This window comes from Pleurodeles waltl, chromosome 4_2, assembly GCF_031143425.1.
Source record: "Pleurodeles waltl isolate 20211129_DDA chromosome 4_2, aPleWal1.hap1.20221129, whole genome shotgun sequence".
NCBI classification, from domain to species: domain Eukaryota; kingdom Metazoa; phylum Chordata; class Amphibia; order Caudata; family Salamandridae; genus Pleurodeles; species Pleurodeles waltl.
This window is the reverse complement of record NC_090443.1, coordinates 323,626,170-323,909,735: the sequence shown is the minus strand read 5'-3', so window position 1 is coordinate 323,909,735 and position 283,566 is coordinate 323,626,170.

Here is a 283,566-nt window from a genome sequence, read left to right as displayed (position 1 = left end):
CCTGTTACAGGCGCTAGGCCTACCCACACAAGTGAGGTACCATTTTTATCAGTAGACTTGGGGGAACGCTGGGTGGAAGGAAATTTGTGGCTCCTCTCAGATTGCAGAACTTTCAGTCACCGAAATATGAGGAACAAGTGTTTTTTTGGTCAGATTTTGAGGTTTGCAAAGAATTCTGGGTAACAGAACCTGGTGAGAGCCCCACAAGTCACCCCATCTTGGATTCCCCTAGGTGTCTAGTTTTAAAAAATGCGCAGGTTTGGTAGGTTTCCCTAGGTGCCGACTGAGCTAGAGGCCAAAATGCACAGCTAGGCACTCTGCAAAAAGCAGGTCTGTTTACTTTGGGAAAATGTGATGTGTCCACGTTGTGTTTTGGGGCATATCCTGTTGCAGTCGCTAGGCCTACCCACACAAGTGAGGTACCATTTTTATCAGTAGACTTGGGGGAACGCTGGGTGGAAGGAAATTTGTGGCTCCTCTCAGATTCCAGAACTTTCAATCACCGAAATGTGAGGAAAAAGTGTTTTTTGGGCCAGATTTTGAGGTTTACAAAGGATTCTGGGTAACAGAACCTGGTGAGAGCCCCACAAGTCACCCCATCTTGGATTCCCCTAGGTGTCTAGTTTTCAAAAATGCGCAGGTTTGGTAGGTTTCCCTAGGTGCTGACTGAGCTAGAGGCCAAAATGCACAGCTAGGCACTCTGGAAAAAAAAGGTGTGTTTTCTTTGGGAAAATGTGATGTGTCCACGTTGTGTTTTGGGGCATATCCTGTTGCAGGCGCTAGGCCTACCCACACAAGTGAGGTACCATTTTTATCAGTAGACTTGGGGGAACGCTAGGTGGAAGGAAATTTGTGGCTCCTCTCAGACTCCAGGACTTTCTGTCACCGAAATGTGAGGAAAATCAGTTTTTTTGGCCAAATTTTGAGGTTTGCAAAGGATTCTGGGTAACAGAACCTGGTGAGAGCCCCACAAGTCACCTTATCTTGAATTCCCCTGGGGGGCTAGTTTTCAAAAATGCGCAGGTTTGGTAGGTTTCCCTAGGTGCCGACTGAGCTAGAGGCCAAAATGCACGGCTATGCACTCTGCAAAAAAAAGGTCTGTTTTCTTTGGGAAAATGTGATGTATCCACGTTGTGTTTTGGGGCATAACCTGTCGCAGACGCTAGGCCTACCCACACAAGTGAGGTACCATTTTTATCAGTAGACTTGGGGGAACGCTAGGTGGAAGGAAATTTGTGGCTCCTCTCAGACTCCAGGACTTTCTGTCACCGAAATTTGAGGAAAATCAGTTTTTTTGGCCAAATTTTGAGGTTTGCAAAGGATTCTGGGTAACAGAACCTGGTGAGAGCCCCACAAGTCACCCCATCTTGAATTCCCCTAGGTGTCTAGTTTTCAAAAATGCGTAGGTTTGGTAGGTTTCCCTATGTGCCGACTGAGCTAGAGGCCAAAATGCACAGCTAGGCACTCTGCAAAAAGCAGGTCTGTTTACTTTGGGAAAATGTGATGTGTCCATGTTGTGCTTTGGGGCATATTCTGTTGCGGGTGCTAGGCCTACCCACACAAGTGAGGTACCATTTTTATCAGCAGACTTGGGGGAACGCTGGGTGGAAGGAAATGTGTGGCTCCTCTCAGATTCCAGAACTTTCTGTCACCTAAATGTGAGGAAAAAGTGTTTTTTGGGCCAAATTTTGAGGTTTGCAAAGGATTCTGGGTAACAGAACCTGGTGAGAGCCCCACAAGTCACCCCATCTTGGATTCCCCTAGGTGTCTAGTTTTCAAAAATGCGCAGGTTTGGTAGGTTTCCCTAGGTGCCGACTGAGCTAGAGGCCAAAATGCACAGCTAGGCACTCTGCAAAAAAAAGGTCTGTTTTCTTTGGGAAAATGTGATGTGTCCACGTTGTGTTTTGGGGCATATCCTGTTACAGGCGCTAGGCCTACCCACACAAGTGAGGTACCATTTTTATCAGTAGACTTGGGGGAACGCTGGGTGGAAGGAAATTTGTGGCTCCTCTCAGATTCCAGAACTTTCAGTCACCGAAATGTGAGGAAAAAGTGTTTTTTTTGGCCAGATTTTGAGGTTTGCAAAGAATTCTGGGTAACAGAACCTGGTGAGAGCCCCACAAGTCACCCCATCTTGGATTCCCCTAGGTGTCTAGTTTTCAAAAATGCACAGGTTTGGTAGGTTTCCCTAGGTGCCGACTGAGCTAGAGGCCAAAATGCACAGCTATGCACTCTGCAAAAAAAAGGTCTGTTTTCTTTGGGAAAATGTGATGTATCCACGTTGTGTTTTGGGGGATATCCTGTTGCGGGCGCTAGGCCTACCCGCACAAGTGAGGTACCATTTTTATCGGGAGACTTGGGGGAACGATGGGTGGAAGGAAATGTGTGGCTCCTCTCAGATTCCAGAACTTTTTGTCATCGAAATGTGAGGAAAAAGTGTTTTTTTGGCCACCTTGTGAGGTTTGCAAAGGATTCTGGGTAACAGAACCTGGTAAGAGCCCCACAAGGCACCCCATCTTGGATTCCCCTAGGTATCTAGTTTTCAAAAATGCGCAGGTTTGGTAGGTTTCCCTAGGTGCCGACTGAGCTAGAGGCCAAAATCCACAGCTAGGCACTCTGCAAAAAACAGGTCTGTTTTCTTTGGGAAAATGTGATGTGTCCACATTGTGTTTTGGGGCATATCCTGTTGCAGGCGCTAGGCCTACCCACACAAATGAGGTACCATTTTTATCTGTAGACTTGGGGGAACGTTAGGTGGAAGGAAATTTGTGGCTCCTCTCAGACTCCAGGACTTTCTGTCACCGAAATGTGAGGAAAAACAGTTTTTTTGGCCAAATGTTGAGGTTTGCAAAGGATTCTGGGTAACAGAACCTGGTGAGAGCCCCACAAGTCACCCCATCTTGAATTCCCCTAGGTGTCTAGTTTTCAAAAATGCGCAGGTTTGGTAGGTTTCCCTAGGTGCCGACTGAGCTAGAGGCCAAAATGCATAGCTAGGCACTCTGCAAAAAGCAGGTCTGTTTACTTTGGGAAAATGTGATGTGTCCACGTTGTGTTTTGGGCATATCCTGTTGCGGGTGCTTGGCCTACCCACAAAAGTGAGGTACCATTTTTATCAGTAGACTTGGGGGAACGCTGGGTGGAAGGAAATGTGTGGCTCCTCTCAGATTCCAGAACTTTCTGTCACGGAAATGTGAGGAAAAAGTGTTTTTTTGGCCAAATTTTGAGGTTTGCGAAGGATTCTGGGTAACAGAACCTGGTGAGAGCCCCACAAGTCACCCCATCTTGGATTCCCCTAGGTGTCTAGTTTTCACAAATGCACAGGTTTGGTAGGTTTCCCTAGGTGCCAAGTAAGCTAGAGGCCACAAATGCACAGCTAGGCACTCTGCAAAAAACAGGTCTGTTTTCTTTGGGAACTTGTGATGTGTCCACGTTGTGTTTTGGGGCATATCCTGTAGCGGGCACTAGGCCTACCCACAAAAGTGAGGTACCATTTTTATCGGGAGACTTGGGGGAACGATGGGTGGAAGGAAATGTGTGGCTCCTCTCAGTTTCCAGAACTTTCTGTCACCGAAATGTGAGGAAAAAGTGTTTTTTTGGCCAAATTTTGAGGTTTGCAAAGGATTCTGGGTAACAGAACCTGGTGAAAGCCCCACAATTCACCCCATCTTGGATTCCCCTAGTTGTCTAGTTTTCAAAAATGCGCAAGTTTGGTAGGTTTTGCTAGGTGCCGGCTGAGCTAGAGGCCAAAATCCACAGCTAGGCACTTTGCAAAAAACAGGTGTGATTTCTTTGGGAAAATGTGATGTGTCCACGTTGTGTTTTGGGGCATATCCTGTTGCGGGCGCTAGGCCTACCCACACAAGTGAGGTACCATTTTTATCGGGAGACTTGGGGGAACGATGGGTGGAAGGAAATTTGTGGCTCCTCTCAGATTCCAGAACTTTCTGTCACCGAAATGTGAGGAAAAAGTGTTTTTTGGGCCAAATTTTGAGGTTTGCAAAGGATTCTGGGTAACAGAACCTGGTGAGAGCCCTACAAGTCACCCCATCTTGGATTCCCCTAGGTGTCTAGTTTTCACAAATGCACAGGTTTGGTAGGTTTCCCTAGGTGCCAAGTAAGCTAGAGGGCAAAATGCACAGCTAGGCACTCTGCAAAAAACAGGTCTGTTTTCTTTGGGAAAATGTGATGTGTCCATGTTGTGTTTTGGGACATATCCTGTAGCGGGCGCTAGGCCTACCCACACAAGTGAGGTACCATTTTTATCGGGAGACTAGGGGGAACGATGGGTGGAAGGAAATTTGTGGCTCCTCTCAGATTCCAGAACTATCTGTCACCGAAATGTGAGGAAAAAGTGTTTTTTGGGCCAAATTTTGAGGTTTGCGAAGGATTCTGGGTAACAGAACCTGGTGAGAGCCCTACAAGTCACCCCATCTTGGATTCCCCTAGGTGTCTAGTTTTCACAAATGCACAGGTTTGGTAGGTTTCCCTAGGTGCCAAGTAAGCTAGAGGGCAAAATGCACAGCTAGGCACTCTGCAAAAAACAGGTCTGTTTTCTTTGGGAAAATGTGATGTGTCCATGTTGTGTTTTGGGGCATATCCTGTAGCGGGCGCTAGGCCTACCCACACAAGTGAGGTACTATTTTTATCGGCAGACTAGGGGGAACGATGGGTGGCAGGAAATTTGTGGCTCCTCTCAGATTCCAGAACTTTCTGTCACCGAAATGTGAGGAAAAAGTGTTTTTTTGGCCAGATTTTGAGGTTTGCAAAGGATTCTGGGTAACAGAAACTGGTGAGAGCTGCACAAGTCACCCCATCTTGGATTCCCCTAGGTGTCTAGTTTTCAAAAATGCGCAGGTTTGGTAGGTTTCCCTAGGTGTCGACTGAGCTAGAGGACAAAATCCACAGCTAGGCACTCTGCAAAAAACAGGTCTGTTTTCTCTGGGAAAATGTGATGTGTCCATGTTGTGTTTTGGGGCATAACCTGTCGCAGACGCTAGGCGTACCCGCACACGTGAGGTACCATTTTTATCGGGAGACTTGGGGGAACGATGGGTGGAAGGAAATTTGTGGCTCCTCTCAGATTCCAGAACTTTCAGTCACCGAAATGTGAGGAAAAAGTGTTTTTTTGGCCAGATTTTGAGGTTTGCAAAGAATTCTGGGTAACAGAACCTGGTGAGAGCCCCACAAGTCACCCCATCTTGGATTCCCCTAGGTGTCTAGTTTTCAAAAATGCGCAGGTTTGGTATGTTTCCCTAGGTGTCGACTGAGCTAGAGGACAAAATCCACAGCTAGGCACTCTTCAAAAAACAGGTCTGTTTTCTCTGGGAAAATGTGATGTGTCCACTTTGTGTTTTGGGGCATAACCTGTTGCGGGCGCTAGGCCTACCCGCACAAGTGAGGTACAATTGTTATCGGGAGACTTGGGGGAACGATGGGTGGAAGGAAATTTGTGGCTCCTCTCAGGTTCCAGAACTTTCTGTCACCAAAATGTGAGGAAAAACGGTTTTTTTGGCCAAATTTTGAGGTTTGCAAAGGATTCTGGGTAACAGAACCTGGTGAGAGCCCCACAAGTCACCCCATCTTGGATTCCCCTAGGTGTCTAGTTTTCAAAAATGCGCAGGTTTGGTAGGTTTCCCTAGTTGCCGACTGAGCTAGATGCCAAAATGCACAGCTATGCACTTTGCAAATAAAAGGTCTGTTTTCTTTGGGAAAATGTGATGTGTCCACGTTGTGTTTTGGGGGATATCCTGTTGCAGGCGCTAGGCCTACCCGCACAAGTGAGGTACCATTTTTATCAGTAGACTTGGGGGAACGCTAGGTGGAAGGAAATTTGTGGCTCCTCTCAGACTCCAGGACTTTCTGTCACCGAAATGTGAGGAAAAACAGTTTTTTTGGCCAAATTTTGAGGTTTGCAAAGGATTCTGGGTAACAGAACCTGGTGAGAGCCCCACAAGTCACCCCATCTTGAATTCCCCTAGGTGTCTAGTTTTCAAAAATGCGCAGGTTTGGTAGGTTTCCCTAGGTGCCGACTGAGCTAGAGGCCAAAATGCACAGCTAGGCACTCTGCAAAAAGCAGGTCTGTTTACTTTGGGAAAATGTGATGTGTCCACGTTGTGTTTTGGGGCATATCCTGTTGCGGGTGCTAGGCCTACCCACACAAGTGAGGTACCATTTTTATCAGTAGACTTGGGGGAACGCTGGGTGGAAGGAAATGTGTGGCTCCTCTCAGATTCCAGAACTTTCTGTCACCTAAATGTGAGGAAAAAGTGTTTTTTGGGCCAAATTTTGAGGTTGGCAAAGGATTCTGGGTAACAGAACCTGGTGAGAGCCCCACAAGTCACCCCATCTTGGATTCCCCTAGGTGTCTAGTTTTCAAAAATGCGCAGGTTTGGTAGGTTTCCCTAGGTGCCGACTGAGCTAGAGGCCAAAATGCACAGCTAGGCACTCTGCAAAAAAAAGGTCTGTTTTCTTTGGGAAAATGTGATGTGTCCACGTTGTGTTTTGGGGCATATCCTGTTACAGGCGCTAGGCCTACCCACACAAGTGAGGTACCATTTTTATCAGTAGACTTGGGGGAACGCTGGGTGGAAGGAAATTTGTGGCTCCTCTCAGATTGCAGAACTTTCAGTCACCGAAATGTGAGGAACAAGTGTTTTTTTGGCCAGATTTTGAGGTTTGCAAAGAATTCTGGGTAACAGAACCTGGTGTGAGCCCCACAAGTCACCCCATCTTGGATTCCCCTAGGTGTCTAGTTTTCAAAAATGCGCAGGTTTGGTAGGTTTCCCTAGGTGCCGACTGAGCTAGAGGCCAAAATGCACAGCTAGGCACTCTGCAAAAAGCAGGTCTGTTTACTTTGGGAAAATGTGATGTGTCCACGTTGTGTTTTGGGGCATATCCTGTTGCAGTCGCTAGGCCTACCCACACAAGTGAGGTACCATTTTTATCAGTAGACTTGGGGGAACGCTGGGTGGAAGGAAATTTGTGGCTCCTCTCAGATTCCAGAACTTTCAGTCACCGAAATGTGAGGAAAAAGTGTTTTTTGGGCCAGATTTTGAGGTTTACAAAGGATTCTGGGTAACAGAACCTGGTGAGAGCCCCACAAGTCACCCCATCTTGGATTCCCCTAGGTGTCTAGTTTTCAAAAATGCGCAGGTTTGGTAGGTTTCCCTAGGTGCTGACTGAGCTAGAGGCCAAAATGCACAGCTAGGCACTCTGGAAAAAAAAGGTGTGTTTTCTTTGGGAAAATGTGATGTGTCCACGTTGTGTTTTGGGGCATATCCTGTTGCAGGCGCTAGGCCTACCCACACAAGTGAGGTACCATTTTTATCAGTAGACTTGGGGGAACGCTAGGTGGAAGGAAATTTGTGGCTCCTCTCAGACTCCAGGACTTTCTGTCACCGAAATGTGAGGAAAATCAGTTTTTTTGGCCAAATTTTGAGGTTTGCAAAGGATTCTGGGTAACAGAACCTGGTGAGAGCCCCACAAGTCACCTTATCTTGAATTCCCCTGGGGGGCTAGTTTTCAAAAATGCGCAGGTTTGGTAGGTTTCCCTAGGTGCCGACTGAGCTAGAGGCCAAAATGCACAGCTATGCACTCTGCAAAAAAAAGGTCTGTTTTCTTTGGGAAAATGTGATGTATCCACGTTGTGTTTTGGGGGATATCCTGTTGCGGGCGCTAGGCCTACCCGCACAAGTGAGGTACCATTTTTATCGGGAGACTTGGGGGAACGATGGGTGGAAGGAAATGTGTGGCTCCTCTCAGATTCCAGAACTTTTTGTCATCGAAATGTGAGGAAAAAGTGTTTTTTTGGCCACATTGTGAGGTTTGCAAAGGATTCTGGGTAACAGAACCTGGTGAGAGCCCCACAAGGCACCCCATCTTGGATTCCCCTAGGTGTCTAGTTTTCAAAAATGCGCAGGTTTGGTAGGTTTCCCTAGGTGCCGACTGAGCTAGAGGCCAAAATCCACAGCTAGGCACTCTGCAAAAAACGGGTCTGTTTTCTTTGGGAAAATGTGATGTGTCCACGTTGTGTTTTGGGGCATATCCTGTTGCAGGCGCTAGGCCTACCCACACAAGTGAGGTACCATTTTTATCTGTAGACTTGGGGGAACGTTAGGTGGAAGGAAATTTGTGGCTCCTCTCAGACTCCAGGACTTTCTGTCACCGAAATGTGAGGAAAAACATTTTTTTTGGCCAAATGTTGAGGTTTGCAAAGGATTCTGGGTAACAGAACCTGGTGAGAGCCCCACAAGTCACCCCATCTTGAATTCCCCTAGATGTCTAGTTTTCAAAAATGCGCAGGTTTGGTAGGTTTCCCTAGGTGCCGACTGAGCTAGAGGCCAAAATGCACAGCTAGGCACTCTGCAAAAAGCAGGTCTGTTTACTTTGGGAAAATGTGATGTGTCCACGTTGTGTTTTGGGGCATATCCTGTTGCGGGTGCTTGGCCTACCCACACAAGTGAGGTACCATTTTTATCAGTAGACTTGGGGGAACGCTGGGTGGAAGGAAATGTGTGGCTCCTCTCAGATTCCAGAACTTTCTGTCACCTAAATGTGAGGAAAAAGTGTTTTTTGGGCCAAATTTTGAGGTTTGCAAAGGATTCTGGGTAACAGAACCTGGTGAGAGCCCCACAATTCACCCCATCTTGGATTCCCCTAGTTGTCTAGTTTTCAAAAATGCGCAGGTTTGGTAGGTTTCCCTAGGTGCCGACTGAGCTAGAGGCCAAAATGCACAGCTAGGCACTCTGCAAAAAAAAGGTCTGTTTCTTTGGGAAAATGTGATGTGTCCACGTTGTGTTTTGGGGCATATCCTGTTACAGGCGCTAGACCTACCCACACAAGTGAGGTACCATTTTTATCAGTAGACTTGGGGGAACGCTGGGTGGAAGGAAATTTGTGGCTCCTCTCAGGTTCCAGAACTTTCTGTCACCAAAATGTGAGGAAAAAGTGTTTTTTTGGCCAGATTTTGAGGTTTGCAAAGGATTCTGGGTAACAGAACCTGGTGAGAGCCCCACAAGTCACCCCATCTTGGATTCCCCTAGGTGTCTAGTTTTCAAAAATGCGCAGGTTTGGTAGGTTTCCCTAGGTGCCGACTGAGCTAGAGGCCAAAATGCACAGCTAAGCACTCTGGAAAAAAAAGGTCTGTTTTCTTTGGGAAAATTTGATGTGTCCACGTTGAGTTCTGGGGCATATCCTGTTGCGGGAGCTAGGCCTACCCGCACAAGTGAGTTACCATTTTTATCGGGAGACTTGGGGGAACGATGAGTGGAAGGAAATGTGTGGCTCCTCTCAGATGCAGAACTTTCTGTCACCGAAATGTGAGGAAAAAGTGTTTTTTTGGCCAAATTTTGATGTTTGCAAAGGATTCTGGGTAACAGAACCTGGTGAGAGCCCCACAAGTCACCCCATCTTGAATTCCCCTAGGTGTCTAGTTTTCAAAAATACGTAGGTTTGGTAGGTTTCCCTAGGTGCCGACTGAGCTAGAGGCCAAAATGCACAGCTAGGCACTCTGGAAAAAAAAGGTGTGTTTTCTTTGGGAAAATGTGATGTGTCCACGTTGTGATTTGGGGCATATCCTGCTGCGGGAGCTAGGCTTACCTGCACAAGTGAGTTACCATTATTTATTGGGAGACTTGGGGGAACGATGGGTGGAAGGAAATGTGTGGCTCCTCTCAGATTTCAGAACTTTCTGTCACCGAAATGTGAGGAAAAAGTGTTTTTTGGGCCAAATTTTGAGGTTTGCAAAGGATTCTGGGTAACAGAACCTGGTGAGAGCCCTAGAAGTCACCCCATCTGGGATTTCCCTAGGTGTCTAGTTTTCACAAATGCACAGGTTTGGTAGGTTTCCCTAGGTGCCAAGTAAGCTAGAGGCCAAAATGCACAGCTAGGCACTCTGCAAAAAACAGGTCTGTTTTCTTTGGGAAAATGTGATGTGTCCACGTTGTGTTTTGGGGCACATCCTGTAGCGGGCACTAGGCCTACCCACACAAGTGAGGTACCATTTTTATCGGGAGACTTGGGGGAACGGTGGGTGGAAGGAAATGTGTGGCTCCTCTCAGATTCCAGGACTTTCAGTCACCGAAATGTGAGGAAAAAGTGTTTTTTTGGACAGATTTTGAGGTTTGCAAAGGATTCTGGGTAACAGAACCTGGTGAGAGCCCCACAAGTCACCCCATCTTGGATTCCCCTAGGTGTCTAGTTTTCAAAAATGCGCAGGTTTGGTAGGTTTCCCTAGGTGCCGACTGAGCTAGAGGCCAAAATGCACAGCTAGGCACTCTGGAAAAAAAAAATCTGTTTTCTTTGGGAAAATGTGATGTGTCCACGTTGTGTTTTGGGGCATATCCTGTTGCGGGAGCTTGGCCTATCCGCACAAGTGAGTTACCATTTTTATCGGGAGACTTGGGGGAACGATGGGTGGAAGGAAATGTGTGGTTCCTCTCAGATTCCAGAACATTCTGTCACCGAAATGTGAGGAAAAAGTGTTTTTTTGGCCAAATGTTGAGGTTTGCAAAGGATTCTGGGTAACAGAACCTGGTGAAAGCCCCACAATTCACCCAATCTTGGATTCCCCTAGGTGTCTAGTTTTCAAAAATGCGCAAGTTTGGTAGGTTTCCCTAGGTGCCCGCTGAGCTAGAGGCCAAAATCCACAGCTAGGCACTTTGCAAAAAACAGGAGTGATTTCTTTGGGAAAATGTGATGTGTCCACGTTGTGTTTTGGGGCATATCCTGTTGCGGGCGCTAGGCCTACCCACACAAGTGAGGTACCATTTTTATCGGGAGACTTGGGGGAACGATGGGTGGAAGGAAATTTGTGGCTCCTCTCAGATTCCAGAACATTCTGTCACCGAAATGTGAGGAAAAAGTGTTTTTTGGGCCAAATTTTGAGGTTTGCAAAGGATTCTGGGTAACAGAACCTGGTGAGAGCCCTACAAGTCACCCCATCTTGGATTCCCCTAGGTGTCTAGTTTTCACAAATGCACAGGTTTGGTAGGTTTCATTGGGTGCCAAGTAAGCTAGAGGGCAAAATGCACAACTAGGCACTCTGCAAAAAACAGGTCTGTTTTCTTTGGGAAAATGTGATGTGTCCACGTTGTGTTTTGGGGCATATCCTGTAGCGGGCGCTAGGCCTACCCACACAAGTGAGGTACCATTTTTATCGGAAGCCTAGGGGGAACGATGGGTGGAAGGAAATTTGTGGCTCCTCTCAGATTCCAGAACTTTCTGTCCCCGAAATGTGAGGAAAAAGTGGTTTTTTGGCCACATTTTGAGGTTTGCAAAGGATTCTGGGTAACAGAAACTGGTGAGAGCCCCACAAGTCACCCCATCTTGGATTCCCCCACGTGTCTAGTTTTCAAAAATGCGCAGGTTTGGTAGGTTTCCCTAGGTGTCGACTGAGCTAGAGGACAAAATCCACAGCAAGGCACTCTGCAAAAAACAGGTCTGTTTTCTCTGGGAAAATGTGATGTGTCCACGTTGTGTTTTGGGGCATAACCTGTCGCAGACGCTAGGCCTACCCACACAAGTGAGGTACCATTTTTATCGGGAGACTTAGGGGAACGATGGGTGGAAGGAAATTTGTGGCTCCTCTCAGGTTCCAGAACTTTCTGTCACCGAAATGTGAGGAAAAATGTTTTTTTGGCCAAATTTTGAGGTTTGCAAAGGATTCTGGGTAACAGAACCTGGTGAGAGCCCCACAAGTCACCCCATCTTGGATTCCCCTAGGTGTCTAGTTTTCAAAAATGTGCAGGTTTGGTAGGTTTCCCTAGGTGCCGACTGAGCTAGAGGCCAAAATGCACAGCTAGGCACTCTGTAAAAAACAGTTCTGTTTTCTTTGGGAAAATGTGATGTGTCCACGTTGTGTTTTGGGGCATATCCTGTAGCGGGCGCTAGGCCTACCCACACAAGTGAGGTACCATTTTTATCGGGAGTCTTGGGGGAACGATGGGTGGAAAGAAATTTGTGGCTCCTCTCAGATTCCAGAACTTTCTGTCACCGAAATGTGAGGAAAAAGTGTTTTTTGGCCAAATTTTGAGGTTTGCAAAGGATTCTGGGTAACAGAACCTGGTGAGAGCCCCACAAGTCACCCCATCTTGGATTCCCCTAGGTGTCTAGTTTTCACAAATGCACAGGTTTGGTAGGTTTCCCTAGGTGCCAAGTAAGCTAGAGGGCAAAATGCACAGCTAGGCACTCTGCAAAAAACAGGTCTGTTTTCTTTGGGAAAATGTGATGTGTCCACGTTGTGTTTTGGGGCATATCCTGTAGTGGGTGCTAGGCCTACCCACACAAGTGAGGTAACATTTTTATCGGGCGACTTGGGGGAACGCTGGGTGGAAGGAAATTTGTGGCTCCTCTCAGATTCCAGAACTTTCTGTCACCGAAATGTGAGGAAAAAGTGTTTTTTGGGCCAAATTTTGAGGTTTGCAAAGGATTCTGGGTAACAGAACCTGGTGAGAGCCCCACAAGTCACCCCATCTTGGATTCCCCTAGGTGTCTAGTTTTCACAAATGCACAGGTTTGGTAGGTTTCCCTAGGTGCCTAGTAAGCTAGAGGCCACAAATGCACAGCTAGGCACTCTGCAAAAAACAGGTCTGTTTTCTTTGGGAAAATGTGATGTGTCCACGTTGTGTTTTGGGCATATCCTGTAGCGGGCACTAGGCCTACCCACAAAAGTGAGGTACCATTTTTATCAGGAGACTTGGGGGAACGATGGGTGGAAGGAAATGTGTGGCTCCTCTCAGTTTCCAGAACTTTCTGTCACCGAAATGTGAGGAAAAAGTGTTTTTTTGGCCAAATGTTGAGGTTTGCAAAGGATTCTGGGTAACAGAACCTGGTGAAAGCCCCACAATTCACCCCATCTTGGATTCCCATAGGTGTCTAGTTTTAAAAAATGCGCAAGTTTGGTAGGTTTCCCTAGGTGCCGGCTGAGCTAGAGGCCAAAATCCACAGCTAGGCACTTTGCAAAAACAGGTGTGATTTCTTTGGGAAAATGTGATGTGTCCACGTTGTGTTTTGGGGCATATCCTGTTGCGGGCGCTAGGCCTACCCACACAAGTGAGGTACCATTTTTATCGGGAGACTTGGGGGAACGATGGGTGGAAGGAAATTTGTGGCTCCTCTCAGATTCCAGAACTTTCTGTCACCGAAATGTGAGGAAAAAGAGTTTTTTGGGCCAAATTTTGAGGTTTGCAAAGGATTCTGGGTAACAGAACCTGGTGAGAGCCCTACAAGTCACCCCATCTTGGATTCCCCTAGGTGTCTAGTTTTCACAAATGCACAGGTTTGGTAGGTTTCCCTAGGTGCCAAGTAAGCTAGAGGGCAAAATGCACAGCTAGGCACTCTGCAAAAAACAGGTCTGTTTTATTTGGGAAAATGTGATGTGTCCATGTTGTGTTTTGGGGCATATCCTGTAGCGGGCGCTAGGCCTACCCACACAAGTGAGGTACCATTTTTATCGGCAGACTAGGGGGAACGATGGGTGGAAGGAAATTTGTGTCTCCTCTCAGATTCCAGAACTTTCTGTCACTGAAATGTGAGGAAAAAGTGTTTTTTTGGCCAGATTTTGAGGTTTGCAAAGAATTCTGGGTAACAGAACCTGGTGAGAGCCCCACAAGTCACCCCATCTTGGATTCCCCTAGGTGTCTAGTTTTAAAAAATGCACAGGTTTGGTAGGTTTCCCTAGGTGACGACTGAGCTAGAGGCCAAAATGCACAGCTATGCACTCTGCAAAAAAAAGGTCTGTTTTCTTTGGGAAAATGTGATGTATCCACGTTGTGTTTTGGGGGATATCCTGTTGCGGGCGCTAGGCCTACCCGCACAAGTGAGGTACCATTTTTATCGGGAGACTTGGGGGAACGATGGGTGGAAGGAAATGTGTGGCTCCTCTCAGATTCCAGAACTTTTTGTCATCGAAATGTGAGGAAAAAGTGTTTTTTTGGCCACCTTGTGAGGTTTGCAAAGGATTCTGGGTAACAGAACCTGGTAAGAGCCCCACAAGGCACCCCATCTTGGATTCCCCTAGGTATCTAGTTTTCAAAAATGCGCAGGTTTGGTAGGTTTCCCTAGGTGCCGACTGAGCTAGAGGCCAAAATCCACAGCTAGGCACTCTGCAAAAAACAGGTCTGTTTTCTTTGGGAAAATGTGATGTGTCCACGTTGTGTTTTGGGGCATATCCTGTTGCAGGCGCTAGGCCTACCCACACAAATGAGGTACAAATTTTATCTGTAGGCTTGGGGGAACGTTAGGTGGAAGGAAATTTGTGGCTCCTCTCAGACTCCAGGACTTTCTGTCACCGAAATGTGAGGAAAAACAGTTTTTTTGGCCAAATGTTGAGGTTTGCAAAGGATTCTGGGTAACAGAACCTGGTGAGAGCCCCACAAGTCACCCCATCTTGAATTCCCCTAGGTGTCTAGTTTTCAAAAATGCGCAGGTTTGGTAGGTTTCCCTAGGTGCCGACTGAGCTAGAGGCCAAAATCCACAGCTAGGCACTCTGCAAAAAACAGGTCTGTTTTCTTTGGGAAAATGTGATGTGTCCACGTTGTGTTTTGGGGCATATCCTGTTGCTGGTGCTTGGCCTTCCCACAAAAGTGAGGTACCATTTTTATCAGTAGACTTGGGGGAACGCTGGGTGGAAGGAAATGTGTGGCTCCTCTCAGATTCCAGAACTTTCTGTCACGGAAATGTGAGGAAAAAGTGTTTTTTTGGCCAAATTTTGAGGTTTGCGAAGGATTCTGGGTAACAGAACCTGGTGAGAGCCCCACAAGTCACCCCATCTTGGATTCCCCTAGATATCTAGTTTTCACAAATGCACAGGTTTGGTAGATTTCCCTAGGTGCCAAGTAAGCTAGAGGCCACAAATGCACAGCTAGGCACTCTGCAAAAAACAGGTCTGTTTTCTTTGGGAAAATGTGATGTGTCCACGTTGTGTTTTGGGGCATATCCTGTAGCGGGCACTAGGCCTACCCACAAAAGTGAGGTACCATTTTTATCGGGAGACTTGGGGGAACGATGGGTGGAAGGAAATGTGTGGCTCCTCTCAGTTTCCAGAACTTTCTGTCACCGAAATGTGAGGAAAAAGTGTTTTTTTGCCCAAATTTTGAGGTTTGCAAAGGATTCTGGGTAACAGAACCTGGTGAAAGCCCCACAATTCACCCCATCTTGGATTCCCCTAGTTGTCTAGTTTTAAAAAATGCGCAAGTTTGGTAGGTTTTCCTAGGTGCCGGCTGAGCTAGAGGCCAAAATCCACAGCTAGGCACTTTGCAAAAAACAGGTGTGATTTCTTTGGGAAAATGTGATGTGTCCACGTTGTGTTTTGGGGCATATCCTGTAGCGGGCACTAGGCCTACCCACAAAAGTGAGGTACCATTTTTATCGGGAGACTTGGGGGAACGATGGGTGGAAGGAAATGTGTGGCTCCTCTCAGTTTCCAGAACTTTCTGTCACCGAAATGTGAGGAAAAAGTGTTTTTTTGGCCAAATTTTGAGGTTTGCAAAGGATTCTGGGTAACAGAACCTGGTGAGAGCCCTACAAGTCACCCCATCTTGGATTCCCCTAGGTGTCTAGTTTTCACAAATGCACAGGTTTGGTAGGTTTCCCTAGGTGCCAAGTAAGCTAGAGGGCAAAATGCACAGCTAGGCACTCTGCAAAAAACAGGTCTGTTTTCTTTGGGAAAATGTGATGTGTCCATGTTGTGTTTTGGGACATATCCTGTAGCGGGCGCTAGGCCTACCCACACAAGTGAGGTACCATTTTTATCGGGAGACTAGGGGGAACGATGGGTGGAAGGAAATTTGTGGCTCCTCTCAGATTCCAGAACTTTCTGTCACCGAAATGTGAGGAAAAAGTGTTTTTTGGGCCAAATTTTGAGGTTTGCAAAGGATTCTGGGTAACAGAACCTGGTGAGAGCCCTACAAGTCACCCCATCTTGGATTCCCCTAGGTGTCTAGTTTTCACAAATGCACAGGTTTGGTAGGTTTCCCTAGGTGCCAAGTAAGCTAGAGGGCAAAATGCACAGCTAGGCACTCTGCAAAAAACAGGTCTGTTTTCTTTGGGAAAATGTGATGTGTCCATGTTGTGTTTTGGGGCATATCCTGTAGCGGGCGCTAGGCCTACCCACACAAGTGAGGTACCATTTTTATCGGCAGACTAGGGGGAACGATGGGTGGAAGGAAATTTGTGGCTCCTCTCAGATTCCAGAACTTTCTGTCACCGAAATGTGAGGAAAAAGTGTTTTTTTGGCCAGATTTTGAGGTTTGCAAAGGATTCTGGGTAACAGAAACTGGTGAGAGCTGCACAAGTCACCCCATCTTGGATTCCCCTAGGTGTCTAGTTTTCAAAAGTGTGCAGGTTTGGTAGGTTTCCCTAGGTGTCGACTGAGCTAGAGGACAAAATCCACAGCTAGGCACTCTGCAAAAAACAGGTCTGTTTTCTCTGGGAAAATGTGATGTGCACATGTTGTGTTTTGGGGCATAACCTGTCGCAGACGCTAGGCGTACCCGCACACGTGAGGTACCATTTTTATCGGGAGACTTGGGGGAACGATGGGTGGAAGGAAATTTGTGGCTCCTCTCAGATTCCAGAACTTTCAGTCACCGAAATGTGAGGAAAAAGTGTTTTTTTGGCCAGATTTTGAGGTTTGCAAAGAATTCTGGGTAACAGAACCTGGTGAGAGCCCCACAAGTCACCCCATCTTGGATTCCCCTAGGTGTCTAGTTTTCAAAAATGCGCAGGTTTGGTATGTTTCCCTAGGTGTCGACTGAGCTAGAGGACAAAATCCACAGCTAGGCACTCTTCAAAAAACAGGTCTGTTTTCTCTGGGAAAATGTGATGTGTCCACTTTGTGTTTTGGGGCATAACCTGTTGCGGGCGCTAGGCCTACCCGCACAAGTGAGGTACAATTGTTATCGGGAGACTTGGGGGAACGATGGGTGGAAGGAAATTTGTGGCTCCTCTCAGGTTCCAGAACTTTCTGTCACCAAAATGTGAGGAAAAACTGTTTTTTTGGCCAAATTTTGAGGTTTGCAAAGGATTCTGGGTAACAGAACCTGGTGAGAGCCCCACAAGTCACCCCATCTTGGATTCCCCTAGGTGTCTAGTTTTCAAAAATGCGCAGGTTTGGTAGGTTTCCCTAGTTGCCGACTGAGCTAGATGCCAAAATGCACAGCTATGCACTTTGCAAATAAAAGGTCTGTTTTCTTTGGGAAAATGTGATGTGTCCACGTTGTGTTTTGGGGGATATCCTGTTGCGGGCGCTAGGCCTACCCGCACAAGTGAGGTACCATTTTTATCAGTAGACTTGGGGGAACGCTAGGTGGAAGGAAATTTGTGGCTCCTCTCAGACTCCAGGACTTTCTGTCACCGAAATGTGAGGAAAAACAGTTTTTTTGGCCAAATTTTGAGGTTTGCAAAGGATTCTGGGTAACAGAACCTGGTGAGAGCCCCACAAGTCACCCCATCTTGAATTCCCCTAGGTGTCTAGTTTTCAAAAATGCGCAGGTTTGGTAGGTTTCCCTAGGTGCCGACTGAGCTAGAGGCCAAAATGCACAGCTAGGCACTCTGCAAAAAGCAGGTCTGTTTACTTTGGGAAAATGTGATGTGTCCACGTTGTGTTTTGGGGCATATCCCGTTGCGGGTGCTAGGCCTACCCACACAAGTGAGGTACCATTTTTATCAGTAGACTTGGGGGAACGCTGGGTGGAAGGAAATGTGTGGCTCCTGTCAGATTCCAGAACTTTCTGTCACCTAAATGTGAGGAAAAAGTGTTTTTTGGGCCAAATTTTGAGGTTTGCAAAGGATTCTGGGTAACAGAACCTGGTGAGAGCCCCACAAGTCACCCCATCTTGGATTCCCCTAGGTGTCTAGTTTTCAAAAATGCGCAGGTTTAGTAGGTTTCCCTTGGTGCCGACTGAGCTAGAGGCCAAAATGCACAGCTAGGCACTCTGCAAAAAAAAGGTCTGTTTTCTTTGGGAAAATGTGATGTGTCCACGTTGTGTTTTGGGGCATATCCTGTTACAGGCGCTAGGCCTACCCACACAAGTGAGGTACCATTTTTATCAGTAGACTTGGGGGAACGCTGGGTGGAAGGAAATGTGTGGCTCCTCTCAGATTCCAGAACTTTCTGTCACCTAAATGTGAGGAAAAAGTGTTTTTTGGGCCAAATTTTGAGGTTGGCAAAGGATTCTGGGTAACAGAACCTGGTGAGAGCCCCACAAGTCACCCCATCTTGGATTCCCCTAGGTGTCTAGTTTTCAAAAATGCGCAGGTTTGGTAGGTTTCCCTAGGTGCCGACTGAGCTAGAGGCCAAAATGCACAGCTAGGCACTCTGCAAAAAAAAGGTCTGTTTTCTTTGGGAAAATGTGATGTGTCCACGTTGTGTTTTGGGGCATATCCTGTTACAGGCGCTAGGCCTACCCACACAAGTGAGGTACCATTTTTATCAGTAGACTTGGGGGAACGCTGGGTGGAAGGAAATTTGTGGCTCCTCTCAGATTGCAGAACTTTCAGTCACCGAAATGTGAGGAACAAGTGTTTTTTTGGCCAGATTTTGAGGTTTGCAAAGAATTCTGGGTAACAGAACCTGGTGTGAGCCCCACAAGTCACCCCATCTTGGATTCCCCTAGGTGTCTAGTTTTCAAAAATGCGCAGGTTTGGTAGGTTTCCCTAGGTGCCGACTGAGCTAGAGGCCAAAATGCACAGCTAGGCACTCTGCAAAAAGCAGGTCTGTTTACTTTGGGAAAATGTGATGTGTCCACGTTGTGTTTTGGGGCATATCCTGTTGCAGTCGCTAGGCCTACCCACACAAGTGAGGTACCATTTTTATCAGTAGACTTGGGGGAACGCTGGGTGGAAGGAAATTTGTGGCTCCTCTCAGATTCCAGAACTTTCAGTCACCGAAATGTGAGGAAAAAGTGTTTTTTGGGCCAGATTTTGAGGTTTACAAAGGATTCTGGGTAACAGAACCTGGTGAGAGCCCCACAAGTCACCCCATCTTGGATTCCCCTAGGTGTCTAGTTTTCAAAAATGCGCAGCTTTGGTAGGTTTCCCTAGGTGCTGACTGAGCTAGAGGCCAAAATGCACAGCTAGGCACTCTGGAAAAAAAAGGTGTGTTTTCTTTGGGAAAATGTGATGTGTCCACGTTGTGTTTTGGGGCATATCCTGTTGCAGGCGCTAGGCCTACCCACACAAGTGAGGTACCATTTTTATCAGTAGACTTGGGGGAACGCTAGGTGGAAGGAAATTTGTGGCTCCTCTCAGACTCCAGGACTTTCTGTCACCGAAATGTGAGGAAAATCAGTTTTTTTGGCCAAATTTTGAGGTTTGCAAAGGATTCTGGGTAACAGAACCTGGTGAGAGCCCCACAAGTCACCTTATCTTGAATTCCCCTGGGGGGCTAGTTTTCAAAAATGCGCAGGTTTGGTAGGTTTCCCTAGGTGCCGACTGAGCTAGAGGCCAAAATGCACGGCTATGCACTCTGCAAAAAAAAGGTCTGTTTTCTTTGGGAAAATGTGATGTATCCACGTTGTGTTTTGGGGGATATCCTGTTGCGGGCGCTAGGCCTACCCGCACAAGTGAGGTACCATTTTTATCGGGAGACTTGGGGGAACGATGGGTGGAAGGAAATGTGTGGCTCCTCTCAGATTCCAGAACTTTTTGTCATCGAAATGTGAGGAAAAAGTGTTTTTTTGGCCACATTGTGAGGTTTGCAAAGGATTCTGGGTAACAGAACCTGGTGAGAGCCCCACAAGGCACCCCATCTTGGATTCCCCTAGGTGTCTAGTTTTAAAAAATGCGCAGGTGTGGTAGGTTTCCCTAGGTGCCGACTGAGCTAGAGGCCAAAATCCACAGCTAGGCACTCTGCAAAAAACGGGTCTGTTTTCTTTGGGAAAATGTGATGTGTCCACGTTGTGTTTTGGGGCATATCCTGTTGCAGGCGCTAGGCCTACCCACACAAGTGAGGTACCATTTTTATCTGTAGACTTGGGGGAACGTTAGGTGGAAGGAAATTTGTGGCTCCTCTCAGACTCCAGGACTTTCTGTCACTGAAATGTGAGGAAAAACATTTTTTTTGGCCAAATGTTGAGGTTTGCAAAGGATTCTGGGTAACAGAACCTGGTGAGAGCCCCACAAGTCACCCCATCTTGAATTCCCCTAGGTGTCTAGTTTTCAAAAATGCGCAGGTTTGGTATGTTTCCCTAGGTGTCGACTGAGCTAGAGGACAAAACCCACAGCTAGGCACTCTGCAAAAAAAAGGTCTGTTTTCTTTGGGAAAATGTGATGTATCCACGTTGTGTTTTGGGGGATATCCTGTTGCGGGCGCTAGGCCTACCCGCACAAGTGAGGTACCATTTTTATCGGGAGACTTGGGGGAACGATGGGTGGAAGGAAATGTGTGGCTCCTCTCAGATTCCAGAACTTTTTGTCATCGAAATGTGAGGAAAAAGTGTTTTTTTGGCCACCTTGTGAGGTTTGCAAAGGATTCTGGGTAACAGAACCTGGTAAGAGCCCCACAAGGCACCCCATCTTGGATTCCCCTAGGTATCTAGTTTTCAAAAATGCGCAGGTTTGGTAGGTTTCCCTAGGTGCCGACTGAGCTAGAGGCCAAAATCCACAGCTAGGCACTCTGCAAAAAACAGGTCTGTTTTCTTTGGGAAAATGTGATGTGTCCACGTTGTGTTTTGGGGCATATCCTGTTGCAGGCGCTAGGCCTACCCACACAAATGAGGTACCATTTTTATCTGTAGACTTGGGGGAACGTTAGGTGGAAGGAAATTTGTGGCTCCTCTCAGACTCCAGGACTTTCTGTCACCGAAATGTGAGGAAAAAGTGTTTTTTTGGCCAAATTTTGAGGTTTGCAAAGGATTCTGGGTAACAGAACCTGGTGAAAGCCCCACAATTCACCCCATCTTGGATTCCCCTAGTTGTCTAGTTTTCAAAAATGCGCAAGTTTGGTAGGTTTTCCTAGGTGCCGGCTGAGCTAGAGGCCAAAATCCACAGCTAGGCACTTTGCAAAAAACAGGTGTGATTTCTTTGGGAAAATGTGATGTGTCCACGTTGTGTTTTGGGGCATATCCTGTTGCGGGCGCTAGGCCTACCCACACAAGTGAGGTACCATTTTTATCGGGAGACTTGGGGGAACGATGGGTGGAAGGAAATTTGTGGCTCCTCTCAGATTCCAGAACTTTCTGTCACCGAAATGTGAGGAAAAAGTGTTTTTTGGGCCACATTTTGAGGTTTGCAAAGGATTCTGGGTAACAGAACCTGGTGAGAGCCCTACAAGTCACCCCATCTTGGATTCCCCTAGGTGTCTAGTTTTCACAAATGCACAGGTTTGGTAGGTTTCCCTAGGTGCCAAGTAAGCTAGAGGGCAAAATGCACAGCTAGGCACTATGTAAAAAACAGGTCTGTTTTCTTTGGGAAAATGTGATGTGTCCATGTTGTGTTTTGGGACATATCCTGTAGCGGGCGCTAGGCCTACCCACACAAGTGAGGTACCATTTTTATCGGGAGACTAGGGGGAACGATGGGTGGAAGGAAATTTGTGGCTCCTCTCAGATTCCAGAACTTTCTGTCACCGAAATGTGAGGAAAAAGTGTTTTTTGGGCCAAATTTTGAGGTTTGCAAAGGATTCTGGGTAACAGAACCTGGTGAGAGCCCTACAAGTCACCCCATCTTGGATTCCCCTAGGTGTCTAGTTTTCACAAATGCACAGGTTTGGTAGGTTTCCCTAGGTGCCAAGTAAGCTAGAGGGCAAAATGCACAGCTAGGCACTCTGCAAAAAACAGGTCTGTTTTCTTTGGGAAAATGTGATGTGTCCATGTTGTGTTTTGGGGCATATCCTGTAGCGGGCGCTAGGCCTACCCACACAAGTGAGGTACTATTTTTATCGGCAGACTAGGGGGAACGATGGGTGGCAGGAAATTTGTGGCTCCTCTCAGATTCCTGAACTTTCTGTCACCGAAATGTGAGGAAAAAGTGTTTTTTTGGCCAGATTTTGAGGTTTGCAAAGGATTCTGGGTAACAGAAACTGGTGAGAGCTGCACAAGTCACCCCATCTTGGATTCCCCTAGGTGTCTAGTTTTCAAAAATGCGCAGGTTTGGTAGGTTTCCCTAGGTGTCGACTGAGCTAGAGGACAAAATCCACAGCTAGGCACTCTGCAAAAAACAGGTCTGTTTTCTCTGGGAAAATGTGATGTGTCCATGTTGTGTTTTGGGGCATAACCTGTCGCAGACGCTAGGCGTACCCGCACACGTGAGGTACCATTTTTATCGGGAGACTTGGGGGAACGATGGGTGGAAGGAAATTTGTGGCTCCTCTCAGATTCCAGAACTTTCAGTCACCGAAATGTGAGGAAAAAGTGTTTTTTTGGCCAGATTTTGAGGTTTGCAAAGAATTCTGGGTAACAGAACCTGGTGAGAGCCCCACAAGTCACCCCATCTTGGATTCCCCTAGGTGTCTAGTTTTCAAAAATGCGCAGGTTTGGTATGTTTCCCTAGGTGTCGACTGAGCTAGAGGACAAAATCCACAGCTAGGCACTCTTCAAAAAACAGGTCTGTTTTCTCTGGGAAAATGTGATGTGTCCACTTTGTGTTTTGGGGCATAACCTGTTGCGGGCGCTAGGCCTACCCGCACAAGTGAGGTACAATTGTTATCGGGAGACTTGGGGGAACGATGGGTGGAAGGAAATTTGTGGCTCCTCTCAGGTTCCAGAACTTTCTGTCACCAAAATGTGAGGAAAAACTGTTTTTTTGGCCAAATTTTGAGGTTTGCAAAGGATTCTGGGTAACAGAACCTGGTGAGAGCCCCACAAGTCACCCCATCTTGGATTCCCCTAGGTGTCTAGTTTTCAAAAATGCGCAGGTTTGGTAGGTTTCCCTAGTTGCCGACTGAGCTAGATGCCAAAATGCACAGCTATGCACTTTGCAAATAAAAGGTCTGTTTTCTTTGGGAAAATGTGATGTGTCCACGTTGTGTTTTGGGGGATATCCTGTTGCGGGCGCTAGGCCTACCCGCACAAGTGAGGTACCATTTTTATCAGTAGACTTGGGGGAACGCTAGGTGGAACGAAATTTGTGGCTCCTCTCAGACTCCAGGACTTTCTGTCACCGAAATGTGAGGAAAAACAGTTTTTTTGGCCAAATTTTGAGGTTTGCAAAGGATTCTGGGTAACAGAACCTGGTGAGAGCCCCAAAAGTCACCCCATCTTGAATTCCCCTAGGTGTCTAGTTTTCAAAAATGCGCAGGTTTGGTAGGTTTCCCTAGGTGCCGACTGAGCTAGAGGCCAAAATGCACAGCTAGGCACTCTGCAAAAAGCAGGTCTGTTTACTTTGGGAAAATGTGATGTGTCCACGTTGTGTTTTGGGGCATATCCTGTTGCGGGTGCTAGGCCTACCCACACAAGTGAGGTACCATTTTTATCAGTAGACTTGGGGGAACGCTGGGTGGAAGGAAATGTGTGGCTCCTCTCAGATTCCAGAACTTTCTGTCACCTAAATGTGAGGAAAAAGTGTTTTTTGGGCCAAATTTTGAGGTTGGCAAAGGATTCTGGGTAACAGAACCTGGTGAGAGCCCCACAAGTCACCCCATCTTGGATTCCCCTAGGTGTCTAGTTTTCAAAAATGCGCAGGTTTGGTAGGTTTCCCTAGGTGCCGACTGAGCTAGAGGCCAAAATGCACAGCTAGGCACTCTGCAAAAAAAAGGTCTGTTTTCTTTGGGAAAATGTGATGTGTCCACGTTGTGTTTTGGGGCATATCCTGTTACAGGCGCTAGGCCTACCCACACATGTGAGGTACCATTTTTATCAGTAGACTTGGGGGAACGCTGGGTGGAAGGAAATTTGTGGCTCCTCTCAGATTGCAGAACTTTCAGTCACCGAAATGTGAGGAACAAGTGTTTTTTTGGCCAGATTTTGAGGTTTGCAAAGAATTCTGGGTAACAGAACCTGGTGTGAGCCCCACAAGTCACCCCATCTTGGATTCCCCTAGGTGTCTAGTTTTCAAAAATGCGCAGGTTTGGTAGGTTTCCCTAGGTGCCGACTGAGCTAGAGGCCAAAATGCACAGCTAGGCACTCTGCAAAAAGCAGGTCTGTTTACTTTGGGAAAATGTGATGTGTCCACGTTGTGTTTTGGGGCATATCCTGTTGCAGTCGCTAGGCCTACCCACACAAGTGAGGTACCATTTTTATCAGTAGACTTGGGGGAACGCTGGGTGGAAGGAAATTTGTGGCTCCTCTCAGATTCCAGAACTTTCAGTCACCGAAATGTGAGGAAAAAGTGTTTTTTGGGCCAGATTTTGAGGTTTACAAAGGATTCTGGGTAACAGAACCTGGTGAGAGCCCCACAAGTCACCCCATCTTGGATTCCCCTAGGTGTCTAGTTTTCAAAAATGCGCAGGTTTGGTAGGTTTCCCTAGGTGCTGACTGAGCTAGAGGCCAAAATGCACAGCTAGGCACTCTGGAAAAAAAAGGTGTGTTTTCTTTGGGAAAATGTGATGTGTCCACGTTGTGTTTTGGGGCATATCCTGTTGCAGGCGCTAGGCCTACCCACACAAGTGAGGTACCATTTTTATCAGTAGACTTGGGGGAACGCTAGGTGGAAGGAAATTTGTGGCTCCTCTCAGACTCCAGGACTTTCTGTCACCGAAATGTGAGGAAAATCAGTTTTTTTGGCCTAATTTTGAGGTTTGCAAAGGATTCTGGGTAACAGAACCTGGTGAGAGCCCCACAAGTCACCTTATCTTGAATTCCCCTGGGGGGCTAGTTTTCAAAAATGCGCAGGTTTGGTAGGTTTCCCTAGGTGCCGACTGAGCTAGAGGCCAAAATGCACAGCTATGCACTCTGCAAAAAAAAGGTCTGTTTTCTTTGGGAAAATGTGATGTATCCACGTTGTGTTTTGGGGGATATCCTGTTGCGGGCGCTAGGCCTACCCGCACAAGTGAGGTACCATTTTTATCGGGAGACTTGGGGGAACGATGGGTGGAAGGAAATGTGTGGCTCCTCTCAGATTCCAGAACTTTTTGTCATCGAAATGTGAGGAAAAAGTGTTTTTTTGGCCACATTGTGAGGTTTGCAAAGGATTCTGGGTAACAGAACCTGGTGAGAGCCCCACAAGGCACCCCATCTTGGATTCCCTAGGTGTCTAGTTTTCAAAAATGCGCAGGTTTGGTAGGTTTCCCTAGGTGCCGACTGAGCTAGAGGCCAAAATCCACAGCTAGGCACTCTGCAAAAAACGGGTCTGTTTTCTTTGGGAAAATGTGATGTGTCCACGTTGTGTTTTGGGGCATATCCTGTTGCAGGCGCTAGGCCTACCCACACAAGTGAGGTACCATTTTTATCTGTAGACTTGGGGGAACGTTAGGTGGAAGGAAATTTGTGGCTCCTCTCAGACTCCAGGACTTTCTGTCACCGAAATGTGAGGAAAAACATTTTTTTTGGCCAAATGTTGAGGTTTGCAAAGGATTCTGGGTAACAGAACCTGGTGAGAGCCCCACAAGTCCCCCCATCTTGAATTCCCCTAGATGTCTAGTTTTCAAAAATGCGCAGGTTTGGTAGGTTTCCCTAGGTGCCGACTGAGCTAGAGGCCAAAATGCACAGCTAGGCACTCTGCAAAAAGCAGGTCTGTTTACTTTGGGAAAATGTGATGTGTCCACGTTGTGTTTTGGGGCATATCCTGTTGCGGGTGCTTGGCCTACCCACACAAGTGAGGTACCATTTTTATCAGTAGACTTGGGGGAACGCTGGGTGGAAGGAAATGTGTGGCTCCTCTCAGATTCCAGAACTTTCTGTCACCTAAATGTGAGGAAAAAGTGTTTTTTGGGCCAAATTTTGAGGTTTGCAAAGGATTCTGGGTAACAGAACCTGGTGAGAGCCCCACAATTCACCCCATCTTGGATTCCCCTAGTTGTCTAGTTTTCAAAAATGCGCAGGTTTGGTAGGTTTCCCTAGGTGCCGACTGAGCTAGAGGCCAAAATGCACAGCTAGGCACTCTGCAAAAAAAAGGTCTGTTTCTTTGGGAAAATGTGATGTGTCCACGTTGTGTTTTGGGGCATATCCTGTTACAGGCGCTAGACCTACCCACACAAGTGAGGTACCATTTTTATCAGTAGACTTGGGGGAACGCTGGGTGGAAGGAAATTTGTGGCTCCTCTCAGGTTCCAGAACTTTCTGTCACCAAAATGTGAGGAAAAAGTGTTTTTTTGGCCAGATTTTGAGGTTTGCAAAGGATTCTGGGTAACAGAACCTGGTGAGAGCCCCACAAGTCACCCCATCTTGGATTCCCCTAGGTGTCTAGTTTTCAAAAATGCGCAGGTTTGGTAGGTTTCCCTAGGTGCCGACTGAGCTAGAGGCCAAAATGCACAGCTAAGCACTCTGGAAAAAAAAGGTCTGTTTTCTTTGGGAAAATTTGATGTGTCCACGTTGTGTTCTGGGGCATATCCTGTTGCGGGAGCTAGGCCTACCCGCACAAGTGAGTTACCATTTTTATCGGGAGACTTGGGGGAACGATGAGTGGAAGGAAATGTGTGGCTCCTCTCAGATGCAGAACTTTCTGTCACCGAAATGTGAGGAAAAAGTGTTTTTTTGGCCAAATTTTGATGTTTGCAAAGGATTCTGGGTAACAGAACCTGGTGAGAGCCCCACAAGTCACCCCATCTTGAATTCCCCTAGGTGTCTAGTTTTCAAAAATACGTAGGTTTGGTAGGTTTCCCTAGGTGCCGACTGAGCTAGAGGCCAAAATGCACAGCTAGGCACTCTGGAAAAAAAAGGTGTGTTTTCTTTGGGAAAATGTGATGTGTCCACGTTGTGATTTGGGGCATATCCTGCTGCGGGAGCTAGGCTTACCTGCACAAGTGAGTTACCATTTTTATTGGGAGACTTGGGGGATCGATGGGTGGAAGGAAATGTGTGGCTCCTCTCAGATTTCAGAACTTTCTGTCACCGAAATGTGAGGAAAAAGTGTTTTTTGGGCCAAATTTTGAGGTTTGCAAAGGATTCTGGGTAACAGAACCTGGTGAGAGCCCTAGAAGTCACCCCATCTGGGATTTCCCTAGGTGTCTAGTTTTCACAAATGCACAGGTTTGGTAGGTTTCCCTAGGTGCCAAGTAAGCTAGAGGCCAAAATGCACAGCTAGGCACTCTGCAAAAAACAGGTCTGTTTTCTTTGGGAAAATGTGATGTGTCCACGTTGTGTTTTGGGGCACATCCTGTAGCGGGCACTAGGCCTACCCACACAAGTGAGGTACCATTTTTATCGGGAGACTTGGGGGAACGGTGGGTGGAAGGAAATGTGTGGCTCCTCTCAGATTCCAGGACTTTCAGTCACCGAAATGTGAGGAAAAAGTGTTTTTTTGGACAGATTTTGAGGTTTGCAAAGGATTCTGGGTTACAGAACCTGGTGAGAGCCCCACAAGTCACCCCATCTTGGATTCCCCTAGGTGTCTAGTTTTCAAAAATGCGCAGGTTTGGTAGGTTTCCCTAGGTGCCGACTGAGCTAGAGGCCAAAATGCACAGCTAGGCACTCTGGAAAAAAAAAATCTGTTTTCTTTGGGAAAATGTGATGTGTCCACGTTGTGTTTTGGGGCATATCCTGTTGCGGGAGCTTGGCCTATCCGCACAAGTGAGTTACCATTTTTATCGGGAGACTTGGGGGAACGATGGGTGGAAGGAAATGTGTGGTTCCTCTCAGATTCCAGAACATTCTGTCACCGAAATGTGAGGAAAAAGTGTTTTTTTGGCCAAATGTTGAGGTTTGCAAAGGATTCTGGGTAACAGAACCTGGTGAAAGCCCCACAATTCACCCAATCTTGGATTCCCCTAGGTGTCTAGTTTTCAAAAATGCGCAAGTTTGGTAGGTTTCCCTAGGTGCCCGCTGAGCTAGAGGCCAAAATCCACAGCTAGGCACTTTGCAAAAAACAGGAGTGATTTCTTTGGGAAAATGTGATGTGTCCACGTTGTGTTTTGGGGCATATCCTGTTGCGGGCGCTAGGCCTACCCACACAAGTGAGGTACCATTTTTATCGGGAGACTTGGGGGAACGATGGGTGGAAGGAAATTTGTGGCTCCTCTCAGATTCCAGAACATTCTGTCACCGAAATGTGAGGAAAAAGTGTTTTTTGGGCCAAATTTTGAGGTTTGCAAAGGATTCTGGGTAACAGAACCTGGTGAGAGCCCTACAAGTCACCCCATCTTGGATTCCCCTAGGTGTCTAGTTTTCACAAATGCACAGGTTTGGTAGGTTTCATTGGGTGGCAAGTAAGCTAGAGGGCAAAATGCACAACTAGGCACTCTGCAAAAAACAGGTCTGTTTTCTTTGGGAAAATGTGATGTGTCCACGTTGTGTTTTGGGGCATATCCTGTAGCGGGCGCTAGGCCTACCCACACAAGTGAGGTACCATTTTTATCGGAAGCCTAGGGGGAACGATGGGTGGAAGGAAATTTGTGGCTCCTCTCAGATTCCAGAACTTTCTGTCACCGAAATGTGAGGAAAAAGTGGTTTTTTGGCCACATTTTGAGGTTTGCAAAGGATTCTGGGTAACAGAAACTGGTGAGAGCCCCACAAGTCACCCCATCTTGGATTCCCCTACGTGTCTAGTTTTCAAAAATGCGCAGGTTTGGTAGGTTTCCCTAGGTGTCGACTGAGCTAGAGGACAAAATCCACAGCAAGGCACTCTGCAAAAAACAGGTCTGTTTTCTCTGGGAAAATGTGATGTGTCCACGTTGTGTTTTGGGGCATAACCTGTCGCAGACGCTAGGCCTACCCACACAAGTGAGGTACCATTTTTATCGGGAGACTTGGGGGAACGATGGGTGGAAGGAAATTTGTGGCTCCTCTCAGGTTCCAGAACTTTCTGTCACCGAAATGTGAGGAAAAATGTTTTTTTGGCCAAATTTTGAGGTTTGCAAAGGATTCTGGGTAACAGAACCTGGTGAGAGCCCCACAAGTCACCCCATCTTGGATTCCCCTAGGTGTCTAGTTTTCAAAAATGTGCAGGTTTGGTAGGTTTCCCTAGGTGCCGACTGAGCTAGAGGCCAAAATGCACAGCTAGGCACTCTGTAAAAAACAGTTCTGTTTTCTTTGGGAAAATGTGATGTGTCCACGTTGTGTTTTGGGGCATATCCTGTAGCGGGCGCTAGGCCTACCCACACAAGTGAGGTACCATTTTTATCGGGAGTCTTGGGGGAACGATGGGTGGAAAGAAATTTGTGGCTCCTCTCAGATTCCAGAACTTTCTGTCACCGAAATGTGAGGAAAAAGTGTTTTTTGGCCAAATTTTGAGGTTTGCAAAGGATTCTGGGTAACAGAACCTGGTGAGAGCCCCACAAGTCACCCCATCTTGGATTCCCCTAGGTGTCTAGTTTTCACAAATGCACAGGTTTGGTAGGTTTCCCTAGGTGCCAAGTAAGCTAGAGGGCAAAATGCACAGCTAGGCACTCTGCAAAAAACAGGTCTGTTTTCTTTGGGAAAATGTGATGTGTCCACGTTGTGTTTTGGGGCATATCCTGTAGTGGGTGCTAGGCCTACCCACACAAGTGAGGTAACATTTTTATCGGGCGACTTGGGGGAACGCTGGGTGGAAGGAAATTTGTGGCTCCTCTCAGATTCCAGAACTTTCTGTCACCGAAATGTGAGGAAAAAGTGTTTTTTGGGCCAAATTTTGAGGTTTGCAAAGGATTCTGGGTAACAGAACTTGGTGAGAGCCCCACAAGTCACCCCATCTTGGATTCCCCTAGGTGTCTAGTTTTCACAAATGCACAGGTTTGGTAGGTTTCCCTAGGTGCCAAGTAAGCTAGAGGCCACAAATGCACAGCTAGGCACTCTGCAAAAAACAGGTCTGTTTTCTTTGGGAAAATGTGATGTGTCCACGTTGTGTTTTGGGGCATATCCTGTAGCGGGCACTAGGCCTACCCACAAAAGTGAGGTACCATTTTTATCGGGAGACTTGGGGGAACGATGGGTGGAAGGAAATGTGTGGCTCCTCTCAGTTTCCAGAACTTTCTGTCACCGAAATGTGAGGAAAAAGTGTTTTTTTTGGCCAAATGTTGAGGTTTGCAAAGGATTCTGGGTAACAGAACCTGGTGAAAGCCCCACAATTCACCCCATCTTGGATTCCCATAGGTGTCTAGTTTTCAAAAATGCGCAAGTTTGGTAGGTTTCCCTAGGTGCCGGCTGAGCTAGAGGCCAAAATCCACAGCTAGGCACTTTGCAAAAACAGGTGTGATTTCTTTGGGAAAATGTGATGTGTCCACGTTGTGTTTTGGGGCATATCCTGTTGCGGGCGCTAGGCCTACCCACACAAGTGAGGTACCATTTTTATCGGGAGACTTGGGGGAACGATGGGTGGAAGGAAATTTGTGGCTCCTCTCAGATTCCAGAACTTTCTGTCACCGAAATGTGAGGAAAAAGAGTTTTTTGGGCCAAATTTTGAGGTTTGCAAAGGATTCTGGGTAACAGAACCTGGTGAGAGCCCTACAAGTCACCCCATCTTGGATTCCCCTAGGTGTCTAGTTTTCACAAATGCACAGGTTTGGTAGGTTTCCCTAGGTGCCAAGTAAGCTAGAGGGCAAAATGCACAGCTAGGCACTCTGCAAAAAACAGGTCTGTTTTATTTGGGAAAATGTGATGTGTCCATGTTGTGTTTTGGGGCATATCCTGTAGCGGGCGCTAGGCCTACCCACACAAGTGAGGTACCATTTTTATCGGCAGACTAGGGGGAACGATGGGTGGAAGGAAATTTGTGTCTCCTCTCAGATTCCAGAACTTTCTGTCACTGAAATGTGAGGAAAAAGTGTTTTTTTGGCCAGATTTTGAGGTTTGCAAAGAATTCTGGGTAACAGAACCTGGTGAGAGCCCCACAAGTCACCCCATCTTGGATTCCCCTAGGTGTCTAGTTTTAAAAAATGCACAGGTTTGGTAGGTTTCCCTAGGTGACGACTGAGCTAGAGGCCAAAATGCACAGCTATGCACTCTGCAAAAAAAAGGTCTGTTTTCTTTGGGAAAATGTGATGTATCCACGTTGTGTTTTGGGGGATATCCTGTTGCGGGCGCTAGGCCTACCCGCACAAGTGAGGTACCATTTTTATCGGGAGACTTGGGGGAACGATGGGTGGAAGGAAATGTGTGGCTCCTCTCAGATTCCAGAACTTTTTGTCATCGAAATGTGAGGAAAAAGTGTTTTTTTGGCCACCTTGTGAGGTTTGCAAAGGATTCTGGGTAACAGAACCTGGTAAGAGCCCCACAAGGCACCCCATCTTGGATTCCCCTAGGTATCTAGTTTTCAAAAATGCGCAGGTTTGGTAGGTTTCCCTAGGTGCCGACTGAGATAGAGGCCAAAATCCACAGCTAGGCACTCTGCAAAAAACAGGTCTGTTTTCTTTGGGAAAATGTGATGTGTCCACGTTGTGTTTTGGGGCATATCCTGTTGCAGGCGCTAGGCCTACCCACACAAATGAGGTACAATTTTTATCTGTAGACTTGGGGGAACGTTAGGTGGAAGGAAATTTGTGGCTCCTCTCAGACTCCAGGACTTTCTGTCACCGAAATGTGAGGAAAAACAGTTTTTTTGGCCAAATGTTGAGGTTTGCAAAGGATTCTGGGTAACAGAACCTGGTGAGAGCCCCACAAGTCACCCCATCTTGAATTCCCCTAGGTGTCTAGTTTTCAAAAATGCGCAGGTTTGGTAGGTTTCCCTAGGTGCCGACTGAGCTAGAGGCCAAAATCCACAGCTAGGCACTCTGCAAAAAACAGGTCTGTTTTCTTTGGGAAAATGTGATGTGTCCACGTTGTGTTTTGGGGCATATCCTGTTGCGGGTGCTTGGCCTTCCCACAAAAGTGAGGTACCATTTTTATCAGTAGACTTGGGGGAACGCTGGGTGGAAGGAAATGTGTGGCTCCTCTCAGATTCCAGAACTTTCTGTCACGGAAATGTGAGGAAAAAGTGTTTTTTTGGCCAAATTTTGAGGTTTGCGAAGGATTCTGGGTAACAGAACCTGGTGAGAGCCCCACAAGTCACCCCATCTTGGATTCCCCTAGATATCTAGTTTTCACAAATGCACAGGTTTGGTAGATTTCCCTAGGTGCCAAGTAAGCTAGAGGCCACAAATGCACAGCTAGGCACTCTGCAAAAAACAGGTCTGTTTTCTTTGGGAAAATGTGATGTGTCCACGTTGTGTTTTGGGGCATATCCTGTAGCGGGCACTAGGCCTACCCACAAAAGTGAGGTACCATTTTTATCGGGAGACTTGGGGGAACGATGGGTGGAAGGAAATGTGTGGCTCCTCTCAGTTTCCAGAACTTTCTGTCACCGAAATGTGAGGAAAAAGTGTTTTTTTGGCCAAATTTTGAGGTTTGCAAAGGATTCTGGGTAACAGAACCTGGTGAAAGCCCCACAATTCACCCCATCTTGGATTCCCCTAGTTGTCTAGTTTTCAAAAATGCGCAAGTTTGGTAGGTTTTCCTAGGTGCCGGCTGAGCTAGAGGCCAAAATCCACAGCTAGGCACTTTGCAAAAAACAGGTGTGATTTCTTTGGGAAAATGTGATGTGTCCACGTTGTGTTTTGGGGCATATCCTGTAGCGGGCACTAGGCCTACCCACAAAAGTGAGGTACCATTTTTATCGGGAGACTTGGGGGAACGATGGGTGGAAGGAAATGTGTGGCTCCTCTCAGTTTCCAGAACTTTCTGTCACCGAAATGTGAGGAAAAAGTGTTTTTTTGGCCAAATTTTGAGGTTTGCAAAGGATTCTGGGTAACAGAACCTGGTGAGAGCCCTACAAGTCACCCCATCTTGGATTCCCCTAGGTGTCTAGTTTTCACAAATGCACAGGTTTGGTAGGTTTCCCTAGGTGCCAAGTAAGCTAGAGGGCAAAATGCACAGCTAGGCACTCTGCAAAAAACAGGTCTGTTTTCTTTGGGAAAATGTGATGTGTCCATGTTGTGTTTTGGGACATATCCTGTAGCGGGCGCTAGGCCTACCCACACAAGTGAGGTACCATTTTTATCGGGAGACTAGGGGGAACGATGGGTGGAAGGAAATTTGTGGCTCCTCTCAGATTCCAGAACTTTCTGTCACCGAAATGTGAGGAAAAAGTGTTTTTTGGGCCAAATTTTGAGGTTTGCAAAGGATTCTGGGTAACAGAACCTGGTGAGAGCCCTACAAGTCACCCCATCTTGGATTCCCCTAGGTGTCTAGTTTTCACAAATGCACAGGTTTGGTAGGTTTCCCTAGGTGCCAAGTAAGCTAGAGGGCAAAATGCACAGCTAGGCACTCTGCAAAAAACAGGTCTGTTTTCTTTGGGAAAATGTGATGTGTCCATGTTGTGTTTTGGGGCATATCCTGTAGCGGGCGCTAGGCCTACCCACACAAGTGAGGTACCATTTTTATCGGCAGACTAGGGGGAACGATGGGTGGAAGGAAATTTGTGGCTCCTCTCAGATTCCAGAACTTTCTGTCACCGAAATGTGAGGAAAAAGTGTTTTTTTGGCCAGATTTTGAGGTTTGCAAAGGATTCTGGGTAACAGAAACTGGTGAGAGCTGCACAAGTCACCCCATCTTGGATTCCCCTAGGTGTCTAGTTTTCAAAAATGTGCAGGTTTGGTAGGTTTCCCTAGGTGTCGACTGAGCTAGAGGACAAAATCCACAGCTAGGCACTCTGCAAAAAACAGGTCTGTTTTCTCTGGGAAAATGTGATGTGCACATGTTGTGTTTTGGGGCATAACCTGTCGCAGACGCTAGGCGTACCCGCACACGTGAGGTACCATTTTTATCGGGAGACTTGGGGGAACGATGGGTGGAAGGAAATTTGTGGCTCCTCTCAGATTCCAGAACTTTCAGTCACCGAAATGTGAGGAAAAAGTGTTTTTTTGGCCAGATTTTGAGGTTTGCAAAGAATTCTGGGTAACAGAACCTGGTGAGAGCCCCACAAGTCACCCCATCTTGGATTCCCCTAGGTGTCTAGTTTTCAAAAATGCGCAGGTTTGGTATGTTTCCCTAGGTGTCGACTGAGCTAGAGGACAAAATCCACAGCTAGGCACTCTGCAAAAAACAGGTCTGTTTTCTCTGGGAAAATGTGATGTGTCCACTTTGTGTTTTGGGGCATAACCTGTTGCGGGCGCTAGGCCTACCCGCACAAGTGAGGTACAATTGTTATCGGGAGACTTGGGGGAACGATGGGTGGAAGGAAATTTGTGGCTCCTCTCAGGTTCCAGAACTTTCTGTCACCAAAATGTGAGGAAAAACTGTTTTTTTGGCCAAATTTTGAGGTTTGCAAAGGATTCTGGGTAACAGAACCTGGTGAGAGCCCCACAAGTCACCCCATCTTGGATTCCCCTAGGTGTCTAGTTTTCAAAAATGCGCAGGTTTGGTAGGTTTCCCTAGTTGCCGACTGAGCTAGATGCCAAAATGCACAGCTATGCACTTTGCAAATAAAAGGTCTGTTTTCTTTGGGAAAATGTGATGTGTCCACGTTGTGTTTTGGGGGATATCCTGTTGCGGGCGCTAGGCCTACCCGCACAAGTGAGGTACCATTTTTATCAGTAGACTTGGGGGAACGCTAGGTGGAAGGAAATTTGTGGCTCCTCTCAGACTCCAGGACTTTCTGTCACCGAAATGTGAGGAAAAACAGTTTTTTTGGCCAAATTTTGAGGTTTGCAAAGGATTCTGGGTAACAGAACCTGGTGAGAGCCCCACAAGTCACCCCATCTTGAATTCCCCTAGGTGTCTAGTTTTCAAAAATGCGCAGGTTTGGTAGGTTTCCCTAGGTGCCGACTGAGCTAGAGGCCAAAATGCACAGCTAGGCACTCTGCAAAAAGCAGGTCTGTTTACTTTGGGAAAATGTGATGTGTCCACGTTGTGTTTTGGGGCATATCCCGTTGCGGGTGCTAGGCCTACCCACACAAGTGAGGTACCATTTTTATCAGTAGACTTGGGGGAACGCTGGGTGGAAGGAAATGTGTGGCTCCTCTCAGATTCCAGAACTTTCTGTCACCTAAATGTGAGGAAAAAGTGTTTTTTGGGCCAAATTTTGAGGTTTGCAAAGGATTCTGGGTAACAGAACCTGGTGAGAGCCCCACAAGTCACCCCATCTTGGATTCCCCTAGGTGTCTAGTTTTCAAAAATGCGCAGGTTTGGTAGGTTTCCCTTGGTGCCGACTGAGCTAGAGGCCAAAATGCACAGCTAGGCACTCTGCAAAAAAAAGGTCTGTTTTCTTTGGGAAAATGTGATGTGTCCACGTTGTGTTTTGGGGCATATCCTGTTACAGGCGCTAGGCCTACCCACACAAGTGAGGTACCATTTTTATCAGTAGACTTGGGGGAACGCTGGGTGGAAGGAAATTTGTGGCTCCTCTCAGATTGCAGAACTTTCAGTCACCGAAATGTGAGGAACAAGTGTTTTTTTGGTCAGATTTTGAGGTTTGCAAAGAATTCTGGGTAACAGAACCTGGTGAGAGCCCCACAAGTCACCCCATCTTGGATTCCCCTAGGTGTCTAGTTTTCAAAAATGCGCAGGTTTGGTAGGTTTCCCTAGGTGCCGACTGAGCTAGAGGCCAAAATGCACAGCTAGGCACTCTGCAAAAAGCAGGTCTGTTTACTTTGGGAAAATGTGATGTGTCCACGTTGTGTTTTGGGGCATATCCTGTTGCAGTCGCTAGGCCTACCCACACAAGTGAGGTACCATTTTTATCAGTAGACTTGGGGGAACGCTGGGTGGAAGGAAATTTGTGGCTCCTCTCAGATTCCAGAACTTTCAGTCACCGAAATGTGAGGAAAAAGTGTTTTTTGGGCCAGATTTTGAGGTTTACAAAGGATTCTGGGTAACAGAACCTGGTGAGAGCCCCACAAGTCACCCCATCTTCGATTCCCCTAGGTGTCTAGTTTTCAAAAATGCGCAGGTTTGGTAGGTTTCCCTAGGTGCTGACTGAGCTAGAGGCCAAAATGCACAGCTAGGCACTCTGGAAAAAAAAGGTGTGTTTTCTTTGGGAAAATGTGATGTGTCCATGTTGTGTTTTGGGGCATATCCTGTTGCAGGCGCTAGGCCTACCCACACAAGTGAGGTACCATTTTTATCAGTAGACTTGGGGGAACGCTAGGTGGAAGGAAATTTGTGGCTCCTCTCAGACTCCAGGACTTTCTGTCACCGAAATGTGAGGAAAATCAGTTTTTTTGGCCAAATTTTGAGGTTTGCAAAGGATTCTGGGTAACAGAACCTGGTGAGAGCCCCACAAGTCACCTTATCTTGAATTCCCCTGGGGGGCTAGTTTTCAAAAATGCGCAGGTTTGGTAGGTTTCCCTAGGTGCCGACTGAGCTAGAGGCCAAAATGCACGGCTATGCACTCTGCAAAAAAAAGGTCTGTTTTCTTTGGGAAAATGTGATGTATCCACGTTGTGTTTTGGGGGATATCCTGTTGCGGGCGCTAGGCCTACCCGCACAAGTGAGGTACCATTTTTATCGGGAGACTTGGGGGAACGATGGGTGGAAGGAAATGTGTGGCTCCTCTCAGATTCCAGAACTTTTTGTCATCGAAATGTGAGGAAAAAGTGTTTTTTTGGCCACATTGTGAGGTTTGCAAAGGATTCTGGGTAACAGAACCTGGTGAGAGCCCCACAAGGCACCCCATCTTGGATTCCCCTAGGTGTCTAGTTTTAAAAAATGCGCAGGTTTGGTAGGTTTCCCTAGGTGCCGACTGAGCTAGAGGCCAAAATCCACAGCTAGGCACTCTGCAAAAAACGGGTCTGTTTTCTTTGGGAAAATGTGATGTGTCCACGTTGTGTTTTGGGGCATATCCTGTTGCAGGCGCTAGGCCTACGCACACAAGTGAGGTACCATTTTTATCTGTAGACTTGGGGGAACGTTAGGTGGAAGGAAATTTGTGGCTCCTCTCAGACTCCAGGACTTTCTGTCACTGAAATGTGAGGAAAAACATTTTTTTTGGCCAAATGTTGAGGTTTGCAAAGGATTCTGGGTAACAGAACCTGGTGAGAGCCCCACAAGTCACCCCATCTTGAATTCCCCTAGGTGTCTAGTTTTCAAAAATGCGCAGGTTTGGTATGTTTCCCTAGGTGTCGACTGAGCTAGAGGACAAAATCCACAGCTAGGCACTCTGCAAAAAAAAGGTCTGTTTTCTTTGGGAAAATGTGATGTATCCACGTTGTGTTTTGGGGGATATCCTGTTGCGGGTGCTAGGCCTACCCGCACAAGTGAGGTACCATTTTTATCGGGAGACTTGGGGGAACGATGGGTGGAAGGAAATGTGTGGCTCCTCTCAGATTCCAGAACTTTTTGTCATCGAAATGTGAGGAAAAAGTGTTTTTTTGGCCACCTTGTGAGGTTTGCAAAGGATTCTGGGTAACAGAACCTGGTAAGAGCCCCACAAGGCACCCCATCTTGGATTCCCCTAGGTATCTAGTTTTCAAAAATGCGCAGGTTTGGTAGGTTTCCCTAGGTGCCGACTGAGCTAGAGGCCAAAATCCACAGCTAGGCACTCTGCAAAAAACAGGTCTGTTTTCTTTGGGAAAATGTGATGTGTCCACGTTGTGTTTTGGGGCATATCCTGTTGCAGGCGCTAGGCCTACCCACACAAATGAGGTACCATTTTTATCTGTAGACTTGGGGGAACGTTAGGTGGAAGGAAATTTGTGGCTCCTCTCAGACTCCAGGACTTTCTGTCACCGAAATGTGAGGAAAAAGTGTTTTTTTGGCCAAATTTTGAGGTTTGCAAAGGATTCTGGGTAACAGAACCTGGTGAAAGCCCCACAATTCACCCCATCTTGGATTCCCCTAGTTGTCTAGTTTTCAAAAATGCGCAAGTTTGGTAGGTTTTCCTAGGTGCCGGCTGAGCTAGAGGCCAAAATCCACAGCTAGGCACTTTGCAAAAAACAGGTGTGATTTCTTTGGGAAAATGTGATGTGTCCACGTTGTGTTTTGGGGCATATCCTGTTGCGGGCGCTAGGCCTACCCACACAAGTGAGGTACCATTTTTATCGGGAGACTTGGCGGAACGATGGGTGGAAGGAAATTTGTGGCTCCTCTCAGATTCCAGAACTTTCTGTCACCGAAATGTGAGGAAAAAGTGTTTTTTGGGCCAAATTTTGAGGTTTGCAAAGGATTCTGGGTAACAGAACCTGGTGAGAGCCCTACAAGTCACCCCATCTTGGATTCCCCTAGGTGTCTAGTTTTCACAAATGCACAGGTTTGGTAGGTTTCCCTAGGTGCCAAGTAAGCTAGAGGGCAAAATGCACAGCTAGGCACTCTGCAAAAAACAGGTCTGTTTTCTTTGGGAAAATGTGATGTGTCCATGTTGTGTTTTGGGACATATCCTGTAGCGGGCGCTAGGCCTACCCACACAAGTGAGGTACCATTTTTATCGGGAGACTAGGGGGAACGATGGGTGGAAGGAAATTTGTGGCTCCTCTCAGATTCCAGAACTTTCTGTCACCGAAATGTGAGGAAAAAGTGTTTTTTGGGCCAAATTTTGAGGTTTGCAAAGGATTCTGGGTAACAGAACCTGGTGAGAGCCCTACAAGTCACCCCATCTTGGATTCCCCAGGTGTCTAGTTTTCACAAATGCACAGGTTTGGTAGGTTTCCCTAGGTGCCAAGTAAGCTAGAGGGCAAAATGCACAGCTAGGCACACTGCAAAAAACAGGTCTGTTTTCTTTGGGAAAATGTGATGTGTCCATGTTGTGTTTTGGGGCATATCCTGTAGCGGGCGCGAGGCCTACCCACACAAGTGAGGTACCATTTTTATCGGCAGACTAGGGGAACGATGGGTGGAAGGAAATTTGTGGCTCCTCTCAGATTCCAGAACTTTCTGTCACCGAAATGTGAGGAAAAAGTGTTTTTTTGGCCAGATTTTGAGGTTTGCAAAGGATTCTGGGTAACAGAAACTGGTGAGAGCTGCACAAGTCACCCCATCTTGGATTCCCCTAGGTGTCTAGTTTTCAAAAATGCGCAGGTTTGGTAGGTTTCCCTAGGTGTCGACTGAGCTAGAGGACAAAATCCACAGCTAGGCACTCTGCAAAAAACAGGTCTGTTTATTCTGGGAAAATGTGATGTGTCCATGTTGTGTTTTGGGGCATAACCTGTCGCAGACGCTAGGCGTACCCGCACACGTGAGGTACCATTTTTATCGGGAGACTTGGGGGAACGATGGGTGGAAGGAAATTTGTGGCTCCTCTCAGATTCCAGAACTTTCAGTCACCGAAATGTGAGGAAAAAGTGTTTTTTTGGCCAGATTTTGAGGTTTTCAAAGAATTCTGGGTAACAGAACCTGGTGAGAGCCCCACAAGTCACCCCATCTTGGATTCCCCTAGGTGTCTAGTTTTCAAAAATGCGCAGGTTTGGTATGTTTCCCTAGGTGTCGACTGAGCTAGAGGACAAAATCCACAGCTAGGCACTCTGCAAAAAACAGGTCTGTTTTCTCTGGGAAAATGTGATGTGTCCACTTTGTGTTTTGGGGCATAACCTGTTGCGGGCGCTAGGCCTACCCGCACAAGTGAGGTACAATTGTTATCGGGAGACTTGGGGGAACGATGGGTGGAAGGAAATTTGTGGCTCCTCTCAGGTTCCAGAACTTTCTGTCACCAAAATGTGAGGAAAAACTGTTTTTTTGGCCAAATTTTGAGGTTTGCAAAGGATTCTGGGTAACAGAACCTGGTGAGAGCCCCACAAGTCACCCCATCTTGGATTCCCCCAGGTGTCTAGTTTTCAAAAATGCGCAGGTTTGGTAGGTTTCCCTAGTTGCCGACTGAGCTAGATGCCAAAATGCACAGCTATGCACTTTGCAAATAAAAGGTCTGTTTTCTTTGGGAAAATGTGATGTGTCCACGTTGTGTTTTGGGGGATATCCTGTTGCGGGCGCTAGGCCTACCCGCACAAGTGAGGTACCATTTTTATCAGTAGACTTGGGGGAACGCTAGGTGGAAGGAAATTTGTGGCTCCTCTCAGACTCCAGGACTTTCTGTCACCGAAATGTGAGGAAAAACAGTTTTTTTGGCCAAATTTTGAGGTTTGCAAAGGATTCTGGGTAACAGAACCTGGTGAGAGCCCCACAAGTCACCCCATCTTGAATTCCCCTAGATGTCTAGTTTTCAAAAATGCGCAGGTTTGGTAGGTTTCCCTAGGTGCCGACTGAGCTAGAGGCCAAAATGCACAGCTAGGCACTCTGCAAAAAGCAGGTCTGTTTACTTTGGGAAAATGTGATGTGTCCACGTTGTGTTTTGGGGCATATCCTGTTGCGGGTGCTAGGCCTACCCACACAAGTGAGGTACCATTTTTATCAGTACACTTGGGGGAACGCTGGGTGGAAGGAAATGTGTGGCTCCTCTCAGATTCCAGAACTTTCTGTCACCTAAATGTGAGGAAAAAGTGTTTTTTGGGCCAAATTTTGAGGTTTGCAAAGGATTCTGGGTAACAGAACCTGGTGAGAGCCCCACAAGTCACCCCATCTTGGATTCCCCTAGGTGTCTAGTTTTCAAAAATGCGCAGGTTTGGTAGGTTTCCCTTGGTGCCGACTGAGCTAGAGGCAAAAATGCACAGCTAGGCACTCTGCAAAAAAAAGGTCTGTTTTCTTTGGGAAAATGTGATGTGTCCACGTTGTGTTTTGGGGCATATCCTGTTACAGGCGCTAGGCCTACCCACACAAGTGAGGTACCATTTTTATCAGTAGACTTGGGGGAACGCTGGGTGGAAGGAAATTTGTGGCTCCTCTCAGATTGCAGAACTTTCAGTCACCGAAATGTGAGGAAAAATGTTTTTTTGGCCAAATTTTGAGGTTTGCAAAGGATTCTGGGTAACAGAACCTGGTGAGAGCCCCACAAGTCACCCCATCTTGGATTCCCCTAGGTGTCTAGTTTTCAAAAATGTGCAGGTTTGGTAGGTTTCCCTAGGTGCCGACTGAGCTAGAGGCCAAAATGCACAGCTAGGCACTCTGTAAAAAACAGTTCTGTTTTCTTTGGGAAAATGTGATGTGTCCACGTTGTGTTTTGGGGCATATCCTGTAGCGGGCGCTAGGCCTACCCACACAAGTGAGGTACCATTTTTATCGGGAGTCTTGGGGGAACGATGGGTGGAAAGAAATTTGTGGCTCCTCTCAGATTCCAGAACTTTCTGTCACCGAAATGTGAGGAAAAAGTGTTTTTTGGCCAAATTTTGAGGTTTGCAAAGGATTCTGGGTAACAGAACCTGGTGAGAGCCCCACAAGTCACCCCATCTTGGATTCCCCTAGGTGTCTAGTTTTCACAAATGCACAGGTTTGGTAGGTTTCCCTAGGTGCCAAGTAAGCTAGAGGGCAAAATGCACAGCTAGGCACTCTGCAAAAAACAGGTCTGTTTTCTTTGGGAAAATGTGATGTGTCCACGTTGTGTTTTGGGGCATATCCTGTAGTGGGTGCTAGGCCTACCCACACAAGTGAGGTAACATTTTTATCGGGCGACTTGGGGGAACGCTGGGTGGAAGGAAATTTGTGGCTCCTCTCAGATTCCAGAACTTTCTGTCACCGAAATGTGAGGAAAAAGTGTTTTTTGGGCCAAATTTTGAGGTTTGCAAAGGATTCTGGGTAACAGAACTTGGTGAGAGCCCCACAAGTCACCCCATCTTGGATTCCCCTAGGTGTCTAGTTTTCACAAATGCACAGGTTTGGTAGGTTTCCCTAGGTGCCAAGTAAGCTAGAGGCCACAAATGCACAGCTAGGCACTCTGCAAAAAACAGGTCTGTTTTCTTTGGGAAAATGTGATGTGTCCACGTTGTGTTTTGGGGCATATCCTGTAGCGGGCACTAGGCCTACCCACAAAAGTGAGGTACCATTTTTATCGGGAGACTTGGGGGAACGATGGGTGGAAGGAAATGTGTGGCTCCTCTCAGTTTCCAGAACTTTCTGTCACCGAAATGTGAGGAAAAAGTGTTTTTTTGGCCAAATGTTGAGGTTTGCAAAGGATTCTGGGTAACAGAACCTGGTGAAAGCCCCACAATTCACCCCATCTTGGATTCCCATAGGTGTCTAGTTTTCAAAAATGCGCAAGTTTGGTAGGTTTCCCTAGGTGCCGGCTGAGCTAGAGGCCAAAATCCACAGCTAGGCACTTTGCAAAAACAGGTGTGATTTCTTTGGGAAAATGTGATGTGTCCACGTTGTGTTTTGGGGCATATCCTGTTGCGGGCGCTAGGCCTACCCACACAAGTGAGGTACCATTTTTATCGGGAGACTTGGGGGAACGATGGGTGGAAGGAAATTTGTGGCTCCTCTCAGATTCCAGAACTTTCTGTCACCGAAATGTGAGGAAAAAGAGTTTTTTGGGCCAAATTTTGAGGTTTGCAAAGGATTCTGGGTAACAGAACCTGGTGAGAGCCCTACAAGTCACCCCATCTTGGATTCCCCTAGGTGTCTAGTTTTCACAAATGCACAGGTTTGGTAGGTTTCCCTAGGTGCCAAGTAAGCTAGAGGGCAAAATGCACAGCTAGGCACTCTGCAAAAAACAGGTCTGTTTTATTTGGGAAAATGTGATGTGTCCATGTTGTGTTTTGGGGCATATCCTGTAGCGGGCGCTAGGCCTACCCACACAAGTGAGGTACCATTTTTATCGGCAGACTAGGGGGAACGATGGGTGGAAGGAAATTTGTGTCTCCTCTCAGATTCCAGAACTTTCTGTCACTGAAATGTGAGGAAAAAGTGTTTTTTTGGCCAGATTTTGAGGTTTGCAAAGAATTCTGGGTAACAGAACCTGGTGAGAGCCCCACAAGTCACCCCATCTTGGATTCCCCTAGGTGTCTAGTTTTAAAAAATGCACAGGTTTGGTAGGTTTCCCTAGGTGACGACTGAGCTAGAGGCCAAAATGCACAGCTATGCACTCTGCAAAAAAAAGGTCTGTTTTCTTTGGGAAAATGTGATGTATCCACGTTGTGTTTTGGGGGATATCCTGTTGCGGGCGCTAGGCCTACCCGCACAAGTGAGGTACCATTTTTATCGGGAGACTTGGGGGAACGATGGGTGGAAGGAAATGTGTGGCTCCTCTCAGATTCCAGAACTTTTTGTCATCGAAATGTGAGGAAAAAGTGTTTTTTTGGCCACCTTGTGAGGTTTGCAAAGGATTCTGGGTAACAGAACCTGGTAAGAGCCCCACAAGGCACCCCATCTTGGATTCCCCTAGGTATCTAGTTTTCAAAAATGCGCAGGTTTGGTAGGTTTCCCTAGGTGCCGACTGAGATAGAGGCCAAAATCCACAGCTAGGCACTCTGCAAAAAACAGGTCTGTTTTCTTTGGGAAAATGTGATGTGTCCACGTTGTGTTTTGGGGCATATCCTGTTGCAGGCGCTAGGCCTACCCACACAAATGAGGTACAATTTTTATCTGTAGACTTGGGGGAACGTTAGGTGGAAGGAAATTTGTGGCTCCTCTCAGACTCCAGGACTTTCTGTCACCGAAATGTGAGGAAAAACAGTTTTTTTGGCCAAATGTTGAGGTTTGCAAAGGATTCTGGGTAACAGAACCTGGTGAGAGCCCCACAAGTCACCCCATCTTGAATTCCCCTAGGTGTCTAGTTTTCAAAAATGCGCAGGTTTGGTAGGTTTCCCTAGGTGCCGACTGAGCTAGAGGCCAAAATCCACAGCTAGGCACTCTGCAAAAAACAGGTCTGTTTTCTTTGGGAAAATGTGATGTGTCCACGTTGTGTTTTGGGGCATATCCTGTTGCGGGTGCTTGGCCTTCCCACAAAAGTGAGGTACCATTTTTATCAGTAGACTTGGGGGAACGCTGGGTGGAAGGAAATGTGTGGCTCCTCTCAGATTCCAGAACTTTCTGTCACGGAAATGTGAGGAAAAAGTGTTTTTTTGGCCAAATTTTGAGGTTTGCGAAGGATTCTGGGTAACAGAACCTGGTGAGAGCCCCACAAGTCACCCCATCTTGGATTCCCCTAGATATCTAGTTTTCACAAATGCACAGGTTTGGTAGATTTCCCTAGGTGCCAAGTAAGCTAGAGGCCACAAATGCACAGCTAGGCACTCTGCAAAAAACAGGTCTGTTTTCTTTGGGAAAATGTGATGTGTCCACGTTGTGTTTTGGGGCATATCCTGTAGCGGGCACTAGGCCTACCCACAAAAGTGAGGTACCATTTTTATCGGGAGACTTGGGGGAACGATGGGTGGAAGGAAATGTGTGGCTCCTCTCAGTTTCCAGAACTTTCTGTCACCGAAATGTGAGGAAAAAGTGTTTTTTTGGCCAAATTTTGAGGTTTGCAAAGGATTCTGGGTAACAGAACCTGGTGAAAGCCCCACAATTCACCCCATCTTGGATTCCCCTAGTTGTCTAGTTTTCAAAAATGCGCAAGTTTGGTAGGTTTTCCTAGGTGCCGGCTGAGCTAGAGGCCAAAATCCACAGCTAGGCACTTTGCAAAAAACAGGTGTGATTTCTTTGGGAAAATGTGATGTGTCCACGTTGTGTTTTGGGGCATATCCTGTAGCGGGCACTAGGCCTACCCACAAAAGTGAGGTACCATTTTTATCGGGAGACTTGGGGGAACGATGGGTGGAAGGAAATGTGTGGCTCCTCTCAGTTTCCAGAACTTTCTGTCACCGAAATGTGAGGAAAAAGTGTTTTTTTGGCCAAATTTTGAGGTTTGCAAAGGATTCTGGGTAACAGAACCTGGTGAGAGCCCTACAAGTCACCCCATCTTGGATTCCCCTAGGTGTCTAGTTTTCACAAATGCACAGGTTTGGTAGGTTTCCCTAGGTGCCAAGTAAGCTAGAGGGCAAAATGCACAGCTAGGCACTCTGCAAAAAACAGGTCTGTTTTCTTTGGGAAAATGTGATGTGTCCATGTTGTGTTTTGGGACATATCCTGTAGCGGGCGCTAGGCCTACCCACACAAGTGAGGTACCATTTTTATCGGGAGACTAGGGGGAACGATGGGTGGAAGGAAATTTGTGGCTCCTCTCAGATTCCAGAACTTTCTGTCACCGAAATGTGAGGAAAAAGTGTTTTTTGGGCCAAATTTTGAGGTTTGCAAAGGATTCTGGGTAACAGAACCTGGTGAGAGCCCTACAAGTCACCCCATCTTGGATTCCCCTAGGTGTCTAGTTTTCACAAATGCACAGGTTTGGTAGGTTTCCCTAGGTGCCAAGTAAGCTAGAGGGCAAAATGCACAGCTAGGCACTCTGCAAAAAACAGGTCTGTTTTCTTTGGGAAAATGTGATGTGTCCATGTTGTGTTTTGGGGCATATCCTGTAGCGGGCGCTAGGCCTACCCACACAAGTGAGGTACCATTTTTATCGGCAGACTAGGGGGAACGATGGGTGGAAGGAAATTTGTGGCTCCTCTCAGATTCCAGAACTTTCTGTCACCGAAATGTGAGGAAAAAGTGTTTTTTTGGCCAGATTTTGAGGTTTGCAAAGGATTCTGGGTAACAGAAACTGGTGAGAGCTGCACAAGTCACCCCATCTTGGATTCCCCTAGGTGTCTAGTTTTCAAAAATGTGCAGGTTTGGTAGGTTTCCCTAGGTGTCGACTGAGCTAGAGGACAAAATCCACAGCTAGGCACTCTGCAAAAAACAGGTCTGTTTTCTCTGGGAAAATGTGATGTGCACATGTTGTGTTTTGGGGCATAACCTGTCGCAGACGCTAGGCGTACCCGCACACGTGAGGTACCATTTTTATCGGGAGACTTGGGGGAACGATGGGTGGAAGGAAATTTGTGGCTCCTCTCAGATTCCAGAACTTTCAGTCACCGAAATGTGAGGAAAAAGTGTTTTTTTGGCCAGATTTTGAGGTTTGCAAAGAATTCTGGGTAACAGAACCTGGTGAGAGCCCCACAAGTCACCCCATCTTGGATTCCCCTAGGTGTCTAGTTTTCAAAAATGCGCAGGTTTGGTATGTTTCCCTAGGTGTCGACTGAGCTAGAGGACAAAATCCACAGCTAGGCACTCTGCAAAAAACAGGTCTGTTTTCTCTGGGAAAATGTGATGTGTCCACTTTGTGTTTTGGGGCATAACCTGTTGCGGGCGCTAGGCCTACCCGCACAAGTGAGGTACAATTGTTATCGGGAGACTTGGGGGAACGATGGGTGGAAGGAAATTTGTGGCTCCTCTCAGGTTCCAGAACTTTCTGTCACCAAAATGTGAGGAAAAACTGTTTTTTTGGCCAAATTTTGAGGTTTGCAAAGGATTCTGGGTAACAGAACCTGGTGAGAGCCCCACAAGTCACCCCATCTTGGATTCCCCTAGGTGTCTAGTTTTCAAAAATGCGCAGGTTTGGTAGGTTTCCCTAGTTGCCGACTGAGCTAGATGCCAAAATGCACAGCTATGCACTTTGCAAATAAAAGGTCTGTTTTCTTTGGGAAAATGTGATGTGTCCACGTTGTGTTTTGGGGGATATCCTGTTGCGGGCGCTAGGCCTACCCGCACAAGTGAGGTACCATTTTTATCAGTAGACTTGGGGGAACGCTAGGTGGAAGGAAATTTGTGGCTCCTCTCAGACTCCAGGACTTTCTGTCACCGAAATGTGAGGAAAAACAGTTTTTTTGGCCAAATTTTGAGGTTTGCAAAGGATTCTGGGTAACAGAACCTGGTGAGAGCCCCACAAGTCACCCCATCTTGAATTCCCCTAGGTGTCTAGTTTTCAAAAATGCGCAGGTTTGGTAGGTTTCCCTAGGTGCCGACTGAGCTAGAGGCCAAAATGCACAGCTAGGCACTCTGCAAAAAGCAGGTCTGTTTACTTTGGGAAAATGTGATGTGTCCACGTTGTGTTTTGGGGCATATCCCGTTGCGGGTGCTAGGCCTACCCACACAAGTGAGGTACCATTTTTATCAGTAGACTTGGGGGAACGCTGGGTGGAAGGAAATGTGTGGCTCCTCTCAGATTCCAGAACTTTCTGTCACCTAAATGTGAGGAAAAAGTGTTTTTTGGGCCAAATTTTGAGGTTTGCAAAGGATTCTGGGTAACAGAACCTGGTGAGAGCCCCACAAGTCACCCCATCTTGGATTCCCCTAGGTGTCTAGTTTTCAAAAATGCGCAGGTTTGGTAGGTTTCCCTTGGTGCCGACTGAGCTAGAGGCCAAAATGCACAGCTAGGCACTCTGCAAAAAAAAGGTCTGTTTTCTTTGGGAAAATGTGATGTGTCCACGTTGTGTTTTGGGGCATATCCTGTTACAGGCGCTAGGCCTACCCACACAAGTGAGGTACCATTTTTATCAGTAGACTTGGGGGAACGCTGGGTGGAAGGAAATTTGTGGCTCCTCTCAGATTGCAGAACTTTCAGTCACCGAAATGTGAGGAACAAGTGTTTTTTTGGTCAGATTTTGAGGTTTGCAAAGAATTCTGGGTAACAGAACCTGGTGAGAGCCCCACAAGTCACCCCATCTTGGATTCCCCTAGGTGTCTAGTTTTCAAAAATGCGCAGGTTTGGTAGGTTTCCCTAGGTGCCGACTGAGCTAGAGGCCAAAATGCACAGCTAGGCACTCTGCAAAAAGCAGGTCTGTTTACTTTGGGAAAATGTGATGTGTCCACGTTGTGTTTTGGGGCATATCCTGTTGCAGTCGCTAGGCCTACCCACACAAGTGAGGTACCATTTTTATCAGTAGACTTGGGGGAACGCTGGGTGGAAGGAAATTTGTGGCTCCTCTCAGATTCCAGAACTTTCAGTCACCGAAATGTGAGGAAAAAGTGTTTTTTGGGCCAGATTTTGAGGTTTACAAAGGATTCTGGGTAACAGAACCTGGTGAGAGCCCCACAAGTCACCCCATCTTGGATTCCCCTAGGTGTCTAGTTTTCAAAAATGCGCAGGTTTGGTAGGTTTCCCTAGGTGCTGACTGAGCTAGAGGCCAAAATGCACAGCTAGGCACTCTGGAAAAAAAAGGTGTGTTTTCTTTGGGAAAATGTGATGTGTCCATGTTGTGTTTTGGGGCATATCCTGTTGCAGGCGCTAGGCCTACCCACACAAGTGAGGTACCATTTTTATCAGTAGACTTGGGGGAACGCTAGGTGGAAGGAAATTTGTGGCTCCTCTCAGACTCCAGGACTTTCTGTCACCGAAATGTGAGGAAAATCAGTTTTTTTGGCCAAATTTTGAGGTTTGCAAAGGATTCTGGGTAACAGAACCTGGTGAGAGCCCCACAAGTCACCTTATCTTGAATTCCCCTGGGGGGCTAGTTTTCAAAAATGCGCAGGTTTGGTAGGTTTCCCTAGGTGCCGACTGAGCTAGAGGCCAAAATGCACGGCTATGCACTCTGCAAAAAAAAGGTCTGTTTTCTTTGGGAAAATGTGATGTATCCACGTTGTGTTTTGGGGGATATCCTGTTGCGGGCGCTAGGCCTACCCGCACAAGTGAGGTACCATTTTTATCGGGAGACTTGGGGGAACGATGGGTGGAAGGAAATGTGTGGCTCCTCTCAGATTCCAGAACTTTTTGTCATCGAAATGTGAGGAAAAAGTGTTTTTTTGGCCACATTGTGAGGTTTGCAAAGGATTCTGGGTAACAGAACCTGGTGAGAGCCCCACAAGGCACCCCATCTTGGATTCCCCTAGGTGTCTAGTTTTAAAAAATGCGCAGGTTTGGTAGGTTTCCCTAGGTGCCGACTGAGCTAGAGGCCAAAATCCACAGCTAGGCACTCTGCAAAAAACGGGTCTGTTTTCTTTGGGAAAATGTGATGTGTCCACGTTGTGTTTTGGGGCATATCCTGTTGCAGGCGCTAGGCCTACGCACACAAGTGAGGTACCATTTTTATCTGTAGACTTGGGGGAACGTTAGGTGGAAGGAAATTTGTGGCTCCTCTCAGACTCCAGGACTTTCTGTCACTGAAATGTGAGGAAAAACATTTTTTTTGGCCAAATGTTGAGGTTTGCAAAGGATTCTGGGTAACAGAACCTGGTGAGAGCCCCACAAGTCACCCCATCTTGAATTCCCCTAGGTGTCTAGTTTTCAAAAATGCGCAGGTTTGGTATGTTTCCCTAGGTGTCGACTGAGCTAGAGGACAAAATCCACAGCTAGGCACTCTGCAAAAAAAAGGTCTGTTTTCTTTGGGAAAATGTGATGTATCCACGTTGTGTTTTGGGGGATATCCTGTTGCGGGTGCTAGGCCTACCCGCACAAGTGAGGTACCATTTTTATCGGGAGACTTGGGGGAACGATGGGTGGAAGGAAATGTGTGGCTCCTCTCAGATTCCAGAACTTTTTGTCATCGAAATGTGAGGAAAAAGTGTTTTTTTGGCCACCTTGTGAGGTTTGCAAAGGATTCTGGGTAACAGAACCTGGTAAGAGCCCCACAAGGCACCCCATCTTGGATTCCCCTAGGTATCTAGTTTTCAAAAATGCGCAGGTTTGGTAGGTTTCCCTAGGTGCCGACTGAGCTAGAGGCCAAAATCCACAGCTAGGCACTCTGCAAAAAACAGGTCTGTTTTCTTTGGGAAAATGTGATGTGTCCACGTTGTGTTTTGGGGCATATCCTGTTGCAGGCGCTAGGCCTACCCACACAAATGAGGTACCATTTTTATCTGTAGACTTGGGGGAACGTTAGGTGGAAGGAAATTTGTGGCTCCTCTCAGACTCCAGGACTTTCTGTCACCGAAATGTGAGGAAAAAGTGTTTTTTTGGCCAAATTTTGAGGTTTGCAAAGGATTCTGGGTAACAGAACCTGGTGAAAGCCCCACAATTCACCCCATCTTGGATTCCCCTAGTTGTCTAGTTTTCAAAAATGCGCAAGTTTGGTAGGTTTTCCTAGGTGCCGGCTGAGCTAGAGGCCAAAATCCACAGCTAGGCACTTTGCAAAAAACAGGTGTGATTTCTTTGGGAAAATGTGATGTGTCCACGTTGTGTTTTGGGGCATATCCTGTTGCGGGCGCTAGGCCTACCCACACAAGTGAGGTACCATTTTTATCGGGAGACTTGGCGGAACGATGGGTGGAAGGAAATTTGTGGCTCCTCTCAGATTCCAGAACTTTCTGTCACCGAAATGTGAGGAAAAAGTGTTTTTTGGGCCAAATTTTGAGGTTTGCAAAGGATTCTGGGTAACAGAACCTGGTGAGAGCCCTACAAGTCACCCCATCTTGGATTCCCCTAGGTGTCTAGTTTTCACAAATGCACAGGTTTGGTAGGTTTCCCTAGGTGCCAAGTAAGCTAGAGGGCAAAATGCACAGCTAGGCACTCTGCAAAAAACAGGTCTGTTTTCTTTGGGAAAATGTGATGTGTCCATGTTGTGTTTTGGGACATATCCTGTAGCGGGCGCTAGGCCTACCCACACAAGTGAGGTACCATTTTTATCGGGAGACTAGGGGGAACGATGGGTGGAAGGAAATTTGTGGCTCCTCTCAGATTCCAGAACTTTCTGTCACCGAAATGTGAGGAAAAAGTGTTTTTTGGGCCAAATTTTGAGGTTTGCAAAGGATTCTGGGTAACAGAACCTGGTGAGAGCCCTACAAGTCACCCCATCTTGGATTCCCCAGGTGTCTAGTTTTCACAAATGCACAGGTTTGGTAGGTTTCCCTAGGTGCCAAGTAAGCTAGAGGGCAAAATGCACAGCTAGGCACACTGCAAAAAACAGGTCTGTTTTCTTTGGGAAAATGTGATGTGTCCATGTTGTGTTTTGGGGCATATCCTGTAGCGGGCGCGAGGCCTACCCACACAAGTGAGGTACCATTTTTATCGGCAGACTAGGGGAACGATGGGTGGAAGGAAATTTGTGGCTCCTCTCAGATTCCAGAACTTTCTGTCACCGAAATGTGAGGAAAAAGTGTTTTTTTGGCCAGATTTTGAGGTTTGCAAAGGATTCTGGGTAACAGAAACTGGTGAGAGCTGCACAAGTCACCCCATCTTGGATTCCCCTAGGTGTCTAGTTTTCAAAAATGCGCAGGTTTGGTAGGTTTCCCTAGGTGTCGACTGAGCTAGAGGACAAAATCCACAGCTAGGCACTCTGCAAAAAACAGGTCTGTTTATTCTGGGAAAATGTGATGTGTCCATGTTGTGTTTTGGGGCATAACCTGTCGCAGACGCTAGGCGTACCCGCACACGTGAGGTACCATTTTTATCGGGAGACTTGGGGGAACGATGGGTGGAAGGAAATTTGTGGCTCCTCTCAGATTCCAGAACTTTCAGTCACCGAAATGTGAGGAAAAAGTGTTTTTTTGGCCAGATTTTGAGGTTTTCAAAGAATTCTGGGTAACAGAACCTGGTGAGAGCCCCACAAGTCACCCCATCTTGGATTCCCCTAGGTGTCTAGTTTTCAAAAATGCGCAGGTTTGGTATGTTTCCCTAGGTGTCGACTGAGCTAGAGGACAAAATCCACAGCTAGGCACTCTGCAAAAAACAGGTCTGTTTTCTCTGGGAAAATGTGATGTGTCCACTTTGTGTTTTGGGGCATAACCTGTTGCGGGCGCTAGGCCTACCCGCACAAGTGAGGTACAATTGTTATCGGGAGACTTGGGGGAACGATGGGTGGAAGGAAATTTGTGGCTCCTCTCAGGTTCCAGAACTTTCTGTCACCAAAATGTGAGGAAAAACTGTTTTTTTGGCCAAATTTTGAGGTTTGCAAAGGATTCTGGGTAACAGAACCTGGTGAGAGCCCCACAAGTCACCCCATCTTGGATTCCCCCAGGTGTCTAGTTTTCAAAAATGCGCAGGTTTGGTAGGTTTCCCTAGTTGCCGACTGAGCTAGATGCCAAAATGCACAGCTATGCACTTTGCAAATAAAAGGTCTGTTTTCTTTGGGAAAATGTGATGTGTCCACGTTGTGTTTTGGGGGATATCCTGTTGCGGGCGCTAGGCCTACCCGCACAAGTGAGGTACCATTTTTATCAGTAGACTTGGGGGAACGCTAGGTGGAAGGAAATTTGTGGCTCCTCTCAGACTCCAGGACTTTCTGTCACCGAAATGTGAGGAAAAACAGTTTTTTTGGCCAAATTTTGAGGTTTGCAAAGGATTCTGGGTAACAGAACCTGGTGAGAGCCCCACAAGTCACCCCATCTTGAATTCCCCTAGATGTCTAGTTTTCAAAAATGCGCAGGTTTGGTAGGTTTCCCTAGGTGCCGACTGAGCTAGAGGCCAAAATGCACAGCTAGGCACTCTGCAAAAAGCAGGTCTGTTTACTTTGGGAAAATGTGATGTGTCCACGTTGTGTTTTGGGGCATATCCTGTTGCGGGTGCTAGGCCTACCCACACAAGTGAGGTACCATTTTTATCAGTACACTTGGGGGAACGCTGGGTGGAAGGAAATGTGTGGCTCCTCTCAGATTCCAGAACTTTCTGTCACCTAAATGTGAGGAAAAAGTGTTTTTTGGGCCAAATTTTGAGGTTTGCAAAGGATTCTGGGTAACAGAACCTGGTGAGAGCCCCACAAGTCACCCCATCTTGGATTCCCCTAGGTGTCTAGTTTTCAAAAATGCGCAGGTTTGGTAGGTTTCCCTTGGTGCCGACTGAGCTAGAGGCAAAAATGCACAGCTAGGCACTCTGCAAAAAAAAGGTCTGTTTTCTTTGGGAAAATGTGATGTGTCCACGTTGTGTTTTGGGGCATATCCTGTTACAGGCGCTAGGCCTACCCACACAAGTGAGGTACCATTTTTATCAGTAGACTTGGGGGAACGCTGGGTGGAAGGAAATTTGTGGCTCCTCTCAGATTGCAGAACTTTCAGTCACCGAAATGTGAGGAACAAGTGTTTTTTTGGTCAGATTTTGAGGTTTGCAAAGAATTCTGGGTAACAGAACCTGGTGAGAGCCCCACAAGTCACCCCATCTTGGATTCCACTAGGTGTCTAGTTTTCAAAAATGCGCAGGTTTGGTAGGTTTCCCTAGGTGCCGACTGAGCTAGAGGCCAAAATGCACAGCTAGGCACTCTGCAAAAAGCAGGTCTGTTTACTTTGGGAAAATGTGATGTGTCCACGTTGTGTTTTGGGGCATATCCTGTTGTAGTCGCTAGGCCTACCCACACAAGTGAGGTACCATTTTTATCAGTAGACTTGGGGGAACGCTGGGTGGAAGGAAATTTGTGGCTCCTCTCAGATTCCAGAACTTTCAGTCACCGAAATGTGAGGAAAAAGTGTTTTTTGGGCCAGATTTTGAGGTTTACAAAGGATTCTGGGTAACAGAACCTGGTGAGAGCCCCACAAGTCACCCCATCTTGGATTCCCCTAGGTGTCTAGTTTTCAAAAATGCGCAGGTTTGGTAGGTTTCCCTAGGTGCTGACTGAGCTAGAGGCCAAAATGCACAGCTAGGCACTCTGGAAAAAAAAGGTGTGTTTTCTTTGGGAAAATGTGATGTGTCCATGTTGTGTTTTGGGGCATATCCTGTTGCAGGCGCTAGGCCTACCCACACAAGTGAGGTACCATTTTTATCAGTAGACTTGGGGGAACGCTAGGTGGAAGGAAATTTGTGGCTCCTCTCAGACTCCAGGACTTTCTGTCACCGAAATGTGAGGAAAATCAGTTTTTTTGGCCAAATTTTGAGGTTTGCAAAGGATTCTGGGTAACAGAACCTGGTGAGAGCCCCACAAGTCACCTTATCTTGAATTCCCCTGGGGGGCTAGTTTTAAAAAATGCGCAGGTTTGGTAGGTTTCCCTAGGTGCCGACTGAGCTAGAGGCCAAAATGCACGGCTATGCACTCTGCAAAAAAAAGGTCTGTTTTCTTTGGGAAAATGTGATGTATCCACGTTGTGTTTTGGGGGATATCCTGTTGCGGGCGCTAGGCCTACCCGCACAAGTGAGGTACCATTTTTATCGGGAGACTTGGGGGAACGATGGGTGGAAGGAAATGTGTGGCTCCTCTCAGATTCCAGAACTTTTTGTCATCGAAATGTGAGGAAAAAGTGTTTTTTTGGCCACATTGTGAGGTTTGCAAAGGATTCTGGGTAACAGAACCTGGTGAGAGCCCCACAAGGCACCCCATCTTGGATTCCCCTAGGTGTCTAGTTTTCAAAAATGCGCAGGTTTGGTAGGTTTCCCTAGGTGCCGACTGAGCTAGAGGCCAAAATCCACAGCTAGGCACTCTGCAGAAAACGGGTCTGTTTTCTTTGGGAAAATGTGATGTGTCCACGTTGTGTTTTGGGGCATATCCTGTTGCAGGCGCTAGGCCTACCCACACAAGTGAGGTACCATTTTTATCTGTAGACTTGGGGGAACGTTAGGTGGAAGGACATTTGTGGCTGCTCTCAGACTCCAGGACTTTCTGTCACTGAAATGTGAGGAAAAACATTTTTTTTGGCCAAATGTTGAGGTTTGCAAAGGATTCTGGGTAACAGAACCTGGTGAGAGCCCCACAAGTCACCCCATCTTGAATTTCCCTAGGTGTCTAGTTTTCAAAAATGCACAGGTTTGGTATGTTTCCCTAGGTGTCGACTGAGCTAGAGGACAAAATCCACAGCTAGGCACTCTGCAAAAAGCAGGTCTGTTTACTTTGGGAAAATGTGATGTGTCCACGTTGTGTTTTGGGGCATATCCTGTTGCGGGTGCTTGGCCTACCCACACAAGTGAGGTACCATTTTTATCAGTAGACTTGGGGGAACGCTGGGTGGAAGGAAATGTGTGGCTCCTCTCAGATTCCAGAACTTTCTGTCACCTAAATGTGAGGAAAAAGTGTTTTTTGGGCCAAATTTTGAGGTTTGCAAAGGATTCTGGGTAACAGAACCTGGTGAGAGCCCCACAATTCACCCCATCTTGGATTCCCCTAGTTGTCTAGTTTTCAAAAATGCGCAGGTTTGGTAGGTTTCCCTAGTTGCCGACTGAGCTAGAGGCCAAAATGCACAGCTAGGCACTCTGCAAAAAAAAGGTCTGTTTTCTTTTGGAAAATGTGATGTGTCCACGTTGTGTTTTGGGGGATATCCTGTTGCGGGCGCTAGGCCTACCCGCACAAGTGAGGTACCATTTTTATCAGTAGACTTGGGGGAACGCTAGGTGGAAGGAAATTTGTGGCTCCTCTCAGACTCCAGGACTTTCTGTCACCGAAATGTGAGGAAAAACAGTTTTTTTGGCCAAATTTTGAGGTTTGCAAAGGATTCTGGGTAACAGAACCTGGTGAGAGCCCCACAAGTCACCCCATCTTGAATTCCCCTAGGTGTCTAGTTTTCAAAAATGCGCAGGTTTGGTAGGTTTCCCTAGGTGCCGACTGAGCTAGAGGCCAAAATGCACAGCTAGGCACTCTGCAAAAAGCAGGTCTGTTTACTTTGGGAAAATGTGATGTGTCCACGTTGTGTTTTGGGGCATATCCTGTTGCGGGTGCTAGGCCTACCCACACAAGTGAGGTACCATTTTTATCAGTAGACTTGGGGGAACGCTGGGTGGAAGGAAATGTGTGGCTCCTCTCAGATTCCAGAACTTTTTGTCATCGAAATGTGAGGAAAAAGTGTTTTTTTGGCCACCTTGTGAGGTTTGCAAAGGATTCTGGGTAACAGAACCTGGTAAGAGCCCCACAAGGCACCCCATCTTGGATTCCCCTAGGTATCTAGTTTTCAAAAATGCGCAGGTTTGGTAGGTTTCCCTAGGTGCCGACTGAGCTAGAGGCCAAAATGCACAGCTAGGCACTCTGCAAAAAGCAGGTCTGTTTACTTTGGGAAAATGTGATGTGTCCACGTTGTGTTTTGGGGCATATCCTGTTGCAGTCGCTAGGCCTACCCACACAAGTGAGGTACCATTTTTATCAGTAGACTTGGGGGAACGCTGGGTGGAAGGAAATTTGTGGCTCCTCTCAGATTCCAGAACTTTCAGTCACCGAAATGTGAGGAAAAAGTGTTTTTTGGGCCAGATTTTGAGGTTTACAAAGGATTCTGGGTAACAGAACCTGGTGAGAGCCCCACAAGTCACCCCATCTTGGATTCCCCTAGGTGTCTAGTTTTCAAAAATGCGCAGGTTTGGTAGGTTTCCCTAGGTGCTGACTGAGCTAGAGGCCAAAATGCACAGCTAGGCACTCTGGAAAAAAAAGGTGTGTTTTCTTTGGGAAAATGTGATGTGTCCACGTTGTGTTTTGGGGCATATCCTGTTGCAGGCGCTAGGCCTACCCACACAAGTGAGGTACCATTTTTATCAGTAGACTAGGGGGAACGCTAGGTGGAAGGAAATTTGTGGCTCCTCTCAGACTCCAGGACTTTCTGTCACCGAAATGTGAGGAAAATCAGTTTTTTTGGCCAAATTTTGAGGTTTGCAAAGGATTCTGGGTAACAGAACCTGGTGAGAGCCCCACAAGTCACCTTATCTTGAATTCCCCTGGGGGGCTAGTTTTCAAAAATGCGCAGGTTTGGTAGGTTTCCCTAGGTGCCGACTGAGCTAGAGGCCAAAATGCACAGCTATGCACTCTGCAAAAAAAAGGTCTGTTTTCTTTGGGAAAATGTGATGTATCCACGTTGTGTTTTGGGGGATATCCTGTTGCGGGCGCTAGGCCTACCCGCACAAGTGAGGTACCATTTTTATCGGGAGACTTGGGGGAACGATGGGTGGAAGGAAATGTGTGGCTCCTCTCAGATTCCAGAACTTTTTGTCATCGAAATGTGAGGAAAAAGTGTTTTTTTGGCCACATTGTGAGGTTTGCAAAGGATTCTGGGTAACAGAACCTGGTGAGAGCCCCACAAGGCACCCCATCTTGGATTCCCCTAGGTGTCTAGTTTTCAAAAATGCGCAGGTTTGGTAGGTTTCCTTAGGTGCCGACTGAGCTAGAGGCCACAATCCACAGCTAGGCACTCTGCAAAAAACGGGTCTGTTTTCTTTGGGAAAATGTGATGTGTCCACGTTGTGTTTTGGGGCATATCCTGTTGCAGGCGCTAGGCCTACCCACACAAGTGAGGTACCATTTTTATCTGTAGACTTGGGGGAACGTTAGGTGGAAGGAAATTTGTGGCTCCTCTCAGACTCCAGGACTTTCTGTCACTGAAATGTGAGGAAAAACATTTTTTTTGGCCAAATGTTGAGGTTTGCAAAGGATTCTGGGTAACAGAACCTGGTGAGAGCCCCACAAGTCACCCCATCTTGAATTCCCCTAGGTGTCTAGTTTTCAAAAATGCGCAGGTTTGGTATGTTTCCCTTGGTGTCGACTGAGCTAGAGGACAAAATCCACAGCTAGGCACTCTGCAAAAAGCAGGTCTGTTTACTTTGGGAAAATGTGATGTGTCCACGTTGTGTTTTGGGGCATATCCTGTTGCGGGTGCTTGGCCTACCCACACAAGTGAGGTACCATTTTTATCAGTAGACTTGGGGGAACGCTGGGTGGAAGGAAATGTGTGGCTCCTCTCAGATTCCAGAACTTTCTGTCACCTAAATGTGAGGAAAAAGTGTTTTTTGGGCCAAATTTTGAGGTTTGCAAAGGATTCTGGGTAACAGAACCTGGTGAGAGCCCCACAATTCACCCCATCTTGGATTCCCCTAGTTGTCTAGTTTTCAAAAATGCGCAGGTTTGGTAGGTTTCCCTAGTTGCCGACTGAGCTAGAGGCCAAAATGCACAGCTAGGCACTCTGCAAAAAAAAGGTCTGTTTTCTTTGGGAAAATGTGATGTGTCCACGTTGTGTTTTGGGGGATATCCTGTTGCGGGCGCTAGGCCTACCCGCACAAGTGAGGTACCATTTTTATCAGTAGACTTGGGGGAACGCTAGGTGGAAGGAAATTTGTGGCTCCTCTCAGACTCCAGGACTTTCTGTCACCGAAATGTGAGGAAAAACAGTTTTTTTGGCCAAATTTTGAGGTTTGCAAAGGATTCTGGGTAACAGAACCTGGTGAGAGCCCCACAAGTCACCCCATCTTGAATTCCCCTAGGTGTCTAGTTTTCAAAAATGCGCAGGTTTGGTAGGTTTCCCTAGGTGCCGACTGAGCTAGAGGCCAAAATGCACAGCTAGGCACTCTGCAAAAAGCAGGTCTGTTTACTTTGGGAAAATGTGATGTGTCCACGTTGTGTTTTGGGGCATATCCTGTTGCGGGTGCTAGGCCTACCCACACAAGTGAGGTACCATTTTTATCAGTAGACTTGGGGGAACGCTGGGTGGAAGGAAATGTGTGGCTCCTCTCAGATTCCAGAACTTTTTGTCATCGAAATGTGAGGAAAAAGTGTTTTTTTGGCCACATTGTGAGGTTTGCAAAGGATTCTGGGTAACAGAACCTGGTGAGAGCCCCACAAGGCACCCCATCTTGGATTCCCCTAGGTGTCTAGTTTTCAAAAATGCGCAGGTTTGGTAGGTTTCCCTAGGTGCCGACTGAGCTAGAGGCCACAATCCACAGCTAGGCACTCTGCAAAAAACGGGTCTGTTTTCTTTGGGAAAATGTGATGTGTCCACGTTGTGTTTTGGGGCATATCCTGTTGCAGGCGCTAGGCCTACCCACACAAGTGAGGTACCATTTTTATCTGTAGACTTGGGGGAACGTTAGGTGGAAGGAAATTTGTGGCTCCTCTCAGACTCCAGGACTTTCTGTCACTGAAATGTGAGGAAAAACATTTTTTTTGGCCAAATGTTGAGGTTTGCAAAGGATTCTGGGTAACAGAACCTGGTGAGAGCCCCACAAGTCACCCCATCTTGAATTCCCCTAGGTGTCTAGTTTTCAAAAATGCGCAGGTTTGGTATGTTTCCCTAGGTGTCGACTGAGCTAGAGGACAAAATCCACAGCTAGGCACTCTGCAAAAAGCAGGTCTGTTTACTTTGGGAAAATGTGATGTGTCCACGTTGTGTTTTGGGGCATATCCTGTTGCGGGTGCTTGGCCTACCCACACAAGTGAGGTACCATTTTTATCAGTAGACTTGGGGGAACGCTGGGTGGAAGGAAATGTGTGGCTCCTCTCAGATTCCAGAACTTTCTGTCACCGAAATGTGAGGAAAAAGTGTTTTTTGGGCCAAATTTTGAGTTTTGCAAAGGATTCTGGGTAACAGAACCTGGTGAGAGCCCCACAATTCACCCCATCTTGGATTCCCCTAGTTGTCTAGTTTTCAAAAATGCGCAGGTTTGGTAGGTTTCCCTAGTTGCCGACTGAGCTAGAGGCCAAAATGCACAGCTAGGCACTCTGCAAAAAAAAGGTCTGTTTTCTTTGGGAAAATGTGATGTGTCCACGTTGTGTTTTGGGGGATATCCTGTTGCGGGCGCTAGGCCTACCCGCACAAGTGAGGTACCATTTTTATCAGTAGACTTGGGGGAACGCTAGGTGGAAGGAAATTTGTGGCTCCTCTCAGACTCCAGGACTTTCTGTCACCGAAATGTGAGGAAAAACAGTTTTTTTGGCCAAATTTTGAGGTTTGCAAAGGATTCTGGGTAACAGAACCTGGTAAGAGCCCCACAAGGCACCCCATCTTGGATTCCCCTAGGTATCTAGTTTTCAAAAATGCGCAGGTTTGGTAGGTTTCCCTAGGTGCCGACTGAGCTAGAGGCCAAAATGCACAGCTAGGCACTCTGCAAAAAGCAGGTCTGTTTACTTTGGGAAAATGTGATGTGTCCACGTTGTGTTTTGGGGCATATCCTGTTGCAGTCGCTAGGCCTACCCACACAAGTGAGGTACCATTTTTATCAGTAGACTTGGGGGAACGCTGGGTGGAAGGAAATTTGTGGCTCCTCTCAGACTCCAGGACTTTCTGTCACCGAAATGTGAGGAAAATCAGTTTTTTTGGCCAAATTTTGAGGTTTGCAAAGGATTCTGGGTAACAGAACCTGGTGAGAGCCCCACAAGTCACCTTATCTTGAATTCCCCTGGGGGGCTAGTTTTCAAAAATGCGCAGGTTTGGTAGGTTTCCCTAGGTGCCGACTGAGCTAGAGGCCAAAATGCACAGCTATGCACTCTGCAAAAAAAAGGTCTGTTTTCTTTGGGAAAATGTGATGTATCCACGTTGTGTTTTGGGGGATATCCTGTTGCGGGCGCTAGGCCTACCCGCACAAGTGAGGTACCATTTTTATCGGGAGACTTGGGGGAACGATGGGTGGAAGGAAATGTGTGGCTCCTCTCAGATTCCAGAACTTTTTGTCATCGAAATGTGAGGAAAAAGTGTTTTTTTGGCCACATTGTGAGGTTTGCAAAGGATTCTGGGTAACAGAACCTGGTGAGAGCCCCACAAGGCACCCCATCTTGGATTCCCCTAGGTGTCTAGTTTTCAAAAATGCGCAGGTTTGGTAGGTTTCCCTAGGTGCCGACTGAGCTAGAGGCCACAATCCACAGCTAGGCACTCTGCAAAAAACGGGTCTGTTTTCTTTGGGAAAATGTGATGTGTCCACGTTGTGTTTTGGGGCATATCCTGTTGCAGGCGCTAGGCCTACCCACACAAGTGAGGTACCATTTTTATCTGTAGACTTGGGGGAACGTTAGGTGGAAGGAAATTTGTGGCTCCTCTCAGACTCCAGGACTTTCTGTCACTGAAATGTGAGGAAAAACATTTTTTTTGGCCAAATGTTGAGGTTTGCAAAGGATTCTGGGTAACAGAACCTGGTGAGAGCCCCACAAGTCACCCCATCTTGAATTCCCCTAGGTGTCTAGTTTTCAAAAATGCGCAGGTTTGGTATGTTTCCCTAGGTGTCGACTGAGCTAGAGGACAAAATCCACAGCTAGGCACTCTGCAAAAAGCAGGTCTGTTTACTTTGGGAAAATGTGATGTGTCCACGTTGTGTTTTGGGGCATATCCTGTTGCGGGTGCTTGGCCTACCCACACAAGTGAGGTACCATTTTTATCAGTAGACTTGGGGGAACGCTGGGTGGAAGGAAATGTGTGGCTCCTCTCAGATTCCAGAACTTTCTGTCACCGAAATGTGAGGAAAAAGTGTTTTTTGGGCCAAATTTTGAGGTTTGCAAAGGATTCTGGGTAACAGAACCTGGTGAGAGCCCCACAATTCACCCCATCTTGGATTCCCCTAGTTGTCTAGTTTTCAAAAATGCGCAGGTTTGGTAGGTTTCCCTAGTTGCCGACTGAGCTAGAGGCCAAAATGCACAGCTAGGCACTCTGCAAAAAAAAGGTCTGTTTTCTTTGGGAAAATGTGATGTTTCCACGTTGTGTTTTGGGGGATATCCTGTTGCGGGCGCTAGGCCTACCCGCACAAGTGAGGTACCATTTTTATCAGTAGACTTGGGGGAACGCTAGGTGGAAGGAAATTTGTGGCTCCTCTCAGACTCCAGGACTTTCTGTCACCGAAATGTGAGGAAAAACAGTTTTTTTGGCCAAATTTTGAGGTTTGCAAAGGATTCTGGGTAACAGAACCTGGTAAGAGCCCCACAAGGCACCCCATCTTGGATTCCCCTAGGTATCTAGTTTTCAAAAATGCGCAGGTTTGGTAGGTTTCCCTAGGTGCCGACTGAGCTAGAGGCCAAAATGCACAGCTAGGCACTCTGCAAAAAGCAGGTCTGTTTACTTTGGGAAAATGTGATGTGTCCACGTTGTGTTTTGGGGCATATCCTGTTGCAGTCGCTAGGCCTACCCACACAAGTGAGGTACCATTTTTATCAGTAGACTTGGGGGAACGCTGGGTGGAAGGAAATTTGTGGCTCCTCTCAGACTCCAGGACTTTCTGTCACCGAAATGTGAGGAAAATCAGTTTTTTTGGCCAAATTTTGAGGTTTGCAAAGGATTCTGGGTAACAGAACCTGGTGAGAGCCCCACAAGTCACCTTATCTTGAATTCCCCTGGGGGGCTAGTTTTCAAAAATGCGCAGGTTTGGTAGGTTTCCCTAGGTGCCGACTGAGCTAGAGGCCAAAATGCACAGCTATGCACTCTGCAAAAAAAAGGTCTGTTTTCTTTGGGAAAATGTGATGTATCCACGTTGTGTTTTGGGGGATATCCTGTTGCGGGCGCTAGGCCTACCCGCACAAGTGAGGTACCATTTTTATCGGGAGACTTGGGGGAACGATGGGTGGAAGGAAATGTGTGGCTCCTCTCAGATTCCAGAACTTTTTGTCATCGAAATGTGAGGAAAAAGTGTTTTTTTGGCCACATTGTGAGGTTTGCAAAGGATTCTGGGTAACAGAACCTGGTGAGAGCCCCACAAGGCACCCCATCTTGGATTCCCCTAGGTGTCTAGTTTTCAAAAATGCGCAGGTTTGGTAGGTTTCCCTAGGTGCCGACTGAGCTAGAGGCCACAATCCACAGCTAGGCACTATGCAAAAAACGGGTCTGTTTTCTTTGGGAAAATGTGATGTGTCCACGTTGTGTTTTGGGGCATATCCTGTTGCAGGCGCTAGGCCTACCCACACAAGTGAGGTACCATTTTTATCTGTAGACTTGGGGGAACGTTAGGTGGAAGGAAATTTGTGGCTCCTCTCAGACTCCAGGACTTTCTGTCACTGAAATGTGAGGAAAAACATTTTTTTTGGCCAAATGTTGAGGTTTGCAAAGGATTCTGGGTAACAGAACCTGGTGAGAGCCCCACAAGTCACCCCATCTTGAATTCCCCTAGGTGTCTAGTTTTCAAAAATGCGCAGGTTTGGTATGTTTCCCTTGGTGTCGACTGAGCTAGAGGACAAAATCCACAGCTAGGCACTCTGCAAAAAGCAGGTCTGTTTACTTTGGGAAAATGTGATGTGTCCACGTTGTGTTTTGGGGCATATCCTGTTGCGGGTGCTTGGCCTACCCACACAAGTGAGGTACCATTTTTATCAGTAGACTTGGGGGAACGCTGGGTGGAAGGAAATGTGTGGCTCCTCTCAGATTCCAGAACTTTCTGTCACCTAAATGTGAGGAAAAAGTGTTTTTTGGGCCAAATTTTGAGGTTTGCAAAGGATTCTGGGTAACAGAACCTGGTGAGAGCCCCACAATTCACCCCATCTTGGATTCCCCTAGTTGTCTAGTTTTCAAAAATGCGCAGGTTTGGTAGGTTTCCCTAGTTGCCGACTGAGCTAGAGGCCAAAATGCACAGCTAGGCACTCTGCAAAAAAAAGGTCTGTTTTCTTTGGGAAAATGTGATGTGTCCACGTTGTGTTTTGGGGGATATCCTGTTGCGGGCGCTAGGCCTACCCGCACAAGTGAGGTACCATTTTTATCAGTAGACTTGGGGGAACGCTAGGTGGAAGGAAATTTGTGGCTCCTCTCAGACTCCAGGACTTTCTGTCACCGAAATGTGAGGAAAAACAGTTTTTTTAGCCAAATTTTGAGGTTTGCAAAGGATTCTGGGTAACAGAACCTGGTGAGAGCCCCACAAGTCACCCCATCTTGAATTCCCCTAGGTGTCTAGTTTTCAAAAATGCGCAGGTTTGGTAGGTTTCCCTAGGTGCCGACTGAGCTAGAGGCCAAAATGCACAGCTAGGCACTCTGCAAAAAGCAGGTCTGTTTACTTTGGGAAAATGTGATGTGTCCACGTTGTGTTTTGGGGCATATCCTGTTGCGGGTGCTAGGCCTACCCACACAAGTGAGGTACCATTTTTATCAGTAGACTTGGGGGAACGCTGGGTGGAAGGAAATGTGTGGCTCCTCTCAGATTCCAGAACTTTTTGTCATCGAAATGTGAGGAAAAAGTGTTTTTTTGGCCACATTGTGAGGTTTGCAAAGGATTCTGGGTAACAGAACCTGGTGAGAGCCCCACAAGGCACCCCATCTTGGATTCCCCTAGGTGTCTAGTTTTCAAAAATGCGCAGGTTTGGTAGGTTTCCCTAGGTGCCGACTGAGCTAGAGGCCACAATCCACAGCTAGGCACTCTGCAAAAAACGGGTCTGTTTTCTTTGGGAAAATGTGATGTGTCCACGTTGTGTTTTGGGGGATATCCTGTTGCGGGCGCTAGGCCTACCCGCACAAGTGAGGTACCATTTTTATCAGTAGACTTGGGGGAACGCTAGGTGGAAGGAAATTTGTGGCTCCTCTCAGACTCCAGGACTTTCTGTCACCGAAATGTGAGGAAAAACAGTTTTTTTGGCCAAATTTTGAGGTTTGCAAAGGATTCTGGGTAACAGAACCTGGTAAGAGCCCCACAAGGCACCCCATCTTGGATTCCCCTAGGTATCTAGTTTTCAAAAATGCGCAGGTTTGGTAGGTTTCCCTAGGTGCCGACTGAGCTAGAGGCCAAAATGCACAGCTAGGCACTCTGCAAAAAGCAGGTCTGTTTACTTTGGGAAAATGTGATGTGTCCACGTTGTGTTTTGGGGCATATCCTGTTGCGGGTGCTAGGCCTACCCACACAAGTGAGGTACCATTTTTATCAGTAGACTTGGGGGAACGCTGGGTGGAAGGAAATTTGTGGCTCCTCTCAGATTCCAGAACTTTCAGTCACCGAAATGTGAGGAAAAAGTGTTTTTTGGGCCAGATTTTGAGGTTTACAAAGGATTCTGGGTAACAGAACCTGGTGAGAGCCCCACAAGTCACCCCATCTTGGATTCCCCTAGGTGTCTAGTTTTCAAAAATGCGCAGGTTTGGTAGGTTTCCCTAGGTGCTGACTGAGCTAGAGGCCAAAATGCACAGCTAGGCACTCTGGAAAAAAAAGGTGTGTTTTCTTTGGGAAAATGTGATGTGTCCACGTTGTGTTTTGGGGCATATCCTGTTGCAGGCGCTAGGCCTACCCACACAAGTGAGGTACCATTTTTATCAGTAGACTTGGGGGAACGCTAGGTGGAAGGAAATTTGTGGCTCCTCTCAGACTCCAGGACTTTCTGTCACCGAAATGTGAGGAAAATCAGTTTTTTTGGCCAAATTTTGAGGTTTGCAAAGGATTCTGGGTAACAGAACCTGGTGAGAGCCCCACAAGTCACCTTATCTTGAATTCCCCTGGGGGGCTAGTTTTCAAAAATGCGCAGGTTTGGTAGGTTTCCCTAGGTGCCGACTGAGCTAGAGGCCAAAATGCACAGCTAGGCACTCTGCAAAAAGCAGGTCTGTTTACTTTGGGAAAATGTGATGTGTCCACGTTGTGTTTTGGGGCATATCCTGTTGCAGTCGCTAGGCCTACCCACACAAGTGAGGTACCATTTTTATCAGTAGACTTGGGGGAACGCTGGGTGGAAGGAAATTTGTGGCTCCTCTCAGATTCCAGAACTTTCAGTCACCGAAATGTGAGGAAAAAGTGTTTTTTGGGCCAGATTTTGAGGTTTACAAAGGATTCTGGGTAACAGAACCTGGTGAGAGCCCCACAAGTCACCCCATCTTGGATTCCCCTAGGTGTCTAGTTTTCAAAAATGCGCAGGTTTGGTAGGTTTCCCTAGGTGCTGACTGAGCTAGAGGCCAAAATGCACAGCTAGGCACTCTGGAAAAAAAAGGTGTGTTTTCTTTGGGAAAATGTGATGTGTCCACGTTGTGTTTTGGGGCATATCCTGTTGCAGGCGCTAGGCCTACCCACACAAGTGAGGTACCATTTTTATCAGTAGACTTGGGGGAACGCTAGGTGGAAGGAAATTTGTGGCTCCTCTCAGACTCCAGGACTTTCTGTCACCGAAATGTGAGGAAAATCAGTTTTTTTGGCCAAATTTTGAGGTTTGCAAAGGATTCTGGGTAACAGAACCTGGTGAGAGCCCCACAAGTCACCTTATCTTGAATTCCCCTGGGGGGCTAGTTTTCAAAAATGCGCAGGTTTGGTAGGTTTCCCTAGGTGCCGACTGAGCTAGAGGCCAAAATGCACAGCTATGCACTCTGCAAAAAAAAGGTCTGTTTTCTTTGGGAAAATGTGATGTATCCACGTTGTGTTTTGGGGGATATCCTGTTGCGGGCGCTAGGCCTACCCGCAAAAGTGAGGTACCATTTTTATCGGGAGACTTGGGGGAACGATGGGTGGAAGGAAATGTGTGGCTCCTCTCAGATTCCAGAACTTTTTGTCATCGAAATGTGAGGAAAAAGTGTTTTTTTGGCCACATTGTGAGGTTTGCAAAGGATTCTGGGTAACAGAACCTGGTGAGAGCCCCACAAGGCACCCCATCTTGGATTCCCCTAGGTGTCTAGTTTTCAAAAATGTGCAGGTTTGGTAGTTTTCCCTAGGTGCCGACTGAGCTAGAGGCCACAATCCACAGCTAGGCACTCTGCAAAAAACGGGTCTGTTTTCTTTGGGAAAATGTGATGTGTCCACGTTGTGTTTTGGGGCATATCCTGTTGCAGGCGCTAGGCCTACCCACACAAGTGAGGTACCATTTTTATCTGTAGACTTGGGGGAACGTTAGGTGGAAGGAACTTTGTGGCTCCTCTCAGACTCCAGGACTTTCTGTCACTGAAATGTGAGGAAAAACATTTTTTTTGGCCAAATGTTGAGGTTTGCAAAGGATTCTGGGTAACAGAACCTGGTGAGAGCCCCACAATTCACCCCATCTTGGATTCCCCTAGTTGTCTAGTTTTCAAAAATGCGCAGGTTTGGTAGGTTTCCCTAGTTGCCGACTGAGCTAGAGGCCAAAATGCCCACAGCTAGGCACTCTGCAAAAAAAAGGTCTGTTTTCTTTGGGAAAATGTGATGTGTCCACGTTGTGTTTTGGGGGATATCCTGTTGCGGGCGCTAGGCCTACCCGCACAAGTGAGGTACCATTTTTATCAGTAGACTTGGGGGAACGCTAGGTGGAAGGAAATTTGTGGCTCCTCTCAGACTCCAGGACTTTCTGTCACCGAAATGTGAGGAAAAACAGTTTTTTTGGCCAAATTTTGAGGTTTGCAAAGGATTCTGGGTAACAGAACCTGGTGAGAGCCCCACAAGTCACCCCATCTTGAATTCCCCTAGGTGTCTAGTTTTCAAAAATGCGCAGGTTTGGTAGGTTTCCCTAGGTGCCGACTGAGCTAGAGGCCAAAATGCACAGCTAGGCACTCTGCAAAAAGCAGGTCTGTTTACTTTGGGAAAATGTGATGTGTCCACGTTGTGTTTTGGGGCATATCCTGTTGCGGGTGCTAGGCCTACCCACACAAGTGAGGTACCATTTTTATCAGTAGACTTGGGGGAACGCTGGGTGGAAGGAAATGTGTGGCTCCTCTCAGATTCCAGAACTTTTTGTCATCGAAATGTGAGGAAAAAGTGTTTTTTTGGCCACCTTGTGAGGTTTGCAAAGGGTTCTGGGTAACAGAACCTGGTAAGAGCCCCACAAGGCACCCCATCTTGGATTCCCCTAGGTATCTAGTTTTCAAAAATGCGCAGGTTTGGTAGGTTTCCCTAGGTGCCGACTGAGCTAGAGGCCAAAATGCACAGCTAGGCACTCTGCAAAAAGCAGGTCTGTTTACTTTGGGAAAATGTGATGTGTCCACGTTGTGTTTTGGGGCATATCCTGTTGCAGTCGCTAGGCCTACCCACACAAGTGAGGTACCATTTTTATCAGTAGACTTGGGGGAACGCTGGGTGGAAGGAAATTTGTGGCTCCTCTCAGATTCCAGAACTTTCAGTCACCGAAATGTGAGGAAAACGTGTTTTTTTGGGCCAGATTTTGAGGTTTACAAAGGATTCTGGGTAACAGAACCTGGTGAGAGCCCCACAAGTCACCCCATCTTGGATTCCCCTAGGTGTCTAGTTTTCAAAAATGCGCAGGTTTGGTAGGTTTCCCTAGGTGCTGACTGAGCTAGAGGCCAAAATGCACAGCTAGGCACTCTGGAAAAAAAAGGTGTGTTTTCTTTGGGAAAATGTGATGTGTCCACGTTGTGTTTTGGGGCATATCCTGTTGCAGGCGCTAGGCCTACCCACACAAGTGAGGTACCATTTTTATCAGTAGACTTGGGGGAACGCTAGGTGGAAGGAAATTTGTGGCTCCTCTCAGACTCCAGGACTTTCTGTCACCGAAATGTGAGGAAAATCAGTTTTTTTGGCCAAATTTTGAGGTTTGCAAAGGATTCTGGGTAACAGAACCTGGTGAGAGCCCCACAAGTCACCTTATCTTGAATTCCCCTGGGGGGCTAGTTTTCAAAAATGCGCAGGTTTGGTAGGTTTCCCTAGGTGCCGACTGAGCTAGAGGCCAAAATGCACAGCTATGCACTCTGCAAAAAAAAGGTCTGTTTTCTTTGGGAAAATGTGATGTATCCACGTTGTGTTTTGGGGGATATCCTGTTGCGGGCGCTAGGCCTACCCGCACAAGTGAGGTACCATTTTTATCGGGAGACTTGGGGGAACGATGGGTGGAAGGAAATGTGTGGCTCCTCTCAGATTCCAGAACTTTTTGTCATCGAAATGTGAGGAAAAAGTGTTTTTTTGGCCACATTGTGAGGTTTGCAAAGGATTCTGGGTAACAGAACCTGGTGAGAGCCCCACAAGGCACCCCATCTTGGATTCCCCTAGGTGTCTAGTTTTCAAAAATGCGCAGGTTTGGTAGGTTTCCCTAGGTGCCGACTGAGCTAGAGGCCAAAATCCACAGCTAGGCACTCTGCAAAAAACGGGTCTGTTTTCTTTGGGAAAATGTGATGTGTCCACGTTGTGTTTTGGGGCATATCCTGTTGCAGGCGCTAGGCCTACCCACACAAGTGAGGTACCATTTTTATCTGTAGACTTGGGGGAACGTTAGTTGGAAGGAAATTTGTGGCTCCTCTCAGACTCCAGGACTTTCTGTCACCGAAATGTGAGGAAAAACATTTTTTTTGGCCAAATGTTGAGGTTTGCAAAGGATTCTGGGTAACAGAACCTGGTGAGAGCCCCACAAGTCACCCCATCTTGAATTCCCCTAGGTGTCTAGTTTTCAAAAATGCGCAGGTTTGGTACGTTTCCCTAGGTGCCGACTGAGCTAGAGGCCAAAATGCACAGCTAGGCACTCTGCAAAAAGCAGGTCTGTTTACTTTGGGAAAATGTGATGTGTCCACGTTGTGTTTTGGGGCATATCCTGTTGCGGGTGCTTGGCCTACCCACACAAGTGAGGTACCATTTTTATCAGTAGACTTGGGGGAACGCTGGGTGGAAGGAAATATGTGGCTCCTCTCAGATTCCAGAACTTTCTGTCACCTAAATGTGAGGAAAAAGTGTTTTTTGGGCCAAATTTTGAGGTTTGCAAAGGATTCTGGGTAACAGAACCTGGTGAGAGCCCCACAATTCACCCCATCTTGGATTCCCCTAGTTGTCTAGTTTTCAAAAATGCGCAGGTTTGGTAGGTTTCCCTAGGTGCCGACTGAGCTAGAGGCCAAAATGCACAGCTAGGCACTCTGCAAAAAAACGGTCTGTTTTCTTTGGGAAAATGTGATGTGTCCACGTTGTGTTTTGGGGCATATCCTGTTACAGGCGCTAGACCTACCCACACAAGTGAGGTACCATTTTTAACAGTAGACTTGGGGGAACGCTGGGTGGAAGGAAATTTGTGGCTCCTCTCAGGTTCCAGAACTTTCTGTCACCAAAATGTGAGGAAAAAGTGTTTTTTTGGCCAGATTTTGAGGTTTGCAAAGGATTCTGGGTAACAGAACCTGGTGAGAGCCCCACAAGTCACCCCATCTTGGATTCCCCTAGGTGTCTAGTTTTCAAAAATGCGCAGGTTTGGTAGGTTTCCCTAGGTGCCGACTGAGCTAGAGGCCAAAATGCACAGCTAGGCACTCTGGAAAAAAAAGGTCTGTTTTCTTTGGGAAAATTTGATGTGTCCACGTTGTGTTCTGGGGCATATCCTGTTGCGGGAGCTAGGCCTACCCGCACAAGTGAGTTACCATTTTTATCGGGAGACTTGGGGGAACGATGAGTGGAAGGAAATGTGTGGCTCCTCTCAGATGCAGAACTTTCTGTCACCGAAATGTGAGGAAAAAGTGTTTTTTTGGCCAAATTTTGATGTTTGCAAAGGATTCTGGGTAACAGAACCTGGTGAGAGCCCCACAAGTCACCCCATCTTGAATTCCCCTAGGTGTCTAGTTTACAAAAATACGTAGGTTTGGTAGGTTTCCCTAGGTGCCGACTGAGCCAGAGGCCAAAATGCACAGCTAGGCACTCTGGAAAAAAAAGGTGTGTTTTCTTTGGGAAAATGTGATGTGTCCACGTTGTGATTTGGGGCATATCCTGCTGCGGGAGCTAGGCCTACCCGCACAAGTGAGTTACCATTTTTATTGGGAGACTTGGGGGAACGATGGGTGGAAGGAAATGTGTGGCTCCTCTCAGATTTCAGAACTTTCTGTCACCGAAATGTGAGGAAAAAGTGTTTTTTGGGCCAAATTTTGAGGTTTGCAAAGGATTCTGGGTAACAGAACCTGGTGAGAGCCCTAGAAGTCACCCCATCTGGGATTTCCCTAGGTGTCTAGTTTTCACAAATGCACAGGTTTGGTAGGTTTCCCTAGGTGCCAAGTAAGCTAGAGGCCAAAATGCACAGCTAGGCACTCTGCAAAAAACAGGTCTGTTTTCTTTGGGAAAATGTGATGTGTCCACGTTGTGTTTTGGGGCATATCCTGTAGCGGGCACTAGGCCTACCCACACAAGTGAGGTACCATTTTTATCGGGAGACTTGGGGGAACGGTGGGTGGAAGGAAATGTGTGGCTCCTCTCAGATTCCAGGACTTTCAGTCACCGAAATGTGAGGAAAAAGTGTTTTTTTGGACAGATTTTGAGGTTTGCAAAGGATTCTGGGTAACAGAACCTGGTGAGAGCCCCACAAGTCACCCCATCTTGATTCCCCTAGGTGTCTAGTTTTCAAAAATGCGCAGGTTTGGTAGGTTTCCCTAGGTGCCGACTGAGCTAGAGGCCAAAATGCACAGCTAGGCACTCTGGAAAAAAAAAATCTGTTTTCTTTGGGAAAATGTGATGTGTCCACGTTGTGTTTTGGGGCATATCCTGTTGCGGGAGCTAGGCCTATCCGCACAAGTGAGTTACCATTTTTATCGGGAGACTTGGAGGAACGCAGGGTGGAAGGAAATTTGTGGCTCCTCTCAGATTGCAGTACTTTTTGTCACCGAAATGTGAGGAAAAAGTGTTTTTTTGGCCACCTTGTGAGGTTTGCAAAGGATTCTGGGTAACAGAACCTGGTAAGAGCCCCACAAGGCACCCCATCTTGGATTCCCCTAGGTATCTAGTTTTCAAAAATGCGCAGGTTTGGTAGGTTTTCCTAGGTGCCGACTGAGCTAGAGGCCAAAATCCACAGCTAGGCACTCTGCAAAAAACAGGTCTGTTTTCTTTGGGAAAATGTGATGTGTCCACGTTGTGTTTTGGGGCATATCCTGTTGCAGGCGCTAGGCCTACCCACACAAATGAGGTACCATTTTTATCTGTAGACTTGGGGGAACGTTAGGTGGAAGGAAATTTGTGGCTCCTCTCAGACTCCAGGACTTTCTGTCACCGAAATGTGAGGAAAAACAGTTTTTTTGGCCAAATGTTGAGGTTTGCAAAGGATTCTGGGTAACAGAACCTGGTGAGAGCCCCACAAGTCACCCCATCTTGAATTCCCCTAGGTGTCTAGTTTTCAAAAATGCGCAGGTTTGGTAGGTTTCCCTAGGTGCCGACTGAGCTAGAGGCCAAAATGCACAGCTAGGCACTCTGCAAAAAGCAGGTCTGTTTACTTTGGGAAAATGTGATGTGTCCACGTTGTGTTTTGGGGCATATCCTGTTGCGGGTGCTTGGCCTACCCACAAAAGTGAGGTACCATTTTTATCAGTAGACTTGGGGGAACGCTGGGTGGAAGGAAATGTGTGGCTCCTCTCAGATTCCAGAACTTTCTGTCACGGAAATGTGAGGAAAAAGTGTTTTTTTGGCCTAATTTTGAGGTTTGCGAAGGATTCTGGGTAACAGAACCTGGTGAGAGCCCTACAAGTCACCCCATCTTGGATTCCCCTAGGTATCTAGTTTTCACAAATGCACAGGTTTGGTAGGTTTCCCTAGGTGCCAAGTAAGCTAGAGGCCACAAATGCACAGCTAGGCACTCTGCAAAAAACAGGTCTGTTTTCTTTGGGAAAATGTGATGTGTCCACGTTGTGTTTTGGGGCATATCCTGTAGCGGGCACTAGGCCTACCCACAAAAGTGAGGTACCATTTTTATCGGGAGACTTGGGGGAACGATGGGTGGAAGGAAATGTGTGGCTCCTCTCAGTTTCCAGAACTTTCTGTCACCGAAATGTGAGTAAAAAGTGTTTTTTTGGCCAAATTTTGAGGTTTGCAAAGGATTCTGGGTAACAGAACCTGGTGAAAACCCCACAATTCACCCCATCTTGGATTCCCCTAGTTGTCTAGTTTTCAAAAATGCGCAAGTTTGGTAGGTTTTCCTAGGTGCCGGCTGAGCTAGAGGCCAAAATCCACAGCTAGGCACTTTGCAAAAAACAGGTGTGATTTCTTTGGGAAAATGTGATGTGTCCACGTTGTGTTTTGGGGAATATCCTGTTGCGGGTGCTAGGCCTATCCACACAAGTGAGGTACCATTTTTATCGGGAGACTTGGGGGAACGATGGGTGGAAGGAAATTTGTGGCTCCTCTCAGATTCCAGAACTTTCTGTCACCGAAATGTGAGGAAAAAGTGTTTTTTGGGCCAAATTTTGAGGTTTGCAAAGGATTCTGGGTAACAGAACCTGGTGAGAGCCCTACAAGTCACCCCATCTTGGATTCCCCTAGGTGTCTAGTTTTCACAAATGCACAGGTTTGGTAGGTTTCCCTAGGTGCCAAGTAAGCTAGAGGGTAAAATGCACAGCTAGGCACTCTGCAAAAAACAGGTCTGTTTTCTTTGGGAAAATGTGATGTGTCCATGTTGTGTTTTGGGACATATCCTGTAGCGGGCGCTAGGCCTACCCACACAAGTGAGGTACCATTTTTATCGGGAGACTAGGGGGGACGATGGGTGGCAGGAAATTTGTGGCTCCTCTCAGATTCCAGAACTTTCTGTCACCGAAATGTGAGGAAAAAGTGTTTTTTGGGCCAAATTTTGAGGTTTGCAAAGGATTCTGGGTAACAGAACCTGGTGAGAGCCCTACAAGTCACCCCATCTTGGATTCCCCTAGGTGTCTAGTTTTCACCAATGCACAGGTTTGGTAGGTTTCCCTAGGTGCCAAGTAAGCTAGAGGGCAAAATGCACAGCTAGGCACTCTGCAAAAAACAGGTCTGTTTTCTTTGGGAAAATGTGATGTGTCCATGTTGTGTTTTGGGGCATATCCTGTAGCGGGCGCTAGGCCTACCCACACAAGTGAGGTACCATTTTTATCGGCAGACTAGGGGGAACGATGGGTGGAAGGAAATTTGTGGCTCCTCTCAGATTCCAGAACTTTCTGTCACCGAAATGTGAGGAAAAAGTGTTTTTTTGGCCAGATTTTGAGGTTTGCAAAGGATTCTGGGTAACAGAAACTGGTGAGAGCTGCACAAGTCACCCTATCTTGGATTCCCCTAGGTGTCTAGTTTTCAAAAATGCGCAGGTTTGGTAGGTTTCCCTAGGTGTCGACTGAGCTAGAGGACAAAATCCACAGCTAGGCACTCTGCAAAAAACAGGTCTGTTTTCTCTGGGAAAATGTGATGTGTCCATGTTGTGTTTTGGGGCATAACCTGTCGCAGACGCTAGGCGTACCCGCACACGTGAGGTACCATTTTTATCGGGAGACTTGGGGGAACGATGGGTGGAAGGAAATTTGTGGCTCCTCTCAGATTCCAGAACTTTCAGTCACCGAAATGTGAGGAAAAAGTGTTTTTTTGGCCAGATTTTGAGGTTTGCAAAGAATTCTGGGTAACAGAACCTGGTGAGAGCCCCACAAGTCACCCCATCTTGGATTCCCCTAGGTGTCTAGTTTTCAAAAATGCGCAGGTTTGGTATGTTTCCCTAGGTGTCGACTGAGCTAGAGGACAAAATCCACAGCTAGGCACTCTGCAAAAAACAGGTCTGTTTTCTCTGGGAAAATGTGATGTGTCCACTTTGTGTTTTGGGGCATAACCTGTTGCGGGCGCTAGGCCTACCCGCACAAGTGAGGTACAATTGTTATCGGGAGACTTGGGGGAACGATGGGTGGAAGGAAATTTGTGGCTCCTCTCAGGTTCCAGAACTTTCTGTCACCAAAATGTGAGGAAAAACTGTTTTTTTGGCCAAATTTTGAGGTTTGCAAAGGATTCTGGGTAACAGAACCTGGTGAGAGCCCCACAAGTCACCCCATCTTGGATTCCCCTAGGTGTCTAGTTTTCAAAAATGCGCAGGTTTGGTAGGTTTCCCTAGTTGCCGACTGAGCTAGATGCCAAAATGCACAGCTATGCACTTTGCAAATAAAAGGTCTGTTTTCTTTGGGAAAATGTGATGTGTCCACGTTGTGTTTTGGGGGATATCCTGTTGCGGGCGCTAGGCCTACCCGCACAAGTGAGGTACCATTTTTATCAGTAGACTTGGGGGAACGCTAGGTGGAAGGAAATTTGTGGCTCCTCTCAGACTCCAGGACTTTCTGTCACAGAAATGTGAGGAAAAACAGTTTTTTTGGCCAAATTTTGAGGTTTGCAAAGGATTCTGGGTAACAGAACCTGGTGAGAGCCCCACAAGTCACCCCATCTTGAATTCCCCTAGGTGTCTAGTTTTCAAAAATGCGCAGGTTTGGTAGGTTTCCCTAGGTGCCGACTGAGCTAGAGGCCAAAATGCACAGCTAGGCACTCTGCAAAAAGCAGGTCTGTTTACTTTGGGAAAATGTGATGTGTCCACGTTGTGTTTTGGGGCATATCCTGTTGCGGGTGCTAGGCCTACCCACACAAGTGAGGTACCATTTTTATCAGTAGACTTGGGGGAACGCTGGGTGGAAGGAAATGTGTGGCTCCTCTCAGATTCCAGAACTTTCTGTCACCTAAATGTGAGGAAAAAGTGTTTTTTGGGCCAAATTTTGAGGTTTGCAAAGGATTCTGGGTAACAGAACCTGGTGAGAGCCCCACAAGTCACCCCATCTTGGATTCCCCTAGGTGTCTAGTTTTCAAAAATGCGCAGGTTTGGTAGGTTTCCCTAGGTGCCGACTGAGCTAGAGGCCAAAATGCACAGCTAGGCACTCTGCAAAAAAAAGGTCTGTTTTCTTTGGGAAAATGTGATGTGTCCACGTTGTGTTTTGGGGCATATCCTGTTACAGGCGCTAGGCCTACCCACACAAGTGAGGTACCATTTTTATCAGTAGACTTGGGGGAACGCTGGGTGGAAGGAAATTTGTGGCTCCTCTCAGATTCCAGAACTTTCAGTCACCGAAATGTGAGGAACAAGTGTTTTTTTGGCCAGATTTTGAGGTTTGCAAAGAATTCTGGGTAACAGAACCTGGTGAGAGCCCCACAAGTCACCCCATCTTGGATTCCCCTAGGTGTCTAGTTTTCAAAAATGCGCAGGTTTGGTAGGTTTCCCTAGGTGCCGACTGAGCTAGAGGCCAAAATGCACAGCTAGGCACTCTGCAAAAAGCAGGTCTGTTTACTTTGGGAAAATGTGATGTGTCCACGTTGTGTTTTGGGGCATATCCTGTTGCAGTCGCTAGGCCTACCCACACAAGTGAGGTACCATTTTTATCAGTAGACTTGGGGGAACGCTGGGTGGAAGGAAATTTGTGGCTCCTCTCAGATTCCAGAACTTTCAGTCACCGAAATGTGAGGAAAAAGTGTTTTTTGGGCCAGATTTTGAGGTTTACAAAGGATTCTGGGTAACAGAACCTGGTGAGAGCCCCACAAGTCACCCCATCTTGGATTCCCCTAGGTGTCTAGTTTTCAAAAATGCGCAGGTTTGGTAGGTTTCCCTAGGTGCTGACTGAGCTAGAGGCCAAAATGCACAGCTAGGCACTCTGGAAAAAAAAGGTGTGTTTTCTTTGGGAAAATGTGATGTGTCCACGTTGTGTTTTGGGGCATATCCTGTTGCAGGCGCTAGGCCTACCCACACAAGTGAGGTACCATTTTTATCAGTAGACTTGGGGGAACGCTAGGTGGAAGGAAATTTGTGGCTCCTCTCAGACTCCAGGACTTTCTGTCACCGAAATGTGAGGAAAATCCGTTTTTTTGGCCAAATTTTGAGGTTTGCAAAGGATTCTGGGTAACAGAACCTGGTGAGAGCCCCACAAGTCACCTTATCTTGAATTCCCCTGGGGGGCTAGTTTTCAAAAATGCGCAGGTTTGGTAGGTTTCCCTAGGTGCCGACTGAGCTAGAGGCCAAAATGCACAGCTATGCACTCTGCAAAAAAAAGGTCTGTTTTCTTTGGGAAAATGTGATGTATCCACGTTGTGTTTTGGGGGATATCCTGTTGCGGGCGCTAGGCCTACCCGCACAAGTGAGGTACCATTTTTATCGGGAGACTTGGGGGAACGATGGGTGGAAGGAAATGTGTGGCTCCTCTCAGATTCCAGAACTTTTTGTCATCGAAATGTGAGGAAAAAGTGTTTTTTTGGCCACATTGTGAGGTTTGCAAAGGATTCTGGGTAACAGAACCTGGTGAGAGCCCCACAAGGCACCCCATCTTGGATTCCCCTAGGTGTCTAGTTTTCAAAAATGCGCAGGTTTGGTAGGTTTCCCTAGGTGCCGACTGAGCTAGAGGCCAAAATCCACAGCTAGGCACTCTGCAAAAAACGGGTCTGTTTTCTTTGGGAAAATGTGATGTGTCCACGTTGTGTTTTGGGGCATATCCTGTTGCAGGCGCTAGGCCTACCCACACAAGTGAGGTACCATTTTTATCTGTAGACTTGGGGGAACGTTAGGTGGAAGGAAATTTGTGGCTCCTCTCAGACTCCAGGACTTTCTGTCACTGAAATGTGAGGAAAAACATTTTTTTGGGCCAAATGTTGAGGTTTGCAAAGGATTCTGGGTAACAGAACCTGGTGAGAGCCCCACAAGTCACCCCATCTTGAATTCCCCTAGGTGTCTAGTTTTAAAAAATGCGCAGGTTTGGTAGGTTTCCCTAGGTGCCGACTGAGCTAGAGGCCAAAATGCACAGCTAGGCACTCTGCAAAAAGCAGGTCTGTTTACTTTGGGAAAATGTGATGTGTCCACGTTGTGTTTTGGGGCATATCCTGTTGCGGGTGCTTGGCCTACCCACACAAGTGAGGTACCATTTTTATCAGTAGACTTGGGGGAACGCTGGGTGGAAGGAAATGTGTGGCTCCTCTCAGATTCCAGAACTTTCTGTCACCTAAATGTGAGGAAAAAGTGTTTTTTGGGCCAAATTTTGAGGTTTGCAAAGGATTCTGGGTAACAAAACCTGGTGAGAGCCCCACAATTCACCCCATCTTGGATTCCCCTAGTTGTCTAGTTTTCAAAAATGCGCAGGTTTGGTAGGTTTCCCTAGGTGCCGACTGAGCTAGAGGCCAAAATGCACAGCTAGGCACTCTGCAAAAAAAAGGTCTGTTTTCTTTGGGAAAATGTGATGTGTCCACGTTGTGTTTTGGGGCATATCCTGTTACAGGCGCTAGACCTACCCACACAAGTGAGGTACCATTTTTATCAGTAGACTTGGGGGAACGCTGGGTGGAAGGAAATTTGTGGCTCCTTTCAGGTTCCAGAACTTTCTGTCACCAAAATGTGAGGAAAAAGTGTTTTTTTGGCCAGATTTTGAGGTTTGCAAAGGATTCTGGGTAACAGAACCTGGTGAGAGCCCCACAAGTCACCCCATCTTGGATTCCCCTAGGTGTCTAGTTTTCAAAAATGCGCAGGTTTGGTAGGTTTCCCTAGGTGCCGACTGAGCTAGAGGCCAAAATGCACAGCTAGGCACTCTGGAAAAAAAAGGTGTGTTTTCTTTGGGAAAAATTGATGTGTCCACGTTGTGTTTTGGGGCATATCCTGTTGCAGGCGCTAGGCCTACCCACACATGTGAGGTACCATTTTTATCAGTAGACTTGGGGGAACGCTAGGTGGAAGGAAATTTGCGGCTCCTCTCAGACTCCAGGACTTTCTGTCACCAAAATGTGAGGAAAAACAGTTTTTTTGGCCAAATTTTGAGGTTTGCAAAGGATTCTGGGTAACAGAACCTGGTGAGAGCCCCACAAGTTACCCCATCTTGAATTCCCCTAGGTGTCTAGTTTTCAAAAATGCGCAGGTTTGGTAGGTTTCCCTAGGTGCCGACTGAGCTAGAGGCCAAAATGCACAGCTAGGCACTCTGCAAAAAGCAGGTCTGTTTACTTTGGGAAAATGTGATGTGTCCACGTTGTGTTTTGGGGCATATCCTGTTGCGGGTGCTAGGCCTACCCACACAAGTGAGGTACCATTTTTATCAGTAGACTTGGGGGAACGCTGGGTGGAAGGAAATGTGTGGCTCCTCTCAGATTCCAGAACTTTCTGTCACCTAAATGTGAGGAAAAAGTGTTTTTTGGGCCAAATTTTGAGGTTTGCAAAGGATTCTGGGTAACAGAACCTGGTGAGAGCCCCACAAGTCACCCCATCTTGGATTCCCCTAGGTGTCTAGTTTTCAAAAATGCGCAGGTTTGGTAGGTTTCCCTAGGTGCCGACTGAGCTAGAGGCCAAAATGCACAGCTAGGCACTCTGCAAAAAAAAGGTCTGTTTTCTTTGGGAAAATGTGATGTGTCCACGTTGTGTTTTGGGGCATATCCTGTTACAGGCGCTAGGCCTACCCACACAAGTGAGGTACCATTTTTATCAGTAGACTTGGGGGAACGCTGGGTGGAAGGAAATTTGTGGCTCCTCTCAGATTCCAGAACTTTCAGTCACCGAAATGTGAGGAACAAGTGTTTTTTTGGCCAGATTTTGAGGTTTGCAAAGAATTCTGGGTAACAGAACCTGGTGAGAGCCCCACAAGTCACCCCATCTTGGATTCCCCTAGGTGTCTAGTTTTCAAAAATGCGCAGGTTTGGTAGGTTTCCCTAGGTGCCGACTGAGCTAGAGGCCAAAATGCACAGCTAGGCACTCTGCAAAAAGCAGGTCTGTTTACTTTGGGAAAATGTGATGTGTCCACGTTGTGTTTTGGGGCATATCCTGTTGCAGTCGCTAGGCCTACCCACACAAGTGAGGTACCATTTTTATCAGTAGACTTGGGGGAACGCTGGGTGGAAGGAAATTTGTGGCTCCTCTCAGATTCCAGAACTTTCAGTCACCGAAATGTGAGGAAAAAGTGTTTTTTGGGCCAGATTTTGAGGTTTACAAAGGATTCTGGGTAACAGAACCTGGTGAGAGCCCCACAAGTCACCCCATCTTGGATTCCCCTAGGTGTCTAGTTTTCAAAAATGCGCAGGTTTGGTAGGTTTCCCTAGGTGCTGACTGAGCTAGAGGCCAAAATGCACAGCTAGGCACTCTGGAAAAAAAAGGTGTGTTTTCTTTGGGAAAATGTGATGTGTCCACGTTGTGTTTTGGGGCATATCCTGTTGCAGGCGCTAGGCCTACCCACACAAGTGAGGTACCATTTTTATCAGTAGACTTGGGGGAACGCTAGGTGGAAGGAAATTTGTGGCTCCTCTCAGACTCCAGGACTTTCTGTCACCGAAATGTGAGGAAAATCCGTTTTTTTGGCCAAATTTTGAGGTTTGCAAAGGATTCTGGGTAACAGAACCTGGTGAGAGCCCCACAAGTCACCTTATCTTGAATTCCCCTGGGGGGCTAGTTTTCAAAAATGCGCAGGTTTGGTAGGTTTCCCTAGGTGCCGACTGAGCTAGAGGCCAAAATGCACAGCTATGCACTCTGCAAAAAAAAGGTCTGTTTTCTTTGGGAAAATGTGATGTATCCACGTTGTGTTTTGGGGGATATCCTGTTGCGGGCGCTAGGCCTACCCGCACAAGTGAGGTACCATTTTTATCGGGAGACTTGGGGGAACGATGGGTGGAAGGAAATGTGTGGCTCCTCTCAGATTCCAGAACTTTTTGTCATCGAAATGTGAGGAAAAAGTGTTTTTTTGGCCACATTGTGAGGTTTGCAAAGGATTCTGGGTAACAGAACCTGGTGAGAGCCCCACAAGGCACCCCATCTTGGATTCCCCTAGGTGTCTAGTTTTCAAAAATGCGCAGGTTTGGTAGGTTTCCCTAGGTGCCGACTGAGCTAGAGGCCAAAATCCACAGCTAGGCACTCTGCAAAAAACGGGTCTGTTTTCTTTGGGAAAATGTGATGTGTCCACGTTGTGTTTTGGGGCATATCCTGTTGCAGGCGCTAGGCCTACCCACACAAGTGAGGTACCATTTTTATCTGTAGACTTGGGGGAACGTTAGGTGGAAGGAAATTTGTGGCTCCTCTCAGACTCCAGGACTTTCTGTCACTGAAATGTGAGGAAAAACATTTTTTTGGGCCAAATGTTGAGGTTTGCAAAGGATTCTGGGTAACAGAACCTGGTGAGAGCCCCACAAGTCACCCCATCTTGAATTCCCCTAGGTGTCTAGTTTTAAAAAATGCGCAGGTTTGGTAGGTTTCCCTAGGTGCCGACTGAGCTAGAGGCCAAAATGCACAGCTAGGCACTCTGCAAAAAGCAGGTCTGTTTACTTTGGGAAAATGTGATGTGTCCACGTTGTGTTTTGGGGCATATCCTGTTGCGGGTGCTTGGCCTACCCACACAAGTGAGGTACCATTTTTATCAGTAGACTTGGGGGAACGCTGGGTGGAAGGAAATGTGTGGCTCCTCTCAGATTCCAGAACTTTCTGTCACCTAAATGTGAGGAAAAAGTGTTTTTTGGGCCAAATTTTGAGGTTTGCAAAGGATTCTGGGTAACAAAACCTGGTGAGAGCCCCACAATTCACCCCATCTTGGATTCCCCTAGTTGTCTAGTTTTCAAAAATGCGCAGGTTTGGTAGGTTTCCCTAGGTGCCGACTGAGCTAGAGGCCAAAATGCACAGCTAGGCACTCTGCAAAAAAAAGGTCTGTTTTCTTTGGGAAAATGTGATGTGTCCACGTTGTGTTTTGGGGCATATCCTGTTACAGGCGCTAGACCTACCCACACAAGTGAGGTACCATTTTTATCAGTAGACTTGGGGGAACGCTGGGTGGAAGGAAATTTGTGGCTCCTTTCAGGTTCCAGAACTTTCTGTCACCAAAATGTGAGGAAAAAGTGTTTTTTTGGCCAGATTTTGAGGTTTGCAAAGGATTCTGGGTAACAGAACCTGGTGAGAGCCCCACAAGTCACCCCATCTTGGATTCCCCTAGGTGTCTAGTTTTCAAAAATGCGCAGGTTTGGTAGGTTTCCCTAGGTGCCGACTGAGCTAGAGGCCAAAATGCACAGCTAGGCACTCTGGAAAAAAAAGGTGTGTTTTCTTTGGGAAAAATTGATGTGTCCACGTTGTGTTTTGGGGCATATCCTGTTGCAGGCGCTAGGCCTACCCACACATGTGAGGTACCATTTTTATCAGTAGACTTGGGGGAACGCTAGGTGGAAGGAAATTTGCGGCTCCTCTCAGACTCCAGGACTTTCTGTCACCAAAATGTGAGGAAAAACAGTTTTTTTGGCCAAATTTTGAGGTTTGCAAAGGATTCTGGGTAACAGAACCTGGTGAGAGCCCCACAAGTTACCCCATCTTGAATTCCCCTAGGTGTCTAGTTTTCAAAAATGCGCAGGTTTGGTAGGTTTCCCTAGGTGCCGACTGAGCTAGAGGCCAAAATGCACAGCTAGGCACTCTGCAAAAAGCAGGTCTGTTTACTTTGGGAAAATGTGATGTGTCCACGTTGTGTTTTGGGGCATATCCTGTTGCGGGTGCTAGGCCTACCCACACAAGTGAGGTACCATTTTTATCAGTAGACTTGGGGGAACGCTGGGTGGAAGGAAATGTGTGGCTCCTCTCAGATTCCAGAACTTTTTGTCATCGAAATGTGAGGAAAAAGTGTTTTTTTGGCCACCTTGTGAGGTTTGCAAAGGATTCTGGGTAACAGAACCTGGTAAGAGCCCCACAAGGCACCCCATCTTGGATTCCCCTAGGTATCTAGTTTTCAAAAATGCACAGGTTTGGTAGGTTTCCCTAGGTGCCGACTGAGCTAGAGGCCAAAATGCACAGCTAGGCACTCTGCAAAAAGCAGGTCTGTTTACTTTGGGAAAATGTGATGTGTCCACGTTGTGTTTTGGGGCATATCCTGTTGCAGTCGCTAGGCCTACCCACACAAGTGAGGTACCATTTTTATCAGTAGACTTGGGGGAACGCTGGGTGGAAGGAAATTTGTGGCTCCTCTCAGATTCCAGAACTTTCAGTCACCGAAATGTGAGGAAAAAGTGTTTTTTGGGCCAGATTTTGAGGTTTACAAAGGATTCTGGGTAACAGAACCTGGTGAGAGCCCCACAAGTCACCCCATCTTGGATTCCCCTAGGTGTCTAGTTTTCAAAAATGCGCAGGTTTGGTAGGTTTCCCTAGGTGCTGACTGAGCTAGAGGCCAAAATGCACAGCTAGGCACTCTGGAAAAAAAAGGTGTGTTTTCTTTGGGAAAATGTGATGTGTCCACGTTGTGTTTTGGGGCATATCCTGTTGCAGGCGCTAGGCCTATCCACACAAGTGAGGTACCATTTTTATCAGTAGACTTGGGGGAACGCTAGGTGGAAGGAAATTTGTGGCTCCTCTCAGACTCCAGGACTTTCTGTCACCGAAATGTGAGGAAAATCAGTTTTTTTGGCCAAATTTTGAGGTTTGCAAAGGATTCTGGGTAACAGAACCTGGTGAGAGCCCCACAAGTCACCTTATCTTGAATTCCCCTGGGGGGCTAGTTTTCAAAAATGCGCAGGTTTGGTAGGTTTCCCTAGGTGCCGACTGAGCTAGAGGCCAAAATGCACAGCTATGAACTCTGCAAAAAAAAGGTCTGTTTTCTTTGGGAAAATGTGATGTATCCACGTTGTGTTTTGGGGATATCCTGTTGCGGGCGCTAGGCCTACCCGCACAAGTGAGGTACCATTTTTATCGGGAGACTTGGGGGAACGATGGGTGGAAGGAAATGTGTGGCTCCTCTCAGATTCCAGAACTTTTTGTCATCGAAATGTGAGGAAAAAGTGTTTTTTTGGCCACATTGTGAGGTTTGCAAAGGATTCTGGGTAACAGAACCTGGTGAGAGCCCCACAAGGCACCCCATCTTGGATTCCCCTAGGTGTCTAGTTTTCAAAAATGCGCAGGTTTGGTAGGTTTCCCTAGGTGCCGACTGAGCTAGAGGCCAAAATCCACAGCTAGGCACTCTGCAAAAAACGGGTCTGTTTTCTTTGGGAAAATGTGATGTGTCCACGTTGTGTTTTGGGGCATATCCTGTTGCAGGCGCTAGGCCTACCCACACAAGTGAGGTACCATTTTTATCTGTAGACTTGGGGGAACGTTAGGTGGAAGGAAATTTGTGGCTCCTCTCAGACTCCAGGACTTTCTGTCACCGAAATGTGAGGAAAAACATTTTTTTTGGCCAAATGTTGAGGTTTGCAAAGGATTCTGGGTAACAGAACCTGGTGAGAGCCCCACAAGTCACCCCATCTTGAATTCCCCTAGGTGTCTAGTTTTCAAAAATGCGCAGGTTTGGTAGGTTTCCCTAGGTGCCGACTGAGCTAGAGGCCAAAATGCACAGCTAGGCACTCTGCAAAAAGCAGGTCTGTTTACTTTGGGAAAATGTGATGTGTCCACGTTGTGTTTTGGGGCATATCCTGTTGCGGGTGCTTGGCCTACCCACACAAGTGAGGTACCATTTTTATCAGTAGATTTGGGGGAACGCTGGGTGGAAGGAAATGTGTGGCTCCTCTCAGATTCCAGAACTTTCTGTCACCTAAATGTGAGGAAAAAGTGTTTTTTGGGCCAAATTTTGAGGTTTGCAAAGGATTCTGGGTAACAGAACCTGGTGAGAGCCCCACAATTCACCCCATCTTGGATTCCCCTAGTTGTCTAGTTTTCAAAAATGCGCAGGTTTGGTAGGTTTCCCTAGGTGCCGACTGAGCTAGAGGCCAAAATGCACAGCTAGGCACTCTGCAAAAAAACGGTCTGTTTTCTTTGGGAAAATGTGATGTGTCCACGTTGTGTTTTGGGGCATATCCTGTTACAGGCGCTAGACCTACCCACACAAGTGAGGTACCATTTTTAACAGTAGACTTGGGGGAACGCTGGGTGGAAGGAAATTTGTGGCTCCTCTCAGGTTCCAGAACTTTCTGTCACCAAAATGTGAGGAAAAAGTGTTTTTTTGGCCAGATTTTGAGGTTTGCAAAGGATTCTGGGTAACAGAACCTGGTGAGAGCCCCACAAGTCACCCCATCTTGGATTCCCCTAGGTGTCTAGTTTTCAAAAATGCGCAGGTTTGGTAGGTTTCCCTAGGTGCCGACTGAGCTAGAGGCCAAAATGCACAGCTAGGCACTCTGGAAAAAAAAGGTCTGTTTTCTTTGGGAAAATTTGATGTGTCCACGTTGTGTTCTGGGGCATATCCTGTTGCGGGAGCTAGGCCTACCCGCACAAGTGAGTTACCATTTTTATCGGGAGACTTGGGGGAACGATGAGTGGAAGGAAATGTGTGGCTCCTCTCAGATGCAGAACTTTCTGTCACCGAAATGTGAGGAAAAAGTGTTTTTTTGGCCAAATTTTGATGTTTGCAAAGGATTCTGGGTAACAGAACCTGGTGAGAGCCCCACAAGTCACCCCATCTTGAATTCCCCTAGGTGTCTAGTTTTCAAAAATACGTAGGTTTGGTAGGTTTCCCTAGGTGCCGACTGAGCTAGAGGCCAAAATGCACAGCTAGGCACTCTGGAAAAAAAAGGTGTGTTTTCTTTGGGAAAATGTGATGTGTCCACGTTGTGATTTGGGGCATATCCTGCTGCGGGAGCTAGGCCTACCCGCACAAGTGAGTTATCATTTTTATTGGGAGACTTGGGGGAACGATGGGTGGAAGGAAATGTGTGGCTCCTCTCAGATTTCAGAACTTTCTGTCACCGAAATGTGAGGAAAAAGTGTTTTTTGGGCCAAATTTTGAGGTTTGCAAAGGATTCTGGGTAACAGAACCTGGTGAGAGCCCTAGAAGTCACCCCATCTGGGATTTCCCTAGGTGTCTAGTTTTCACAAATGCACAGGTTTGGTAGGTTTCCCTAGGTGCCAAGTAAGCTAGAGGCCAAAATGCACAGCTAGGCACTCTGCAAAAAACAGGTCTGTTTTCTTTGGGAAAATGTGATGTGTCCACGTTGTGTTTTGGGGCATATCCTGTAGCGGGCACTAGGCCTACCCACACAAGTGAGGTACCATTTTTATCGGGAGACTTGGGGGAACGGTGGGTGGAAGGAAATGTGTGGCTCCTCTCAGATTCCAGGACTTTCAGTCACCGAAATGTGAGGAAAAAGTGTTTTTTTGGACAGATTTTGAGGTTTGCAAAGGATTCTGGGTAACAGAACCTGGTGAGAGCCCCACAAGTCACCCCATCTTGGATTCCCCTAGGTGTCTAGTTTTCAAAAATGCGCAGGTTTGGTAGGTTTCCCTAGGTGCCGACTGAGCTAGAGGCCAAAATGCACAGCTAGGCACTCTGGAAAAAAAAAATCTGTTTTCTTTGGGAAAATGTGATGTGTCCACGTTGTGTTTTGGGGCATATCCTGTTGCGGGAGCTAGGCCTATCCGCACAAGTGAGTTACCATTTTTATCGGGAGACTTGGAGGAACGCAGGGTGGAAGGAAATTTGTGGCTCCTCTCAGATTGCAGTACTTTTTGTCACCGAAATGTGAGGAAAAAGTGTTTTTTTTGGCCACCTTGTGAGGTTTGCAAAGGATTCTGGGTAACAGAACCTGGTAAGAGCCCCACAAGGCACCCCATCTTGGATTCCCCTAGGTATCTAGTTTTCAAAAATGCGCAGGTTTGGTAGGTTTCCCTAGGTGCCGACTGAGCTAGAGGCCAAAATCCACAGCTAGGCACTCTGCAAAAAACAGGTCTGTTTTCTTTGGGAAAATGTGATGTGTCCACGTTGTGTTTTGGGGCATATCCTGTTGCAGGCGCTAGGCCTACCCACACAAATGAGGTACCATTTTTATCTGTAGACTTGGGGGAACGTTAGGTGGAAGGAAATTTGTGGCTCCTCTCAGACTCCAGGACTTTCTGTCACCGAAATGTGAGGAAAAACAGTTTTTTTGGCCAAATGTTGAGGTTTGCAAAGGATTCTGGGTAACAGAACCTGGTGAGAGCCCCACAAGTCACCCCATCTTGAATTCCCCTAGGTGTCTAGTTTTCAAAAATGCGCAGGTTTGGTAGGTTTCCCTAGGTGCCGACTGAGCTAGAGGCCAAAATGCACAGCTAGGCACTCTGCAAAAAGCAGGTCTGTTTACTTTGGGAAAATGTGATGTGTCCACGTTGTGTTTTGGGGCATATCCTGTTGCGGGTGCTTGGCCTACCCACAAAAGTGAGGTACCATTTTTATCAGTAGACTTGGGGGAACGCTGGGTGGAAGGAAATGTGTGGCTCCTCTCAGATTCCAGAACTTTCTGTCACGGAAATGTGAGGAAAAAGTGTTTTTTTGGCCAAATTTCGAGGTTTGCGAAGGATTCTGGGTAACAGAACCTGGTGAGAGCCCCACAAGTCACCCCATCTTGGATTCCCCTAGGTATCTAGTTTTCACAAATGCACAGGTTTGGTAGGTTTCCCTAGGTGCCAAGTAAGCTAGAGGCCACAAATGCACAGCGAGGCACTCTGCAAAAAACAGGTCTGTTTTCTTTGGGAAAATGTGATGTGTCCACGTTGTGTTTTGGGGCATATCCTGTTGCGGGTGCTAGGCCTATCCACACAAGTGAGGTACCATTTTTATCGGGAGACTTGGGGGAACGATGGGTGGAAGGAAATTTGTGGCTCCTCTCAGATTCCAGAACTTTCTGTCACCGAAATGTGAGGAAAAAGTGTTTTTTGGGCCAAATTTTGAGGTTTGCAAAGGATTCTGGGTAACAGAACCTGGTGAACCCTACAAGTCACCCCATCTTGGATTCCCCTAGGTGTCTAGTTTTCACAAATGCACAGGTTTGGTAGGTTTCCCTAGGTGCCAAGTAAGCTAGAGGGTAAAATGCACAGCTAGGCACTCTGCAAAAAACAGGTCTGTTTTCTTTGGGAAAATGTGATGTGTCCATGTTGTGTTTTGGGACATATCCTGTAGCGGGCGCTAGGCCTACCCACACAAGTGAGGTACCATTTTTATCGGGAGACTAGGGGGAACGATGGGTGGAAGGAAATTTGTGGCTCCTCTCAGATTCCAGAACTTTCTGTCACCGAAATGTGAGGAAAAAGTGTTTTTTGGGCCAAATTTTGAGGTTTGCAAAGGATTCTGGGTAACAGAACCTGGTGAGAGCCCTACAAGTCACCCCATCTTGGATTCCCCTAGGTGTCTAGTTTTCACCAATGCACAGGTTTGGTAGGTTTCCCTAGGTGCCAAGTAAGCTAGAGGGCAAAATGCACAGCTAGGCACTCTGCAAAAAACAGGTCTGTTTTCTTTGGGAAAATGTGATGTGTCCATGTTGTGTTTTGGGGCATATCCTGTAGCGGGCGCTAGGCCTACCCACACAAGTGAGGTACCATTTTTATCGGCAGACTAGGGGGAACGATGGGTGGAAGGAAATTTGTGGCTCCTCTCAGATTCCAGAACTTTCTGTCACCGAAATGTGAGGAAAAAGTGTTTTTTTGGCCGGTTTTTGAGGTTTGCAAAGGATTATGGGTAACAGAAACTGGTGAGAGCTGCACAAGTCACCCCATCTTGGATTCCCCTAGGTGTCTAGTTTTCAAAAATGCGCAGGTTTGGTAGGTTTCCCTAGGTGTCGACTGAGCTAGAGGACAAAATCCACAGCTAGGCACTCTGCAAAAAACAGGTCTGTTTTCTCTGGGAAAATGTGATGTGTCCATGTTGTGTTTTGGGGCATAACCTGTCGCAGACGCTAGGCGTACCCGCACACGTGAGGTACCATTTTTATCGGGAGACTTGGGGGAACGATGGGTGGAAGGAAATTTGTGGCTCCTCTCGGATTCCAGAACTTTCAGTCACCGAAATGTGAGGAAAAAGTGTTTTTTTGGCCGGATTGTGAGGTTTGCAAAGAATTCTGGGTAACAGAACCTGGTGAGAGCCCCACAAGTCACCCCATCTTGGATTCCCCTAGGTGTCTAGTTTTCAAAAATGCGCAGGTTTGGTATGTTTCCCTAGGTGTCGACTGAGCTAGAGGACAAAATCCACAGCTAGGCACTCTGAAAAAAACAGGTCTGTTTTCTCTGGGAAAATGTGATGTGTCCACTTTGTGTTTTGGGGCATAACCTGTTGCGGGCGCTAGGCCTACCCGCACAAGTGAGGTACAATTGTTATCGGGAGACTTGGGGGAACGATGGGTGGAAGGAAATTTGTGGCTCCTCTCAGGTTCCAGAACTTTCTGTCACCAAAATGTGAGGAAAAACTGTTTTTTTTGGCCAAATTTTGAGGTTTGCAAAGGATTCTGGGTAACAGAACCTGGTGAGAGCCCCACAAGTCACCCCATCTTGGATTCCCCTAGGTGTCTAGTTTTCAAAAATGCGCAGGTTTGGTAGGTTTCCCTAGTTGCCGACTGAGCTAGATGCCAAAATGCACAGCTATGCACTTTGCAAATAAAAGGTCTGTTTTCTTTGGGAAAATGTGATGTGTCCACGTTGTGTTTTGGGGGATATCCTGTTGCGGGCGCTAGACCTACCCGCACAAGTGAGGTACCATTTGTATCAGTAGACTTGGGGGAACGCTAGGTGGAAGGAAATTTGTGGCTCCTCTCAGACTCCAGGACTTTCTGTCACAGAAATGTGAGGAAAAACAGTTTTTTTGGCCAAATTTTGAGGTTTGCAAAGGATTCTGGGTAACAGAACCTGGTGAGAGCCCCACAAGTCACCCCATCTTGAATTCCCCTAGGTGTCTAGTTTTCAAAAATGCGCAGGTTTGGTAGGTTTCCCTAGGTGCCGACTGAGCTAGAGGCCAAAATGCACAGCTAGGCACTCTGCAAAAAGCAGGTCTGTTTACTTTGGGAAAATGTGATGTGTCCACGTTGTGTTTTGGGGCATATCCTGTTGCGGGTGCTAGGCCTACCCACACAAGTGAGGTACCATTTTTATCAGTAGTCTTGGGGGAACGCTGGGTGGAAGGAAATGTGTGGCTCCTCTCAGATTCCAGAACTTTCTGTCACCTAAATGTGAGGAAAAAGTGTTTTTTGGCCACCTTGTGAGGTTTGCAAAGGATTCTGGGTAACAGAACCTGGTGAGAGTCCCACAAGTCACCCCATCTTGGATTCCCCTAGGTGTCTAGTTTTCAAAAATGCGCAGGTTTGGTAGGTTTCCCTAGGTGCCGACTGAGCTAGAGGCCAAAATGCACAGCTAGGCACTCTGCAAAAAAAAGGTCTGTTTTCTTTGGGAAAATGTGATGTGTCCACGTTGTGTTTTGGGGCATATCCTGTTACAGGCGCTAGGCCTACCCACACAAGTGAGGTACCATTTTTATCAGTAGACTTGGGGGAACGCTAGGTGGAAGGAAATTTGTGGCTCCTCTCAGATTCCAGAACTTTCAGTCACCGAAATGTGAGGAAAATCAGTTTTTTTGGCCAAATTTTGAGGTTTGCAAAGGATTCTGGGTAACAGAACCTGGTGAGAGCCCCACAAGTCACCTTATCTTGAATTCCCCTGGGGGGCTAGTTTTCAAAAATGCGCAGGTTTGGTAGGTTTCCCTAGGTGCCGACTGAGCTAGAGGCCAAAATGCACAGCTATGCACTCTGCAAAAAAAAGGTCTGTTTTCTTTGGGAAAATGTGATGTATCCACGTTGTGTTTTGGGGGATATCCTGTTGCGGGCGCTAGGCCTACCCGCACAAGTGAGGTACCATTTTTATCGGGAGACTTGGGGGAACGATGGGTGGAAGGAAATGTGTGGCTCCTCTCAGATTCCAGAACTTTTTGTCATCGAAATGTGAGGAAAAAGTGTTTTTTTGGCCAAATTTCGAGGTTTGCGAAGGATTCTGGGTAACAGAACCTGGTGAGAGCCCCACAAGTCACCCCATCTTGGATTCCCCTAGGTATCTAGTTTTCACAAATGCACAGGTTTGGTAGGTTTCCCTAGGTGCCAAGTAAGCTAGAGGCCACAAATGCACAGCGAGGCACTCTGCAAAAAACAGGTCTGTTTTCTTTGGGAAAATGTGATGTGTCCACGTTGTGTTTTGGGGCATATCCTGTTGCGGGTGCTAGGCCTATCCACACAAGTGAGGTACCATTTTTATCGGGAGACTTGGGGGAACGATGGGTGGAAGGAAATTTGTGGCTCCTCTCAGATTCCAGAACTTTCTGTCACCGAAATGTGAGGAAAAAGTGTTTTTTGGGCCAAATTTTGAGGTTTGCAAAGGATTCTGGGTAACAGAACCTGGTGAACCCTACAAGTCACCCCATCTTGGATTCCCCTAGGTGTCTAGTTTTCACAAATGCACAGGTTTGGTAGGTTTCCCTAGGTGCCAAGTAAGCTAGAGGGTAAAATGCACAGCTAGGCACTCTGCAAAAAACAGGTCTGTTTTCTTTGGGAAAATGTGATGTGTCCATGTTGTGTTTTGGGACATATCCTGTAGCGGGCGCTAGGCCTACCCACACAAGTGAGGTACCATTTTTATCGGGAGACTAGGGGGAACGATGGGTGGAAGGAAATTTGTGGCTCCTCTCAGATTCCAGAACTTTCTGTCACCGAAATGTGAGGAAAAAGTGTTTTTTGGGCCAAATTTTGAGGTTTGCAAAGGATTCTGGGTAACAGAACCTGGTGAGAGCCCTACAAGTCACCCCATCTTGGATTCCCCTAGGTGTCTAGTTTTCACCAATGCACAGGTTTGGTAGGTTTCCCTAGGTGCCAAGTAAGCTAGAGGGCAAAATGCACAGCTAGGCACTCTGCAAAAAACAGGTCTGTTTTCTTTGGGAAAATGTGATGTGTCCATGTTGTGTTTTGGGGCATATCCTGTAGCGGGCGCTAGGCCTACCCACACAAGTGAGGTACCATTTTTATCGGCAGACTAGGGGGAACGATGGGTGGAAGGAAATTTGTGGCTCCTCTCAGATTCCAGAACTTTCTGTCACCGAAATGTGAGGAAAAAGTGTTTTTTTGGCCGGTTTTTGAGGTTTGCAAAGGATTATGGGTAACAGAAACTGGTGAGAGCTGCACAAGTCACCCCATCTTGGATTCCCCTAGGTGTCTAGTTTTCAAAAATGCGCAGGTTTGGTAGGTTTCCCTAGGTGTCGACTGAGCTAGAGGACAAAATCCACAGCTAGGCACTCTGCAAAAAACAGGTCTGTTTTCTCTGGGAAAATGTGATGTGTCCATGTTGTGTTTTGGGGCATAACCTGTCGCAGACGCTAGGCGTACCCGCACACGTGAGGTACCATTTTTATCGGGAGACTTGGGGGAACGATGGGTGGAAGGAAATTTGTGGCTCCTCTCGGATTCCAGAACTTTCAGTCACCGAAATGTGAGGAAAAAGTGTTTTTTTGGCCGGATTGTGAGGTTTGCAAAGAATTCTGGGTAACAGAACCTGGTGAGAGCCCCACAAGTCACCCCATCTTGGATTCCCCTAGGTGTCTAGTTTTCAAAAATGCGCAGGTTTGGTATGTTTCCCTAGGTGTCGACTGAGCTAGAGGACAAAATCCACAGCTAGGCACTCTGAAAAAAACAGGTCTGTTTTCTCTGGGAAAATGTGATGTGTCCACTTTGTGTTTTGGGGCATAACCTGTTGCGGGCGCTAGGCCTACCCGCACAAGTGAGGTACAATTGTTATCGGGAGACTTGGGGGAACGATGGGTGGAAGGAAATTTGTGGCTCCTCTCAGGTTCCAGAACTTTCTGTCACCAAAATGTGAGGAAAAACTGTTTTTTTGGCCAAATTTTGAGGTTTGCAAAGGATTCTGGGTAACAGAACCTGGTGAGAGCCCCACAAGTCACCCCATCTTGGATTCCCCTAGGTGTCTAGTTTTCAAAAATGCGCAGGTTTGGTAGGTTTCCCTAGTTGCCGACTGAGCTAGATGCCAAAATGCACAGCTATGCACTTTGCAAATAAAAGGTCTGTTTTCTTTGGGAAAATGTGATGTGTCCACGTTGTGTTTTGGGGGATATCCTGTTGCGGGCGCTAGACCTACCCGCACAAGTGAGGTACCATTTGTATCAGTAGACTTGGGGGAACGCTAGGTGGAAGGAAATTTGTGGCTCCTCTCAGACTCCAGGACTTTCTGTCACAGAAATGTGAGGAAAAACAGTTTTTTTGGCCAAATTTTGAGGTTTGCAAAGGATTCTGGGTAACAGAACCTGGTGAGAGCCCCACAAGTCACCCCATCTTGAATTCCCCTAGGTGTCTAGTTTTCAAAAATGCGCAGGTTTGGTAGGTTTCCCTAGGTGCCGACTGAGCTAGAGGCCAAAATGCACAGCTAGGCACTCTGCAAAAAGCAGGTCTGTTTACTTTGGGAAAATGTGATGTGTCCACGTTGTGTTTTGGGGCATATCCTGTTGCGGGTGCTAGGCCTACCCACACAAGTGAGGTACCATTTTTATCAGTAGTCTTGGGGGAACGCTGGGTGGAAGGAAATGTGTGGCTCCTCTCAGATTCCAGAACTTTCTGTCACCTAAATGTGAGGAAAAAGTGTTTTTTGGCCACCTTGTGAGGTTTGCAAAGGATTCTGGGTAACAGAACCTGGTGAGAGTCCCACAAGTCACCCCATCTTGGATTCCCCTAGGTGTCTAGTTTTCAAAAATGCGCAGGTTTGGTAGGTTTCCCTAGGTGCCGACTGAGCTAGAGGCCAAAATGCACAGCTAGGCACTCTGCAAAAAAAAGGTCTGTTTTCTTTGGGAAAATGTGATGTGTCCACGTTGTGTTTTGGGGCATATCCTGTTACAGGCGCTAGGCCTACCCACACAAGTGAGGTACCATTTTTATCAGTAGACTTGGGGGAACGCTAGGTGGAAGGAAATTTGTGGCTCCTCTCAGATTCCAGAACTTTCAGTCACCGAAATGTGAGGAAAATCAGTTTTTTTGGCCAAATTTTGAGGTTTGCAAAGGATTCTGGGTAACAGAACCTGGTGAGAGCCCCACAAGTCACCTTATCTTGAATTCCCCTGGGGGGCTAGTTTTCAAAAATGCGCAGGTTTGGTAGGTTTCCCTAGGTGCCGACTGAGCTAGAGGCCAAAATGCACAGCTATGCACTCTGCAAAAAAAAGGTCTGTTTTCTTTGGGAAAATGTGATGTATCCACGTTGTGTTTTGGGGGATATCCTGTTGCGGGCGCTAGGCCTACCCGCACAAGTGAGGTACCATTTTTATCGGGAGACTTGGGGGAACGATGGGTGGAAGGAAATGTGTGGCTCCTCTCAGATTCCAGAACTTTTTGTCATCGAAATGTGAGGAAAAAGTGTTTTTTTGGCCACATTGTGAGGTTTGCAAAGGATTCTGGGTAACAGAACCTGGTGAGAGCCCCACAAGGCACCCCATCTTGGATTCCCCTAGGTGTCTAGTTTTCAAAAATGCGCAGGTTTGGTAGGTTTCCCTAGGTGCCGACTGAGCTAGAGGCCAAAATCCACAGCTAGGCACTCTGCAAAAAACGGGTCTGTTTTCTTTGGGAAAATGTGATGTGTCCACGTTGTGTTTTGGGGCATATCCTGTTGCAGGCGGTAGGCCTACCCACACAAATGAGGTACCATTTTTATCTGTAGACTTGGGGGAACGTTAGGTGGAAGGAAATTTGTGGCTCCTCTCAGACTCCAGGACTTTCTGTCACTGAAATGTGAGGAAAAACATTTTTTTTGGCCAAATGTTGAGGTTTGCAAAGGATTCTGGGTAACAGAACCTGGTGAGAGCCCCACAAGTCACCCCATCTTGAATTCCCCTAGGTGTCTAGTTTTAAAAAATGCGCAGGTTTGGTAGGTTTCCCTAGGTGCCGACTGAGCTAGAGGCCAAAATGCACAGCTAGGCACTCTGCAAAAAGCAGGTCTGTTTACTTTGGGAAAATGTGATGTGTCCACGTTGTGTTTTAGGGCATATCCTGTTGCGGGTGCTTGGCCTACCCACACAAGTGAGGTACCATTTTTATCAGTAGACTTGGGGGAACGCTGGGTGGAAGGAAATGTGTGGCTCCTCTCAGATTCCAGAACTTTCTGTCACCTAAATGTGAGGAAAAAGTGTTTTTTGGGCCAAATTTTGAGGTTTGCAAAGGATTCTGGGTAACAGAACCTGGTGAGAGCCCCACAATTCACCCCATCTTGGATTCCCCTAGTTGTCTAGTTTTCAAAAATGCGCAGGTTTGGTAGGTTTCCCTAGGTGCCGACTGAGCTAGAGGCCAAAATGCACAGCTAGGCACTCTGCAAAAAAAAGGTCTGTTTTCTTTGGGAAAATGTGATGTGTCCACGTTGTGTTTTGGGGCATATCCTGTTACAGGCGCTAGACCTACCCACACAAGTGAGGTACCATTTTTATCAGTAGACTTGGGGGAACGCTGGGTGGAAGGAAATTTGTGGCTCCTCTCAGGTTCCAGAACTTTCTGTCACCAAAATGTGAGGAAAAAGTGTTTTTTTGGCCAGATTTTGAGGTTTGCAAAGGATTCTGGGTAACAGAACCTGGTGAGAGCCCCACAAGTCACCCCATCTTGGATTCCCCTAGGTGTCTAGTTTTCAAAAATGCGCAGGTTTGGTAGGTTTCCCTAGGTGCCGACTGAGCTAGAGGCCAAAATGCACAGCTAGGCACTCTGGAAAAAAAAGGTGTGTTTTCTTTGGGAAAATTTGATGTGTCCACGTTGTGTTTTGGGGCATATCCTGTTGCAGGCGCTAGGCCTACCCACACAAGTGAGGTACCATTTTTATCAGTAGACTTGGGGGAACGCTAGGTGGAAGGAAATTTGTGGCTCCTCTCAGACTCCAGGACTTTCTGTCACCGAAATGTGAGGAAAATCAGTTTTTTTGGCCAAATTTTGAGGTTTGCAAAGGATTCTGGGTAACAGAACCTGGTGAGAGCCCCACAAGTCACCTTATCTTGAATTCCCCTGGGGGGCTAGTTTTCAAAAATGCGCAGGTTTGGTAGGTTTCCCTAGGTGCCGACTGAGCTAGAGGCCAAAATGCACAGCTATGCACTCTGCAAAAAAAAGGTCTGTTTTCTTTGGGAAAATGTGATGTATCCACGTTGTGTTTTGGGGGATATCCTGTTGCGGGCGCTAGGCCTACCCGCACAAGTGAGGTACCATTTTTATCGGGAGACTTGGGGGAACGATGGGTGGAAGGAAATGTGTGGCTCCTCTCAGATTCCAGAACTTTTTGTCATCGAAATGTGAGGAAAAAGTGTTTTTTTGGCCACATTGTGAGGTTTGCAAAGGATTCTGGGTAACAGAACCTGGTGAGAGCCCCACAAGGCACCCCATCTTGGATTCCCCTAGGTGTCTAGTTTTCAAAAATGCGCAGGTTTGGTAGGTTTCCCTAGGTGCCGACTGAGCTAGAGGCCAAAATCCACAGCTAGGCACTCTGCAAAAAACGGGTCTGTTTTCTTTGGGAAAATGTGATGTGTCCACGTTGTGTTTTGGGGCATATCCTGTTGCAGGCGCTAGGCCTACCCACACAAGTGAGGTACCATTTTTATCTGTAGACTTGGGGGAAGGTTAGGTGGAAGGAAATTTGTGGCTCCTCTCAGACTCCAGGACTTTCTGTCACTGAAATGTGAGGAAAAACATTTTTTTTGGCCAAATGTTGAGGTTTGCAAAGGATTCTGGGTAACAGAACCTGGTGAGAGCCCCACAAGTCACCCCATCTTGAATTCCCCTAGGTGTCTAGTTTTAAAAAATGCGCAGGTTTGGTAGGTTTCCCTAGGTGCCGACTGAGCTAGAGGCCAAAATGCACAGCTAGGCACTCTGCAAAAAGCAGGTCTGTTTACTTTGGGAAAATGTGATGTGTCCACGTTGTGTTTTGGGGCATATCCTGTTGCGGGTGCTAGGCCTACCCACACAAGTGAGGAACCATTTTTATTAGTAGACTTGGGGGAACGCTGGGTGGAAGGAAATGTGTGGCTCCTCTCAGATTCCAGAACTTTCTGTCACCTAAATGTGAGGAAAAAGTGTTTTTTGGGCCAAATTTTGAGGTTTGCAAAGGATTCTGGGTAACAGAACCTGGTGAGAGCCCCACAATTCACCCCATCTTGGATTCCCCTAGTTGTCTAGTTTTCAAAAATGCGCAGGTTTGGTAGGTTTCCCTAGGTGCCGACTGAGCTAGAGGCCAAAATGCACAGCTAGGCACTCTGCAAAAAAAAGGTCTGTTTTCTTTGGGAAAATGTGATGTGTCCACGTTGTGTTTTGGGGCATATCCTGTTACAGGCGCTAGACCTACCCACACAAGTGAGGTACCATTTTTATCAGTAGACTTGGGGGAACGCTGGGTGGAAGGAAATTTGTGGCTCCTCTCAGGTTCCAGAACTTTCTGTCACCAAAATGTGAGGAAAAAGTGTTTTTTTGGCCAGATTTTGAGGTTTGCAAAGGATTCTGGGTAACAGAACCTGGTGAGAGCCCCACAAGTCACCCCATCTTGGATTCCCCTAGGTGTCTAGTTTTCAAAAATGCGCAGGTTTGGTAGGTTTCCCTAGGTGCCGACTGAGCTAGAGGCCAAAATGCACAGCTAGGCACTCTGGAAAAAAAAGGTGTGTTTTCTTTGGGAAAATTTGATGTGTCCACGTTGTGTTTTGGGGCATATCCTGTTGCAGGCGCTAGGCCTACCCACACAAGTGAGGTACCATTTTTATCAGTAGACTTGGGGGAACGCTAGGTGGAAGGAAATTTGTGGCTCCTCTCAGACTCCAGGACTTTCTGTCACCGAAATGTGAGGAAAATCAGTTTTTTTGGCCAAATTTTGAGGTTTGCAAAGGATTCTGGGTAACAGAACCTGGTGAGAGCCCCACAAGTCACCTTATCTTGAATTCCCCTGGGGGGCTAGTTTTCAAAAATGCGCAGGTTTGGTAGGTTTCCCTAGGTGCCGACTGAGCTAGAGGCCAAAATGCACAGCTATGCACTCTGCAAAAAAAAGGTCTGTTTTCTTTGGGAAAATGTGATGTATCCACGTTGTGTTTTGGGGGATATCCTGTTGCGGGCGCTAGGCCTACCCGCACAAGTGAGGTACCATTTTTATCGGGAGACTTGGGGGAACGATGGGTGGAAGGAAATGTGTGGCTCCTCTCAGATTCCAGAACTTTTTGTCATCGAAATGTGAGGAAAAAGTGTTTTTTTGGCCACATTGTGAGGTTTGCAAAGGATTCTGGGTAACAGAACCTGGTGAGAGCCCACAAGGCACCCCATCTTGGATTCCCCTAGGTGTCTAGTTTTCAAAAATGCGCAGGTTTGGTAGGTTTCCCTAGGTGCCGACTGAGCTAGAGGCCAAAATCCACAGCTAGGCACTCTGCAAAAAACGGGTCTGTTTTCTTTGGGAAAATGTGATGTGTCCACGTTGTGTTTTGGGGCATATCCTGTTGCAGGCGCTAGGCCTACCCACACAAGTGAGGTACCATTTTTATCTGTAGACTTGGGGGAACGTTAGGTGGAAGGAAATTTGTGGCTCCTCTCAGACTCCAGGACTTTCTGTCACTGAAATGTGAGGAAAAACATTTTTTTTGGCCAAATGTTGAGGTTTGCAAAGGATTCTGGGTAACAGAACCTGGTGAGAGCCCCACAAGTCACCCCATCTTGAATTCCCCTAGGTGTCTAGTTTTAAAAAATGCGCAGGTTTGGTAGGTTTCCCTAGGTGCCGACTGAGCTAGAGGCCAAAATGCACAGCTAGGCACTCTGCAAAAAGCAGGTCTGTTTACTTTGGGAAAATGTGATGTGTCCACGTTGTGTTTTGGGGCATATCCTGTTGCGGGTGCTAGGCCTACCCACACAAGTGAGGAACCATTTTTATCAGTAGACTTGGGGGAACGCTGGGTGGAAGGAAATGTGTGGCTCCTCTCAGATTCCAGAACTTTCTGTCACCTAAATGTGAGGAAAAAGTGTTTTTTGGGCCAAATTTTGAGGTTTGCAAAGGATTCTGGGTAACAGAACCTGGTGAGAGCCCCACAATTCACCCCATCTTGGATTCCCCTAGTTGTCTAGTTTTCAAAAATGCGCAGGTTTGGTAGGTTTCCCTAGGTGCCGACTGAGCTAGAGGCCAAAATGCACAGCTAGGCACTCTGCAAAAAAACGGTCTGTTTTCTTTGGGAAAATGTGATGTGTCCACGTTGTGTTTTGGGGCATATCCTGTTGCAGGCGCTAGGCCTACCCACACAAATGAGGTACCATTTTTATCTGTAGACTTGGGGGAACGTTAGGTGGAAGGAAATTTGTGGCTCCTCTCAGACTCCAGGACTTTCTGTCACCGAAATGTGAGGAAAAACAGTTTTTTTGGCCAAATGTTGAGGTTTGCAAAGGATTCTGGGTAACAGAACCTGGTGAGAGCCCCACAAGTCACCCCATCTTGAATTCCCCTAGGTGTCTAGTTTTCAAAAATGCGCAGGTTTGGTAGGTTTCCCTAGGTGCCGACTGAGCTAGAGGCCAAAATGCACAGCTAGGCACTCTGCAAAAAGCAGGTCTGTTTACTTTGGGAAAATGTGATGTGTCCACGTTGTGTTTTGGGGCATATCCTGTTGCGGGTGCTTGGCCTACCCACAAAAGTGAGGTACCATTTTTATCAGTAGACTTGGGGGAACGCTGGGTGGAAGGAAATGTGTGGCTCCTCTCAGATTCCAGAACTTTCTGTCACGGAAATGTGAGGAAAAAGTGTTTTTTTGGCCAAATTTTGAGGTTTGCGAAGGATTCTGGGTAACAGAACCTGGTGAGAGCCCCACAAGTCACCCCATCTTGGATTCCCCTAGGTATCTAGTTTTCACAAATGCACAGGTTTGGTAGGTTTCCCTAGGTGCCAAGTAAGCTAGAGGCCACAAATGCACAGCTAGGCACTCTGCAAAAAACAGGTCTGTTTTCTTTGGGAAAATGTGATGTGTCCACGTTGTGTTTTGGGGCATATCCTGTAGCGGGCACTAGGCCTACCCACAAAAGTGAGGTACCATTTTTATCGGGAGACTTGGGGGAACGATGGGTGGAAGGAAATGTGTGGCTCCTCTCAGTTTCCAGAACTTTCTGTCACCGAAATGTGAGGAAAAAGTGTTTTTTTGGCCAAATTTTGAGGTTTGCAAAGGATTCTGGGTAACAGAACCTGGTGAAAACCCCACAATTCACCCCATCTTGGATTCCCCTAGTTGTCTAGTTTTCAAAAATGCGCAAGTTTGGTAGGTTTTCCTAGGTGCCGGCTGAGCTAGAGGCCAAAATCCACAGCTAGGCACTTTGCAAAAAACAGGTGTGATTTCTTTGGGAAAATGTGATGTGTCCACGTTGTGTTTTGGGGCATATCCTGTTGCGGGTGCTAGGCCTATCCACACAAGTGAGGTACCATTTTTATCGGGAGACTTGGGGGAACGATGGGTGGAAGGAAATTTGTGGCTCCTCTCAGATTCCAGAACTTTCTGTCACCGAAATGTGAGGAAAAAGTGTTTTTTGGGCCAAATTTTGAGGTTTGCAAAGGATTCTGGGTAACAGAACCTGGTGAGAGCCCTACAAGTCACCCCATCTTGGATTCCCCTAGGTGTCTAGTTTTCACAAATGCACAGGTTTGGTAGGTTTCCCTAGGTGCCAAGTAAGCTAGAGGGTAAAATGCACAGCTAGGCACTCTGCAAAAAACAGGTCTGTTTTCTTTGGGAAAATGTGATGTGTCCATGTTGTGTTTTGGGACATATCCTGTAGCGGGCGCTAGGCCTACCCACACAAGTGAGGTACCATTTTTATCGGGAGACTAGGGGGAACGATGGGTGGAAGGAAATTTGTGGCTCCTCTCAGATTCCAGAACTTTCTGTCACCGAAATGTGAGGAAAAAGTGTTTTTTGGGCCAAATTTTGAGGTTTGCAAAGGATTCTGGGTAACAGAACCTGGTGAGAGCCCTACAAGTCACCCCATCTTGGATTCCCCTAGGTGTCTAGTTTTCACCAATGCACAGGTTTGGTAGGTTTCCCTAGGTGCCAAGTAAGCTAGAGGGCAAAATGCACAGCTAGGCACTCTGCAAAAAACAGGTCTGTTTTCTTTGGGAAAATGTGATGTGTCCATGTTGTGTTTTGGGGCATATCCTGTAGCGGGCGCTAGGCCTACCCACACAAGTGAGGTACCATTTTTATCGGCAGACTAGGGGGAACGATGGGTGGAAGGAAATTTGTGGCTCCTCTCAGATTCCAGAACTTTCTGTCACCGAAATGTGAGGAAAAAGTGTTTTTTTGGCCAGATTTTGAGGTTTGCAAAGGATTCTGGGTAACAGAAACTGGTGAGAGCTGCACAAGTCACCCCATCTTGGATTCCCCTAGGTGTCTAGTTTTCAAAAATGCGCAGGTTTGGTAGGTTTCCCTAGGTGTCGACTGAGCTAGAGGACAAAATCCACAGCTAGGCACTCTGCAAAAAACAGGTCTGTTTTCTCTGGGAAAATGTGATGTGTCCATGTTGTGTTTTGGGGCATAACCTGTCGCAGACGCTAGGCGTACCCGCACACGTGAGGTACCATTTTTATCGGGAGACTTGGGGGAACGATGGGTGGAAGGAAATTTGTGGCTCCTCTCGGATTCCAGAACTTTCAGTCACCGAAATGTGAGGAAAAAGTGTTTTTTTGGCCAGATTGTGAGGTTTGCAAAGAATTCTGGGTAACAGAACCTGGTGAGAGCCCCACAAGTCACCCCATCTTGGATTCCCCTAGGTGTCTAGTTTTCAAAAATGCGCAGGTTTGGTATGTTTCCCTAGGTGTCGACTAAGCTAGAGGACAAAATCCACAGCTAGGCACTCTGCAAAAAACAGGTCTGTTTTCTCTGGGAAAATGTGATGTGTCCACTTTGTGTTTTGGGGCATAACCTGTTGCGGGCGCTAGGCCTACCCGCACAAGTGAGGTACAATTGTTATCGGGAGACTTGGGGGAACGATGGGTGGAAGGAAATTTGTGGCTCCTCTCAGGTTCCAGAACTTTCTGTCACCAAAATGTGAGGAAAAACTGTTTTTTTGGCCAAATTTTGAGGTTTGCAAAGGATTCTGGGTAACAGAACCTGGTGAGAGCCCCACAAGTCACCCCATCTTGGATTCCCCTAGGTGTCTAGTTTTCAAAAATGCGCAGGTTTGGTAGGTTTCCCTAGTTGCCGACTGAGCTAGATGCCAAAATGCACAGCTATGCACTTTGCAAATAAAAGGTCTGTTTTCTTTGGGAAAATGTGATGTGTCCACGTTGTGTTTTGGGGGATATCCTGTTGCGGGCGCTAGACCTACCTGCACAAGTGAGGTACCATTTTTATCAGTAGACTTGGGGGAACGCTAGGTGGAAGGAAATTTGTGGCTCCTCTCAGACTCCAGGACTTTCTGTCACAGAAATGTGAGGAAAAACAGTTTTTTTGGCCAAATTTTGAGGTTTGCAAAGGATTCTGGGTAACAGAACCTGGTGAGAGCCCCACAAGTCACCCCATCTTGAATTCCCCTAGGTGTCTAGTTTTCAAAAATGCGCAGGTTTGGTAGGTTTCCCTAGGTGCCGACTGAGCTAGAGGCCAAAATGCACAGCTAGGCACTCTGCAAAAAGCAGGTCTGTTTACTTTGGGAAAATGTGATGTGTCCACGTTGTGTTTTGGGGCATATCCTGTTGCGGGTGCTAGGCCTACCCACACAAGTGAGGTACCATTTTTATCAGTAGTCTTGGGGGAACGCAGGGTGGAAGGAAATGTGTGGCTCCTCTCAGATTCCAGAACTTTCTGTCACCTAAATGTGAGGAAAAAGTGTTTTTTGGGCCAAATTTTGAGGTTTGCAAAGGATTCTGGGTAACAGAACCTGGTGAGAGCCCCACAAGTCACCCCATCTTGGATTCCCCTAGGTGTCTAGTTTTCAAAAATGCGCAGGTTTGGTAGGTTTCCCTAGGTGCCGACTGAGCTAGAGGCCAAAATGCACAGCTAGGCACTCTGCAAAAAAAAGGTCTGTTTTCTTTGGGAAAATGTGATGTGTCCACGTTGCGTTTTGGGGCATATCCTGTTACAGGCGCTAGGCCTACCCACACAAGTGAGGTACCATTTTTATCAGTAGACTTGGGGGAACGCTGGGTGGAAGGAAATTTGTGGCTCCTCTCAGATTCCAGAACTTTCAGTCACCGAAATGTGAGGAAAATCAGTTTTTTTGGCCAAATTTTGAGGTTTGCAAAGGATTCTGGGTAACAGAACCTGGTGAGAGCCCCACAAGTCACCTTATCTTGAATTCCCCTGGGGGGCTAGTTTTCAAAAATGCGCAGGTTTGGTAGGTTTCCCTAGGTGCCGACTGAGCTAGAGGCCAAAATGCACAGCTATGCACTCTGCAAAAAAAAGGTCTGTTTTCTTTGGGAAAATGTGATGTATCCACGTTGTGTTTTGGGGGATATCCTGTTGCGGGCGCTAGGCCTACCCGCACAAGTGAGGTACCATTTTTATCGGGAGACTTGGGGGAACGATGGGTGGAAGGAAATGTGTGGCTCCTCTCAGATTCCAGAACTTTTTGTCATCGAAATGTGAGGAAAAAGTGTTTTTTTGGCCACATTGTGAGGTTTGCAAAGGATTCTGGGTAACAGAACCTGGTGAGAGCCCCACAAGGCACCCCATCTTGGATTCCCCTAGGTGTCTAGTTTTCAAAAATGCGCAGGTTTGGTAGGTTTCCCTAGGTGCCGACTGAGCTAGAGGCCAAAATCCACAGCTAGGCACTCTGCAAAAAACGGGTCTGTTTTCTTTGGGAAAATGTGATGTGTCCACGTTGTGTTTTGGGGCATATCCTGTTGCAGGCGCTAGGCCTACCCACACAAGTGAGGTACCATTTTTATCTGTAGACTTGGGGGAACGTTAGGTGGAAGGACATTTGTGGCTCCTCTCAGACTCCAGGACTTTCTGTCACTGAAATGTGAGGAAAAACATTTTTTTTGGCCAAATGTTGAGGTTTGCAAAGGATTCTGGGTAACAGAACCTGGTGAGAGCCCCACAAGTCACCCCATCTTGAATTCCCCTAGGTGTCTAGTTTTAAAAAATGCGCAGGTTTGGTAGGTTTCCCTAGGTGCCGACTGAGCTAGAGGCCAAAATGCACAGCTAGGCACTCTGCAAAAAGCAGGTCTGTTTACTTTGGGAAAATGTGATGTGTCCACGTTGTGTTTTGGGGCATATCCTGTTGCGGGTGCTTGGCCTACCCACACAAGTGAGGTACCATTTTTATCAGTAGACTTGGGGGAACGCTGGGTGGAAGGAAATGTGTGGCTCCTCTCAGATTCCAGAACTTTCTGTCACCTAAATGTGAGGAAAAAGTGTTTTTTGGGCCAAATTTTGAGGTTTGCAAAGGATTCTGGGTAACAGAACCTGGTGAAAGCCCCACAATTCACCCCATCTTGGATTCCCCTAGTTGTCTAGTTTTCAAAAATGCGCAGGTTTGGTAGGTTTCCCTAGGTGCCGACTGAGCTAGAGGCCAAAATGCACAGCTAGGCACTCTGCAAAAAAAAGGTCTGTTTTCTTTGGGAAAATGTGATGTGTCCACGTTGTGTTTTGGGGCATATCCTGTTACAGGCGCTAGACCTACCCACACAAGTGAGGTACCATTTTTATCAGTAGACTTGGGGGAACGCTGGGTGGAAGGAAATTTGTGGCTCCTCTCAGGTTCCAGAACTTTCTGTCACCAAAATGTGAGGAAAAAGTGTTTTTTTGGCCAGATTTTGAGGTTTGCAAAGGATTCTGGGTAACAGAACCTGGTGAGAGCCCCACAAGTCACCCCATCTTGGATTCCCCTAGGTGTCTAGTTTTCAAAAATGCGCAGGTTTGGTAGGTTTCCCTAGGTGCCGACTGAGCTAGAGGCCAAAATGCACAGCTAGGCACTCTGGAAAAAAAAGGTGTGTTTTCTTTGGGAAAATTTGATGTGTCCACGTTATGTTTTGGGGCATATCCTGTTGCAGGCGCTAGGCCTACCCACACAAGTGAGGTACCATTTTTATCAGTAGACTTGGGGGAACGCTAGGTGGAAGGAAATTTGTGGCTCCTCTCAGACTCCAGGACTTTCTGTCACCGAAATGTGAGGAAAATCAGTTTTTTTGGCCAAATTTTGAGGTTTGCAAAGGATTCTGGGTAACAGAACCTGGTGAGAGCCCCACAAGTCACCTTATCTTGAATTCCCCTGGGGGGCTAGTTTTCAAAAATGCGCAGGTTTGGTAGGTTTCCCTAGGTGCCGACTGAGCTAGAGGCCAAAATGCACAGCTATGCACTCTGCAAAAAAAAGGTCTGTTTTCTTTGGGAAAATGTGATGTATCCACGTTGTGTTTTGGGGGATATCCTGTTGCGGGCGCTAGGCCTACCCGCACAAGTGAGGTACCATTTTTATCGGGAGACTTGGGGGAACGATGGGTGGAAGGAAATGTGTGGCTCCTCTCAGATTCCAGAACTTTTTGTCATCGAAATGTGAGGAAAAAGTGTTTTTTTGGCCACATTGTGAGGTTTGCAAAGGATTCTGGGTAACAGAACCTGGTGAGAGCCCCACAAGGCACCCCATCTTGGATTCCCCTAGGTGTCTAGTTTTCAAAAATGCGCAGGTTTGGTAGGTTTCCCTAGGTGCCGACTGAGCTAGAGGCCAAAATCCACAGCTAGGCACTCTGCAAAAAACGGGTCTGTTTTCTTTGGGAAAATGTGATGTGTCCACGTTGTGTTTTGGGGCATATCCTGTTGCAGGCGCTAGGCCTACCCACACAAGTGAGGTACCATTTTTATCTGTAGACTTGGGGGAACGTTAGGTGGAAGGAAATTTGTGGCTCCTCTCAGACTCCAGGACTTTCTGTCACTGAAATGTGAGGAAAAACATTTTTTTTGGCCAAATGTTGAGGTTTGCAAAGGATTCTGGGTAACAGAACCTGGTGAGAGCCCCACAAGTCACCCCATCTTGAATTCCCCTAGGTGTCTAGTTTTAAAAAATGCGCAGGTTTGGTAGGTTTCCCTAGGTGCCGACTGAGCTAGAGGCCAAAATGCACAGCTAGGCACTCTGCAAAAAGCAGGTCTGTTTACTTTGGGAAAATGTGATGTGTCCACGTTGTGTTTTGGGGCATATCCTGTTGCGGGTGCTTGGCCTACCCACACAAGTGAGGAACCATTTTTATCAGTAGACTTGGGGGAACACTGGGTGGAAGGAAATGTGTGGCTCCTCTCAGATTCCAGAACTTTCTGTCACCTAAATGTGAGGAAAAAGTGTTTTTTGGGCCAAATTTTGAGGTTTGCAAAGGATTCTGGGTAACAGAACCTGGTGAGAGCCCCACAATTCACCCCATCTTGGATTCCCCTAGTTGTCTAGTTTTCAAAAATGCGCAGGTTTGGTAGGTTTCCCTAGGTGCCGACTGAGCTAGAGGCCAAAATGCACAGCTAGGCACTCTGCAAAAAAAAGGTCTGTTTTCTTTGGGAAAATGTGATGTGTCCACGTTGTGTTTTGGGGCATATCCTGTTACAGGCGCTAGACCTACCCACACAAGTGAGGTACCATTTTTATCAGTAGACTTGGGGGAACGCTGGGTGGAAGGAAATTTGTGGCTCCTCTCAGGTTCCAGAACTTTCTGTCACCAAAATGTGAGGAAAAAGTGTTTTTTTGGCCAGATTTTGAGGTTTGCAAAGGATTCTGGGTAACAGAACCTGGTGAGAGCCCCACAAGTCACCCCATCTTGGATTCCCCTAGGTGTCTAGTTTTCAAAAATGCGCAGGTTTGGTAGGTTTCCCTAGGTGCCGACTGAGCTAGAGGCCAAAATGCACAGCTAGGCACTCTGGAAAAAAAAGGTGTGTTTTCTTTGGGAAAATGTGATGTGTCCACGTTGTGTTTTGGGGCATATCCTGTTGCAGGCGCTAGGCCTACCCACACAAGTGAGGTACCATTTTTATCAGTAGACTTGGGGGAACGCTAGGTGGAAGGAAATTTGTGGCTCCTCTCAGACTCCAGGACTTTCTGTCACCGAAATGTGAGGAAAATCAGTTTGTTTGGCCAAATTTTGAGGTTTGCAAAGGATTCTGGGTAACAGAACCTGGTGAGAGCCCCACAAGTCACCTTATCTTGAATTCCCCTGGGGGGCTAGTTTTCAAAAATGCGCAGGTTTGGTAGGTTTCCCTAGGTGCCGACTGAGCTAGAGGCCAAAATGCACAGCTATGCACTCTGCAAAAAAAAGGTCTGTTTTCTTTGGGAAAATGTGATGTATCCACGTTGTGTTTTGGGGGATATCCTGTTGCGGGCGCTAGGCCTACCCGCACAAGTGAGGTACCATTTTTATCGGGAGACTTGGGGGAACGATGGGTGGAAGGAAATGTGTGGCTCCTCTCAGATTCCAGAACTTTTTGTCATCGAAATGTGAGGAAAAAGTGTTTTTTTGGCCACATTGTGAGGTTTGCAAAGGATTCTGGGTAACAGAACCTGGTGAGAGCCCCACAAGGCACCCCATCTTGGATTCCCCTAGGTGTCTAGTTTTCAAAAATGCGCAGGTTTGGTAGGTTTCCCTAGGTGCCGACTGAGCTAGAGGCCAAAATGCACAGCTAGGCACTCTGCAAAAAAACGGTCTGTTTTCTTTGGGAAAATGTGATGTGTCCACGTTGTGTTTTGGGGCATATCCTGTTACAGGCGCTAGACCTACCCACACAAGTGAGGTACCATTTTTAACAGTAGACTTGGGGGAACGCTGGGTGGAAGGAAATTTGTGGCTCCTCTCAGGTTCCAGAACTTTCTGTCACCAAAATGTGAGGAAAAAGTGTTTTTTTGGCCAGATTTTGAGGTTTGCAAAGGATTCTGGGTAACAGAACCTGGTGAGAGCCCCACAAGTCACCCCATCTTGGATTCCCCTAGGTGTCTAGTTTTCAAAAATGCGCAGGTTTGGTAGGTTTCCCTAGGTGCCGACTGAGCTAGAGGCCAAAATGCACAGCTAGGCACTCTGGAAAAAAAAGGTCTGTTTTCTTTGGGAAAATTTGATGTGTCCACGTTGTGTTCTGGGGCATATCCTGTTGCGGGAGCTAGGCCTACCCGCACAAGTGAGTTACCATTTTTATCGGGAGACTTGGGGGAACGATGAGTGGAAGGAAATGTGTGGCTCCTCTCAGATGCAGAACTTTCTGTCACCGAAATGTGAGGAAAAAGTGTTTTTTTGGCCAAATTTTGATGTTTGCAAAGGATTCTGGGTAACAGAACCTGGTGAGAGCCCCACAAGTCACCCCATCTTGAATTCCCCTAGGTGTCTAGTTTTCAAAAATACGTAGGTTTGGTAGGTTTCCCTAGGTGCTGACTGAGCTAGAGGCCAAAATGCACAGCTAGGCACTCTGGAAAAAAAAGGTGTGTTTTCTTTGGGAAAATGTGATGTGTCCACGTTGTGATTTGGGGCATATCCTGCTGCCGGAGCTAGGCCTACCCGCACAAGTGAGTTACCATTTTTATTGGGAGACTTGGGGGAACGATGGGTGGAAGGAAATGTGTGGCTCCTCTCAGATTTCAGAACTTTCTGTCACCGAAATGTGAGGAAAAAGTGTTTTTTGGGCCAAATTTTGAGGTTTGCAAAGGATTCTGGGTAACAGAACCTGGTGAGAGCCCTAGAAGTCACCCCATCTGGGATTTCCCTAGGTGTCTAGTTTTCACAAATGCACAGGTTTGGTAGGTTTCCCTAGGTGCCAAGTAAGCTAGAGGCCAAAATGCACAGCTAGGCACTCTGCAAAAAACAGGTCTGTTTTCTTTGGGAAAATGTGATGTGTCCACGTTGTGTTTTGGGGCATATCCTGTAGCGGGCACTAGGCCTACCCACACAAGTGAGGTACCATTTTTATCGGGAGACTTGGGGGAATGGTGGGTGGAAGGAAATGTGTGGCTCCTCTCAGATTCCAGGACTTTCAGTCACCGAAATGTGAGGAAAAAGTGTTTTTTGGACAGATTTTGAGGTTTGCAAAGGATTCTGGGTAACAGAACCTGGTGAGAGCCCCACAAGTCACCCCATCTTGGATTCCCCTAGGTGTCTAGTTTTCAAAAATGCGCAGGTTTGGTAGGTTTCCCTAGGTGCCGACTGAGCTAGAGGCCAAAATGCACAGCTATGCACTCTGCAAAAAAAAGGTCTGTTTTCTTTGGGAAAATGTGATGTATCCACGTTGTGTTTTGGGGGATATCCTGTTGCGGGCGCTAGGCCTACCCGCACAAGTGAGGTACCATTTTTATCGGGAGACTTGGGGGAACGATGGGTGGAAGGAAATGTGTGGCTCCTCTCAGATTCCAGAACTTTTTGTCATCGAAATGTGAGGAAAAAGTGTTTTTTTGGCCACATTGTGAGGTTTGCAAAGGATTCTGGGTAACAGAACCTGGTGAGAGCCCCACAAGGCACCCCATCTTGGATTCCCCTAGGTGTCTAGTTTTCAAAAATGCGCAGGTTTGGTAGGTTTCCCTAGGTGCCGACTGAGCTAGAGGCCAAAATGCACACCTAGGCACTCTGCAGAAAAACGGTCTGTTTTCTTTGGGAAAATGTGATGTGTCCACGTTGTGTTTTGGGGCATATCCTGTTACAGGCGCTAGACCTACCCACACAAGTGAGGTACCATTTTTAACAGTAGACTTGGGGGAACGCTGGGTGGAAGGAAATTTGTGGCTCCTCTCAGGTTCCAGAACTTTCTGTCACCAAAATGTGAGGAAAAAGTGTTTTTTTGGCCAGATTTTGAGGTTTGCAAAGGATTCTGGGTAACAGAACCTGGTGAGAGCCCCACAAGTCACCCCATCTTGGATTCCCCTAGGTGTCTAGTTTTCAAAAATGCGCAGGTTTGGTAGGTTTCCCTAGGTGCCGACTGAGCTAGAGGCCAAAATGCACAGCTAGGCACTCTGGAAAAAAAAGGTCTGTTTTCTTTGGGAAAATTTGATGTGTCCACGTTGTGTTCTGGGGCATATCCTGTTGCGGGAGCTAGGCCTACCCGCACAAGTGAGTTACCATTTTTATCGGGAGACTTGGGGGAACGATGAGTGGAAGGAAATGTGTGGCTCCTCTCAGATGCAGAACTTTCTGTCACCGAAATGTGAGGAAAAAGTGTTTTTTTGGCCAAATTTTGATGTTTGCAAAGGATTCTGGGTAACAGAACCTGGTGAGAGCCCCACAAGTCACCCCATCTTGAATTCCCCTAGGTGTCTAGTTTTCAAAAATACGTAGGTTTGGTAGGTTTCCCTAGGTGCCGACTGAGCTAGAGGCCAAAATGCACAGCTAGGCACTCTGGAAAAAAAAGGTGTGTTTTCTTTGGGAAAATGTGATGTGTCCACGTTGTGATTTGGGGCATATCCTGCTGCGGGAGCTAGGCCTACCCGCACAAGTGAGTTACCATTTTTATTGGGAGACTTGGGGGAACGATGGGTGGAAGGAAATGTGTGGCTCCTCTCAGATTTCAGAACTTTCTGTCACCGAAATGTGAGGAAAAAGTGTTTTTTGGGCCAAATTTTGAGGTTTGCAAAGGATTCTGGGTAACAGAACCTGGTGAGAGCCCTAGAAGTCACCCCATCTGGGATTTCCCTAGGTGTCTAGTTTTCACAAATGCACAGGTTTGGTAGGTTTCCCTAGGTGCCAAGTAAGCTAGAGGCCAAAATGCACAGCTAGGCACTCTGCAAAAAACAGGTCTGTTTTCTTTGGGAAAATGTGATGTGTCCACGTTGTGTTTTGGGGCATATCCTGTAGCGGGCACTAGGCCTACCCACACAAGTGAGGTACCATTTTTATCGGGAGACTTGGGGGAACGGTGGGTGGAAGGAAATGTGTGGCTCCTCTCAGATTCCAGGACTTTCAGTCACCGAAATGTGAGGAAAAAGTGTTTTTTTGGACAGATTTTGAGGTTTGCAAAGGATTCTGGGTAACAGAACCTGGTGAGAGCCCCACAAGTCACCCCATCTTGGATTCCCCTAGGTGTCTAGTTTTCAAAAATGCGCAGGTTTGGTAGGTTTCCCTAGGTGCCGACTGAGCTAGAGGCCAAAATGCACAGCTAGGCACTCTGGAAAAAAAAAATCTGTTTTCTTTGGGAAAATGTGATGTGTCCACGTTGTGTTTTGGGGCATATCCTGTTGCGGGAGCTAGGCCTATCCGCACAAGTGAGTTACCATTTTTATCGGGAGACTTGGAGGAACGCAGGGTGGAAGGAAATTTGTGGCTCCTCTCAGATTGCAGTACTTTTTGTCACCGAAATGTGAGGAAAAAGTGTTTTTTTGGCCACCTTGTGAGGTTTGCAAAGGATTCTGGGTAACAGAACCTGGTAAGAGCCCCACAAGGCACCCCATCTTGGATTCCCCTAGGTATCTAGTTTTCAAAAATGCGCAGGTTTGGTAGGTTTCCCTAGGTGCCGACTGAGCTAGAGGCCAAAATCCACAGCTAGGCACTCTGCAAAAAACAGGTCTGTTTTCTTTGGGAAAATGTGATGTGTCCACGTTGTGTTTTGGGGCATATCCTGTTGCAGGCGCTAGGCCTACCCACACAAATGAGGTACCATTTTTATCTGTAGACTTGGGGGAACGTTAGGTGGAAGGAAATTTGTGGCTCCTCTCAGACTCCAGGACTTTCTGTCACCGAAATGTGAGGAAAAACAGTTTTTTTGGCCAAATGTTGAGGTTTGCAAAGGATTCTGGGTAACAGAACCTGGTGAGAGCCCCACAAGTCACCCCATCTTGAATTCCCCTAGGTGTCTAGTTTTCAAAAATGCGCAGGTTTGGTAGGTTTCCCTAGGTGCCGACTGAGCTAGAGGCCAAAATGCACAGCTAGGCACTCTGCAAAAAGCAGGTCTGTTTACTTTGGGAAAATGTGATGTGTCCACGTTGTGTTTTGGGGCATATCCTGTTGCGGGTGCTTGGCCTACCCACAAAAGTGAGGTACCATTTTTATCAGTAGACTTGGGGGAACGCTGGGTGGAAGGAAATGTGTGGCTCCTCTCAGATTCCAGAACTTTTTGTCACGGAAATGTGAGGAAAAAGTGTTTTTTTGGCCAAATTTTGAGGTTTGCGAAGGATTCTGGGTAACAGAACCTGGTGAGAGCCCCACAAGTCACCCCATCTTGGATTCCCCTAGGTATCTAGTTTTCACAAATGCACAGGTTTGGTAGGTTTCCCTAGGTGCCAAGTAAGCTAGAGGCCACAAATGCACAGCTAGGCACTCTGCAAAAAACAGGTCTGTTTTCTTTGGGAAAATGTGATGTGTCCACGTTGTGTTTTGGGGCATATCCTGTAGCGGGCACTAGGCCTACCCACAAAAGTGAGGTACCATTTTTATCGGGAGACTTGGGGGAACGATGGGTGGAAGGAAATGTGTGGCTCCTCTCAGTTTCCAGAACTTTCTGTCACCGAAATGTGAGGAAAAAGTGTTTTTTTGGCCAAATTTTGAGGTTTGCAAAGGATTCTGGGTAACAGAACCTGGTGAAAACCCCACAATTCACCCCATCTTGGATTCCCCTAGTTGTCTAGTTTTCAAAAATGCGCAAGTTTGGTAGGTTTTCCTAGGTGCCGGCTGAGCTAGAGGCCAAAATCCACAGCTAGGCACTTTGCAAAAAACAGGTGTGATTTCTTTGGGAAAATGTGATGTGTCCACGTTGTGTTTTGGGGCATATCCTGTTGCGGGCGCTAGGCCTATCCACACAAGTGAGGTACCATTTTTATCGGGAGACTTGGGGGAACGATGGGTGGAAGGAAATTTGTGGCTCCTCTCAGATTCCAGAACTTTCTGTCACCGAAATGTGAGGAAAAAGTGTTTTTTTGGCCAGATTTTGAGGTTTGCAAAGGATTCTGGGTAACAGAAACTGGTGAGAGCTGCACAAGTCACCCCATCTTGGATTCCCCTAGGTGTCTAGTTTTAAAAAATGCGCAGGTTTGGTAGGTTTCCCTAGGTGTCGACTGAGCTAGAGGACAAAATCCACAGCTAGGCACTCTGCAAAAAACAGGTCTGTTTTCTCTGGGAAAATGTGATGTGTCCATGTTGTGTTTTGGGGCATAACCTGTCGCAGACGCTAGGCGTACCCGCACACGTGAGGTACCATTTTTATCGGGAGACTTGGGGGAACGATGGGTGGAAGGAAATTTGTGGCTCCTCTCAGATTCCAGAACTTTCAGTCACCGAAATGTGAGGAAAAAGTGTTTTTTTGGCCAGATTTTGAGGTTTGCAAAGAATTCTGGGTAACAGAACCTGGTGAGAGCCCCACAAGTCACCCCATCTTGGATTCCCCTAGGTGTCTAGTTTTCAAAAATGCGCAGGTTTGGTATGTTTCCCTAGGTGTCGACTGAGCTAGAGGACAAAATCCACAGCTAGGCACTCTGCAAAAAACAGGTCTGTGTTCTCTGGGAAAATGTGATGTGTCCACTTTGTGTTTTGGGGCATAACCTGTTGCGGGCGCTAGGCCTACCCGCACAAGTGAGGTACAATTGTTATCGGGAGACTTGGGGGAACGATGGGTGGAAGGAAATTTGTGGCTCCTCTCAGGTTCCAGAACTTTCTGTCACCAAAATGTGAGGAAAAACTGTTTTTTTGGCCAAATTTTGAGGTTTGCAAAGGATTCTGGGTAACAGAACCTGGTGAGAGCCCCACAAGTCACCCCATCTTGGATTCCCCTAGGTGTCTAGTTTTCAAAAATGCGCAGGTTTGGTAGGTTTCCCTAGTTGCCGACTGAGCTAGATGCCAAAATGCACAGCTATGCACTTTGCAAATAAAAGGTCTGTTTTCTTTGGGAAAATGTGATGTGTCCACGTTGTGTTTTGGGGGATATCCTGTTGCGGGCGCTAGGCCTACCCGCACAAGTGAGGTACCATTTTTATCAGTAGACTTGGGGGAACGCTAGGTGGAAGGAAATTTGTGGCTCCTCTCAGACTCCAGGACTTTCTGTCACCGAAATGTGAGGAAAAACAGTTTTTTTGGCCAAATTTTGAGGTTTGCAAAGGATTCTGGGTAACAGAACCTGGTGAGAGCCCCACAAGTCACCCCATCTTGAATTCCCCTAGGTGTCTAGTTTTCAAAAATGCGCAGGTTTGGTAGGTTTCCCTAGGTGCCGACTGAGCTAGAGGCCAAAATGCACAGCTAGGCACTCTGCAAAAAGCAGGTCTGTTTACTTTGGGAAAATGTGATGTGTCCACATTGTGTTTTGGGGCATATCCTGTTGCGGGTGCTAGGCCTACCCACACAAGTGAGGTACCATTTTTATCAGTAGACTTGGGGGAACGCTGGGTGGAAGGAAATGTGTGGCTCCTCTCAGATTCCAGAACTTTCTGTCACCTAAATGTGAGGAAAAAGTGTTTTTTGGGCAAAATTTTGAGGTTTGCAAAGGATTCTGGGTAACAGAACCTGGTGATAGCCCCACAAGTCACCCCATCTTGGATTCCCCTAGGTGTCTAGTTTTCAAAAATGCGCAGGTTTGGTAGGTTTCCCTAGGTGCCGACTGAGCTAGAGGCCAAAATGCACAGCTAGGCACTCTGCAAAAAAAAGGTCTGTTTTCTTTGGGAAAATGTGATGTGTCCACGTTGTGTTTTGGGGCATATCCTGTTACAGGCGCTAGGCCTACCCACACAAGTGAGGTACCATTTTTATCAGTAGACTTGGGGGAACGCTGGGTGGAAGGAAATTTGTGGCTCCTCTCAGATTCCAGAACTTTCAGTCACCGAAATGTGAGGAACAAGTGTTTTTTTGGCCAGATTTTGAGGTTTGCAAAGAATTCTGGGTAACAGAACCTGGTGAGAGCCCCACAAGTCACCCCATCTTGGATTCCCCTAGGTGTCTAGTTTTAAAAAATGCGCAGGTTTGGTAGGTTTCCCTAGGTGCCGACTGAGCTAGAGGCCAAAATGCACAGCTAGGCACTCTGCAAAAAGCAAGTCTGTTTACTTTGGGAAAATGTGATGTGTCCACGTTGTGTTTTGGGGCATATCCTGTTGCAGTCGCTAGGCCTACCCACACAAGTGAGGTACCATTTTTATCAGTAGACTTGGGGGAACGCTGGATGGAAGGAAATTTGTGGCTCCTCTCAGATTCCAGAACTTTCAGTCACCGAAATGTGAGGAAAAAGTGTTTTTTGGGCCAGATTTTGAGGTTTACAAAGGATTCTGGGTAACAGAACCTGGTGAGAGCCCCACAAGTCACCCCATCTTGGATTCCCCTAGGTGTCTAGTTTTCAAAAATGCGCAGGTTTGGTAGGTTTCCCTAGGTGCTGACTGAGCTAGAGGCCAAAATGCACAGCTAGGCACTCTGGAAAAAAAAGGTGTGTTTTCTTTGGGAAAATGTGATGTGTCCACGTTGTGTTTTGGGGCATATCCTGTTGCAGGCGCTAGGCCTACCCACACAAGTGAGGTACCATTTTTATCAGTAGACTTGGGGGAACGCTAGGTGGAAGGAAATTTGTGGCTCCTCTCAGACTCCAGGACTTTCTGTCACCGAAATGTGAGGAAAATCAGTTTTTTTGGCCAAATTTTGAGGTTTGCAAAGGATTCTGGGTAACAGAACCTGGTGAGAGCCCCACAAGTCACCTTATCTTGAATTCCCCTGGGGGGCTAGTTTTCAGAAATGCGCAGGTTTGGTAGGTTTCCCTAGGTGCCGACTGAGCTAGAGGCCAAAATGCACAGCTATGCACTCTGCAAAAAAAAGGTCTGTTTTCTTTGGGAAAATGTGATGTATCCACGTTGTGTTTTGGGGGATATCCTGTTGCGGGCGCTAGGCCTACCCGCACAAGTGAGGTACCATTTTTATCGGGAGACTTGGGGGAACGATGGGTGGAAGGAAATGTGTGGCTCCTCTCAGATTCCAGAACTTTTTGTCATCGAAATGTGAGGAAAAAGTGTTTTTTTGGCCACATTGTGAGGTTTGCAAAGGATTCTGGGTAACAGAACCTGGTGAGAGCCCCACAAGGCACCCCATCTTTGATTCCCCTAGGTGTCTAGTTTTCAAAAATGCGCAGGTTTGGTAGGTTTCCCTAGGTGCCGACTGAGCTAGAGGCCAAAATCCACAGCTAGGCACTCTGCAAAAAACGGGTCTGTTTTCTTTGGGAAAATGTGATGTGTCCACGTTGTGTTTTGGGGCATATCCTGTTGCAGGCGCTAGGCCTACCCACACAAGTGAGGTACCATTTTTATCTGTAGACTTGGGGGAACGTTAGGTGGAAGGAAATTTGTGGCTCCTCTCAGACTCCAGGACTTTCTGTCACTGAAATGTGAGGAAAAACATTTTTTTTGGCCAAATGTTGAGGTTTGCAAAGGATTCTGGGTAACAGAACCTGGTGAGAGCCCCACAAGTCACCCCATCTTAAAATTCCCCTAGGTGTCTAGTTTTCAAAAATGCGCAGGTTTGGTAGGTTTCCCTAGGTGCCGACTGAGCTAGAGGCCAAAATGCACAGCTAGGCACTCTGCAAAAAGCAGGTCTGTTTACTTTGGGAAAATGTGATGTGTCCACGTTGTGTTTTGGGGCATATCCTGTTGCGGGTGCTTGGCCTACCCACACAAGTGAGGTACCATTTTTATCAGTAGACTTGGGGGAACGCTGGGTGGAAGGAAATGTGTGGCTCCTCTCAGATTCCAGAACTTTCTGTCACCTAAATGTGAGGAAAAAGTGTTTTTTGGGCCAAATTTTGAGGTTTGCAAAGGATTCTGGGTAACAGAACCTGGTGAGAGCCCCACAATTCACCCCATCTTGGATTCCCCTAGTTGTCTAGTTTTCAAAAATGCGCAGGTTTGGTAGGTTTCCCTAGGTGCCGACTGAGCTAGAGGCCAAAATGCACATCTAGGCACTCTGCAAAAAAAAGGTCTGTTTTCTTTGGGAAAATGTGATGTGTCCATGTTGTGTTTTGGGGCATATCCTGTTACAGGCGCTAGACCTACCCACACAAGTGAGGTACCATTTTTATCAGTAGACTTGGGGGAACGCTGGGTGGAAGGAAATTTGTGGCTCCTCTCAGGTTCCAGAACTTTCTGTCACCAAAATGTGAGGAAAAAGTGTTTTTTTGGCCAGATTTTGAGGTTTGCAAAGGATTCTGGGTAACAGAACCTGGTGAGAGCCCCACAAGTCACCCCATCTTGGATTCCCCTAGGTGTCTAGTTTTCAAAAATGCGCAGGTTTGGTAGGTTTCCCTAGGTGCCGACTGAGCTAGAGGCCAAAATGCACAGCTAGGCACTCTGGAAAAAAAAGGTCTGTTTTCTTTGGGAAAATTTGATGTGTCCACGTTGTGTTCTGGGGCATATCCTGTTGCGGGAGCTAGGCCTACCCGCACAAGTGAGTTACCATTTTTATCGGGAGACTTGGGGGAACGATGAGTGGAAGGAAATGTGTGGCTCCTCTCAGATGCAGAACTTTCTGTCACCGAAATGTGAGGAAAAAGTGTTTTTTTGGCCAAATTTTGATGTTTGCAAAGGATTCTGGGTAACAGAACCTGGTGAGAGCCCCACAAGTCACCCCATCTTGAATTCCCCTAGGTGTCTAGTTTTGAAAAATACGTAGGTTTGGTAGGTTTCCCTAGGTGCCGACTGAGCTAGAGGCCAAAATGCACAGCTAGGCACTCTGGAAAAAAAAGGTGTGTTTTCTTTGGGAAAATGTGATGTGTCCACGTTGTGATTTGGGGCATATCCTGCTGCGGGAGCTAGGCCTACCCGCACAAGTGAGTTACCATTTTTATTGGGAGACTTGGGGGAACGATGGGTGGAAGGAAATGTGTGGCTCCTCTCAGATTTCAGAACTTTCTGTCACCGAAATGTGAGGAAAAAGTGTTTTTTGGGCCAAATTTTGAGGTTTGCAAAGGATTCTGGGTAACAGAACCTGGTGAGAGCCCTAGAAGTCACCCCATCTGGGATTTCCCTAGGTGTCTAGTTTTCACAAATGCACAGGTTTGGTAGGTTTCCCTAGGTGCCAAGTAAGCTAGAGGCCAAAATGCACAGCTAGGCACTCTGCAAAAAACAGGTCTGTTTTCTTTGGGAAAATGTGATGTGTCCACGTTGTGTTTTGGGGCATATCCTGTAGCGGGCACTAGGCCTACCCACACAAGTGAGGTACCATTTTTATCGGGAGACTTGGGGGAACGGTGGGTGGAAGGAAATGTGTGGCTCCTCTCAGATTCCAGGACTTTCAGTCACCGAAATGTGAGGAAAAAGTGTTTTTTTGGACAGATTTTGGGGTTTGCAAAGGATTCTGGGAAACAGAACCTGGTGAGAGCCCCACAAGTCACCCCATCTTGGATTCCCTTAGGTGTCTAGTTTTCAAAAATGCGCAGGTTTGGTAGGTTTCCCTAGGTGCCGACTGAGCTAGAGGCCAAAATGCACAGCTAGGCACTCTGGAAAAAAAAATCTGTTTTCTTTGGGAAAATGTGATGTGTCCACGTTGTGTTTTGGGGCATATCCTGTTGCGGGAGCTAGGCCTATCCGCACAAGTGAGTTACCATTTTTATCGGGAGACTTGGAGGAACGCAGGGTGGAAGGAAATTTGTGGCTCCTCTCAGATTGCAGTACTTTTTGTCACCGAAATGTGAGGAAAAAGTGTTTTTTTGGCCACCTTGTGAGGTTTGCAAAGGATTCTGGGTAACAGAACCTGGTAAGAGCCCCACAAGGCACCCCATCTTGGATTCCCCTAGGTATCTAGTTTTCAAAAATGCGCAGGTTTGGTAGGTTTCCCTAGGTGCCGACTGAGCTAGAGGCCAAAATGCACAGCTATGCACTCTGCAAAAAAAAGGTCTGTTTTCTTTGGGAAAATGTGATGTATCCACGTTGTGTTTTGGGGGATATCCTGTTGCGGGCGCTAGGCCTACCCGCACAAGTGAGGTACCATTTTTATCGGGAGACTTGGGGGAACGATGGGTGGAAGGAAATGTGTGGCTCCTCTCAGATTCCAGAACTTTTTGTCATCGAAATGTGAGGAAAAAGTGTTTTTTTGGCCACATTGTGAGGTTTGCAAAGGATTCTGGGTAACAGAACCTGGTGAGAGCCCCACAAGGCACCCCATCTTTGATTCCCCTAGGTGTCTAGTTTTCAAAAATGCGCAGGTTTGGTAGGTTTCCCTAGGTGCTGACTGAGCTAGAGGCCAAAATCCACAGCTAGGCACTCTGCAAAAAACGGGTCTGTTTTCTTTGGGAAAATGTGATGTGTCCACGTTGTGTTTTGGGGCATATCCTGTTGCAGGCGCTAGGCCTACCCACACAAGTGAGGTACCATTTTTATCTGTAGACTTGGGGGAACGTTAGGTGGAAGGAAATTTGTGGCTCCTCTCAGACTCCAGGACTTTCTGTCACTGAAATGTGAGGAAAAACATTTTTTTTGGCCAAATGTTGAGGTTTGCAAAGGATTCTGGGTAACAGAACCTGGTGAGAGCCCCACAAGTCACCCCATCTTAAAATTCCCCTAGGTGTCTAGTTTTCAAAAATGCGCAGGTTTGGTAGGTTTCCCTAGGTGCCGACTGAGCTAGAGGCCAAAATGCACAGCTAGGCACTCTGCAAAAAGCAGGTCTGTTTACTTTGGGAAAATGTGATGTGTCCACGTTGTGTTTTGGGGCATATCCTGTTACAGGCGCTAGACCTACCCACACAAGTGAGGTACCATTTTTATCAGTAGACTTGGGGGAACGCTGGGTGGAAGGAAATTTGTGGCTCCTCTCAGGTTCCAGAACTTTCTGTCACCAAAATGTGAGGAAAAAGTGTTTTTTTGGCCAGATTTTGAGGTTTGCAAAGGATTCTGGGTAACAGAACCTGGTGAGAGCCCCACAAGTCACCCCATCTTGGATTCCCCTAGGTGTCTAGTTTTCAAAAATGCGCAGGTTTGGTAGGTTTCCCTAGGTGCCGACTGAGCTAGAGGCCAAAATGCACAGCTAGGCACTCTGGAAAAAAAAGGTCTGTTTTCTTTGGGAAAATTTGATGTGTCCACGTTGTGTTCTGGGGCATATCCTGTTGCGGGAGCTAGGCCTACCCGCACAAGTGAGTTACCATTTTTATCGGGAGACTTGGGGGAACGATGAGTGGAAGGAAATGTGTGGCTCCTCTCAGATGCAGAACTTTCTGTCACCGAAATGTGAGGAAAAAGTGTTTTTTTGGCCAAATTTTGATGTTTGCAAAGGATTCTGGGTAACAGAACCTGGTGAGAGCCCCACAAGTCACCCCATCTTGAATTCCCCTAGGTGTCTAGTTTTGAAAAATACGTAGGTTTGGTAGGTTTCCCTAGGTGCCGACTGAGCTAGAGGCCAAAATGCACAGCTAGGCACTCTGGAAAAAAAAGGTGTGTTTTCTTTGGGAAAATGTGATGTGTCCACGTTGTGATTTGGGGCATATCCTGCTGCGGGAGCTAGGCCTACCCGCACAAGTGAGTTACCATTTTTATTGGGAGACTTGGGGGAACGATGGGTGGAAGGAAATGTGTGGCTCCTCTCAGATTTCAGAACTTTCTGTCACCGAAATGTGAGGAAAAAGTGTTTTTTGGGCCAAATTTTGAGGTTTGCAAAGGATTCTGGGTAACAGAACCTGGTGAGAGCCCTAGAAGTCACCCCATCTGGGATTTCCCTAGGTGTCTAGTTTTCACAAATGCACAGGTTTGGTAGGTTTCCCTAGGTGCCAAGTAAGCTAGAGGCCAAAATGCACAGCTAGGCACTCTGCAAAAAACAGGTCTGTTTTCTTTGGGAAAATGTGATGTGTCCACGTTGTGTTTTGGGGCATATCCTGTAGCGGGCACTAGGCCTACCCACACAAGTGAGGTACCATTTTTATCGGGAGACTTGGGGGAACGGTGGGTGGAAGGAAATGTGTGGCTCCTCTCAGATTCCAGGACTTTCAGTCACCGAAATGTGAGGAAAAAGTGTTTTTTTGGACAGATTTTGGGGTTTGCAAAGGATTCTGGGTAACAGAACCTGGTGAGAGCCCCACAAGTCACCCCATCTTGGATTCCCTTAGGTGTCTAGTTTTCAAAAATGCGCAGGTTTGGTAGGTTTCCCTAGGTGCCGACTGAGCTAGAGGCCAAAATGCACAGCTAGGCACTCTGGAAAAAAAAAATCTGTTTTCTTTGGGAAAATGTGATGTGTCCACGTTGTGTTTTGGGGCATATCCTGTTGCGGGAGCTAGGCCTATCCGCACAAGTGAGTTACCATTTTTATCGGGAGACTTGGAGGAACGCAGGGTGGAAGGAAATTTGTGGCTCCTCTCAGATTGCAGTACTTTTTGTCACCGAAATGTGAGGAAAAAGTGTTTTTTTGGCCACCTTGTGAGGTTTGCAAAGGATTCTGGGTAACAGAACCTGGTAAGAGCCCCACAAGGCACCCCATCTTGGATTCCCCTAGGTATCTAGTTTTCAAAAATGCGCAGGTTTGGTAGGTTTCCCTAGGTGCCGACTGAGCTAGAGGCCAAAATCCACAGCTAGGCACTCTGCAAAAAACAGGTCTGTTTTCTTTGGGAAAATGTGATGTGTCCACGTTGTGTTTTGGGGCATATCCTGTTGCAGGCGCTAGGCCTACCCACACAAATGAGGTACCATTTTTATCTGTAGACTTGGGGGAACGTTAGGTGGAAGGAAATTTGTGGCTCCTTTCAGACTCCAGGACTTTCTGTCACCGAAATGTGAGGAAAAACAGTTTTTTTGGCCAAATGTTGAGGTTTGCAAAGGATTCTGGGTAACAGAACCTGGTGAGAGCCCCACAAGTCACCCCATCTTGAATTCCCCTAGGTGTCTAGTTTTTAAAAATGCGCAGGTTTGGTAGGTTTCCCTAGGTGCCGACTGAGCTAGAGGCCAAAATGCACAGCTAGGCACTCTGCAAAAAGCAGGTCTGTTTACTTTGGGAAAATGTGATGTGTCCACGTTGTGTTTTGGGGCATATCCTGTTGCGGGTGCTTGGCCTACCCACAAAAGTGAGGTACCATTTTTATCAGTAGACTTGGGGGAACGCTGGGTGGAAGGAAATGTGTGGCTCCTCTCAGATTCCAGAACTTTCTGTCACGGAAATGTGAGGAAAAAGTGTTTTTTTGGCCAAATTTTGAGGTTTGCGAAGGATTCTGGGTAACAGAACCTGGTGAGAGCCCCACAAGTCACCCCATCTTGGATTCCCCTAGGTATCTAGTTTTCACAAATGCACAGGTTTGGTAGGTTTCCCTAGGTGCCAAGTAAGCTAGAGGCCACAAATGCACAGCTAGGCACTCTGCAAAAAACAGGTCTGTTTTCTTTGGGAAAATGTGATGTGTCCACGTTGTGTTTTGGGGCATATCCTGGAGCGGGCACTAGGCCTACCCACAAAAGTGAGGTACCATTTTTATCGGGAGACTTGGGGGAACGATGGGTGGAAGGAAATGTGTGGCTCCTCTCAGTTTCCAGAACTTTCTGTCACCGAAATGTGAGGAAAAAGTGTTTTTTTGGCCAAATTTTGAGGTTTGCAAAGGATTCTGGGTAACAGAACCTGGTGAAAACCCCACAATTCACCCCATCTTGGATTCCCCTAGTTGTCTAGTTTTTAAAAATGCGCAAGTTTGGTAGGTTTTCCTAGGTGCCGGCTGAGCTAGAGGCCAAAATCCACAGCTAGGCACTCTGCAAAAAACAGGTCTGTTTTCTTTGGGAAAATGTGATGTGTCCACGTTGTGTTTTGGGGCATATCCTGTTGCAGGCGCTAGGCCTACCCACACAAATGAGGTACCATTTTTATCTGTAGACTTGGGGGAACGTTAGGTGGAAGGAAATTTGTGGCTCCTTTCAGTCTCCAGGACTTTCTGTCACCGAAATGTGAGGAAAAACAGTTTTTTTGGCCAAATGTTGAGGTTTGCAAAGGATTCTGGGTAACAGAACCTGGTGAGAGCCCCACAAGTCACCCCATCTTGAATTCCCCTAGGTGTCTAGTTTTAAAAAATGCGCAGGTTTGGTAGGTTTCCCTAGGTGCCGACTGAGCTAGAGGCCAAAATGCACAGCTATGCACTCTGCAAAAAAAAGGTCTGTTTTCTTTGGGAAAATGTGATGTATCCACGTTGTGTTTTGGGGGATATCCTGTTGCGGGCGCTAGGCCTACCCGCACAAGTGAGGTACCATTTTTATCGGGAGACTTGGGGGAACGATGGGTGGAAGGAAATGTGTGGCTCCTCTCAGATTCCAGAACTTTCTGTCACCGAAATGTGAGGAAAAAGTGTTTTTTGGGCCAAATTTTGAGGTTTGCAAAGGATTCTGGGTAACAGAACCTGGTGAGAGCCCTACAAGTCACCCCATCTTGGATTCCCCTAGGTGTCTAGTTTTCACAAATGCACAGGTTTGGTAGGTTTCCCTAGGTGCCAAGTAAGCTAGAGGGTAAAATGCACAGCTAGGCACTCTGCAAAAAACAGGTCTGTTTTCTTTGGGAAAATGTGATGTGTCCATGTTGTGTTTTGGGACATATCCTGTAGCGGGCGCTAGGCCTACCCACACAAGTGAGGTACCATTTTTATCGGGAGACTAGGGGGAACGATGGGTGGAAGGAAATTTGTGGCTCCTCTCAGATTCCAGAACTTTCTGTCACCGAAATGTGAGGAAAAAGTGTTTTTTGGGCCAAATTTTGAGGTTTGCAAAGGATTCTGGGTAACAGAACCTGGTGAGAGCCCTACAAGTCACCCCATCTTGGATTCCCCTAGGTGTCTAGTTTTCACAAATGCACAGGTTTGGTAGGTTTCCCTAGGTGCCAAGTAAGCTAGAGGGCAAAATGCACAGCTAGGCACTCTGCAAAAAACAGGTCTGTTTTCTTTGGGAAAATGTGATGTGTCCATGTTGTGTTTTGGGGCATATCCTGTAGCGGGCGCTAGGCCTACCCACACAAGTGAGGTACCATTTTTATCGGCAGACTAGGGGGAAAGATGGGTGGAAGGAAATTTGTGGCTCCTCTCAGATTACAGAACTTTCTGTCACCGAAATGTGAGGAAAAAGTGTTTTTTTGGCCAGATTTTGAGGTTTGCAAAGGATTCTGGGTAACAGAAACTGGTGAGAGCTGCACAAGTCACCCCATCTTGGATTCCCCTAGGTGTCTAGTTTTAAAAAATGCGCAGGTTTGGTAGGTTTCCCTAGGTGTCGACTGAGCTAGAGGACAAAATCCACAGCTAGGCACTCTGCAAAAAACAGGTCTGTTTTCTCTGGGAAAATGTGATGTGTCCATGTTGTGTTTTGGGGCATAACCTGTCGCAGACGCTAGGCGTACCCGCACACGTGAGGTACCATTTTTATCGGGAGACTTGGGGGAACGATGGGTGGAAGGAAATTTGTGGCTCCTCTCAGATTCCAGAACTTTCAGTCACTGAAATGTGAGGAAAAAGTGTTTTTTTGGCCAGATTTTGAGGTTTGCAAAGAATTCTGGGTAACAGAACCTGGTGAGAGCCCCACAAGTCACCCCATCTTGGATTCCCCTAGGTGTCTAGTTTTCAAAAATGCGCAGGTTTGGTATGTTTCCCTAGGTGTCGACTGAGCTAGAGGACAAAATCCACAGCTAGGCACTCTGCAAAAAACAGGTCTGTTTTCTCTGGGAAAATGTGATGTGTCCACTTTGTGTTTTGGGGCATAACCTGTTGCGGGCGCTAGGCCTACCCGCACAAGTGAGGTACAATTGTTATCGGGAGACTTGGGGGAACGATGGGTGGAAGGAAATTTGTGGCTCCTCTCAGGTTCCAGAACTTTCTGTCACCAAAATGTGAGGAAAAACTGTTTTTTTGTCCAAATTTTGAGGTTTGCAAAGGATTCTGGGTAACAGAACCTGGTGAGAGCCCCACAAGTCACCCCATCTTGGATTCCCCTAGGTGTCTAGTTTTAAAAAATGCGCAGGTTTGGTAGGTTTCCCTAGTTGCCGACTGAGCTAGATGCCAAAATGCACAGCTATGCACTTTGCAAATAAAAGGTCTGTTTTCTTTGGGAAAATGTGATGTGTCCACGTTGTGTTTTGGGGGATATCCTGTTGCGGGCGCTAGGCCTACCCGCACAAGTGAGGTACCATTTTTATCAGTAGACTTGGGGGAACGCTAGGTGGAAGGAAATTTGTGGCTCCTCTCAGACTCCAGGACTTTCTGTCACCGAAATGTGAGGAAAAACAGTTTTTTTGGCCAAATTTTGAGGTTTGCAAAGGATTCTGGGTAACAGAACCTGGTGAGAGCCCCACAAGTCACCCCATCTTGAATTCCCCTAGGTGTCTAGTTTTCAAAAATGCGCAGGTTTGGTAGGTTTCCCTAGGTGCCGACTGAGCTAGAGGCCAAAATGCACAGCTAGGCACTCTGCAAAAAGCAGGTCTGTTTACTTTGGGAAAATGTGATGTGTCCACGTTGTGTTTTGGGGGCATATCCTGTTGCGGGTGCTAGGCCTACCCACACAAGTGAGGTACCATTTTTATCAGTAGACTTGGGGGAACGCTGGGTGGAAGGAAATGTGTGGCTCCTCTCAGATTCCAGAACTTTCTGTCACCTAAATGTGAGGAAAAAGTGTTTTTTGGGCCAAATTTTGAGGTTTGCAAAGGATTCTGGGTAACAGAACCTGGTGATAGCCCCACAAGTCACCCCATCTTGGATTCCCCTAGGTGTCTAGTTTTCAAAAATGCGCAGGTTTGGTAGGTTTCCCTAGGTGCCGACTGAGCTAGAGGCCAAAATGCACAGCTAGGCACTCTGCAAAAAAAAGGTCTGTTTTCTTTGGGAAAATGTGATGTGTCCACGTTGTGTTTTGGGGCATATCCTGTTACAGGCGCTAGGCCTACCCACACAAGTGAGGTACCATTTTTATCAGTAGACTTGGGGGAACGCTGGGTGGAAGGAAATTTGTGGCTCCTCTCAGATTCCAGAACTTTCTGTCACCGAAATGTGAGGAACAAGTGTTTTTTTGGCCAGATTTTGAGGTTTGCAAAGAATTCTGGGTAACAGAACCTGGTGAGAGCCCCACAAGTCACCCCATCTTGGATTCCCCTAGGTGTCTAGTTTTCAAAAATGCGCAGGTTTGGTAGGTTTCCCTAGGTGCCGACTGAGCTAGAGGCCAAAATGCACAGCTAGGCACTCTGCAAAAAGCAGGTCTGTTTACTTTGGGAAAATGTGATGTGTCCACGTTGTGTTTTGGGGCATATCCTGTTGCAGTCGCTAGGCCTACCCACACAAGTGAGGTACCATTTTTATCAGTAGACTTGGGGGAACGCTGGGTGGAAGGAAATTTGTGGCTCCTCTCAGATTCCAGAACTTTCAGTCACCGAAATGTGAGGAAAAAGTGTTTTTTGGGCCAGATTTTGAGGTTTACAAAGGATTCTGGGTAACAGAACCTGGTGAGAGCCCCACAAGTCACCCCATCTTGGATTCCCCTAGGTGTCTAGTTTTCAAAAATGCGCAGGTTTGGTAGGTTTCCCTAGGTGCTGACTGAGCTAGAGGCCAAAATGCACAGCTAGGCACTCTGGAAAAAAAAGGTGTGTTTTCTTTGGGAAAATGTGATGTGTCCACGTTGTGTTTTGGGGCATATCCTGTTGCAGGCGCTAGGCCTACCCACACAAGTGAGGTGCCATTTTTATCAGTAGACTTGGGGGAACGCTAGGTGGAAGGAAATTTGTGGCTCCTCTCAGACTCCAGGACTTTCTGTCACCGAAATGTGAGGAAAATCAGTTTTTTGGCCAAATTTTGAGGTTTGCAAAGGATTCTGGGTAACAGAACCTGGTGAGAGCCCCACAAGTCACCTTATCTTGAATTCCCCTGGGGGGCTAGTTTTCAAAAATGCGCAGGTTTGGTAGGTTTCCCTAGGTGCCGACTGAGCTAGAGGCCAAAATGCACAGCTATGCACTCTGCAAAAAAAAGGTCTGTTTTCTTTGGGAAAATGTGATGTATCCACGTTGTGTTTTGGGGGATATCCTGTTGCGGGCGCTAGGCCTACCCGCACAAGTGAGGTACCATTTTTATCGGGAGACTTGGGGGAACGATGGGTGGAAGGAAATGTGTGGCTCCTCTCAGATTCCAGAACTTTTTGTCATCGAAATGTGAGGAAAAAGTGTTTTTTTGGCCACATTGTGAGGTTTGCAAAGGATTCTGGGTAACAGAACCTGGTGAGAGCCCCACAAGGCACCCCATCTTGGATTCCCCTAGGTGTCTAGTTTTCAAAAATGCGCAGGTTTGGTAGGTTTCCCTAGGTGCCGACTGAGCTAGAGGCCAAAATCCACAGCTAGGCACTCTGCAAAAAACGGGTCTGTTTTCTTTAGGAAAATGTGATGTGTCCACGTTGTGTTTTGGGGCATATCCTGTTGCAGGCGCTAGGCCTACCCACACAAGTGAGGTACCATTTTTATCTGTAGACTTGGGGGAACGTTAGGTGGAAGGAAATTTGTGGCTCCTCTCAGACTCCAGGACTTTCTGTCACTGAAATGTGAGGAAAAACATTTTTTTTGGCCAAATGTTGAGGTTTGCAAAGGATTCTGGGTAACAGAACCTGGTGAGAGCCCCACAAGTCACCCCATCTTGAATTCCCCTAGGTGTCTAGTTTTCAAAAATGCGCAGGTTTGGTAGGTTTCCCTAGGTGCCGACTGAGCTAGAGGCCAAAATGCACAGCTAGGCACTCTGCAAAAAGCAGGTCTGTTTACTTTGGGAAAATGTGATGTGTCCACGTTGTGTTTTGGGGCATATCCTGTTGCGGGTGCTTGGCCTACCCACACAAGTGAAGTACCATTTTTATCAGTAGACTTGGGGGAACGCTGGGTGGAAGGAAATGTGTGGCTCCTCTCAGATTCCAGAACTTTCTGTCACCTAAATGTGAGGAAAAAGTGTTTTTTGGGCCAAATTTTGAGGTTTGCAAAGGATTCTGGGTAACAGAACCTGGTGAGAGCCCCACAATTCACCCCATCTTGGATTCCCCTAGTTGTCTAGTTTTCAAAAATGCGCAGGTTTGGTAGGTTTCCCTAGGTGCCGACTGAGCTAGAGGCCAAAATGCACAGCTAGGCACTCTGCAAAAAAAAGGTCTGTTTTCTTTGGGAAAATGTGATGTGTCCATGTTGTGTTTTGGGGCATATCCTGTTACAGGCGCTAGACCTACCCACACAAGTGAGGTACCATTTTTATCAGTAGACTTGGGGGAACGCTGGGTGGAAGGAAATTTGTGGCTCCTCTCAGGTTCCAGAACTTTCTGTCACCAAAATGTGAGGAAAAAGTGTTTTTTTGGCCAGATTTTGAGGTTTGCAAAGGATTCTGGGTAACAGAACCTGGTGAGAGCCCCACAAGTCACCCCATCTTGGATTCCCCTAGGTGTCTAGTTTTCAAAAATGCGCAGGTTTGGTAGGTTTCCCTAGGTGCCGACTGAGCTAGAGGCCAAAATGCACAGCTAGGCACTCTGGAAAAAAAAGGTCTGTTTTCTTTGGGAAAATTTGATGTGTCCACGTTGTGTTCTGGGGCATATCCTGTTGCGGGAGCTAGGCCTACCCGCACAAGTGAGTTACCATTTTTATCGGGAGACTTGGGGGAACGATGAGTGGAAGGAAATGTGTGGCTCCTCTCAGATGCAGAACTTTCTGTCACCGAAATGTGAGGAAAAAGTGTTTTTTTGGCCAAATTTTGATGTTTGCAAAGGATTCTGGGTAACAGAACCTGGTGAGAGCCCCACAAGTCACCCCATCTTGAATTCCCCTAGGTGTCTAGTTTTGAAAAATACGTAGGTTTGGTAGGTTTCCCTAGGTGCCGACTGAGCTAGAGGCCAAAATGCACAGCTAGGCACTCTGGAAAAAAAAGGTGTGTTTTCTTTGGGAAAATGTGATGTGTCCACGTTGTGATTTGGGGCATATCCTGCTGCGGGAGCTAGGCCTACCCGCACAAGTGAGTTACCATTTTTATTGGGAGACTTGGGGGAACGATGGGTGGAAGGAAATGTGTGGCTCCTCTCAGATTTCAGAACTTTCTGTCACCGAAATGTGAGGAAAAAGTGTTTTTTGGGCCAAATTTTGAGGTTTGCAAAGGATTCTGGGTAACAGAACCTGGTGAGAGCCCTAGAAGTCACCCCATCTGGGATTTCCCTAGGTGTCTAGTTTTCACAAATGCACAGGTTTGGTAGGTTTCCCTAGGTGCCAAGTAAGCTAGAGGCCAAAATGCACAGTTAGGCACTCTGCAAAAAAAAGGTCTGTTTTCTTTGGGAAAATGTGATGTGTCCATGTTGTGTTTTGGGGCATATCCTGTTACAGGCGCTAGACCTACCCACACAAGTGAGGTACCATTTTTATCAGTAGACTTGGGGGAACGCTGGGTGGAAGGAAATTTGTGGCTCCTCTCAGGTTCCAGAACTTTCTGTCACCAAAATGTGAGGAAAAAGTGTTTTTTTGGCCAGATTTTGAGGTTTGCAAAGGATTCTGGGTAACAGAACCTGGTGAGAGCCCCACAAGTCACCCCATCTTGGATTCCCCTAGGTGTCTAGTTTTCAAAAATGCGCAGGTTTGGTAGGTTTCCCTAGGTGCCGACTGAGCTAGAGGCCAAAATGCACAGCTAGGCACTCTGGAAAAAAAAGGTCTGTTTTCTTTGGGAAAATTTGATGTGTCCACGTTGTGTTCTGGGGCATATCCTGTTGCGGGAGCTAGGCCTACCCGCACAAGTGAGTTACCATTTTTATCGGGAGACTTGGGGGAACGATGAGTGGAAGGAAATGTGTGGCTCCTCTCAGATGCAGAACTTTCTGTCACCGAAATGTGAGGAAAAAGTGTTTTTTTGGCCAAATTTTGATGTTTGCAAAGGATTCTGGGTAACAGAACCTGGTGAGAGCCCCACAAGTCACCCCATCTTGAATTCCCCTAGGTGTCTAGTTTTGAAAAATACGTAAGTTTGGTAGGTTTCCCTAGGTGCCGACTGAGCTAGAGGCCAAAATGCACAGCTAGGCACTCTGGAAAAAAAAGGTGTGTTTTCTTTGGGAAAATGTGATGTGTCCACGTTGTCATTTGGGGCATATCCTGCTGCGGGAGCTAGGCCTACCCGCACAAGTGAGTTACCATTTTTATTGGGAGACTTGGGGGAACGATGGGTGGAAGGAAATGTGTGGCTCCTCTCAGATTTCAGAACTTTCTGTCACCGAAATGTGAGGAAAAAGTGTTTTTTGGGCCAAATTTTGAGGTTTGCAAAGGATTCTGGGTAACAGAACCTGGTGAGAGCCCTAGAAGTCATCCCATCTGGGATTTCCCTAGGTGTCTAGTTTTCACAAATGCACAGGTTTGGTAGGTTTCCCTAGGTGCCAAGTAAGCTAGAGGCCAAAATGCACAGTTAGGCACTCTGCAAAAAACAGGTCTGTTTTCTTTGGGAAAATGTGATGTGTCCACGTTGTGTTTTGGGGCATATCCTGTAGCGGGCACTAGGCCTACCCACACAAGTGAGGTACCATTTTTATCGGGAGACTTGGGGGAACGGTGGGTGGAAGGAAATGTGTGGCTCCTCTCAGATTCCAGGACTTTCAGTCACCGAAATGTGAGGAAAAAGTGTTTTTTTGGACAGATTTTGAGGTTTGCAAAGGATTCTGGGTAACAGAACCTGGTGAGAGCCCCACAAGTCACCCCATCTTGGATTCCCCTAGGTGTCTAGTTTTCAAAAATGCGCAGGTTTGGTAGGTTTCCCTAGGTGCCGACTGAGCTAGAGGCCAAAATCCACAGCTAGGCACTCTGCAAAAAACAGGTCTGTTTTCTTTGGGAAAATGTGATGTGTCCACGTTGTGTTTTGGGGCATATCCTGTTGCAGGCGCTAGGCCTACCCACACAAATGAGGTACCATTTTTATCTGTAGACTTGGGGGAACGTTAGGTGGAAGGAAATTTGTGGCTCCTCTCAGACTCCAGGACTTTCTGTCACCGAAATGTGAGGAAAAACATTTTTTTTGGCCAAATGTTGAGCTTTGCAAAGGATTCTGGGTAACAGAACCTGGTGAGAGCCCCACAAGTCACCCCATCTTGAATTCCCCTAGGTGTCTAGTTTTCAAAAATGCGCAGGTTTGGTAGGTTTCCCTAGGTGCCGACTGAGCTAGAGGCCAAAATGCACAGCTAGGCACTCTGCAAAAAGCAGGTCTGTTTACTTTGGGAAAATGTGACGTGTCCACGTTGTGTTTTGGGGCATATCCTGTTGCGGGTGCTTGGCCTACCCACAAAAGTGAGGTACCATTTTTATCAGTAGACTTGGGGGAACGCTGGGTGGAAGGAAATGTGTGGCTCCTCTCAGATTCCAGAACTTTCTGTCACGGAAATGTGAGGAAAAAGTGTTTTTTTGGCCAAATTTTGAGGTTTGCGAAGGATTCTGGGTAACAGAACCTGGTGAGAGCCCCACAAGTCACCCCATCTTGGATTCCCCTAGGTATCTAGTTTTCACAAATGCACAGGTTTGGTAGGTTTCCCTAGGTGCCAAGTAAGCTAGAGGCCACAAATGCACAGCTAGGCACTCTGGAAAAAAAAAATCTGTTTTCTTTGGGAAAATGTGATGTGTCCACGTTGTGTTTTGGGGCATATCCTGTTGCGGGAGCTAGGCCTATCCGCACAAGTGAGTTACCATTTTTATCGGGAGACTTGGAGGAATGCAGGGTGGAAGGAAATTTGTGGCTCCTCTCAGATTGCAGTACTTTTTGTCACCGAAATGTGAGGAAAAAGTGTTTTTTTGGCCACCTTGTGAGGTTTGCAAAGGATTCTGGGTAACAGAACCTGGTAAGAGCCCCACAAGGCACCCCATCTTGGATTCCCCTAGGTATCTAGTTTTCAAAAATGCGCAGGTTTGGTAGGTTTCCCTAGGTGCCGACTGAGCTAGAGGCCAAAATCCACAGCTAGGCACTCTGCAAAAAACAGGTCTGTTTTCTTTGGGAAAATGTGATGTGTCCACGTTGTGTTTTGGGGCATATCCTGTTGCAGGCGCTAGGCCTACCCACACAAATGAGGTACCATTTTTATCTGTAGACTTGGGGGAACGTTAGGTGGAAGGAAATTTGTGGCTCCTCTCAGACTCCAGGACTTTCTGTCACCGAAATGTGAGGAAAAACAGTTTTTTTGGCCAAATGTTGAGGTTTGCAAAGGATTCTGGGTAACAGAACCTGGTGAGAGCCCCACAAGTCACCCCATCTTGAATTCCCCTAGGTGTCTAGTTTTTAAAAATGCGCAGGTTTGGTAGGTTTCCCTAGGTGCCGACTGAGCTAGAGGCCAAAATGCACAGCTAGGCACTCTGCAAAAAGCAGGTCTGTTTACTTTGGGAAAATGTGATGTGTCCACGTTGTGTTTTGGGGCATATCCTGTTGCGGGTGCTTGGCCTACCCACAAAAGTGAGGTACCATTTTTATCAGTAGACTTGGGGGAACGCTGGGTGGAAGGAAATGTGTGGCTCCTCTCAGATTCCAGAACTTTCTGTCACGGAAATGTGAGGAAAAAGTGTTTTTTTGGCCAAATTTTGAGGTTTGCGAAGGATTCTGGGTAACAGAACCTGGTGAGAGCCCCACAAGTCACCCCATCTTGGATTCCCCTAGGTATCTAGTTTTCACAAATGCACAGGTTTGGTAGGTTTCCCTAGGTGCCAAGTAAGCTAGAGGCCACAAATGCACAGCTAGGCACTCTGCAAAAAACAGGTCTGTTTTCTTTGTGAAAATGTGATGTGTCCACGTTGTGTTTTGGGGCATATCCTGGAGCGGGCACTAGGCCTACCCACAAAAGTGAGGTACCATTTTTATCGGGAGACTTGGGGGAACGATGGGTGGAAGGAAATGTGTGGCTCCTCTCAGTTTCCAGAACTTTCTGTCACCGAAATGTGAGGAAAAAGTGTTTTTTTGGCCAAATTTTGAGGTTTGCAAAGGATTCTGGGTAACAGAACCTGGTGAAAACCCCACAATTCACCCCATCTTGGATTCCCCTAGTTGTCTAGTTTTCAAAAATGCGCAAGTTTGGTAGGTTTTCCTAGGTGCCGGCTGAGCTAGAGGCCAAAATCCACAGCTAGGCACTTTGCAAAAAACAGGTGTGATTTCTTTGGGAAAATGTGATGTGTCCACGTTGTGTTTTGGGGCATATCCTGTTGCGGGCGCTAGGCCTATCCACACAAGTGAGGTACCATTTTTATCGGGAGACTTGGGGGAACGATGGGTGGAAGGAGATTTGTGGCTCCTCTCAGATTCCAGAACTTTCTGTCACCGAAATGTGAGGAAAAAGTGTTTTTTGGGCCAAATTTTGAGGTTTGCAAAGGATTCTGGGTAACAGAACCTGGTGAGAGCCCTACAAGTCACCCCATCTTGGATTCCCCTAGGTGTCTAGTTTTCACAAATGCACAGGTTTGGTAGGTTTCCCTAGGTGCCAAGTAAGCTAGAGGGTAAAATGCACAGCTAGGCACTCTGCAAAAAACAGGTCTGTTTTCTTTGGGAAAATGTGATGTGTCCATGTTGTGTTTTGGGACATATCCTGTAGCGGGCGCTAGGCCTACCCACACAAGTGAGGTACCATTTTTATCGGGAGACTAGGGGGAACGATGGGTGGAAGGAAATTTGTGGCTCCTCTCAGATTCCAGAACTTTCTGTCACCGAAATGTGAGGAAAAAGTGTTTTTTGGGCCAAATTTTGAGGTTTGCAAAGGATTCTGGGTAACAGAACCTGGTGAGAGCCCTACAAGTCACCCCATCTTGGATTCCCCTAGGTGTCTAGTTTTCACAAATGCACAGGTTTGGTAGGTTTCCCTAGGTGCCAAGTAAGCTAGAGGGTAAAATGCACAGCTAGGCACTCTGCAAAAAACAGGTCTGTTTTCTTTGGGAAAATGTGATGTGTCCATGTTGTGTTTTGGGACATATCCTGTAGCGGGCGCTAGGCCTACCCACACAAGTGAGGTACCATTTTTATCGGGAGACTAGGGGGAACGATGGGTGGAAGGAAATTTGTGGCTCCTCTCAGATTCCAGAACTTTCTGTCACCGAAATGTGAGGAAAAAGTGTTTTTTGGGCCAAATTTTGAGGTTTGCAAAGGATTCTGGGTAACAGAACCTGGTGAGAGCCCTACAAGTCACCCCATCTTGGATTCCCCTAGGTGTCTAGTTTTCACAAATGCACAGGTTTGGTAGGTTTCCCTAGGTGCCAAGTAAGCTAGAGGGCAAAATGCACAGCTAGGCACTCTGCAAAAAACAGGTCTGTTTTCTTTGGGAAAATGTGATGTGTCCATGTTGTGTTTTGGGGCATATCCTGTAGCGGGCGCTAGGCCTACCCACACAAGTGAGGTACCATTTTTATCGGCAGACTAGGGGGAACGATGGGTGGAAGGAAATTTGTGGCTCCTCTCAGATTCCAGAACTTTCTGTCACCGAAATGTGAGGAAAAAGTGTTTTTTTGGCCAGATTTTGAGGTTTGCAAAGGATTCTGGGTAACAGAAACTGGTGAGAGCTGCACAAGTCACCCCATCTTGGATTCCCCTAGGTGTCTAGTTTTAAAAAATGCGCAGGTTTGGTAGGTTTCCCTAGGTGTCGACTGAGCTAGAGGACAAAATCCACAGCTAGGCACTCTGCAAAAAACAGGTCTGTTTTCTCTGGGAAAATGTGATGTGTCCATGTTGTGTTTTGGGGCATAACCTGTCGCAGACGCTAGGCGTACCCGCACACGTGAGGTACCATTTTTATCGGGAGACTTGGGGGAACGATGGGTGGAAGGAAATTTGTGGCTCCTCTCAGATTCCTGAACTTTCAGTCACCGAAATGTGAGGAAAAAGTGTTTTTTTGGCCAGATTTTGAGGTTTGCAAAGAATTCTGGGTAACAGAACCTGGTGAGAGCCCCACAAGTCACCCCATCTTGGATTCCCCTAGGTGTCTAGTTTTCAAAAATGCGCAGGTTTGGTATGTTTCCCTAGGTGTCGACTGAGCTAGAGGACAAAATCCACAGCTAGGCACTCTGCAAAAAACAGGTCTGTTTTCTCTGGGAAAATGTGATGTGTCCACTTTGTGTTTTGGGGCATAACCTGTTGCGGGCGCTAGGCCTACCCGCACAAGTGAGGTACAATTGTTATCGGGAGACTTGGGGGAACGATGGGTGGAAGGAAATTTGTGGCTCCTCTCAGGTTCCAGAACTTTCTGTCACCAAAATGTGAGGAAAAACTGTTTTTTTGTCCAAATTTTGAGGTTTGCAAAGGATTCTGGGTAACAGAACCTGGTGAGAGCCCCACAAGTCACCCCATCTTGGATTCCCCTAGGTGTCTAGTTTTCAAAAATGCGCAGGTTTGGTAGGTTTCCCTAGTTGCCGACTGAGCTAGATGCCAAAATGCACAGCTATGCACTTTGCAAATAAAAGGTCTGTTTTCTTTGGGAAAATGTGATGTGTCCACGTTGTGTTTTGGGGGATATCCTGTTGCGGGCGCTAGGCCTACCCGCACAAGTGAGGTACCATTTTTATCAGTAGACTTGGGGGAACGCTAGGTGGAAGGAAATTTGTGGCTCCTCTCAGACTCCAGGACTTTCTGTCACCGAAATGTGAGGAAAAACATTTTTTTTGGCCAAATTTTGAGGTTTGCAAAGGATTCTGGGTAACAGAACCTGGTGAGAGCCCCACAAGTCACCCCATCTTGAATTCCCCTAGGTGTCTAGTTTTCAAAAATGCGCAGGTTTGGTAGGTTTCCCTAGGTGCCGACTGAGCTAGAGGCCAAAATGCACAGCTAGGCACTCTGCAAAAAGCAGGTCTGTTTACTTTGGGAAAAAGTGATGTGTCCACGTTGTGTTTTGGGGCATATCCTGTTGCGGGTGCTAGGCCTACCCACACAAGTGAGGTACCATTTTTATCAGTAGACTTGGGGGAACGCTGGGTGGAAGGAAATTTGTGGCTCCTCTCAGATTCCAGAACTTTCAGTCACCGAAATGTGAGGAACAAGTGTTTTTTTGGCCAGATTTTGAGGTTTGCAAAGAATTCTGGGTAACAGAACCTGGTGAGAGCCCCACAAGTCACCCCATCTTGGATTCCCCTAGGTGTCTAGTTTTCAAAAATGCGCAGGTTTGGTAGGTTTCCCTAGGTGCCGACTGAGCTAGAGGCCAAAATGCACAGCTAGGCACTCTGCAAAAAGCAGGTCTGTTTACTTTGGGAAAATGTGATGTGTCCACGTTGTGTTTTGGGGCATATCCTGTTGCAGTCGCTAGGCCTACCCACACAAGTGAGGTACCATTTTTATCAGTAGACTTGGGGGAACGCTGGGTGGAAGGAAATTTGTGGCTCCTCTCAGATTCCAGAACTTTCAGTCACCGAAATGTGAGGAAAAAGTGTTTTTTGGGCCAGATTTTGAGGTTTACAAAGGATTCTGGGTAACAGAACCTGGTGAGAGCCCCACAAGTCACCCCATCTTGGATTCCCCTAGGTGTCTAGTTTTCAAAAATGGGCAGGTTTGGTAGGTTTCCCTAGGTGCTGACTGAGCTAGAGGCCAAAATGCACAGCTAGGCACTCTGGAAAAAAAAGGTGTGTTTTCTTTGGGAAAATGTGATGTGTCCACGTTGTGTTTTGGGGCATATCCTGTTGCAGGCGCTAGGCCTACCCACACAAGTGAGGTGCCATTTTTATCAGTAGACTTGGGGGAACGCTAGGTGGAAGGAAATTTGTGGCTCCTCTCAGACTCCAGGACTTTCTGTCACCGAAATGTGAGGAAAATCAGTTTTTTTGGCCAAATTTTGAGGTTTGCAAAGGATTCTGGGTAACAGAACCTGGTGAGAGCCCCACAAGTCACCTTATCTTGAATTCCCCTGGGGGGCTAGTTTTCAAAAATGCGCAGGTTTGGTAGGTTTCCCTAGGTGCCGACTGAGCTAGAGGCCAAAATGCACAGCTATGCACTCTGCAAAAAAAAGGTCTGTTTTCTTTGGGAAAATGTGATGTATCCACGTTGTGTTTTGGGGGATATCCTGTTGCGGGCGCTAGGCCTACCCGCACAAGTGAGGTACCATTTTTATCGGGAGACTTGGGGGAACGATGGGTGGAAGGAAATGTGTGGCTCCTCTCAGATTCCAGAACTTTTTGTCATCGAAATGTGAGGAAAAAGTGTTTTTTTGGCCACATTGTGAGGTTTGCAAAGGATTCTGGGTAACAGAACCTGGTGAGAGCCCCACAAGGCACCCCATCTTGGATTCCCCTAGGTGTCTAGTTTTCAAAAATGCGCAGGTTTGGTAGGTTTCCCTAGGTGCCGACTGAGCTAGAGGCCAAAATCCACAGCTAGGCACTCTGCAAAAAACGGGTCTGTTTTCTTTGGGAAAATGTGATGTGTCCACGTTGTGTTTTGGGGCATATCCTGTTGCAGGCGCTAGGCCTACCCACACAAGTGAGGTACCATTTTTATCTGTAGACTTGGGGGAACGTTAGGTGGAAGGAAATTTGTGGCTCCTCTCAGTCTCCAGGACTTTCTGTCACTGAAATGTGAGGAAAAACATTTTTTTTGGCCAAATGTTGAGGTTTGCAAAGGATTCTGGGTAACAGAACCTGGTGAGAGCCCCACAAGTCACCCCATCTTGAATTCCCCTAGGTGTCTAGTTTTCAAAAATGCGCAGGTTTGGTAGGTTTCCCTAGGTGCCGACTGAGCTAGAGGCCAAAATGCACAGCTAGGCACTCTGCAAAAAGCAGGTCTGTTTACTTTGGGAAAATGTGATGTGTCCACGTTGTGTTTTGGGGCATATCCTGTTGCGGGTGCTTGGCCTACCCACACAAGTGAAGTACCATTTTTATCAGTAGACTTGGGGGAACGCTGGGTGGAAGGAAATGTGTGGCTCCTCTCAGATTCCAGAACTTTCTGTCACCTAAATGTGAGGAAAAAGTGTTTTTTGGGCCAAATTTTGAGGTTTGCAAAGGATTCTGGGTAACAGAACCTGGTGAGAGCCCCACAATTCACCCCATCTTGGATTCCCCTAGTTGTCTAGTTTTCAAAAATGCGCAGGTTTGGTAGGTTTCCCTAGGTGCCGACTGAGCTAGAGGCCAAAATGCACAGCTAGGCACTCTGCAAAAAAAAGGTCTGTTTTCTTTGGGAAAATGTGATGTGTCCATGTTGTGTTTTGGGGCATATCCTGTTACAGGCGCTAGACCTACCCACACAAGTGAGGTACCATTTTTATCAGTAGACTTGGGGGAACGCTGGGTGGAAGGAAATTTGTGGCTCCTCTCAGGTTCCAGAACTTTCTGTCACCAAAATGTGAGGAAAAAGTGTTTTTTTGGCCAGATTTTGAGGTTTGCAAAGGATTCTGGGTAACAGAACCTGGTGAGAGCCCCACAAGTCACCCCATCTTGGATTCCCCTAGGTGTCTAGTTTTCAAAAATGCGCAGGTTTGGTAGGTTTCCCTAGGTGCCGACTGAGCTAGAGGCCAAAATGCACAGCTAGGCACTCTGGAAAAAAAAGGTCTGTTTTCTTTGGGAAAATTTGATGTGTCCACGTTGTGTTCTGGGGCATATCCTGTTGCGGGAGCTAGGCCTACCCGCACAAGTGAGTTACCATTTTTATCGGGAGACTTGGGGGAACGATGAGTGGAAGGAAATGTGTGGCTCCTCTCAGATGCAGAACTTTCTGTCACCGAAATGTGAGGAAAAAGTGTTTTTTTGGCCAAATTTTGATGTTTGCAAAGGATTCTGGGTAACAGAACCTGGTGAGAGCCCCACAAGTCACCCCATCTTGAATTCCCCTAGGTGTCTAGTTTTGAAAAATACGTAGGTTTGGTAGGTTTCCCTAGGTGCCGACTGAGCTAGAGGCCAAAATGCACAGCTAGGCACTCTGGAAAAAAAAGGTGTGTTTTCTTTGGGAAAATGTGATGTGTCCACGTTGTGATTTGGGGCATATCCTGCTGCGGGAGCTAGGCCTACCCGCACAAGTGAGTTACCATTTTTATTGGGAGACTTGGGGGAACGATGGGTGGAAGGAAATGTGTGGCTCCTCTCAGATTTCAGAACTTTCTGTCACCGAAATGTGAGGAAAAAGTGTTTTTTGGGCCAAATTTTGAGGTTTGCAAAGGATTCTGGGTAACAGAACCTGGTGAGAGCCCTAGAAGTCACCCCATCTGGGATTTCCCTAGGTGTCTAGTTTTCACAAATGCACAGGTTTGGTAGGTTTCCCTAGGTGCCAAGTAAGCTAGAGGCCAAAATGCACAGTTAGGCACTCTGCAAAAAACAGGTCTGTTTTCTTTGGGAAAATGTGATGTGTCCACGTTGTGTTTTGGGGCATATCCTGTAGCGGGCACTAGGCCTACCCACACAAGTGAGGTACCATTTTTATCGGGAGACTTGGGGGAACGGTGGGTGGAAGGAAATGTGTGGCTCCTCTCAGATTCCAGGACTTTCAGTCACCGAAATGTGAGGAAAAAGTGTTTTTTTGGACAGATTTTGAGGTTTGCAAAGGATTCTGGGTAACAGAACCTGGTGAGAGCCCCACAAGTCACCCCATCTTGGATTCCCCTAGGTGTCTAGTTTTCAAAAATGCGCAGGTTTGGTAGGTTTCCCTAGGTGCCGACTGAGCTAGAGGCCAAAATCCACAGCTAGGCACTCTGCAAAAAACAGGTCTGTTTTCTTTGGGAAAATGTGATGTGTCCACGTTGTGTTTTGGGGCATATCCTGTTGCAGGCGCTAGGCCTACCCACACAAATGAGGTACCATTTTTATCTGTAGACTTGGGGGAACGTTAGGTGGAAGGAAATTTGTGGCTCCTCTCAGACTCCAGGACTTTCTGTCACCGAAATGTGAGGAAAAACATTTTTTTTGGCCAAATGTTGAGGTTTGCAAAGGATTCTGGGTAACAGAACCTGGTGAGAGCCCCACAAGTCACCCCATCTTGAATTCCCCTAGGTGTCTAGTTTTCAAAAATGCGCAGGTTTGGTAGGTTTCCCTAGGTGCCGACTGAGCTAGAGGCCAAAATGCACAGCTAGGCACTCTGCAAAAAGCAGGTCTGTTTACTTTGGGAAAATGTGATGTGTCCACGTTGTGTTTTGGGGCATATCCTGTTGCGGGTGCTTGGCCTACCCACAAAAGTGAGGTACCATTTTTATCAGTAGACTTGGGGGAACGCTGGGTGGAAGGAAATGTGTGGCTCCTCTCAGATTCCAGAACTTTCTGTCACGGAAATGTGAGGAAAAAGTGTTTTTTTGGCCAAATTTTGAGGTTTGCGAAGGATTCTGGGTAACAGAACCTGGTGAGAGCCCCACAAGTCACCCCATCTTGGATTCCCCTAGGTATCTAGTTTTCACAAATGCACAGGTTTGGTAGGTTTCCCTAGGTGCCAAGTAAGCTAGAGGCCACAAATGCACAGCTAGGCACTCTGGAAAAAAAAAATCTGTTTTCTTTGGGAAAATGTGATGTGTCCACGTTGTGTTTTGGGGCATATCCTGTTGCGGGAGCTAGGCCTATCCGCACAAGTGAGTTACCATTTTTATCGGGAGACTTGGAGGAATGCAGGGTGGAAGGAAATTTGTGGCTCCTCTCAGATTGCAGTACTTTTTGTCACCGAAATGTGAGGAAAAAGTGTTTTTTTGGCCACCTTGTGAGGTTTGCAAAGGATTCTGGGTAACAGAACCTGGTAAGAGCCCCACAAGGCACCCCATCTTGGATTCCCCTAGGTATCTAGTTTTCAAAAATGCGCAGGTTTGGTAGGTTTCCCTAGGTGCCGACTGAGCTAGAGGCCAAAATGCACAGCTAGGCACTCTGCAAAAAGCAGGTCTGTTTACTTTGGGAAAATGTGATGTGTCCACGTTGTGTTTTGGGGCATATCCTGTTGCAGTCGCTAGGCCTACCCACACAAGTGAGGTACCATTTTTATCAGTAGACTTGGGGGAACGCTGGGTGGAAGGAAATTTGTGGCTCCTCTCAGATTCCAGAACTTTCAGTCACCGAAATGTGAGGAAAAAGTGTTTTTTGGGCCAGATTTTGAGGTTTACAAAGGATTCTGGGTAACAGAACCTGGTGAGAGCCCCACAAGTCACCCCATCTTGGATTCCCCTAGGTGTCTAGTTTTCAAAAATGCGCAGGTTTGGTAGGTTTCCCTAGGTGCCGACTGAGCTAGAGGCCAAAATGCACAGCTAGGCACTCTGCAAAAAGCAGGTCTGTTTACTTTGGGAAAAAGTGATGTGTCCACGTTGTGTTTTGGGGCATATCCTGTTGCGGGTGCTAGGCCTACCCACACAAGTGAGGTACCATTTTTATCAGTAGACTTGGGGGAACGCTGGGTGGAAGGAAATGTGTGGCTCCTCTCAGATTCCAGAACTTTCTGTCACCTAAATGTGAGGAAAAAGTGTTTTTTGGGCCAAATTTTGAGGTTTGCAAAGGATTCTGGGTAACAGAACCTGGTGATAGCCCCACAAGTCACCCCATCTTGAATTCCCCTAGGTGTCTAGTTTTCAAAAATGCGCAGGTTTGGTAGGTTTCCCTAGGTGCCGACTGAGCTAGAGGCCAAAATGCACAGCTAGGCACTCTGCAAAAAGCAGGTCTGTTTACTTTGGGAAAATGTGATGTGTCCACGTTGTGTTTTGGGGCATATCCTGTTGCGGGTGCTAGGCCTACCCACACAAATGAGGTACCATTTTTATCTGTAGACTTGGGGGAACGTTAGGTGGAAGGAAATTTGTGGCTCCTCTCAGACTCCAGGACTTTCTGTCACCGAAATGTGAGGAAAAACATTTTTTTTGGCCAGATTTTGAGGTTTGCAAAGAATTCTGGGTAACAGAACCTGGTGAGAGCCCCACAAGTCACCCCATCTTGGATTCCCCTAGGTGTCTAGTTTTCAAAAATGCGCAGGTTTGGTAGGTTTCCCTAGGTGCCGACTGAGCTAGAGGCCAAAATGCACAGCTAGGCACTCTGCAAAAAGCAGGTCTGTTTACTTTGGGAAAATGTGATGTGTCCACGTTGTGTTTTGGGGCATATCCTGTTGCAGTCGCTAGGCCTACCCACACAAGTGAGGTACCATTTTTATCAGTAGACTTGGGGGAACGCTGGGTGGAAGGAAATTTGTGGCTCCTCTCAGATTCCAGAACTTTCAGTCACCGGAATGTGAGGAAAAAGTGTTTTTTTGGACAGATTTTGAGGTTTGCAAAGGATTCTGGGTAACAGAACCTGGTGAGAGCCCCACAAGTCACCCCATCTTGGATTCCCCTAGGTGTCTAGTTTTCAAAAATGCGCAGGTTTGGTAGGTTTCCCTAGGTGCCGACTGAGCTAGAGGCCAAAATCCACAGCTAGGCACTCTGCAAAAAACAGGTCTGTTTTCTTTGGGAAAATGTGATGTGTCCACGTTGTGTTTTGGGGCATATCCTGTTGCAGGCGCTAGGCCTACCCACACAAATGAGGTACCATTTTTATCTGTAGACTTGGGGGAACGTTAGGTGGAAGGAAATTTGTGGCTCCTCTCAGACTCCAGGACTTTCTGTCACCGAAATGTGAGGAAAAACATTTTTTTTGGCCAAATGTTAGGTTTGCAAAGGATTCTGGGTAACAGAACCTGGTGAGAGCCCCACAAGTCACCCCATCTTGAATTCCCCTAGGTGTCTAGTTTTCAAAAATGCGCAGGTTTGGTAGGTTTCCCTAGGTGCCGACTGAGCTAGAGGCCAAAATGCACAGCTAGGCACTCTGCAAAAAGCAGGTCTGTTTACTTTGGGAAAATGTGATGTGTCCACGTTGTGTTTTGGGGCATATCCTGTTGCGGGTGCTTGGCCTACCCACAAAAGTGAGGTACCATTTTTATCAGTAGACTTGGGGGAACGCTGGGTGGAAGGAAATGTGTGGCTCCTCTCAGATTCCAGAACTTTCTGTCACGGAAATGTGAGGAAAAAGTGTTTTTTTGGCCAAATTTTGAGGTTTGCGAAGGATTCTGGGTAACAGAACCTGGTGAGAGCCCCACAAGTCACCCCATCTTGGATTCCCCTAGGTATCTAGTTTTCACAAATGCACAGGTTTGGTAGGTTTCCCTAGGTGCCAAGTAAGCTAGAGGCCACAAATGCACAGCTAGGCACTCTGGAAAAAAAAAATCTGTTTTCTTTGGGAAAATGTGATGTGTCCACGTTGTGTTTTGGGGCATATCCTGTTGCGGGAGCTAGGCCTATCCGCACAAGTGAGTTACCATTTTTATCGGGAGACTTGGAGGAATGCAGGGTGGAAGGAAATTTGTGGCTCCTCTCAGATTGCAGTACTTTTTGTCACCGAAATGTGAGGAAAAAGTGTTTTTTTGGCCACCTTGTGAGGTTTGCAAAGGATTCTGGGTAACAGAACCTGGTAAGAGCCCCACAAGGCACCCCATCTTGGATTCCCCTAGGTATCTAGTTTTCAAAAATGCGCAGGTTTGGTAGGTTTCCCTAGGTGCCGACTGAGCTAGAGGCCAAAATGCACAGCTAGGCACTCTGCAAAAAGCAGGTCTGTTTACTTTGGGAAAATGTGATGTGTCCACGTTGTGTTTTGGGGCATATCCTGTTGCAGTCGCTAGGCCTACCCACACAAGTGAGGTACCATTTTTATCAGTAGACTTGGGGGAACGCTGGGTGGAAGGAAATTTGTGGCTCCTCTCAGATTCCAGAACTTTCAGTCACCGAAATGTGAGGAAAAAGTGTTTTTTGGGCCAGATTTTGAGGTTTACAAAGGATTCTGGGTAACAGAACCTGGTGAGAGCCCCACAAGTCACCCCATCTTGGATTCCCCTAGGTGTCTAGTTTTCAAAAATGCGCAGGTTTGGTAGGTTTCCCTAGGTGCCGACTGAGCTAGAGGCCAAAATGCACAGCTAGGCACTCTGCAAAAAGCAGGTCTGTTTACTTTGGGAAAAAGTGATGTGTCCACGTTGTGTTTTGGGGCATATCCTGTTGCGGGTGCTAGGCCTACCCACACAAGTGAGGTACCATTTTTATCAGTAGACTTGGGGGAACGCTGGGTGGAAGGAAATGTGTGGCTCCTCTCAGATTCCAGAACTTTCTGTCACCTAAATGTGAGGAAAAAGTGTTTTTTGGGCCAAATTTTGAGGTTTGCAAAGGATTCTGGGTAACAGAACCTGGTGATAGCCCCACAAGTCACCCCATCTTGAATTCCCCTAGGTGTCTAGTTTTCAAAAATGCGCAGGTTTGGTAGGTTTCCCTAGGTGCCGACTGAGCTAGAGGCCAAAATGCACAGCTAGGCACTCTGCAAAAAGCAGGTCTGTTTACTTTGGGAAAATGTGATGTGTCCACGTTGTGTTTTGGGGCATATCCTGTTGCGGGTGCTAGGCCTACCCACACAAATGAGGTACCATTTTTATCTGTAGACTTGGGGGAACGTTAGGTGGAAGGAAATTTGTGGCTCCTCTCAGACTCCAGGACTTTCTGTCACCGAAATGTGAGGAAAAACATTTTTTTTGGCCAGATTTTGAGGTTTGCAAAGAATTCTGGGTAACAGAACCTGGTGAGAGCCCCACAAGTCACCCCATCTTGGATTCCCCTAGGTGTCTAGTTTTCAAAAATGCGCAGGTTTGGTAGGTTTCCCTAGGTGCCGACTGAGCTAGAGGCCAAAATGCACAGCTAGGCACTCTGCAAAAAGCAGGTCTGTTTACTTTGGGAAAATGTGATGTGTCCACGTTGTGTTTTGGGGCATATCCTGTTGCAGTCGCTAGGCCTACCCACACAAGTGAGGTACCATTTTTATCAGTAGACTTGGGGGAACGCTGGGTGGAAGGAAATTTGTGGCTCCTCTCAGATTCCAGAACTTTCAGTCACCGGAATGTGAGGAAAAAGTGTTTTTTGGGCCGGATTTTGAGGTTTACAAAGGATTCTGGGTAACAGAACCTGGTGAGAGCCCCACAAGTCACCCCATCTTGGATTCCCCTAGGTGTCTAGTTTTCAAAAATGCGCAGGTTTGGTAGGTTTCCCTAGGTGCTGACTGAGCTAGAGGCCAAAATGCACAGCTAGGCACTCTGGAAAAAAAAGGTGTGTTTTCTTTGTGAAAATGTGATGTGTCCACGTTGTGTTTTGGGGCATATCCTGTTGCAGGCGCTAGGCCTACCCACACAAGTGAGGTACCATTTTTATCAGTAGACTTGGGGGAACGCTAGGTGGAAGGAAATTTGTGGCTCCTCTCAGACTCCAGGACTTTCTGTCACCGAAATGTGAGGAAAATCAGTTTTTTTGGCCAAATTTTGAGGTTTGCAAAGGATTCTGGGTAACAGAACCTGGTGAGAGCCCCACAAGTCACCTTATCTTGAATTCCCCTGGGGGGCTAGTTTTCAAAAATGCGCAGGTTTGGTAGGTTTCCCTAGGTGCCGACTGAGCTAGAGGCCAAAATGCACAGCTATGCACTCTGCAAAAAAAAGGTCTGTTTTCTTTGGGAAAATGTGATGTATCCACGTTGTGTTTTGGGGGATATCCTGTTGCGGGCGCTAGGCCTACCCGCACAAGTGAGGTACCATTTTTATCGGGAGACTTGGGGGAACGATGGTTGGAAGGAAATGTGTGGCTCCTCTCAGATTCCAGAACTTTTGTCATCGAAATGTGAGGAAAAAGTGTTTTTTTGGCCACATTGTGAGGTTTGCAAAGGATTCTGGGTAACAGAACCTGGTGAGAGCCCCACAAGGCACCCCATCTTGGATTCCCCTAGGTGTCTAGTTTTCAAAAATGCGCAGGTTTGGTAGGTTTCCCTAGGTGCCGACTGAGCTAGAGGCCAAAATCCACAGCTAGGCACTCTGCAAAAAACGGGTCTGTTTTCTTTGGGAAAATGTGATGTGTCCACGTTGTGTTTTGGGGCATATCCTGTTGCAGGCGCTAGGCCTACCCACACAAGTGAGGTACCATTTTTATCTGTAGACTTGGGGGAACGTTAGGTGGAAGGAAATTTGTGGCTCCTCTCAGACTCCAGGACTTTCTGTCACTGAAATGTGAGGAAAAACATTTGTTTTGGCCAAATGTTGAGGTTTGCAAAGGATTCTGGGTAACAGAACCTGGTGAGAGCCCCACAAGTCACCCCATCTTGAATTCCCCTAGGTGTCTAGTTTTCAAAAATGCGCAGGTTTGGTAGGTTTCCCTAGGTGCCGACTGAGCTAGAGGCCAAAATGCACAGCTAGGCACTCTGCAAAAAGCAGGTCTGTTTACTTTGGGAAAATGTGATGTGTCCACGTTGTGTTTTGGGGCATATCCTGTTGCGGGTGCTTGGCCTACCCATACAAGTGAGGTACCATTTTTATCAGTAGACTTGGGGGAACGCTGGGTGGAAGGAAATGTGTGGCTCCTCTCACATTCCAGAACTTTTTGTCACCTAAATGTGAGGAAAAAGTGTTTTTTGGGCCAAATTTTGAGGTTTGCAAAGGATTCTGGGTAACAGAACCTGGTGAGAGCCCCACAATTCACCCCATCTTGGATTCCCCTAGTTGTCTAGTTTTCAAAAATGCGCAGGTTTGGTAGGTTTCCCTAGGTGCCGACTGAGCTAGAGGCCAAAATGCACAGCTAGGCACTCTGCAAAAAAAAGGTCTGTTTTCTTTGGGAAAATGTGATGTGTCCATGTTGTGTTTTGGGGCATATCCTGTTACAGGCGCTAGACCTACCCACACAAGTGAGGTACCATTTTTATCAGTAGACTTGGGGGAACGCTGGGTGGAAGGAAATTTGTGGCTCCTCTCAGGTTCCAGAACTTTCTGTCACCAAAATGTGAGGAAAAAGTGTTTTTTTGGCCAGATTTTGAGGTTTGCAAAGGATTCTGGGTAACAGAACCTGGTGAGAGCCCCACAAGTCACCCCATCTTGGATTCCCCTAGGTGTCTAGTTTTCAAAAATGCGCAGGTTTGGTAGGTTTCCCTAGGTGCCGACTGAGCTAGAGGCCAAAATGCACAGCTAGGCACTCTGGAAAAAAAAGGTCTGTTTTCTTTGGGAAAATTTGATGTGTCCACGTTGTGTTCTGGGGCATATCCTGTTGCGGGAGCTAGGCCTACCCGCACAAGTGAGTTACCATTTTTATCGGGAGACTTGGGGGAACGATGAGTGGAAGGAAATGTGTGGCTCCTCTCAGATGCAGAACTTTCTGTCACCGAAATGTGAGGAAAAAGTGTTTTTTTGGCCAAATTTTGATGTTTGCAAAGGATTCTGGGTAACAGAACTGGTGAGAGCCCCACAAGTCACCCCATCTTGAATTCCCCTAGGTGTCTAGTTTTGAAAAATACGTAGGTTTGGTAGGTTTCCCTAGGTGGCGACTGAGCTAGAGGCCAAAATGCACAGCTAGGCACTCTGGAAAAAAAAGGTGTGTTTTCTTTGGGAAAATGTGATGTGTCCACGTTGTGATTTGGGGCATATCCTGCTGCGGGAGCTAGGCCTACCGGCACAAGTGAGTTACCATTTTTATTGGGAGACTTGGGGGAACGATGGGTGGAAGGAAATGTGTGGCTCCTCTCAGATTTCAGAACTTTCTGTCACCGAAATGTGAGGAAAAAGTGTTTTTTGGGCCAAATTTTGAGGTTTGCAAAGGATTCTGGGTAACAGAACCTGGTGAGAGCCCTAGAAGTCACCCCATCTGGGATTTCCCTAGGTGTCTAGTTTTCACAAATGCACAGGTTTGGTAGGTTTCCCTAGGTGCCAAGTAAGCTAGAGGCCAAAATGCACAGCTAGGCACTCTGCAAAAAACAGGTCTGTTTTCTTTGGGAAAATGTGATGTGTCCACGTTGTGTTTTGGGGCATATCCTGTAGCGGGCACTAGGCCTACCCACACAAGTGAGGTACCATTTTTATCGGGAGACTTGGGGGAACGGTGGGTGGAAGGAAATGTGTGGCTCCTCTCAGATTCCAGGACTTTCAGTCACCGAAATGTGAGGAAAAAGTGTTTTTTTGGACAGATTTTGAGGTTTGCAAAGGATTCTGGGTAACAGAACCTGGTGAGAGCCCCACAAGTCACCCCATCTTGGATTCCCCTAGGTGTCTAGTTTTCAAAAATGCGCAGGTTTGGTAGGTTTCCCTAGGTGCCGACTGAGCTAGAGGCCAAAATGCACAGCTAGGCACTCTGGAAAAAAAAAATCTGTTTTCTTTGGGAAAATGTGATGTGTCCACGTTGTGTTTTGGGGCATATCCTGTTGCGGGAGCTAGGCCTATCCGCACAAGTGAGTTACCATTTTTATCGGGAGACTTGGGGGAACGATGGGTGGAAGGAAATGTGTGGTTCCTCTCAGATTCCAGAAATTTCTGTCACCGAAATGTGAGGAAAAAGTGTTTTTTTTGGCCAAATGTTGAGGTTTGCAAAGGATTCTGGGTAACAGAACCTGGTGAAAGCCCCACAATTCACCCAATCTTGGATTCCCCTAGGTGTCTAGTTTTCAAAAATGCGCAAGTTTGGTAGGTTTCCCTAGGTGCCCGCTGAGCTAGAGGCCAAAATCCACAGCTAGGCACTTTGCAAAAAACAGGAGTGATTTCTTTGGGAAAATGTGATGTGTCCACGTTGTGTTTTGGGGCATATCCTGTTGCGGGCGCTAGGCCTACCCACACAAGTGAGGTACCATTTTTATCGGGAGACTTGGGGGAACGATGGGTGGAAGGAAATTTGTGGCTCCTCTCAGATTCCAGAACATTCTGTCACCGAAATGTGAGGAAAAAGTGTTTTTTGGGCCAAATTTTGAGGTTTGCAAAGGATTCTGGGTAACAGAACCTGGTGAGAGCCCTACAAGTCACCCCATCTTGGATTCCCCTAGGTGTCTAGTTTTCACAAATGCACAGGTTTGGTAGGTTTCCTTGGGTGCCAAGTAAGCTAGAGGGCAAAATGCACAACTAGGCACTCTGCAAAAAACAGGTCTGTTTTCTTTGGGAAAATGTGATGTGTCCACGTTGTGTTTTGGGGCATATCCTGTAGCGGGCGCTAGGCCTACCCACACAAGTGAGGTACCATTTTTATCGGAAGCCTAGGGGGAACGATGGGTGGAAGGAAATTTGTGGCTCCTCTCAGATTCCAGAACTTTCTGTCACCGAAATGTGAGGAAAAAGTGGTTTTTTGGCCACATTTTAAGGTTTGCAAAGGATTCTGGGTAACAGAAACTGGTGAGAGCCCCACAAGTCACCCCATCTTGGATTCCCCTACGTGTCTAGTTTTCAAAACTGCGCAGGTTTGGTAGGTTTCCCTAGGTGTCAACTGAGCTAGAGGACAAAATCCACAGCAAGGCACTCTGCAAAAAACAGGTCTGTTTTCTCTGGGAAAATGTGATGTGTCCACGTTGTGTTTTGGGGCATAACCTGTCGCAGACGCTAGGCCTACCCGCACAAGTGAGGTACCATTTTTATCGGGAGACTTGGGGGAACGATGGGTGGAAGGAAATTTGTGGCTCCTCTCAGGTTCCAGAACTTTCTGTCACCGAAATGTGAGGAAAAACTGTTTTTTTGGCCAAATTTTGAGGTTTGCAAAGGATTCTGGGTAACAGAACCTGGTGAGAGCCCCACAAGTCACCCCATCTTGGATTCCCCTAGGTGTCTAGTTTTCAAAAATGTGCAGGTTTGGTAGGTTTCCCTAGGTGCTGACTGAGCTAGAGGCCAAAATGCACAGCTAGGCACTCTGTAAAAAACAGTTCTGTTTTCTTTGGGAAAATGTGATGTGTCCACGTTGTGTTTTGGAGCATATCCTGTAGCGGGCGCTAGGCCTACCCACACAAGTGAGGTACCATTTTTATCGGGAGTCTTGGGGGAACGATGGGTGGAAAGAAATGTGTGGCTCCTCTCAGATTCCAGAACTTTCTGTCAACGAAATGTGAGGAAAAAGTGTTTTTTGGCCAAATTTTGAGGTTTGCAAAGGATTCTGGGTAACAGAACCTGGTGAGAGCCCCACAAGTCACCCCATATTGGATTCCCCTAGGTGTCTAGTTTTCACAAATGCACAGGTTTGGTAGGTTTCCCTAGGTGCCAAGTAAGCTAGAGGGCAAAATGCACAGCTAGGCACTCTGCAAAAAACAGGTCTGTTTTCTTTGGGAAAATGTGATGTGTCCACGTTGTGTTTTGGGGCATATCCTGTAGCGGGTGCTAGGCCTACCCACACAAGTGAGGTAACATTTTTATTGTGAGACTTGGGGGAACGTTGGGTGGAAGGAAATTTGTGGCTCCTCTCAGATTCCAGAACTTTCTGTCACCGAATTGTGAGGAAAAAGTGTTTTTTTGGCCAAATTTTGAGGTTTGCAAAGGATTCTGGGTAACAGAACCTGGTGAGAGCCCCACAAGTCACCCCATCTTGGATTCCCCTAGGTGTCTAGTTTTCACAAATGCACAGGTTTGGTAGGTTTCCCTAGGTGCCAAGTAAGCTAGAGGCCACAAATGCACAGCTAGGCACTCTGCAAAAAACAGGTCTGTTTTCTTTGGGAAAATGTGATGTGTCCACGTTGTGTTTTGGGGCATATCCTGTAGCGGGCACTAGGCCTACCCACAAAAGTGAGGTACCATTTTTATCGGCAGACTTGGGGGAACGATGGGTGGAAGGAAATGTGTGGCTCCTCTCAGTTTCCAGAACTTTCTGTCACCGAAATGTGAGGAAAAAGTGTTTTTTTGGCCAAATTTTGAGGTTTGCAAAGGATTCTGGGTAACAGAACCTGGTGAAAGCCCCACAATTCACCCCATCTTGGATTCCCCTAGGTGTCTAGTTTTAAAAAATGCGCAAGTTTGGTAGGTTTCCCTAGGTGCCGGCTGAGCTAGAGGCCAAAATCCACAGCTAGGCACTTTGCAAAAACAGGTGTGATTTCTTTGGGAAAATGTGATGTGTCCACGTTGTGTTTTGGGGCATATCCTGTTGCGGGCGCTAGGCCTACCCACACAAGTGAGGTACCATTTTTATCGGGAGACTTGGGGGAACGATGGGTGGAAGGAAATTTGTGGCTCCTCTCAGATTCCAGAACTTTCTGTCACCGAAATGTGAGGAAAAAGAGTTTTTTGGGCCAAATTTTGAGGTTTGCAAAGGATTCTGGGTAACAGAACCTGGTGAGAGCCCTACAAGTCACCCCATCTTGGATTCCCCTAGGTGTCTAGTTTTCACAAATGCACAGGTTTGGTAGGTTTCCCTAGGTGCCAAGTAAGCTAGAGGGCAAAATGCACAGCTAGGCTCTCTGCAAAAAACAGGTCTGTTTTCTTTGGGAAAATGTGATGTGTCCATGTTGTGTTTTGGGGCATATCCTGTTGCGGGCGCTAGGCCTACCCACACAAGTGAGGTACCATTTTTATCGGGAGACTTGGGGGAACGATGGGTGGAAGGAAATTTGTGTCTCCTCTCAGATTCCAGAACTTTCTGTCACTGAAATGTGAGGAAAAAGTGTTTTTTTGGCCAGATTTTGATGTTTGCAAAGAATTCTGGGTAACAGAACCTGGTGAGAGCCCCACAAGTCACCCCATCTTGGATTCCCCTAGGTGTCTAGTTTTCAAAAATGCACAGGTTTGGTAGGTTTCCCTAGGTGCCGACTGAGCTAGAGGCCAAAATGCACAGCTATGCACTCTGCAAAAAAAAGGTCTGTTTTCTTTGGGAAAATGTGATGTATCCACGTTGTGTTTTGGGGGATATCCTGTTGCGGGCGCTAGGCCTACCCGCACAAGTGAGGTACCATTTTTATCGGGAGACTTGGGGGAACGATGGGTGGAAGGAAATGTGTGGCTCCTCTCAGATTCCAGAACTTTTTGTCATCGAAATGTGAGGAAAAAGTGTTTTTTTGGCCACCTTGTGAGGTTTGCAAAGGATTCTGGGTAACAGAACCTGGTAAGAGGCCCACAAGGCACCCCATCTTGGATTCCCCTAGGTATCTAGTTTTCAAAAATGCGCAGGTTTGGTAGGTTTCCCTGGGTGCCGACTGAGCTAGAGGCCAAAATCCACAGCTAGGCACTCTGCAAAAAACAGGTCTGTTTTCTTTGGGAAAATGTGATGTGTCCACGTTGTGTTTTGGGGCATATCCTGTTGCAGGCGCTAGGCCTACCCACACAAATGAGGTACCATTTTTATCTGTAGACTTGGGGGAACGTTAGGTGGAAGGAAATTTGTGGCTCCTCTCAGACTCCAGGACTTTCTGTCACCGAAATGTGAGGAAAAACAGTTTTTTTGGCCAAATGTTGAGGTTTGCAAAGGATTCTGGGTAACAGAACCTGGTGAGAGCCCCACAAGTCACCCCATCTTGGATTCCCCTAGGTGTCTAGTTTTCAAAAATGCGCAGGTTTGGTAGGTTTCCCTAGGTGCCGACTGAGCTAGAGGCCAAAATGCACAGCTAGGCACTCTGCAAAAAAAAGGTCTGTTTTCTTTGGGAAAATGTGATGTGCCGACGTTGTGTTTTGGGGCATATCCTGTTACAGGCGCTAGGCCTACCCACACAAGTGAGGTACCATTTTTATCAGTAGACTTGGGGGAACGCTGGGTGGAAGGAAATTTGTGGCTCCTCTCAGATTCCAGAACTTTCAGTCACCGAAATGTGAGGAACAAGTGTTTTTTTGGCCAGATTTTGAGGTTTGCAAAGAATTCTGGGTAACAGAACCTGGTGAGAGCCCCACAAGTCACCCCATCTTGGATTCCCCTAGGTGTCTAGTTTTCAAAAATGCGCAGGTTTGGTATGTTTCCCTAGGTGTCGACTGAGCTAGAGGACAAAATCCACAGCTAGGCACTCTGCAAAAAACAGGTCTGTTTTCTCGGGGAAAATGTGATGTGTCCACTTTGTGTTTTGGGGCATAACCTGTTGCGGGCGCTAGGCCTACCCGCACAAGTGAGGTACAATTGTTATCGGGAGACTTGGGGGAACGATGGGTGGAAGGAAATTTGTGGCTCCTCTCAGGTTCCAGAACTTTCTGTCACCAAAATGTGAGGAAAAACTGTTTTTTTGTCCAAATTTTGAGGTTTGCAAAGGATTCTGGGTAACAGAACCTGGTGAGAGCCCCACAAGTCACCCCATCTTGGATTCCCCTAGGTGTCTAGTTTTCAAAAATGCGCAGGTTTGGTAGGTTTCCCTAGTTGCCGACTGAGCTAGATGCCAAAATGCACAGCTATGCACTTTGCAAATAAAAGGTCTGTTTTCTTTGGGAAAATGTGATGTGTCCACGTTGTGTTTTGGGGGATATCCTGTTGCGGGCGCTAGGCCTACCCGCACAAGTGAGGTACCATTTTTATCAGTAGACTTGGGGGAACGCTAGGTGGAAGGAAATTTGTGGCTCCTCTCAGACTCCAGGACTTTCTGTCACCGAAATGTGAGGAAAAACAGTTTTTTTGGCCACATTTTGAGGTTTGCAAAGGATTCTGGGTAACAGAACCTGGTGAGAGCCCCACAAGTCACCCCACCTTGAATTCCCCTAGGTGTCTAGTTTTCAAAAATGCGCAGGTTTGGTAGGTTTCCCTAGGTGCCGACTGAGCTAGAGGCCAAAAGCTAGGCACTCTGCAAAAAGCAGGTCTGTTTACTTTGGGAAAAAGTGATGTGTCCACGTTGTGTTTTGGGGCATATCCTGTTGCGGGTGCTAGGCCTACCCACACAAGTGAGGTACCATTTTTATCAGTAGACTTGGGGGAACGCTGGGTGGAAGGAAATGTGTGGCTCCTCTCAGATTCCAGAACTTTTTGTCACCTAAATGTGAGGAAAAAGTGTTTTTTGGGCCAAATTTTGAGGTTTGCAAAGGATTCTGGGTAACAGAACCTGGTGATAGCCCCACAAGTCACCCCATCTTGGATTCCCCTAGGTGTCTAGTTTCAATAATGCGCAGGTTTGGTAGGTTTCCCTAGGTGCCGACTGAGCTAGAGGCCAAAATGCACAGCTAGGCACTCTGCAAAAAAAAGGTCTGGTTTTCTTTGGGAAAATGTGATGTGTCCACGTTGTGTTTTGGGGCATATCCTGTTACAGGCGCTAGGCCTACCCACACAAGTGAGGTACCATTTTTATCAGTAGACTTGGGGGAACGCTGGGTGGAAGGAAAATTTGTGGCTCCTCTCAGATTCCAGAACTTTCAGTCACCGAAATGTGAGGAACAAGTGTTTTTTTGGCCAGATTTTGAGGTTTGCAAAGAATTCTGGGGTAACAGAACCTGGTGAGAGCCCCACAAGTCACCCCATCTTGGATTCCCCTAGGTGTCTAGTTTTCAAAAATGCGCAGGTTTGGTAGGTTTCCCTAGGTGCCGACTGAGCTAGAGGCCAAAATGCACAGCTAGGCACTCTGCAAAAAGCAGGTCTGTTTACTTTGGGAAAATGTGATGTGTCCACGTTGTGTTTTGGGGCATATCCTGTTGCAGTCGCTAGGCCTACCCACAACACAAGTGAGGTACCATTTTTATCAGTAGACTTGGGGGAACGCTGGGTGGAAGGAAATTTGTGGCTCCTCTCAGATTCCAGAACTTTCAGTCACCGAAATGTGAGGAAAAAGTGTTTTTTGGGCCAGATTTTGAGGTTTACAAAGGATTCTGGGTAACAGAACCTGGTGAGAGCCCCACAAGTCACCCCAATCTTGGATTCCCCTAGGTGTCTAGTTTTCAAAAATGCGCAGGTTTGGTAGGTTTCCCTAGGTGCTGACTGAGCTAGAGGCCAAAATGCACAGCTAGGCACTCTGGAAAAAAAAGGTGTGTTTTCTTTGGGAAAATGTGATGTGTCCACGTTGTGTTTTGGGGCATATCCTGTTGCAGGCGCTAGGCCTACCCACACAAGTGAGGTACCATTTTTATCAGTAGACTTGGGGGAACGCTAGGTGGAAGGAAATTTGTGGCTCCTCTCAGACTCCAGGACTTTCTGTCACCGAAATGTGAGGAAAATCAGTTTTTTTGGCCAAATTTTGAGGTTTGCAAAGGATTCTGGGTAACAGAACCTGGTGAGAGCCCCACAAGTCACCTTATCTTGAATTCCCCTGGGGGGCTAGTTTTCAAAAATGCGCAGGTTTGGTAGGTTTCCCTAGGTGCCGACTGAGCTAGAGGCCAAAATGCACAGCTATGCACTCTGCAAAAAAAAGGTCTGTTTTCTTTGGGAAAATGTGATGTATCCACGTTGTGTTTTGGGGGATATCCTGTTGCGGGCGCTAGGCCTACCCGCACAAGTGAGGTACCATTTTTATCGGGAGACTTGGGGGAACGATGGTTGGAAGGAAATGTGTGGCTCCTCTCAGATTCCAGAACTTTTTGTCATCGAAATGTGAGGAAAAAGTGTTTTTTTGGCCACATTGTGAGGTTTGCAAAGGATTCTGGGTAACAGAACCTGGTGAGAGCCCCACAAGGCACCCCATCTTGGATTCCCCTAGGTGTCTAGTTTTCAAAAATGCGCAGGTTTGGTAGGTTTCCCTAGGTGCCGACTGAGCTAGAGGCCAAAATCCACAGCTAGGCACTCTGCAAAAAACGGGTCTGTTTTCTTTGGGAAAATGTGATGTGTCCACGTTGTGTTTTGGGGCATATCCTGTTGCAGGCGCTAGGCCTACCCACACAAGTGAGGTACCATTTTTATCTGTAGACTTGGGGGAACGTTAGGTGGAAGGAAATTTGTGGCTCCTCTCAGACTCCAGGACTTTCTGTCACTGAAATGTGAGGAAAAACATTTTTTTGGGCCAAATGTTGAGGTTTGCAAAGGATTCTGGGTAACAGAACCTGGTGAGAGCCCCACAAGTCACCCCATCTTGAATTCCCCTAGGTGTCTAGTTTTCAAAAATGCGCAGGTTTGGTAGGTTTCCCTAGGTGCCGACTGAGCTAGAGGCCAAAATGCACAGCTAGGCACTCTGCAAAAAGCAGGTCTGTTTACTTTGGGAAAATGTGATGTGTCCACGTTGGGTTTTGGGGCATATCCTGTTGCGGGTGCTTGGCCTACCCACTCAAGTGAGGTACCATTTTTATCAGTAGACTTGGGGGAACGCTGGGTGGAAGGAAATGTGTGGCTCCTCTCAGATTCCAGAACTTTTTGTCACCTAAATGTGAGGAAAAAGTGTTTTTTGGGCCAAATTTTGAGGTTTGCAAAGGATTCTGGGTAACAGAACCTGGTGAGAGCCCCACAATTCACCCCATCTTGGATTCCCCTAGTTGTCTAGTTTTCAAAAATGCGCAGGTTTGGTAGGTTTCCCTAGGTGCCGACTGAGCTAGAGGCCAAAATGCACAGCTAGGCACTCTGCAAAAAAAAGGTCTGTTTTCTTTGGGAAAATGTGATGTGTCCATGTTGTGTTTTGGGGCATATCCTGTTACAGGCGCTAGACCTACCCACACAAGTGAGGTACCATTTTTATCAGTAGACTTGGGGGAACGCTGGGTGGAAGGAAATTTGTGGCTCCTCTCAGGTTCCAGAACTTTCTGTCACCAAAATGTGAGGAAAAAGTGTTTTTTTGGCCAGATTTTGAGGTTTGCAAAGGATTCTGGGTAACAGAACCTGGTGAGAGCCCCACAAGTCACCCCATCTTGGATTCCCCTAGGTGTCTAGTTTTCAAAAATGCGCAGGTTTGGTAGGTTTCCCTAGGTGCCGACTGAGCTAGAGGCCAAAATGCACAGCTAGGCACTCTGGAAAAAAAAGGTCTGTTTTCTTTGGGAAAATTTGATGTGTCCACGTTGTGTTCTGGGGCATATCCTGTTGCGGGAGCTAGGCCTACCCGCACAAGTGAGTTACCATTTTTATCGGGAGACTTGGGGGAACGATGAGTGGAAGGAAATGTGTGGCTCCTCTCAGATGCAGAACTTTCTGTCACCGAAATGTGAGGAAAAAGTGTTTTTTTGGCCAAATTTTGATGTTTGCAAAGGATTCTGGGTAACAGAACCTGGTGAGAGCCCCACAAGTCACCCCATCTTGAATTCCCCTAGGTGTCTAGTTTTGAAAAATACGTAGGTTTGGTAGGTTTCCCTAGGTGCCGACTGAGCTAGAGGCCAAAATGCACAGCTAGGCACTCTGGAAAAAAAAGGTGTGTTTTCTTTGGGAAAATGTGATGTGTCCACGTTGTGATTTGGGGCATATCCTGCTGCGGGAGCTAGGCCTACCGGCACAAGTGAGTTACCATTTTTATTGGGAGACTTGGGGGAACGATGGGTGGAAGGAAATGTGTGGCTCCTCTCAGATTTCAGAACTTTCTGTCACCGAAATGTGAGGAAAAAGTGTTTTTTGGGCCAAATTTTGAGGTTTGCAAAGGATTCTGGGTAACAGAACCTGGTGAGAGCCCTAGAAGTCACCCCATCTGGGATTTCCCTAGGTGTCTAGTTTTCACAAATGCACAGGTTTGGTAGGTTTCCCTAGGTGCCAAGTAAGCTAGAGGCCAAAATGCACAGCTAGGCACTCTGCAAAAAACAGGTCTGTTTTCTTTGGGAAAATGTGATGTGTCCACGTTGTGTTTTGGGGCATATCCTGTAGCGGGCACTAGGCCTACCCACACAAGTGAGGTACCATTTTTATCGGGAGACTTGGGGGAACGGTGGGTGGAAGGAAATGTGTGGCTCCTCTCAGATTCCAGGACTTTCAGTCACCGAAATGTGAGGAAAAAGTGTTTTTTTGGACAGATTTTGAGGTTTGCAAAGGATTCTGGGTAACAGAACCTGGTGAGAGCCCCACAAGTCACCCCATCTTGGATTCCCCTAGGTGTCTAGTTTTCAAAAATGCGCAGGTTTGGTAGGTTTCCCTAGGTGCCGACTGAGCTAGAGGCCAAAATGCACAGCTAGGCACTCTGGAAAAAAAAAATCTGTTTTCTTTGGGAAAATGTGATGTGTCCACGTTGTGTTTTGGGGCATATCCTGTTGCGGAGCTAGGCCTATCCGCACAAGTGAGTTACCATTTTTATCGGGAGACTTGGGGGAACGATGGGTGGAAGGAAATGTGTGGTTCCTCTCAGATTCCAGAAATTTCTGTCACCGAAATGTGAGGAAAAAGTGTTTTTTTGGCCAAATGTTGAGGTTTGCAAAGGATTCTGGGTAACAGAACCTGGTGAAAGCCCCACAATTCACCCAATCTTGGATTCCCCTAGGTGTCTAGTTTTCAAAAATGCGCAAGTTTGGTAGGTTTCCCTAGGTGCCCGCTGAGCTAGAGGCCAAAATCCACAGCTAGGCACTTTGCAAAAAACAGGAGTGATTTCTTTGGGAAAATGTGATGTGTCCACGTTGTGTTTTGGGGCATATCCTGTTGCGGGCGCTAGGCCTACCCACACAAGTGAGGTACCATTTTTATCGGGAGACTTGGGGGAACGATGGGTGGAAGGAAATTTGTGGCTCCTCTCAGATTCCAGAACATTCTGTCACCGAAATGTGAGGAAAAAGTGTTTTTTGGGCCAAATTTTGAGGTTTGCAAAGGATTCTGGGTAACAGAACCTGGTGAGAGCCCTACAAGTCACCCCATCTTGGATTCCCCTAGGTGTCTAGTTTTCACAAATGCACAGGTTTGGTAGGTTTCCTTGGGTGCCAAGTAAGCTAGAGGGCAAAATGCACAACTAGGCACTCTGCAAAAAACAGGTCTGTTTTCTTTGGGAAAATGTGATGTCTCCACGTTGTGTTTTGGGGCATATCCTGTAGCGGGCGCTAGGCCTACCCACACAAGTGAGGTACCATTTTTATCGGAAGCCTAGGGGGAACGATGGGTGGAAGGAAATTTGTGGCTCCTCTCAGATTCCAGAACTTTCTGTCACCGAAATGTGAGGAAAAAGTGGTTTTTTGGCCACATTTTAAGGTTTGCAAAGGATTCTGGGTAACAGAAACTGGTGAGAGCCCCACAAGTCACCCCATCTTGGATTCCCCTACGTGTCTAGTTTTCAAAACTGCGCAGGTTTGGTAGGTTTCCCTAGGTGTCGACTGAGCTAGAGGACAAAATCCACAGCAAGGCACTCTGCAAAAAACAGGTCTGTTTTCTCTGGGAAAATGTGATGTGTCCACGTTGTGTTTTGGGGCATAACCTGTCGCAGACGCTAGGCCTACCCGCACAAGTGAGGTACCATTTTTATCGGGAGACTTGGGGGAACGATGGGTGGAAGGAAATTTGTGGCTCCTCTCAGGTTCCAGAACTTTCTGTCACCGAAATGTGAGGAAAAACTGTTTTTTTGGCCAAATTTTGAGGTTTGCAAAGGATTCTGGGTAACAGAACCTGGTGAGAGCCCCACAAGTCACCCCATCTTGGATTCCCATAGGTGTCTAGTTTTCAAAAATGTGCAGGTTTGGTAGGTTTCCCTAGGTGCTGACTGAGCTAGAGGCCAAAATGCACAGCTAGGCACTCTGGAAAAAAAAGGTGTGTTTTCTTTGGGAAAATGTGATGTGTCCACGTTGTGTTTTGGGGCATATCCTGTTGCAGGCGCTAGGCCTACCCACACAAGTGAGGTACCATTTTTATCGGGAGTCTTGGGGGAACGATGGGTGGAAAGAAATTTGTGGCTCCTCTCAGATTCCAGAACTTTCTGTCAACGAAATGTGAGGAAAAAGTGTTTTTTGGCCAAATTTTGAGGTTTGCAAAGGATTCTGGGTAACAGAACCTGGTGAGAGCCCCACAAGTCACCCCATATTGGATTCCCCTAGGTGTCTAGTTTTCACAAATGCACAGGTTTGGTAGGTTTCCCTAGGTGCCAAGTAAGCTAGAGGGCAAAATGCACAGCTAGGCACTCTGCAAAAAACAGGTCTGTTTTCTTTGGGAAAATGTGATGTGTCCACGTTGTGTTTTGGGGCATATCCTGTAGCGGGTGCTAGGCCTACCCACACAAGTGAGGTAACATTTTTATTGTGAGACTTGGGGGAACGTTGGGTGGAAGGAAATTTGTGGCTCCTCTCAGATTCCAGAACTTTCTGTCACCGAATTGTGAGGAAAAAGTGTTTTTTTGGCCAAATTTTGAGGTTTGCAAAGGATTCTGGGTAACAGAACCTGGTGAGAGCCCCACAAGTCACCCCATCTTGGATTCCCCTAGGTGTCTAGTTTTCACAAATGCACAGGTTTGGTAGGTTTCCCTAGGTGCCAAGTAAGCTAGAGGCCACAAATGCACAGCTAGGCACTCTGCAAAAAACAGGTCTGTTTTCTTTGGGAAAATGTGATGTGTCCACGTTGTGTTTTGGGGCATATCCTGTAGCGGGCACTAGGCCTACCCACAAAAGTGAGGTACCATTTTTATCGGCAGACTTGGGGGAACGATGGGTGGAAGGAAATGTGTGGCTCCTCTCAGTTTCCAGAACTTTCTGTCACCGAAATGTGAGGAAAAAGTGTTTTTTTTGGCCAAATTTTGAGGTTTGCAAAGGATTCTGGGTAACAGAACCTGGTGAAAGCCCCACAATTCACCCCATCTTGGATTCCCCTAGGTGTCTAGTTTTAAAAAATGCGCAAGTTTGGTAGGTTTCCCTAGGTGCCGGCTGAGCTAGAGGCCAAAATCCACAGCTAGGCACTTTGCAAAAACAGGTGTGATTTCTTTGGGAAAATGTGATGTGTCCACGTTGTGTTTTGGGGCATATCCTGTTGCGGGCGCTAGGCCTACCCACACAAGTGAGGTACCATTTTTATCGGGAGACTTGGGGGAACGATGGGTGGAAGGAAATTTGTGGCTCCTCTCAGATTCCAGAACTTTCTGTCACCGAAATGTGAGGAAAAAGAGTTTTTTGGGCCAAATTTTGAGGTTTGCAAAGGATTCTGGGTAACAGAACCTGGTGAGAGCCCTACAAGTCACCCCATCTTGGATTCCCCTAGGTGTCTAGTTTTCACAAATGCACAGGTTTGGTAGGTTTCCCTAGGTGCCAAGTAAGCTAGAGGGCAAAATGCACAGCTAGGCACTCTGCAAAAAACAGGTCTGTTTTCTTTGGGAAAATGTGATGTGTCCATGTTGTGTTTTGGGGCATATCCTGTTGCGGGCGCTAGGCCTACCCACACAAGTGAGGTACCATTTTTATCGGGAGACTTGGGGGAACGATGGGTGGAAGGAAATTTGTGTCTCCTCTCAGATTCCAGAACTTTCTGTCACTGAAATGTGAGGAAAAAGTGTTTTTTTTGGCCAGATTTTGATGTTTGCAAAGAATTCTGGGTAACAGAACCTGGTGAGAGCCCCACAAGTCACCCCATCTTGGATTCCCCTAGGTGTCTAGTTTTCAAAAATGCGCAGGTTTGGTAGGTTTCCCTAGGTGCCGGCTGAGCTAGAGGCCAAAATGCACAGCTATGCACTCTGCAAAAAAAAGGTCTGTTTTCTTTGGGAAAATGTGATGTATCCACGTTGTGTTTTGGGGGATATCCTGTTGCGGGCGCTAGGCCTACCCGCACAAGTGAGGTACCATTTTTATCGGGAGACTTGGGGGAACGATGGGTGGAAGGAAATGTGTGGCTCCTCTCAGATTCCAGAACTTTTTGTCATCGAAATGTGAGGAAAAAGTGTTTTTTTGGCCACCTTGTGAGGTTTGCAAAGGATTCTGGGTAACAGAACCTGGTAAGAGGCCCACAAGGCACCCCATCTTGGATTCCCCTAGGTATCTAGTTTTCAAAAATGCGCAGGTTTGGTAGGTTTCCCTGGGTGCCGACTGAGCTAGAGGCCAAAATCCACAGCTAGGCACTCTGCAAAAAACAGGTCTGTTTTCTTTGGGAAAATGTGATGTGTCCACGTTGTGTTTTGGGGCATATCCTGTTGCAGGCGCTAGGCCTACCCACACAAATGAGGTACCATTTTTATCTGTAGACTTGGGGGAACGTTAGGTGGAAGGAAATTTGTGGCTCCTCTCAGACTCCAGGACTTTCTGTCACCGAAATGTGAGGAAAAACAGTTTTTTTGGCCAAATGTTGAGGTTTGCAAAGGATTCTGGGTAACAGAACCTGGTGAGAGCCCCACAAGTCACCCCATCTTGGATTCCCCTAGGTGTCTAGTTTTCAAAAATGCGCAGGTTTGGTAGGTTTCCCTAGGTGCCGACTGAGCTAGAGGCCAAAATGCACAGCTAGGCACTCTGCAAAAAAAAGGTCTGTTTTCTTTGGGAAAATGTGATGTGCCGACGTTGTGTTTTGGGGCATATCCTGTTACAGGCGCTAGGCCTACCCACACAAGTGAGGTACCATTTTTATCAGTAGACTTGGGGGAACGCTGGGTGGAAGGAAATTTGTGGCTCCTCTCAGATTCCAGAACTTTCAGTCACCGAAATGTGAGGAACAAGTGTTTTTTTGGCCAGATTTTGAGGTTTGCAAAGAATTCTGGGTAACAGAACCTGGTGAGAGCCCCACAAGTCACCCCATCTTGGATTCCCCTAGGTGTCTAGTTTTCAAAAATGCGCAGGTTTGGTATGTTTCCCTAGGTGTCGACTGAGCTAGAGGACAAAATCCACAGCTAGGCACTCTGCAAAAAACAGGTCTGTTTTCTCGGGGAAAATGTGATGTGTCCACTTTGTGTTTTGGGGCATAACCTGTTGCGGGCGCTAGGCCTACCCGCACAAGTGAGGTACAATTGTTATAGGGAGACTTGGGGGAACGATGGGTGGAAGGAAATTTGTGGCTCCTCTCAGGTTCCAGAACTTTCTGTCACCAAAATGTGAGGAAAAACTGTTTTTTTGTCCAAATTTTGAGGTTTGCAAAGGATTCTGGGTAACAGAACCTGGTGAGAGCCCCACAAGTCACCCCATCTTGGATTCCCCTAGGTGTCTAGTTTTCAAAAATGCGCAGGTTTGGTAGGTTTCCCTAGTTGCCGACTGAGCTAGATGCCAAAATGCACAGCTATGCACTTTGCAAATAAAAGGTCTGTTTTCTTTGGGAAAATGTGATGTGTCCACGTTGTGTTTTGGGGGATATCCTGTTGCGGGCGCTAGGCCTACCCGCACAAGTGAGGTACCATTTTTATCAGTAGACTTGGGGGAACGCTAGGTGGAAGGAAATTTGTGGCTCCTCTCAGACTCCAGGACTTTCTGTCACCGAAATGTGAGGAAAAACAGTTTTTTTGGCCAAATTTTGAGGTTTGCAAAGGATTCTGGGTAACAGAACCTGGTGAGAGCCCCACAAGTCACCCCACCTTGAATTCCCCTAGGTGTCTAGTTTTCAAAAATGCGCAGGTTTGGTAGGTTTCCCTAGGTGCCGACTGAGCTAGAGGCCAAAATGCACAGCTAGGCACTCTGCAAAAAGCAGGTCTGTTTACTTTGGGAAAAAGTGATGTGTCCACGTTGTGTTTTGGGGCATATCCTGTTGCGGGTGCTAGGCCTACCCACACAAGTGAGGTACCATTTTTATCAGTAGACTTGGGGGAACGCTGGGTGGAAGGAAATGTGTGGCTCCTCTCAGATTCCAGAACTTTTTGTCACCTAAATGTGAGGAAAAAGTGTTTTTTGGGCCAAATTTTGAGGTTTGCAAAGGATTCTGGGTAACAGAACCTGGTGATAGCCCCACAAGTCACCCCATCTTGGATTCCCCTAGGTGTCTAGTTTTCAATAATGCGCAGGTTTGGTAGGTTTCCCTAGGTGCCGACTGAGCTAGAGGCCAAAATGCACAGCTAGGCACTCTGCAAAAAAAAGGTCTGTTTTCTTTGGGAAAATGTGATGTGTCCACGTTGTGTTTTGGGGCATATCCTGTTACAGGCGCTAGGCCTACCCACACAAGTGAGGTACCATTTTTATCAGTAGACTTGGGGGAACGCTGGGTGGAAGGAAATTTGTGGCTCCTCTCAGATTGCAGAACTTTCAGTCACCGAAATGTGAGGAACAAGTGTTTTTTTGGCCAGATTTTGAGGTTTGCAAAGAATTCTGGGTAACAGAACCTGGTGAGAGCCCCACAAGTCACCCCATCTTGGATTCCCCTAGGTGTCTAGTTTTCAAAAATGCGCAGGTTTGGTAGGTTTCCCTAGGTGCCGACTGAGCTAGAGGCCAAAATGCACAGCTAGGCACTCTGCAAAAAGCAGGTCTGTTTACTTTGGGAAAATGTGATGTGTCCACGTTGTGTTTTGGGGCATATCCTGTTGCAGTCGCTAGGCCTACCCACACAAGTGAGGTACCATTTTTATCAGTAGACTTGGGGGAACGCTGGGTGGAAGGAAATTTGTGGCTCCTCTCAGATTCCAGAACTTTCAGTCACCGAAATGTGAGGAAAAAGTGTTTTTTGGGCCAGATTTTGAGGTTTACAAAGGATTCTGGGTAACAGAACCTGGTGAGAGCCCCACAAGTCACCCCATCTTGGATTCCCCTAGGTGTCTAGTTTTCAAAAATGCGCAGGTTTGGTAGGTTTCCCTAGGTGCTGACTGAGCTAGAGGCCAAAATGCACAGCTAGGCACTCTGGAAAAAAAAGGTGTGTTTTCTTTGGGAAAATGTGATGTGTCCACGTTGTGTTTTGGGGCATATCCTGTTGCAGGCGCTAGGCCTACCCACACAAGTGAGGTACCATTTTTATCAGTAGACTTGGGGGAACGCTAGGTGGAAGGAAATTTGTGGCTCCTCTCAGACTCCAGGACTTTCTGTCACCGAAATGTGAGGAAAATCAGTTTTTTTGGCCAAATTTTGAGGTTTGCAAAGGATTCTGGGTAACAGAACCTGGTGAGAGCCCCACAAGTCACCTTATCTTGAATTCCCCTGGGGGGCTAGTTTTTAAAAATGCGCAGGTTTGGTAGGTTTCCCTAGGTGCCGACTGAGCTAGAGGCCAAAATGCACAGCTATGCACTCTGCAAAAAAAAGGTCTGTTTTCTTTGGGAAAATGTGATGTATCCACGTTGTGTTTTGGGGGATATCCTGTTGCGGGCGCTAGGCCTACCCGCACAAGTGAGGTACCATTTTTATCGGGAGACTTGGGGGAACGATGGGTGGAAGGAAATGTGTGGCTCCTCTCAGATTCCAGAACTTTTTGTCATCGAAATGTGAGGAAAAAGTGTTTTTTTGGCCACATTGTGAGGTTTGCAAAGGATTCTGGGTAACAGAACCTGGTGAGAGCCCCACAAGGCACCCCATCTTGGATTCCCCTAGGTGTCTAGTTTTCAAAAATGCGCAGGTTTGGTAGGTTTCCCTAGGTGCCGACTGAGCTAGAGGCCAAAATCCACAGCTAGGCACTCTGCAAAAAACGGGTCTGTTTTCTTTGGGAAAATGTGATGTGTCCACGTTGTGTTTTGGGGCATATCCTGTTGCAGGCGCTAGGCCTACCCACACAAGTGAGGTACCATTTTTATCTGTAGACTTGGGGGAACGTTAGGTGGAAGGAAATTTGTGGCTCCTCTCAGACTCCAGGACTTTCTGTCACTGAAATGTGAGGAAAAACATTTTTTTTGGCCAAATGTTGAGGTTTGCAAAGGATTCTGGGTAATAGAACCTGGTGAGAGCCCCACAAGTCACCCCATCTTGAATTCCCCTAGGTGTCTAGTTTTCAAAAATGCGCAGGTTTGGTAGGTTTCCCTAGGTGCCGACTGAGCTAGAGGCCAAAATGCACAGCTAGGCACTCTGCAAAAAGCAGGTCTGTTTACTTTGGGAAAATGTGATGTGTCCACGTTGTGTTTTGGGGCATATCCTGTTGCGGGTGCTTGGCCTACCCACACAAGTGAGGTACCATTTTTATCAGTAGACTTGGGGGAACGCTGGGTGGAAGGAAATGTGTGGCTCCTCTCAGATTCCAGAACTTTTTGTCACCTAAATGTGAGGAAAAAGTGTTTTTTGGGCCAAATTTTGAGGTTTGCAAAGGATTCTGGGTAACAGAACCTGGTGAGAGCCCCACAATTCACCCCATCTTGGATTCCCCTAGTTGTCTAGTTTTCAAAAATGCGCAGGTTTGGTAGGTTTCCCTAGGTGCCGACTGAGCTAGAGGCCAAAATGCACAGCTAGGCACTCTGCAAAAAAAAGGTCTGTTTTCTTTGGGAAAATGTGATGTGTCCATGTTGTGTTTTGGGGCATATCCTGTTACAGGCGCTAGACCTACCCACACAAGTGAGGTACCATTTTTATCAGTAGACTTGGGGGAACGCTGGGTGGAAGGAAATTTGTGGCTCCTCTCAGGTTCCAGAACTTTCTGTCACCAAAATGTGAGGAAAAAGTGTTTTTTTGGCCAGATTTTGAGGTTTGCAAAGGATTCTGGGTAACAGAACCTGGTGAGAGCCCCACAAGTCACCCCATCTTGGATTCCCCTAGGTGTCTAGTTTTCAAAAATGCGCAGGTTTGGTAGGTTTCCCTAGGTGCCGACTGAGCTAGAGGCCAAAATGCACAGCTAGGCACTCTGGAAAAAAAAGGTCTGTTTTCTTTGGGAAAATTTGATGTGTCCACGTTGTGTTCTGGGGCATATCCTGTTGCGGGAGCTAGGCCTACCCGCACAAGTGAGTTACCATTTTTATCGGGAGACTTGGGGGAACGATGAGTGGAAGGAAATGTGTGGCTCCTCTCAGATGCAGAACTTTCTGTCACCGAAATGTGAGGAAAAAGTGTTTTTTTGGCCAAATTTTGATGTTTGCAAAGGATTCTGGGTAACAGAACCTGGTGAGAGCCCCACAAGTCACCCCATCTTGAATTCCCCTAGGTGTCTAGTTTTGAAAAATACGTAGGTTTGGTAGGTTTCCCTAGGTGCCGACTGAGCTAGAGGCCAAAATGCACAGCTAGGCACTCTGGAAAAAAAAGGTGTGTTTTCTTTGGGAAAATGTGATGTGTCCACGTTGTGATTTGGGGCATATCCTGCTGCGGGAGCTAGGCCTACCGGCACAAGTGAGTTACCATTTTTATTGGGAGACTTGGGGGAACGATGGGTGGAAGGAAATGTGTGGCTCCTCTCAGATTTCAGAACTTTCTGTCACCGAAATGTGAGGAAAAAGTGTTTTTTGGGCCAAATTTTGAGGTTTGCAAAGGATTCTGGGTAACAGAACCTGGTGAGAGCCCTAGAAGTCACCCCATCTGGGATTTCCCTAGGTGTCTAGTTTTCACAAATGCACAGGTTTGGTAGGTTTCCCTAGGTGCCAAGTAAGCTAGAGGCCAAAATGCACACCTAGGCACTCTGCAAAAAACAGGTCTGTTTTCTTTGGGAAAATGTGATGTGTCCACGTTGTGTTTTGGGGCATATCCTGTAGCGGGCACTAGGCCTACCCACACAAGTGAGGTACCATTTTTATCGGGAGACTTGGGGGAACGGTGGGTGGAAGGAAATGTGTGGCTCCTCTCAGATTCCAGGACTTTCAGTCACCGAAATGTGAGGAAAAAGTGTTTTTTTGGACAGATTTTGAGGTTTGCAAAGGATTCTGGGTAACAGAACCTGGTGAGAGCCCCACAAGTCACCCCATCTTGGATTCCCCTAGGTGTCTAGTTTTCAAAAATGCGCAGGTTTGGTAGGTTTCCCTAGGTGCCGACTGAGCTAGAGGCCAAAATGCACAGCTAGGCACTCTGGAAAAAAAAAATCTGTTTTCTTTGGGAAAATGTGATGTGTCCACGTTGTGTTTTGGGGCATATCCTGTTGCGGGAGCTAGGCCTATCCGCACAAGTGAGTTACCATTTTTATCGGGAGACTTGGGGGAACGATGGGTGGAAGGAAATGTGTGGTTCCTCTCAGATTCCAGAACTTTCTGTCACCGAAATGTGAGGAAAAAGTGTTTTTTTGGCCAAATGTTGAGGTTTGCAAAGGATTCTGGGTAACAGAACCTGGTGAAAGCCCCACAATTCACCCAATCTTGGATTCCCCTAGGTGTCTAGTTTTCAAAAATGCGCAAGTTTGGTAGGTTTCCCTAGGTGCCCGCTGAGCTAGAGGCCAAAATCCACAGCTAGGCACTTTGCAAAAAACAGGAGTGATTTCTTTGGGAAAATGTGATGTGTCCACGTTGTGTTTTGGGGCATATCCTGTTGCGGGCGCTAGGCCTACCCACACAAGTGAGGTACCATTTTTATCGGGAGACTTGGGGGAACGATGGGTGGAAGGAAATTTGTGGCTCCTCTCAGATTCCAGAACATTCTGTCACCGAAATGTGAGGAAAAAGTGTTTTTTGGGCCAAATTTTGAGGTTTGCAAAGGATTCTGGGTAACAGAACCTGGTGAGAGCCCTACAAGTCACCCCATCTTGGATTCCCCTAGGTGTCTAGTTTTCACAAATGCACAGGTTTGGTAGGTTTCCTTGGGTGCCAAGTAAGCTAGAGGGCAAAATGCACAACTAGGCACTCTGCAAAAAACAGGTCTGTTTTCTTTGGGAAAATGTGATGTGTCCACGTTGTGTTTTGGGGCATATCCTGTAGCGGGCGCTAGGCCTACCCACACAAGTGAGGTACCATTTTTATCGGAAGCCTAGGGGGAACGATGGGTGGAAGGAAATTTGTGGCTCCTCTCAGATTCCAGAACTTTCTGTCACCGAAATGTGAGGAAAAAGTGGTTTTTTGGCCACATTTTAAGGTTTGCAAAGGATTCTGGGTAACAGAAACTGGTGAGAGCCCCACAAGTCACCCCATCTTGGATTCCCCTACGTGTCTAGTTTTCAAAACTGCGCAGGTTTGGTAGGTTTCCCTAGGTGTCGACTGAGCTAGAGGACAAAATCCACAGCAAGGCACTCTGCAAAAAACAGGTCTGTTTTCTCTGGGAAAATGTGATGTGTCCACGTTGTGTTTTGGGGCATAACCTGTCGCAGACGCTAGGCCTACCCGCACAAGTGAGGTACCATTTTTATCGGGAGACTTGGGGGAACGATGGGTGGAAGGAAATTTGTGGCTCCTCTCAGGTTCCAGAACTTTCTGTCACCGAAATGTGAGGAAAAACTGTTTTTTTGGCCAAATTTTGAGGTTTGCAAAGGATTCTGGGTAACAGAACCTGGTGAGAGCCCCACAAGTCACCCCATCTTGGATTCCCCTAGGTGTCTAGTTTTAAAAAATGTGCAGGTTTGGTAGGTTTCCCTAGGTGCTGACTGAGCTAGAGGCCAAAATGCACAGCTAGGCACTCTGTAAAAAACAGTTCTGTTTTCTTTGGGAAAATGTGATGTGTCCACGTTGTGTTTTGGAGCATATCCTGTAGCGGGCGCTAGGCCTACCCACACAAGTGAGGTACCATTTTTATCGGGAGTCTTGGGGGAACGATGGGTGGAAAGAAATTTGTGGCTCCTCTCAGATTCCAGAACTTTCTGTCAACGAAATGTGAGGAAAAAGTGTTTTTTGGCCAAATTTTGAGGTTTGCAAAGGATTCTGGGTAACAGAACCTGGTGAGAGCCCCACAAGTCACCCCATATTGGATTCCCCTAGGTGTCTAGTTTTCACAAATGCACAGGTTTGGTAGGTTTCCCTAGGTGCCAAGTAAGCTAGAGGGCAAAATGCACAGCTAGGCACTCTGCAAAAAACAGGTCTGTTTTCTTTGGGAAAATGTGATGTGTCCACGTTGTGTTTTGGGGCATATCCTGTAGCGGGTGCTAGGCCTACCCACACAAGTGAGGTAACATTTTTATTGTGAGACTTGGGGGAACGTTGGGTGGAAGGAAATTTGTGGCTCCTCTCAGATTCCAGAACTTTCTGTCACCGAATTGTGAGGAAAAAGTGTTTTTTTGGCCAAATTTTGAGGTTTGCAAAGGATTCTGGGTAACAGAACCTGGTGAGAGCCCCACAAGTCACCCCATCTTGGATTCCCCTAGGTGTCTAGTTTTCACAAATGCACAGGTTTGGTAGGTTTCCCTAGGTGCCAAGTAAGCTAGAGGCCACAAATGCACAGCTAGGCACTCTGCAAAAAACAGGTCTGTTTTCTTTGGGAAAATGTGATGTGTCCACGTTGTGTTTTGGGGCATATCCTGTAGCGGGCACTAGGCCTACCCACAAAAGTGAGGTACCATTTTTATCGGGAGACTTGGGGGAACGATGGGTGGAAGGAAATGTGTGGCTCCTCTCAGTTTCCAGAACTTTCTGTCACCGAAATGTGAGGAAAAAGTGTTTTTTTGGCCAAATTTTGAGGTTTGCAAAGGATTCTGGGTAACAGAACCTGGTGAAAGCCCCACAATTCACCCCATCTTGGATTCCCCTAGGTGTCTAGTTTTAAAAAATGCGCAAGTTTGGTAGGTTTCCCTAGGTGCCGGCTGAGCTAGAGGCCAAAATCCACAGCTAGGCACTTTGCAAAAACAGGTGTGATTTCTTTGGGAAAATGTGATGTGTCCACGTTGTGTTTTGGGGCATATCCTGTTGCGGGCGCTAGGCCTACCCACACAAGTGAGGTACCATTTTTATCGGGAGACTTGGGGGAACGATGGGTGGAAGGAAATTTGTGGCTCCTCTCAGATTCCAGAACTTTCTGTCACCGAAATGTGAGGAAAAAGAGTTTTTTGGGCCAAATTTTGAGGTTTGCAAAGGATTCTGGGTAACAGAACCTGGTGAGAGCCCTACAAGTCACCCCATCTTGGATTCCCCTAGGTGTCTAGTTTTCACAAATGCACAGGTTTGGTAGGTTTCCCTAGGTGCCAAGTAAGCTAGAGGGCAAAATGCACAGCTAGGCACTCTGCAAAAAACAGGTCTGTTTTCTTTGGGAAAATGTGATGTGTCCATGTTGTGTTTTGGGGCATATTCTGTTGCGGGCGCTAGGCCTACCCACACAAGTGAGGTACCATTTTTATCGGGAGACTTGGGGGAACGATGGGTGGAAGGAAATTTGTGTCTCCTCTCAGATTCCAGAACTTTCTGTCACTGAAATGTGAGGAAAAAGTGTTTTTTTGGCCAGATTTTGAGGTTTGCAAAGAATTCTGGGTAACAGAACCTGGTGAGAGCCCCACAAGTCACCCCATCTTGGATTCCCCTAGGTGTCTAGTTTTCACAAATGCACAGGTTTGGTAGGTTTCCCTACGTGCCGACTGAGCTAGAGGCCAAAATGCACAGCTATGCACTCTGCAAAAAAAAGGTCTGTTTTCTTTGGGAAAATGTGATGTATCCACGTTGTGTTTTGGGGGATATCCTGTTGCGGGCCCTAGGCCTACCCGCACAAGTGAGGTACCATTTTTATCGGGAGACTTGGGGGAACGATGGGTGGAAGGAAATGTGTGGCTCCTCTCAGATTCCAGAACTTTTTGTCATCGAAATGTGAGGAAAAAGTGTTTTTTTGGCCACCTTGTGAGGTTTGCAAAGGATTCTGGGTAACAGAACCTGGTAAGAGCCCCACAAGGCACCCCATCTTGGATTCCCCTAGGTATCTAGTTTTCAAAAATGCGCAGGTTTGGTAGGTTTCCCTGGGTGCCGACTGAGCTAGAGGCCAAAATCCACAGCTAGGCACTCTGCAAAAAACAGGTCTGTTTTCTTTGGGAAAATGTGATGTGTCCACGTTGTGTTTTGGGGCATATCCTGTTGCAGGCGCTAGGCCTACCCACACAAATGAGGTACCATTTTTATCTGTAGACTTGGGGGAACGTTAGGTGGAAGGAAATTTGTGGCTCCTCTCAGACTCCAGGACTTTCTGTCACCGAAATGTGAGGAAAAACAGTTTTTTTGGCCAAATGTTGAGGTTTGCAAAGGATTCTGGGTAACAGAACCTGGTGAGAGCCCCACAAGTCACCCCATCTTGGATTCCCCTAGGTGTCTAGTTTTCAAAAATGCGCAGGTTTGGTAGGTTTCCCTAGGTGCCGACTGAGCTAGAGGCCAAAATGCACAGCTAGGCACTCTGCAAAAAAAAGGTCTGTTTTCTTTGGGAAAATGTGATGTGCCGACGTTGTGTTTTGGGGCATATCCTGTTACAGGCGCTAGGCCTACCCACACAAGTGAGGTACCATTTTTATCAGTAGACTTGGGGGAACGCTGGGTGGAAGGAAATTTGTGGCTCCTCTCAGATTCCAGAACTTTCAGTCACCGAAATGTGAGGAACAAGTGTTTTTTTGGCCAGATTTTGAGGTTTGCAAAGAATTCTGGGTAACAGAACCTGGTGAGAGCCCCACAAGTCACCCCATCTTGGATTCCCCTAGGTGTCTAGTTTTCAAAAATGCGCAGGTTTGGTATGTTTCCCTAGGTGTCGACTGAGCTAGAGGACAAAATCCACAGCTAGGCACTCTGCAAAAAACAGGTCTGTTTTCTCCGGGAAAATGTGATGTGTCCACTTTGTGTTTTGGGGCATAACCTGTTGCGGGCGCTAGGCCTACCCGCACAAGTGAGGTACAATTGTTATCGGGAGACTTGGGGGAACGATGGGTGGAAGGAAATTTGTGGCTCCTCTCAGGTTCCAGAACTTTCTGTCACCAAAATGTGAGGAAAAACTGTTTTTTTGTCCAAATTTTGAGGTTTGCAAAGGATTCTGGGTAACAGAACCTGGTGAGAGCCCCACAAGTCACCCCATCTTGGATTCCCCTAGGTGTCTAGTTTTCAAAAATGCGCAGGTTTGGTAGGTTTCCCTAGTTGCCGACTGAGCTAGATGCCAAAATGCACAGCTATGCACTTTGCAAATAAAAGGTCTGTTTTCTTTGGGAAAATGTGATGTGTCCACGTTGTGTTTTGGGGGATATCCTGTTGCGGGCGCTAGGCCTACCCGCACAAGTGAGGAACCATTTTTATCAGTAGACTTGGGGGAACGCTAGGTGGAAGGAAATTTGTGGCTCCTCTCAGACTCCAGGACTTTCTGTCACCGAAATGTGAGGAAAAACAGTTTTTTTGGCCAAATTTTGAGGTTTGCAAAGGATTCTGGGTAACAGAACCTGGTGAGAGCCCCACAAGTCACCCCACCTTGAATTCCCCTAGGTGTCTAGTTTTCAAAAATGCGCAGGTTTGGTAGGTTTCCCTAGGTGCCGACTGAGCTAGAGGCCAAAATGCACAGCTAGGCACTCTGCAAAAAGCAGGTCTGTTTACTTTGGGAAAAAGTGATGTGTCCACGTTGTGTTTTGGGGCATATCCTGTTGCGGGTGCTAGGCCTACCCACACAAGTGAGGTACCATTTTTATCAGTAGACTTGGGGGAACGCTGGGTGGAAGGAAATGTGTGGCTCCTCTCAGATTCCAGAACTTTTTGTCACCTAAATGTGAGGAAAAAGTGTTTTTTGGGCCAAATTTTGAGGTTTGCAAAGGATTCTGGGTAACAGAACCTGGTGATAGCCCCACAAGTCACCCCATCTTGGATTCCCCTAGGTGTCTAGTTTTCAATAATGCGCAGGTTTGGTAGGTTTCCCTAGGTGCCGACTGAGCTAGAGGCCAAAATGCACAGCTAGGCACTCTGCAAAAAAAAGGTCTGTTTTCTTTGGGAAAATGTGATGTGTCCACGTTGTGTTTTGGGGCATATCCTGTTACAGGCGCTAGGCCTACCCACACAAGTGAGGTACCATTTTTATCAGTAGACTTGGGGGAACGCTGGGTGGAAGGAAATTTGTGGCTCCTCTCAGATTGCAGAACTTTCAGTCACCGAAATGTGAGGAACAAGTGTTTTTTTGGCCAGATTTTGAGGTTTGCAAAGAATTCTGGGTAACAGAACCTGGTGAGAGCCCCACAAGTCACCCCATCTTGGATTCCCCTAGGTGTCTAGTTTTCAAAAATGCGCAGGTTTGGTAGGTTTCCCTAGGTGCCGACTGAGCTAGAGGCCAAAATGCACAGCTAGGCACTCTGCAAAAAGCAGGTCTGTTTACTTTGGGAAAATGTGATGTGTCCACGTTGTGTTTTGGGGCATATCCTGTTGCAGTCGCTAGGCCTACCCACACAAGTGAGGTACCATTTTTATCAGTAGACTTGGGGGAACGCTGGGTGGAAGGAAATTTGTGGCTCCTCTCAGATTCCAGAACTTTCAGTCACCGAAATGTGAGGAAAAAGTGTTTTTTGGGCCAGATTTTGAGGTTTACAAAGGATTCTGGGTAACAGAACCTGGTGAGAGCCCCACAAGTCACCCCATCTTGGATTCCCCTAGGTGTCTAGTTTTCAAAAATGCGCAGGTTTGGTAGGTTTCCCTAGGTGCTGACTGAGCTAGAGGCCAAAATGCACAGCTAGGCACTCTGGAAAAAAAAGGTGTGTTTTCTTTGGGAAAATGTGATGTGTCCACGTTGTGTTTTGGGGCATATCCTGTTGCAGGCGCTAGGCCTACCCACACAAGTGAGGTACCATTTTTATCAGTAGACTTGGGGGAACGCTAGGTGGAAGGAAATTTGTGGCTCCTCTCAGACTCCAGGACTTTCTGTCACCGAAATGTGAGGAAAATCAGTTTTTTTGGCCAAATTTTGAGGTTTGCAAAGGATTCTGGGTAACAGAACCTGGTGAGAGCCCCACAAGTCACCTTATCTTGAATTCCCCTGGGGGGCTAGTTTTCAAAAATGCGCAGGTTTGGTAGGTTTCCCTAGGTGCCGACTGAGCTAGAGGCCAAAATGCACAGCTATGCACTCTGCAAAAAAAAGGTCTGTTTTCTTTGGGAAAATGTGATGTATCCACGTTGTGTTTTGGGGGATATCCTGTTGCGGGCGCTAGGCCTACCCGCACAAGTGAGGTACCATTTTTATCGGGAGACTTGGGGGAACGATGGGTGGAAGGAAATGTGTGGCTCCTCTCAGATTCCAGAACTTTTTGTCATCGAAATGTGAGGAAAAAGTGTTTTTTTGGCCACATTGTGAGGTTTGCAAAGGATTCTGGGTAACAGAACCTGGTGAGAGCCCCACAAGGCACCCCATCTTGGATTCCCCTAGGTGTCTAGTTTTCAAAAATGCGCAGGTTTGGTAGGTTTCCCTAGGTGCCGACTGAGCTAGAGGCCAAAATCCACAGCTAGGCACTCTGCAAAAAACGGGTCTGTTTTCTTTGGGAAAATGTGATGTGTCCACGTTGTGTTTTGGGGCATATCCTGTTGCAGGCGCTAGGCCTACCCACACAAGTGAGGTACCATTTTTATCTGTAGACTTGGGGGAACGTTAGGTGGAAGGAAATTTGTGGCTCCTCTCAGACTCCAGGACTTTCTGTCACTGAAATGTGAGGAAAAACATTTTTTTTGGCCAAATGTTGAGGTTTGCAAAGGATTCTGGGTAACAGAACCTGGTGAGAGCCCCACAAGTCACCCCATCTTGAATTCCCCTAGGTGTCTAGTTTTCAAAAATGCGCAGGTTTGGTAGGTTTCCCTAGGTGCCGACTGAGCTAGAGGCCAAAATGCACAGCTAGGCACTCTGCAAAAAGCAGGTCTGTTTACTTTGGGAAAATGTGATGTGTCCACGTTGTGTTTTGGGGCATATCCTGTTGCGGGTGCTTGGCCTACCCACACAAGTGAGGTACCATTTTTATCAGTAGACTTTGGGGAACGCTGGGTGGAAGGAAATGTGTGGCTCCTCTCAGATTCCAGAACTTTCTGTCACCTAAATGTGAGGAAAAAGTGTTTTTTGGGCCAAATTTTGAGGTTTGCAAAGGATTCTGGGTAACAGAACCTGGTGAGAGCCCCACAATTCACCCCATCTTGGATTCCCCTAGTTGTCTAGTTTTCAAAAATGCGCAGGTTTGGTAGGTTTCCCTAGGTGCCGACTGAGCTAGAGGCCAAAATGCACAGCTAGGCACTCTGCAAAAAAAAGGTCTGTTTTCTTTGGGAAAATGTGATGTGTCCATGTTGTGTTTTGGGGCATATCCTGTTACAGGCGCTAGACCTACCCACACAAGTGAGGTACCATTTTTATCAGTAGACTTGGGGGAACGCTGGGTGGAAGGAAATTTGTGGCTTCTCTCAGGTTCCAGAACTTTCTGTCACCAAAATGTGAGGAAAAAGTGTTTTTTTGGCCAGATTTTGAGGTTTGCAAAGGATTCTGGGTAACAGAACCTGGTGAGAGCACCACAAGTCACCCCATCTTGGATTCCCCTAGGTGTCTAGTTTTCAAAAATGCGCAGGTTTGGTAGGTTTCCCTAGGTGCCGACTGAGCTAGAGGCCAAAATGCACAGCTAGGCACTCTGGAAAAAAAAAGGTCTGTTTTCTTTGGGAAAATTTGATGTGTCCACGTTGTGTTCTGGGGCATATCCTGTTGCGGGAGCTAGGCCTACCCGCACAAGTGAGTTACCATTTTTATCGGGAGACTTGGGGGAACGATGAGTGGAAGGAAATGTGTGGCTCCTCTCAGATGCAGAACTTTCTGTCACCGAAATGTGAGGAAAAAGTGTTTTTTTGGCCAAATTTTGATGTTTGCAAAGGATTCTGGGTAACAGAACCTGGTGAGAGCCCCACAAGTCACCCCATCTTGAATTCCCCTAGGTGTCTAGTTTTGAAAAATACGTAGGTTTGGTAGGTTTCCCTAGGTGCCGACTGAGCTAGAGGCCAAAATGCACAGCTAGGCACTCTGGAAAAAAAAGGTGTGTTTTCTTTGGGAAAATGTGATGTGTCCACGTTGTGATTTGGGGCATATCCTGCTGCGGGAGCTAGGCCTACCGGCACAAGTGAGTTACCATTTTTATTGGGAGACTTGGGGGAACGATGGGTGGAAGGAAATGTGTGGCTCCTCTCAGATTTCAGAACTTTCTGTCACCGAAATGTGAGGAAAAAGTGTTTTTTGGGCCAAATTTTGAGGTTAGCAAAGGATTCTGGGTAACAGAACCTGGTGAGAGCCCTAGAAGTCACCCCATCTGGGATTTCCCTAGGTGTCTAGTTTTCACAAATGCACAGGTTTGGTAGGTTTCCCTAGGTGCCAAGTAAGCTAGAGGCCAAAATGCACAGCTAGGCACTCTACAAAAAACAGGTCTGTTTTCTTTGGGAAAATGTGATGTGTCCACGTTGTGTTTTGGGGCATATCCTGTAGCGGGCACTAGGCCTACCCACACAAGTGAGGTACCATTTTTATCGGGAGACTTGGGGGAACGGTGGGTGGAAGGAAATGTGTGGCTCCTCTCAGATTCCAGGACTTTCAGTCACCGAAATGTGAGGAAAAAGTGTTTTTTTGGACAGATTTTGAGGTTTGCAAAGGATTCTGGGTAACAGAACCTGGTGAGAGCCCCACAAGTCACCCCATCTTGGATTCCCCGAGGTGTCTAGTTTTCAAAAATGCGCAGGTTTGGTAGGTTTCCCTAGGTGCCGACTGAGCTAGAGGCCAAAATGCACAGCTAGGCACTCTGGAAAAAAAAATCTGTTTTCTTTGGGAAAATGTGATGTGTCCACGTTGTGTTTTGGGGCATATCCTGTTGCGGGAGCTAGGCCTATCCGCACAAGTGAGTTACCATTTTTATCGGGAGACTTGGGGGAACGATGGGTGGAAGGAAATGTGTGGTTCCTCTCAGATTCCAGAACTTTCTGTCACCGAAATGTGAGGAAAAAGTGTTTTTTTGGACAAATGTTGAGGTTTGCAAAGGATTCTGGGTAACAGAACCTGGTGAAAGCCCCACAATTCACCCAATCTTGGATTCCCCTAGGTGTCTAGTTTTCAAAAATGCGCAAGTTTGGTAGGTTTCCCTAGGTGCCCGCTGAGCTAGAGGCCAAAATCCACAGCTAGGCACTTTGCAAAAAACAGGAGTGATTTCTTTGGGAAAATGTGATGTGTCCACGTTGTGTTTTGGGGCATATCCTGTTGCGGGCGCTAGGCCTACCCACACAAGTGAGGTACCATTTTTATCGGGAGACTTGGGGGAACGATGGGTGGAAGGAAATTTGTGGCTCCTCTCAGATTCCAGAACATTCTGTCACCGAAATGTGAGGAAAAAGTGTTTTTTGGGCCAAATTTTGAGGTTTGCAAAGGATTCTGGGTAACAGAACCTGGTGAGAGCCCTACAAGTCACCCCATCTTGGATTCCCCTAGGTGTCTAGTTTTCACAAATGCACAGGTTTGGTAGGTTTCCTTGGGTGCCAAGTAAGCTAGAGGGCAAAATGCACAACTAGGCACTCTGCAAAAAACAGGTCTGTTTTCTTTGGGAAAATGTGATGTGTCCACGTTGTGTTTTGGGGCATATCCTGTAGCGGGCTCTAGGCCTACCCACACAAGTGAGGTACCATTTTTATCGGAAGCCTAGGGGGAACGATGGGTGGAAGGAAATTTGTGGCTCCTCTCAGATTCCAGAACTTTCTGTCACCGAAATGTGAGGAAAAAGTGGTTTTTTGGCCACATTTTGAGGTTTGCAAAGGATTCTGGGTAACAGAAACTGGTGAGAGCCCCACAAGTCACCCCATCTTGGATTCCCCTACGTGTCTAGTTTTCAAAACTGCGCAGGTTTGGTAGGTTTCCCTAGGTGTCGACTGAGCTAGAGGACAAAATCCACAGCAAGGCACTCTGCAAAAAACAGGTCTGTTTTCTCTGGGAAAATGTGATGTGTCCACGTTGTGTTTTGGGGCATAACCTGTCGCTGACGCTAGGCCTACCCGCACAAGTGAGGTACCATTTTTATCGGGAGACTTGGGGGAACGATGGGTGGAAGGAAATTTGTGGCTCCTCTCAGGTTCCAGAACTTTCTGTCACCGAAATGTGAGGAAAAACTGTTTTTTTGGCCAAATTTTGAGGTTTGCAAAGGATTCTGGGTAACAGAACCTGGTGAGAGCCCCACAAGTCACCCCATCTTGGATTCCCCTAGGTGTCTAGTTTTCAAAAATGTGCAGGTTTGGTAGGTTTCCCTAGGTGCTGACTGAGCTAGAGGCCAAAATGCACAGCTAGGCACTCTGTAAAAAACAGTTCTGTTTTCTTTGGGAAAATGTGATGTGTCCACGTTGTGTTTTGGGGCATATCCTGTAGCGGGCGCTAGGCCTACCCACACAAGTGAGGTACCATTTTTATCGGGAGTCTTGGGGGAACGATGGGTGGAAAGAAATTTGTGGCTCCTCTCAGATTCCAGAACTTTCTGTCACCGAAATGTGAGGAAAAAGTGTTTTTTTGGCCAAATTTTGAGGTTTGCAAAGGATTCTGGGTAACAGAACCTGGTGAGAGCCCCACAAGTCACCCCATCTTGGATTCCCCTAGGTGTCTAGTTTTCACAAATGCACAGGTTTGGTAGGTTTCCCTAGGTGCCAAGTAAGCTAGAGGCCACAAATGCACAGCTAGGCACTCTGCAAAAAACAGGTCTGTTTTCTTTGGGAAAATGTGATGTGTCCACGTTGTGTTTTGGGGCATATCCTGTAGCGGGCACTAGGCCTACCCACAAAAGTGAGGTACCATTTTTATCGGGAGACTTGGGGGAACGATGGGTGGAAGGAAATGTGTGGCTCCTCTCAGTTTCCAGAACTTTCTGTCACCGAAATGTGAGGAAAAAGTGTTTTTTTGGCCAAATTTTGAGGTTTGCAAAGGATTCTGGGTAACAGAACCTGGTGAAAGCCCCACAATTCACCCCATCTTGGATTCCCCTAGGTGTCTAGTTTTAAAAAATGCGCAAGTTTGGTAGGTTTCCCTAGGTGCCGGCTGAGCTAGAGGCCAAAATCCACAGCTAGGCACTTTGCAAAAACAGGTGTGATTTCTTTGGGAAAATGTGATGTGTCCACGTTGTGTTTTGGGGCATATCCTGTTGCGGGCGCTAGGCCTACCCACACAAGTGAGGTACCATTTTTATCGGGAGACTTGGGGGAACGATGGGTGGAAGGAAATTTGTGGCTCCTCTCAGATTCCAGAACTTTCTGTCACCGAAATGTGAGGAAAAAGAGTTTTTGGGGCCAAATTTTGAGGTTTGCAAAGGATTCTGGGTAACAGAACCTGGTGAGAGCCCTACAAGTCACCCCATCTTGGATTCCCCTAGGTGTCTAGTTTTCACAAATGCACAGGTTTGGTAGGTTTCCCTAGTTGCCAAGTAAGCTAGAGGGCAAAATGCACAGCTAGGCACTCTGCAAAAAACAGGTCTGTTTTCTTTGGGAAAATGTGATGTGTCCATGTTGTGTTTTGGGGCATATCCTGTTGCGGGCGCTAGGCCTACCCACACAAGTGAGGTACCATTTTTATCGGGAGACTTGGGGGAACGATGGGTGGAAGGAAATTTGTGTCTCCTCTCAGATTCCAGAACTTTCTGTCACTGAAATGTGAGGAAAAAGTGTTTTTTTGGCCAGATTTTGAGGTTTGCAAAGAATTCTGGGTAACAGAACCTGGTGAGAGCCCCACAAGTCACCCCATCTTGGATTCCCCTAGGTGTCTAGTTTTAAAAAATGCACAGGTTTGGTAGGTTTCCCTAGGTGCCGACTGAGCTAGAGGCCAAAATGCACAGCTATGCACTCTGCAAAAAAAAGGTCTGTTTTCTTTGGGAAAATGTGATGTATCCACGTTGTGTTTTGGGGGATATCCTGTTGCGGGCGCTAGGCCTACCCGCACAAGTGAGGTACCATTTTTATCGGGAGACTTGGGGGAACGATGGGTGGAAGGAAATGTGTGGCTCCTCTCAGATTCCAGAACTTTTTGTCATCGAAATGTGAGGAAAAAGTGTTTTTTTGGCCACCTTGTGAGGTTTGCAAAGGATTCTGGGTAACAGAACCTGGTAAGAGCCCCACAAGGCACCCCATCTTGGATTCCCCTAGGTATCTAGTTTTCAAAAATGCGCAGGTTTGGTAGGTTTCCCTGGGTGCCGACTGAGCTAGAGGCCAAAATCCACAGCTAGGCACTCTGCAAAAAACAGGTCTGTTTTCTTTGGGAAAATGTGATGTGTCCACGTTGTGTTTTGGGGCATATCCTGTTGTAGGCGCTAGGCCTACCCACACAAATGAGGTACCATTTTTATCTGTAGACTTGGGGGAACGTTAGGTGGAAGGAAATTTGTGGCTCCTCTCAGACTCCAGGACTTTCTGTCACCGAAATGTGAGGAAAAACAGTTTTTTTGGCCAAATGTTGAGGTTTGCAAAGGATTCTGGGTAACAGAACCTGGTGAGAGCCCCACAAGTCACCCCATCTTGGATTCCCCTAGGTGTCTAGTTTTCAAAAATGCGCAGGTTTGGTAGGTTTCCCTAGGTGCCGACTGAGCTAGAGGCCAAAATGCACAGCTAGGCACTCTGCAAAAAAAAGGTCTGTTTTCTTTGGGAAAATGTGATGTGCCGACGTTGTGTTTTGGGGCATATCCTGTTACAGGCGCTAGGCCTACCCACACAAGTGAGGTACCATTTTTATCAGTAGACTTGGGGGAACGCTGGGTGGAAGGAAATTTGTGGCTCCTCTCAGATTCCAGAACTTTCAGTCACCGAAATGTGAGGAACAAGTGTTTTTTTGGCCAGATTTTGAGGTTTGCAAAGAATTCTGGGTAACAGAACCTGGTGAGAGCCCCACAAGTCACCCCATCTTGGATTCCCCTAGGTGTCTAGTTTTCAAAAATGCGCAGGTTTGGTATGTTTCCCTAGGTGTCGACTGAGCTAGAGGACAAAATCCACAGCTAGGCACTCTGCAAAAAACAGGTCTGTTTTCTCGGGGAAAATGTGATGTGTCCACTTTGTGTTTTGGGGCATAACCTGTTGCGGGCGCTAGGCCTACCCGCACAAGTGAGGTACAATTGTTATCGGGAGACTTGGGGGAACGATGGGTGGAAGGAAATTTGTGGCTCCTCTCAGGTTCCAGAACTTTCTGTCACCAAAATGTGAGGAAAAACTGTTTTTTTGTCCAAATTTTGAGGTTTGCAAAGGATTCTGGGTAACAGAACCTGGTGAGAGCCCCACAAGTCACCCCATCTTGGATTCCCCTAGGTGTCTAGTTTTCAAAAATGCGCAGGTTTGGTAGGTTTCCCTAGTTGCCGACTGAGCTAGATGCCAAAATGCACAGCTATGCACTTTGCAAATAAAAGGTCTGTTTTCTTTGGGAAAATGTGATGTGTCCACGTTGTGTTTTGGGGGATATCCTGTTGCGGGCGCTAGGCCTACCCGCACAAGTGAGGTACCATTTTTATCAGTAGACTTGGGGGAACGCTAGGTGGAAGGAAATTTGTGGCTCCTCTCAGACTCCAGGACTTTCTGTCACCGAAATGTGAGGAAAAACAGTTTTTTTGGCCAAATTTTGAGGTTTGCAAAGGATTCTGGGTAACAGAACCTGGTGAGAGCCCCACAAGTCACCCCATCTTGAATTCCCCTAGGTGTCTAGTTTTCAAAAATGCGCAGGTTTGGTAGGTTTCCCTAGGTGCCGACTGAGCTAGAGGCCAAAATGCACAGCTAGGCACTCTGCAAAAAGCAGGTCTGTTTACTTTGGGAAAAAGTGATGTGTCCACGTTGTGTTTTGGGGCATATCCTGTTGCGGGTGCTAGGCCTACCCACACAAGTGAGGTACCATTTTTATCAGTAGACTTGGGGGAACGCTGGGTGGAAGGAAATGTGTGGCTCCTCTCAGATTCCAGAACTTTCTGTCACCTAAATGTGAGGAAAAAGTGCTTTTAGGGCCAAATTTTGAGGTTTGCAAAGGATTCTGGGTAACAGAACCTGGTGATAGCCCCACAAGTCACCCCATCTTGGATTCCCCTAGGTGTCTAGTTTTCAAAAATGCGCAGGTTTGGTAGGTTTCCCTAGGTGCCGACTGAGCTAGAGGCCAAAATGCACAGCTAGGCACTCTGCAAAAAAAAGGTCTGTTTTCTTTGGGAAAATGTGATGTGTCCACGTTGTGTTTTGGGGCATATCCTGTTACAGGCGCTAGGCCTACCCACACAAGTGAGGTACCATTTTTATCAGTAGACTTGGGGGAACGCTGGGTGGAAGGAAATTTGTGGCTCCTCTCAGATTCCAGAACTTTCAGTCACCGAAATGTGAGGAACAAGTGTTTTTTTGGCCAGATTTTGAGGTTTGCAAAGAATTCTGGGTAACAGAACCTGGTGAGAGCCCCACAAGTCACCCCATCTTGGATTCCCCTAGGTGTCTAGTTTTCAAAAATGCGCAGGTTTGGTAGGTTTCCCTAGGTGCCGACTGAGCTAGAGGCCAAAATGCACAGCTAGGCACTCTGCAAAAAGCAGGTCTGTTTACTTTGGGAAAATGTGATGTGTCCACGTTGTGTTTTGGGGCATATCCTGTTGCAGTCGCTAGGCCTACCCACACAAGTGAGGTACCATTTTTATCAGTAGACTTGGGGGAACGTTAGGTGGAAGGAAATTTGTGGCTCCTCTCAGACTCCAGGAATTTCTGTCACCGAAATGTGAGGAAAAACAGTTTTTTTGGCCAAATGTTGAGGTTTGCAAAGGATTCTGGGTAACAGAACCTGGTGAGAGCCCCACAAGTCACCCCATCTTGGATTCCCCTAGGTGTCTAGTTTTCAAAAATGCGCAGGTTTGGTAGGTTTCCCTAGGTGCCGACTGAGCTAGAGGCCAAAATGCACAGCTAGGCACTCTGCAAAAAAAAGGTCTGTTTTCTTTGGGAAAATGTGATGTGCCGACGTTGTGTTTTGGGGCATATCCTGTTACAGGCGCTAGGCCTACCCACACAAGTGAGGTACCATTTTTATCAGTAGACTTGGGGGAACGCTGGGTGGAAGGAAATTTGTGGCTCCTCTCAGATTCCAGAACTTTCAGTCACCGAAATGTGAGGAACAAGTGTTTTTTTGGCCAGATTTTGAGGTTTGCAAAGAATTCTGGGTAACAGAACCTGGTGAGAGCCCCACAAGTCACCCCATCTTGGATTCCCCTAGGTGTCTAGTTTTCAAAAATGCGCAGGTTTGGTAGGTTTCCCTAGGTGCCGACTGAGCTAGAGGCCAAAATGCACAGCTAGGCACTCTGCAAAAAGCAGGTCTGTTTACTTTGGGAAAATGTGATGTGTCCACGTTGTGTTTTGGGGCATATCCTGTTGCAGTCGCTAGGCCTACCCACACAAGTGAGGTACCATTTTTATCAGTAGACTTGGGGGAACGCTGGGTGGAAGGAAATTTGTGGCTCCTCTCAGATTCCAGAACTTTCAGTCACCGAAATGTGAGGAAAAAGTGTTTTTTGGGCCAGATTTTGAGGTTTACAAAGGATTCTGGGTAACAGAACCTGGTGAGAGCCCCACAAGTCACCCCATCTTGGATTCCCCTAGGTGTCTAGTTTTCAAAAATGCGCAGGTTTGGTAGGTTTCCCTAGGTGCTGACTGAGCTAGAGGCCAAAATGCACAGCTAGGCACTCTGGAAAAAAAAGGTGTGTTTTCTTTGGGAAAATGTGATGTGTCCACGTTGTGTTTTGGGGCATATCCTGTTGCAGGCGCTAGGCCTACCCACACAAGTGAGGTACCATTTTTATCAGTAGACTTGGGGGAACGCTAGGTGGAAGGAAATTTGTGGCTCCTCTCAGACTCCAGGACTTTCTGTCACCGAAATGTGAGGAAAATCAGTTTTTTTGGCCAAATTTTGATGTTTGCAAAGGATTCTGGGTAACAGAACATTGGTGAGAGCCCCACAAGTCACCTTATCTTGAATTCCGCTGGGGGGCTAGTTTTCAAAAATGCGCAGGTTTGGTAGGTTTCCCTAGGTGCCGACTGAGCTAGAGGCCAAAATGCACAGCTATGCACTCTGCAAAAAAAAGGTCTGTTTTCTTTGGGAAAATGTGATGTATCCACGTTGTGTTTTGGGGGATATCCTGTTGCGGGCGCTAGGCCTACCCGCACAAGTGAGGTACCATTTTTATCGGGAGACTTGGGGGAACGATGGGTGGAAGGAAATGTGTGGCTCCTCTCAGATTCCAGAACTTTTTGTCATCGAAATGTGAGGAAAAAGTGTTTTTTTGGCCACATTGTGAGGTTTGCAAAGGATTCTGGGTAACAGAACCTGGTGAGAGCCCCACAAGGCACCCCATCTTGGATTCCCCTAGGTGTCTAGTTTTCAAAAATGCGCAGGTTTGGTAGGTTTCCCTAGGCGCCGACTGAGCTAGAGGCCAAAATCCACAGCTAGGCACTCTGCAAAAAACGGGTCTGTTTTCTTTGGGAAAATGTGATGTGTCCACGTTGTGTTTTGGGGCATATCCTGTTGCAGGCGCTAGGCCTACCTACACAAGTGAGGTACCATTTTTATCTGTAGACTTGGGGGAACGTTAGGTGGAAGGAAATTTGTGGCTCCTCTCAGACTCCAGGACTTTCTGTCACCGAAATGTGAGGAAAAACTTTTTTTTTGGCCAAATGTTGAGGTTTGCAAAGGATTCTGGGTAACAGAACCTGGTGAGAGCCCCACAAGTCACCCCATCTTGAATTCCCCTGGGTGTCTAGTTTTCAAAAATGCGCAGGTTTGGTAGGTTTCCCTAGGTGCCGACTGAGCTAGAGGCCAAAATGCACAGCTAGGCACTCTGCAAAAAGCAGGTCTGTTCACTTTGGGAAAATGTGATGTGTCCACGTTGTGTTTTGGGCATATCCTGTTGCGGGTGCTTGGCCTACCCACACAAGTGAGGTACCATTTTTATCAGTAGACTTGGGGGAACGCTGGGTGGAAGGAAATGTGTGGCTCCTCTCAGATTCCAGAACTTTCTGTCGCCTAAATGTGAGGAAAAAGTGTTTTTTGGGCCAAATTTTGAGGTTTGCAAAGGATTCTGGGTAACAGAACCTGGTGAGAGCCCCACAATTCACCCCATCTTGGATTCCCCTAGTTGTCTAGTTTTCAAAAATGCGCAGGTTTGGTAGGTTTCCATAGGTGCCGACTGAGCTAGAGGCCAAAATGCACAGCTAGGCACTCTGCAAAAAAAAGGTCTGTTTTCTTTGGGAAAATGTGATGTGTCCACGTTGTGTTTTGGGGCATATCCTGTTACAGGCGCTAGACCTACCCACACAAGTGAGGTACCATTTTTATCAGTAGACTTGGGGGAACGCTGGGTGGAAGGAAATTTGTGGCTCCTCTCAGGTTCCAGAACTTTCTGTCACCAAAATGTGAGGAAAAAGTGTTTTTTTGGCCACATTTTGAGGTTTGCAAAGGATTCTGGGTAACAGAACCTGGTGAGAGCCCCACAAGTCACCCCATCTTGGATTCCCCTAGGTGTCTAGTTTTCAAAAATGCGCAGGTTTGGTAGGTTTCCCTAGGTGCCGACTGAGCTAGAGGCCAAAATGCACAGCTAGGCACTCTGGAAAAAAAAGGTCTGTTTTCTTTGGGAAAATTTGATGTGTCCACGTTGTGTTCTGGGGCATATCCTGTTGCGGGAGCTAGGCCTACCCGCACAAGCGAGTTACCATTTTTATCGGGAGACTTGGGGGAACGATGAGTGGAAGGAAATGTGTGGCTCCTCTCAGATGCAGAACTTTCTGTCACCGAAATGTGAGGAAAAAGTGTTTTTTTGGCCAAATTTTGATGTTTGCAAAGGATTCTGGGTAACAGAACCTGGTGAGAGCCCCACAAGTCACTCCATCTTGAATTCCCCTAGGTGTCTAGTTTTCAAAAATACGTAGGTTTGGTAGGTTTCCCTAGGTGCCGACTGAGCTAGAGGCCAAAATGCACAGCTAGGCACTCTGGAAAAAAAAGGTGTGTTTTCTTTGGGAAAATGTGATGTGTCCACGTTGTGATTTGGGGCATATCCTGCTGCGGGAGCTAGGCCTACCCGCACAAGTGAGTTACCATTTTTATTGGGAGACTTGGGGGAACGATGGGTGGAAGGAAATGTGTGGCTCCTCTCAGATTTCAGAACTTTCTGTCACCGAAATGTGAGGAAAAAGTGTTTTTTGAGCCAAATTTTGAGGTTTGCAAAGGATTCTGGGTAACAGAACCTGGTGAGAGCCCTATAAGTCACCCCATCTGGGATTTCCCTAGGTGTCTAGTTTTCACAAATGCACAGGTTTGGTAGGTTTCCCTAGGTGCCAAGTAAGCTAGAGGCCAAAATGCACAGCTAGGCACTCTGCAAAAAACAGGTCTGTTTTCTTTGGGAAAATGTGATGTGTCCACGTTGTGTTTTGGGGCATATCCTGTAGCGGGCACTAGGCCTACCCACACAAGTGAGGTACCATTTTTATCGGGAGACTTGGGGGAACGGTGGGTGGAAGGAAATGTGTGGCTCCTCTCAGATTCCAGGACTTTCAGTCACCGAAATGTGAGGAAAAAGTGTTTTTTTGGACAGATTTTGAGGTTTGCAAAGGATTCTGGGTAACAGAACCTGGTGAGAGCCCCACAAGTCACCCCATCTTGGATTCCCCTAGGTGTCTAGTTTTAAAAAATGCGCAGGTTTGGTAGGTTTCCCTAGGTGCCGACTGAGCTAGAGGCCAAAATGCACAGCTAGGCACTCTGGAAAAAAAAAATCTGTTTTCTTTGGGAAAATGTGATGTGTCCACGTTGTGTTTTGGGGCATATCCTGTTGCGGGAGCTAGGCCTATCCGCACAAGTGAGTTACCATTTTTATCGGGAGACTTGGGGGAACGATGGGTGGAAGGAAATGTGTGGTTCCTCTCAGATTCCAGAACTTTCTGTCACCGAAATGTGAGGAAAAAGTGTTTTTTTGGCCAAATGTTGAGGTTTGCAAAGGATTCTGGGTAACAGAACCTGGTGAAAGCCCCACAATTCACCCAATCTTGGATTCCCCTAGGTGTCTAGTTTTCAAAAATGCGCAAGTTTGGTAGGTTTCCCTAGGTGCCCGCTGAGCTAGAGGCCAAAATCCACAGCTAGGCACTTTGCAAAAAACCGGAGTGATTTCTTTGGGAAAATGTGATGTGTCCACGTTGTGTTTTGGGGCATATCCTGTTGCGGGCGCTAGGCCTACTCACACAAGTGAGGTACCATTTTTATCGGGAGACTTGGGGGAACGATGGGTGGAAGGAAATTTGTGGCTCCTCTCAGATTCCAGAACATTCTGTCACCGAAATGTGAGGAAAAAGTGTTTTTTGGGCCAAATTTTGAGGTTTGCAAAGGATTCTGGGTAACAGAACCTGGTGAGAGCCCTACAAGTCACCCCATCTTGGATTCCCCTAGGTGTCTAGTTTTCACAAATGCACAGGTTTGGTAGGTTTCCTTGGGTGCCAAGTAAGCTAGAGGGCAAAATGCACAACTAGGCACTCTGCAAAAAACAGGTCTGTTTTCTTTGGGAAAATGTGATGTGTCCACGTTGTGTTTTGGGGCATATACTGTAGCGGGCGCTAGGCCTACCCACACAAGTGAGGTACCATTTTTATCGGAAGCCTAGGGGGAACGATGGGTGGAAGGAAATTTGTGGCTCCTCTCAGATTCCAGAACTTTCTGTCACCGAAATGTGAGGAAAAAGTGGTTTTTTGGCCACATTTTGAGGTTTGCAAACGATTCTGGGTAACAGAAACTGGTGAGAGCCCCACAAGTCACCCCATCTTGGATTCCCCTACGTGTCTAGTTTTCAAAAATGCGCAGGTTTGGTAGGTTTCCCTAGGTGTCGACTGAGCTAGAGGACAAAATCCACAGCAAGGCACTCTGCAAAAAACAGGTCTGTTTTCTCTGGGAAAATGTGATGTGTCCACGTTGTGTTTTGGGGCATAACCTGTCGCAGACGCTAGGCCTACCCGCACAAGTGAGGTACCATTTTTATCGGGAGACTTGGGGGAACGATGGGTGGAAGGAAATTTGTGGCTCCTCTCAGGTTCCAGAACTTTCTGTCACCGAAATGTGAGGAAAAACTGTTTTTTTGGCCAAATTTTGAGGTTTGCAAAGGATTCTGGGTAACAGAACCTGGTGAGAGCCCCACAAGTCACCCCATCTTGGATTCCCCTAGGTGTCTAGTTTTCAAAAATGTGCAGGTTTGGTAGGTTTCCCTAGGTGCCGACTGAGCTAGAGGCCAAAATGCACAGCTAGGCACTCTGGAAAAAAAAGGTGTATTTTCTTTGGGAAAATGTGATGTGTCCACGTTGTGTTTTGGGGCATATCCTGTTACAGGCGCTAGACCTACCCACACAAGTGAGGTACCATTTTTATCAGTAGACTTGGGGGAACGCTGGGTGGAAGGAAATTTGTGGCTCCTCTCAGGTTCCAGAACTTTCTGTCACCAAAATGTGAGGAAAAAGTGTTTTTTTGGCCAGATTTTGAGGTTTGCAAAGGATTCTGGGTAACAGAACCTGGTGAGAGCCCCACAAGTCACCCCATCTTGGATTCCCCTAGGTGTCTAGTTTTCAAAAATGCGCAGGTTTGGTAGGTTTCCCTAGGTGCCGACTGAGCTAGAGGCTCAAATGCACAGCTAGGCACTCTGGAAAAAAAAGGTCTGTTTTCTTTGGGAAAATTTGATGTGTCCACGTTGTGTTGTGGGGCATATCCTGTTGCGGGAGCTAGGCCTACCCGCACAAGCGAGTTACCATTTTTATCGGGAGACTTGGGGGAACGATGAGTGGAAGGAAATGTGTGGCTCCTCTCAGATGCAGAACTTTCTGTCACCGAAATGTGAGGAAAAAGTGTTTTTTTGGCCAAATTTTGATGTTTGCAAAGGATTCTGGGTAACAGAACCTGGTGAGAGCCCCACAAGTCACCCCATCTTGAATTCCCCTAGGTGTCTAGTTTTCAAAAATACGTAGGTTTGGTAGGTTTCCCTAGGTGCCGACTGAGCTAGAGGCCAAAATGCACAGCTAGGCACTCTGGAAAAAAAAGGTGTGTTTTCTTTGGGAAAATGTGATGTGTCCACGTTGTGATTTGGGGCATATCCTGCTGCGGGAGCTAGGCCTACCCGCACAAGTGAGTTACCATTTTTATTGGGAGACTTGGGGGAACGATGGGTGGAAGGAAATGTGTGGCTCCTCTCAGATTTCAGAACTTTCTGTCACCGAAATGTGAGGAAAAAGTGTTTTTTGAGCCAAATTTTGAGGTTTGCAAAGGATTCTGGGTAACAGAACCTGGTGAGAGCCCTAGAAGTCACCCCATCTGGGATTTCCCTAGGTGTCTAGTTTTCACAAATGCACAGGTTTGGTAGGTTTCCCTAGGTGCCAAGTAAGCTAGAGGCCAAAATGCACAGCTAGGCACTCTGCAAAAAACAGGTCTGTTTTCTTTGGGAAAATGTGATGTGTCCACGTTGTGTTTTGGGGCATATCCTGTAGCGGGCACTAGGCCTACCCACACAAGTGAGGTACCATTTTTATCGGGAGACTTGGGGGAACGGTGGGTGGAAGGAAATGTGTGGCTCCTCTCAGATTCCAGGACTTTCAGTCACCGAAATGTGAGGAAAAAGTGTTTTTTTGGACAGATTTTGAGGTTTGCAAAGGATTCTGGGTAACAGAACCTGGTGAGAGCCCCACAAGTCACCCCATCTTGGATTCCCCTAGGTGTCTAGTTTTCAAAAATGCGCAGGTTTGGTAGGTTTCCCTAGGTGCCGACTGAGCTAGAGGCCAAAATGCACAGCTAGGCACTCTGGAAAAAAAAAATCTGTTTTCTTTGGGAAAATGTGATGTGTCCACGTTGTGTTTTGGGGCATATCCTGTTGCGGGAGCTAGGCCTATCCGCACAAGTGAGTTACCATTTTTATCGGGAGACTTGGGGGAACGATGGGTGGAAGGAAATGTGTGGTTCCTCTCAGATTCCAGAACTTTCTGTCACCGAAATGTGAGGAAAAAGTGTTTTTTTGGCCAAATGTTGAGGTTTGCAAAGGATTCTGGGTAACAGAACCTGGTGAAAGCCCCACAATTCACCCAATCTTGGATTCCCCTAGGTGTCTAGTTTTCAAAAATGCGAAAGTTTGGTAGGTTTCCCTAGGTGCCCGCTGAGCTAGAGGCCAAAATCCACAGCTAGGCACTTTGCAAAAAACCGGAGTGATTTCTTTGGGAAAATGTGATGTGTCCACGTTGTGTTTTGGGGCATATCCTGTTGCGGGCGCTAGGCCTACCCACACAAGTGAGGTACCATTTTTATCGGGAGACTTGGGGGAACGATGGGTGGAAGGAAATTTGTGGCTCCTCTCAGATTCCAGAACATTCTGTCACCGAAATGTGAGGAAAAAGTGTTTTTTGGGCCAAATTTTGAGGTTTGCAAAGGATTCTGGGTAACAGAACCTGGTGAGAGCCCTACAAGTCACCCCATCTTGGATTCCCCTAGGTGTCTAGTTTTCACAAATGCACAGGTTTGGTAGGTTTCCTTGGGTGCCAAGTAAGCTAGAGGGCAAAATGCACAACTAGGCACTCTGCAAAAAACAGGTCTGTTTTCTTTGGGAAAATGTGATGTGTCCACGTTGTGTTTTGGGGCATATCCTGTAGCGGGCGCTAGGCCTACCCACACAAGTGAGGTACCATTTTTATCGGAAGCCTAGGGGGAACGATGGGTGGAAGGAAATTTGTGGCTCCTCTCAGATTCCAGAACTTTCTGTCACCGAAATGTGAGGAAAAAGTGGTTTTTTGGCCACATTTTGAGGTTTGCAAACGATTCTGGGTAACAGAAACTGGTGAGAGCCCCACAAGTCACCCCATCTTGGATTCCCCTACGTGTCTAGTTTTCAAAAATGCGCAGGTTTGGTAGGTTTCCCTAGGTGTCGACTGAGCTAGAGGACAAAATCCACAGCAAGGCACTCTGCAAAAAACAGGTCTGTTTTCTCTGGGAAAATGTGATGTGTCCACGTTGTGTTTTGGGGCATAACCTGTCGCAGACGCTAGGCCTACCGCACAAGTGAGGTACCATTTTTATCGGGAGACTTGGGGGAACGATGGGTGGAAGGAAATTTGTGGCTCCTCTCAGGTTCCAGAACTTTCTGTCACCGAAATGTGAGGAAAAACTGTTTTTTTGGCCAAATTTTGAGGTTTGCAAAGGATTCTGGGTAACAGAACCTGGTGAGAGCCCCACAAGTCACCCCATCTTGGATTCCCCTAGGTGTCTAGTTTTCAAAAATGTGCAGGTTTGGTAGGTTTCCCTAGGTGCCGACTGAGCTAGAGGCCAAAATGCACAGCTAGGCACTCTGTAAAAAACAGTTCTGTTTTCTTTGGGAAAATGTGATGTGTCCACGTTGTGTTTTGGGGCATATCCTGTAGCGGGCGCTAGGCCTACCCACACAAGTGAGGTACCATTTTTATCGGGAGTCTTGGGGGAACGATGGGTGGAAAGAAATTTGTGGCTCCTCTCAGATTCCAGAACTTTCTGTCACCGAAATGTGAGGAAAAAGTGTTTTTTGGCCAAATTTTGAGGTTTGCAAGGATTCTGGGTAACAGAACCTGGTGAGAGCCCCACAAGTCACCCCATCTTGGATTCCTCTAGGTGTCTAGTTTTCACAAATGCACAGGTTTGGTAGGTTTCCCTAGGTGCCAAGTAAGCTAGAGGGCAAAATGCACAGCTAGGCACTCTGCAAAAAACAGGTCTGTTTTCTTTGGGAAAATGTGATGTGTCCACGTTGTGTTTTGGGGCATATCCTGTAGCGGGTGCTAGGCCTACCCACACAAGTGAGGTAACATTTTTATCGGGAGACTTGGGGGAACGCTGGGTGGAAGGAAATTTGTGGCTCCTCTCAGATTCCAGAACTTTCTGTCACCGAAATGTGAGGAAAAAGTGTTTTTTTGGCCAACTTTTGAGGTTTGGAAAGGATTCTGGGTAACAGAACCTGGTGAGAGCCCCACAAGTCACCCCATCTTGGATTCCCCTAGGTGTCTAGTTTTCACAAATGCACAGGTTTGGTAGGTTTCCCTAGGTGCCAAGTAAGCTAGAGGCCACAAATGCACAGCTAGGCACTCTGCAAAAAACAGGTCTGTTTTCTTTGGGAAAATGTGATGTGTCCATGTTGTGTTTTGGGGCATATCCTGTAGCGGGCACTAGGCCTACCCACAAAAGTGAGGTACCATTTTTATCGGGAGACTTGGGGGAACGATGGGTGGAAGGAAATGTGTGGCTCCTCTCAGTTTCCAGAACTTTCAGTCACCGAAATGTGAGGAAAAAGTGTTTTTTTGGCCAAATTTTGAGGTTTGCAAAGGATTCTGGGTAACAGAACCTGGTGAAAGCCCCACAATTCACCCCATCTTGGATTCCCCTAGGTGTCTAGTTTTCAAAAATGCGCAAGTTTGGTAGGTTTCCCTAGGTGCCGGCTGAGCTAGAGGCCAAAATCCACAGCTAGGCACTTTGCAAAAACAGGTGTGATTTCTTTGGGAAAATGTGATGTGTCCACGTTGTGTTTTGGGGCATATCCTGTTGCGGGCGCTAGGCCTACCCACACAAGTGAGGTACCATTTTTATCGGGAGACTTGGGGGAACGATGGGTGGAAGGAAATTTGTGGCTCCTCTCAGATTCCAGAACTTTCTGTCACCGAAATGTGAGGAAAAAGAGTTTTTTGGGCCAAATTTTGAGGTTTGCAAAGGATTCTGGGTAACAGAACCTGGTGAGAGCCCTACAAGTCACCCCATCTTGGATTCCCCTAGGTGTCTAGTTTTCACAAATGCACAGGTTTGATAGGTTTCCCTAGGTGCCAAGTAAGCTAGAGGGCAAAATGCACAGCTAGGCACTCTGCAAAAAACAGGTCTGTTTTCTTTGGGAAAATGTGATGTGTCCATGTTGTGTTTTGGGGCATATCCTGTAGCGGGCGCTAGGCCTACCCACACAAGTGAGGTACCATTTTTATCGGCAGACTAGGGGGAACGATGGGTGGAAGGAAATTTGTGTCTCCTCTCAGATTCCAGAACTTTCTGTCACTGAAATGTGAGGAAAAAGTGTTTTTTTGGCCAGATTTTGAGGTTTGCAAAGGATTCTGGGTAACAGAAACTGGTGAGAGCTGCACAAGTCACCCCATCTTGGATTCCCCTAGGTGTCTAGTTTTAAAAAATGCGCAGGTTTGGTAGGTTTCCCTAGGTGTCGACTGAGCTAGAGGACACAATCCACAGCTAGGCACTCTGCAAAAAACAGGTCTGTTTTCTCTGGGAAAATGTGATGTGTCCACGTTGTGTTTTGGGGCATAACCTGTCGCAGACGCTAGGCGTACCTGCACACGTGAGGTACCATTTTTATCGGGAGACTTGGGGGAACGATGGGTGGAAGGAAATGTGTGGCTCCTCTCAGATTCCAGAACTTTCAGTCACCGAAATGTGAGGAAAAAGTGTTTTTTGGGCCAGATTTTGAGGTTTGCAAAGAATTCTGGGTAACAGAACCTGGTGAGAGCCCCACAAGTCACCCCATCTTGGATTCCCCTAGGTGTCTAGTTTTCAAAAATGCGCAGGTTTGGTATGTTTCCCTAGGTGTCGACTGAGCTAGAGGACAAAATCCACAGCTAGGCACTCTGCAAAAAACAGGTCTGTTTTCTCTGGGAAAATGTGATGTGTCCACTTTGTGTTTTGGGGCATAACCTGTTGCGGGCGCTAGGCCTATCCGCACAAGTGAGGTACAATTGTTATCGGGAGACTTGGGGGAACGATGGGTGGAAGGAAATTTGTGGCTCCTCTCAGGTTCCAGAACTTTCTGTCACCAAAATGTGAGGAAAAACTGTTTTTTTGGCCAAATTTTGAGGTTTGCAAAGGATTCTGGGTAACAGAACCTGGTAAGAGCCCCACAAGTCACCCCATCTTGAATTCCCCTAGGTGTCTAGTTTTCAAAAATGCGCAGGTTTGGTAGGTTTCCCTAGGTGCCGACTGAGCTAGAGGCCAAAATGCACAGCTAGGCACTCTGCAAAAAGCAGGTCTGTTTACTTTGGGAAAATGTGATGTGTCCACGTTGTGTTTTGGGGCATATCCTGTTGCGGGTGCTAGGCCTACCCACACAAGTGAGGTACCATTTTTATCAGTAGACTTGGGGGAACGCTGGGTGGAAGGAAATGTGTGGCTCCTCTCAGATTCCAGAACTTTCTGTCACCTAAATGTGAGGAAAAAGTGTTTTTTGGGCCAAATTTTGAGGTTTGCAAAGGATTCTGGGTAACAGAACCTGGTGAGAGCCCCACAAGTCACCCCATCTTGGATTCCCCTAGGTGTCTAGTTTTCAAAAATGCGCAGGTTTGGTAGGTTACCCTAGGTGCCGACTGAGCTAGAGGCCAAAATGCACAGCTAGGCACTCTGCAAAAAAAAGGTCTGTTTTTTTTGGGAAAATGTGATGTGTCCACGTTGTGTTTTGGGGCATATCCTGTTACAGGCGCTAGGCCTACCCACACAAGTGAGGTACCATTTTTATCAGTAGACTTGGGGGAACGCTGGGTGGAAGGAAATTTGTGGCTCCTCTCAGATTCCAGAACTTTCGGTCACCGAAATGTGAGGAACAAGTGTTTTTTTGGCCAGATTTTGAGGTTTGCAAAGAATTCTGGGTAACAGAACCTGGTGAGAGCCCCACAAGTCATCCCATCTTGGATTCCCCTAGGTGTCTAGTTTTCAAAAATGCGCAGGTTTGATAGGTTTCCCTAGGTGCCGACTGAGCTAGAGGCCAAAATGCACAGCTAGGCACTCTGCAAAAAGCAGGTCTGTTTACTTTGGGAAAATGTGATGTGTCCACGTTGTGTTTTGGGGCATATCCTGTTGCAGTCGCTAGGCCTACCCACACAAGTGAGGTACCATTTTTATCAGTAGACTTGGGGGAACGCTGGGTGGAAGGAAATTTGTGGATCCTCTCAGATTCCAGAACTTTCAGTCACCGAAATGTGAGGAAAAAGTGGTTTTTTTGGCCAGATTTTGAGGTTTGCAAAGAATTCCGGGTAACAGAACCTGGTGAGAGCCCCACAAGTCACCCCATCTTGGATTCCCCTAGGTGTCTAGTTTTCAAAAATGCGCAGGTTTGGTAGGTTTCCCTAGGTGCCGACTGAGCTAGAGGCCAAAATGCACAGCTAGGCTCTCTGGAAAAAAAAAAGGTGTGTTTTCTTTGGGAAAATGTGATGTGTCCACGTTGTGTTTTGGGGCATATCCTGTTGCAGGCGCTAGGCCTACCCACACAAGTGAGGTACCATTTTTATCTGTAGACTTGGGGGAACGTTAGGTGGAAGGAAATTTGTGGCTCCTCTCAGACTCCAGGACTTTCTGTCACCGAAATGTGAGGAAAAACAGTTTTTTTGGCCAAATGTTGAGGTTTGCAAAGGATTCTGGGTAACAGAACCTGGTGAGAGCCCCACAAGTCACCCCATCTTGGATTCCCCTAGGTGTCTAGTTTTCAAAAATGCGCAGGTTTGGTAGGTTTCCCTAGGTGCCGACTGAGCTAGAGGCCAAAATGCACAGCTAGGCACTCTGCAAAAAAGCAGGTCTGTTTACTTTGGGAAAATGTGATGTGTCCACGTTGTGTTTTGGGGCATATCCTGTTGCGGGTGCTTGGCCTACCCACACAAGTCAGGTACCATTTTTATCAGTAGACTTGGGGGAACGCTGGGTGGAAGGAAATGTGTGGCTCCTCTCAGATTCCAGAACTTTCTGTCACGGAAATGTGAGGAAAAAGTGTTTTTTTGGCCAAATTTTGAGGTTTGCGAAGGATTCTGGGTAACAGAACCTGGTGAGAGCCCCACAAGTCACCCCATCTTGGATTCCCCTAGGTGTCTAGTTTTCACAAATGCACAGGTTTGGTAGGATTCACTAGGTGCCAAGTAAGCTAGAGGCCACAAATGCACTGCTAGGCACTCTGCAAAAAACAGGTCTGTTTTCTTTGGGAAAATGTGATGTGTCCACGTTGTGTTTTGGGGCATATCCTGTAGCGGGCACTAGGCCTACCCACAAAAGTGAGGTACCATTTTTATCGGGAGACTTGGGGGAACGATGGGTGGAAGGAAATGTGTGGCTCCTCTCAGTTTCCAGAACTTTCTGTCACCGAAATGTGAGGAAAAAATGTTTTTTGGGCCAAATTTTGAGGTTTGCAAAGGATTCTGGGTAACAGAACCTGGTGAAAGCCCCACAATTCACCCCATCTTGGATTCCCCTAGTTGTCTAGTTTTCAAAAATGCGCAAGTTTGGTAGGTTTCCCTAGGTGCCGGCTGAGCTAGAGGCCAAAATCCACACCTAGGCACTTTGCAAAAAACAGGTGTGATTTCTTTGGGAAAATGTGATGTGTCCACGTTGTGTTTTGGGGCATATCCTGTTGCGGGCGCTAGGCCTACCCACACAAGTGAGGTATCATTTTTATCGGGAGACTTGGGGGAACGATGGGTGGAAGGAAATTTGTGGCTCCTCTCAGATTCCAGAACTTTCTGTCACCGAAATGTGAGGAAAAAGTGTTTTTTGGGCCAAATTTTGAGGTTTGCAAAGGATTCTGGGTAACAGAACCTGGTGAGAGCCCTACAAGTCACCCCATCTTGGATTCCCCTAGGTGTCTAGTTTTCACAAATGCACAGGTTTGGTAGGTTTCCCTAGGTGCTAAGTAAGCTAGAGGGCAAAATGCACAGCTGGGCACTCTGCTAAAAACAGGTCTGTTTTCTTTGGGAAAATGTGATGTGTCCATGTTGTATTTTGGGACATATCCTGTAGCGGGCGCTAGGCCTACCCACACAAGTGAGGTACCATTTTTATCGGGAGACTAGGGGGAACGATGGGTGGAAGGAAATTTGTGGCTCCTCTCAGATTCCAGAACTTTCTGTCACCGAAATGTGAGGAAAAAGAGTTTTTTGGGCCAAATTTTGAGGTTTGCAAAGGATTCTGGGTAACAGAACCTGGTGAGAGCCCTACAAGTCACCCCATCTTGGATTCCCCTAGGTGTCTAGTTTTCACAAATGCACAGGTTTGGTAGGTTTCCCTAGGTGCCAAGTAAGCTAGAGGGCAAAATGCACAGCTAGGCACTCTGCAAAAAACAGGTCTGTTTTCTTTGGGAAAATGTGATGTGTCCATGTTGTGTTTTGGGGCATATCCTGTAGCGGGCGCTAGGCCTACCCACACAAGTGAGGTACCATTTTTATCGGCAGACTAGGGGGAACGATGGGTGGAAGGAAATTTGTGGCTCCTCTCAGATTCCAGAACTTTCTGTCACTGAAATGTGAGGAAAAAGTGTTTTTTTGGCCAGATTTTGAGGTTTGCAAAGGATTCTGGGTAACAGAAACTGGTGAGAGCTGCACAAGTCACCCCATCTTGGATTCCCCTAGGTGTCTAGTTTTAAAAAATGCGCAGGTTTGGTAGGTTTCCCTAGGTGTCGACTGAGCTAGAGGACAAAATCCACAGCTAGGCACTCTGCAAAAAACAGGTCTGTTTTTTCTGGGAAAATGTGATGTGTCCATGTTGTGTTTTGGGGCATAACCTGTCGCAGACGCTAGGCGTACCCGCACACGTGAGGTACCATTTTTATCGGGAGACTTGGGGGAACGATGGGTGGAAGGAAATTTGTGGCTCCTCTCAGATTCCAGAACTTTCAGTCACCGAAATGTGAGGAAAAAGTGTTTTTTGGGCCAGATTTTGAGGTTTGCAAAGAATTCTGGGTAACAGAACCTGTTGAGAGCCCCACAAGTCACCCCATCTTGGATTCCCCTAGGTGTCTAGTTTTCAAAAATGCGCAGGTTTGGTATGTTTCCCTAGGTGTCGACTGAGCTAGAGGACAAAATCCACAGCTAGGCACTCTGAAAAAAACAGGTCTGTTTTCTCTGGGAAAATGTGATGTGTCCACTTTGTGTTTTGGGGCATAACCTGTTGCGGGCGCTAGGCCTATCCGCACAAGTGAGGTACAATTGTTATCGGGAGACTTGGGGGAACGATGGGTGGAAGGAAATTTGTGGCTCCTCTCAGGTTCCAGAACTTTCTGTCACCAAAATGTGAGGAAAAACTGTTTTTTTGGCCAAATTTTGAGGTTTGCAAAGGATTCTGGGTAACAGAACCTGGTAAGAGCCCCACAAGTCACCCCATCTTGGATTCCCCTAGGTGTCTAGTTTTCAAAAATGCGCAGGTTTGGTAGGTTTCCCTAGTTGCCGACTGAGATAGATGCAAAAATGCACAGCTATGCACTTTGCAAATAAAAGGTCTGTTTTCTTTGGGAAAATGTGATGTGTCCACGTTGTGTTTTGGGGGATATCCTGTTGGGGGCGCTAGGCCTACCCGCACAAGTGAGGTACCATTTTTATCGGTAGACTTGGGGGAACGCTAGGTGGAAGGAAATTTGTGGCTCCTCTCAGACTCCAGGACTTTCTGTCACCGAAATGTGAGGAAAAACAGTTTTTTTGGCCAAATTTTGAGGTTTGCAAAGGATTCTAGGTAACAGAACCTGGTGAGAGCCCCACAAGTCACCCCATCTTGGATTCCCCTAGGTGTCTAGTTTTCAAAAATGCGCAGGTTTGGTAGGTTTCCCTAGGTGCTGACTGAGCTAGAGGCCAAAATGCACAGCTAGGCACTCTGGAAAAAAAAGGTGTGTTTTCTTTGGGAAAATGTGATGTGTCCACGTTGTGTTTTGGGGCATATCCTGTTGCAGGCGCTAGGCCTACCCACACAAGTGAGGTACCATTTTTATCAGTAGACTTGGGGGAACGCTAGGTGGAAGGAAATTTGTGGCTCCTCTCAGACTCCAGGACTTTCTGTCACCGAAATGTCAGGAAAATCAGTTTTTTTGGCCAAATTTTGAGGTTTGCAAAGGATTCTGGGTAACAGAACCTGGTGAGAGCCCCACAAGTCACCCCATCTTGAATTCCCCTAGGTGTCTAGTTTTCAAAAATGAGTAGGTTTGGTAGGTTTCCCTAGGTGCCGACTGAGCTAGAGGCCAAAATGCACAGCTAGGCACTCTGCAAAAAGCAGGTCTGTTTACTTTGGGAAAATGTGATGTGTCCACGTTGTGCTTTGGGGCATATCCTGTTGCGGGTGCTAGGCCTACCCACACAAGTGAGGTACCATTTTTATCAGTAGACTTGGGGGAACAGTGGGTGGAAGGAAATGTGTGGCTCCTCTCAGATTCCAGAACTTTCTGTCACCTAAATGTGAGGAAAAAGTGTTTTTTGGGCCAAATTTTGAGGTTTGCAAAGGATTCTGGGTAACAGAACCTGGTGAGAGCCCCACAAGTCACCCCATCTTGGATTCCCCTAGGTGTCTAGTTTTCAAAAATGCGCAGGTTTGGTAGGTTTCCCTAGGTGCCGACTGAGCTAGAGGCCAAAATGCACAGCTAGGCACTCTGCAAAAAAAAGGTCTGTTTTCTTTGGGAAAATGTGATGTGTCCACGTTGTGTTTTGGGGCATATCCTGTTACAGGCGCTAGGCCTACCCACACAAGTGAGGTACCATTTTTATCAGTAGACTTGGGGGAACGCTGGGTGGAAGGAAATTTGTGGCTCCTCTCAGATTCCAGAACTTTCAGTCACCGAAATGTGAGGAAAAAGTGTTTCTTTTGGCCAGATTTTGAGGTTTGCAAAGAATTCTGGGTAACAGAACCTGGTGTGAGCCCCACAAGTCACCCCATCTTGGATTCCCCTAGGTTTCTAGTTTTCAAAAATGCACAGGTTTGGTAGGTTTCCCTAGGTGCCGACTGAGCTAGAGGCCAAAATGCACAGCTATGCACTCTGCAAAAAAAGGTCTGTTTTCTTTGGGAAAATGTGATGTATCCACGTTGTGTTTTGGGGGATATCCTGTTGCGGGCGCTAGGCCTACCCGCACAAGTGAGGTACCATTTTTATCGGGAGACTTGGGGGAACGATGGGTGGAAGGAAATGTGTGGCTCCTCTCAGATTCCAGAACTTTTTGTAATCGAAATGTGAGGAAAAAGTGTTTTTTTGGCCACCTTGTGAGGTTTGCAAAGGATTCTGGGTAACAGAACCTGGTGAGAGCCCCACAAGGCACCCCATCTTGGATTCCCCTAGGTGTCTAGTTTTCAAAAATGCGCAGGTTTGGTAGGTTTCCCTAGGTGCCGACTGAGCTAGAGGCCAAAATCCACAGCTAGGCACTCTGCAAAAAACAGGTCTGTTTTCTTTGGGAAAATGTGATGTGTCCACGTTGTGTTTTGGGGCATATCCTGTTGCAGGCGCTAGGCCTACCCACACAAGTGAGGTACCATTTTTATCTGTAGACTTGGGGGAACGTTAGGTGGAAGGAAATTTGTGGCTCCTCTCAGACTCCAGGACTTTCTGTCACCGAAATGTGAGGAAAAACAGTTTTTTTGGCCAAATGTTGAGGTTTGCAAAGGATTCTGGGTAACAGAACCTGGTGAGAGCCCCACAAGTCACCCCATCTCTAATTCCCCTAGGTGTCTAGTTTTCAAAAATGCGCAGGTTTGGTAGGTTTCCCTAGGTGCCGACTGAGCTAGAGGCCAAAATGCACAGCTAGGCACTCTGCAAAAAGCAGGTCTGTTTACTTTGGGAAACTGTGATGTGTCCACGTTGTGTTTTGGGGCATATCCTGTTGCGGGTGCTTGGCCTACCCACACAAGTGAGGTACCATTTTTATCACTAGACTTGGGGGAACGCTGGGTGGAAGGAAATGTGTGGCTCCTCTCAGATTCCAGAACTTTCTGTCACCTAAATCTGAGGAAAAAGTGTTTTTTGGGCCAAATTTTGAGGTTTGCAAAGGATTCTGGGTAACAGAACCTGGTGAGAGCCCCACAATTCACCCCATCTTGGATTCCCCTAGTTGTCTAGTTTTCAAAAATGCGCAGGTTTGGTAGGTTTCCCTAGGTGCCGACTGAGCTAGAGGCCAAAATGCACAGCTAGGCACTGTGCAAAAAAAAGGTCTGTTTTCTTTGGGAAAATGTGATGTGTCCACGTTGTGTTTTGGGGCATATCCTGTTACAGGCGCTAGACCTACCCACACAAGTGAGGTACCATTTTTATCAGTAGACTTGGGGGAACGCTGGATGGAAGGAAATTTGTGGCTCCTCTCAGGTTCCAGAACTTTCTGTCACCAAAATGTGAGGAAAAAGTGTTTTTTTGGCCAGATTTTGAGGTTTGCAAAGGATTCTGGGTAACAGAACCTGGTGAGAGCCCCACAAGTCACCCCATCTTGGATTCCCCTAGGTGTCTAGTTTTCAAAAATGCGCAGGTTTGGTAGGTTTCCCTAGGTGCCGACTGAGCTAGAGGCCAAAATGCACAGCTAGGCACTCTGGAAAAAAAAGGTCTGTTTTCTTTGGGAAAATGTGATGTGTCCACGTTGTGTCCTGGGGCATATCCTGTTGCGGGAGCTAGGCCTACCCGCACAAGTGAGTTACCATTTTTATCGGGAGACTTGGGGGAACGATGGGTGGAAGGAAATGTGTGGCTCCTCTCAGATGCAGAACTTTCTGTCACCGAAATGTGAGGAACAAGTGTTTTTTTGGCCAGATTTTGAGGTTTGCAAAGAATTCTGGGTAACAGAACCTGGTGAGAGCCCCACAAGTCACCCCATCTTGGATTCCCCTAGGTGTCTAGTTTTCAAAAATGCGCAGGTTTGGTAGGTTTCCCTAGGTGCCGACTGAGCTAGAGGCCAAAATGCACAGCTAGGCACTCTGCAAAAAAAAGGTCTGTTTACTTTGGGAAAATGTGATGTGTCCACGTTGTGTTTTGGGGCATATCCTGTTACAGGCGCTAGGCCTACCCACACAAGTGAGGTACCATTTTTATCAGTAGACTTGGGGGAACGCTGGGTGGAAGGACATTTGTGGCTCCTCTCAGATTCCAGAACTTTCAGTCACCGAAATGTGAGGAACAAGTGTTTTTTTGGCCAGATTTTGAGGTTTGCAAAGAATTCTGGGTAACAGAACCTGGTGAGAGCCCCACAAGTCACCCCATCCTGGATTCCCCTAGGTGTCTAGTTTTCAAAAATGCGCAGGTTTGGTAGGTTTCCCTAGGTGCCGACTGAGCTAGAGGCCAAAATGCACAGCTAGGCACTCTGCAAAAAGCAGGTCTGTTTACTTTGGGAAAATGTGATGTGTCCACGTTGTGTTTTGGGGCATATCCTGTTGCAGTCGCTAGGCCTACCCACACAAGTGAGGTACCATTTTTATCAGTAGACTTGGGGGAACGCTGGGTGGAAGGAAATTTGTGGCTCCTCTCAGATTCCAGAACTTTCAGTCACCGAAATGTGAGGAAAAAGTGTTTTTTGGGCCAGATTTTGAGGTTTACAAAGGATTCTGGGTAACAGAACCTGGTGAGAGCCCCACAAGTCACCCCATCTTGGATTCCCCTAGGTGTCTAGTTTTCAACAATGCGCAGGTTTGGTAGGTTTCCCTAGGTGCTGACTGAGCTAGAGGCCAAAATGCACAGCTAGGCACTCTGGAAAAAAAAGGTGTGTTTTCTTTGGGAAAATGTGATGTGTCCACGTTGTGTTTTGGGGCATATCCTGTTGCAGGCGCTAGGCCTACCCACACAAGTGAGGTACCATTTTTATCAGTAGACTTGGGGGAACGCTAGGTGGAAGGAAATTTGTGGCTCCTCTCAGACTCCAGGACTTTCTGTCACCGAAATGTCAGGAAAATCAGTTTTTTTGGCCAAATTTTGAGGTTTGCAAAGGATTCTGGGTAACAGAACCTGGTGAGAGCCCCACAAGTCACCCCATCTTGAATTCCCCTAGGTGTCTAGTTTTCAAAAATGCGTAGGTTTGGTAGGTTTCCCTAGGTGCCGACTGAGCTAGAGGCCAAAATGCACAGCTAGGCACTCTGCAAAAAGCAGGTCTGTTTACTTTGGGAAAATGTGATGTGTCCACGTTGTGCTTTGGGGCATATCCTGTTGCGGGTGCTAGGCCTACCCACACAAGTGAGGTACCATTTTTATCAGTAGACTTGGGGGAACAGTGGGTGGAAGGAAATGTGTGGCTCCTCTCAGATTCCAGAACTTTCTGTCACCTAAATGTGAGGAAAAAGTGTTTTATTTGGGCCAAATTTTGAGGTTTGCAAAGGATTCTGGGTAACAGAACCTGGTGAGAGCCCCACAAGTCACCCCATCTTGGATTCCCCTAGGTGTCTAGTTTTCAAAAATGCGCAGGTTTGGTAGGTTTCCCTAGGTGCCGACTGAGCTAGAGGCCAAAATGCACAGCTATGCACTCTGCAAAAAAAAGGTCTGTTTTCTTTGGGAAAATGTGATGTATCCACGTTGTGTTTTGGGGGATATCCTGTTGCGGGCGCTAGGCCTACCCGCACAAGTGAGGTACCATTTTTATCGGGAGACTTGGGGGAACGATGGGTGGAAGGAAATGTGTGGCTCCTCTCAGATTCCAGAACTTTTTGTCATCGAAATGTGAGGAAAAAGTGTTTTTTTGGCCACCTTGTGAGGTTTGCAAAGGATTCTGGGTAACAGAACCTGGTGAGAGCCCCACAAGGCACCCCATCTTGGATTCCCCTAGGTGTCTAGTTTTCAAAAATGCGCAGGTTTGGTAGGTTTCCCTAGGTGCCGACTGAGCTAGAGGCCAAAATCCACAGCTAGGCACTCTGCAAAAAACAGGTCTGTTTTCTTTGGGAAAATGTGATGTGTCCACGTTGTGTTTTGGGGCATATCCTGTTGCAGGCGCTAGGCCTACCCACACAAGTGAGGTACCATTTTTATCTGTAGACTTGGGGGAACGTTAGGTGGAAGGAAATTTGTGGCTCCTCTCAGACTCCAGGACTTTCTGTCACCGAAATGTGAGGAAAAACAGTTTTTTTGGCCAAATGTTGAGGTTTGCAAAGGATTCTGGGTAACAGAACCTGGTGAGAGCCCCACAAGTCACCCCATCTCTAATTCCCCTAGGTGTCTAGTTTTCAAAAATGCGCAGGTTTGGTAGGTTTCCCTAGGTGCCGACTGAGCTAGAGGCCAAAATGCACAGCTAGGCACTCTGCAAAAAGCAGGTCTGTTTACTTTGGGAAAATGTGATGTGTCCACGTTGTGTTTTGGGGCATATCCTGTTGCGGGTGCTTGGCCTACCCACACAAGTGAGGTACCATTTTTATCACTAGACTTGGGGGAACGCTGGGTGGAAGGAAATGTGTGGCTCCTCTCAGATTCCAGAACTTTCTGTCACCTAAATGTGAGGAAAAAGTGTTTTTTGGGCCAAATTTTGAGGTTTGCAAAGGATTCTGGGTAACAGAACCTGGTGAGAGCCCGACAATTCACCCCATCTTGGATTCCCCTAGTTGTCTAGTTTTCAAAAATGCGCAGGTTTGGTAGGTTTCCCTAGGTGCCGACTGGGCTAGACGCCAAAATGCACAGCTAGGCACTCTGCAAAAAAAAGGTCTGTTTTCTTTGGGAAAATGTGATGTGTCCACGTTGTGTTTTGGGGCATATCCTGTTACAGGCGCTAGACCTACCCACACAAGTGAGGTACCATTTTTATCAGTAGACTTGGGGGAACGCTGGATGGAAGGAAATTTGTGGCTCCTCTCAGGTTCCAGAACTTTCTGTCACCAAAATGTGAGGAAAAAGTGTTTTTTTGGCCAGATTTTGAGGTTTGCAAAGGATTCTGGGTAACAGAACCTGGTGAGAGCCCCACAAGTCACCCCATCTTGGATTCCCCTAGGTGTCTAGTTTTCAAAAATGCGCAGGTTTGGTAGGTTTCCCTAGGTGCCGACTGAGCTAGAGGCCAAAATGCACAGCTAGGCACTCTGGAAAAAAAAGGTCTGTTTTCTTTGGGAAAATGTGATGTGTCCACGTTGTGTCCTGGGGCATATCCTGTTGCGGGAGCTAGGCCTACCCGCACAAGTGAGTTACCATTTTTATCGGGATACTTGGGGGAACGATGGGTGGAAGGAAATGTGTGGCTCCTCTCAGATGCAGAACTTTCTGTCACCGAAATGTGAGGAACAAGTGTTTTTTTGGCCAGATTTTGAGGTTTGCAAAGAATTCTGGGTAACAGAACCTGGTGAGAGCCCCACAAGTCACCCAATCTTGGATTCCCCTAGGTGTCTAGTTTTCAAAAATGCGCAGGTTTGGTAGGTTTCCCTAGGTGCCGACTGAGCTAGAGGCCAAAATGCACAGCTAGGCACTCTGCAAAAAGCAGGTCTGTTTACTTTTGGAAAATGTGATGTGTCCACGTTGTGTTTTGGGGCATATCCTGTTACAGGCGCTAGGCCTACCCACACAAGTGAGGTACCATTTTTATCAGTAGACTTGGGGGAACGCTGGGTGGAAGGAAATTTGTGGCTCCTCTCAGATTCCAGAACTTTCAGTCACCGAAATGTGAGGAACAAGTGTTTTTTTGGCCAGATTTTGAGGTTTGCAAAGAATTCTGGGTAACAGAACCTGGTGAGAGCCCCACAAGTCACCCCATCCTGGATTCCCCTAGGTGTCTAGTTTTCAAAAATGCGCAGGTTTGGTAGGTTTCCCTAGGTGCCGACTGAGCTAGAGGCCAAAATGCACAGCTAGGCACTCTGCAAAAAGCAGGTCTGTTTACTTTGGGAAAATGTGATGTGTCCACGTTGTGTTTTGGGGCATATCCTGTTGCAGTCGCTAGGCCTACCCACACAAGTGAGGTACCATTTTTATCAGTAGACTTGGGGGAATGCTGGGTGGAAGGAAATTTGTGGCTCCTCTCAGATTCCAGAACTTTCAGTCACCGAAATGTGAGGAAAAAGTGTTTTTTGGGCCAGATTTTGAGGTTTACAAAGGATTCTGGGTAACAGAACCTGGTGAGAGCCCCACAAGTCACCCCATCTTGGATTCCCCTAGGTGTCTAGTTTTCAAAAATGCGCAGGTTTGGTAGGTTTCCCTAGGTGCTGACTGAGCTAGAGGCCAAAATGCACAGCTAGGCACTCTGGAAAAAAAAGGTGTGTTTTCTTTGGGAAAATGTGATGTGTCCACGTTGTGTTTTGGGGCATATCCTGTTGCAGGCGCTAGGCCTACCCACACAAGTGAGGTACCATTTTTATCAGTAGACTTGGGGGAACGCTAGGTGGAAGGAAATTTGTGGCTCCTCTCAGACTCCAGGACTTTCTGTCACCGAAATGTGAGGAAAATCAGTTTTTTTGGCCAAATTTTGAGGTTTGCAAAGGATTCTGGGTAACAGAACCTGGGGAGAGCCCCACAAGTCACCCCATCTTGAATTCCCCTAGGTGTCTAGTTTTCAAAAATGCGTAGGTTTGGTAGGTTTCCCTAGGTGCCGACTGAGCTAGAGGCCAAAATGCACAGCTAGGCACTCTGCAAAAAGCAGGTCTGTTTACTTTGGGAAAATGTGATGTGTCCACGTTGTGCTTTGGGGCATATCCTGTTGCGGGTGCTAGGCCTACCCACACAAGTGAGGTACCATTTTTATCTGTAGACTTGGGGGAACGTTAGGTGGAAGGAAATTTGTGGCTCCTCTCAGACTCCAGGACTTTCTGTCATCGAAATGTGAGGAAAAACAGTTTTTTTGGCCAAATGTTGAGGTTTGCAAAGGATTCTGGGTAACAGAACCTGGTGAGAGCCCCACAAGTCACCCCATCTCTAATTCCCCTAGGTGTCTAGTTTTCAAAAATGCGCAGGTTTGGTAGGTTTCCCTAGGTGCCGACTGAGCTAGAGGCCAAAATGCACAGCTAGGCACTCTGCAAAAAGCAGGTCTGTTTACTTTGGGAAAATGTGATGTGTCCACGTTGTGTTTTGGGGCATATCCTGTTGCGGGTGCTTGGCCTACCCACACAAGTGAGGTACCATTTTTATCACTAGACTTGGGGGAACGCTGGGTGGAAGGAAATGTGTGGCTCCTCTCAGATTCCAGAACTTTCTGTCACCTAAATGTGAGGAAAAAGTGTTTTTTGGGCCAAATTTTGAGGTTTGCAAAGGATTCTGGGTAACAGAACCTGGTGAGAGCCCGACAATTCACCCCATCTTGGATTCCCCTAGTTGTCTAGTTTTCAAAAATGCGCAGGTTTGGTAGGTTTCCCTAGGTGCCGACTGGGCTAGACGCCAAAATGCACAGCTAGGCACTCTGCAAAAAAAAGGTCTGTTTTCTTTGTGAAAATGTGATGTGTCCACGTTGTGTTTTGGGGCATATCCTGTTACAGGCGCTAGACCTACCCACACAAGTGAGGTACCATTTTTATCAGTAGACTTGGGGGAACGCTGGATGGAAGGAAATTTGTGGCTCCTCTCAGGTTCCAGAACTTTCTGTCACCAAAATGTGAGGAAAAAGTGTTTTTTTGGCCAGATTTTGAGGTTTGCAAAGGATTCTGGGTAACAGAACCTGGTGAGAGCCCCACAAGTCACCCCATCTTGGATTCCCCTAGGTGTCTAGTTTTCAAAAATGCGCAGGTTTGGTAGGTTTCCCTAGGTGCCGACTGAGCTAGAGGCCAAAATGCACAGCTAGGCACTCTGGAAAAAAAAGGTCTGTTTTCTTTGGGAAAATGTGATGTGTCCACGTTGTGTCCTGGGGCATATCCTGTTGCGGGAGCTAGGCCTACCCGCACAAGTGAGTTACCATTTTTATCGGGATACTTGGGGGAACGATGGGTGGAAGGAAATGTGTGGCTCCTCTCAGATGCAGAACTTTCTGTCACCGAAATGTGAGGAACAAGTGTTTTTTTGGCCAGATTTTGAGGTTTGCAAAGAATTCTGGGTAACAGAACCTGGTGAGAGCCCCACAAGTCACCCAATCTTGGATTCCCCTAGGTGTCTAGTTTTCAAAAATGCGCAGGTTTGGTAGGTTTCCCTAGGTGCCGACTGAGCTAGAGGCCAAAATGCACAGCTAGGCACTCTGCAAAAAGCAGGTCTGTTTACTTTTGGAAAATGTGATGTGTCCACGTTGTGTTTTGGGGCATATCCTGTTACAGGCGCTAGGCCTACCCACACAAGTGAGGTACCATTTTTATCAGTAGACTTGGGGGAACGCTGGGTGGAAGGAAATTTGTGGCTCCTCTCAGATTCCAGAACTTTCAGTCACCGAAATGTGAGGAACAAGTGTTTTTTTGGCCAGATTTTGAGGTTTGCAAAGAATTCTGGGTAACAGAACCTGGTGAGAGCCCCACAAGTCACCCCATCCTGGATTCCCCTAGGTGTCTAGTTTTCAAAAATGCGCAGGTTTGGTAGGTTTCCCTAGGTGCCGACTGAGCTAGAGGCCAAAATGCACAGCTAGGCACTCTGCAAAAAGCAGGTCTGTTTACTTTGGGAAAATGTGATGTGTCCACGTTGTGTTTTGGGGCATATCCTGTTGCAGTCGCTAGGCCTACCCACACAAGTGAGGTACCATTTTTATCAGTAGACTTGGGGGAATGCTGGGTGGAAGGAAATTTGTGGCTCCTCTCAGATTCCAGAACTTTCAGTCACCGAAATGTGAGGAAAAAGTGTTTTTTGGGCCAGATTTTGAGGTTTACAAAGGATTCTGGGTAACAGAACCTGGTGAGAGCCCCACAAGTCACCCCATCTTGGATTCCCCTAGGTGTCTAGTTTTCAAAAATGCGCAGGTTTGGTAGGTTTCCCTAGGTGCTGACTGAGCTAGAGGCCAAAATGCACAGCTAGGCACTCTGGAAAAAAAAGGTGTGTTTTCTTTGGGAAAATGTGATGTGTCCACGTTGTGTTTTGGGGCATATCCTGTTGCAGGCGCTAGGCCTACCCACACAAGTGAGGTACCATTTTTATCAGTAGACTTGGGGGAACGCTAGGTGGAAGGAAATTTGTGGCTCCTCTCAGACTCCAGGACTTTCTGTCACCGAAATGTGAGGAAAATCAGTTTTTTTGGCCAAATTTTGAGGTTTGCAAAGGATTCTGGGTAACAGAACCTGGGGAGAGCCCCACAAGTCACCCCATCTTGAATTCCCCTAGGTGTCTAGTTTTCAAAAATGCGTAGGTTTGGTAGGTTTCCCTAGGTGCCGACTGAGCTAGAGGCCAAAATGCACAGCTAGGCACTCTGCAAAAAGCAGGTCTGTTTACTTTGGGAAAATGTGATGTGTCCACGTTGTGCTTTGGGGCATATCCTGTTGCGGGTGCTAGGCCTACCCACACAAGTGAGGTACCATTTTTATCAGTAGACTTGGGGGAACAGTGGGTGGAAGGAAATGTGTGGCTCCTCTCAGATTCCAGAACTTTCTGTCACCTAAATGTGAGGAAAAAGTGTTTTTTGGGCCAAATTTTGAGGTTTGCAAAGGATTCTGGGTAACAGAACCTGGTGAGAGCCCCACAAGTCACCCCATCTTGGATTCCCCTAGGTGTCTAGTTTTCAAAAATGCGCCCGTTTGGTAGGTTTCCCTAGGTGCCGACTGAGCTAGAGGCCAAAATGCACAGCTAGGCACTGTGCAAAAAAAAGGTCTGTTTTCTTTGGGAAAATGTGATGTGTCCACGTTGTGTTTTGGGGCATATCCTGTTACAGGCGCTAGTCCTACCCACACAAGTGAGGTACCATTTTTATCAGTAGACTTGGGGGAACGCTGGGTGGAAGGAAATTTGTGGCTCCTCTCAGATTCCAGAACTTTCAGTCACCGAAATGTGAGGAAAAAGTGTTTTTTTTGGCCAGATTTTGAGGTTTGCAAAGAATTCTGGGTAACAGAACCTGGTGTGAGCCCCACAAGTCACCCCATCTTGGATTCCCGTAGGTTTCTAGTTTTCGAAAATGCACAGGTTTGGTAGGTTTCCCTAGGTGCAGACTGAGCTAGAGGCCAAAATGCACAGCTATGCACTCTGCAAAAAAAAGGTCTGTTTTCTTTGGGAAAATGTGATGTATCCACGTTGTGTTTTGGCGGATATCCTGTTGCGGGCGCTAGGCCTACCCGCACAAGTGAGGTACCATTTTTATCGGGAGACTTGGGGGAACGATGGGTGGAAGGAAATGTGTGGCTCCTCTCAGATTCCAGAACTTTTTGTAATCGAAATGTGAGGAAAAAGTGTTTTTTTGGCCACCTTGTGAGGTTTGCAAAGGATTCTGGGTAACAGAACCTGGTGAGAGCCCCACAAGGCACCCCATCTTGGATTCCCCTAGGTGTCTAGTTTTCAAAAATGCGCAGGTTTGGTAGGTTTCCCTAGGTGCCGACTGAGCTAGAGGCCAAAATCCACAGCTAGGCACTCTGCAAAAAACAGGTCTGTTTTCTTTGGGAAAATGTGATGTGTCCACGTTGTGTTTTGGGGCATATCCTGTTGCAGGCGCTAGGCCTACCCACACAAGTGAGGTACCATTTTTATCTGTAGACTTGGGGGAACGTTAGGTGGAAGGAAATTTGTGGCTCCTCTCAGACTCCAGGACTTTCTGTCACCGAAATGTGAGGAAAAACAGTTTTTTTGGCCAAATGTTGAGGTTTGCAAAGGATTCTGGGTAACAGAACCTGGTGAGAGCCCCACAAGTCACCCCATCTCTAATTCCCCTAGGTGTCTAGTTTTCAAAAATGCGCAGGTTTGGTAGGTTTCCCTAGGTGCCGACTGAGCTAGAGGCCAAAATGCACAGCTAGGCACTCTGCAAAAAGCAGGTCTGTTTACTTTGGGAAAATGTGATGTGTCCACGTTGTGTTTTGGGGCATATCCTGTTGCGGGTGCTTGGCCTACCCACACAAGTGAGGTACCATTTTTATCACTAGACTTGGGGGAACGCTGGGTGGAAGGAAATGTGTGGCTCCTCTCAGATTCCAGAACTTTCTGTCACCTAAATCTGAGGAAAAAGTGTTTTTTGGGCCAAATTTTGAGGTTTGCAAAGGATTCTGGGTAACAGAACCTGGTGAGAGCCCCACAATTCACCCCATCTTGGATTCCCCTAGTTGTCTAGTTTTCAAAAATGCGCAGGTTTGGTAGGTTTCCCTAGGTGCCGACTGAGCTAGAGGCCAAAATGCACAGCTAGGCACTCTGCAAAAAAAAGGTCTGTTTTCTTTGGGAAAATGTGATGTGTCCACGTTGTGTTTTGGGGCATATCCTGTTACAGGCGCTAGACCTACCCACACAAGTGAGGTACCATTTTTATCAGTAGACTTGGGGGAACGCTGGATGGAAGGAAATTTGTGGCTCCTCTCAGGTTCCAGAACTTTCTGTCACCAAAATGTGAGGAAAAAGTGTTTTTTTGGCCAGATTTTGAGGTTTGCAAAGGATTCTGGGTAACAGAACCTGGTGAGAGCCCCACAAGTCACCCCATCTTGGATTCCCCTAGGTGTCTAGTTTTCAAAAATGCGCAGGTTTGGTAGGTTTCCCTAGGTGCCGACTGAGCTAGAGGCCAAAATGCACAGCTAGGCACTCTGGAAAAAAAAGGTCTGTTTTCTTTGGGAAAATGTGATGTGTCCACGTTGTGTCCTGGGGCATATCCTGTTGCGGGAGCTAGGCCTACCCGCACAAGTGAGTTACCATTTTTATCGGGAGACTTGGGGGAACGATGGGTGGAAGGAAATGTGTGGCTCCTCTCAGATGCAGAACTTTCTGTCACCGAAATGTGAGGAACAAGTGTTTTTTTGGCCAGATTTTGAGGTTTGCAAAGAATTCTGGGTAACAGAACCTGGTGAGAGCCCCACAAGTCACCCCATCTTGGATTCCCCTAGGTGTCTAGTTTTCAAAAATGCGCAGGTTTGGTAGGTTTCCCTAGGTGCCGACTGAGCTAGAGGCCAAAATGCACAGCTAGGCACTCTGCAAAAAAAAGGTCTGTTTACTTTGGGAAAATGTGATGTGTCCACGTTGTGTTTTGGGGCATATCCTGTTACAGGCGCTAGGCCTACCCACACAAGTGAGGTACCATTTTTATCAGTAGACTTGGGGGAACGCTGGGTGGAAGGACATTTGTGGCTCCTCTCAGATTCCAGAACTTTCAGTCACCGAAATGTGAGGAACAAGTGTTTTTTTGGCCAGATTTTGAGGTTTGCAAAGAATTCTGGGTAACAGAACCTGGTGAGAGCCCCACAAGTCACCCCATCCTGGATTCCCCTAGGTGTCTAGTTTTCAAAAATGCGCAGGTTTGGTAGGTTTCCCTAGGTGCCGACTGAGCTAGAGGCCAAAATGCACAGCTAGGCACTCTGCAAAAAGCAGGTCTGTTTACTTTGGGAAAATGTGATGTGTCCACGTTGTGTTTTGGGGCATATCCTGTTGCAGTCGCTAGGCCTACCCACACAAGTGAGGTACCATTTTTATCAGTAGACTTGGGGGAACGCTGGGTGGAAGGAAATTTGTGGCTCCTCTCAGATTCCAGAACTTTCAGTCACCGAAATGTGAGGAAAAAGTGTTTTTTGGGCCAGATTTTGAGGTTTACAAAGGATTCTGGGTAACAGAACCTGGTGAGAGCCCCACAAGTCACCCCATCTTGGATTCCCCTAGGTGTCTAGTTTTCAACAATGCGCAGGTTTGGTAGGTTTCCCTAGGTGCTGACTGAGCTAGAGGCCAAAATGCACAGCTAGGCACTCTGGAAAAAAAAGGTGTGTTTTCTTTGGGAAAATGTGATGTGTCCACGTTGTGTTTTGGGGCATATACTGTTGCAGGCGCTAGGCCTACCCACACAAGTGAGGTACCATTTTTATCAGTAGACTTGGGGGAACGCTAGGTGGAAGGAAATTTGTGGCTCCTCTCAGACTCCAGGACTTTCTGTCACCGAAATGTCAGGAAAATCAGTTTTTTTGGCCAAATTTTGAGGTTTGCAAAGGATTCTGGGTAACAGAACCTGGTGAGAGCCCCACAAGTCACCCCATCTTGAATTCCCCTAGGTGTCTAGTTTTCAAAAATGCGTAGGTTTGGTAGGTTTCCCTAGGTGCCGACTGAGCTAGAGGCCAAAATGCACAGCTAGGCACTCTGCAAAAAGCAGGTCTGTTTACTTTGGGAAAATGTGATGTGTCCACGTTGTGCTTTGGGGCATATCCTGTTGCGGGTGCTAGGCCTACCCACACAAGTGAGGTACCATTTTTATCAGTAGACTTGGGGGAACAGTGGGTGGAAGGAAATGTGTGGCTCCTCTCAGATTCCAGAACTTTCTGTCACCTAAATGTGAGGAAAAAGTGTTTTATTTGGGCCAAATTTTGAGGTTTGCAAAGGATTCTGGGTAACAGAACCTGGTGAGAGCCCCACAAGTCACCCCATCTTGGATTCCCCTAGGTGTCTAGTTTTCAAAAATGCGCAGGTTTGGTAGGTTTCCCTAGGTGCCGACTGAGCTAGAGGCCAAAATGCACAGCTATGCACTCTGCAAAAAAAAGGTCTGTTTTCTTTGGGAAAATGTGATGTATCCACGTTGTGTTTTGGGGGATATCCTGTTGCGGGCGCTAGGCCTACCCGCACAAGTGAGGTACCATTTTTATCGGGAGACTTGGGGGAACGATGGGTGGAAGGAAATGTGTGGCTCCTCTCAGATTCCAGAACTTTTTGTCATCGAAATGTGAGGAAAGAGTGTTTTTTTGGCCACCTTGTGAGGTTTGCAAAGGATTCTGGGTAACAGAACCTGGTGAGAGCCCCACAAGGCACCCCATCTTGGATTCCCCTAGGTGTCTAGTTTTCAAAAATGCGCAGGTTTGGTAGGTTTCCCTAGGTGCCGACTGAGCTAGAGGCCAAAATCCACAGCTAGGCACTCTGCAAAAAACAGGTCTGTTTTCTTTGGGAAAATGTGATGTGTCCACGTTGTGTTTTGGGGCATATCCTGTTGCAGGCGCTAGGCCTACCCACACAAGTGAGGTACCATTTGTATCTGTAGACTTGGGGGAACGTTAGGTGGAAGGAAATTTGTGGCTCCTCTCAGACTCCAGGACTTTCTGTCACCGAAATGTGAGGAAAAACAGTTTTTTTGGCCAAATGTTGAGGTTTGCAAAGGATTCTGGGTAACAGAACCTGGTGAGAGCCCCACAAGTCACCCCATCTCTAATTCCCCTAGGTGTCTAGTTTTCAAAAATGCGCAGGTTTGGTAGGTTTCCCTAGGTGCCGACTGAGCTAGAGGCCAAAATGCACAGCTAGGCACTCTGCAAAAAGCAGGTCTGTTTACTTTGGGAAAATGTGATGTGTCCACGTTGTGTTTTGGGGCATATCCTGTTGCGGGTGCTTGGCCTACCCACACAAGTGAGGTACCATTTTTATCACTAGACTTGGGGGAACGCTGGGTGGAAGGAAATGTGTGGCTCCTCTCAGATTCCAGAACTTTCTGTCACCTAAATGTGAGGAAAAAGTGTTTTTTGGGCCAAATTTTGAGGTTTGCAAAGGATTCTGGGTAACAGAACCTGGAGAGAGCCCCACAATTCACCCCATCTTGGATTCCCCTAGTTGTCTAGTTTTCAAAAATGCGCAGGTTTGGTAGGTTTCCCTAGGTGCCGACTGGGCTAGACGCCAAAATGCACAGCTAGGCACTCTGCAAAAAAAAGGTCTGTTTTCTTTGGGAAAATGTGATGTGTCCACGTTGTGTTTTGGGGCATATCCTGTTACAGGCGCTAGACCTACCCACACAAGTGAGGTACCATTTTTATCAGTAGACTTGGGGGAACGCTGGATGGAAGGAAATTTGTGGCTCCTCTCATGTTCCAGAACTTTCTGTCACCAAAATGTGAGGAAAAAGTGTTTTTTTGGCCAGATTTTGAGGTTTGCAAAGGATTCTGGGTAACAGAACCTGGTGAGAGCCCCACAAGTCACCCCATCTTGGATTCCCCTAGGTGTCTAGTTTTCAAAAATGCGCAGGTTTGGTAGGTTTCCCTAGGTGCCGACTGAGCTAGAGGCCAAAATGCACAGCTAGGCACTCTGGAAAAAAAAGGTCTGTTTTCTTTGGGAAAATGTGATGTGTCCACGTTGTGTCCTGGGGCATATCCTGTTGCGGGAGCTAGGCCTACCCGCACAAGTGAGTTACCATTTTTATCGGGAGACTTGGGGGAACGATGGGTGGAAGGAAATGTGTGGCTCCTCTCAGATGCAGAACTTTCTGTCACCGAAATGTGAGGAACAAGTGTTTTTTTGGCCAGATTTTGAGGTTTGCAAAGAATTCTGGGTAACAGAACCTGGTGAGAGCCCCACAAGTCACCCAATCTTGGATTCCCCTAGGTGTCTAGTTTTCAAAAATGCGCAGGTTTGGTAGGTTTCCCTAGGTGCCGACTGAGCTAGAGGCCAAAATGCACAGCTAGGCACTCTGCAAAAAGCAGGTCTGTTTACTTTGGGAAAATGTGATGTGTCCACGTTGTGTTTTGGGGCATATCCTGTTACAGGCGCTAGGCCTACCCACACAAGTGAGGTACCATTTTTATCAGTAGACTTGGGGGAACGCTGGGTGGAAGGAAATTTGTGGCTCCTCTCAGATTCCAGAACTTTCAGTCACCGAAATGTGAGGAACAAGTGTTTTTTTGGCCAGATTTTGAGGTTTGCAAAGAATTCTGGGTAACAGAACCTGGTGAGAGCCCCACAAGTCACCCCATCCTGGATTCCCCTAGGTGTCTAGTTTTCAAAAATGCGCAGGTTTGGTAGGTTTCCCTAGGTGCCGACTGAGCTAGAGGCCAAAATGCACAGCTAGGCACTCTGCAAAAAGCAGGTCTGTTTACTTTGGGAAAATGTGATGTGTCCACGTTGTGTTTTGGGGCATATCCTGTTGCAGTCGCTAGGCCTACCCACACAAGTGAGGTACCATTTTTATCAGTAGACTTGGGGGAATGCTGGGTGGAAGGAAATTTGTGGCTCCTCTCAGATTCCAGAACTTTCAGTCACCGAAATGTGAGGAAAAAGTGTTTTTTGGGCCAGATTTTGAGGTTTACAAAGGATTCTGGGTAACAGAACCTGGTGAGAGCCCCACAAGTCACCCCATCTTGGATTCCCCTAGGTGTCTAGTTTTCAAAAATGCGCAGGTTTGGTAGGTTTCCCTAGGTGCTGACTGAGCTAGAGGCCAAAATGCACAGCTAGGCACTCTGGAAAAAAAAGGTGTGTTTTCTTTGGGAAAATGTGATGTGTCCACGTTGTGTTTTGGGGCATATCCTGTTGCAGGCGCTAGGCCTACCCACACAAGTGAGGTACCATTTTTATCAGTAGACTTGGGGGAACGCTAGGTGGAAGGAAATTTGTGGCTCCTCTCAGACTCCAGGACTTTCTGTCACCGAAATGTGAGGGAAATCAGTTTTTTTGGCCAAATTTTGAGGTTTGCAAAGGATTCTGGGTAACAGAACCTGGGGAGAGCCCCACAAGTCACCCCATCTTGAATTCCCCTAGGTGTCTAGTTTTCAAAAATGCGTAGGTTTGGTAGGTTTCCCTAGGTGCCGACTGAGCTAGAGGCCAAAATGCACAGCTAGGCACTCTGCAAAAAGCAGGTCTGTTTACTTTGGGAAAATGTGATGTGTCCACGTTGTGCTTTGGGGCATATCCTGTTGCGGGTGCTAGGCCTACCCACACAAGTGAGGTACCATTTTTATCAGTAGACTTGGGGGAACAGTGGGTGGAAGGAAATGTGTGGCTCCTCTCAGATTCCAGAACTTTCTGTCACCTAAATGTGAGGAAAAAGTGTTTTTTGGGCCAAATTTTGAGGTTTGCAAAGGATTCTGGGTAACAGAACCTGGTGAGAGCCCCACAAGTCACCCCATCTTGGATTCCCCTAGGTGTCTAGTTTTCAAAAATACGCAGGTTTGGTAGGTTTCCCTAGGTGCCGACTGAGCTAGAGGCCAAAATGCACAGCTAGGCACTGTGCAAAAAAAAGGTCTGTTTTCTTTGGGAAAATGTGATGTGTCCACGTTGTGTTTTGGGGCATATCCTGTTACAGGCGCTAGGCCTACCCACACAAGTGAGGTACCATTTTTATCAGTAGACTTGGGGGAACGCTGGGTGGAAGGAAATTTGTGGCTCCTCTCAGATTCCAGAACTTTCAGTCACCGAAATGTGAGGAAAAAGTGTTTTTTTGGGCCAGATTTTGAGGTTTGCAAAGAATTCTGGGTAACAGAACCTGGTGTGAGCCCCACAAGTCACCCCATCTTGGATTCCCCTAGGTTTCTAGTTTTCGAAAATGCACAGGTTTGGTAGGTTTCCCTAGGTGCCGACTGAGCTAGAGGCCAAAATGCACAGCTATGCACTCTGCAAAAAAAAGGTCTGTTTTCTTTGGGAAAATGTGATGTATCCACGTTGTGTTTTGGCGGATATCCTGTTGCGGGCGCTAGGCCTACCCGCACAAGTGAGGTACCATTTTTATCGGGAGACTTGGGGGAACGATGGGTGGAAGGAAATGTGTGGCTCCTCTCAGATTCCAGAACTTTTTGTCATCGAAATGTGAGGAAAAAGTGTTTTTTTGGCCACCTTGTGAGGTTTGCAAAGGATTCTGGGTAACAGAACCTGGTGAGAGCCCCACAAGGCACCCCATCTTGGATTCCCCTAGGTGTCTAGTTTTCAAAAATGCGCAGGTTTGGTAGGTTTCCCTAGGTGCCGACTGAGCTAGAGGCCAAAATCCACAGCTAGGCACTCTGCAAAAAACAGGTCTGTTTTCTTTGGGAAAATGTGATGTGTCCACGTTGTGTTTTGGGGCATATCCTGTTGCAGGCGCTAGGCCTACCCACACAAGTGAGGTACCATTTTTATCTGTAGACTTGGGGGAACGTTAGGTGGAAGGAAATTTGTGGCTCCTCTCAGACTCCAGGACTTTCTGTCACCGAAATGTGAGGAAAAACAGTTTTTTTGGCCAAATGTTGAGGTTTGCAAAGGATTCTGGGTAACAGAACCTGGTGAGAGCCCCACAAGTCACCCCATCTCTAATTCCCCTAGGTGTCTAGTTTTCAAAAATGCGCAGGTTTGGTAGGTTTCCCTAGGTGCCGACTGAGCTAGAGGCCAAAATGCACAGCTAGGCACTCTGCAAAAAGCAGGTCTGTTTACTTTGGGAAAATGTGATGTGTCCACGTTGTGTTTTGGGGCATATCCTGTTGCGGGTGCTTGGCCTACCCACACAAGTGAGGTACCATTTTTATCACTAGACTTGGGGGAACGCTGGGTGGAAGGAAATGTGTGGCTCCTCTCAGATTCCAGAACTTTCTGTCACCTAAATCTGAGGAAAAAGTGTTTTTTGGGCCAAATTTTGAGGTTTGCAAAGGATTCTGGGTAACAGAACCTGGTGAGAGCCCCACAATTCACCCCATCTTGGATTCCCCTAGTTGTCTAGTTTTCAAAAATGCGCAGGTTTGGTAGGTTTCCCTAGGTGCCGACTGAGCTAGAGGCCAAAATGCACAGCTAGGCACTCTGCAAAAAAAAGGTCTGTTTTCTTTGGGAAAATGTGATGTGTCCACGTTGTGTTTTGGGGCATATCCTGTTACAGGCGCTAGACCTACCCACACAAGTGAGGTACCATTTTTATCAGTAGACTTGGGGGAACGCTGGATGGAAGGAAATTTGTGGCTCCTCTCAGGTTCCAGAACTTTCTGTCACCAAAATGTGAGGAAAAAGTGTTTTTTTGGCCAGATTTTGAGGTTTGCAAAGGATTCTGGGTAACAGAACCTGGTGAGAGCCCCACAAGTCACCCCATCTTGGATTCCCCTAGGTGTCTAGTTTTCAAAAATGCGCAGGTTTGGTAGGTTTCCCTAGGTGCCGACTGAGCTAGAGGCCAAAATGCACAGCTAGGCACTCTGGAAAAAAAAGGTCTGTTTTCTTTGGGAAAATGTGATGTGTCCACGTTGTGTCCTGGGGCATATCCTGTTGCGGGAGCTAGGCCTACCCGCACAAGTGAGTTACCATTTTTATCGGGATACTTGGGGGAACGATGGGTGGAAGGAAATGTGTGGCTCCTCTCAGATGCAGAACTTTCTGTCACCGAAATGTGAGGAACAAGTGTTTTTTTGGCCAGATTTTGAGGTTTGCAAAGAATTCTGGGTAACAGAACCTGGTGAGAGCCCCACAAGTCACCCAATCTTGGATTCCCCTAGGTGTCTAGTTTTCAAAAATGCGCAGGTTTGGTAGGTTTCCCTAGGTGCCGACTGAGCTAGAGGCCAAAATGCACAGCTAGGCACTCTGCAAAAAGCAGGTCTGTTTACTTTTGGAAAATGTGATGTGTCCACGTTGTGCTTTGGGGCATATCCTGTTGCGGGTGCTAGGCCTACCCACACAAGTGAGGTACCATTTTTATCAGTAGACTTGGGGGAACAGTGGGTGGAAGGAAATGTGTGGCTCCTCTCAGATTCCAGAACTTTCTGTCACCTAAATGTGAGGAAAAAGTGTTTTTTGGGCCAAATTTTGAGGTTTGCAAAGGATTCTGGGTAACAGAACCTGGTGAGAGCCCCACAAGTCACCCCATCTTGGATTCCCCTAGGTGTCTAGTTTTCAAAAATACGCAGGTTTGGTAGGTTTCCCTAGGTGCCGACTGAGCTAGAGGCCAAAATGCACAGCTAGGCACTGTGCAAAAAAAAGGTCTGTTTTCTTTGGGAAAATGTGATGTGTCCACGTTGTGTTTTGGGGCATATCCTGTTACAGGCGCTAGGCCTACCCACACAAGTGAGGTACCATTTTTATCAGTAGACTTGGGGGAACGCTGGGTGGAAGGAAATTTGTGGCTCCTCTCAGATTCCAGAACTTTCAGTCACCGAAATGTGAGGAAAAAGTGTTTTTTTGGGCCAGATTTTGAGGTTTGCAAAGAATTCTGGGTAACAGAACCTGGTGTGAGCCCCACAAGTCACCCCATCTTGGATTCCCCTAGGTTTCTAGTTTTCGAAAATGCACAGGTTTGGTAGGTTTCCCTAGGTGCCGACTGAGCTAGAGGCCAAAATGCACAGCTATGCACTCTGCAAAAAAAAGGTCTGTTTTCTTTGGGAAAATGTGATGTATCCACGTTGTGTTTTGGCGGATATCCTGTTGCGGGCGCTAGGCCTACCCGCACAAGTGAGGTACCATTTTTATCGGGAGACTTGGGGGAACGATGGGTGGAAGGAAATGTGTGGCTCCTCTCAGATTCCAGAACTTTTTGTCATCGAAATGTGAGGAAAAAGTGTTTTTTTGGCCACCTTGTGAGGTTTGCAAAGGATTCTGGGTAACAGAACCTGGTGAGAGCCCCACAAGGCACCCCATCTTGGATTCCCCTAGGTGTCTAGTTTTCAAAAATGCGCAGGTTTGGTAGGTTTCCCTAGGTGCCGACTGAGCTAGAGGCCAAAATCCACAGCTAGGCACTCTGCAAAAAACAGGTCTGTTTTCTTTGGGAAAATGTGATGTGTCCACGTTGTGTTTTGGGGCATATCCTGTTGCAGGCGCTAGGCCTACCCACACAAGTGAGGTACCATTTTTATCTGTAGACTTGGGGGAACGTTAGGTGGAAGGAAATTTGTGGCTCCTCTCAGACTCCAGGACTTTCTGTCACCGAAATGTGAGGAAAAACAGTTTTTTTGGCCAAATGTTGAGGTTTGCAAAGGATTCTGGGTAACAGAACCTGGTGAGAGCCCCACAAGTCACCCCATCTCTAATTCCCCTAGGTGTCTAGTTTTCAAAAATGCGCAGGTTTGGTAGGTTTCCCTAGGTGCCGACTGAGCTAGAGGCCAAAATGCACAGCTAGGCACTCTGCAAAAAGCAGGTCTGTTTACTTTGGGAAAATGTGATGTGTCCACGTTGTGTTTTGGGGCATATCCTGTTGCGGGTGCTTGGCCTACCCACACAAGTGAGGTACCATTTTTATCACTAGACTTGGGGGAACGCTGGGTGGAAGGAAATGTGTGGCTCCTCTCAGATTCCAGAACTTTCTGTCACCTAAATCTGAGGAAAAAGTGTTTTTTGGGCCAAATTTTGAGGTTTGCAAAGGATTCTGGGTAACAGAACCTGGTGAGAGCCCCACAATTCACCCCATCTTGGATTCCCCTAGTTGTCTAGTTTTCAAAAATGCGCAGGTTTGGTAGGTTTCCCTAGGTGCCGACTGAGCTAGAGGCCAAAATGCACAGCTAGGCACTCTGCAAAAAAAAGGTCTGTTTTCTTTGGGAAAATGTGATGTGTCCACGTTGTGTTTTGGGGCATATCCTGTTACAGGCGCTAGACCTACCCACACAAGTGAGGTACCATTTTTATCAGTAGACTTGGGGGAACGCTGGATGGAAGGAAATTTGTGGCTCCTCTCAGGTTCCAGAACTTTCTGTCACCAAAATGTGAGGAAAAAGTGTTTTTTTGGCCAGATTTTGAGGTTTGCAAAGGATTCTGGGTAACAGAACCTGGTGAGAGCCCCACAAGTCACCCCATCTTGGATTCCCCTAGGTGTCTAGTTTTCAAAAATGCGCAGGTTTGGTAGGTTTCCCTAGGTGCCGACTGAGCTAGAGGCCAAAATGCACAGCTAGGCACTCTGGAAAAAAAAGGTCTGTTTTCTTTGGGAAAATGTGATGTGTCCACGTTGTGTCCTGGGGCATATCCTGTTGCGGGAGCTAGGCCTACCCGCACAAGTGAGTTACCATTTTTATCGGGAGACTTGGGGGAACGATGGGTGGAAGGAAATGTGTGGCTCCTCTCAGATGCAGAACTTTCTGTCACCGAAATGTGAGGAACAAGTGTTTTTTTGGCCAGATTTTGAGGTTTGCAAAGAATTCTGGGTAACAGAACCTGGTGAGAGCCCCACAAGTCACCCCATCTTGGATTCCCCTAGGTGTCTAGTTTTCAAAAATGCGCAGGTTTGGTAGGTTTCCCTAGGTGCCGACTGAGCTAGAGGCCAAAATGCACAGCTAGGCACTCTGCAAAAAAAAGGTCTGTTTACTTTGGGAAAATGTGATGTGTCCACGTTGTGTTTTGGGGCATATCCTGTTACAGGCGCTAGGCCTACCCACACAAGTGAGGTACCATTTTTATCAGTAGACTTGGGGGAACGCTGGGTGGAAGGACATTTGTGGCTCCTCTCAGATTCCAGAACTTTCAGTCACCGAAATGTGAGGAACAAGTGTTTTTTTGGCCAGATTTTGAGGTTTGCAAAGAATTCTGGGTAACAGAACCTGGTGAGAGCCCCACAAGTCACCCCATCCTGGATTCCCCTAGGTGTCTAGTTTTCAAAAATGCGCAGGTTTGGTAGGTTTCCCTAGGTGCCGACTGAGCTAGAGGCCAAAATGCACAGCTAGGCACTCTGCAAAAAGCAGGTCTGTTTACTTTGGGAAAATGTGATGTGTCCACGTTGTGTTTTGGGGCATATCCTGTTGCAGTCGCTAGGCCTACCCACACAAGTGAGGTACCATTTTTATCAGTAGACTTGGGGGAACGCTGGGTGGAAGGAAATTTGTGGCTCCTCTCAGATTCCAGAACTTTCAGTCACCGAAATGTGAGGAAAAAGTGTTTTTTGGGCCAGATTTTGAGGTTTACAAAGGATTCTGGGTAACAGAACCTGGTGAGAGCCCCACAAGTCACCCCATCTTGGATTCCCCTAGGTGTCTAGTTTTCAACAATGCGCAGGTTTGGTAGGTTTCCCTAGGTGCTGACTGAGCTAGAGGCCAAAATGCACAGCTAGGCACTCTGGAAAAAAAAGGTGTGTTTTCTTTGGGAAAATGTGATGTGTCCACGTTGTGTTTTGGGGCATATACTGTTGCAGGCGCTAGGCCTACCCACACAAGTGAGGTACCATTTTTATCAGTAGACTTGGGGGAACGCTAGGTGGAAGGAAATTTGTGGCTCCTCTCAGACTCCAGGACTTTCTGTCACCGAAATGTCAGGAAAATCAGTTTTTTTGGCCAAATTTTGAGGTTTGCAAAGGATTCTGGGTAACAGAACCTGGTGAGAGCCCCACAAGTCACCCCATCTTGAATTCCCCTAGGTGTCTAGTTTTCAAAAATGCGTAGGTTTGGTAGGTTTCCCTAGGTGCCGACTGAGCTAGAGGCCAAAATGCACAGCTAGGCACTCTGCAAAAAGCAGGTCTGTTTACTTTGGGAAAATGTGATGTGTCCACGTTGTGCTTTGGGGCATATCCTGTTGCGGGTGCTAGGCCTACCCACACAAGTGAGGTACCATTTTTATCAGTAGACTTGGGGGAACAGTGGGTGGAAGGAAATGTGTGGCTCCTCTCAGATTCCAGAACTTTCTGTCACCTAAATGTGAGGAAAAAGTGTTTTATTTGGGCCAAATTTTGAGGTTTGCAAAGGATTCTGGGTAACAGAACCTGGTGAGAGCCCCACAAGTCACCCCATCTTGGATTCCCCTAGGTGTCTAGTTTTCAAAAATGCGCAGGTTTGGTAGGTTTCCCTAGGTGCCGACTGAGCTAGAGGCCAAAATGCACAGCTAGGCACTCTGGAAAAAAAAGGTCTGTTTTCTTTGGGAAAATGTGATGTGTCCACGTTGTGTCCTGGGGCATATCCTGTTGCGGGAGCTAGGCCTACCCGCACAAGTGAGTTACCATTTTTATCGGGAGACTTGGGGGAACGATGGGTGGAAGGAAATGTGTGGCTCCTCTCAGATGCAGAACTTTCTGTCACCGAAATGTGAGGAACAAGTGTTTTTTTGGCCAGATTTTGAGGTTTGCAAAGAATTCTGGGTAACAGAACCTGGTGAGAGCCCCACAAGTCACCCCATCTTGGATTCCCCTAGGTGTCTAGTTTTCAAAAATGCGCAGGTTTGGTAGGTTTCCCTAGGTGCCGACTGAGCTAGAGGCCAAAATGCACAGCTAGGCACTCTGCAAAAAAAAGGTCTGTTTACTTTGGGAAAATGTGATGTGTCCACGTTGTGTTTTGGGGCATATCCTGTTACAGGCGCTAGGCCTACCCACACAAGTGAGGTACCATTTTTATCAGTAGACTTGGGGGAACGCTGGGTGGAAGGACATTTGTGGCTCCTCTCAGATTCCAGAACTTTCAGTCACCGAAATGTGAGGAACAAGTGTTTTTTTGGCCAGATTTTGAGGTTTGCAAAGAATTCTGGGTAACAGAACCTGGTGAGAGCCCCACAAGTCACCCCATCCTGGATTCCCCTAGGTGTCTAGTTTTCAAAAATGCGCAGGTTTGGTAGGTTTCCCTAGGTGCCGACTGAGCTAGAGGCCAAAATGCACAGCTAGGCACTCTGCAAAAAGCAGGTCTGTTTACTTTGGGAAAATGTGATGTGTCCACGTTGTGTTTTGGGGCATATCCTGTTGCAGTCGCTAGGCCTACCCACACAAGTGAGGTACCATTTTTATCAGTAGACTTGGGGGAACGCTGGGTGGAAGGAAATTTGTGGCTCCTCTCAGATTCCAGAACTTTCAGTCACCGAAATGTGAGGAAAAAGTGTTTTTTGGGCCAGATTTTGAGGTTTACAAAGGATTCTGGGTAACAGAACCTGGTGAGAGCCCCACAAGTCACCCCATCTTGGATTCCCCTAGGTGTCTAGTTTTCAACAATGCGCAGGTTTGGTAGGTTTCCCTAGGTGCTGACTGAGCTAGAGGCCAAAATGCACAGCTAGGCACTCTGGAAAAAAAAGGTGTGTTTTCTTTGGGAAAATGTGATGTGTCCACGTTGTGTTTTGGGGCATATACTGTTGCAGGCGCTAGGCCTACCCACACAAGTGAGGTACCATTTTTATCAGTAGACTTGGGGGAACGCTAGGTGGAAGGAAATTTGTGGCTCCTCTCAGACTCCAGGACTTTCTGTCACCGAAATGTCAGGAAAATCAGTTTTTTTGGCCAAATTTTGAGGTTTGCAAAGGATTCTGGGTAACAGAACCTGGTGAGAGCCCCACAAGTCACCCCATCTTGAATTCCCCTAGGTGTCTAGTTTTCAAAAATGCGTAGGTTTGGTAGGTTTCCCTAGGTGCCGACTGAGCTAGAGGCCAAAATGCACAGCTAGGCACTCTGCAAAAAGCAGGTCTGTTTACTTTGGGAAAATGTGATGTGTCCACGTTGTGCTTTGGGGCATATCCTGTTGCGGGTGCTAGGCCTACCCACACAAGTGAGGTACCATTTTTATCAGTAGACTTGGGGGAACAGTGGGTGGAAGGAAATGTGTGGCTCCTCTCAGATTCCAGAACTTTCTGTCACCTAAATGTGAGGAAAAAGTGTTTTATTTGGGCCAAATTTTGAGGTTTGCAAAGGATTCTGGGTAACAGAACCTGGTGAGAGCCCCACAAGTCACCCCATCTTGGATTCCCCTAGGTGTCTAGTTTTCAAAAATGCGCAGGTTTGGTAGGTTTCCCTAGGTGCCGACTGAGCTAGAGGCCAAAATGCACAGCTATGCACTCTGCAAAAAAAAGGTCTGTTTTCTTTGGGAAAATGTGATGTATCCACGTTGTGTTTTGGGGGATATCCTGTTGCGGGCGCTAGGCCTACCCGCACAAGTGAGGTACCATTTTTATCGGGAGACTTGGGGGAACGATGGGTGGAAGGAAATGTGTGGCTCCTCTCAGATTCCAGAACTTTTTGTCATCGAAATGTGAGGAAAAAGTGTTTTTTTGGCCACCTTGTGAGGTTTGCAAAGGATTCTGGGTAACAGAACCTGGTGAGAGCCCCACAAGGCACCCCATCTTGGATTCCCCTAGGTGTCTAGTTTTCAAAAATGCGCAGGTTTGGTAGGTTTCCCTAGGTGCCGACTGAGCTAGAGGCCAAAATCCACAGCTAGGCACTCTGCAAAAAACAGGTCTGTTTTCTTTGGGAAAATGTGATGTGTCCACGTTGTGTTTTGGGGCATATCCTGTTGCAGGCGCTAGGCCTACCCACACAAGTGAGGTACCATTTTTATCTGTAGACTTGGGGGAACGTTAGGTGGAAGGAAATTTGTGGCTCCTCTCAGACTCCAGGACTTTCTGTCACCGAAATGTGAGGAAAAACAGTTTTTTTGGCCAAATGTTGAGGTTTGCAAAGGATTCTGGGTAACAGAACCTGGTGAGAGCCCCACAAGTCACCCCATCTCTAATTCCCCTAGGTGTCTAGTTTTCAAAAATGCGCAGGTTTGGTAGGTTTCCCTAGGTGCCGACTGAGCTAGAGGCCAAAATGCACAGCTAGGCACTCTGCAAAAAGCAGGTCTGTTTACTTTGGGAAAATGTGATGTGTCCACGTTGTGTTTTGGGGCATATCCTGTTGCGGGTGCTTGGCCTACCCACACAAGTGAGGTACCATTTTTATCACTAGACTTGGGGGAACGCTGGGTGGAAGGAAATGTGTGGCTCCTCTCAGATTCCAGAACTTTCTGTCACCTAAATGTGAGGAAAAAGTGTTTTTTGGGCCAAATTTTGAGGTTTGCAAAGGATTCTGGGTAACAGAAACTGGTGAGAGCCCCACAATTCACCCCATCTTGGATTCCCCTAGTTGTCTAGTTTTCAAAAATGCGCAGGTTTGGTAGGTTTCCCTAGGTGCCGACTGGGCTAGACGCCAAAATGCACAGCTAGGCACTCTGCAAAAAAAAGGTCTGTTTTCTTTGGGAAAATGTGATGTGTCCACGTTGTGTTTTGGGGCATATCCTGTTACAGGCGCTAGACCTACCCACACAAGTGAGGTACCATTTTTATCAGTAGACTTGGGGGAACGCTGGATGGAAGGAAATTTGTGGCTCCTCTCATGTTCCAGAACTTTCTGTCACCAAAATGTGAGGAAAAAGTGTTTTTTTGGCCAGATTTTGAGGTTTGCAAAGGATTCTGGGTAACAGAACCTGGTGAGAGCCCCACAAGTCACCCCATCTTGGATTCCCCTAGGTGTCTAGTTTTCAAAAATGCGCAGGTTTGGTAGGTTTCCCTAGGTGCCGACTGAGCTAGAGGCCAAAATGCACAGCTAGGCACTCTGGAAAAAAAAGGTCTGTTTTCTTTGGGAAAATGTGATGTGTCCACGTTGTGTCCTGGGGCATATCCTGTTGCGGGAGCTAGGCCTACCCGCACAAGTGAGTTACCATTTTTATCGGGAGACTTGGGGGAACGATGGGTGGAAGGAAATGTGTGGCTCCTCTCAGATGCAGAACTTTCTGTCACCGAAATGTGAGGAACAAGTGTTTTTTTGGCCAGATTTTGAGGTTTGCAAAGAATTCTGGGTAACAGAACCTGGTGAGAGCCCCACAAGTCACCCAATCTTGGATTCCCCTAGGTGTCTAGTTTTCAAAAATGCGCAGGTTTGGTAGGTTTCCCTAGGTGCCGACTGAGCTAGAGGCCAAAATGCACAGCTAGGCACTCTGCAAAAAGCAGGTCTGTTTACTTTGGGAAAATGTGATGTGTCCACGTTGTGTTTTGGGGCATATCCTGTTACAGGCGCTAGGCCTACCCACACAAGTGAGGTACCATTTTTATCAGTAGACTTGGGGGAACGCTGGGTGGAAGGAAATTTGTGGCTCCTCTCAGATTCCAGAACTTTCAGTCACCGAAATGTGAGGAACAAGTGTTTTTTTGGCCAGATTTTGAGGTTTGCAAAGAATTCTGGGTAACAGAACCTGGTGAGAGCCCCACAAGTCACCCCATCCTGGATTCCCCTAGGTGTCTAGTTTTCAAAAATGCGCAGGTTTGGTAGGTTTCCCTAGGTGCCGACTGAGCTAGAGGCCAAAATGCACAGCTAGGCACTCTGCAAAAAGCAGGTCTGTTTACTTTGGGAAAATGTGATGTGTCCACGTTGTGTTTTGGGGCATATCCTGTTGCAGTCGCTAGGCCTACCCACACAAGTGAGGTACCATTTTTATCAGTAGACTTGGGGGAATGCTGGGTGGAAGGAAATTTGTGGCTCCTCTCAGATTCCAGAACTTTCAGTCACCGAAATGTGAGGAAAAAGTGTTTTTTGGGCCAGATTTTGAGGTTTACAAAGGATTCTGGGTAACAGAACCTGGTGAGAGCCCCACAAGTCACCCCATCTTGGATTCCCCTAGGTGTCTAGTTTTCAAAAATGCGCAGGTTTGGTAGGTTTCCCTAGGTGCTGACTGAGCTAGAGGCCAAAATGCACAGCTAGGCACTCTGGAAAAAAAAGGTGTGTTTTCTTTGGGAAAATGTGATGTGTCCACGTTGTGTTTTGGGGCATATCCTGTTGCAGGCGCTAGGCCTACCCACACAAGTGAGGTACCATTTTTATCAGTAGACTTGGGGGAACGCTAGGTGGAAGGAAATTTGTGGCTCCTCTCAGACTCCAGGACTTTCTGTCACCGAAATGTGAGGGAAATCAGTTTTTTTGGCCAAATTTTGAGGTTTGCAAAGGATTCTGGGTAACAGAACCTGGGGAGAGCCCCACAAGTCACCCCATCTTGAATTCCCCTAGGTGTCTAGTTTTCAAAAATGCGTAGGTTTGGTAGGTTTCCCTAGGTGCCGACTGAGCTAGAGGCCAAAATGCACAGCTAGGCACTCTGCAAAAAGCAGGTCTGTTTACTTTGGGAAAATGTGATGTGTCCACGTTGTGCTTTGGGGCATATCCTGTTGCGGGTGCTAGGCCTACCCACACAAGTGAGGTACCATTTTTATCAGTAGACTTGGGGGAACAGTGGGTGGAAGGAAATGTGTGGCTCCTCTCAGATTCCAGAACTTTCTGTCACCTAAATGTGAGGAAAAAGTGTTTTTTGGGCCAAATTTTGAGGTTTGCAAAGGATTCTGGGTAACAGAACCTGGTGAGAGCCCCACAAGTCACCCCATCTTGGATTCCCCTAGGTGTCTAGTTTTCAAAAATGCGCAGGTTTGGTAGGTTTCCCTAGGTGCCGACTGAGTTAGAGGCCAAAATGCACAGCTAGGCACTGTGCAAAAAAAAGGTCTGTTTTCTTTGGGAAAATGTGATGTGTCCACGTTGTGTTTTGGGGCATATCCTGTTACAGGCGCTAGGCCTACCCACACAAGTGAGGTACCATTTTTATCAGTAGACTTGGGGGAACGCTGGGTGGAAGGAAATTTGTGGCTCCTCTCAGATTCCAGAACTTTCAGTCACCGAAATGTGAGGAAAAAGTGTTTTTTTGGGCCAGATTTTGAGGTTTGCAAAGAATTCTGGGTAACAGAACCTGGTGTGAGCCCCACAAGTCACCCCATCTTGGATTCCCCTAGGTTTCTAGTTTTCGAAAATGCACAGGTTTGGTAGGTTTCCCTAGGTGCCGACTGAGCTAGAGGCCAAAATGCACAGCTATGCACTCTGCAAAAAAAAGGTCTGTTTTCTTTGGGAAAATGTGATGTATCCACGTTGTGTTTTGGCGGATATCCTGTTGCGGGCGCTAGGCCTACCCGCACAAGTGAGGTACCATTTTTATCGGGAGACTTGGGGGAACGATGGGTGGAAGGAAATGTGTGGCTCCTCTCAGATTCCAGAACTTTTTGTCATCGAAATGTGAGGAAAAAGTGTTTTTTTGGCCACCTTGTGAGGTTTGCAAAGGATTCTGGGTAACAGAACCTGGTGAGAGCCCCACAAGGCACCCCATCTTGGATTCCCCTAGGTGTCTAGTTTTCAAAAATGCGCAGGTTTGGTAGGTTTCCCTAGGTGCCGACTGAGCTAGAGGCCAAAATCCACAGCTAGGCACTCTGCAAAAAACAGGTCTGTTTTCTTTGGGAAAATGTGATGTGTCCACGTTGTGTTTTGGGGCATATCCTGTTGCAGGCGCTAGGCCTACCCACACAAGTGAGGTACCATTTTTATCTGTAGACTTGGGGGAACGTTAGGTGGAAGGAAATTTGTGGCTCCTCTCAGACTCCAGGACTTTCTGTCACCGAAATGTGAGGAAAAACTGTTTTTTTGGCCAAATGTTGAGGTTTGCAAAGGATTCTGGGTAACAGAACCTGGTGAGAGCCCCACAAGTCACCCCATCTCTAATTCCCCTAGGTGTCTAGTTTTCAAAAATGCGCAGGTTTGGTAGGTTTCCCTAGGTGCCGACTGAGCTAGAGGCCAAAATGCACAGCTAGGCACTCTGCAAAAAGCAGGTCTGTTTACTTTGGGAAAATGTGATGTGTCCACGTTGTGTTTTGGGGGCATATCCTGTTGCGGGTGCTTGGCCTACCCACACAAGTGAGGTAACATTTTTATCAGTAGACTTGGGGGAACGCTGGGTGGAAGGAAATGTGTGGCTCCTCTCAGATTCCAGAACTTTCTGTCACCTAAATGTGAGGAAAAAGTGTTTTTTGGGCCAAATTTTGAGGTTTGCAAAGGATTCTGGGTAACAGAACCTGGTGAGAGCCCCACAATTCACCCCATCTTGGATTTCCCTACGTGTCTAGTTTTCAAAAATGCGCAGGTTTGGTAGGTTTCCCTAGCTGCCGACTGAGCTAGAGGCCAAAATGCACAGCTAGGCACTCTGGAAAAAAAAATCTGTTTTCTTTGGGAAAATGTGATGTGTCCACGTTGTGTTTTGGGGCATATCCTGTTGCGGGAGCTAGGCCTATCCGCACAAGTGAGTTACCATTTTTATCGGGAGACTTGGGGGAACGATGGGTGGAAGGAAATGTGTGGTTCCTCTCATATTCCAGAACTTTCTGTCACCGAAATGTGAGGAAAAGGTGTTTTTTTGGCCAAATGTTGAGGTTTGCAAAGGATTCTGGGTAACAGAACCTGGTGAAAGCCCCACAATTCACCCAATCTTGGATTCCCCTAGGTGTCTAGTTTTCAAAAATGCGTAAGTTTGGTAGGTTTCCCTAGGTGCCGGCTGAGCTAGAGGCCAAAATCCACAGCTAGGCACTTTGCAATAAACAGGTGTGATTTCTTTGGCAAAATGTGATGTGTCCACGTTGTGTTTTGGGGCATATCCTGTTGCGGGCGCTAGGCCTACCCACACAAGTGAGGTACCATTTTTATCGGGCGACTTGGGGGAACGATGGGTGGAAGGAAATTTGTGGCTCCTCTCAGATTCCAGAACTTTCTGTCACCGAAATGTGAGGAAAAAGTGTTTTTTGGGCCAAATTTTGAGGTTTGCAAAGGATTCTGGGTAACAGAACCTGGTGAGAGCCCTACAAGTCACCCCATCTTGGATTCCCCTAGGTGTCTAGTTTTCACAAATGCACAGGTTTGGTAGGTTTCCTTGGGTGCCAAGTAAGCTAGAGGGCAAAATGCACAACTAGGCACTCTGCAAAAAACAGGTCTGTTTTCTTTGGGAAAATGTGATGTGTCCACGTTGTGTTTTGGGGCATATCCTGTAGCGGGCGCTAGGCCTACCCACACAAGTGAGGTACCGTTTTTATCGGAAGACTAGGAGGAACGATGGGTGGAAGGAAATTTGTGGCTCCTCTCAGATTCCAGAACTTTCTGTCACCGAAATGTGAGGAAAAAGTGTTTTTTTGGCCACATTTTGAGGTTTGCAAAGGATTCTGGGTAACAGAAACTGGTGAGAGCCCCACAAGTCACCCCATATTGGATTCCCCTACGTGTCTAGTTTTCAAAAATGCGCAGGTTTGGTAGGTTTCCCTAGGTGTCGACTGAGCTAGAGGACAAAATCCACAGCAAGGCACTCTGCAAAAAACAGGTCTGTTTTCTCTGGGAAAATGTGATGTGTCCACGTTGTGTTTTGGGGCATAACCTGTCGCAGACGCTAGGCCTACCCGCACAAGTGAGGTACCATTTTTATCGGGAGACTTGGGGGAACGATGGGTGGAAGGAAATTTGTGGCTCCTCTCAGGTTCCAGAACTTTCTGTCACCGAAATGTGAGGAAAAACTGTTTTTTGGGCCAAATTTTGAGGTTTGCAAAGGATTCTGGGTAACAGAACCTGGTGAGAGCCCCACAAGTCTCCCCATCTTGGATTCCCCTAGGTGTCTAGTTTTCACAAATGCACAGGTTTGGTAGGTTTCCCTAGGTGCCAAGTAAGCTAGAGGCCAAAATGCACAGCTAGGCACTCTGCAAAAAACAGGTCTGTTTTCTTTGGGAAAATGTGATGTGTCCACGTTGTGTTTTGGGGCATATCCTGTAGCGGGTACTAGGTCTACCCACACAAGTGAGGTAACATTTTTATCGGGAGACTTGGGGGAACGCTGGGTGGAAGGAAATTTGTGGCTCCTCTCAGATTCCAGAACTTTCTGTCACCGAAATGTGAGGAAAAAGTGTTTTTTTGGCCAAATTTTGAGGTTTGCAAAGGATTCTGGGTAACAGAACCTGGTGAGAGCCCCACAAGTCACCCCATCTTGGATTCCCCTAGGTGTCTAGTTTTCACAAATGCACAGGTTTGGTAGGTTTCCCTAGGTGCCAAGTAAGCTAGAGGCCAAAATGCACAGCTAGGCACTCTGCAAAAAACAGGTCTGTTTTCTTTGGGAAAATGTGATGTGTCCACGTTGTGTTTTGGGGCATATCCTGTAGCGGGCACTAGGCCTACCCACAAAAGTGAGGTACCATTTTTATCGGGAGACTTGGGGGAACGATGGGTGGAAGGAAATGTGTGGCTCCTCTCAGTTTCCAGAACTTTCTGTCACCGAAATGTGAGGAAAAAGTGTTTTTTTGGCCAAATTTTGAGGTTTGCAAAGGATTCTGGGTAACAGAACCTGGTGAGAGCCCCACAAGTCACCCCATCTTGGATTCCCCTAGGTGTCTAGTTTTCACAAATGCACAGGTTTGGTAGGTTTCCCTAGGTGCCAAGTAAGCTAGAGGCCAAAATGCACAGCTAGGCACTCTGCAAAAAACAGGTCTGTTTTCTTTGGGAAAATGTGATGTGTCCACGTTGTGTTTTGGGGCATATCCTGTAGCGGGCACTAGGCCTACCCACAAAAGTGAGGTACCATTTTTATCGGGAGACTTGGGGGAACGATGGGTGGAAGGAAATGTGTGGCTCCTCTCAGTTTCCAGAACTTTCTGTCACCGAAATGTGAGGAAAAAGTGTTTTTTTGGCCAAATTTTGAGGTTTGCAAAGGATTCTGGGTAACAGAACCTGGTGAAAGCCCCACAATTCACCCCATCTTGGATTCCCCTAGGTGTCTAGTTTTCAAAAATGCGCAAGTTTGGTAGGTTTCCCTAGGTGCCGGCTGAGCTAGAGGCCAAAATCCACAGCTAGGCACTTTGCAAAAAACAGGTGTGATTTCTTTGGGAAAATGTGATGTGTCCACGTTGTGTTTTGGGGCATATCCTGTTGCGGGCGCTAGGCCTACCCACACAAGTGAGGTACCATTTTTATCGGGAGACTTGGGGGAACGATGGGTGGAAGGAAATTTGTGGCTCCTCTCAGATTCCAGAACTTTCTGTCAACGAAATGTGAGGAAAAAGTGTTTTTTGGGCCAAATTTTGAGGTTTGCAAAGGATTCTGTGTAACAGAACCTGATGAGAGCCCTACAAGTCACCCCATCTTGGATTCCCCTAGGTGTCTAGTTTTCACAAATGCACAGGTTTGGTAGGTTTCCCTAGGTGCCAAGTAAGCTAGAGGGCAAAATGCACAGCTAGGCACTCTGCAAAAAACAGGTCTGTTTTCTTTGGGAAAATGTGATGTGTCCATGTTGTGTTTTGGGGCATATCCTGTAGCGGGCGCTAGGCCTACCCACACAAGTGAGGTACAATTTTTATCGGGAGACTAGGGGGAACGATGGGTGGAAGCAAATTTGTGGCTCCTCTCAGATTCCAGAACTTTCTGTCTCCGAAATGTGAGGAAAAAGTGTTTTTTTGGCCAGATTTTGAGGTTTGCAAAGGATTCTGGGTAACAGAAACTGGTGAGAGCTCCACAAGTCACCCCATCTTGGATTTCCCTAGGTGTCTAGTTTTCAAAAATGCGCAGGTTTGGTAGGTTTCCCTAGGTGTCGACTGAGCTAGAGATCAAAATCCACAGCTAGGCACTCTGCAAAAAACAGGTCTGTTTTCTCTGGGAAAATGTGATGTGTCCACGTTGTGTTTTGGGGCATAACCTGTCGCAGACGCTAGGCCTACCCGCACATGTGAGGTACCACTTTTATCGGGAGACTTGGGGGAACGATGGGTGGAAGGAAATTTGTGGCTCCTCTCAGATTCCAGAACTTTCAGTCACCGAAATGTGAGGAAAAAGTGTTTTTTTGGCCAGATTTTGAGGTTTGCAAAGAATTCTGGGTAACAGAACCTGGTGAGAGACCCACAAGTCACCCCATCTTGGATTCCCCTAGGTGTCTAGTTTTCAAAAATGCGCAGGTTTGGTATGTTTCCCTAGGTGTCGACTGAGCTAGAGGACAAAATCCACAGCTAGGCACTCTGCAAAAAACAGGTCTGTTTTCTCTGGGAAAATGTGATGTGTCCACTTTGTGTTTTGGGGCATAACCTGTTGCGGGCGCTAGGCCTACCCGCACAAGTGAGGTACAATTGTTATCGGGAGACTTGGGGGAACGATGGGTGGAAGGAAATTTGTGGCTCCTCTCAGGTTCCAGAACTTTCTGTCACCAAAATGTGAGGAAAAACTGTTTTTTTGGCCAAATTTTGAGGTTTGCAAAGGATTCTGGGTAACAGAACCTGGTGAGAGCCCCACAAGTCACCCCATCTTGGATTCCCCTAGGTGTCTAGTTTTCAAAAATGCGCAGGTTTGGTAGGTTTCCCTAGTTGCTGACTGAGCTAGATGCCAAAATGCACAGCTATGCACTCTGCAAAAAAAAGGTCTGTTTTCTTTGGGAAAATGTGATGTGTCCACGTTGTGTTTTGGGGGATATCCTGTTGCGGGCGCTAGGCCTACCCGCACAAGTGAGGTACCATTTTTATCAGTAGACTTGGGGGAACGCTAGGTGGAAGGAAATTTGTGGCTCCTCTCAGACTCCAGGACTTTCTGTCACCGAAATGTGAGGAAAAACAGTTTTTTTGGCCAAATTTTGAGGTTTGCAAAGGATTCTGGGTAACAGAACCTGGTGAGAGCCCCACAAGTCACCCCATCTTGAATTCCCCTAGGTGTCTAGTTTTCAAAAATGCGCAGGTGTGGTAAGTTTCCCTAGGTGCCGACTGAGCTAGAGGCCAAAATGCACAGCTAGGCACTCTGCAAAAAGCAGGTCTGTTTACTTTGGGAAAATGTGATGTGTCCACGTTGTGTTTTGGGGCATATCCTGTTGCGGGTGCTAGGCCTACCCACACAAGTGAGGTACCATTTTTATCAGTAGACTTGGGGGAACGCTGGGTGGAAGGAAATGTGTGGCTCCTCTCAGATTCCAGAACTTTCTGTCACCTAAATGTGAGGAAAAAGTGTTTTTTGGGCCAAATTTTGAGGTTTGCAAAGGATTCTGGGTAACAGAACCTGGTGAGAGCCCCACAAGTCACCCCATCTTGGATTCCCCTAGGTGTCTAGTTTTCAAAAATGTGCAGGTTTGGTAGGTTTCCCTAGGTGCCGACTGAGCTAGAGGCCAAAATGCACAGCTAGGCACTCTGCAAAAAGCCGGTCTGTTTACTTTGGGAAAATGTGATGTGTCCACGTTGTGCTTTGGGGCATATCCTGTTGCGGGTGCTAGGCCTACCCACACAAGTGAGGTACCATTTTTATCAGTAGAATTGAGGGAACGCTGGGTGGAAGGAAATGTGTGGCTCCTCTCAGATTCCAGAACTTTCTGTCACCTAAATGTGAGGAAAAAGTGTTTTTTGGGCCAAGTTTTGAGGTTTGCAAAGGATTCTGGGTAACAGAACTTGGTGAGAGCCCCACAAGTCACCCCATCTTGGATTCCCCTAGGTGTCTAGTTTTCAAAAATGCGCAGGTTTGGTAGGTTTCCCTAGGTGCCGACTGAGCTAGAGGCCAAAATGCACAGCTAGGCACTCTGCAAAAAAAAGGTCTGTTTTCTTTGGTAAAATGGGATGTGTCCACGTTGTGTTTTGGGGCATATCCTGTTACAGGCACTAGGCCTACCCACACAAGTGAGGTACCATTTTTATCAGTAGACTTGGGGGAACGCTGGGTGGAAGGAAATTTGTGGCTCCTCTCAGATTCCAGAACTTTCAGTCACCGAAATGTGAGGAAAAAGTGGGTTTTTTGGCCAGATTTTGAGGTTTGCAAAGAATTCTGGGTAACAGAACCTGGTGAGAGCCCCACAAGTCACACCATCTTGGATTCCCCTAGGTGTCTAGTTTTAAAAAATGCACAGGTTTGGTAGGTTTCCCTAGGTGCCGACTGAGCTAGAGGCCAAAATGCACAGCTAGGCACTCTGGAAAAAAAAGGTGTGTTTTCTTTGGGAAAATGTCATGTGTCCACATTGTGATTTGGGGCATATCCTGCTTCGGGAGCTAGACCTACCCGCACAAGTGAGTTACCATTTTTATTGGGAGACTTGGGGGAACGAACGGTGGAAGGAAATGTGTGGCTCCTCTCAGATTTAAAAACTTTCTGTCACCGAAATGTGAGGAAAAAGTGTTTTTTGGGCCAAATTTTGAGGTTTGCAAAGGATTCTGGGTAACAGAACCTGGTGAAAGCCCCACAATTCACCCCATCTTGGATTCCCCTAGGTGTCTAGTTTTCAAAAATGCGCAAGTTTGGTAGGTTTCCCTAGGTGCCGGCTGAGCTAGAGGTCAAAATCACAGCTAGGCACTTTGCAAAAAACAGGTGTGTTTTTTTGGGAAAATGTGATGTGTCCACGTTGTGTTTTGGGGCATATCCTGTTGCGGGCGCTAGGCCTACCCACACAAGTGAGGTACCATTTTTATCGGGAGACTTGGGGAGCGATGGGTGGAAGGAAATGTGTGGCTCCTCTCAGATTCCAGAACTTTCTGTCACCGAAATGTGGGGAAAAAGTGTTTTTTTGGCCAGATTTTGAGGTTTGCAAAGGATTCTGGGTAACAGAAACTGGTGAGAGCCGCACAATCACCCAATCTTGGATTCCCCTAGGTGTCTAGTTTTCAAAAATGCACAGGTTTGGTAGGTTTCCCTAGGTGTCGACTGAGCTAGAGGACAAAATCCACAGCTAGGCACTCTGCAAAAAACAGGTCTGTTTTCTCTGGGAAAATGTGATGTGTCCACGTTGTGTTTTGGGGCATAACCTGTCGCAGACGCTATGCCTACCCGCACACGTGAGGTGCCATTTTTATCAGGAGACTTGGGGGAACGATGGGTGGAAGGAAATTTGTGGCTCCTCTCAGGTTCCAGAACTTTCTGTCACCGAAATGTGAGGAAAAACTGTTTTTTTGGCCAAATTTTGAGGTTTGAAAAGGATCCTGGGTAACAGAACCTGGTGAGAGCCCCACAAGTCACCCCATCTTGGATTCCCCTAGGTGTCTAGTTTTCAAAAATTCGCAGGTTTGGTAGGTTTCCCTAGGTGCCGACTGAGCTAGAGGCCAAAATGCACAGCTAGGCTCTCTGGAAAAAAAAATCTGTTTTCTTTGGGAAAATGTGATGTGTCCACGTTGTGTTTTGGGGCATATCCTGTTGCGGGAGCTACGCCTATCCGCACAAGTGAGTTACCATTTTTATCGGGAGACTTGGGGGAACGATGGGTGGAAGGAAATGTGTGGTTCCTCTCAGATTCCAGAACTTTCTGTCACCGAAATGTGAGGAAAAAGTGTTTTTTTGGCCAAATTTTGAGGTTTGCAAAGGATTCTGGGTAACAGAACCTGGTGAAAGCCCCACAATTCACCCAATCTTGGATTCCCCTAGGTGTCTAGTTTTCAAAAATGCGCAAGTTTGGTAGGTTTCCCTAGGTGCCGGCTGAGCTAGAGGCCAAAATCCACAGCTAGGCACTTTGCAAAAAACAGGTGTGATTTCTTTGGGAAAATGTGATGTGTCCACGTTGTGTTTTGGGGCATATCCTGTTGCGGGCGCTAGGCCTACCCACACAAGTGAGGTACCATTTTTATCAGTAGACTTAGGGGAACGATGGGGGAAGGAAATTTGTGGCTCCTCTCAGATTCCAGAACTTTCTGTCACCGAAATGTGAGGAAAAAGTGTTTTTTGGGCCAAATTTTGAGGTTTGCAAAGGATTCTGGGTAGCAGAACCTGGTGAGAGCCCTACAAGTCACCCCATCTTGGATTCCCCTAGGTGTCTAGGTTTCACAAATGCACAGGTTTGGTAGGTTTCCTTGGATGCCAAGTAAGCTAGAGGGCAAAATGCACAACTAGGCACTCTGCAAAAAACAGGTCTGTTTTCTATGGAAAAATGTGATGTGTCCACGTTGTGTTTTGGGGCATATCCTGTAGCGGGCGCTAGGCCTACCCACACAAGTGAGGTACCATTTGTATCGGGAGACTTGGGGGAACGCTGGGTAGAAGGAAATTTGTGGCTCCTCTCAGATTCCAGAACTTTCTGTCACCGAAATGTGAGGAAAAAGTGTTTTTTGGGCCAAATGTTGAGGTTTGCAAAGGATTCTGGGTAACAGAACCTGGTGAGAGCCCTACAAGTCACCCCATCTTGGATTCCCCTAGGTGTCTAGTTTTCACAAATGTGCAGGTTTGGTAGGTTTCCCTAGGTGCCAAGTAAGCTAGAGGGCAAAATGCACAGCTAGGCACTCTGCAAAAAACAGGTCTGTTTTCTTTGGGAAAATGTGATGTGTCCACGTTGTGTTTTGGGGCATATCCTGTAGCGGGCGCTAGGCCTACCCACACAAGTGAGTTACGATTTTTATCGGGAGACTAGGGGTAACGATGGGTGGAAGGAAATTTGTGGCTCCTCTCAGATTCCAGAACTTTCTGTCACCGAAATGTGAGGAAAAAGTGTTTTTTGGCCAGATTTTGAGGTTTGCAAAGGATTCTGGGAAACAGAAACTGGTGAGAGCTGCACAATTCACCCCATCTTGGATTCCCCTAGGTGTCTAGTTTTCAAAAATGCGCAGGTTTGGTAGGTTTCCCTAGGTGTCGACTGAGCTAGATGACAAAATCCACAGCTAGGCACTCTGCAAAAAACAGGTCTGTTTTCTCTGGGAAAATGTGATGTGTCCACGTTGTGTTTTGGGGCATAACCTGTCGCAGATGCTAGGCCTACCCGCATACGTGAGGTACCATTTTTATCGGGAGACTTGGGGGAACGATGGGTGGAAGGAAATTTGTGGCTCCTCTCAGGTTCCAGAACTTTCTGTCACCGAAATGTGAGGAAAAACTGTTTTTTTGGCCAAATTTTGAGGTTTTCAAAGGATTCTGGGTAACAGAACCTGGTGAGAGCCCCACAAGTCACCACATCTTGGATTCCCCTAGGTGTCTAGTTTTCACAAATGCACAGGTTTGGTAGGTTTCCCTAGGTGCCAAGTAAGCTAGAGGCCAAAATGCACAGCTAGGCACTCTGCAAAAAACAGGTCTGTTTTCTTTGGGAAAATGTGATGTGTCCACGTTGTGTTTTGGGGCATATCCTGTAGCGGGTGCTAGGCTACCCACACAAGTGAGTTACCATTGTTATCGGGAGACTAGGGGGAACGATGGGTGGAAGGAAATTTGTGGCTCCTCTCAGATTCCAGAACTTTCTGTCACCGAAATGTGAGGAAAAAGTGTTTTTTTGGCCAGATTTTGAGGTTTGCAAAGGATTCTGGGTAACAGAACCTGGTGAGAGCCGCACAAGTCACCCCATCTTGGATTCCCCTAGGTGTCTAGTTTTCAAAAATGCGCAGGTTTGGTAGGTTTCCCTCGGTGTCGACTGAGCTAGAGGACAAAATCCACAGCTAGGCACTCTGGAAAAAACAGGTCTGTTTTCTCTGGGAAAATGTGATGTGTCCACGTTGTGTTTTGGGGCATAACCTGTCGCAGACGCTAGGCCTACCCGCACACGTGAGGTACCATTTTTATCGGGAGACTTGGGGGAACGATGGGTGGAAGGAAATTTGTGGCTCCTCTCAGATTCCAGAACATTCTGTCACCGAAATGTGAGGAAAAAGTGTTTTTTGGGCCAAATTTTGAGGTTTGCAAAGGATTCTGGGTAACAGAACCTGGTGAGAGCCCCACAAGTCACCACATCTTGGATTCCCCTAGGTGTCTAGTTTTCACAAATGCACAGGTTTGGTAGGTTTCCCTAGGTGCCAAGTAAGCTAGAGGCCAAAATGCACAGCTAGGCACTCTGCAAAAAACAGGTCTGTTTTCTTTGGGAAAATGTGATGTGTCCACGTTGTGTTTTGGGGCATAACCTGTCGCAGACGCTAGGCCTATCCGCATACGTGAGGTACCATTTTTATCGGGAGACTTGGGGGAACGATGGGTGGAAGGAAATTTGTGGCTCCTCTCAGGTTCCAGAACTTTCTGTCACCGAAATGTGAGGAAAAACTGTTTTTTGGGCCAAATTTTGAGGTTTGCAAAGGATTCTGGGTAACAGAACCTGGTGAGAGCCCCACAAGTCACCACATCTTGGATTCCCCTAGGTGTCTAGTTTTCACAAATGCACAGGTTTGGTAGGTTTCCCTAGGTGCCAAGTAAGCTAGAGGCCAAAATGCACAGCTAGGCACTCTGCAAAAAACAGGTCTGTTTTCTTTGGGAAAATGTGATGTGTCCACGTTGTGTTTTGGGGCATATCCTGTAGCGGGTGCTAGGCTACCCACACAAGTGAGTTACCATTGTTATCGGGAGACTAGGGGGAACGATGGGTGGAAGGAAATTTGTGGCTCCTCTCAGATTCCAGAACTTTCTGTCACCGAAATGTGAGGAAAAAGTGTTTTTTTGGCCAGATTTTGAGGTTTGCAAAGGATTCTGGGTAACAGAACCTGGTGAGAGCCGCACAAGTCACCCCATCTTGGATTCCCCTAGGTGTCTAGTTTTCAAAAATGCGCAGGTTTGGTAGGTTTCCCTAGGTGTCGACTGAGCTAGAGGACAAAATCCACAGCTAGGCACTCTGGAAAAAACAGGTCTGTTTTCTCTGGGAAAATGTGATGTGTCCACGTTGTGTTTTGGGGCATAACCTGTCGCAGACGCTAGGCCTACCCGCACACGTGAGGTACCATTTTTATCGGGAGACTTGGGGGAACGATGGGTGGAAGGAAATTTGTGGCTCCTCTCAGGTTCCAGAACTTTCTGTCACCGAAATGTGAGGAAAAAGTGTTTTTTTGGCCAAATTTTGAGGTTTGCAAAGGATTCTGGGTAACAGAACCTGGTGAGAGCCCCACAAGTCACCACATCTTGGATTCCCCTAGGTGTCTAGTTTTCACAAATGCACAGGTTTGGTAGGTTTCCCTAGGTGCCAAGTAAGCTAGAGGCCAAAATGCACAGCTAGGCACTCTGCAAAAACAGGTCTGTTTTCTTTGGGAAAATGTGATGTGTCCACGTTGTGTTTTGGGGCATATCCTGTAGCGGGTGCTAGGCCTACCCACACAAGTGAGGTACCATTTTTATCGGGAGACTTGCGGGAACGCTGGGTGGAAGGAAATTTGTGGCTCCTCTCAGATTCCAGAACTTTCTGTCACCGAAATGTGAGGAAAAACAGGTTTTTTGGCCAAATTTTGAGGTTTGCAAAGGATTCTGGGTAACAGAACCTGGTGAGAGCCCCACAAGTCACCCCATCTTGGATACCCCTAGGTGTCTAGTTTTCATAAATGCGCAGGTTTGGTAGGTTTCCCTAGGTGTCGACTAAGCTAGAGGACAAAATCCACAGCTAGGCACTCTGCAAAAAACAGGTCTGTTTTCTCTGGGAAAATGTGATGTGTCTATGTTGTGTTTTGGGGTATAACCTGTCGCAGGCGCTAGGCCTACCCGCACAAGTGAGGTACCATTTTTATTGGGAGACTTGGGGGAACGATGGGTGGAAGGAAATTTGTGGCTCCGCTCAGGTTCCAGAACTTACTGTCAACGAAATGTGAGGAAAAACAGTTTTTTTGGCCAAATTTTGAGGTTTGCAAAGGATTCCGGGTAACAGAACCTGGTGAGAGCCCCACAAGTCACCCCATCTTGGATTCCCCTAGGTGTCTAGTTTTCACAAATGCGCAGGTTTGGTAGGTTTCCCTGGGTGCCGACTGAGCTAGAGGCCAAAATGCACAGCTAGGCACTCTGCAAAAAAAAGATCTGTTTTCTTTGGGAAAATGTGATGTGTCTACGTTGTGTTTTGGGGCATATCCTGTTGCGGGCGCTAGGCCTACCCGCACAAGTGAGGTACCTTTTTTTTTCGGGAGACTTGGGGGAACGATGGGTGGAAGGAAATGTGTGGCTCCTTTCAGATTCCAGAACTTTCTGTCACCGAAATGTGAGGAAAACGTGTTTTTTGGCAACCTTGTGAGGTTTGCAAAGGATTCTTGGTAACAGAACCTGGTGAGAGCCCCACAAGGCACCCCATCTTGGATTCCCCTAGGTGTCTAGTTTTCAAAAATGCGCAGGTTTGGTAGGTTTCCCTAGTTGCCGACTGAGCTAGATGCCATAATGCACAGCTATGCACTCTGCAAAAAAAAGGTCTGTTTTCTTTGGGAAAATGTGATGTGTCCACGTTGTGTTTTGGGGGATATCCTGTTGCGGGCGCTAGGTCTACCCGCACAAGTGAGGTACCATTTTTATCAGTAGACTTGGGGGAACGCTAGGTGGAAGGAAATTTGTGGCTCCTCTCAGACTCCAGGACTTTCTGTCACCGAAATGTGAGGAAAAACAGTTTTTTTGGCCAAATTTTGAGGTTTGCAAAGGATTCTGGGTAACAGAACCTGGTGAGAGCCCCACAAGTCACCCCATCTTGAATTCCCCTAGGTGTCTAGTTTTCAAAAATGCGCAGGTTTGGTAGGTTTCCCTAGGTGCCGACTGAGCTAGAGGCCAAAATGCACAGCTAGGCACTCTGCAAAAAGCAGGTCTGTTTACTTTGGGAAAATGTGATGTGTCCACGTTGTGTTTTGGGGCATATCCTGTTGCGGGTGCTAGGCCTACCCACACAAGTGAGGTACCATTTTTATCAGTAGACTTGGGGGAACGCTGGGTGTAAGGAAATGTGTGGCTCCTCTCAGATTCCAGAACTTTCTGTCACCTAAATGTGAGGAAAAAGTGTTTTTTGGGCCAAATTTTGAGGTTTGCAAAGGATTCTGGGTAACAGAACCTGGTTTGAGCCCCACAAGTCACCCCATCTTGGATTCCCCTAGGTGTCTAGTTTTCAAAAATGCGCAGGTTTGGTAGGTTTCCCTAGGTGCCGACTGAGCTAGAGGCCAAAATGCACAGCTAGGCACTCTGCAAAAAAAAGGTCTGTTTTCTTTGGGAAAATGTGATGTGTCCACGTTGTGTTTTGGGGCATATCCTGTTACAGGCGCTAGGCCTACCCACACAAGTGAGGTACCATTTTTATCAGTAGACTTGGGGGAACGCTGGGTGGAAGGAAATTTGTGGCTCCTCTCAGATTCCAGAACTTTCAGTCACCGAAATGTGAGGAACAAATGTTTTTTTGGCCAGATTTTGAGGTTTGCAAAGAATTCTGGGTAACAGAACCTGTTGAGAGCCCCACAAGTCACCCCATCTTGGATTCCCCTAGGTGTCTAGTTTTCAAAAATGCGCAGGTTTGGTAGGTTTCCCTAGGTGCCGACTGAGCTAGAGGCCAAAATGCACAGCTAGGCACTCTGCAAAAAGCAGGTCTGTTTACTTTGGGAAAATGTGATGTGTCCACGTTGTGTTTTGGGGCATATCCTGTTGCAGTCGCTAGGCCTACCCACACAAGTGAGGTACCATTTTTATCAGTAGACTTGGGGGAACGCTGGGTGGAAGGAAATTTGTGGCTCCTCTCAGATTCCAGAACTTTCAGTCACCGAAATGTGAGGAAAAAGTGTTTTTTGGGCCAGATTTTGAGGTTTACAAAGGATTCTGGGTAACAGAACCTGGTGAGAGCCCTACAAGCCACCCCATCTTGGATTCCCCTAGGTGTCTAGTTTTCAAAAATGCGCAGGTTTGGTAGGTTTCCCTAGGTGCCGACTGAGCTAGAGGCCAAAATGCACAGCTAGGCACTCTGGAAAAAAAAGGTGTGTTTTCTTTGGGAAAATGTGATGTGTCCACGTTGTGTTTTGGGGCATATCCTGTTGCAGGCGCTAGGCCTACCCACACAAGTGAGGTACCATTTTTATCAGTAGACTTGGGGGAACGCTAGGTGGAAAGAAATTTGTGGCTCCTCTCAGACTCCAGGACTTTCTGTCACCGAAATGTGAGGAAAATCAGTTTTTTTGGCCAAATTTTGAGGTTTGCAAAGGATTCTGGGTAACAGAACCTGGTGAGAGCCCCACAAGTCACCCCATCTTGAATTCCCCTAGGTGTCTAGTTTTCAAAAATGCGTAGGTTTGGTAGGTTTCCCTAGGTGCCGACTGAGCTAGAGGCCAAAATGCACAGCTAGGCACTCTGCAAAAAGCAGGTCTGTTTACTTTGGGAAAATGTGATGTGTCCACGTTGTGCTTTGGGGGCATATCCTGTTGCGGGTGCTAGGCCTACCCACACAAGTGAGGTACCATTTTTATCAGTAGACTTGGGGGAACGCTGGGTGGAAGGAAATGTGTGGCTCCTCTCAGATTCCAGAACTTTCTGTCACCTAAATGTGAGGAAAAAGTGTTTTTTGGGCCAAATTTTGAGGTTTGCAAAGGATTCTGGGTAACAGAACCTGGTGAGAGCCCCACAAGTCACCCCATCTTGGATTCCCCTAGGTGTCTAGTTTTCAAAAATGCGCAGGTTTGGTAGGTTTCCCTAGGTGCCGACTGAGCTAGAGGCCAAAATGCACAGCTAGGCACTCTGCAAAAAAAAGGTCTGTTTTCTTTGGGAAACGTGATGTGTCCACATTGTGTTTTGGGGCATATCCTGTTACAGGCGCTAGGCCTACCCACACAAGTGAGGTACCATTTTTATCAGTAGACTTGGGGGAACGCTGGGTGGAAGGAAATTTGTGGCTCCTCTCAGATTCCAGAACTTTCAGTCACCGAAATGTGAGGAAAAAGTGTTTTTTTTGGCCAGATTTTGAGGTTTGCAAAGGATTCTGGGTAACAGAAACTGGTGAGAGCCGCACAAGTCACCCCATCTTGGATTCCCCTAGGTGTCTAGTTTTCAAAAATGCACAGGTTTGGTATGTTTCCCTAGGTGCCGACTGAGCTAGAGGCCAAAATGCACAGCTAGGCACTCTGGAAAAAAAAGGTGTGTTTTCTTTGGGTAAATGTGATGTGTCCACATTGTGATTTGGGGCATATCCTGCTGCGGGAGCTAGGCCTACCCGCACAAGTGAGTTACCATTTTTATTGGGAGACTTGGGGGAACGATGGGTGGAAGGAAATGTGTGGCTCCTCTCTGATTTAAAAACTTTCTGTCACCGAAATGTGAGGAAAAAGTGTTATTTGGGCCAAATTTTGAGGTTTGCAAAGGATTCTGGGTAACAGAACCTGGTGAAAGCCCCACAATTCACCCCATCTTGGATTCCCCTAGGTGTCTAGTTTTCAAAAATGCGCAAGTTTGGTAGGTTTCCCTAGGTGCCGGCTGAGCTAGAGACCAAAATCACAGCTAGGCACTTTGCAAAAAACAGGTGTGTTTTCTTTGGGAAAATGTGATGTGTCCACGTTGTGTTTTGGGGCATATCCTGTTGCGGGCGCTAGGCCTACCCACACAAGTGAGGTACCATTTTTATCGGGAGACTTGGGGGAACGATGGGTGGAAGGAAATGTGTGGCTCCTCTCAGATTCCAGAACTTTCTGTCACCGAAATGTGAGGAAAAGCAGTTTTTTTGGCCAAATTTTGAGGTTTGCAAAGGATTCTGGGTAACAGAACCTGGTGAGAGCCCCACAAGTCACCCCATCTTGGATTCCCCTAGGTGTCTAGTTTTAAAAAATGCGCAGGTTTGGTAGGTTTCCCTAGGTGCCGACTGAGCTAGAGGCCAAAATGCACAGCTAGGCACTCTGGAAAAAAAAAATCTGTTTTCTTTGGGAAAATGTGATGTGTCCACGTTGTGTTTTGGGGCATATCCTGTTGCGGGAGCTACGCCTATCCGCACAAGTGAGTTACCATTTTTATCGGGAGACTTGGGGGAACGATGGGTGGAAGGAAATGTGTGGTTCCTCTCAGATTCCAGAACTTTCTGTCACCGAAATGTGAGGAAAAAGTGTTTTTTTGGCCAAATTTTGAGGTTTGCAAAGGATTCTGGGTAACAGAACCTGGTGAAAGCCCCACAATTCACCCAATCTTGGATTCCCCTAGGTGTCTAGTTTTCAAAAATGCGCAAGTTTGGTAGGTTTCCCTAGGTGCCGGCTGAGCTAGAGGCCAAAATCCACAGCTAGGCACTTTGCAAAAAACAGGTGTGATTTCTTTGGGAAAATGTGATGTGTCCACGTTGTGTTTTGGGGCATATCCTGTTGCGGGCGCTAGGCCTACCCACACAAGTGAGGTACCATTTATATCAGGAGACTTGGGGGAATGATGGGGGAAGGAAATTTGTGGCTCCTCTCAGATTCCAGAACTTTCTGTCACCGAAATGTGAGGAAAAAGTGTTTTTTGGGACAAATTTTGAGGTTTGCAAAGGATTCTGGGTAACAGAACCTGGTGAGAGCCCTACAAGTCACCCCATCTTGGATTCCCCTAGGTGTCTAGTTTTCACAAATGCACAGGTTTGGTAGGTTTCCTTGGATGCCAAGTAAGCTAGAGGGCAAAATGCACAACTAGTCACTCTGCAAAAAACAGGTCTGTTTTCTATGGAAAAATGTGATGTGTCCACGTTGTGTTTTGGGGCATATCCTGTAGCGGGCGCTAGGCCTACCCACACAAGTGAGGTACCATTTTTATCGGGAGACTAGGGGGAACGATGGGTGGAAGAAAATTTGTGGCTCCTCTCAGATTCCAGAACTTTCTGTCACCGAAATGTGAGGAAAAAGTGTTTTTTTGGCCAAATTTTGAGGTTTGCAAAGGATTCTGGGTAACAGAAACTGGTGAGAGCCCCACAAGTCACCCCATCTTGGATTCCCCTAGGTGTCTAGTTTTCAAAAATGCGCAGGTTTGGTAGGTTTCCCTAGGTGTCGACTGAGCTAGAGGACAAAATCCACAGCTAGGCACTCTGCAAAAAACAGGTCTGTTTTCTCTGGGAAAATGTGATGTGTCCACGTTGTGTTTTGGGGCATAACCTGTCGCAGACGCTAGGTCTACCCGCACAAGTGAGGTACCATTTTTATCAGGAGACTTGGGGGAACGATGGGTGGAAGGAAATTTGTGGCTCCTCTCAGGTTCCAGAACTTTCTGTCACCGAAATGTGAGGAAAAACTGTTGTTTTGGCCAAATTTTGAGGTTTGCAAAGGATTCTGGGTAACAGAACCTGGTGAGAGCCCCACAAGTCACCCCATCTTGGATTCCCCTAGGTGTCTAGTTTTCAAAAATGTGCAGGTTTGGTAGGTTTCCTTGGATGCCAAGTAAGCTAGAGGGCAAAATGCACAACTAGGCACTCTGCAAAAAACAGGTCTGTTTTCTATGGAAAAATGTGATGTGTCCACGTTGTGTTTTGGGGCATATCCTGTAGCGGGCGCTAGGCCTACCCACACAAGTGAGGTACCATTTTTATCGGGAGACTTGGGGGAACGATGGGTGGAAGGAAATTTGTGGCTCCTCTCAGGTTCCAGAACTTTCTGTCACCGAAATGTGAGGAAAAACTGTTGTTTTGGCCAAATTTTGAGGTTTGCAAAGGATTCTGGGTAACAGAACCTGGTGAGAGCCCCACAAGTCACCCCATCTTGGATTCCCCTAGGTGTCTAGTTTTCAAAAATGTGCAGGTTTGGTAGGTTTCCCTAGGTGCCGACTGAGCTAGAGGCCAAAATGCACAGCTAGGCACTCTGTAAAAAACAGTTCTGTTTTCTTTGGGAAAATGTGATGTGTCCACGTTGTGTTTTGGGGCATATCCTGTAGCGGGCGCTAGGCCTACCCACACAAGTGAGGTACCATTTTTATCGGGAGACTTGGGGGAACGATGGGTGGAAAGATATTTGTGGCTCCTCTCAGATTCCAGAACTTTTTGTCACCGAAATGTGAGGAAAAAGTGTTTTTTGCCCAAATTTTGAGGTTTGCAAAGGATTCTGGGTAACAGAACCTTGTGAGAGCCCCACAAGTCACCCCATCTTGGATTCACCTAGGTGTCTAGTTTTCACAAATGCACAGGTTTGGTAGGTTTCCCTAGGTGCCAAGTAAGCTAGAGGCCAAAATGCACAGCTAGGCACTCTGCAAAAAACAGGTCTGTTTTCTTTGGGAAAATGTGATGTGTCCACGTTGTGTTTTGGGGCATATCCTGTAGCGGGTGCTAGGCCTACCCACACAAGTGAGGTAACATTTTTATCGGGAGACTTGGGGGAACGCTGGGTGGAAGGAAATTTGTGGCTCCTCTCAGATTCCAGAACTTGCTGTCACCGAAATGTGAGGAAAAACTGTTTTTTGGCCAAATTTTGAGGTTTGCAAAGGATTCTGGGTAACAGAACCTGGTGAGAGCCCCACAAGTCACCCCATCATGGATTCCCCTAGGTGTCTAGTTTTCACAAATGCACAGGTTTGGTAGGTTTCCCTAGGTGCCGACTGAGCTAGAGGCCAAAATGCACAGCTAGGCACTCTGCAAAAAGCAGGTTTGTTTACTTTGGGAAAATGTGATGTGTCCACGTTGTGTTTTGGGGAATATCCTGTTGCAGTCGCTAGGCCTACCCACACAAGTGAGGTACCATTTTTATCAGTAGACTTGGGGGAACGCTGGGTGGAAGGAAATTTGTGGCTCCTCTCAGATTCCAGAACTTTCAGTCACCGAAATGTGAGGAAAAAGTGTTTTTTGGGCCAGATTTTGAGGTTTACAAAGGATTCTGGGTAACAGAACCTGGTGAGAGCCCCAAAAATCACCCCATCTTGGATTCCCCTAGGTGTCTAGTTTTCAAAAAAGCGCAGGTTTGGTAGGTTTCCCTAGGTGCCGACTGAGCTAGAGGCCAAAATGCACAGCTAGGCACTCTGGAAAAAAAAGGTGTGTTTTCTTTGGGAAAATGTGATGTGTCCACGTTGTGTTTTGGGGCATATCCTGTTGCAGGCGCTAGGCCTACCCACACAAGTGAGGTACCATTTTTATCAGTAGACTTGGGGGAACGCTAGGTGGAAGGAAATTTGTGGCTCCTCTCAGACTCCAGGACTTTCTGTCACCGAAATGTGAGGAAAATCAGTTTTTTTGGCCAAATTTTGAGGTTTGCAAAGGATTCTGGGTAACAGAACCTGGTGAGAGCCCCACAAGTCACCCCATCTTGAATTCCCCTAGGTGTCTAGTTTTCAAAAATGCGCAGGTTTGGTAGGTTTCCCTAGGTGCCGACTGAGCTAGAGGCCAAAATGCACAGCTAGGCACTCTGCAAAAAGCCGGTCTGTTTACTTTGGGAAAATGTGATGTGTCCACGTTGTGCTTTGGGGCATATCCTGTTGCGGGTGCTAGGCCTACCCACACAAGTGAGGTACCATTTTTATCAGTAGACTTGGGGGAACGCTGGGTGGAAGGAAATGTGTGGCTCCTCTCAGATTCCAGAACTTTCTGTCACCTAAATGTGAGGAAAAAGTGTTTTTTGGGCCAAATTTTGAGGTTTGCAAAGAATTCTGGGTAACAGAACCTGGTGAGAGCCCCACAAGTCACCCCATCTTGGATTCCCCTAGGTGTCTAGTTTTCAAAAATGCGCAGGTTTGGTAGGTTTCCCTAGGTGCCGACTGAGCTAGAGGCCAAAATGCACAGCTAGGCACTCTGCAAAAAAAAGGTCTGTTTTCTTTGGGAAAATGTGATGTGTCCACGTTGTGTTTTGGGGCATATCCTGTTACAGGCGCTAGGCCTACCCACACAAGTGAGGTACCATTTTTATCAGTAGACTTGGGGGAACGCTGGGTGGAAGGAAATTTGTGGCTCCTCTCAGATTCCAGAACTTTCAGTCACCGAAATGTGAGGAAAAAGTGGTTTTTTTGGCCAGATTTTGAGGTTTGCAAAGAATTCTGGGTAACAGAACCTGGTGAGAGAACCACAAGTCACACCATCTTGGATTCCCCTAGGTGTCTAGTTTTAAAAAATGCACAGGTTTGGTAGGTTTCCCTAGGTGCCGACTGAGCTAGAGGCCAAAATGCACAGCTAGGCACTCTGGAAAAAAAAGGTGTGTTTTCTTTGGGAAAATGTCATGTGTCCACATTGTGATTTGGGGCATATCCTACTGCGGGAGCTAGACCTACCCGCACAAGTGAGTTACCATTTTTATTGGGAGACTTGGGGGAACGAAGGGTGGAAGGAAATGTGTGGCTCCTCTCAGATTTAAAAACTTTCTGTCACCGAAATGTGAGGAAAAAGTGTTTTTTGGGCCAAATTTTGAGGTTTGCAAAGGATTCTGGGTAACAGAACCTGGTGAAAGCCCCACAATTCACCCCATCTTGGATTCCCCTAGGTGTCTAGTTTTCAAAAATGCGCAAGTTTGGTAGGTTTCCCTAGGTGCCGGCTGAGCTAGAGGCCAAAATCACAGCTAGGCACTTTGCAAAAAACAGGTGTGTTTTCTTTGGGAAAATGTGATGTGTCCACGTTGTGTTTTGGGGCATATCCTGTTGCGGGCGCTAGGCCTACCCACACAAGTGAGGTACCATTTTTATCGGGAGACTTGGGGGAACGATGGGTGGAAGGAAATGTGTGGCTCCTCTCAGATTCCAGAACTTTCTGTCACCGAAATGTGAGGAAAAAGTGTTTTTTTGGCCAGATTTTGAGGTTTGCAAAGGATTCTGGGTAACAGAAACTGGTGAGAGCCGCACAATCACCCCATCTTGGATTCCCCTAGGTGTCTAGTTTTCAAAAATGCGCAGGTTTGGTAGGTTTCCCTAGGTGTCGACTGAGCTAGAGGACAAAATCCACAGCTAGGCACTCTGCAAAAAACAGGTCTGTTTTCTCTGGGAAAATGTGATGTGTCCACGTTGTGTTTTGGGGCATAACCTGTCGCAGACGCTATGCCTACCCGCACACGTGAGGTACCATTTTTATCAGGAGACTTGGGGGAACGATGGGTGGAAGGAAATTTGTGGCTCCTCTCAGGTTCCAGAACTTTCTGTCACCGAAATGTGAGGAAAAACTGTTTTTTTGGCCAAATTTTGAGGTTTGCAAAGGATTCTGGGTAACAGAACCTGGTGAGAGCCCCACAAGTCACCCCATCTTGGATTCCCCTAGGTGTCTAGTTTTAAAAAATGCGCAGGTTTGGTAGGTTTCCCTAGGTGCCGACTGAGCTAGAGGCCAAAATGCACAGCTAGGCACTCTGGAAAAAAAAATCTGTTTTCTTTGGGAAAATGTGATGTGTCCACGTTGTGTTTTGGGGCATATCCTGTTGCGGGAGCTACGCCTATCCGCACAAGTGAGTTACCATTTTTATCGGGAGACTTGGGGGAACGATGGGTGGAAGGAAATGTGTGGTTCCTCTCAGATTCCAGAACTTTCTGTCACCGAAATGTGAGGAAAAAGTGTTTTTTTGGCCAAATTTTGAGGTTTGCAAAGGATTCTGGGTAACAGAACCTGGTGAAAGCCCCACAATTCACCCAATCTTGGATTCCCCTGGGTGTCTAGTTTTCAAAAATGCGCAAGTTTGGTAGGTTTCCCTAGGTGCCGGCTGAGCTAGAGGCCAAAATCCACAGCTAGGCACTTTGCAAAAAACAGGTGTGATTTCTTTGGGAAAATGTGATGTGTCCACGTTGTGTTTTGGGGCATATCCTGTTGCGGGCGCTAGGCCTACCCACACAAGTGAGGTACCATTTTTATCGGGAGACTTGGGGGAACGATGGGGGAAGGAAATTTGTGGCTCCTCTCAGATTCCAGAACTTTCTGTCACCGAAATGTGAGGAAAAAGTGTTTTTTGGGCCAAATTTTGAGGTTTGCAAAGGATTCTGGGTAACAGAACCTGGTGAGAGCCCTACAAGTCACCCCATCTTGGATTCCCCTAGGTGTCTAGTTTTCACAAATGCACAGGTTTGGTAGGTTTCCTTGGATGCCAAGTAAGCTAGAGGGCAAAATGCACAACTAGGCACTCTGCAAAAAACAGGTCTGTTTTCTATGGAAAAAGGTGATGTGTCCACGTTGTGTTTTGGGGCATATCCTGTAGCGGGCGCTAGGCCTACCCACACAAGTGAGGTACCATTTGTATCGGGAGACTTGGGGGAACGCTGGGTAGAAGGAAATTTGTGGCTCCTCTCAGATTCCAGAACTTTCTGTCTCCGAAATGTGAGGAAAAAGTGTTTTTTGGGCCAAATGTTGAGGTTTGCAAAGGATTCTGGGTAACAGAACCTGGTGAGAGCCCTACAAGTCACCCCATCTTGGATTCCCCTAGGTGTCTAGTTTTCACAAATGCGCAGGTTTGGTAGGTTTCCCTAGGTGCCAAGTAAGCTAGAGGGCAAAATGCACAGCTAGGCACTCTGCAAAAAACAGGTCTGTTTTCTTTGGGAAAATGTGATGTGTCCACGTTGTGTTTTGGGGCATATCCTGTAGTGGGCGCTAGGCCTACCCACACAAGTGAGTTACCATTTTTATCGGGAGACTAGGGGTAACGATGGGTGGAAGGAAATTTGTGGCTCCTCTCAGATTCCAGAACTTTCTGTCACCGAAATGTGAGGAAAAAGTGTTTTTTGGCCAGATTTTGAGGTTTGCAAAGGATTCTGGGTAACAGAAACTGGTGAGAGCTGCACAATTCACCCCATCTTGGATTCCCCTAGGTGTCTAGTTTTCAAAAATGCACAGGTTTGGTAGGTTTCCCTAGGTGTCGACTGAGCTAGATGACAAAATGCACAGCTAGGCACTCTGCAAAAAACAGGTCTGTTTTCTCTGGGAAAATGTGATGTGTCCACGTTGTGTTTTGGGGCATAACCTGTCGCAGACGCTAGGCCTACCCGCATACGTGAGGTACCATTTTTATTGGGAGACTTGGGGGAACGATGGGTGGAAGGAAATTTGGGCTCCTCTCAGGTTCCAGAACTTTCTGTCACCGAAATGTGAGGAAAAACTGTTTTTTTGGCCAAATTTTGAGGTTTGCAAAGGATTCTGGGTAACAGAACCTGGTGAGAGCCCCACAAGTCACCACATCTTGGATTCCCCTAGGTGTCTAGTTTTCACAAATGCACAGGTTTGGTAGGTTTCCCTAGGTGCCAAGTAAGCTAGAGGCCAAAATGCACAGCTAGGCACTCTGCAAAAAACAGGTCTGTTTTCTTTGGGAAAATGTGATGTGTCCACGTTGTGTTTTGGGGCATATCCTGTAGCGGGTGCTAGGCTACCCACACAAGTGAGTTACCATTGTTATCGGGAGACTAGGGGGAACGATGGGTGGAAGGAAATTTGTGGCTCCTCTCAGATTCCAGAACTTTCTGTCACCGAAATGTGAGGAAAAAGTGTTTTTTTGGCCAGATTTTGAGGTTTTCAAAGGATTCTGGGTAACAGAACCTGGTGAGAGCCGCACAAGTCACCCCATCTTGGATTCCCCTAGGTGTCTAGTTTTCAAAAATGCGCAGGTTTGGTAGGTTTCCCTAGGTGTCGACTGAGCTAGAGGACAAAATCCACAGCTAGGCACTCTGGAAAAAACAGGTCTGTTTTCTCTGGGAAAATGTGATGTGTCCACGTTGTGTTTTGGGGCATAACCTGTCGCAGACGCTAGGCCTACCCGCACACGTGAGGTACCATTTTTATCGGGAGACTTGGGGGAACGATGGGTGGAAGGAAATTTGTGGCTCCTCTCAGGTTCCAGAACTTTCTGTCACCGAAATGTGAGGAAAAAGTGTTTTTTTGGCCAAATTTTGAGGTTTGCAAAGGATTCTGGGTAACAGAACCTGGTGAGAGCCCCACAAGTCACCACATCTTGGATTCCCCTAGGTGTCTAGTTTTCACAAATGCACAGGTTTGGTAGGTTTCCCTAGGTGCCAAGTAAGCTAGAGGCAAAAATGCACAGCTAGGCACTCTGCAAAAAACAGGTCTGTTTTCTTTGGGAAAATGTGATGTGTCCACGTTGTGTTTTGGGGCATATCCTGTAGCGGGTGCTAGGCCTACCCACACAAGTGAGGTACCATTTTTATCGGGAGACTTGCGGGAACGCTGGGTGGAAGGAAATTTGTGGCTCCTCTCAGATTCCAGAACTTTCTGTCACCGAAATGTGAGGAAAAACAGGTTTTTTGGCCAAATTTTGAGGTTTGCAAAGGATTCTGGGTAACAGAACCTGGTGAGAGCCCCACAAGTCACCCCATCTTGGATACCCCTAGGTGTCTAGTTTTCATAAATGCGCAGGTTTGGTAGGTTTCCCTAGGTGTCGACTAAGCTAGAGGACAAAATCCACAGCTAGGCATTCTGCAAAAAACAGGTCTGTTTTCTCTGGGAAAATGTGATGTGTCTACGTTGTGTTTTGGGGTATAACCTGTCGCAGGCGCTAGGCCTACCCGCACAAGTGAGGTACCATTTTTATCGGGAGACTTGGGGGAACGATGGGTGGAAGGAAATTTGTGGCTCCGCTCAGGTTCCAGAACTTACTGTCAACGAAATGTGAGGAAAAACAGTTTTTTTGGCCAAATTTTGAGGTTTGCAAAGGATTCCGGGTAACAGAACCTGGTGAGAGCCCCACAAGGCACCCCATCTTGGATTCCCCTAGGTGTCTAGTTTTCAAAAATGCGCAGGTTTGGTAGGTTTCCCTAGTTGCCGACTGAGCTAGATGCCATAATGCACAGCTATGCACTCTGCAAAAAAAAGGTCTGTTTTCTTTGGGAAAATGTGATGTGTCCACGTTGTGTTTTGGGGGATATCCTGTTGCGGGCGCTAGGTCTACCCGCACAAGTTATGTACCATTTTTATCAGTAGACTTGGGGGAACGCTAGGTGGAAGGAAATTTGTGGCTCCTCTCAGACTCCAGGACTTTCTGTCACCGAAATGTGAGGAAAAACAGTTTTTTTGGCCAAATTTTGAGGTTTGCAAAGGATTCTGGGTAACAGAACCTGGTGAGAGCCCCACAAGTCACCCCATCTTGAATTCCCCTAGGTGTCTAGTTTTCAAAAATGCGCAGGTTTGGTAGGTTTCCCTAGGTGCCGACTGAGCTAGAGGCCAAAATGCACAGCTAGGCACTCTGCAAAAAGCAGGTCTGTTTACTTTGGGAAAATGTGATGTGTCCACGTTGTGTTTTGGGGCATATCCTGTTGCGGGTGCTAGGCCTACCCACACAAGTGAGGTACCATTTTTATCAGTAGACTTGGGGGAACGCTGGGTGGAAGGAAATGTGTGGCTCCTCTCAGATTCCTGAACTTTCTGTCACCTAAATGTGAGGAAAAAGTGTTTTTTGGGCCAAATTTTGAGGTTTGCAAAGGATTCTGGGTAACAGAACCTGGTGAGAGCCCCACAAGTCACCCCATCTTGGATTCCCCTAGCTGTCTAGTTTTCAAAAATGCACAGGTTTGGTAAGTTTCCCTAGGTGCCGACTGAGCTAGAGTCCAAAATGCACAGCTAGGCACTCTGCAAAAAAAAGGTCTGTTTTCTTTGGGAAAATGTGATGTGTCCACGTTGTGTTTTGGGGCATATCCTGTTACAGGCGCTAGGCCTACCCACACAAGTGAGGTACCATTTTTATCAGTAGACTTGGGGGAACGCTGGGTGGAAGGAAATTTGTGGCTCCTCTCAGATTCCAGAACTTTCAGTCACCGAAATGTGAGGAACAAGTGTTTTTTTGGCCAGATTTTGAGGTTTGCAAAGAATTCTGGGTAACAGAACCTGGTGAGAGCCCCACAAGTCACCCCATCTTGGATTCCCCTAGGTGTCTAGTTTTCAAAAATGCGCAGGTTTGGTAGGTTTCCCTAGGTGCCGACTGAGCTAGAGGCCAAAATGCACAGCTAGGCACTCTGCAAAAAGCAGGTCTGTTTACTTTGGGAAAATGTGATGTGTCCACGTTGTGTTTTGGGGCATATCCTGTTGCAGTCGCTAGGCCTACCCACACAAGTGAGGTACCATTTTTATCAGTAGACTTGGGGGAACGCTGGGTGGAAGGAAATTTGTGGCTCCTCTCAGATTCCAGAACTTTCAGTCACCGAAATGTGAGGAAAAAGTGTTTTTTGGGCCAGATTTTGAGGTTTACAAAGGATTCTGGGTAACAGAACCTGGTGAGAGCCCCACAAGCCACCCCATCTTGGATTCCCCTAGGTGTCTAGTTTTAAAAAATGCACAGGTTTGGTAGGTTTCCCTAGGTGCCGACTGAGCTAGAGGCCAAAATGCACAGCTAGGCACTCTGGAAAAAAAAGGTGTGTTTTCTTTGGGAAAATGTGATGTGTCCACGTTGTGTTTTGGGGCATATCCTGTTGCAGGCGCTAGGCCTACCCACACAAGTGAGGTACCATTTTTATCAGTAGACTTGGGGGAACGCTAGGTGGAAAGAAATTTGTGGCTCCTCTCAGACTCCAGGACTTTCTGTCACCGAAATGTGAGGAAAATCAGTTTTTTTGGCCAAATTTTGAGGTTTGCAAAGGATTCTGGGTAACAGAACCTGGTGAGAGCCCCACAAGTCACCCCATCTTGAATTCCCCTAGGTGTCTAGTTTTCAAAAATGCGTAGGTTTGGTAGGTTTCCCTAGGTGCCGACTGAGCTAGAGGCCAAAATGCACAGCTAGGCACTCTGCAAAAAGCAGGTCTGTTTACTTTGGGAAAATGTGATGTGTCCACGTTGTGCTTTGGGGCATATCCTGTTGCGGGTGCTAGGCCTACCCACACAAGTGAGGTACCATTTTTATCAGTAGACTTGGGGGAACGCAGGGTGGAAGGAAATGTGTGGCTCCTCTCAGATTCCAGAACTTTCTGTCACCTAAATGTGAGGAAAAAGTGTTTTTTGGGCCAAATTTTGAGGTTTGCAAAGGATTCTGGGTAACAGAACCTGGTGAGAGCCCCACAAGTCACCCCATCTTGGATTCCCCTAGGTGTCTAGTTTTCAAAAATGCGCAGGTTTGGTAGGTTTCCCTAGGTGCCGACTGAGCTAGAGGCCAAAATGCACAGCTAGGCACTCTGCAAAAAACATGTCTGTTTTCTTTGGGAAAATGTGATGTGTCCACGTTGTGTTTTGGGGCATATCCTGTAGCGGGCACTAGGCCTACCCACAAAAGTGAGGTACCATTTTTATCAGTAGACTTGGGGGAACGCTGGGTGGAAGGAAATGTGTGGCTCCTCTCAGATTCCAGAACTTTCTGTCACCTAAATGTGAGGAAAAAGTGTTTTTTGGGCCAAATTTTGAGGTTTGCAAAGGATTCTGGGTAACAGAACCTGGTGAGAGCCCCACAAGTCACCCCATCTTGGATTCCCCTAGGTGTCTAGTTTTCAAAAATGCGCAGGTTTGGTAGGTTTCCCTAGGTGCCGACTGAGCTAGAGGCCAAAATGCACAGCTAGGCACTCTGCAAAAAAAAGGTCTGTTTTCTTTGGGAAAATGTGATGTGTCCACGTTGTGTTTTGGGGCATATCCTGTTACAGGCGCTAGGCCTACCCACACAAGTGAGGTACCATTTTTATCAGTAGACTTGGGGGAACGCTGGGTGGAAGGAAATTTGTAGCTCCTCTCAGATTCCAGAACTTTCAGTCACCGAAATGTGAGGAACAAGTGTTTTTTTGGCCAGATTTTGAGGTTTGCAAAGAATTCTGGGTAACAGAACCTGGTGAGAGCCCCACAAGTCACCCCATCTTGGATTCCCCTAGGTGTCTAGTTTTCAAAAATGCGCAGGTTTGGTAGGTTTCCCTAGGTGCCGACTGAGCTAGAGGCCAAAATGCACAGCTAGGCACTCTGCAAAAAGCAGGTCTGTTTACTTTGGGAAAATGTGATGTGTCCACGTTGTGTTTTGGGGCATATCCTGTTGCAGTCGCTAGGCCTACCCACACAAGTGAGGTACCATTTTTATCAGTAGACTTGGGGGAACGCTGGGTGGAAGGAAATTTGTGGCTCCTCTCAGATTCCAGAACTTTCAGTCACCGAAATGTGAGGAAAAAGTGTTTTTTGGGCCTGATTTTGAGGTTTACAAAGGATTCTGGGTAACAGAACCTGGTGAGAGCCCCACAAGCCACCCCATCTTGGATTCCCCTAGGTGTCTAGTTTTCAAAAATGCGCAGGTTTGGTAGGTTTCCCTAGGTGCCGACTGAGCTAGAGGCCAAAATGCACAGCTAGGCACTCTGGAAAAAAAAGGTGTGTTTTCTTTGGGAAAATGTGATGTGTCCACGTTGTGTTTTGGGGCATATCCTGTTGCAGGCGCTAGGCCTACCCACACAAGTGAGGTACCATTTTTATCAGTAGACTTGGGGGAACGCTAGGTGGAAAGAAATTTGTGGCTCCTCTCAGACTCCAGGACTTTCTGTCACCGAAATGTGAGGAAAATCAGTTTTTTTGGCCAAATTTTGAGGTTTGCAAAGGATTCTGGGTAACAGAACCTGGTGAGAGCCCCACAAGTCACCCCATCTTGAATTCCCCTAGGTGTCTAGTTTTCAAAAATGCGTAGGTTTGGTAGGTTTCCCTAGGTGCCGACTGAGCTAGAGGCCAAAATGCACAGCTAGGCACTCTGCAAAAAGCAGGTCTGTTTACTTTGGGAAAATGTGATGTGTCCACTTTGTGCTTTGGGGCATATCCTGTTGCGGGTGCTAGGCCTACCCACACAAGTGAGGTACCATTTTTATCAGTAGACTTGGGGGAACGCTGGGTGGAAGGAAATGTGTGGCTCCTCTCAGATTCCAGAACTTTCTGTCACCTAAATGTGAGGAAAAAGTGTTTTTTGGGCCAAATTTTGAGGTTTGCAAAGGATTCTGGGTAACAGAACCTGGTGAGAGCCCCACAAGTCACCCCATCTTGGATTCCCCTAGGTGTCTAGTTTTCAAAAATGCGCAGGTTTGGTAGGTTTCCCTAGGTGCCGACTGAGCTAGAGGCCAAAATGCACAGCTAGGCACTCTGCAAAAAAAAGGTCTGTTTTCTTTGGGAAACGTGTTGTGTCCACATTGTGTTTTGGGGCATATCCTGTTACAGGCGCTAGGCCTACCCACACAAGTGAGGTACCATTTTTATCAGTAGACTTGGGGGAACGCTGGGTGGAAGGAAATTTGTGGCTCCTCTCAGATTCCAGAACTTTCAGTCACCGAAATGTGAGGAAAAAGTGTTTTTTTTGGCCAGATTTTGAGGTTTGCAAAGGATTCTGGGTAACAGAAACTGGTGAGAGCCGCACAAGTCACCCCATCTTGGATTCCCCTAGGTGTCTAGTTTTCAAAAATGCACAGGTTTGGTAGGTTTCCCTAGGTGCCGACTGAGCTAGAGGCCAAAATGCACAGCTAGGCACTCTGGAAAAAAAAGGTGTGTTTTCTTTGGGAAAATGTGATGTGTCCACATTGTGATTTGGGGCATATCCTTCTGCGGGAGCTAGGCCTACCCGCACAAGTGAGTTACCATTTTTATTGGGAGACTTGGGGGAACGATGGGTGGAAGGAAATGTGTGGCTCCTCTCTGATTTAAAAACTTTCTGTCACCGAAATGTGAGGAAAAAGTGTTTTTTGGGCCAAATTTTGAGGTTTGCAAAGGATTCTGGGTAACAGAACCTGGTGAAAGCCCCACTATTCACCCCATCTTGGATTCCCCTAGGTGTCTAGTTTTCAAAAATGCGCAAGTTTGGTAGGTTTCCCTAGGTGCCGGCTGAGCTAGAGACCAAAATCACAGCTAGGCACTTTGCAAAAAACAGGTGTGTTTTCTTTGGGAAAATGTGATGTGTCCACGTTGTGTTTTGGGGCATATCCTGTTGCGGGCGCTAGGCCTACCCACACAAGTGAGGTACCATTTTTATCGGGAGACTTGGGGGAACGATGGGTGGAAGGAAATGTGTGGCTCCTCTCAGATTCCAGAACTTTCTGTCACCGAAATGTGAGGAAATAGTGTTTTTTTGGCCAGATTTTGAGGTTTGCAAAGGATTCTGGGTAACAGAAACTGGTGAGAGCCGCACAAGTCACCCCATCTTGGATTCCCCTAGGTGTCTAGTTTTCAAAAATGTGCAAGTTTGGTAGGTTTCCCTAGGTGTCGACTGAGCTAGAGGACAAAATCCACAGTTAGGGACTCTGCAAAAAACAGGTCTGTTTTCTCTGGGAAAATGTGATGTGTCCACGTTGTGTTTTGGGGCATAACCTGTCGCAGACGCTAGGCCTACCCGCACACGTGAGGTACCATTTTTATCGGGAGACTTGGGGGAACGATGGGTGGAAGGAAATTTGTGGCTCCTCTCAGGTTCCAGAACTTTCTGTCACCGAAATGTGAGGAAAAACTGTTTTTTTGGCCAAATTTTGAGGTTTGCAAAGGATTCTGGGTAACAGAACCTGGTGAGAGCCCCACAAGTCACCCCATCTTGGATTCCCCTAGGTGTCTAGTTTTCAAAAATGCGCAGGTTTGGTAGGTTTCCCTAGGTGCCGACTGAGCTAGAGGCCAAAATGCACAGCTAGGCACTCTGGAAAAAAAAAATCTGTTTTCTTTGGGAAAATGTGATGTGTCCACGTTGTGTTTTGGGGCATATCCTGTTGCGGGAGCTACGCCTATCCGCACAAGTGAGTTACCATTTTTATCGGGAGACTTGGGGGAACGATGGGTGGAAGGAAATGTGTGGTTCCTCTCAGATTCCAGAACTTTCTGTCACCGAAATGTGAGGAAAAAGTGTTTTTTTGGCCAAATTTTGAGGTTTGCAAAGGATTCTGGGTAACAGAACCTGGTGAAAGCCCCACAATTCACCCAATCTTGGATTCCCCTAGGTGTCTAGTTTTCAAAAATGCGCAAGTTTGGTAGGTTTCCCTAGGTGCCGGCTGAGCTAGAGGCCAAAATCCACAGCTAGGCACTTTGCAAAAAACAGGTGTGATTTCTTTGGGAAAATGTGATGTGTCCACGTTGTGTTTTGGGGCATATCCTGTTGCGGGCGCTAGGCCTACCCACACAAGTGAGGTACCATTTATATCAGGAGACTTGGGGGAACGATGGGGGAAGGAAATTTGTGGCTCCTCTCAGATTCCAGAACTTTCTGTCACCGAAATGTGAGGAAAAAGTGTTTTTTGGGCCAAATTTTGAGGTTTGCAAAGGATTCTGGGTAACAGAACCTGGTGAGAGCCCTACAAGTCACCCCATCTTGGATTCTCCTAGGTGTCTAGTTTTCACAAATGCACAGGTTTGGTAGGTTTCCTTGGATGCCAAGTAAGCTAGAGGGCAAAATGCACAACTAGTCACTCTGCAAAAAACAGGTCTGTTTTCTATGGAAAAATGTGATGTGTCCACGTTGTGTTTTGGGGCATATCCTGTAGCGGGCGCTAGGCCTACCCACACAAGTGAGGTACCATTTTTATCGGGAGACTAGGGGGAACGATGGGTGGAAGAAAATTTGTGGCTCCTCTCAGATTCCAGAACTTTCTGTCACCGAAATGTGAGGAAAAAGTGTTTTTTTGGCCAAATTTTGAGGTTTGCAAAGGATTCTGGGTAACAGAAACTGGTGAGAGCCCCACAAGTCACCCCATCTTGGATTCCCCTAGGTGTCTAGTTTTCAAAAATGCGCAGGTTTGGTAGGTGTCCCTAGGTGTCGACTGAGCTAGAGGACAAAATCCGCAGCTAGGCACTCTGCAAAAAACAGGTCTGTTTTCTCTGGGAAAATGTGATGTGTCCACGTTGTGTTTTGGGGCATAACCTGTCGCAGACGCTAGGTCTACCCGCACAAGTGAGGTACCATTTTTATCGGGAGACTTGGGGGAACGATGGGTGGAAGGAAATTTGTGGCTCCTCTCAGGTTCCAGAACTTTCTGTCACCGAAATGTGAGGAAAACTGTTGTTTTGGCCAAATTTTGAGGTTTGCAAAGGATTCTGGGTAACAGAACCTGGTGAGAGCCCCAGAAGTCACCCCATCTTGGATTCCCCTAGGTGTCTAGTTTTCAAAAATGTGAAGGTTTGGTAGGTTTCCCTAGGTGCCGACTGAGCTAGAGGCCAAAATGCACAGCTAGGCACTCTGTAAAAAACAGTTCTGTTTTCTTTGGGAAAATGTGATGTGTCCACGTTGTGTTTTGGGGCATATCCTGTAGCGGGCGCTAGGCCTACCCACACAAGTGAGGTACCATTTTTATCGGGAGACTTGCGGGAACGATGGGTGGAAAGATATTTGTGGCTCCTCTCAGATTCCAGAACTTTTTGTCACCGAAATGTGAGGAAAAAGTGTTTTTTGCCCAAATTTTGAGGTTTGCAAAGGATTCTGGGTAACAGAACCTTGTGAGAGCCCCACAAGTCACCCCATCTTGGATTCACCTAGGTGTCTAGTTTTCACAAATGCACAGGTTTGGTAGGTTTCCCTAGGTGCCAAGTAAGCTAGAGGCCAAAATGCACAGCTAGGCACTCTGCAAAAAACAGGTCTGTTTTCTTTGGGAAAATGTGATGTGTCCACGTTGTGTTTTGGGGCATATCCTGTAGCGGGTGCTAGGCCTACCCACACAAGTGAGGTAACATTTTTATCGGGAGACTTGGGGGAACGCTGGGTGGAAGGAAATTTGTGGCTCCTCTCAGATTCCAGAACTTGCTGTCACCGAAATGTGAGGAAAAACTGTTTTTTGGCCAAATTTTGAGGTTTGCAAAGGATTCTGGGTAACAGAACCTGGTGAGAGCCCCACAAGTCACCCCATCTTGGATTCCCCTAGGTGTCTAGTTTTCACAAATGCACAGGTTTGGTATGTTTCCGTAGGTGCCAAGTAAGCTAGAGGCCAAAATGCACAGCTAGGCACTCTGCAAAAAACAGGTCTGTTTTCTCTGGGAAAATGTGATGTGTCCACGTTGTGTTTTGGGGCATATCCTGTTGCGGGCGCTAGGCCTACCCACACAAGTGAGGTACCATTTTTATCGGGAGACTTGGGGGAACGATGGGTGGAAGGAAATTTGTGGCTCCTCTCAGATTCCAGAACTTTCTGTCACCGAAATGTGAGGAAAAAGTGTTTTTTGGACCAAATTTTGAGGTTTGCAAAGGATTCTGGGTAACAGAACCTGGTGAGAGCCCTACAAGTCACCCCATCTTGGATTCCCCTAGGTGTCTAGTTTTCACAAATGCACAGGTTTGGTAGGTTTCCCTAGGTGCCAAGTAAGCTAGAGGGCAAAATGCACAGCTAGGCACTCTGCAAAAAACAGGTCTGTTTTCTTTGGGAAAATGTGATGTGTCCACGTTGTGTTTTGGGGCATATCCTGTAGCGGGCGCTAGGCCTACCCACACAAGTGAGGTACCATTTTTATCGGGAGACTAGGGGGAGCGATGGGTGGAAGCAAATTTGTGGCTCCTCTCAGATTCCAGAACTTTCTGTCACCGAAATGTGAGGAAAAAGTGTTTTTTTGGCCAGATTTTGAGGTTTGCAAAGGATTCTGGGTAACAGAAACTGGTGAGAGCCGCACAAGTCACCCCATCTTGGATTCCCCTAGGTGTCTAGTTTTCAAAAATGCGCAGGTTTGGTAGGTTTCCCTAGGTGTCAACTGAGCTAGAGGACAAAATCCACAGCTAGGCACTCTGCAAAAAACAGGTCTGTTTTCTCTGGGAAAATGTGATGTGTCCACGTTGTGTTTTGGGGCATAACCTGTCGCAGACGCTAGGCCTACCCGCACATGTGAGGTACCATTTTTATCGGGAGATTTGGGGGAACGATGGGTGGAAGGAAATTTGTGGCTCCTCTCAGGTTCCAGAACTTTCTGTCACCGAAATGTGAGGAAAAACTGTTTTTTTGGCCAAATTTTGAGGTTTGCAAAGGATTCTGGGTAAGAGAACCTGGTGAGAGCCCCACAAGTCACCCCATCTTGGATTCCCCTAGGTGTCTAGTTTTCAAAAATGCGCAGGTTTGGTAGGTTTCCCTAGGTGTCGACTGAGCTAGAGGACAAAATCCACAGCTAGGCACTCTGCAAAAAACAGGTCTGTTTTCTCTGGGAAAATGTGATGTGTCCACGTTGTGTTTTGGGGCATAACCTGTCGCAGACGCTAGGTCTACCCGCACAAGTGAGGTACCATTTTTATCGGGAGACTTGGGGGAACGATGGGTGGAAGGAAATTTGTGGCTCCTCTCAGGTTCCAGAACTTTCTGTCACCGAAATGTGAGGAAAAACTGTTGTTTTGGCCAAATTTTGAGGTTTGCAAAGGATTCTGGGTAACAGAACCTGGTGAGAGCCCCACAAGTCACCCCATCTTGGATTCCCCTAGGTGTCTAGTTTTCAAAAATGTGCAGGTTTGGTAGGTTTCCCTAGGTGCCGACTGAGCTAGAGGCCAAAATGCACAGCTAGGCACTCTGTAAAAAACAGTTCTGTTTTCTTTGGGAAAATGTGATGTGTCCACGTTGTGTTTTGGGGCATATCCTGTAGCGGGCGCTAGGCCTACCCACACAAGTGAGGTACCATTTTTATCGGGAGACTTGTGGGAACGATGGGTGGAAAGATATTTGTGGCTCCTCTCAGATTCCAGAACTTTTTGTCACCGAAATGTGAGGAAAAAGTGTTTTTTGCCCAAATTTTGAGGTTTGCAAAGGATTCTGGGTAACAGAACCTGGTGAGAGCCCCACAAGTCACCCCATCTTGGATTCACCTAGGTGTCTAGTTTTCACAAATGCACAGGTTTGGTAGGTTTCCCTAGGTGCCAAGTAAGCTAGAGGCCAAAATGCACAGCTAGGCACTCTGCAAAAAACAGGTCTGTTTTCTTTGGGAAAATGTGATGTGTCCACGTTGTGTTTTGGGGCATATCCTGTAGCGGGTGCTAGGCCTACCCACACAAGTGAGGTAACATTTTTATGGGGAGACTTGGGGGAACGCTGGGTGGAAGGAAATTTGTGGCTCCTCTCAGATTCCAGAACTTGCTGTCACCGAAATGTGAGGAAAAACAGTTTTTTGGCCAAATTTTGAGGTTTGCAAAGGATTCTGGGTAACAGAACCTGATGAGAGCCCCACAAGTCACCCCATCTTGGATTCCCCTAGGTGTCTAGTTTTCACAAATGCACAGGTTTGGTAGGTTTCCCTAGGTGCCAAGTAAGCTAGAGGCCAAAATGCACAGCTAGGCACTCTGCAAAAAACAGGTCTGTTTTCTCTGGGAAAATGTGATGTGTCCACGTTGTGTTTTGGGGCATATCCTGTTGCGGGCGCTAGGCCTACCCACACAAGTGAGGTACAATTTTTATCGCGAGACTTGGGGGAACGCTGGGTGGAAGGAAATTTGTGGCTCCTCTCAGATTCCAGAACTTTCTGTCACCGAAATGTGAGGAAAAAGTGTTTTTTGGACCAAATTTTGAGGTTTGCAAAGGATTCTGGGTAACAGAACCTGGTGAGAGCCCTACAAGTCACCCCATCTTGGATTCCCCTAGGTGTCTAGTTTTCACAAATGCACAGGTTTGGTAGGTTTCCCTAGGTGCCAAGTAAGCTAGAGGGCAAAATGCACAGCTAGGCACTCTGCAAAAAACAGGTCTGTTTTCTTTGGGAAAATGTGATGTGTCCACGTTGTGTTTTGGGGCATATCCTGTAGCGGGCGCTAGGCCTACCCACACAAGTGAGGTACCATTTTTATCGGGAGACTAGGGGGAACGATGGGTGGAAGCAAATTTGTGGCTCCTCTCAGATTCCAGAACTTTCTGTCACCGAAATGTGAGGAAAAAGTGTTTTTTTGGCCAGATTTTGAGGTTTGCAAAGGATTCTGGGTAACAGAAACTGGTGAGAGCCGCACAAGTCACCCCATCTTGGATTCCCCTAGGTGTCTAGTTTTCAAAAATGCGCAGGTTTGGTAGGTTTCCCTAGGTGTCGAATGAGCTAGAGGACAAAATCCACAGCTAGGCACTCTGCAAAAAACAGGTCTGTTTTCTCTGGGAAAATGTGATGTGTCCACGTTGTGTTTTGGGGCATAACCTGTCGCAGACGCTAGGCCTACCCGCACATGTGAGGTACCATTTTTATCGGGAGACTTGGGGGAACGATGGGTGGAAGGAAATTTGTGGCTCCTCTCAGGTTCCAGAACTTTCTGTCACCGAAATGTGAGGAAAAACTGTTTTTTTGGCCAAATTTTGAGGTTTGCAAAGGATTCTGGGTAACAGAACCTATTGAGAGCCCCACAAGTCACCCCATCTTGGATTCCCCTAGGTGTCTAGTTTTCAAAAATGCGCAGGTTTGGTAGGTTTCCCTAGGTGCCGACTGAGCTAGAGGCCAAAATGCACAGCTAGGCACTCTGCAAAAAAAAGGTCTGTTTTCTTTGGGAAAATGTGATGTGTCCACGTTGTGTTTTGGGGCATATCCTGTTACAGGCGCTAGGCCTACCCACACAAGTGAGGTACCATTTTTATCAGTAGACTTGGGGGAACGATGGGTGGAAGGAAATTTGTGGCTCCTCTCAGATTCCAGAACTTTCAGTCACCGAAATGTGAGGAAAAAGTGTTTTTTTGGCCAGATTTTGAGGTTTGCAAAGAATTCTGGGTAACAGAACCTGGTGAGAGCCCCACAAGTCACCCCATCTTGGATTCCCCTAGGTGTCTAGTTTTCAAAAATGCGCAGGTTTGGTAGGTTTCCCTAGGTGTCGACTGAGCTAGAGGACAAAATCCACAGCTAGGCACTCTGCAAAAAACAGGTCTGTTTTCTCTGGGAAAATGTGATGTGTCCACGTTGTGTTTTGGGGCATAACCTCTCGCAGACGCTAGGCCTACCCGCACACGTGAGGTACCATTTTTATCGGGAGACTTGGGGGAACGATGGGTGGAAGGAAATTTGTGGCTCCTCTCAGGTTCCAGAACTTTCTGTCACCGAAATGTGAGGAAAAAGTGTTTTTTGGGCCAAATTTTGAGGTTTGCAAAGGATTCTGGGTAACAGAACCTGGTGAGAGCCCCACAAGTCACCACATCTTGGATTCCCCTAGGTGTCTAGTTTTCACAAATGCACAGGTTTGGTAGGTTTCCGTAGGTGCCCAGTAAGCTAGAGGCCAAAATGCACAGCTAGGCACTCTGCAAAAAACAGGTCTGTTTTCTTTGGGAAAATTTGATGTGTCCACGTTGTGTTTTGGGGCATATCCTGTAGCGGGTGCTAGGCCTACCCACACAAGTGAGGTAACATTTTTATCGGGAGACTTGCGGGAACGCTGGGTGGAAGGAAATTTGTGGCTCCTCTCAGATTCCAGAACTTTCTGTCACCGAAATGTGAGGAAAAACTGTTTTTTTGGCCAAATTTTGAGGTTTGCAAAGGATTCTGGGTAACAGAACCTGGTGAGAGCCCCACAAGTCACCCCATCTTGGATACCCCTAGGTGTCTAGTTTTTATAAATGCGCAGGTTTGGTAGGTTTCCATAGGTGTCGACTAAGCTAGAGGACAAAATCCACAGCTAGGCACTCTGCAAAAAACAGGTCTGTTTTCTCTGGGAAAATGTGATGTGTCTACGTTGTGTTTTGGGGTATAACCTGTCGCAGGCGCTAGGCCTACCCGCACAAGTGAGGTACCATTTTTATTGGGAGACTTGGGGGAACGATGGGTGGAAGGAAATTTGTGGCTCCGCTCAGGTTCCAGAACTTACTGTCAACGAAATGTGAGGAAAAACAGTTTTTTTGGCCAAATTTTGAGGTTTGCAAAGGATTCCGGGTAACAGAACCTGGTGAGAGCCCCACAAGTCACCCCATCTTGGATTCCCCTAGGTGTCTAGTTTTCACAAATGAGCAGGTTTGGTAGGTTTCCCTAGGTGCCGACTGAGCTAGAGGCCAAAATGCACAGCTAGGCACTCTGCAAAAAAAAGGTCTGTTTTCTTTGGGAAAATGTGATGTGTCTACGTTGTGTTATGGGGCATATCCTGTTGCGGGCGCTAGGCCTACCCACACAAGTGAGGTACCTTTTTTTTTCGGGAGACTTGGGGCAACGATGGGTGGAAGGAAATGTGTGGCTCCTTTCAGATTCCAGAACTTTCTGTCACCGAAATGTGAGGAAAAAGTGTTTTTTGGCCACCTTGTGAGGTTTGCAAAGGATTCTGGGTAACAGAACCTGGTGAGAGCCCCACAAGGCACCCCATCTTGGATTCCCCTAGGTGTCTAGTTTTTATAAATGCGCAGGTTTGGTAGGTTTCCATAGGTGTCGACTAAGCTAGAGGACAAAATCCACAGCTAGGCACTCTGCAAAAAACAGGTCTGTTTTCTCTGGGAAAATGTGATGTGTCTACGTTGTGTTTTGGGGTATAACCTGTCGCAGGCGCTAGGCCTACCCGCACAAGTGAGGTACCATTTTTATTGGGAGACTTGGGGGAACGATGGGTGGAAGGAAATTTGTGGCTCCGCTCAGGTTCCAGAACTTACTGTCAACGAAATGTGAGGAAAAACAGTTTTTTTGGCCAAATTTTGAGGTTTGCAAAGGATTCCGGGTAACAGAACCTGGTGAGAGCCCCACAAGTCACCCCATCTTGGATTCCCCTAGGTGTCTAGTTTTCACAAATGAGCAGGTTTGGTAGGTTTCCCTAGGTGCCGACTGAGCTAGAGGCCAAAATGCACAGCTAGGCACTCTGCAAAAAAAAGGTCTGTTTTCTTTGGGAAAATGTGATGTGTCTACGTTGTGTTATGGGGCATATCCTGTTGCGGGCGCTAGGCCTACCCACACAAGTGAGGTACCTTTTTTTTTCGGGAGACTTGGGGCAACGATGGGTGGAAGGAAATGTGTGGCTCCTTTCAGATTCCAGAACTTTCTGTCACCGAAATGTGAGGAAAAAGTGTTTTTTGGCCACCTTGTGAGGTTTGCAAAGGATTCTGGGTAACAGAACCTGGTGAGAGCCCCACAAGGCACCCCATCTTGGATTCCCCTAGGTGTCTAGTTTTCAAAAATGCGCGGGTTTGGTAGGTTTCCCTAGGTGCCGACTGAGCTAGAGGCCAAAATCCACAGCTAGTCACTCTGCAAAAAACAGGTCTGTTTTCTTTGGAAAAATGTGATGTGTCCACGTTGTCTTTTGGGGCATATCCTGTTGCAGGCGCTAGGCCTACACACACGTGTGAGGTACCATTTTTATCAGTAGACTTGGGGGAACGCTGGGTGGAAGGAAATTTGTGGCTCCTCTCAGATTCCAGAACTTTCTGTCACTGAAATGTGAGGAAAAAGTGTTTTTTGGGCCAAATTTTGAGGTTTGCAAAGGATTCTGGGTAACAGAACCTGGTGAGAGCCCCACAAGTCACCCCATCTTGAATTCCCCTAGGTGTCTAGTTTTGAAAAATGCGCAGGTTTGGTAGGTTTCCCTAGGTGCCGACTGAGCTAGAGGCCAAAATGCACAGCTAGGCACTCTGCAAAAAGCAGGTCTGTTTACTTTGAGAAAATGTGATGTGTCCACGTTGTGTTTTGGGGCATATCCTGTTGCGGGTGCTAGGCCTACCCACACAAGTGAGGTACCATTTTTATCAGTAGACTTGGGGGAACGCTGGGTGGAAGGAAATGTGTGGCTCCTCTCAGATTCCAGAACTTTCTGTCACCTAAATGTGAGGAAAAAGTGTTTTTTGGGCCAAATTTTGAGGTTTGCAAAGGATTCTGGGTAACAGAACCTGGTGAGAGCCCCACAAGTCACCCCATCTTGGATTCCCCTAGGTGTCTAGTTTTCAAAAATGCGCAGGTTTGGTAGGTTTCCCTAGGTGCCGACTGAGCTAGAGGCCAAAATGCACAGTTAGGCACTCTGCAAAAAAAAGGTCTGTTTTCTTTGGGAAAATGTGATGTGTCCAGGTTGTGTTTTGGGGCATATCCTGTTACAGGCGCTAGGCCTACCCACACAAGTGAGGTACCATTTTTATCAGTAGACTTGGGGGAACGCTGGGTGGAAGGAAATTTGTGGCTCCTCTCAGATTCCAGAACTTTCAGTCACCGAAATGTGAGGAAAAAGTGTTTTTTTGGCCAGATTTTGAGGTTTGCAAAGAATTCTGGGTAACAGAACCTGGTGAGAGCCCCACAAGTCACCCCATCTTGGATTCCCCTAGGTGTCTAGTTTTCAAAAATACGCAGGTTTGGTAGGTTTCCCTAGGTGCCGACTGAGCTAGAGGCCAAAATGCACAGCTAGGCACTCTGCAAAAAGCAGGTCTGTTTACTTTGGGAAAATGTGATGTGTCCACGTTGTGTTTTGGGGGCATATCCTGTTGCAGTCGCTAGGCCTACCCACACAAGTGAGGTACCATTTTTATCAGTAGACTTTGGGGAACGCTGAGTGGAAGGAAATTTGTGGCTCCTCTCAGATCCCAGAACTTTCAGTCACCGAAATGTGAGGAAAAAGTGTTTTTTGGGCCAGATTTTGAGGTTTACAAAGGATTCTGGGTAACAGAACCTGGTGAGAGCCCCACAAGTCACCCCATCTTGGATTCCCCTGGGTGTCTAGTTTTCCAAAATGCCCAGGTTTGGTAGGTTTCCCTAGGTGCCGACTGAGCTAGAGGCCAAAATGCACAGCTAGGCACTCTGCAAAAAAAAGGTCTGTTTTCTTTGGGAAAATGTGATGTGTCCACGTTTTGTTTTGGGGCATATCCTGTTGCAGGCGCTAGGCCTACCCACACAAGTGAGGTACCATTTTTATCAGTAGACTTGGGGGAACGCTAGGTGGAAGGAAATTTGTGGCTCCTCTCAGACTCCAGGACTTTCTGTCACCGAAATGTGAGGAAAAACAGTTTTTTTGGCCAAATTTTGAGGTTTGCAAAGGATTCTGGGTAACAGAACCTGGTGAGAGCCCCACAAGTCACCCCATCTTGAATTCCCCTAGGTGTCAAGTTTTCAAAAATGCATAGGTTTGGTAGGTTTCCCTAGGTGCCGACTGAGCTAGAGGCCAAAATGCACAGCTAGGCACTCTGCAAAAAGCAGGTCTGTTTACTGTGGGAAAATGTGATGTGTCCACGTTGTGCTTTGGGGCATATCCTATTACAGGCGCTAGGCCTACCCACACAAGTGAGGTACCATTTTTATCAGTAGACTTGGGGGAACGCTGGGTGGAAGGAAATTTGTGGCTCCTCTCAGATTCCAGAACTTTCAGTCACCGAAATGTGAGGAAAAAGTGTTTTTTTTGGCCAAATTTTGAGGTTTGCAAAGAATTCTGGGTAACAGAACCTGGTGAGAGCCCCACAAGTCACCCCATCTTGGATTCCCCTAGGTGTCTAGTTTTAAAAAATGCACTGGTTTGGTAGGTTTCCCTAGGTGCCGACTGAGCTAGAGGCCAAAATGCACAGCTAGGCACTCTGGGAAAAAAAGGTGTGTATTCTTTGAGAAAAAATGTGATGTGTCCACGTTGTGATTTGGGGCATATCCTGCTGCGGGAGCTAGGCCTACCCGCACAAGTGAGTTACCATTTTTATTGGGAGACTTGGGGGAACGATGGGTGGAAGGAAATGTGTGGCTCCTCTCAGATTTCAGAACTTTCTGTCACCGAAATGTGAGGAAAAAGTGTTTTTTGGGCCAAATTTTGAGGTTTCAAAGGATTCTGGGTAACAGAACCTGGTGAAAGCCCCACAATTCACCCCATCTTGGATTCCCCTAGGTGTCTAGTTTTCGAAAATGCGCAAGTTTGGTAGGTTTCCCTAGGTGCCGGCTGAGCTAGAAGCCAAAATCACAGCTAGGCACTTTGCAAAAAACAGGTGTGTTTTCTTTGGGAAAATGTGATGTGTCCACGTTGTGTTTTGGGGCATATCCTGTTGCGGGCGCTAGGCCTACCCACACAAGTGAGGTACCATTTTTATCGGGAGACTTGGGGGAACGATGGGTGGAAGGAAATGTGTGGCTCCTCTCAGATTCCAGAACTTTCTGTCACCGAAATGTGAGGAAAAAGTGTTTTTTGGGCCAAATTTTGAGGTTTGCAAAGGATTCTGGGTAACAGAACCTGGTGAGAGCCCCACAAGTCACCACATCTTGGATTCCCCTAGGTGTCTAGTTTTCACAAATGCACAGGTTTTGTAGGTTTCCCTAGGTGCCAAGTAAGCTAGAGGCCAAAATGCACAGCTAGGCACTCTGCAAAAAACAGGTCTGTTTTCTTTGGGAAAATGTGATGTGTCCACGTTGTGTTTTGGGGCATATCCTGTAGCGGTCGCTAGGCCTACCCACACAAGTGAGGTACCATTTTTATCGGGAGACTTGGGGGAACGATGGATGGAAGGAAATTTGTGGCTCCTATCAGATTCCAGAACTTTCTGTCACCGAAATGTGAGGAAAAAGTGTTTTTATGGCCAAATTTTGAGGTTTGCAAAGGATTCTGGGTAACAGAACCTGGTGAGAGCCCCACAAGTCACTCCATCTTGGATTCCCCTAGGTGTCTAGTTTTCAAAAATGCGCAGGTTTGGTAGGTTTCCCTAGGTGCCGACTGAGCTAGAGGCCAAAATGCACAGCTAGGCACTCTGCAAAAAGCAGGTCTGTTTACTTTGGGAAAATGTGATGTGTCCACGTTGTGTTTTGGGGCATATCCTGTTGCGGGTGCTAGGCCTACCCACACAAGTGAGGTACCATTTTTATCAGTAGACTTGGGGGAACGCTGGGTGGAAGGAAATGTGTGGCTCCTCTCAGATTCCAGAACTTTCTGTCACCTAAATGTGAGGAAAAAGTGTTTTTTGGGCCAAATTTTGAGGTTTGCAAAGGATTCTGGGTAACAGAACCTGGTGAGAGCCCCACAAGTCACCCCATCTTGGATTCCCCTAGGTGTCTAGTTTTCAAAAATGCGCAGGTTTGGTAGGTTTCCCTAGGTGCCGACTGAGCTAGAGGCCAAAATGCACAGTTAGGCACTCTGCAAAAAAAAGGTCTGTTTTCTTTGGGAAAATGTGATGTGTCCAGGTTGTGTTTTGGGGCATATCCTGTTACAGGCGCTAGGCCTACCCACACAAGTGAGGTACCATTTTTATCAGTAGACTTGGGGGAACGCTGGGTGGAAGGAAATTTGTGGCTCCTCTCAGATTCCAGAACTTTCAGTCACCGAAATGTGAGGAAAAAGTGTTTTTTTGGCCAGATTTTGAGGTTTGCAAAGAATTCTGGGTAACAGAACCTGGTGAGAGCCCCACAAGTCACCCCATCTTGGATTCCCCTAGGTGTCTAGTTTTCAAAAATACGCAGGTTTGGTAGGTTTCCCTAGGTGCCGACTGAGCTAGAGGCCAAAATGCACAGCTAGGCACTCTGCAAAAAGCAGGTCTGTTTACTTTGGGAAAATGTGATGTGTCCACGTTGTGTTTTGGGGGCATATCCTGTTGCAGTCGCTAGGCCTACCCACACAAGTGAGGTACCATTTTTATCAGTAGACTTTGGGGAACGCTGAGTGGAAGGAAATTTGTGGCTCCTCTCAGATCCCAGAACTTTCAGTCACCGAAATGTGAGGAAAAAGTGTTTTTTGGGCCAGATTTTGAGGTTTACAAAGGATTCTGGGTAACAGAACCTGGTGAGAGCCCCACAAGTCACCCCATCTTGGATTCCCCTGGGTGTCTAGTTTTCCAAAATGCCCAGGTTTGGTAGGTTTCCCTAGGTGCCGACTGAGCTAGAGGCCAAAATGCACAGCTAGGCACTCTGCAAAAAAAAGGTCTGTTTTCTTTGGGAAAATGTGATGTGTCCACGTTTTGTTTTGGGGCATATCCTGTTGCAGGCGCTAGGCCTACCCACACAAGTGAGGTACCATTTTTATCAGTAGACTTGGGGGAACGCTAGGTGGAAGGAAATTTGTGGCTCCTCTCAGACTCCAGGACTTTCTGTCACCGAAATGTGAGGAAAAACAGTTTTTTTGGCCAAATTTTGAGGTTTGCAAAGGATTCTGGGTAACAGAACCTGGTGAGAGCCCCACAAGTCACCCCATCTTGAATTCCCCTAGGTGTCAAGTTTTCAAAAATGCATAGGTTTGGTAGGTTTCCCTAGGTGCCGACTGAGCTAGAGGCCAAAATGCACAGCTAGGCACTCTGCAAAAAGCAGGTCTGTTTACTGTGGGAAAATGTGATGTGTCCACGTTGTGCTTTGGGGCATATCCTATTACAGGCGCTAGGCCTACCCACACAAGTGAGGTACCATTTTTATCAGTAGACTTGGGGGAACGCTGGGTGGAAGGAAATTTGTGGCTCCTCTCAGATTCCAGAACTTTCAGTCACCGAAATGTGAGGAAAAAGTGTTTTTTTTGGCCAAATTTTGAGGTTTGCAAAGAATTCTGGGTAACAGAACCTGGTGAGAGCCCCACAAGTCACCCCATCTTGGATTCCCCTAGGTGTCTAGTTTTCAAAAATGCACTGGTTTGGTAGGTTTCCCTAGGTGCCGACTGAGCTAGAGGCCAAAATGCACAGCTAGGCACTCTGGGAAAAAAAGGTGTGTATTCTTTGAGAAAAAATGTGATGTGTCCACGTTGTGATTTGGGGCATATCCTGCTGCGGGAGCTAGGCCTACCCGCACAAGTGAGTTACCATTTTTATTGGGAGACTTGGGGGAACGATGGGTGGAAGGAAATGTGTGGCTCCTCTCAGATTTCAGAACTTTCTGTCACCGAAATGTGAGGAAAAAGTGTTTTTTGGGCCAAATTTTGAGGTTTCAAAGGATTCTGGGTAACAGAACCTGGTGAAAGCCCCACAATTCACCCCATCTTGGATTCCCCTAGGTGTCTAGTTTTCGAAAATGCGCAAGTTTGGTAGGTTTCCCTAGGTGCCGGCTGAGCTAGAAGCCAAAATCACAGCTAGGCACTTTGCAAAAAACAGGTGTGTTTTCTTTGGGAAAATGTGATGTGTCCACGTTGTGTTTTGGGGCATATCCTGTTGCGGGCGCTAGGCCTACCCACACAAGTGAGGTACCATTTTTATCGGGAGACTTGGGGGAACGATGGGTGGAAGGAAATGTGTGGCTCCTCTCAGATTCCAGAACTTTCTGTCACCGAAATGTGAGGAAAAAGTGTTTTTTGGGCCAAATTTTGAGGTTTGCAAAGGATTCTGGGTAACAGAACCTGGTGAGAGCCCCACAAGTCACCACATCTTGGATTCCCCTAGGTGTCTAGTTTTCACAAATGCACAGGTTTTGTAGGTTTCCCTAGGTGCCAAGTAAGCTAGAGGCCAAAATGCACAGCTAGGCACTCTGCAAAAAACAGGTCTGTTTTCTTTGGGAAAATGTGATGTGTCCACGTTGTGTTTTGGGGCATATCCTGTAGCGGTCGCTAGGCCTACCCACACAAGTGAGGTACCATTTTTATCGGGAGACTTGGGGGAACGATGGATGGAAGGAAATTTGTGGCTCCTATCAGATTCCAGAACTTTCTGTCACCGAAATGTGAGGAAAAAGTGTTTTTATGGCCAAATTTTGAGGTTTGCAAAGGATTCTGGGTAACAGAACCTGGTGAGAGCCCCACAAGTCACTCCATCTTGGATTCCCCTAGGTGTCTAGTTTTCAAAAATGCGCAGGTTTGGTAGGTTTCCCTAGGTGCCGACTGAGCTAGAGGCCAAAATGCACAGCTAGGCACTCTGTAAAAAACAGGTCTGTTTTCTTTGGGAAAATGTGATGTGTCCATGTTGTGTTTTGGGACATATCCTATAGCGGGCGCTAGGCCTACCCACACAAGTGAGGTACCATTTTTATCGGGAGACTTGCGGGAACGCTGGGTGGAAGGAAATTTGTGGCTCCTCTCAGATTCCAGAACTTTCTGTCACCGAAATGTGAGGAAAAACAGTTTTTTTGGCCAAATTTTGATGTTTGCAAAGGATTCTGGGTAACAGAACCTGGTGAGAGCCCCACAAGTCACCCCATCTTGGATACCCCTAGGTGTCTAGTTTTCATAAATGCGCAGGTTTGGTAGGTTTCCCTAGGTGTCGACTAAGCTAGAGGACAAAATCCACAGCTAGGCACTCTGCAAAAAACAGGTCTGTTTTCTCTGGGAAAATGTGATGTGTCTACGTTGTGTTTTGGGGTATAACCTGTCGCAGGCGCTAGGCCTACCCGCACAAGTGAGGTACCATTTTTATTGGGAGACTTGGGGGAACGATGGGTGGAAGAAAATTTGTGGCTCTGCTCAGGTTCCAGAACTTACTGTCAACGAAATGTGAGGAAAAACAGTTTTTTTGGCCAAATTTTGAGGTTTGCAAAGGATTCCGGGTAACAGAACCTGGTGAGAGCCCCACAAGTCACCCCATCTTGGATTCCCCTAGGTGTCTAGTTTTCACAAATGCGCAGGTTTGGTAGGTTTCCCTAGGTGCCGACTGAGCTAGAGGCCAAAATGCACAGCTAGGCACTCTGCAAAAAAAAGGTCTGTTTTCTTTGGGAAAATGTGATGTGTCTACGTTGTGTTTTGGGGCATATCCTGTTGCGGGCGCTAGGCCTACCCACACAAGTGAGGTACCTTTTTTTTTCGGGAGACTTGGGGCAACGATGGGTGGAAGGAAATGTGTGGCTCCTTTCAGATTCCAGAACTTTCTGTCACCGAAATGTGAGGAAAAAGTGTTTTTTGGCCACCTTGTGAGGTTTGCAAAGGATTCTGGGTAACAGAACCTGGTGAGAGCCCCACAAGGCACCCCATCTTGGATTCCCCTAGGTGTCTAGTTTTCAAAAATGCGCGGGTTTGGTAGGTTTCCCTAGGTGCCGACTGAGCTAGAGGCCAAAATCCACAGCTAGTCACTCTGCAAAAAACAGGTCTGTTTTCTTTGGAAAAATGTGATGTGTCCACGTTGTCTTTTGGGGCATATCCTGTTGCAGGCGCTAGGCCTACACACACGTGTGAGGTACCATTTTTATCAGTAGACTTGGGGGAACGCTGGGTGGAAGGAAATTTGTGGCTCCTCTCAGATTCCAGAACTTTCTGTCACTGAAATGTGAGGAAAAAGTGTTTTTTGGGCCAAATTTTGAGGTTTGCAAAGGATTCTGGGTAACAGAACCTGGTGAGAGCCCCACAAGTCACCCCATCTTGAATTCCCCTAGGTGTCTAGTTTTGAAAAATGCGCATGTTTGGTAGGTTTCCCTAGGTGCCGACTGAGCTAGAGGCCAAAATGCACAGCTAGGCACTCTGCAAAAAGCAGGTCTGTTTACTTTGAGAAAATGTGATGTGTCCACGTTGTGTTTTGGGGCATATCCTGTTGCGGGTGCTAGGCCTACCCACACAAGTGAGGTACCATTTTTATCAGTAGACTTGGGGGAACGCTGGGTGGAAGGAAATGTGTGGCTCCTCTCAGATTCCAGAACTTTCTGTCACCTAAATGTGAGGAAAAAGTGTTTTTTGGGCCAAATTTTGAGGTTTGCAAAGGATTCTGGGTAACAGAACCTGGTGAGAGCCCCACAAGTCACCCCATCTTGGATTCCCCTAGGTGTCTAGTTTTCAAAAATGCGCAGGTTTGGTAGGTTTCCCTAGGTGCCGACTGAGCTAGAGGCCAAAATGCACAGTTAGGCACTCTGCAAAAAAAAGGTCTGTTTTCTTTGGGAAAATGTGATGTGTCCAGGTTGTGTTTTGGGGCATATCCTGTTACAGGCGCTAGGCCTACCCACACAAGTGAGGTACCATTTTTATCAGTAGACTTGGGGGAACGCTGGGTGGAAGGAAATTTGTGGCTCCTCTCAGATTCCAGAACTTTCAGTCACCGAAATGTGAGGAAAAAGTGTTTTTTTGGCCAGATTTTGAGGTTTGCAAAGAATTCTGGGTAACAGAACCTGGTGAGAGCCCCACAAGTCACCCCATCTTGGATTCCCCTAGGTGTCTAGTTTTCAAAAATACGCAGGTTTGGTAGGTTTCCCTAGGTGCCGACTGAGCTAGAGGCCAAAATGCACAGCTAGGCACTCTGCAAAAAGCAGGTCTGTTTACTTTGGGAAAATGTGATGTGTCCACGTTGTGTTTTGGGGGCATATCCTGTTGCAGTCGCTAGGCCTACCCACACAAGTGAGGTACCATTTTTATCAGTAGACTTTGGGGAACGCTGAGTGGAAGGAAATTTGTGGCTCCTCTCAGATCCCAGAACTTTCAGTCACCGAAATGTGAGGAAAAAGTGTTTTTTGGGCCAGATTTTGAGGTTTACAAAGGATTCTGGGTAACAGAACCTGGTGAGAGCCCCACAAGTCACCCCATCTTGGATTCCCCTGGGTGTCTAGTTTTCCAAAATGCCCAGGTTTGGTAGGTTTCCCTAGGTGCCGACTGAGCTAGAGGCCAAAATGCACAGCTAGGCACTCTGCAAAAAAAAGGTCTGTTTTCTTTGGGAAAATGTGATGTGTCCACGTTTTGTTTTGGGGCATATCCTGTTGCAGGCGCTAGGCCTACCCACACAAGTGAGGTACCATTTTTATCAGTAGACTTGGGGGAACGCTAGGTGGAAGGAAATTTGTGGCTCCTCTCAGACTCCAGGACTTTCTGTCACCGAAATGTGAGGAAAAACAGTTTTTTTGGCCAAATTTTGAGGTTTGCAAAGGATTCTGGGTAACAGAACCTGGTGAGAGCCCCACAAGTCACCCCATCTTGAATTCCCCTAGGTGTCAAGTTTTCAAAAATGCATAGGTTTGGTAGGTTTCCCTAGGTGCCGACTGAGCTAGAGGCCAAAATGCACAGCTAGGCACTCTGCAAAAAGCAGGTCTGTTTACTGTGGGAAAATGTGATGTGTCCACGTTGTGCTTTGGGGCATATCCTATTACAGGCGCTAGGCCTACCCACACAAGTGAGGTACCATTTTTATCAGTAGACTTGGGGGAACGCTGGGTGGAAGGAAATTTGTGGCTCCTCTCAGATTCCAGAACTTTCAGTCACCGAAATGTGAGGAAAAAGTGTTTTTTTTGGCCAAATTTTGAGGTTTGCAAAGAATTCTGGGTAACAGAACCTGGTGAGAGCCCCACAAGTCACCCCATCTTGGATTCCCCTAGGTGTCTAGTTTTCAAAAATGCACTGGTTTGGTAGGTTTCCCTAGGTGCCGACTGAGCTAGAGGCCAAAATGCACAGCTAGGCACTCTGGGAAAAAAAGGTGTGTATTCTTTGAGAAAAAATGTGATGTGTCCACGTTGTGATTTGGGGCATATCCTGCTGCGGGAGCTAGGCCTACCCGCACAAGTGAGTTACCATTTTTATTGGGAGACTTGGGGGAACGATGGGTGGAAGGAAATGTGTGGCTCCTCTCAGATTTCAGAACTTTCTGTCACCGAAATGTGAGGAAAAAGTGTTTTTTGGGCCAAATTTTGAGGTTTCAAAGGATTCTGGGTAACAGAACCTGGTGAAAGCCCCACAATTCACCCCATCTTGGATTCCCCTAGGTGTCTAGTTTTCGAAAATGCGCAAGTTTGGTAGGTTTCCCTAGGTGCCGGCTGAGCTAGAAGCCAAAATCACAGCTAGGCACTTTGCAAAAAACAGGTGTGTTTTCTTTGGGAAAATGTGATGTGTCCACGTTGTGTTTTGGGGCATATCCTGTTGCGGGCGCTAGGCCTACCCACACAAGTGAGGTACCATTTTTATCGGGAGACTTGGGGGAACGATGGGTGGAAGGAAATGTGTGGCTCCTCTCAGATTCCAGAACTTTCTGTCACCGAAATGTGAGGAAAAAGTGTTTTTTGGGCCAAATTTTGAGGTTTGCAAAGGATTCTGGGTAACAGAACCTGGTGAGAGCCCCACAAGTCACCACATCTTGGATTCCCCTAGGTGTCTAGTTTTCACAAATGCACAGGTTTTGTAGGTTTCCCTAGGTGCCAAGTAAGCTAGAGGCCAAAATGCACAGCTAGGCACTCTGCAAAAAACAGGTCTGTTTTCTTTGGGAAAATGTGATGTGTCCACGTTGTGTTTTGGGGCATATCCTGTAGCGGTCGCTAGGCCTACCCACACAAGTGAGGTACCATTTTTATCGGGAGACTTGGGGGAACGATGGATGGAAGGAAATTTGTGGCTCCTATCAGATTCCAGAACTTTCTGTCACCGAAATGTGAGGAAAAAGTGTTTTTATGGCCAAATTTTGAGGTTTGCAAAGGATTCTGGGTAACAGAACCTGGTGAGAGCCCCACAAGTCACTCCATCTTGGATTCCCCTAGGTGTCTAGTTTTCAAAAATGCGCAGGTTTGGTAGGTTTCCCTAGGTGCCGACTGAGCTAGAGGCCAAAATGCACAGCTAGGCACTCTGTAAAAAACAGGTCTGTTTTCTTTGGGAAAATGTGATGTGTCCATGTTGTGTTTTGGGACATATCCTATAGCGGGCGCTAGGCCTACCCACACAAGTGAGGTACCATTTTTATCGGGAGACTTGCGGGAACGCTGGGTGGAAGGAAATTTGTGGCTCCTCTCAGATTCCAGAACTTTCTGTCACCGAAATGTGAGGAAAAACAGTTTTTTTGGCCAAATTTTGATGTTTGCAAAGGATTCTGGGTAACAGAACCTGGTGAGAGCCCCACAAGTCACCCCATCTTGGATACCCCTAGGTGTCTAGTTTTCATAAATGCGCAGGTTTGGTAGGTTTCCCTAGGTGTCGACTAAGCTAGAGGACAAAATCCACAGCTAGGCACTCTGCAAAAAACAGGTCTGTTTTCTCTGGGAAAATGTGATGTGTCTACGTTGTGTTTTGGGGTATAACCTGTCGCAGGCGCTAGGCCTACCCGCACAAGTGAGGTACCATTTTTATTGGGAGACTTGGGGGAACGATGGGTGGAAGAAAATTTGTGGCTCTGCTCAGGTTCCAGAACTTACTGTCAACGAAATGTGAGGAAAAACAGTTTTTTTGGCCAAATTTTGAGGTTTGCAAAGGATTCCGGGTAACAGAACCTGGTGAGAGCCCCACAAGTCACCCCATCTTGGATTCCCCTAGGTGTCTAGTTTTCACAAATGCGCAGGTTTGGTAGGTTTCCCTAGGTGCCGACTGAGCTAGAGGCCAAAATGCACAGCTAGGCACTCTGCAAAAAAAAGGTCTGTTTTCTTTGGGAAAATGTGATGTGTCTACGTTGTGTTTTGGGGCATACCCTGTTGCGGGCGCTAGGCCTACCCGCACAAGTGAGGTACCTTTTTTTTTCGGGAGACTTGGGGGAACGATGGGTGGAAGGAAATGTGTGGCTCCTTTCAGATTCCAGAACTTTCTGTCACCGAAATGTGAGGAAAAAGTGTTTTTTGGCCACCTTGTGAGGTTTGCAAAGGATTCTGGGTAACAGAACCTGGTGAGAGCCCCACAAGGCACCCCATCTTGGATTCCCCTAGGTGTCTAGTTTTCAAAAATGCGCAGGTTTGGTAGGTTTCCCTAGGTGCCGACTGAGCTAGAGGCCAAAATCCACAGCTAGTCACTCTGCAAAAAACAGGTCTGTTTTCTTTGGAAAAATGTGATGTGTCCACGTTGTCTTTTGGGGCATATCCTGTTGAAGGCGCTAGGCCTACACACACGTGTGAGGTACCATTTTTATCAGTAGACTTGGGGGAACGCTGGGTGGAAGGAAATTTGTGGCTCCTCTCAGATTCCAGAACTTTCTGTCACCGAAATGTGAGGAAAAAGTGTTTTTTGGGCCAAATTTTGAGGTTTGCAAAGGATTCTGGGTAACAGAACCTGGTGAGAGCCCCACAAGTCACCCCATCTTGAATTCCCCTAGGTGTCTAGTTTTGAAAAATGCGCAGGTTTGGTAGGTTTCCCTAGGTGCCGACTGAGCTAGAGGCCAAAATGCACAGCTAGGCACTCTGCAAAAAGCAGGTCTGTTTACTTTGGGAAAATGTGATGTGTCCACGTTGTGTTTTGGGGCTTATCCTGTTGCGGGTGCTAGGCCTACCCACACAAGTGAGGTACCATTTTTATCAGTAGACTTGGGGGAACGCTGGGTGGAAGGAAATGTGTGGCTCCTCTCACATTCCAGAACTTTCTGTCACCTAAATGTGAGGAAAAAGTGTTTTTTGGGCCAAATTTTGAGGTTTGCAAAGGATTCTGGGTAACAGAACCTGGTGAGAGCCCCACAAGTCACCCCATCTTGGATTCCCCTAGGTGTCTAGTTTTCAAAAATGCGCAGGTTTGGTAGGTTTCCCTAGGTGCCGACTGAGCTAGAGGCCAAAATGCACAGCTAGGCACTCTGCAAAAAAAAGGTCTGTTTTCTTTGGGAAAATGTGATGTGTCCACGTTGTGTTTTGGGGCATATCCTGTTACAGGCGCTAGGCCTACCCACACAAGTGAGGTACCATTTTTATCAGTAGACTTGGGGGAACGCTGGGTGGAAGGAAATTTGTGGCTCCTCTCAGATTCCAGAACTTTCAGTCACCGAAATGTGAGGAAAAAGTGTTTTTTTGGCCAGATTTTGAGGTTTGCAAAGAATTCTGGGTAACAGAACCTGGTGAGAGCCCCACAAGTCACCCCATCTTGGATTCCCCTAGGTGTCTTGTTTTCAAAAATGCGCATGTTTGGTAGGTTTCCCTAGGTGCCGACTGAGCTAGAGGCCAAAATGCACAGCTAGGCACTCTGCAAAAAGCAGGTCTGTTTACTTTGGGAAAATGTGATGTGTCCACGTTGTGTTTTGGGGCATATCCTGTTGCAGTCGCTAGGCCTACCCACACAAGTGAGGTACCATTTTTATCAGTAGACTTGGGGGAACGCTGGGTGGAAAGAAATTTGTGGCTCCTCTCAGATTCCAGAACTTTCAGTCACCGAAATGTGAGGAAAAAGTGTTTTTTGGGCCAGATTTTGAGGTTTACAAAGGATTCTGGGTAACAGAACCTGGTGAGAGCCCCACAAGTCACCCCATCTTGAATTCCCCTAGGTGTCTAGTTTTCAAAAATGCGCAGGTTTGGTAGGTTTCCCTAGGTGCCGACTGAGCTAGAGGCCAAAATGCACAGCTAGGCACTCTGCAAAAAAAAGGTCTGTTTTCTTTGGGAAAATGTGATGTGTCCACGTTGTGTTTTGGGGCATATCCTGTTGCAGGCGCTAGGCCTACCCACACAAGTGAGGTACCATTTTTATCAGTAGACTTGGGGGAACGCTAGGTGGAAGGAAATTTGTGGCTCCTCTCAGACTCCAGGACTTTCTGTCACCGAAATGTGAGGAAAAACAGTTTTTTTGGCCAAATTTTGAGGTTTGCAAAGGATTCTGGGTAACAGAACCTGGTGAGAGCCCCACAAGTCACCCCATCTTGAATTCCCCTTGGTGTCAAGTTTTCAAAAATGCGTAGGTTTGGTAGGTTTCCCTAGGTGTCGACTGAGCTAGAGGCCAAAATGCACAGCTAGGCACTCTGCAAAAAGCAGGTCTGTTTACTGTGGGAAAATGTGATGTGTCCACGTTGTGCTTTGGGGCATATCCTATTACAAGCGCTAGGCCTACCCACACAAGTGAGGTACCATTTTTATCAGTAGACTTGGGGGAACGCTGTGTGGAAGGAAATTTGTGGCTCCTCTCAGATTCCAGAACTTTCAGTCACCGAAATGTGAGGAAAAAGTGTTTTTTTTGGCCAGATTTTGAGGTTTGCAAAGAATTCTGGGTAACAGAACCTGGTGAGAGCCCCACAAGTCACCCCATCTTGGATTCCCCTAGGTGTCTAGTTTTCAAAAATGCACAGGTTTGGTAGGTTTCCCTAGGTGCCGACTGAGCTAGAGGCCAAAATGCACAGCTAGGCACTCTGGGAAAAAAAGGTGTGTATTCTTTGAGAAAACATGTGATGTGTCCACGTTGTGATTTGGGGCATATCCTGCTGTGGGAGCTAGGCCTACCCGCACAAGTGAGTTACCATTTTTATTGGGAGACTTGGGGGAACGATGGGTGGAAGGAAATGTGTGGCTCCTCTCAGATTTCAGAACTTTCTGTCACCGAAATGTGAGGAAAAGGTGTTTTTTGGGCCAAATTTTGAGGTTTGCAAAGGATTCTGGGTAACAGAACCTGGTGAAAGCCCCACAATTCACCCCATCTTGGATTCCCCTAGGTGTCTAGTTTTCAAAAATGTGCAAGTTTGGTAGGTTTCCCTAGGTGCCGGCTGAGCTAGAAGCCAAAATCACAGCTAGGCACTTTGCAAAAAACAGGTGTGTTTTCTTTGGGAAAATGTGATGTGTCCACGTTGTGTTTTGGGGCATATCCTGTTGCGGGCGCTAGGCCTACCCACACAAGTGAGGTACCATTTTTATCGGGAGACTTGGGGGAACGATGGGTGGAAGGAAATGTGTGGCTCCTCTCAGATTCCAGAACTTTCTGTCACCGAAATGTGAGGAAAAAGTGTTTTTTGGGCCAAATTTTGAGGTTTGCAAAGGATTCTGGGTAACAGAACCTGGTGAGAGCCCTACAAGTCACCCCATCTTGGATTTCCCTAGGTGTCTAGTTTTCACAAATGCACAGGTTTGGTAGGTTTCCCTAGGTGCCAAGTAAGCTAGAGGCCAAAATGCACAGCTAGGCACTCTGCAAAAAACAGGTCTGTTTTCTTTGGGAAAATGTGATGTGTCCACATTGTGTTTTGGGGCATATCCTGTAGCGGGCACTAGGCCTACCCACACAAGTGAGGTACCATTTTTATCGGGGACTTGGGGGAACAGTGGGTGGAAGGAAATTTGTGGCTCCTCTCAGATTCCAGAACTTTCAGTCACCGAAATGTGAGGAAAAAGTGTTTTTTTGGACACATTTTGAGGTTTGCAAAGGATTCTGGGTGACAGAACCTGGTGAGAGCCCCACAAGTCACCCCATTTTGGATTCCCCTAGGTGTCTAATTTTCAAAAATGTGCAGGTTTGGTAGGTTTCCCTAGGTGCCGACTGAGCTAGAGGCCAAAATGCACAGCTAGGCACTCTGCAAAAAAAAGGTCTGTTTTCTTTGGGAAAAAGTGATGTGTCCACGTTGTGTTTTGGGGCATATCCTGTTACAGGCGCTAGGCCTACCCACACAAGTGAGGTACCATTTTTATCAGTAGACTTGGGGGAACGCTGGGTGGAAGGAAATTTGTGGCTCCTCTCAGATTCCAGAACTTTCAGTCACCGAAATGTGAGGAAAAAGTGTTTTTTTGGCCAGATTTTGTGGTTTGCAAAGAATTCTGGGTAACAGAACCTGGTGAGAGCCCCACAAGTCACCCCATCTTGGATTCCCCTAGGTGTCTAGTTTTCAAAAATGCGCAGGTTTGGTAGGTTTCCCTAGGTGCCGACTGAGCTAGAGGCCAAAATGCACAGCTAGGCACTCTGCAAAAAGCAGGTCTGTTTACTTTGGGAAAATGTGATGTGTCCACGTTGTGTTTTGGGGGCATATCCTGTTGCAGTCGCTAGGCCTACCCACACAAGTGAGGTACCATTTTTATCAGTAGACTTGGGGGAACGCTGGGTGGAAGGAAATTTGTGGCTCCTCTCAGATTCCAGAACTTTCAGTCACCGAAATGTGAGGAAAAAGTGTTTTTTGGGCCAGATTTTGAGGTTTACAAAGGATTCTGGGTAACAGAACCTGGTGAGAGCCCCACAAGTCACCCCATCTTGAATTCCCCTAGGTGTCTAGTTTTCAAAAATGCGCAGGTTTGGTAGGTTTCCCTAGGTGCCGACTGAGCTAGAGGCCAAAATGCACAGCTAGGCACTCTGGGAAAAAAAGGTGTGTATTCTTTGAGAAAAAATGTGATGTGTCCACGTTGTGATTTGGGGCATATCCTGCTGCGGGAGCTAGGCCTACCCGCACAAGTGAGTTACCATTTTTATTGGGAGACTTGGGGGAACGATGGGTGGAAGGAAATGTGTGGCTCCTCTCAGATTTCAGAACTTTCTGTCACCGAAATGTGAGGAAAAAGTGTTTTTTGGGCCAAATTTTGAGGTTTGCAAAGGATTCTGGGTACCAGAACCTGGTGAAAGCCCCACAATTCACCCCATCTTGGATTCCCCTAGGTGTCTAGTTTTCAAAAATGTGCAAGTTTGGTAGGTTTCCCTAGGTGCCGGCTGAGCTAGAAGCCAAAATCACAGCTAGGCACTTTGCAAAAAACAGGTGTGTTTTCTTTTGGAAAATGTGATGTGTCCACGTTGTGTTTTGGGGCATATCCTGTTGCGGGAGCTAGGCCTACCCACACAAGTGAGGTACCATTTTTATCGGGAGACTTGGGGGAACGATGGGTGGAAGGAAATGTGTGGCTCCTCTCAGATTCCAGAACTTTCTGTCACCGAAATGTGAGGAAAAAGTGTTTTTTGGGCCAAATTTTGAGGTTTGCAAAGGATTCTGGG